The 261970-nt window shown below is 43.1% G+C and overlaps 4 protein-coding genes and 1 pseudogene across 8 annotated transcripts; 2 read left to right on the plus strand and 3 right to left on the minus strand.

Moving 5' to 3' along the window:
• The first annotated feature begins 13184 nt into the window (after positions 1-13184).
• Positions 13185-22646, plus strand: E2F1 (E2F transcription factor 1). The gene is made up of 7 exons (XM_068524864.1): positions 13185-13583; positions 18348-18438; positions 18820-19039; positions 19888-20040; positions 20760-20874; positions 20969-21197; positions 21329-22646. Exons 1-7 carry the CDS (start codon positions 13323-13325, stop codon positions 21574-21576), a joined length of 1317 nt encoding a protein of 438 aa, XP_068380965.1. The 5' UTR covers positions 13185-13322; the 3' UTR covers positions 21577-22646.
• Positions 22647-24098: 1452 nt separating this feature from the next.
• NECAB3 (N-terminal EF-hand calcium binding protein 3) lies at positions 24099-40879 on the plus strand. 2 transcript variants are annotated; one of them, XM_068565843.1, is made up of 13 exons: positions 24099-24274; positions 26304-26328; positions 27873-27981; positions 28961-28986; positions 29184-29281; positions 37240-37376; positions 37974-38092; positions 38215-38294; positions 38399-38452; positions 38984-39096; positions 39209-39342; positions 39859-39950; positions 40048-40879. In XM_068565843.1, the coding sequence occupies exons 1-13, from the start codon at positions 24158-24160 to the stop codon at positions 40063-40065; spliced, it is 1122 nt and encodes a 373-aa protein (XP_068421944.1). In that variant the 5' UTR covers positions 24099-24157; the 3' UTR covers positions 40066-40879. The 2 variants fall into 2 exon arrangements, with proteins under 2 accessions (XP_068421944.1, XP_068421945.1); XM_068565844.1 differs by having other exon boundaries at positions 39265-39342.
• Positions 30491-31228, minus strand: ACTL10 (actin like 10). The gene has a single exon (XM_068524935.1). It carries the CDS (start codon positions 31226-31228, stop codon positions 30491-30493), a length of 738 nt encoding a protein of 245 aa, XP_068381036.1.
• Positions 40880-45832: 4953 nt separating the features above from the next.
• Positions 45833-46678, minus strand: LOC137750345 (ATP synthase subunit O, mitochondrial pseudogene; annotated as a pseudogene).
• Positions 46679-48794: 2116 nt separating this feature from the next.
• On the minus strand, positions 48795-229790 carry CBFA2T2 (CBFA2/RUNX1 partner transcriptional co-repressor 2). 4 transcript variants are annotated; one of them, XM_068523863.1, is made up of 12 exons: positions 229644-229790; positions 222952-223054; positions 102663-102806; positions 98955-99196; positions 80517-80606; positions 76119-76300; positions 74961-75214; positions 72024-72109; positions 70889-71084; positions 60863-60931; positions 57770-57957; positions 48795-53501 (listed from the first exon to the last, which is right to left on the minus strand). In XM_068523863.1, exons 2-12 carry the CDS (start codon positions 223010-223012, stop codon positions 53202-53204), a joined length of 1812 nt encoding a protein of 603 aa, XP_068379964.1. In that variant the 5' UTR covers positions 223013-223054; positions 229644-229790; the 3' UTR covers positions 48795-53201. The 4 variants fall into 4 exon arrangements, with proteins under 4 accessions (XP_068379964.1, XP_068379963.1, XP_068379965.1 ...); XM_068523862.1 differs by having other exon boundaries at positions 57770-57960; XM_068523864.1 differs by lacking the exon at positions 222952-223054 and having other exon boundaries at positions 57770-57960.
• Positions 229791-261970: the final 32180 nt, after the last annotated feature.

Below are 261970 nucleotides of genomic sequence, written 5' to 3' on the forward strand. Positions count from 1 at the left end.
AGAGAAGTAACTTGCCCAAGGTAATACAACTAATAGTATGACAGCCAAACCAGGGTTTGAACCCAGATCTATGTGATTTCAAAGCTCATGTTTTTTTCAGTGCCTTACTTTAAATTTAGAAACCTAAACTATGCTATGCAAATGTTAGCTAGTTATAGGGGTGCAAACTCAAATGCCTATAGGGGCCTGGCAAGTGGCATAAATGATAATGTTCTGGGTGCTATGCAGTTGGGAGTGACAGGGACGTGGGGAGCTGGAGACTCGTGTGCCAGACTGATTTTTGAAAACCACCAAGCTGGACAGATCAAACAGGTCTCCAGGAGATTTGGTCCATGGACCACCAATTTGAATAGGCATACTTCAATCTCTTTTTATATTTTGAAAATTACGGACTTCCCTGGTGGCTCAGTGGTTAAGAATCCGCCTGCCAATGCAGGGGACACAGGTTCAAGCCCTGGTCCAGGAAGATCCCACATGCAGCAGAGCAGCTAAGCCCGTGCGCCACAACTACTGAGCCTGTGCTCTAGAGCCCGTGAGCCACAACTACCGAGCCCATGCGCCACAACTACTGAGCCTGTGCTCTAGAGCCCGTGAGCCACAGCTACCGAGCCCAGGCGCCACAACTACTGAAGCCCACGTGCCTAGAGCCCCTGCTCCGCAACAAGAGAAGCCACCGCCATGAGAAGTCCACGCACTGCAACTAGAGAAGGCCCTCGTGCAGCAATGAAGACCCAACGCAGCCAAAAATTAATTAATTAATTTTAAAAAAAGAAAAAAGAAAATCACTAGTAGAAATATCCACATGAGTCACTGACCTTATTAAAATGCAGATTCTGATTCAGTGGGGTCGGGGTGGGGCCTGAGATTTCTGTATTTCTCACAGGCTCCTGGATGATTGCTGCTGCTGCTGTTCTGAGCTACACCTTGCATAACAAGGTGGTAGGGAATGATATGGGGCCAACCAGTAGCCCATGTGACAAAGGAAGAAACTAAGTCACAGAGCTGTTAGGTCATCGAGGTGGGATTCGGTCTGATTCTAACTGCGTGTTCTCAGGCATAGTGTTGTACTGAAGGCCTGGAGGAGGGGATCTTGAAGTTTCTCTAGTTCACTCCGTGGAGGCTGAATGAGATCCCAAGGTTATGGGGAGGGGAAAGGGTGGCCATCAGCAAGTGGGCTTTGTTGCAGATGCTGCGGTGCCCCACCCATATCCTGCCTAACTTACCACTTCAGTGCACACAAGCCACCCAACTGCCACCCTGAGTCTTTCTGCCTGAGGGCTCCTCACTTGCTCTTGGCACCTGCTTTGCCAGCCTGCAGCAAACCTGCAGTGCTAGAGGATTAACACATCCTGGGAGCAGCCCTCCACCAGTGACTGATGACTACCCCCACTCCTGCACCCCTCACCCAGTTATCACTGGGTGGGATAACTGAGGTGCCTGCTCCATACTGGCTCCCAGAATACCCCAGCAAGACTTGAGCTCTGGCTGCCCACAGTGGTCACTTGTGTGATGACACTTCCTCCTTGTCTCCCTTCCTCATGCCCCTACCAGTGCTTTGAACCACTTCCCACAGAAACCACTTGCACTCAAATCCTTGTCTTGGGGTCTGCGATTAGGGGAACCCAAACTAAAACTGGCCTCTGGTGCAGTGAGTTGAGAGGCAGCACAAGTGGTGGTTAAGGACATAGGCTTTGGAACCAGAGTGTCTGGGCTCAGTTCCAGCCTCGCTCGTCCCTTGCAAGTGACTTAACCATTCTGGGCCTCCGTTTTGTCATCTGTAAAATAGGCATTCTAATAGCGCACGCCTCATAGGGTGGTCTGGAGGATTAAACGGTATGATAGCATATGAAGTAAGCACTCGATAAAGGTTTGCTGTTATTTCCAACATATCAACCAAATGTAAAAGAAAGCATGGCCCTGAGGACTGCAGACACCCTGCTTTTTTAGCCTGTCCTACCGCACCCTCAGCTGAAGGTAAAAGCCTTGGCTGCCTGCCCTCCTGACGTCCCCCCACTGCCGCTGGGGGTTGGCCAGCTCCACTACCCACCGTCTCTGCTCTGTAAGAATAGGTTCCCCTCACAGATGGCATCTCTCTGGATCCTGCCAAAGCATCTGGTGCCTCCAACTGCTCACTCCAGGGGGGAGGCGGTGTGGTCCTTGTGCAGGCGCAGAGCCCGGGCTCCTAGGAGGAGTCCCCACTCAGCTCCCTCCTAGCCAAGCCTCCATTTCTGCAAGACCTGGAAAATGGGGATTGCCAGAGAGCTCTTGGCACACAGTATGTGCTCCATAAATGCTAGTTCCTGAAACAGCACAGTGTTTTAACGTATTTATTAAGCACCTGCTACATTCCTATGAGGTCTCTTGACAATGCAAAGCTGTAAACAAAATTTTTTATTCAATAATGCATACACATAGTGCAAAACTTAAGTGGTACAAAAAGTGTGTAACAGGAAAGAATCAAGTTCCCCCTGCACCCCAGCTCCACCTACCTGCCTCCACCCCAGCCAGGGGTGCCACCTGTCAGCACTTTCTAGTGCAGCCTTCCTGAGACATTCTCTGCACAACCACCCATCTCTGTCTTATAAGAAACTTGTACATTGCACTGTCATCTCAGGAACCCTTTGACATTTCCTCCTTGTCCTCTGCATGTTTGGTTTCTCTTTGATCAATAATCTGACATGAAAGTGAGTCCTGGACTTCCCTGGTGGTCCAGTGGTTAGGACTCTGTGCTTTCACTGCCAAGGGCATGGGTTCAATCCCTGGTCGGGGAACTAAGATCCTGCAAGCCGCGCGGCCCAAAAAAAAAAAAAAAAAAAAAAGTCAATGTTAGTATCATTAAAAAAAAAAAAAGTGAGTCCTTTCTTTGAGCCAATTCCCACCCCCCACAGCTCCACCCTCCAGTCCCCAAATATCTTGGGCAGATCAGCATGAACCACCCTAGGTGTCCCGAGCCTTGCCGTAGATGACGCCCAACACTCAGGTCCGCAGAACTCCAAGTGAAAGGGGAAGCACAACATCGAAGTGAATTTGGGGCCCTTCTGCTGCTCCACTCCTAAATCAGAGGTCATTCAGGGAACCCATGTGAGAGCGATGATTCACAGGCCGAGGCGCCAAGAATCCGCCTCCTGTGATGCTCGCGGCTCCCGCCTTCCACTTCGCAGGCTCCAGAAAGGATCCTGGAGATGGCGTTTCTGTCCACGTTGTTCGCTTCTCCCACTCCCTTGAGTGTGTTTTGTGTTTATGAGACTCAGGCTTTAAACCTGACACCCTCCTAAACCAGTGCCCCACCTCCTGGAGCCAACAGTCTGTGACTTCAGATGGGTTGCTTTCTGTGACAAGTTAGAGGGTTTTTATAAAAAGAAATGTTACGTTTTTTCCTCCCCTTGTCTTGTTCCAGATTCATAGGGATGTGGGGTGTCTTCTTTCAGCCTTGAAAAGCATTTTGGGTGAGAGGGTGTTAACTTTAACCAGAGGCCTCCTACAGGACTCACCCTTGGGAGCTGGAGGCTGCAGGGGTCCAGCTGGAGGACAGAGGGAAAGCTGGGCTGTCTTCTGACTACTGCTTTTAGAGAGGGCGCCCTGCTTTCTGTTACAGGCCTGTGTGCTCATGATTTCATAAATAAGACGGGACCAGGCAGCACTGAAATGCAGGTCGTGGGGTCTCTGTCAGAAACCTTGCTCCCCCTGCTTTTCTGGGCTCCCCCTTCAGCCTCTCCTCGTGGGCTGGACATCAGCTAAGAGAGGGATCAAGGTCAGACCACGTCAGCTCTTTTTTTTGGCCACGCTGCGCGGCTTGCAGGATCTTAGTTCCCTGACCAGGGATCGAACCTGGGCCCCTGGCAGTGGAAGCGAGGAGTCCTAACCACTGGACCACCAGGAAATTCCCCACATCAGCTCTTTTAAGACACTCCTTTTTATGTGGGTCATGAATCCTTTTGGCATCTGGTGAAGCCTATGGACCCTTCTCAAGAATGGTGTTTTTAAAACCCATAAAATAAAATAGGATTACAAAAGACAACAATTATATTGAATATTGAAATAATTATCAAAATATTTTTTAAATTTGTGATTTAATAATGTATGTTCTTTTTCTAAAAATTTTTAAATATTTATTTATTACTTACTTTGGCTGCACCAGGTCTTAGTTGCAGCATGCAGGGTCTTTAGTTGTGCCATGCGGACTCTTAGTTGCGGCATGTGGGATCTAGTTCCCAGACCAGGGATCAAACCCGGGCCCCCAGAATTGGGAACACAGAGTCTTACCCACTGGACCACCAGGGAAGTCCCTTGTAATGTGTGTTCTTTTTTAACACATTAGATAACAAGATCTAGTGGCAGGTCGAAAACTACCAAGATTTCACAGGTGCAATAAGCATAAATAGTATCTCAAGATCCCTGCGGCAGCTGTGATATGGAAATCACATAATGATATGGAAGCTGTGATTTCTCTTGGAGGTAAAGTCCCAGGTTGCTGCTAATTGGCCCCTGGTTTGTTGCCTACATTTAAAATTGAAGGAAATGTTACATTTCAGTTAGAGACTAGTGAAAATATAGGTGTAATTTTTTTTCCTGTCCAAGTTCATGGAACTTGGGTTCATGGATCACAGATTCAGAACTCCTGCTTGAGAGTGACCCTCCCAGCCTGCCCCTGTGGCAGCTGACATTGTTTACCAAGCCCTGAGCACAGGAATAGTAAAAATAATAGCTAATATTGGGTGAGTTCTTGCTAGGTACTAGGTACCTGGTGATATTGGAGGCTAGGACGGATTGATTGATTTTTGGCTGCACGCGGGCTTTCTCTAGTTGTGGCGAGCGGGGGCTACTCTTTGTTATGGTGCACGAGCTTCTCATTACGGTGGCTTCTCTTGTTGCGGAGCACGGGCTCTAGGTGCACGAACTTCAGTTGTTGCAGCATGCGGGCTCAGTAGTTGCAGTGCACAGGCTTAGTTACTCCGCAACATGTGGGATTTTCCTGGACCAGGGATCAAGCCCGTGTCCCCTGTATTGGCAGGCGGATTCTTAACCACTGCGCCACCAGGGAAGTCCAGGGAGGCTAGGATTTAGCAATGAAAGAAGCCAGTTCCTGCTCACGTGGGGCTTACCGTCCAGGGAGGGAAGACTGACGAATATACAGATGTGGTCATTTCAGAGTGGTAGATGCCAGGAAGTCAGTAGTACAGGCACTGTAATAGAGTGACTTGGGAGGAGAACGGCAGGGTCTGTTTTCCAGGGAAGGCCTCTCTGAGGAGGTGCTGTTTGCTCTGAGACCCAAATGATGAGGAGAGAGCCATGCAAAGATGTAGAGGAAAGGTGTACCCTGCAGAGGATCTGCCAAGTGCACAGGCCCTGAGAGGGGAACAGCTGACAGCATCCCAGGGCCTGGCAGGAGGTCTGCGTGGCTGGGACAGAGTGCCAGGTGGGGGCTCACTGGAGTGTTGGAGATGGAGTCCCGGAGGCTGGTTGGGCCCATCAGGCAGGCTTCGTGGGTCAGAGTGAGGGCTTTGGGTTTTCTTCTAAGTGTGACAGGCAGCCTTTGGCAGGTTTAAGCAGGAGAGTGATGTGATATGATTTACATTTTGGAAAGATCCTTTGAGCTGTGTGTGGAGAACAGAATGTAGGGGGCCAGGCTGCCAGCAAGGATCCAGTGAGGAAGCCAGACAGTGGTCCTGGTGAGAGAGCATGGCAGCCTGGACCAGGTTTGGGGGGGGCTGCGGGTTGGAGAGAAGTGGGCACATCTGGGGTGTCATTTGGAGAGCACCTCAGTGGCCCAGGGCTTTTGGGTGGGGGGATGAGAGAGAGGGGTATAGCAAATGACCCCCACCCAGCTGAGAAACAGGCCCTGACCTTGCCCCCCCTTGCCTCCGCAGCCCCCTGCGGCCCTCCACTGCCCCTCTGGGGTCGGCCACCCGCCCACCGGGCCCCTGGCATGCGAGCTTCCCAGCTGGTCCCGATTGTTGTTACTCCCCAGGGAGTCATGGGAACACAGTCCCCCTGCCCCCTCTGCCCCCCTCTTCCCAGACAGGCCCAGGCCCTAACAATGCCCCTCAGCCAGCCAGTGGCCTGGACACAATGCCCCTGTTTCGGTTCATTGCCAGCTCCAGGAGGCCTGCTGGGTTTCCTGGCCTGTTTGGCACATACATAACTCCGGCTTCCAGCAGGGATTTTTTTTGTTGTTGTTTGAAAAAAAAAAAAAAAAAAAAAAAAAGGAGAGAGAATATCTCTGGCTCCTGCTCTCTGAATATCTTAATATATGATAAAAAGCCTTTCTCTTCTCATCCTGAGCTCTCCCTACTCCCCTCCCTGACCACATTTGCCATGTGCCTGTCACCCCGGAGGCCAAATGCAGGTCAGCAGGTGTCAGAGAGAAAACGAGAAAAAGAAAGAAAAGCGGCTCACTCCACCATGGCCAGCCTCAAACGTGCTGGTGAGGCTGGAGGTGATGAGAACAATGAGGGCCTCTGACGGGGCAGGCCCAGCCCTGCGCTTTTCATTCACCTTATCTCCTGACTTCTAAGACGCCATCCAAGATGAGGCACAGCGTTATCTTGAGCCCCTAAGAAAGAAAAGAGCTGCCGACTAAAAATGGACATGCCACTGATTGTGTGATGCCCTTCAATTTCAGAGATGTTAAATATGAAAAAAAAGTCGGAGAGGGGACTTACCTGGCGGTCCAGTGGTTAAGACTCTGTGCTTCCATTGCAGGGGGCACGGGTTCGATCCCTGGTCAGGGAACTAAGATTCCTGAATGCTGCATGGTGCAGCCAAAAAATTTAAAAATTAACTAATTAAAAAAAAAAGTCTGAGGATCAGTGGAATATGGGATTGTCTCATCTACCCACTTCATTGCCCTCCAAATGTGTTTTTCTTCTTGCCTTTGAACCTAATAGAGTTTGGGAGGCAGTGCAGGGATTGCTGCTTGAAAACTCTCCTGTTCTGCAGCCTAACAAGAATTTTTTTCTTTTCTCTTTTGGAAAAATCGGGAGGAGATGTAGGCAAGCTGCTCCAGTGATTCATCTTTCATTCTTAGTAACAGCTGACATTTATTGAGGGCTCTCTATGTGCCAGCTACTGCCCTAAGCACTGTAATAACTCAGTTAATGTCCCAACAACCCTATCAGGTAAACACTGTTATCATTATTATTACCATCCCCATTTTACAGATGAAATAACAGAGCCCCTGTGCTCTAAGGGCTCCCCACCCCCTCACTTCCACGCCGGTCAGGGCAGGCATAGCCACTGTGTCTGGTTTTCTCCCCTCTCCTTGGAAAAGCATAATCTCTCCGCAGAGGCTGGAGTGATGGAGAGAAGGGAAGAGGCACTGGGCGAGCCTTGGAGAGGAGAGGGGTCCCCAGAGCGTGAGCTCATGGAATAATGGGGGCTCGAGGGAAAGGAGGCTCGCCTATCAACCAGAGGCCTATCCACTTCCATTGACCTTGGACCTTCTGGCCCACCCCCACTGAACATATGGACCAGCTAATGGCCGAGGACTTGGCCAAGGCCACACAGCCAGGCAGCTGCTGGCTGGCACTAAGCCCTGTGAACACCCACTTTCCCTACTCTGCCACGTCCATATCTTCTCTTTAGCTACCCACAAAGCAGAGGAGCTGTGCTGCTGCTGTAATGATGTCACTAATAGTAGTTAACATTTATTGGCTGCTTACTCTGTTCCAGGCACAGGCATCAGGGATTGCAAACCCAGGTACCCAGAATGGCAGGGCAAGTAAGGTCACCGAGTGAGACAAGCCAGGCAGGGACGCTTGTGGCCTGGAGGGTCAAGGCTCTGGCTAAATGGGGGACAGCAACTGCTCAGCACCCTGATGGCCTGCGTGGTATTGCCAGATATTACTGGGTTTTTGTTAAGGCCAGATATTTGAATTTTTATATAGCATTTCCCAATTAAAATTTTTTTAAAACTAATTCATAATTCAGGAAAAAAATAATCTGGGTAAATTAAATCATACCTGTGGGCCAGTTTGCAAACTCTGCTTGTCTTGTTTTCTCATTTAACCCTGACACCCATTCTGTCAAGGAGCCTTTGCCCCTTGTTCCATGGATGAGGCAAGCAAAGGTCTTCAGTGGGGTAAATCACTTACCCATCTGGCCAAGCCACATGGTTGGGGTCTGCCTGACTCCCAAGGCTTGCTCCCATGTTAGATGGCCTCCCGAATGGGTAAGAGGCCTGTGCTCAGACACAGCCAGAACTGGCACAGTGACAGACACAGCCAGAACTGGCACAGTGACGGTTTACTCCAGGGACGGTAAACCGTCAGTCAAACAATTCAGTGTAGTGACAAGGGATCATTCAAGATGAATGCAACGTTGCAGACATAAAACTCCCCACCTCCTTCTGCCAGAACTCAACAATGGATGCTTCTGTGCCCCTTAATAAAATTAAGTCACGACAGAATCATTTCTCCTTATAATGGGATGTTCATGTTTGGAGATTTTTTTTTTAAGCTATGAATGTATGTTTAGGGGAGGTGGTGTATGTGGAATAAATAGCTTTGAATTATTTGTGTCGTTTGTCAAACTTCTTAATGAGCATATTGTGCAGATACATAGAAATAATTCTGACTTTCCCACTGGACTGTGAGCTCCAGGTGTCAGAGATGAGTGTTTTGCTTCCAACTGTCTCCCTAGCACCTGGCACAATATCTGACACATAGTAAGTGCTCAGTAAATATCTGTGGATTGAATGAGTGAGGCTCAGAGGAAGTGAATTGACTTGCCCAAGGTCACACCGACTCGGGTTCCGGTTTACATCCACCTGATTTAGAAGCCCATGCTATCACTCTACCATCCTGCCTCTTGGAAAGATGTCTTCAGGTGGAGGATTGTGGGCCCAGGAGCTTCCACTCCTTTGGACTCCTCTGGAGTAAGGAGTTGGTGATGGTGGTGATGGAGGTGAGCGCCTATTAATTAAGCCACTATCCACCATAATACGTTTTGGAAACCACACATTATAATCTTGACAGCCCTGAGCCTGGTTCTGGGGTATTTACAGAGGGTGGTGGGTATGAAGGGCAGGCCCTGGGTTTTACAGTGGGAGACTGTTATTCTACTGTGTGACCTTGAGTCGCAAGTGCCCCTCTCTGAGCCTCCATCCTGCACCATGTGGATAAACAAGCTTCACTTATGAGAGTATCAGGTTGAAAGGAGATCATCAGTGGAAGTGGCTGCCCAGTAACTGTGGATTTTTTGGAAGCCTACCAGCCTGAGAACTGTTGAGAACAGCCTTATCAGGATCTGTCGGGCTTGGGGCCAAGAGGCTCTATCTATCAGGCCTTTGCTGTTTTCAAGTGGGTATTAATAGATGCAGAAGGCCTGTATCTCTTCCTGGATTTCACATTGGGAATTCTGCTCTTCACTCCTTTCTGCTGCAGCAGGACAGGAAGGATTGTGGGAAGGAGGGCACCTGCTTCTACCTGGGAGGTTGTGTACTTGAATACTTTGGGCAGGGCAGGGCTTTGAAAAACCCCTGGCTTTGGCCTCATCGAGCCTGAATAATAGCTTTCTCATCCACTAGGTAAGCTCATGCCCTTTAGGTCTCAAGTTTCCTCATCATAAAATGGGGCAGTAGTATCTGTCTTCCTTCTCCAGCAACCAGTACAGTGCTTGGTACATAACAGGTGCCCGAGAAATGTTTGTTGAATGACTATTGGGCATGAGAGGGCTTTACAGAGTGAATGTTACTGTTGTTGAGACCCTTTGGGAATGTGTGAAGGAAGGAAATTACCTTTGGAGTGGGAATGTTGCTGGCTTCTCTCACCCTTTTGTCAGGATCTGGCTTGGCTATTTAGAATGAGACCTACCATTCTTTTTTTTTTTTTTTAAATACCTTTTCTTTTTTCTTTTTTTAAAGGAATTCCTTTTTTTTTATTATCATTATTTATTTATTTATTTAATTTTATTTTTGTCTGTGTTGGGTCTTCGTTTCTGTGCAAGGGCTTTCTCTAGTTGCGGCAAGCGGGGGCCAGTCTTCATCGCGGTGCGCGGGCCTCTCACTATCGCGGCCTCTCTTGTTGTGGAGCGCAGGCTCCAGATGCGCAGGCTCGGTAGTTGTGGCTCACGGGCCTAGTTGCTCCGCAGCATGTGGGATCTTCCCAGACCAGGGCTCGAACCCGTGTTCCCTGCAGTGGCAGGCGGAGTCTCAACCACTGCGCCACCAGGGAAGCCCGAGACCTACCATTCTTATGGGAGCTTCTCTAACTAGGGAGAGAGGAGGGGGACAGGCCGAGCCCAGGGCTGGGAATCCATGTTGGCCAGATTCTATCACTTGACTGGCTTCACTTCTGAATGGGCCTCAGTTTTCCCTTCTGTACCATAAGTGAGAGGCTTATTTAGTCTCTCTGGTCCCCTCTAGTGCTGACATAGTCTGGGATTTGCGATGAGTAATTTCACAAACTGCTTAGGAAACTCCTGCTGTGTTCCTAAACCACCTCATAGTTTATGAAACACCTATACTTTTCATCCACATGGCAACCCTGGAAGGCGCCAGGGCAATAAGCACCCCCCCCTTCTTTTTAAAAATAAATTTATTTATTTATTTTTGGCTGTGTTGGTTCTTCGTTGCTGTGCGCGGGCTTTCTCTAGTTGCGGCCAGTGGGGGCTACTCTTCGTTGCAGTGCGCGGGCTTCTCAGTGTGGTGGCTTCCCTTGTTGAGGAGCACAGGCTCTAGGCGCGTGGGCTTCAGTAGTTGTGGCATGTGGGCTTAGTAGTTGTGGCTCACGGGCTCTAGAGCGCGGGCTCAGTAGTTGTGGCACACGGGCTTAGTTGCTCCGCGGCATGTGGGATCTTCCCAGACCAGGGCTCGAACCCGTGTCCCCTGCATTGGCAGGTAGATTCTTAACCACTGCGCCACCAGAGAAGCCCAATAAGCCCATTTTACAGATGAGAAAACTGAGGCTAAGAAGTGTCCACAAGGGGCTGTAATTTGAGGCTGCCCCACACATTTTGGTTATACAGGAATACCAATTTGTTCTCAAATATGAACGTGCATAAAAATTACCTGGGGGGCTTCCCTGGTGGCGCAGTGGTTGAGAATCTGCCTGCCGATGCAGGGGACACGGGTTCGAGCCCTGGTCAGGGAAGATCCCACATGCCGCGGAGCAACTAGGCCCGTGAGCCACAACTACTGAGCCTGCGCGTCTGGAGCCTGCGCTCCGTAACAAGAGAGGCCGCGATAGTGAGAGGCCTGCGCACCGCGATGAAGAGTGGCCCCCGCTTGCCACAACTAGAGAAAGCCCTCGCACAGAAACGAAGACCCAACACAGCCAAAAATAAATAAATAAATAAATTTAAATATTACTTGGAATGAGGGTGGGGGGTTACATGTGAAAATGAGGATTCCTAGGCACTTAGATTCTAAGTTGGCAGGGCTGGGGTGGGCCCATAGTTAACAAGCACCCAGGTGATTCTGAAACCGGGGGTCTAAGGACTACTCTTGGAGAACCAGGGCCTTCTCTTTGCATTCCAGGTAGCCTCTGGCATCAGCCTGTTTCTTTAATAACCCTTCTCAGCACCTGCTCTGGACCAGGCCAGTGCTGGGAAGAGGCCCTAATGGAGCTCCCAGTCTGATAGGGGAGGCAGATAGAGAAATCCATTGTGCACTCAGTGCTAGAACAGAGGCCAGGCTGGGCAATGGAGGAAGTGAGCTAGCTCCAACAGCAGAGGGCTCCCTGGAAGAAGTGATGTTTATGCTGGGCCTAGGGATCTCATTCTTGATTGCGTCTTAGCTACTTTTTTTTTTCTTTTGATGGGTCATCCCCACCAGATGGCAGGCAAGTTCATAGAAATCATCAAACCTTTCACATCTCTGCCCTCAGTGCTGGCACAAAGCCTGGCACAGAGGAGAGGACAATATTGGTCAAATCAGCTGACCTGAGCAATGAGAAACGGCTGATGGAGAGGTCCCAGGGCCTCTGGATTAAATGCATTTTCATGCTCAGCACACTCACCTTCTCCCTTTGTTAGATCTAACATGGAATTACTTTATTTATTATTACTATTATTTTTTAATTTATTTATTTTTTATTTTTAGTTTTGGCTGCGTTGGGTCTTCATTGCTGCGCGCGTGCTTTCTCTAGTTGCCCGAGTGGGGGCTACTCTTCATTGAGGTGCGTGGGCTTCTCATGGCGGTGGCTTCTCCTGTTGTGGAGCATGGGCTCTAGGCGCACAGGCTCAGTAGTTGTGGCTGGAGGGCTCAGTAGTTGTGGCTCGTGGGCTCTAGAGCACAGGCTCAATCGTTGTGGCCCACGGGCTTAGCTGCTCCGCGGCATGTGGGATCTTCCCGGACCAGGGCTCAAACCCGTGTGCCCTGCATTGGCAGGCGGATTCTTAACACTGCGCCACAGGGAAGCCCCCTGGAATTACTTTAATAGTGGAAATTCCACATCATATTGTAAACATTTGTTACCTATTTCCCTCTTCCCCTTTTCACTAAACTGTGAGTTCCTTAGGGCCAGGAGTCAAGAATGGGGCACAGAGCAGGCTCTCAAAACGTTTGTTGAATGAATGAGTGAATGAATCAGTTTAAGCAGAAGCTGTGCATAGGATGTTGAAGAGATTCCAGCTACAGGAGGGCTTGTAGAAAAGCCCCAAGCTGCATTGGGTCAGACATCCCTCCCCATCTTCTGCTTGGACCCTGGGTGAGAGGGATAGGGTAGGTGCAGAATTTGAAAGTGAATGGCATTGGTGGGGCAAGTTGAGGAAGGGAGATGTGGCTGGGGTTTTGGAGGTGAGAACCCAGAAAAGAGGAGGGGCAGTTTCTAGAGATCTGACCTGAGTGTGTTGGGGCCACAGGTGGGGGTTCTGGGGGTCACGTGGGGTCAGCTGACGGTGAGATATGCAGAACGGACATTCTATCTCCACTTAGAGGCATCAGCAGGATGGGGTACGTCGGGGAGCGGTTGGGTACCCCCCCTCCTCGGACAGGGGTCATCCCCTCGGGGGGGGGGAGTGCGAACGCGCCTGGCACCGCCCCGACAAAGCCTGCGCGCGCCCCGTCCTGCGATTGGCCGGACCGCCTCGCGCCGCCGCCCCGTCCCGCCCTTTGCCGCAGGTCCGGCGCGCTGCAGCCAATAGGCGCCGTCGCCGTCGTCTCCGTCACAGTCCGGACAGCCAATGGTGGCAGCGCTCGGCGGCTCGTGGCTCTTTCGCGGCAAAAAGGATTTGGCGCGTAAAAGTGGCCGGGACTTTGCAGGCAGCGGCTGCCGGGGGCGGAGCGGGATCCGGAGCGGGATCGAGTCCTCGCCTCGGCCTGCCGCCATGGGCCCGCGCCGCCGCCGCCGACTGCCACCCGGGCCGCGCGGGCCGTGAGCGCCATGGCCGTGGCCGGGGCCCCCACGGGCGGCCCTTGCGCGCCGGCGCTGGAGGCCCTCCTCGGGGCCGGCGCGCTGCGGCTGCTCGACTCCTCGCAGATCGTCATCATCTCCACGGCGCAGGACGCCAGCGCCCCGCCGGCCCCCGCCGGCCCCGCCGCGCCCGCCGCCGGGCCCCGCGACCCCGACCTGCTGCTCTTCGCCACGCCGCAGGCGCCCCGGCCCACACCCAGCGCGCCGCGCCCCGCGCTCGGCCGCCCGCCGGTACGGACACCAGGGACACTGGGCCGACTGCGCTACCTGGACCCCCGCGCAGACCCTGGCGGGGCGCGGTGTTTGGCCCGGCGGCAGCTGGGGCGGGGGAGGGTGGGCTGACGCGCCCGGGCTGGGCGGTGCCGAGCCTGGGTTGGTCCTCCGGGCCCCGCCCCGGGGTGCAGGGTGACCTCGGGCCAGTCCTTGTTTGCTGCTCTGTGCTCTGGGCCTCAGCTTCCTCTCCAGAGACGCTCGGGGGTCAGACTCAGTGATAATAATGGCCCCACGTGTATTCAGCTATCGCTGACTGCATGCCAGGTCTCTGGCAGACTTCAAGGCAGCTAAAACTCACATCCATGCTGTGAGCTCGGTGTTGTCACTGTGCCCATCTGAACTGTGTCCAGAGAGGGGAAGTGACTTGCCCCCTGGTCACAAGGCTGCAAGTGAGATTTGAACTGAGGCCTGCTGGCTTCAGACCAGAACGTGTGGCTGGGTGGTGGGCATGGCTGCTTGGGGAGGTCAAGGGGGGCGTGCTGGGACCAGACCGTGGAAGAGCCACGGAGGAGACCCTCCTTCCTGCCTCGATGCTGGACTGCCAGGTGCAGGCCGGGCCCTCCGGGCCTCTGGGGACAGGCCGCCTGGCTGGGAGGCCTTCTCTGCAGGGGCGGGGTGGCTGGGCCAGCTGCTGATCCCCTCCCTCTGCCTGTCCTTCCATCTGCCATCCTCCACCCTCCCAGACCCTGGTTGCCATGGAACCTCATTAATCAGGCAGGCAGACCCCTGGGCCCCAGTGGAAGTACTGGGTGGGTTGGGCCTCTGGGAGCTGGAGGGGAGGCCCCCGGTGCCAGGAGAGAGTAAATGCCCCAGGGAGATGCCTTGATAAAGTGCTCCCTGAGCAGCAAGAGGCTCAAGACAGTTCAGACTAGGGGGCCCAAAAGAAGTGGCTGAATTACAGGGGGAGAAGGGAGTGGAGCCCTGGAGCTTGGTCCTGTGGGCTCCAGGACGGGGTGTGGAGACCAGTTTGACTGGCACAACCTGTGGGTGAAGGTGAGGCATGGATGGGCAGGCAGGGGCTGGCCAGGCAGGATGGGGTCTCCGCATAGGGCTCGGAGCAAGTTGTGGGAGGAGGCAGGGCCCAGGGCAAGGAGGTGGAAGCCGCCCAACTGCTGATGGCCTGGGTGGCAGCTGGTCCCTGAGGCGTCCCGGCAAGGTTCCCCCAACCCCCTTGGCCCCTTGCCCAGTGTGGCCTTCCTCCCGGAATCACCGAGATGCTAATAATAACAATAGCAGGCACCATTGTTTTGAGACTGTATTGTGTATTAGGCCCTGTGCCAAGCACTTTACCCAATTAACTCATTTAACCCTTTCAACAACCTTCCCCTTTTACAGATAGGGAAGCTGAGGCGTAGAGATGTTAGAACATTCCCTAGTAAGTCAGCTAGTGAGTGGTGGGACCAATCCAGATTTCCTGAGTGGTTAACTGCTGGGATGCCTTGCATACTGGAGATGCTAATAGAGGTTGAAGGAAGCCCAGGGTCCCTTCCTCCTAATGAGTGAGAGGGATGGAAGTTGTACCAGGGGTGGGCCACCTGGCTCATCTCCTGTACCCCAGCAACCTGTCCCTGTGGGTACCAGCTTGGGGCCTGGACAAGTAGCCTCCAGTTTAGCTGATTGACAGGTACCTAGCAGGCCCAGGGCTGTGGGTCCTGCCCTTGGGGAACTGAGCTTCAGGCTCAGAGGGACAGCCAGGGACTGGGCTGAGGACGTATGCCCTCTGCTCCACCCCCAGTGGTGTCAGGGGCAGCCTCATTGGGCCTGAGCATTCCTTTCATTCAACAGTTGTTAGCGAGCACCTATGAGGTTCTAGGCACAGGCAAGTAAGGAGCCTCTGCCCTCACAGTACTTAAGGGACAGTAGGCGTTTTCTGCCGTGGGCAGGGGTGAGGGCTGGTGCGGTCTTGGAGCTGAAGTCCAGAAACATAGGCCCAGCTTTTGCCATCCAACACCCCCTAACATTGTACCTGTGGGTAGCCACTGGCCATCTGAGCTGTGGCCTCCACTGACCCTCTGCTCTAGCATTTGTTTGGGGCAGTCCTTGAAACAAGTGAGCATTCATTGAGTACCTCCTGCATACAAGTCTCTGCACGATTCAGCCATTCCTCCTGGCCTCTCCTGTCCACCTCTACCCTGTTGTCATGGCTGTTAAAAAACAAACTTAACATAATACACATTTACTATAGAAAAAGAGTTAAAAGGCTAGAAAGTTGAGGGGGACAAGATCCCAGCCCCATCCATTTTTCCTTTTTTCTCCTCCTGAGCCTGCTTTTTTTTTAAGGTGGTTATGACAGCTTTCTTTTTCTAAAGTTTTAGAAATTGAAGTTTTTCCTTTATGTCTGTGTTCCAGCAGCACATCATCCACACTTTAGAGATAAGGCAACATGGTCCTCATGGTCCTCCCTCCCATACAGAGGTCACCCCTGAAATGGATTCTATAGTAATAGCAACTGAACCAGAGGAAATGGTTTCATGAGCCCTTTATCCTCAAAAGGGATCACATAAATGCACTGCGTTATGTTTTTCTTGTCAATATGTCTTTGGGAGGGTTCTGTATCAACCTGCCTCAGTCCTTCTTGACAGCAGCGTGGTATTCCAGAGGCTGGATGAACCAGTTTTTGTGTCCCCTCCCGTGGATAGGTGTTTGAGTCATCCAGATTTTTTCACCAATGTTTTGTTTGTCTTCACCCCCGCCTTTTGGGTCCCTGTGCCTGCATCTCTAGAGAGCAGCAGCAGAAATGGGCATCCATCTGCTTGAGCCCTTGTTTTAGAGTGTGGCATTGATCTGCCTTCAGGGTGGGCACCCCTATGGGGAGCAGGAAGGAGGCAAGGGGTGCGGTTGGCTGGAGCATACTAGGGTTCAGGCCCTAGGGGCAAGGCTGGAGAGGGGGTACATTCTGGTTTCGCTTTAGGGGGCCTGGCTTCTGGACTAGCCTCTGCCCAGGCCACTAAGGTTTAGATCCTGACTCTACCTCTCACTACGTGACCTCTCCGAGGTGCAGGCTCCTCAGGAAGTGGAAGTCCTCAGAGCACCTGCTGCAAGATGGTTGGAGGGTTTGATGATCGCACGCAGGTAAAGCAGTTACCTAGCTGTGCTCGGTACACAGGAAGCACTCAGTGCGTGTTAGCTCTTCTATCCGCGGATCCCTGAGGGAATCCACGAGTGTGTGCGTGAGAGGGAGTGTCGGGGTCCGTCAGCATGTGGGGTGGTTCATTCAGCAAACGTTTGTTGATGCCCAGACCCTGTGTACAGAGACTATTCAGACCCAGTGCCCGCCTCTGAGGGGCTCCCTGGCTTCTGGGTGAGACAAACGCATCTGCAGAAATTTGTAGCGAGGGACCATGTGGGGAAAGGTTGGGTTTGAGGCAGTTCTGAGGGAGAAGAGGCTCAGTTTCTCTTGTGGGATCGGAAAGGCTTAGGTTATGGGTAAGATGCCTGCCCACAGAGGGGGGGAAGCGTTGGTGTGAATTAGGAGGGAGGGAGGCAAGGGCAAACCAGGGAGGGGACCAGCATGAGCTAAGGCTTGGAGACACAGGTTTGTGAAGAAAGATGTCTCAGCAGAAGTTCTTGTAGAGAATTGGTGGCAGATGAGGATACTAAGGTGGAGGGGGACAGATGGAGGCAGGGAGACCAATGGGAAGACAGCTGGTCCAGGTGGGAGGTGCTGGTGGCTGTGGTGACAGGATTTCTTGGCAGCTAGATGTGATGAGGGCAGCAGGTGGGGCTGAACCAGGTTCTAGCTCAGGAAACCCTGTGGGTGGGGGAGGGGAGGGTACGTCAGGATGCAGTGGAGATGCCTGTGAGACCTCCAGGGCAATCTCCATCCTCGAGTGGTGTAACTAAATCAGAGGGCATCTGGGCAGGAATCCTGGCTCTGCCACTTCCTGCCTGTATGACCGTGAGCTTCTCTGGGTTTCAGTTGTTTCATCTGTAAAATGGGGCCATTACTGTGCTGCCATATTCACAGACAGTCAGAAACCAGAGAGAGTCAGTGACTTAACTCAGAGGACCTGTTTCCTAATGGCTTAAAACAACAAACATTTATTATCATACAGTTTCTGGGGGTGAGGAATTCAGGGGTGACTTAGCTGGGTGCTTCTGGCTCAGGGCCTCTTCTGAGGTTGCTGCCAAAATGTTGGCCCGGCTGCAGTCATCGGAAGGCATGACTAGGGTTGGAGGATTTGCTTCTGAGCTTACCTGTGTTGCTGTTGGGGGGAGACTTCAGTTCCTTGCCACTTGGTCCTGTCCTTAGGGCTACTTGAGTGCCTGCATGACATGGCAGCTGGCTCCCACCAAGAGTGAATGATCCAATAAAGAGAGCAAGGAGGAAGCTCCAGTGCCTGTATGATCCAGTCTCAGAAGTGACACACATCCACCATATTCTGTTCATTCGAAGCAAGTTACCAGATCTGGCCCATATTTAAGGGGAGGAGAATTAGGCTCCATCTTTTGAAAGGAGGAGTATCAAAAAATTTGCAAACTACCACATGCCCCCAAGAAGGTAGTGGTGGAACTGGGGCTTGAACTTCTGCCTTCCAGTTGAGTGTTCTGTCCTATGGGGTAGGATTGTGTCCCCTGGGACCTCCCCCTCACTCACACACTTGGGCATCCTGGGAGAGAGACTGAGGCAGGGGGCGGCCTGGGAGCACCAGGCCCTCAGCCAGGTCTCCTGTGGCCCCACTCTCCTGGTTACTGGGCATCCTCCCGTTGTTTTTGCCGTAGGTGAAGCGGAGGCTGGACTTGGAAACTGACCATCAGTACCTGGCCGAGAGCAGTGGGCCAGCTCGGGGCAGAGGCCGCCACCCAGGAAAAGGTACCCCCTGAGCTTGGGCTAGGGCAGGCCTCCTGGTTGGACCCAGGTTGTGGACAGACAAACATGCTTGCACACTAAGCTCTGGTCTGTTAGGCCTGGGCCTGAGCCAGGCCTCTGGGGGCCCCAAGGGGCAGCTGGAGTGGCCGCCTGGCATGGCTTCCCCAAGCCCTGGGGGGTGGGGAGTTCCCCAGCCGGAAGAGGAATGCTGTGGTTGGCAGGCAGCCACAGGGCCTCCCTGCTTGGCCTCACCAAGGGGAAGGAGCCATCTGCCCCCCAGCCCCATCCCCCAGTCCTCCTGCCCTGCCCTGCTAGGGAGGCCAGCCTGGCTGGGTCTGGGGGGTGGGGGTGGTGCTGAGGGACCCTACCCTGCCTGGCCCCCAGGTGTGAAATCCCCAGGGGAGAAGTCACGCTATGAAACATCGCTGAATCTGACTACCAAGCGCTTCCTGGAGTTGCTGAGCCGCTCGGCCGATGGTGTCGTTGACCTGAACTGGGCAGCTGAGGTGCTGAAGGTGCAGAAACGGCGCATCTACGACATCACCAACGTCCTCGAGGGCATCCAGCTCATCGCCAAGAAGTCCAAGAACCACATCCAGTGGCTGTAGGTACCAGCCAAACAGGAGGGTGGGCAGAGGCCCGGGGCCGGGCCAGCCCGGAGGAGCTGATAGCGATACCACTGTGCCTGCCCGGATCGCCGTCTTACTGCTGGGCAAACCGAGGTTTAGAGAGGAAAGCTGGCTTCCCTGAGGTGATAGATGCAGGGAAGAACACAAATCTTACCTATCTAGCTCAATGCAACTTTACATATTTCTTCACCTGGGTAACCACCATCTGGATAAGAATAAGGAACATTTCCAGCACCCCAGAAAGTTCCCTTGTGCCCCTCCCCACACGGTCCACCCCTCATACCACCAGGTGACCATTGTTCTGGCTTCTCTTGCCATTGATGAGATTGTTTAACACAGCTGTTTTATTCTTGTTAATTCTTATTTTATTTCTTCCTTTTCACCTCTTTCCCCGGTCATCCTACTCCCCTCTCTGACACATTTGTGTTCTCAGTTATCGGTAGATATTCCATTCTACACCATTTTTTTTCTTTTCACTTAATATGTCTTAGAAATGCTTCCATGTCTGCATCTAATGCATTCTTGTCCTTTTACACAACTGCATAGTATTCCATGGCATGTCTGTCCCCATTTACTTATCCAGCCCCCTATGAGGGACACGTGGGTGTTCACAGACATTCAGGCCCGACGTTGAACCCAGCCAGTCTGCCTTGGAGCCCAGCTTCAGCCCTCTGCTGTTTCCCAGCTGAGGAGCCAGGCCAAGAGGAGCAAGGGCTTGCCTGGGTCTTACAGAACAGAGGCAGCAGCAGACTGTTCTGCTGAGGGTCACGCCTCCTGGGAAGAGGGGCCGGGAGCTGCTAACCCTCCCTTTGCCTCCCGGCAGAGGCAGCCATGCAGCAGTGGGGATCGGTGGGCGGCTTGAAGGATTGACCCAGGACCTCCAGCAACTGCAGGAAAGCGAGCGGCAGCTGGACCACCTGATCCACATCTGCACCACGCAGCTGCGTCTGCTTTCCGAGGATGCTGACAGCCAGCGATATCCTTGAACTGCCTGGAGGGTGACCGTGGCCCCATCCAAGTGGGAATAGAGAGGCTACCCTGGGCCCTGGATTCAGGAGAGGGTTCTGGCTTTGGATACCAGTCCTGGCCCAGCATTTAGTCACTGTGTGACACTGGACAAGTTACTCTCTGAGTCTCAGCTTCATCTGTAAAAGGGGAAAATAATCCTATTCCAAAGTTGCACAGATTAAAACAAGAAAAGCTAGGATACCGATAACAAACATTTATTTAATACAATGATTCGGTACCTGGTTGTAGCTTCAAGGTTAGAGATATAAGTTTTTATTTGTCTTTTATTTACAAAAATAGAAACTTTATTTTAAAATAAGCTTTTTTTTTTAAGTGAATACCCAAATTACGTTTATACATTTTGGATATAACTACTAATTGACACCAAGGTCATGGGTCAGAGTAAATTCTCAGTACCAAGCCTGTATTTATGTAATTTATATGAAATTATTGCAGGCAGCCATTATTACCTTGAGATCTGATGGGTAGAGAGTGGTCTCATTGTACAGATGTGGGAACTGAGGCTCAAGGGCATGAGATAGGATTGAGTACCAGCTATGTGCCAGGCCCTGGAGTGGGAGATGCAGAGGACAGGAGTGACTCAGCAGGTATGGGCTCTGCCTTATGAGCTGTCTGGGTGGGTGGCCCCCAAAGGCCAAAGGTCATGTGGTCCTTGACTCCACCAACCCTGGCCTACGTGACCTGCCAGGACCTTCGTAGCATTGCGGACCCTGCAGAACAGATGGTTATGGTGATCAAGGCCCCTCCCGAGACCCAGCTTCAAGCCGTGGACTCCTCAGAGGTGAGACCTGGGAGTCTAGACTGGACCAGGACAGGCTGGGCTGGGCTGGTAGTTAGCTGAGCCTCAGTTTACTGTGCCTGCTACCTTCACCCAGACCTTTCAGATCTCCCTTAAGAGCAAACAAGGCCCCATCGATGTTTTCCTGTGCCCTGAGGAGAGTGCGGGCGGGATCAGCCCCGGGAAGACCCCGTCCCAGGGTGCAGCTTCTGGGGAGGAGGACAGGGCAGCTGACCCTGCCACCACAGTGCCACCACCACCATCATCATCTCCCCCCTCATCCCCTGCCACGGATCCCAGTCAGTCCCTGCTAAGCCTGGAGCAAGGTGGGTGAAGGGTGGGTGGGCAGGGCGGGGTGGGGCCCCCTCTCCCGGGTGGGTGGGCGGGCAGGCGTGACAGCCCCTCTGTCCTCCCCGCCGGGGCGTCCCCGGCCTGTGATGCTCCCCCATCTCCCCAGAACCTCTGCTTTCCCGGATGGGCAGCCTGCGGGCCCCCATGGACGAGGACCGCCTGTCCCCACTGGTGGCGGCCGACTCGCTCCTGGAGCACGTGCGGGAGGACTTTGCCGGCCTCCTCCCCGAGGAGTTCATCAGCCTGTCCCCCCCGCACGAGGCCCTCGACTACCACTTCGGCCTTGAGGAGGGCGAGGGCATCAGAGACCTCTTCGACTGTGACTTTGGGGACCTCACTCCCCTGGATTTCTGACGGGGCTTAGGGGGACCAGGGCCTCCTGGGATGCCCACCCTGTCTCTGCAGCCCTGGAGCCCCCTGCCCCTGGCCGTCCTCCTAGTCCAATTGGAAACGTTTAATTTATACCCCTCTCCCCTACCTCCAGAAGCTTCTAGCTCTGGAGTCTGGCTACTGCCAGGAGGCTGAGCAAGCCAGGAAGGGAAGGATTCTGTTTGTGGTGTGTATGTGCATGCACCCAACACCCGACACGTGTGTACACGGGGTGAGTGGTGTGTGAGCATGTGTGTGTGCATGTACCGGGGAATGAAGGTGAACACATCTGTGTGTGCACTGAAAACACGCCCCAGTGTGTCCACGTGTGTGTGCATGAGCCCATGTGTGCGCATGGCGGGGGCTCTAACTGCACTTTTGGTCTCCTTGCTCCAGGGGCCCCACGAGGCCCAGGGTGGCCACCTGCCCCCAGAATCCTGCGTGCTGACCGGGCCGGGTGGCGAGGCCTTGGCCTGCTCGTTTGCAGGACCGCGAGAGCACTTCTGTTGTCTTAAAGGTTTTTCTGATCGAAGCTTTAATGGAGCGTTATTTATTTATCAAGGCCTTTTTGGCAAGCTTGGGGCATCAGCAAAGGGTAGGAGGGATGCGGGGCTGATGCCGCAACTCCCTTACCCCTGAGCGAGGGCAGGGGTCCCTGAGCTGTTCTTTGCCCCACTCTGAAGGAGCTGAGGCCTGAATGGTTTATTTATTGGGAAAGTGAGGGAGGGAGACAGACTGACTGACTGACAGCCATGGGTGGATCGAGGGGGTGGTCTCTCCCCACGGGGTCACTGCAGGGCCCCAGCTGCCCCCAGGATGGATGTGAGATGGGAGAGGTGAGTGGGGGACCTTCACTGACAGGGTGGGCGGGAGGGGTGGGGTGAAGGGCCTCCCCCCCCCAGCCCAGACCACAGGGGCCCCTCCTGTGGCATTTGAAGTGCCCCTTCCACGCCACTTCTTGCTCTGCCCCACCCTCCAATCTGCACTTTGATTTGCCTTCCTAACAGCTCTGTTCCCTCTGCTTTGGTTTTAATAAATATTTTGATGATGTCTGGGCCCGGTTTGGGGACTATGTACTGGGAGCAAATGTGAGGGTGGGAGAGGTCAAGATTGCTGGGAAAATGCCCATTCTCTACTTCCCTCTCCCTGTCCCTGCCTGGCTTCATTTTATTTGAGCCTCACCGCCCCAAGAAAGGTAGGCTTCATCACCTTTTTTACCCTAATTTAAAAACTGGTCCGACAAAGTAATAAATGAACTCCCTTCCTTTTTCCAGCCCCAGAGGAGCCACTCTGATCAGTTTGCTATGCTCCTTCCAGATGTTTCTGGACATTTGTAAACATGCAACAGATAATTACAACAGGCTGATTCTGTGTCAGGTTCTGGGGACACGCGTTCCCTCCCCTCATGGAGCTCTCAGGACCTGCTGGAGGAGACTCAAACAAATGAGAGGATCAGGGAGGGCTTCCTGGAAAAGGTGGTGCTTGACCTAAAGCTGTAGGATAGAAGAAATTAACTGAGGAGGAAGAGGAAGAACACACCAAGCAGGAGAGGGCCACATGGGCAAAGGCCCCCAGGGCCCTGAGGACCTGAGAGGAACCAGTGTGGCTGGAATCCTGAGGTGAGGGCCAGGGTGGAGAGACGTTCAGTCTTGGGCTTTATTCAGGGGACAAGGACCCTGGTGAGTCTGAGAGAGGAGTGACATGCCCTGTTTTATATTTTAAAAGCTCCCTCTGGCTGCTGTATGGAGGATGGATTGAAGAGGGGGCCAGAACGGAAGAGCGAGGGGGAAGAGAAGCCCGAGTAGAGCTTCAGAGTGGAAGGGAGGGTGACTGGGAGACGGTCCACACGGACCTATTTAGCAAACCCTTAGGTGGGCTTTCCCTGAGCCAGTCCCTATTTTAAGCCCTTCACTGTCAGTCAGCCCCCACAACAATCGTACGATGTATCTACCCTTACCCCCATTTTGCAGAAGATACAGACGCGCAGAGGCGAAGCCACTTGCGGGTTTTGCCCAGCAGGTGGCGCGCTTGTGCTCCTGCCCTTTGCTCTGTTGACCCTGTAACGGTGCGGGACCTGCCCTCGGTGGGCGCGCGCAGCCCCTCCCGTTCTGTTCCTGGCTGTGTAGTACTCCACGCTGGCCGTCATTCGCTCAGCCCTTACCCGGTGCGAATGACCCCTTGGGTGGCTCCTTACTCCGCAGTGGCCGCCTCTCCGGGAGATGGGGAGTCGCGGAGGTGAACGGTGGTTGGAATTCTGCATTGCGCGGCTCTTGCCGCCCTAAAGGCTGGAGTTTGCTCCCCTTTTCCAGACGGGGAAGCTGAGGGCCTGGAGAGGGGCTGGCGGAGGGCCGAGCTCTCGGACTGGCCAGCGCGCGGGCCGGGCTGGGAGGGGGGCCTCGGCGGTCCTCCGGGAGGGGGCGGGGGCGGAGCCGCGGGGGGCGGGGCCCTCAGCCTCCGCGCCGGCGCCGATGGGCGGGCGCCCCACCTTCCTGTCCCCCGAAGTCCGCGGCGGTGGCGTCCGGAGCCCGCAGCCGCATAGAGCCGGAGCCGAACGGGTGGCGGCGCCATGGCGTGCGCGGGGCTGCTCACCGTATGCCTGATCCGGCCGCCTGCGCCGGAGCCCCCGCGCCCCCCCGCGCCCGCGCCGGCCGCCGGGCCCGCAGGACACGCGCTCTTCCAAGACGTGAGTGGGGAGCGGGCCGGGGGCGCCGGCGCTGTGGCCCTGGGGGTGGTGTCTCTCGCGGTGTCTCTCCAGGTCTCTGTCGTATCTCTCCCTGTGTCTCCCTGCACTCTGTCTCTCACTCTCTGCCTGTCCCCGTCTCTGCGGCTCTCTCACTCTGCTTTTCCCTGTCTCTATGTCCGTCTCTCTTCCTCCAGGTCTGTTGGGGACCCTGCCTCTGCCTCTGGGTCTCTGCCTCTCTCACTATCTCTCTCTGACCCTGCTGTCTCTGTTTCCGTGTGTCTCCCTTATCTTTATCTCGCAGCCTTTGTGTCCCATTCTGTCTCTCATTCTTTCTCTCCTTATCTCTCCTTGTCTCTGGTTCAGTGTCACTGTCCCTCCTGCCCCCCAACCCAGAACCACCCCATGTATGTGTCTGGCCGGGGGCGGGGGGCGGGCTGTCGACCCTTGATCACAGGAGCAGTCACGGTGCCCCGAGGCCGGGTTGACCCAGGCAGGGGGGCCTGGAAGAGGAAGCAGTCCCCTGACTCCTGACCTGGTGCTGTCCCCAGAGTCCCTTAGATCCAACCCAAGGATCCCACAGTTGGTGGGGGCTGCCCACAGTCATTCTCTGTGGTCTGTACACCCTCTCCTGATTGGCAGGTGGCCCTGCAGCCCCTATGGACACCAGCGTGGAGCAGCCTGGCCCGACCTCGGTCACTGCCCTGAGCCTCTTCCCCACCTTTCACCCCAGCCCTCAGCCCGTCCTGTGCCTCTCATTCCCCCACTCCCAGAGGTCCCTGCCAGTGGGAAAGGCTGTACTCCTGCCCCCTCCCCACTGTCCCTAGTGACTCAGCACTTGGCCACAGTCCTCCCGGCTGGAAGGGACCTGACCCTCCCACTCCCCAGATGGAAAAACCAAGGCCTGGAGGGTTAGGGATATATCTGAGATCACACATGGAGGCAGGGGCACACTAGGGTGTGGCCCTAGGTGTCCTCATTCTCAGCTTAGTACCCCTCCCCCACTCTCAGCCCCCTGTATCTCCAGGCTACTGGGCTGCTGTGTGGACCCCGAGCCAGTGGCAGACCTTCTCTGAGTCAGGCTTCTGGCTAGGGATTACATTCATCCCCGAGCCTCACTGACCCAAGAAAACAGCCAGAGGGAAGAGGTATTCAGGACCTGGAGCTGATAGGGGCTCTCTGTCCAGGCTTTGGCCTGCCCCTCCTTGCCAGGCCTGCTGGTCTCCTATTTGCTGGGCTGCTTTGGGTGACCTGGGAGTCTCTGGTCCCTAGGGGAGACAGGGACCAAGTCTTGACTCTGCTCCACTCTTGCTGCCTCTGTTGCCCTTCCTGTCTGCTTCTCCATGAATACAGTCTGTCCACCCTTGCACGTACACACACACACACACACACACACACACACGCGCACACAGGCCTGCCCAAGACCCTCATACTGAGTCGGCCTCATAGGAAGCCCCAGCCCTGGAAGGGTTAACCCTGGGCTGCTCCCCTGTGTGCTAGTGGGAAAGTAGGCACCCACAAAGAAAGGACTAGCCACTGCCTGCATGTCAGGGTCTTCAACAAGCTCACAGAGACACAGCCCGGAGTGGGCAGAGTCTGTGACAGACCATAACCACACAGCAGAGTTGGGGATCAGGTCTGGGATGGGTGCCCAGGATACTCAGGCCGCATCTTGGCCCATCTCCCCACCTTCCTCAAGCTGAGACCGTTCGAGGGCTGATGCATCAGACAGAACTTGGGACTGACTCTGGGTGTGGGAGGTGAAGGTGCAGAGAGCTGGCTTGGAGCACCCCCCACAAGGCCAGGCCCGCAGGAGAAGTGAGCAAGCAGTGGGGCCCGCTGTGTGCTCTTCCTGTGCTCACCTTGCTGGAAAAGCTCCTGCAGGGCCGAGCTGGGCAGGGAGCTGGGACCATGCTGGGCAGGAGGAAGGGAGACGCAGGGGGCAGGCCAGCCATCTGGGGCTCTGCTGAGTTGGGTGGGGGCCTCTTGCCTCCCAGCTCCCAGCTCCCATCCATGCTCTTTTGTCCTTTAGGTTTTCCGCAGAGCAGACAAGAATGGTGAGTGTGGCTTCCCCTGGGTCCCACAGTGGGGGGACGGGTGACGGACATCGGGTAGGCTCAGGGGAGGGTTGGGGTTTGGGGGCACAGTCTAGAATGGAGAAAAATCTTTAGAGGACCCAAATCAGGAGAATGAACCCAGGTGTCCTTCTCGGAGGAAGTGTTGTTTTGAATTAAGTTTGGCAGGATGGAGAGTGGAGGACATGTAACTTAGCCAGAGGCTGGAGTGCCCTGGCACACTGAGGGGTACTTCTCATATATAACCTTATGTTGTCCTCACAACGGCAAGCTAGTGAGAATTCTTCACCCCATTTCGCAGACAAAGGAGCAGGGGCCCAGAGAGGTAAAGCAGGCTGCCTGAGGTGGTGGGCCTTGAACCCAGGTCTAACGTGATGCTTGGTCCCAGGCTCCCTGTGTGAGGGGCTTGGAAGGGTGCGGTCATGGAGATGAGGCCCTGTGGGGGATTTTATCTTAGATTTTTAGAGTGCTCAGTAACTTTCCACATTACCAACCATCTGGACACAGGGAGGGCTTGGGCAGGATAAAGCTAGGTCCAGGGAATCAGCTCCTCCTGCCCTGCGTCCTGGGCAGTCTCAGACTCTGGTCTGGCAAAACCTTGAAAGCTAAAGCAGGAGCCATTAGGGGACCCTGCAGGCAGGTTGCTGCGCATAGATGACTCAGAGCAGCCCACGGTGCCTTGATTGGCCAGTGGAGGGTCTGAGCTGAGACAGCCCATCAGCCTTGACCTCACTTTCAGCTGGGGGCTTCAGACCTGTTTATGTTTCAGCCTCCTTGAGAGAGGATTGTGTCCCCACCCCTTGCCCCTTCTCCCTGGGTCTCTTCAAATTGGTGGAGACCATTTGTTCCAACCGGTTGATCAGGGCACATGGTCTCATTTGGATCACAGCATCTTGTCTGGGGAAGTTCAGACCCTCCCCCAGCTCCACTCTCCCCACCCCATCTGCTTAGAGACCTCACAGGTAACGCTCTAGGCCTCTGCTACATGTCCCCTGTGTTGGGGAGGTCTTTCCCTCCTGAGCCAACCTGCTGCTACTTACAGGGGCTCCACTCTTAGGAAAATCTTATCTGACTCCCTGTGGCTTCTCTGTGAAGGGCCTGGGTCCAGAGCATGGAGGTCCCCTCCACCCTGGAGCCACACTGGCCAGCATGTGGGGCAGAGACCCAGCCCCAAGTCCTCCAAGTGACATCTGGCCCTGCCATGATCTGACTGTGACCCAGGCTGTTGTTCATTTGTTTCTTCATTTGGCAAACGTTGAGTCCGTACCCAGTGCCACATGTGCACTGCCCTGTCCCTTGGGTGCCTGCAAAGTGGGCCCTGTTGCCTTAAGTGGGCACCTCTGGGGACCCCAGCCCTTTTGTCCCCAATGGCTAGGCCTCCCATCAAGCTCAGAATCCCATTCCACTTGGCTGGGTGGTTGTGAGATGCTGCAAAGCCTTCAGTGGGCCTGGATCTTGTGGCAGGGGTACAGCCAGGGTCAGGGATACTGACTCTGCTCTTTGTCCCCCCACCTCCCCCCTCCCAGATGATGGTAAGCTCTCATTTGAAGAATTCCAGAATTACTTTGCCGATGGGGTTCTCAGCCCCGGGGAGCTGCGAGAGCTGTTCAGCAGTATTGATGGGCATCCCGCTGAGTGAGTACTCGAGGGGGATGTGTGCACCGCGTGTAGATGTGAGGCCAGGCTGTCCCAACCCCACTGTGTCCCCTGCTGCTTTGGTTCCTTATGGAGGATGAGGGGGGCAGAGGGAGAGGGGTGCCAGAGCTCAGTGCCAACTTTACCCACCCACCTACCCCCTCCCTGGCTCCAGCCTTGCTCATCACACTGCTTCCAGCTGGGACCCCAAAATAGCCAGGTCTGAGTCACCACCTATGGTTCAGCCCACAGGTGCCCCCTCTTCCAACTCTCGCTTCCTGCAGGGACCAGAGGATGCCTGGGGACAGCTGGGCCCCGCCTGCTTCCACCCATGGATGCAGGTGCTTCCACATCTACAGGCCTTAGTGCGAGTTTGCTTGCCTTCTCTCCTGCTTCCTCACATGGGTGCACACACATGCACAGCTATCCCTCCCTCTCACTTCCCTTCCCCCCCATCTCCTTAGAATAAATCCTAGGCTCCCATGCCCTCCCATGTTCTCAGGCTTGGGCTGGACCCTTTGTCTGCAGTACTACCACCTCACCACCACCAGATACTCCAGTCAGATTTCTTCTCCTTCAAGGACTAACTTAGGCAGCCCCGCCTCCAGGAAGCCCTCCCTGACCTACCAAGTAATACTCCATGCCTTCTCTGCATTTCTGCAGACCTGGGACCTGGCTCCCCCTTCCCAGCTCTAACCACTCCTCTCTGGCCTGTGTTCATATCTGCCTCCCCGGCCTGAAACCCCCTTGGAGGCAGACAGTGGGACTGAAATTTTGCCCTCAGAGAGTGTTTGGCGGGCTGATAGTACCCGTGCTCCCCCTCTCTGTCCACTGAGCAACTTAACCTGGGGTGGAGTCAGAAGTTGCCTCCTTGTCAGCCTGAGCTGGGCAGGAAGAGGAGAGGAACATTGGCTTCAAAGTCCCAGTTTACCAGGCCCACGTCAGCGGGTCTGAAGGGTGCCTTCTCTTTTCCCTGTAGCAATTTGGAAACGGAGAAGCTGTGTGGTGAGTAGGCCCATGGGAGCTCTTGTCTCCCGGGACCCCTGGGCAGGTGGGTGTGAATGAGAGGCTGTTGCTGGTGTCCCATGGAACAGGATCGGCTGGGCTCAGGGTATGAGGCCTGGTTGGCTGCTGGGGAATTCCAGCTTGCACATTGGGGGGGTGGGGGTCTGGGAACCTTTGAGCACCTCCTCTGCCCTCAGACTACTTCTCTGAACACCTGGGCGTCTATCGGCCTGTGCTGGCTGCACTGGAGTCGCTGAACTGTGCAGTGCTCACTGCCATGGACACCACCAAGCTGGTGAGTGGAGGGGCTGATGGTGGGGGGCCCAAAATGAGGGCAGGGGGTGTCTGCTGTGCTGAGGCAGCCTCCACCACTGGGCTCAGGGCTGTGGAGCTAGAGGCCTGGGTTCTAATCCTGGCTCCCACTTTCTGGCTGTGCATCTTTACCTCTCTGGGCCTCAGTTTCCTCATCTGTAAACTGGGCATTATAATAGAACCTACCTCCAGACATTTGTTGTGACAATTAAACGAGAATGAAGGCAGGGGTTTTTGTCTGTCTTGTTCTCTACTCCATTCCCAGCACCGAGACCTCTGCCTGGCACGCAGTAGCCACGTCACACCTGGAGCTGCTGCTGCTGCTGTTTTTATTATTGACCAAACCTAACTGTTGTGGGGTATGAAGGCCAGCTCCCAGCAGGGATGGGCTGTGGGGGAGGGCACACTCACACACATCCAGAGGCTCGTGCTGGTGTGTGGAGCTTGGTTGGGGCGGCAGCCTAAAGACATGCGTGAGTAGGCAGGCATGTGTGCACCCATGTGTTTGTGTCTGTGTATGGACATGTGTGCACAAGCATAAACAGTGCTCACGGCCCGGGCTCCAGGCCCTTGGATGGTATTTGAAAAACATCGAAAGGCACCCCTCCCTTTGTGTTCTTTTTAAGAAATGTCTCCACCTAAGCGGGTGAGGAGGGAAAAGTGAGCAGGCCTGGGATTGTGCCTGACCTCACTTTGAGGCTCTCAGCAAGTTGATGATCAGCTGAGGACAGGGCTTCCCCTTCTGGTTGCTTTCACATGGGATTTAGTAGTTTTTCAAAGGGTCACCCCTTGGGGCCTGGCATGGGATGGGAATCCAAATGGTATATGATGAGGGGTTGGTATGTTATGATGACTTCCATATCTGTGGCCTGGACACAAGTGGGGGCATCGCCTTCCTTGTTGCCATGGAAACGGCCCTGGGGGTGGGCCCCTAGACTGGCATTCTCTGAACTGGCACTGGTTAGTGGGGATTCAAACTGCAGGTCAAAGTAAGGGCCCCAGGGGTCCTGACCACCTCCTCCTGGCCCAGAAAGGGGTAGAGGGTGACCCATCACCACATGACTCTGCCAGCTCCAATCACTGAGCCTTTTATCTGGCACTCAATGGCTCTGATAGAGCTGCAGCTCAGCCTGCCAGTTGTCTGCCTCTGCACCCCCCCATCGTGGCACCACCCCCTCCAGTCCAACGTGAGTCAGTTGAACACTTCGTGCACCAGCCTGGAGCCACATTCCTGGTACATGGCCCGGGTCATCCAGTGGCATTGGAAGGAACGCAGTGAGGCCACCATGGAGCCGCCTGTCCACACTGCTGTGCCACGCCCGGGCTTGGCCACCAGGCGAGGCTGCAGTGCCCCATAACCATGCCGCCGGCACTGGGCTTCCAGCTCCATCTCCAGGCGCTCAGTGAAGCCAGGGAAAAGCGTGGAGCCACCGGCCACCACCACGGTGTTGGCCAGCCGTGTCCGTAGTGTTGCGGGCATCCTCTGCAGTGCCCGGAAAGCCAGGGTGGGCAGTCCCGGCTCAGCCTGGCCTAGCAGACCCGGCTGGAAGATGGGTTCCGGGCAGCGGAAGCGCTCGCTGCTGAGGCAGACAGAGCACCCATTGCCTAAGTAGAAACTGACAGGATGGTGGCGGGCAGGGTTACGGAGGTCACCCTCGAAGTCCAGCGACACATAGCAGCTGTGCTTCTTGAGCTGTGTGATGACCTTGCGGGGCAGGGCATGCAGTCGTTGATCGGAGCAGGCTGCCACCAGCAGGTCCCGCAGGTAGCGCGACAGCGTACTGCCTGCCACGTCCAGCCGGAAGGTGGCCTTGTGCCACGAGTGGCCCGCATAGATGGGTGTGGCGTGGCACACGCCCGCGCCCGCCTCCAAGGCCAGCCCGCTGAACGCGCCGACAGAGCAGAGCGCCAGCAACGCGGTGCTGGCCATGTGGCACGCGGGCACTGCCAGGGCCTCGAACAGCAGCTCGGCCACCCTCTCGCGGCCCGCGGGCGGAGCCGACGGCGAGTCGCTCACCAGCACCGGCCACTGCTCTGGGCACACCCGCAGGCCGCCAACCAGCAGGCGCTCCCACAGACCCTCCAGCGCCTCCCAGTCCACCACCACGCCGTGCTTGATGGGGTGCGCCCGCGCCACGCCGCCCGCCAGCTCGCAGCCGGGCGCCCCGGGCAGCACGGGCCGGTCCCAGCTGGGTACCAGGCTGGAGCTCTTCAGTACCAGGCGCGGCTGCTCCTCGCCCGCGAAGCCCGCCTTGGTGAAGCCCGAGCCCTGGTCCACCACCACCGCGACGCGGCCCAGCGAGGACAGCCGGCGGACCCGGTGGCTCCCGGACAGCGACGCCACCTTCGGGCCGGCCACGCCCTTCAGCCCAAAGCTCCGCCCCCGGCGTGAGAACCCCGCCTCAGCTGGACTTGATGGAGGCCCGCCTTTCAGCTCTTGGCTCTGCCTCATGGGCCTTCGTCCCCGCCTTCTGGTCCTGAAGTCCCACTCTTCTGGCCGGAGTGGAGGTCTCTTTTCAGCTCTTGGCTCCGACCCTGGGCCTGAGGCCCGACCTTTGGTTCAAGTGTCAGTCTCCGCCCTAACTGGGCTCTGGCTCAGTCCCTCTTGGTCCTCCTCGGGCTCAAGGCCCCACCCCCTCTCTGAGGACTCGCCTGGGCGGTGCGGCTCCGCCCCCTAATCCCTTGCTGAGGTGGATGATGAGAGGGCCGCTTTAAGAGATGAGAAGCCTCCAGGAGCAGCTCTGAGAATGAAGGGGCCTTGTGGCAATGTTTTCCGGACATATATCCCCCTTGGGGACCCAGGAGTCCAGCCCAGCCCTTGAGACCCTGGCGGTCTCCTGGCACTTCTCAACTGGGCTTGACAGAAGTATTGTAGTTCCTGGTCGTGGAGTTGGGAGGGGGTGGTCAGAGAAGGAAGGAAAAGAACTTGGACTCATTGTGACCTCAGTTCTCAGCACCTGCTGTGCTTTCCCAGCCTCTACCCTGATGAAAACGCCCCAGACCCATCCTCTCTCCTGGGACAGGGTCAAGGGCAGTGATTTTGACATCCAGGGGTCTGGCCTCAGCCGCTCAGTCCAACCAATTTGATTCCTTCCCCAAACCACTTCGGATTATCTGATGTGTGCTGGCCAAATGTGCGGCCCCTTCCCTCTCAACGCTGAAGAGAAAGCTCTTAATCATGGATCTCCAGCCCCCCTGAAGATCTCTGTGTGCTTAGCCTTCAAGGGCCCAGGTAGCCCACAAAGGGATCCTACCTTCAGGGGCTTACAAACGTGGACCTGAGTTTGTGACTCAGTTCTGAGGCTGACTCACTGTGCACTGAGCAAGTCCTAATCTCTCTCTGGGCTCAGTTACTTCCTCCGAAATGCGGTCGTCCTCACACACAGGAAATAGTCCACGTCTTGTCTCTGCAGAGTCTCTTTATTCTCTTTAGGATCATTCTGGTTGCAAGTTGAAGACCCATTCCGGTGAGCTTAAGCTAAAATACGGACTTTTATCACAAGGATCTTGTATGTCTTACTGGATACCAAGGCAAGGGTGAAATCAGGTTTTAGGAAAAGACTGGAATCAGGGCCTGACTGCCGGCCTGTGGGGGACCCAAGATGTGCACTGGCTCTGCGTTCTGTTTACATTCTTCTCAAGACTGGCTTCAGCCTGTGCACGTTCCTGTAGAAAACATAGTCTCCTACAGCTCCTAAATTACAGACCCAGGGAAGGGGCTGATAGGACCAGCTTGGGCCAGTTGCTTATGCCAGGAGTTGTGGCCACATTGAGGAACGTGGTTGCCCTGATTGTAACCATGTGGATGGTAGCAAAGGGCCAGTTCTCACAAGGCAGCAGGGGAGATGCTATGGGTAGTACAGCCTCCAGCCTGATGCAGGTGATGTCGTGTTGACACTGACAAAAGTGTATCTTCAGCAGAAGCTGTGCCTGTGGTTTTAGTGAACTGGGACCTTCACTCCTGCTGCATCTGCCCCCAAAGGGGGCATTCTGATGTTGGTCTCCAGTGGAATGCAGGCTGCAGGTTTGGCAGGGCTGGAGGGAGTAGGGTCTGGAGCTGGGTTTGGGACCCAGGAGAGAGAGAAGCAGCTGGGTTCCGCCCACAGAAAGTGTGCAGGGCCTCTTGTGGGTGAATTAGGGAGGTGAACCTCGAATTGAAGACCACAAGTGGCAATATGGCCAGAGCAGGGGTGAGGGTGGAAGTCACTAAGAAGCCCTAGAGGCGAAGACCGAGGCTGGGGGTCTGGACCTGTACATCCCAGTAATAAGTTTGGGTGTTTCCCTGTGGGCAGCGGAGAACCAGTGTGAGCTTATGAGCGGGAGCGTGAACTGCCCTACAGATCAGTGGTTTGGAAGAAGCCTTTGGTTGCAATGTGGGGAAGAGGATGGGACAGGGTGATTTGGGAGACAAGTGACTGAGGTGCCTTGGGGGTTACCAAGCAGAGTGGGTTAGGAGGGAGGGGTCAGAGGACCAGGGACCCCAGCCTCTCCTCCTGGGTGCTCTCACAGGCAGAACGTGAGTCTAAGGCTCAAACTATGCTGACCATGAGACCTTCACAGTTCTTCCCCAAGGTGGTGGCTTTTTGCCTGGGACCTTCCCTCAGCTTAAGAAGGACCTGTGAGTGCTGGAGACTCTTGGAGCTGCCTGGCCTCTGCTGGAAGCAGGCCCCTCCTCCTAGCGTGGCCAAGCCTGGGTTTGCCCAAGCTCTCTTCCATTGGGCCTGCAGAGCCGTCAGGATCTGACCCGGGCCTGGCGCTGGAGGGGAGAGGAGCAGCCTCCCTCCACTGTGGCAGGGTGCCCCCGCCCCCACCACCGCCAGCCCGGAATAGGGGTTCTGACTCTTGGGTCACAAGAAGGGAGGAGGCAAAAACAGCCTTGTCTCCAGGCCATGGCTGTGGCTCTGCCTTCAATGCGCCTGTTCTCCCCCGTCTCGCTCAGGCCCTCAGTTTCCCCCACCCCGGCTCTAGGCCCCGATGCCTCAGACAGGGCTACAGCGCCAGGGTTGCTATGCGCTCTTTATTGGTATGGACTGTGGTCCGGAGGTCCGGGCCAGGCACTCAGTGCCGCGGGCGAGGGCCGCGGCGCCGCTTGCTCGGCTGCTCCTAGGCAGGGTCGCGTAGCCGCCCGCCTTGCTCTCGGTCAGCAGACCGGCGTTGAACCACTGCCAGCCATGCGCGGCCTTGGCCCCGCCCCCCTGCGCCGGGTCCGCCCCCGGGCCCACCCGCCACGCGGCGCCCCTCCTCCTGCAGCCGCGCGTCCAGCAGCAGCAGCTGGACTAGGATCGTCTTCGTTGCGCGCCGTCCCGCCGCTGAGCGCCGTCGCCTGCACCTTGCAACGCGGGCGCCGCCGCGTCCTCACCCGCCCGCCTGGGCCGCGCGCCGGGGCCTGCCGTCGCCTCGGCTAGCTGCTGCCGCTTGTCCAGGGGGAAAAGCAGCAAGATCTTGGTCTGGGGGTGGGGCAGGGGCGTGAGGGGAAAGAGCGCGCCCCACCTTCCTATCGGGGACCCTCACCCACCCGGGTTCTGTCTCCCAGGACCCTGCCCCCTCTACGTTTCCGGGACTCCTGCCATCCTCCCAGCCCTGGCAGGGGGAGGTGGGGGAGGCAGGCACCCTGCCCCCCTCGCCCGGAACCCTGCCTCCCCTCTGGAAACCCTCACCCCCGCCCCCGCCAGGCTGACCTCCTGAGACCTCACTCCGGTCACGTTTATGAAATCCGCTGCCTGCCCTCCCAGCCTCGATGCTGAGACCCTCACCCACCCCGGCCCCGGTACAGGGCCTCTGCCCACTTGAGGAGGGGCAATGGAAAGGGGGCATAAGGGAACTCCCTGTGCCCATAGCCCCAGTGGCACCAGCTAGGGCTGATTCGCCATGCCAGGACCTCCACCCATCTGTCCAGGTTTGGGAGAATCCCCTGCTGCTCCCCCTCCTAGGCTCCCAAGTCTCATCCACCTCCTGGTTTCTGGAATACCTGCTCTCCCTTCTGGGTTATTAGGACCCCATCCACACCCACGTGGGTTCCTGGGATCCTCATCCTCAGAAGGGGTTCCCTAACCCCGTCCATGCCCCACGAGGCCTAGAGTCCCAGCATCCCCTCCTGTCCACCTGTCCAGGTCCCCTGAACTCCATCTGCCCCTTGCCCCCTGGGACTCACACTCGGCTTCTTCCACTTGAGGTGGTTGAAGAACTGCTGTTTCCGCCAGGCCTTGTCCATGTCAGGTGGCCTCTCCTTGCGGGCCTGCTTGGGCACTTTGGTCCTCTTGTGGGAACTGTTGTTTCCCATAGCAGGGCTGGTCACCACTGGGGGGCCCGGCCCATGCTTCCTCTGCCCTGCCCTCTGGCTGGGGGTCCCCTGCCCTGGCTCTGTCCCAGGGAGACCACATTGTGACCTCATGGGTCGACCTAACAAGCTCCAGGCTCCGAGCTGCTCCTCCTAGAACACACGGGCCAATCTCAGCTCCATTTACTCTGTCTGTGACTTCTGGCCTTGGTTTCTCAGCTGTAAAACTGGGCTAATGACATAAGTGAGGCGATGCTTGTAAGGTGCTTAGTGGTGAGGAGAGGAATTTCTGTGACCTGGGTTTGAATTCTGACTCTGCCGCTAACTAGTTGTGTGACCTTGGCCAAGGTAATCAACTTCTGTAGGCCTCAGTCTTTTCATATGCAAAACGGGGTCAATTATGTTTCCTGTAAATTATTACGAGGATTAAATGTAACTCTGTTTAGAAACAGGGCCTGACGCAGAATGGGTGCTTGTGTCAGCCAGGTTCTTTGGTTGTAAACAACAGAAACTGATCAGTCATCTTAAGCACCAGCAAGGGAATTTATTGGAAGGATTTCAGGAAGCTCAAAGAACGGCCAGGAAGTCTAGAGATCAGGCTTGGAGAAACCACTGGCCTGTCTGAGAATGAGAGGTCCCAGCCCCCACTCTGTCCCTGCCTATCTGATGGCTGAATTGAGGCAGGTCATGGGCAGAAGACGAAGCCCTTGATGTAGGGTGCCTCTGGAGCCCCTTGTGGAGGGGGGCACCACAGCTCCCCAGGACTCCCACCCTGTACTGCGTGTGTAGGTGGAGTGGGCAGGTTTCTTGTTAGTATTATGTTTGACAATAAAAACAATGGCAGTTCTTTATTGAGAACTCATGTGCCAGGTACTAGGCTGAGCCCTATGTAGGAGATAACTCACTGGAGCCTCTCAACAGCTCAGTGAGATGGCTATTACCATCCCTGTTTTATAGGTGAGGAAACTGAGGCACAAGGAGATGAAGGTAGCTGGGGAGTCTCTGAGCATTCCAGGTGGGCAGCACAGGGCCTGGCACATGGTGGGCCTCCCTGTCTCTGCCTGCCTTGGCAAGGGCTGGGGGGAAATGGCAGTGTAGACGGGGATCAGTGCTGGGGTGTGTGTGTGTGAGGCCAGCAACCTGCCGTCTTGTATCTGCAGCTCCTAGTAAGAGGTGCTCAGTAAATGTTTGTTGCATGGATGAGTGAATGAATGAATGGATGAATGAATGAATACTAAGACTGTGAGTCTGGGGCCAGCTGGTGAGTATGGTGCCATATCACGCTGTCATTTTGCCTCATGCGTCAAAATTGCCCTGCCCCACTCCACCCAGCCCAGTCTAGCTGTGCCTGCGGCCTCACTGGCTGAAGGTGGGAGCCCCAACAGGGAAAGGGCCTTGAGGGCCAGAGAATGGCAGATGCTTCTCTGTGAGCTGGCCTCATACCTCCCAGTAAGAGAGGCCAGGCCCAGACAAGGAGGGGGTCCGGGGTCTGCTCCCCACTGAGTCCCAGCGCCTTTCTGCTTATGCCAGGTCTGCATGTCCTCTGCTCTTTAGGCTGCCACTGTTGCTCTGATGAGCAGCGGATGGGGCGCAGGGGGCAGCTCCCCATTCAGAAATATATGCTTGGAGCCAGGAGATGCTGACCATGCCCCCTCTGCCCCCAGGAGTATGAGCGGGCCTCCAAGGTGGACCAGTTTGTGACACGCTTCCTATTGCGGGAGACGGTGAGCCAGCTCCAAGCCCTGCAGAGCTCGCTGGAGGGGGCGTCAGATACCCTGGAGGCCCAGGCCCATAGCCCACGGTGTGTGAGGAGCTCTGCCCACCTGCGGGTCCGGTTCATGAATGCCCCTTATCTCCATGTGTCAAGGCCCTCAGCTTTTATCATGTTCCACGTTCTAGCATCCTGGAGCCCAAATTCTTTTTTTTTAATTCTTTTTTTTTTTTTTAATTTATTTATTTATGGCTGTGTTGGGTCTTCGTTTCTGTGCGAGGGCTTTCTCTAGTTGTGGCAAGCGGGGGCCACTCTTCATCGTGGTGCGTGGGCCTCTCACTATCGCGGCCTCCCTTGTTGCGGAGCACAGGCTCCAGACGCGCAGGCTCAGTAATTGTGGCTCACGGGCTCAGTTGCTCCGCGGCATGTGGGATCTTCCCAGACCAGGGCTCGAACCTGTGTCCCCTGCATTGGCAGGCAGATTCTCAACCACTGCACCACCTGGGAAGCCCCCAAATTCTTGTTCTTAGGCAGGGAGGCCAAGAGGGGGTGAGCAGGGGTGGCTGGCTTTGAGGCTGGGCCTCAGTGTCCCGGGAAGCCTGTCTTACCCACCCAGGCCCGTGCTGGGGCCCCAGTGCTTGGCCCCGTGAGTCTGGGAGCAGTGGGCTGACCCTCCACTCCCCTCAGGTCAGATGAAGAGAGGGTGGAGGTGCAGAGCAGGCCCCGTGGCAGCCGGCGGGCAGGGCGCAGGGCCCTGCGGAGTGTCAGTCGGTCACCCACCTGGTCTCCTGGCTCCTCTGACACAGGTGTGCCTGCGGTGGGATGGGAGGGCACGGCATCCCCCAGGGCCCCAGTGTTTGCTCCTCCACTTTCCCTCAATTCATCCCAAGAAGCCCCCAGCCTGAGGGGGCCCGTGCCTGACCCCCAGGGCAGAGCTCAGAGGCTGAGATGCACTGGCGGCTCCAGATCAACCGTCTCCAGGAGCTCATCGACCAGCTGGAGTGCAAGGTGAGTGGCCGTGTGGCCAGTACCCTGTGCCTGTGGACCTTTTGGGAATCCACGCAAGCCAGGCACACGCCAGGGAACTGGCCCACGCTCTGCATCCCTCACAGGCCCCCCGGCTGGAACCCCTGCACGAAGAGGAGTTTACCAAGGGGCCCAACTCGGTGAGTGTGTGAGAGGGGCAGGCAGCTGGGTGTGGGAGTCCGGGAGGAGATCATGAAGTGAGGAGGCTCACAGGGCCAGCTGCCCCCAGCCTCTGTCTTGTACATATGCCCCCTTCTCCAGGCTTGACCCAGCCCTTGTCCCCTGGGCCTGGCAGGCAGGTGCTGGGTTCTGGCCCTTGCTCTGTGACCCTGCAGAACTCTGTCCTTCCCTGGGCGTCAGTGTCCCTTGTCTACAGTTCTGAAAGCTGGGTCTGGAGCAGTGCGGACAGAGGCTAAAGGGGGCAGGAGGAAGGGGTGCCATACTGCAGGAGAGTGGGACAGTGGCTGGATCAAGGCAGCAACCCTGGCGATGGGAAGAGGAGGATGGAGTCAGGGAAGCTGGGGGCCAGGCTGGGGCAGGAGCCCGACCTCAGGGTTGGCTGGGTCTGGTGCAGGCCAAGAAGGGCGGGGTCGTCCTAGAGGCCACAGCAGTCCCTCACCCCATGCCCTGCCCTACCCCACCCCAGCTGACCAGGTTGCCTCTCTTGCCAGCACATCCTCGTGGCCCAAAGGCAGGTGCAGGTGGCAGAGGAAGCCCTGCAGGACTTCCACCATGCCCTGTGCTGCTACGTGGACTTCACAGGGGCCCAGAGCCATTGCCTGCAGTGAGTCCTCAGCCGGGTGGTGGGCCGGCCAGGGTCGGGGTGGGGGGTGAGCACGAGGAATGCTGGGACTGAGCGTCCTGGGTCAGGGCTCTCGTTAGACACCCCTGGCTAGGTGGGCAGAGGTGGTGGCAGCCCAGGCCTGGCCTGGCCGTCTCTTTGGCCCTGCAGTGTGTCTGCCCAGAAGATGCTGGACAATGCCTCCTTCACCCTGTACGAGTTCTGGCAGGATGAGGCCTCCTGGAGAAGGTATGAGTGGTGGTCTAACAGCTAATGTTTATTGAGTATGTGCCCTGGAGTGAGTCAAGCCTGGGTTCAAATCATCCTCTCCTATTCACTGGCTGTGTGACCTCAGGAGAGTTACCCCTCTGAGCCCCAGTGGCCTCCTTTTCAAAATGGGAGTGATCATAGTTCCATCCTCTTATCACCTAAATGAGATGACATGTAAAGAACTGAACACCGTGCCAGGTACAAGGTAGGTGCTCAATGAATACACACCTTTACCACTGGGCCACACCCTATGGCATAGGGCCTATGCCACACGCCGTGTGTGTTATTTCATGTAATCCTCCCAGTATCCCAGTGAAGTGGACACTATTGTCCCCATTTCACAGAGGAGAAAACTGAGGCTCAGAGCCACTATGAGGAAGGACTCAGATCTGAATCCAGGCAGCAGGACTGGGTGGGAGTGGGGAGCTTTTAACCATGTGGCCCTGATCCTTGGGGACCAGCTCCAGCCTTGGTCCACTCTGCGGCCCTCCCCAGACACCAGCAGTCCGCCTGCAGTAAGGCCTTCCAGCGCATCCTCATTGACCACCTGCAGGCTCCAGACACCCTCACCACTGTGTTCTTCCCAGGTGGGCTTCAGCTCCCAACGCTCTCCACAGCCCTGGGAACTGGTGGGAAGGGCAGTGGGCACCTGATGGCCTCTGACTCCCCACCTCTGACCCTCAGCATCCTGGTGGATTATGAATAATAACTGAGCCTGACCTGCATAAGCCAAGGACCCTGGAGCCCTGCCTGTCTCCTTCTGGAGCTTCTGGACTGGTCAGCTCAGCTCAAGACCAAGAACGCTGCCACCTCCTATACCTGGGGCCTGGCTCTCAGAGGCTTCCCCTCCCAGAGCCAGCTGGCGGAGAATCTCTCAGCCCAGGGATCAGAGACTGGGCTGCTTGCTTTGTATTTCTTTCTTTAACAGTGTATTTTATTGCTCATAGCTTTGGCCTCTGAGGCACTCTGGCATCTGTCTGGCTCAGGAGGCCTGGATTCTGGTCCCCTCTGCCCCTGCCTTGCTGTGTGACCCAGGGCAGGTCCCTTCCCTCTCTGAGTGGGCCTTGGGCTGTCTGGCTACCTAGTTGGGTGCCTGCTTTCTGCTTGCTATCTTGGGGCCAGGCTTCTGCTCTTCCCCTACCAGCAGCAGAACCAGGGCTGATGCTCAGGGACTGTCCATACCCCCGAACCTCGACTCCCGAGGCTGGACTGGATCAGTCTGCAGTCTGCAAGGACCTGGGTGTCCCCATCACCCTCCTGGGCTGGCAGGCTCCTGACTCTTTCAGCACCTGTGGCTGCACCAGAGCCCTCTGCAGGATCCTGGGTTGGTTTGCATGTCATTTGCATATCATTTGCATGCTCATGCCCACCCATACTAAGGGCACTATGGGAAGCCCCAAGGTGACCTTGCTAAGTAGCAATAATTTGGCTCCAGAGTCACCTGCTGCCCCCAGATACCTCTGAACCCCAGCCCAGGACCCCAGCACAGAGGCAATAAAGGCAGTAGTCACCTCTGGCATCGTGTCCTCTCTCTTGGCAAGAAGGCCAGGCCCCCATTCCTGCTGATAGTGGGAACTTAATCACGGCCAATCCAGGTTTCCTCAATTCAGGTTCCTCTCACCCCACAAACCCTGGTCCTAGGGTCTTTCCTGGGAAAGGAGAATGGACATGGGCTCTGCCTTAATCCACCCCAGATCCTGGGGTTCTAGCTTCACCCCCCCTTCCTTTGCCAACAGGGTGTGGTATGGAGCTGGGGACAGGCCACAGAGCCCTCTCAGGGTCCCAAATAGCATGGCCGATCCCTGTGAGAAGACCTGTCCCCAGACAGAACCTCCCCCGCCCTTCCAGGCTGGATTTGTCACCACCCCTACCATCTGACAGAGCCATAGGGCAGTTCCAGGAGAACAATGGCTGAGTCGGTCCTACCAGCTACTGGTGGACCCTCCTTTGAGCCATCCTGGGGGAAGGGACTTGGGGCGTGGAGGGAGGTGACCAACATGGAGGGAGGTGAGAGGTGGCTACATAGGATGCGGGCTCTAAAGGGGAGGCACGTAGCACCACAAGGGCAGAGGCTGGCCTCTGACCTGGTCTGGAGGGTGTTGGGGTCAGGAGTTTTCAGGCAGAAGAAATGCACAGGTTCAGGCTCTGAGGGGGAGGAGAGCTTGCCTCTTAGAACTGAAGGAAGCCCAGAGGCGGGCTGAGGCCAAGGCGGGGAGGCAGCAGGGCCTCAAAGGCACTTCGTCTTGAGGAAGCTGTGGTAGGTTTTAAGGGGTGACTGGCCAGTGGGCTGAGTGACATTTCACCAATGTTCTTGACTGCCCTGGTGGTGCCAGCTCGTGGCTGGGCCCTGAGGCATGGCCAGGAAGGCAGCTCAGGGTAGATGTCCTAGTTTGGGAGGTTTCTCCCCAGTGACCCCTGTAGGAGTTCAGACTTGGCAGAGACAGACAGAGCTGCTCCCACTGGCCTAGCCACCCAGGCCAAAGAACCAGCACGGGGGTCCCTGGGGGCTCCTCGGCCAGCACTACACCAGGCTGCACCATGCCACCCCACTTCCTAGACTCTTGGCAGTTCCTAGAAAGTGCTGCCAGCACCTGACTCTCTGAGGTCTGGGTGGCTGGAGGAGGTGTCAGTATGTCTTTGCTAGAGAAGAAGGCCATCCAGGAGGAAATAATCCTGCTTTCTGTCCTGTGTTCTAATTCCTTCCGTTCTGTTTCCTTTACGAAAACAGTACCAACAGCAAACCCTCAAAACTAAAATCTTCCCATTGCCTTCTTTGAACAAAGATGCTGAAATTCTTAAGCTCAAGCTGACACCTCTTAAGTGGGTGCCACCCTTTGCCTGTCTCATCTCACCCTGCAATGGAGTTCTGAGAGTTGACACTTTTTTTTAAAGATGGGCTGCATCTTCCCTTCCTTGCTGAAGGCTTGGAGGTGCCAGGGAGGGTCCTGCAGGTGGAGGGGACAGTGTCAGTCCTACAGGGTTGGGGAAGGCCTCTTGGAGATGGTGATGTTGGGTTTGAGCTGTGAAAGAATAGTGTAGCAGTCTCCACACAGATGTGAGGGGCAGACAGGGAGGGAGAATGCTGCGGACAAAGGGAGCAGAAGGAGGAACTGCAGAGTGTAAGGGATTGGAGGTGAGCGGGGAGGCCAGGCCAGAGGGAGTTTGAATGATGTCTTGCAGGTAACGGGGAGGCGGGGGGTTGCCAGACAGGGGAGTGCTGTGGGCGGGTGTGGAGCTGGGCTGCAGACAGGAGCCTGGAGTTACAGCTACAGGGAGAAGAAAGATCTGAGCTGGGGCTACGGGGGTACTGAGGGCCCCAGGCCTTTAGGTGTGTCTACCTATCTCTCGCAAGCCCACATTCGTTTCCATGCTGCCATCCCCCAGGCCCCCAGGTCTTGGCCACCATCATGTCTGGCCTGAAAGACTATGGCAGCCTCTTCACTGGGCTTCCCTTCTGTACTCCATCCCGAAACAGTCCATTCCCCATAAAGGAACAGAAAGAAGGGGTTTTCAATACATCACCGTGGTGACCATACTCCTCTGGCTAAGACCCTTCAATGGCACCCCCCTACCTTTAGCACCAAGATCAAGTTTGACTTCTTGACTTGGCATTCAAGGCCCTTAGCAATCAATACCCACTCGCATTATGTGCAGCCTCATCCCCCTAAAACACTCCAGCTGAGCTGGGCTATTCGCAACCTCAGTCCCTAGGTTTGCAACTCCCCTCTAGAACTTTGTTCCCTCGCATCCTCTACCCCATCCACTCTAGAATTGCCTCCTTAGGACTTCCCTGGTGGCGCAGTGGTTAAGAATCCGCCTGCCAATGCTGGGGACACGGGTTCGAGCCCTGGTCAGGGAAGATCCCACGTGCCGCAGGGCAACTAAGCCTGTGCGCCATAACTACTGAGCCTGCGCTCTAGAACTTGCGAGCCACAACTACTGACCATGCGCCTAGAGCCCATGCTCCGCAACAAGAGAAGCCACAGCAATGAGAAGGCCACGCACCACAACAAAGAGTAGCCCCCGCTCGCCACAACTAGAGAAAGCCCGTGTGCAGCAACGAAGACCCAATGCAGCTAGAAAACTTAATTAAAAAAAAAAAAAAAAAGAAATGCCTCCTTAGCCTTTAAGTAGCAGGTCAAAGCCATCAGGTCTGAGTCACCTTTCCCAATTCTTGCCCTCGGTGCCCCGCTCTCGTTGGCTCTTCAGCTCATTTCAACAACCACTGGGGGGGCTTCCCTGGTGGCGCAGTGGTTAAAGAGTCCGCCTGCCAATGCAGGGGACACGGATTCGAGCCCTGGTCCGGGAAGATCCCACATGCCGCGGAGCAACTAAGCCCGTACGCCACAAGTACTGAGCCTGCGCTCTAGAGCCTGCGAGCCACAACTATTGAGCCCGCACACCACAACTACTGAAGCCTGCGCACCTAGAGCCCGTGCTCCGCAACAAGAGAAGCCACTGCAATGAGAAGCCTGCGCACTGCAACAAAGAGTAGCCCCCGCTCGCTGCAACTAGAGAAAGCCCGCATGCAGCAACGAAGATCCGACGCAGCCAAAGATAAATAAATCAAAAAAAACCCAAACAAACGAAAAAACAACCACTGGGCACCTGCTTTGTGGCAGGTGCCGGGGATGGCAAAATGTCCAGGGCTGGTGACAGCACCCAGGTCAAGGACAGGCAGAGTACTGAAGCTGGGAGATCCTGGCTCCTTCTGCCAGCTGCCACCTCTACCCCTTCACCCACTCCCTGCACCTGCCTCCTCACCTTCCTCCCACCTGTGCTGGTGACTCACCTGCATACATCAAAACCTGTCCTAGGGACTGGGTCAGTGCCAGGCCAGGTGCTGGAGAGACAGCAACAGTCTAGGTGGCTGCCACTGCCCTCCTGCTCTCAGAAATATGCACACCAAATCCCCTTAACACAGACCCTGATGGGTCGAAACAAAAGGCCTTCAAGAAGTTATTCTCAGGAATTCCCTGGCGGTCTGGTGGTTAGGACTCTGCGCTGCCACTGCAGGGGGCATGGGTTCGATCCCTGGTCGGGGAACTAAGATCCCTCATACCACGCGGTGCGGCAAAAAAAAAAAAAAAAAGTTATTCTCAAAACAAATACTACTTGAGGAAGACATCAGGCTCCCAGCGGGATGCTGGGACAAAGGTGAATCCTCAAGGACATCACATATTGGCAGAGAGAAAGAAAAGCAGGTTGTGATGGCAGCCTCTGTTTACAGGGGCTTCCTGGGTGCTAAGCCCTATGCTGAGGGTGACTCCCATATGGTCACATTTCACCTCAGAACAGCCCAGTGGTGTAGGCACCATTAGCATCCCCAATTTACACATGAAGAACCAGAAGCTCAGCAAGCAAGTGCTTGCTCTGAATCACACAACTGGATCTACTCTCTGGTACCAAGAGCTACTTGCCATCAAACGTGAACATCGCTGAGCAAAATTTCAGGCATCCTCTGGTAATGGAAACGCTGGAGGACAGTGGCAGCTTTAACAAAGGAGGGAGTGAGGCCAAGCCCTGGGGCTGCAGGATGGCAGATGGGGCAGCAAGAAGAGCCATGGAAGCACAGCACGAGGTGGAGGGTGGATCTGATGTGGGCTTTTCAGAGCTCACCCCTTGGAAGGTAGGTGGTGCGGGTGCTGAGTACTCATCATTTCTGCAACTCCCTAGGAGGCACCCAGAGAAAGTCAGTTGAATTCATGGGGCAGATAGGCAGCCTCAGAAAAGGTTGGTGCAAGGGGAAGGCAAAAGGTGCTGGGGTGTGCACTCTGGATGGGAATCTGGCTTGTGGATGGAGGCAGCAGAGGTAGCAGGTCTGATTCTTTCCACAAGAGGGCGCCCGGCACCAAGCAATGAAGCCGCCCTGGAGAATGGGGGGTGGTTTGTTGCTGGTTCCCTGATGGTCTTGGGAGAGAGGATGTGGAGGAGGGGATACATCCAACTCACTACCTTGAAATTCCAGCACCAGAAACAAGCACAGACAGGCAGGATGAGTTCAGATAGATGCATGTTTGCTCATTCTGAGATTGTATCATCTCAGGCCAATTATTTCCCTTTATACTGAGTCAGTAAGTTTCTTGACAGCCTCCTTGGTAAAATTTGAAAGGGCTCTTCCCTCGAAACCTGCCTTCCAAAAGGAACAACTCTTTCCTTTTTTTCCATCTCCTTCTCATACAGTAATGCTTCACTCATTTTAATTCATCTAATCTGCCATTCAGTAGTGCACTATTTATTTCAATGATTGTAATTTCCAGAATTCTATCTGCAAATCTGCCTTAGTCTCTTACTTTTTGCTAATTTTTTTCCAGCACTGTCTTTAGAGGTTTCATAGTTATTTTATATTCTGTATCTGATAATAACAGTATTGAAGTCCCAGGGGTCTAAATCAATTTTTTTTTCCTGTTCGGGAAGCATTTTATTGTTGCTCCAAGTTTAAGAATTTTCACTGACAGAAAATCAACACTTAGAAAATCTGCATTGCTTTGCTCAGCTTCTGAATCTTGGTTTTTGAAGACATATTTCTCTCCAGTACGGACAATCATTCCACCCATGATTGACGGCTCAATCTTAACTTCCAGTTTCAACACTTGGCCTTTACTTAGAAAGCTCTTCAGGACCGTTTTTAATTCAGCAAGAGTGGCTTCATCTAAAGGAGGTACAGTGGTAACTGCAAGGTACTTCTCCACTCTGGACACTCATCATAGTAGAAAAGTCAGAACTATGGCTCCAGGGGTATTGTTCAAGCGACCATTTTCAGCAAGCAAATTGATCCAACCGGATGTAAGGGGAGAAAACCTTTTTTTTTTTTTTTTTGGCCGTGCCGTGCACGGCTTGGGAGATCTTAGTTCCCCGACCAGGGATCGAACCCAGTCCCTTGGCAGTGAAAGCGTGGAGTTCTAACCACTGAACCGCCAGGGAAGTCCTGAGAAAACCTCTCTTTTGCCGTCATGTCATTCAGGCTTTTCACCTCAATGTAACACTTTACTCAGGGATTCATAATAGAAGCAGCCATTTCAGGTTCCTTCAAGATTTGTCCTACTCTCAACGATTCTTTTGCTACTTGCTCCAGTTTATTCTATTTAGATGCAGCAGAATAAAGAGCAGTGGCATAGCGACCTTTGATACCATATATCTGAACAGGTGGCCTCACAGCCTTGATGAACGGCCTGAGCACAGATGTGCTGAAGCATCGCACCTGCCGGGAGAGCCTGGGCACTGCTGGGGCAGCCTCTTCTCCTGGGCGGCTGTGGGTCAAACCTGAGTTGACGAGAGCTGAGTTAATTTTTTGTTCCTGCTGACTGTTGCTCATAGTGGCTCATTTGCTTGGACATGAACTTTAGTAACTATCTTGGACAATTTATACTTGGTTGATATGTAATAATATGATTATATTTTAATATTTTTCTCTGGAGGATTTGCATTTTTGCTTCTGCCAGATACCAGGAGATACAAGCCTGGAATCATCTTAATTTCTCAGTCCAGGGATTCTTTGACCTCTGGAGTAATGAGAATCTGAACCTCAGCTCCAGGAGAGAGCAGACATAAAAGTAGTCTCTGGTCAGTTTTTCTTTCTTCCAGCAGGGCCAGAGAGATGTTCTCTGCTCAGTTCCCTTTGCAGACAGGTCAATTTTCCCTGCTTGCCTTTTCACTGAGGCCAAAGCCAGTGCCCTGGCTTTATGGAGAGGTCCCCGTTTTGTTTCTCTATTTTGTACAGGCTCAAAGCTTAGTGCCACAGTCCCCCTAGAGGCAGCTAATCCCTCCAACTCTTGACTTCTTGGAATTTCTTTTGCCCCCAGGCAGTTTTCCTCTACTGTGCCCAACTACCTTTGTGGTTTCAGCTTACTCTTTTTTTCTGTCCCTTGGGGATTTCCTAAACTTTCTCACCTGTGACCTCAGCAAAAAAAGTCAATTCATTAGAATTTATCTGGCATCCAGGTGTTTTATGATAATGGCAAAATTTCAGCCTATTTATATAGCAAATTTAACATGGTATTTTACTATATTATCCCAAGTCCCTGGGATCATTTTTCCAGGGCTAAGGCAGACTGTGGATTGTTGACTTGCCTACCAAATATGCTTTTGTGCTAGACTGACAGTCACGAGGCTTGAGATCCTGTAATTGCTGAATGGTGGACTGCAGCGCCAGGCAGCTGTTGAGAAAAACTGGCAGTTGGCACCATCTGCACGAAACAGCTAAACCCACACCTTGCCTTCTAGGGCCAAGGCCAAGGTCATCCTCCTCCCTACCCTGAGATCTAGTAACCAACCCTTCCCTTTGCATTTTGGGGGCCTGTGAAGCGGATGGTGCCAACAAGCCTCTTGCGCAAGGCTGCTCAGAAGTAGTTCTAGGGCTGAGGCCAGAGATGGGTATTCAGGTGACAGGAGTGAGGCTGGGGCCAGGTCCTTGGGAAGTGAGGCCTCAGGTCACTGGTTAGGAAACTGGACTGACAGCCCAAGACTTCATACGTACAGGTACACACAGGTGTGCCTGCAGCAACCTGTGTCATGTCACAGCTGGTCAGACCACCTCAGAGCCATGCAAGTACTACTTGGGTCCTGTCGGAGGAACAGCAAGCTGGTGGGCTTTCAGGGAAAGCAATTTGAACACAGGCTTCAAGGACCCAAGAAATGTTCAGTTCTAGAAATCCCACTTTGGAAAATTATCCCAAAGAAATAAATCATGCTAAGGAAGATGTTCACTTCAGTATGTTAGGGAAAATATGAAAGCAATCCAACTGCCCAACAGGAGGTGAAGAGTTAAATTATGGCCTTGAGGGAATTCCCTGGCCGTCCAGTGGTTAGGACTCTGGGCTTTCACTGCCGAGGGCCCGGGTTCAATCCCTGGTTGGGGAACTAAGATCCCACAAGCCGCATGGCACAGCAAAACAAACAACAGAAAATTATGGCTTGATTAAACCATTAAGCAAATAAATGTGAAGGCAACAGTGAACTTATGATTTAGCTTCAGTATAAAAAGGAAATGAATGAATATTCCCAAGTCCAGGTATGTTAAAAACGTTTAAGGAAATAACATGTTATTAGAAAAAAGTACCTACAGATCCACTACCCTATTTTTCAAACTTTCTGTGGTTGTATTTTCCTCATTAAAAGATCACTTAATGGTGAAGAGCTGACAAGGAGTTGGGAGTTATCTGTAGCTGTTGTTGGCACTTGGCTTCCCAGAGGTCCAGAAGCTGGAACCGCCTTCTTAGCAGTACCTCCTGCTTTCATTCCCCTGGGTGCTCTCAAGCCATAGCAAGAACCAGTGGAGCCCCACCCCATCTCTGAAGATCGAGGAACAAGGCAGAGGGGACGCAGAAGCCTGCCGGCAGGACGTCTTACAGAACTACATGCACCACCTTCCCTCCTAGTCCCATTCCAGCTTGAGTCAGAAAAGGAATATAGCCTTTTTATTGACTACTTTAAGTAGAACAAACTAAATACATATTTAACAGTTTTGGTTCATTTATACAGTACATTAAATAAGTTATGCACAGAGTTAAGTAACAAAAGTTCCTATCATAGTAGAATGACAAAGCACAGAAAAACCGATTCTACCGCATCCTGCATCCTGCGGGTGGTTTCACATTCATCATCCCCCTTAAAAAACCACGCTTGGAAGCCTAGTTTTTGATTTATTTACATTCTTGGCTTTCTTTTATGGACGGAGCTTTTGTAGCCTCATCAGGAACTTCGAAAGCCTCTTAGCCCAACGGCACTTTCAGCCATTCGCCTAATGCTTATTGCTGCTTCTCTCTTGCCAAATCCAATGCAGGGATGGTGCTGTCCCTGCCAGCCGCACATGCCCTATTTGGTATAAGCATCAATGAGTGTACACTGGGCAGTTGTGGGTCTAACCAGATGGGGTAGCAGGGGAAGCTCCATCTCTGGGGCTGTGGAGGCAAAGGGCGGATGCAAGGTCCGCCCTCAGGCCTCAACCTTCTCCTGGCTCATGATGGAAAAGGTCGCCTGCACCATCATTTTTGGAATTGAGCATGTCAATGCACGTGGGCAAAGAGGCAGGTAGTCAACATTTTGGTTTCACAATAACTACAGACAGAGTTGGAAGGGCACTATTCAACAGCTCGCCCTGTACAACACCCCACTCCACCCCAGGCAGGACTCCTTCCCGACAGCTGGCCGGCTGGCCCATGCTGGAACAGTCCAGATCTCTCTAGCTTTTCTTACATTTGGTTCAAACCTGCCACCACCTAGTTCTCTGTAAATAGCTTTAAAAAAAAAAAAAAAATCTAAGAAACTTGGCTTGGTCTATTGACCCGGGAGCCTGGAAACCAGTGCTGAAGAAAGCCTCCAAGATGAGTTCTATTTTAAATGATTTACTCAATCCATAATCCCATCTACAATTTCCAGGACAAACAGCCACCTGGTCATTATTTATGCTTTCATCCCGAAGAACTCACGACCACACAATTCCAATTGTGTTGTTGAAACTTCAAGCCCACTTGCTGAGATATCTTCTGGAACTACCCATAACAAGGTCTACCCTTTGCAAGCAGGTGACAGCACTGGGGATCAATCTGACTTTGGGACAAGGCTGTACAAAGTAAAGTGTAGATTTTCTGTCTAGAAGCTCAGGATGCTCATGTTGACACCAAGAAGTGAGGAGCTCCTGGTGGACCAACTGGCCCAGATGTACAAAGGTCATCCACACTGCAGAGGGCCCACTGCAGCCGATGCCAGGCATGGACCCATGCTGGGGAGATGGGTCTTGTTTCCAGTCTTAGATCCACTGAGAGACATACATGACTCAGCACTGTCTAAGAGAAGATGCACTTGCTGTGACCTCAGGGTCGCATGGCTGTGCCTGAGCAGATCTGCTTGAGCCCCATCCTGGGGGCTGCAAGGACGCTCCCAAGTGGAGTGCTCACAGCTCAGGACGAGGGCTGCCTATTCCTGAGCAGGTAGAACTAACCTGAGTCTGTTTTCACCACTGGGTGGAGTCAGGCCTGGTGCAGGCAGTGTGGCCCCAAAGCATGATTGAAGATCTGAGGATCCAGCCCTCAAACTTCCCTCAGAACATTTAAAGACGGCTCCCATGTTGGCCCCTTCTGGTCTTCTCTGGCTCCTGCAACCATTCCTCACCTGGGAGAGGACAATGATATCCCATCACTTGTCACATCTGCTTTTGGTTTCTAGGATAATATTGAAGAGCCTATGACTGCCCTGACAATACCTTCAGTACCACCACTATGTCTTCTTTTGTCCCCTCAAACTATAAAGGTTGATCCTCTAAGCAGTCTGAGTATATTAAGATATTTTAAATCTAATTAAATGAAAGGGGGAAGCCTCAACCTGGCAGCTGGAGTGGTTATCAGCAGACACGGGAAACCAAGTGGGGAACCTGGACTCAGCCCTGCCCCTCCAGTCCCCTCACCCCATCCCAAGACAGTGTCCCTTCTCCTCCTAACCAGAGAGCTGGAGAATTTCAGAAGAGCGGGAGGTGGAGAAAGGGATTGTTTACGTTTAAATAGGAAGTCTTGGACAGATGCCCTAGCAACCTATGTGTGAAACTGACCAAAATTAATACAGCAAAAGGCCTGAGATCTGAACTGCAGTGTGGAACACTGCCTAAGTTTTCAGCTTGGCCTCTGGGTAGCACATGAGCAAAGCCGTTTAGAATAGCATTACAAAAATTTTGAAAATTAAGCTGTCATTGGAACCACACTCCACAAAAGTCAGCTAGGACCTACCTGCACACTAATCCTAAACCTTACCTGTAGAGCCTGACATCGAGCCCTGATGAACGGTATTCGGTTGGTTTTGGCTCTTTATTCCAACCCGAAAAAACCTGAGCTACCCTGGCTAGTCCTGTGGTCACTGAAGACTTAAAGAACATGCCTAGGTGTTCATCCAACTTGCCAATGAAAAAGGGAGCTGAGGACAGACCCAGTGGACACCACGAGACACCCTCTTGCTGCAACAGGTTTATAGGCTCAGTGACCTCCTCTCAGGGGACATTCCGTGTCTCAGGGAAATGTAGGCAACTCCTGTCTGGGGTTCTGATTTCATCTCTGTTAGTCAGGACACCCCAACTGCTACAGCTTAAGGAGTTCCACAATAAAGTGACTATTCTGTTATTCTTTTTCTGGGGATGTCTTACTTTATGTAGCGGAAATCCAGGTATTTTAAAGGTGACTTGTTCTGAGTTTCTTTTAAGACAGAAAATCCTTGGGTAAGGTAAATTAGGGACTTAAAGTTCTTAAAGTAAGATACACCTATATGTAAGGACAATGTTACCTATGCTGATACCTTACTGAGAGCTTTCAATTCACTCTGGTCAATGCACAGAAATTGGCCATCTAAAGCTGAGCTTTCAAGGGCCAGCGGGAGGAGGGCCACCCTAACGGATTCCTTGCTGCAAGAGGACACTGAAGGCTTGGAGGTGGAGTGGGGGAGGGTCAGAGTCCTTGGGCTCCCAATAAAACTCGAATGACAGGGAAGAACGTGTGTGGCAGTTCCTAACGTTTTAAAGGGACTATAGGTGATGTCATGTTTGGAGAGCTAGGTAAGCAGCTGGAAAACTCCCTGAAGACAGGAAGAAAAATTGGTCAGGCTCTCTCAAATGGTTGTCACATTTCACAGAACTTTTCTTAGCTCAAAGAGGGCAGGTACCTACAAAACAAGAGAAGGGAAACAGATTGTATGCCCAATAATAAATTGATACAGGACATAATGACAAGGTTTGAAGAATTCCTTCAGGTCCAAAAGGGTTGCTCAGAAGTGACCAGGCCTTGACTGGTGAGGCAAGTCGTAGCCACACCACATCGCATCCTGTGGGTCAACTACGGCTTCAGAGGCGCCAAATAGAGACCACGGGAAGAAGATCCACGCAGTGATCTGGACGTGCGTGGTCTGAGATAAAAGGACACAGAACAAGACGACTGTGCAAAGAGCCAAGTGGTGACAAAAGGTTCTGCATTTCCAATAGATGATCCATTCAATAATGTGATATTAGTTTGGATGCTCAGAGGGAACAGACTATCCACAATTGAGTCTCATTCTCCCTCAGACCAATCCATGCGCTGAAAACTATTTTCTGCATAAGCAAAATCAAATAAGAGAAAAAAAAAAAAATGGGTCCCAAACTAAAATAGCCAGCCAGGTTAGAAAATCTTGTCCAAAATGATCTGTGATGCTTGGTGGAAGTTTTATTTTTTATTATGGGTGCTTTTACTGAAATGGTGACTTCTTTCCTCTGGTTTCTGAGAATCTTAAGTCTGAACAGCAGGGTCGAGGAGGGAGTCCTGAGTGCTGCTTTTTGCCTGCCCAAGTCCCCACGGGACCAATCAGTGGCACCTGCTGAGGGTGGAAATGGGGCTCAAGGAGCTGTTAGGGGCAAGGGGAACTCCCTTTGGGAGAGAGGCCTCCTCCCGGCTTGCTATCAGTCTCCAGGCCTCTGCCGTGGGAGGACGATGGAGTAGGGGACAGCACATGGGGTGAGCTGCCTCCAGCCTGGCTGGGCACATTCGACAGCCTGCTGCCTCACGAGGCAGGGAGGGGAGCTGGCGGGCTACACAGAAAAGTGGCCGGCCATCCCAGCTTCAGCTGGGAGAGGAACAAACCAGGAAGCCATGGAGGAGGCAGCTCCAGCCAGCTGCCTGTGTGCACATGACTTCCCCCAAGGACACAGACGGGAAACTGAGGCAAGTGTCTGGAGAGGCTGGGGAGCAGTGTTTGCCGGGGCTTGAAGTCTTCCTGCCTCCACTTCTCTTGATGATGACCCGACAGCTACTTGCATTGGTTCAAGCAGCCAGCCTCCCGTGCAGAGTCTGTCGTGCTGTGAGGTCATCAGGGGGAAGCGAGTCTGGGGCTCAGAGTCCGCTGGTGTCGATGGCTGTCACAGAGGCAGGCGTTGAGGAGCGCGAGGTGGTTGCCGAGGTCTTGTCCAGGGCTGGACTTGGCACACTGCCGTCGGCGGACCGGGCTGCGGAGCCCCTCCCTCCAGGAAGCAGCGGCCGGCTCTGGCTGTGGGGACTCTGGCCGTGCAGGTTCTGGCCACAGAGGCGGTGGTGGCGCTCCCAATCCTTATGCTGGCAGAAAGAGCCGCAGTATCGTGCGATATTGCAGCCACTGCAGGTCTCACTGGCTTTGCGGCCACAGTTCCAGCAGTTCTGCAAGACACAGGCATCCATTAGCTGCTAGGATCTTGGGGGGCAGGCTTGTCATAACTTGTCACCTGCACTGTAAAAACAGCAGGTGGGGCTGTACGGGGAGAGAGTGGGCTTTGGAGCTGCACACACCTGTGCTTGCCCTGCCTCTACTGTTAATCTGCTTTCTGAGTTTCCTTCATCTGTACAACAGGAAAACTACCTATCCTGGGCTGATGGGACAGCGAGATGAGGGGTATGTGAAGACATCGTAGGGCAGCTGGAAGTCCTGCTAAAGGCATCAACTCATTGTTTTGACTCACATTTTAATCCTCAACGACCAAACCAAATTCTGTCCCAGGGTTCCCCCATCATAGCTATCTATTCCAAGACCACACAGGTGCTTAGACAGTTTTCTTCCTTGCCCTTCCCAATGGAGAAATGACCTTTGTTGTGTTCACTGACAACACCTAATCTTTAAAAAAGTCACCTGCCAGAGGACCTGGGTGAGTGACCAGGAGTGTGGGAAGCTGTGCTACTCTCTCTGTGCTCATTCTCCTTTCAGTGACGTATCTCATCAGAGGTGGGCTGAGGATCATGGGAATACTTCTGGCTTGTTTGTGGGAGCCCCCTGCAATACCTTAGAACCTAAGGCCCTGAGGTCTACATCAGGGAGTTTTCCTACTATTCTTTGCACTTTCCTAGAGGAAAGCTCCCAGCACCTGCCCCTTGGTACTCTCCTCCCTGTAGGTTCCTGTGAGGACTTCACTAGTGACACATGAGTGTTCTGCACTTGAGGTCTCCATGACCCACTTATAAGAGAAGAGCCTTATGGCATTGGTCAGGTGAAGCTATCAGGAAAGCAAGGCTTTCTTCTTAGGTGTCAGGAAGGACTTGATCAGTCAGCCAGCTGCCCTCTCCCCTGCAAGTTCTCCAGAATGGCAGAAGCCCATCACGAGGCCTGGCCTGACACTCAGAGAAGAAAGATACTGTTCCCAATGAAATCAGAACACTTGCTCAAGTGTAAAACAACTGAAAAGGGCTAAGAAGGACCTTGAGGTCACCTCGCCCACCTCTTGCATTGTATAGGTGGGACACTGAGGGCCAGTAGGCAGGGACTTGTCTGAGGTTATAAAATGATCACATGGCTATGCAAAGCCTGGAACCTGGACCGCCTGCCTCCACTATACCCAATGTACAAGTTTAGTTTCAAAAAGCCTTAGAAAGGACTGCAGATTCCCTTCTAACACAACAGGCTTCTCAGGAAATACACTCTAAGGACCGCCCCAACCTTGCCAACACCAACAGTGGAGGACCAAAACGGGACAGAAGTAATTCTGAGGATCATTAAAGATCCTCAAGCAAACTACATTCCAGAGAATTTCATACTTTGGAGCCTGACAGGCTGACTCCAAACAATGCTTTGGTAGAACATTATTGCTTGTGGGGAAGAACTCAGTTGCCTTCATGGGGCTGCTGTGGAAACATTGGCCTCTACTCCCTCTGTCCAAGTCTGCAAGAACATCTCAAATTGGGGCACAGTATTAAACCAATGGTGCTTTCACCTTGGCCACCATTACATTTAAAATATTTATTACATGATTGATGGGATACAATGAAACAAGATAAACAGCCTCCCACAGAGGTGGGATCATAGAAATGCAGGAACAACGTGGTTAGGGTCAGAGAAGCCAGGGTGAAAAGGACACTTTACATTCCCTGTCTCTGTGGCTTTTCCCTGATTTCACCAAAAGCCTTTTTGCCAAGAAACATGACAAAAGGTTTATTGTGGTAGTCACCCTTCAAATCAGCATTTGTCAAAGCTGGAGCAATGCATGTGGCCAAAAAGGCCTTTGTAATTAATGGGTAAGGTTATGAACCTTCTGAGTTACTGGCCAAGGAAGTCAGAGATGGGATTCCAGAATTTCCTTTGTCAAGCATGGGCCATCAGTCTATGCCAGTTATTACTCAAAGTGGCCCAGGGAACACCTGTATCAGAATGACCTGGGGCTTGTCAAAATCCTTGGGACCCATCCCAGAGCTCCCTGACCTTATTTCAAACCTGGCCTAAAGGAAAAATGATTCCTATCTTATAGTCAACTGCTAGCCCATTATGTTTGCCAGGAAATCCAGGCTGGGGACAGAAGGGGACCTCTCACTTCATCCCTCTACCTGAGGCATTCCAGGGGAGACGCTTCAGTCTGGCCTCAGAGGAGGCAGCTGTTCTGCAAGAGCAAGAGCTGCCACAGCTTACACACCTATGTCGTTAACAACATCATAAATCCCTTCTGTCTAAACAGCGCATTGCAGTTTAAAAACACTTCCATAGGGGCTTCCCTGGTGGCACGGTGGTTGAGAATCTGCCTGCCAATGCAGGGGACACAGGTTCGATCCCTGGACCAGGAAGATCCCACATGTTGCAGAACAACTAGGCCCGTGCACCACAACTACTGAGCCTGTGCTCTGGAGCCCACAAGCCACAACTACTGAGCCCGCGTGCCGCAACTACTGAAGCCTGCGTGCCTACAGCTCGTGCTCCACAACGAGAGAAGCCACCGCAATGAGAAGCCCGTGCACTGCAACGAAGAGTAGCCCCCGCTTGCCGCAACTAGAGAAAGCCCACGCAGCAATGAACACCCAACACAGCCAAAAATAAATAAATAAAATAAATAAATTTATTTAAAAAAAAAACAAAACCACTTCCACAACCATGATCTAATTATATCTTCCTAAAAAGTATAAGACCAGCAGGACAGGGGCTGCTACACACCCACTATACAGAGAAGGAGACTGACTCCTGAAGGGTATGCTGCCAGTGTGAGGGGAACTGGGACTAGCACTTAGGGTTCCTGGGCTCCTTCCGCTATACCAAACCACCTCTCACAGGATGGATGAAAAACTCCAGGGATACCTCTAGATGTCAAGTAGAACTTTCTGAATGAAATGGAAGGAAATCAGCTCTCCTGGTCCAACACAAAATTACTCAGAGCTTAGGCCCTGCTATCCTGGCCCTGTTTTGGAAGGAAGTTTGCTGGGATGGATGCTGGTGTGTGCCTCACCTGTAAGCCTCTTTGTGCACTGTTTAAAATTCTAGCTCCTTTAAAGCACAATGCTATAAATGGAGAGCTGGGATTTAAACCATGCAATCCAGATCCAGAACTCATGCTCTTAGCCAAAATGTTACATTCTTTCTTCGGAGAAAGACATAAACATAGATATAAAAGTAGATAAATATGGACAAATATAGGTATTGATATGGATGGCTATAGATAAGGAATTAAATATACAACAGAAAAAAGTAGGAGGGGAGAAGGAAAAGGGGAGAGTTAAAGGAAATATTTTCTCACAATTCAGTTGGGAGTGCTACAATAAGGACTTTTTCCACATCCTCTGTGAATGGCAACATGATATTTAGGCATTTTCATCTTCACATTGCCATGCTTAACACTGTAATACTGAAAAAGATCGTTTAAAGAGGATGAGAAAATAAAATTTCTGCCATTTAAAAAACCAACAAAAAAATCTCAGTTCTTTATAACTTCAAGAGAATATCCCAAAGACTAGATGGGCTCTACCTACTTACAGAAACAGGCTTGTTTCAGGACTTAAAGTTTGTCTTAAAGCTGAAAAGTGACTAAAATGAAAGTTACAGAAAAAGCTCATTACATTCGAAAGGACTGTTATGATGTTTTTGTCACATGCCTTTTCTTTTCAGTTTGTTGTCCTCATTATGGTACAAGAGTGTCCTCTGGGGCCCTAGGCACTAGGCAGTCAGGCAGGCCTGCCCGATCTGTCACTTCAATCCATGAAAGGACTATCCTTTTTGTAAACAGATCGGATGCTACAGGACCCTGCACCTCCTTTCTCCTACTCTGGCTTCAGCCATGTGGGATTACATCAAATTCCCTGAGCCCCAGTCTCATTTGTAAATCTGGACTCCAACAACACCCACGCCTCACAGGGTCACTGTGAGGACCACAAAGACCACACACACACTTCGCTCTGCATCTGGCACACAGCAGGCCCGCTCAGGCAGTGATGGTCACCGCTGTCACGCAAGTCCACAAACTCTGTCTTTAGGCTGAGTTTTCAAAACTTAAACCAATATAATGAGCCAATATACAAGAATATAATAATTGAGAAACAAACCTCTCTGGTACTGAATAAAAATCATAATCATCTAGCTCAAGAGCGGACTGTTGGCCCTTACTACCCAGCACTTGAGAGGAAAGCAGTGGGCTTGGTCACTCCAGCTGCCCCAGCCCCAGCCCGCAGCCCAACAGTGCTCTGACCTCCGTCGACTCTTCTTGCTCGTTAATGACGAGAAAGGCGTCCTCTGCGGCCTGCCGTTTGACATCCGCTATTGTCTGCTCCATCCGAGCTCTCTCGGTAGCAATCACTTCAAAGGCTTTTTGCTCTGCCTCAGCAACGGCTTTCTGTACTTCTGACATGGCCTGAATTTTCACCTTATTCACAGCTTCTTCTAGAAGAAAGTGACAGTAAAATCAACTGGCCGAGAAACCTTTCCCCTCCCACTCCACATCGTTTCTAAGAAGGGACAGAGGTGAAACCAGATGACTTTTCTAAAAATACACAGGGATGAACTTATGATATAGCATTCACTTTTATTCTTATCCTCACTTGTCCATTCATGCTAGGGGCTGGGGAGACCTCGGTGACTAAGATGTATCCATATTCTCACAACTGTGATCAAGTATAAAGGTGGCTGAGGTGCCATGATACACGTCAGTGTAAGAGACAACAGTTCCAAGGGGAAAAGTGGTCAGCTCTATAAGTGGCAGAGGAGGATCAGGAAAATGTGTCTTGGTTGAGATGGTAGGTGGAAATGAATTTTTAGAAAGTCTTGCATTCCCCGCTAAGGAATTTGGCCCTTCTTCTAAAGAAAATGTGAAACCCTAAAGGGTTCTATGCACGGACAAAAGACTGAAGACAGAGATACCAACTGAGAGGTTGGGGCAATAATCCGGCTGATAAAAAGAGACTCTGAATTTAGGCAGGAGCAAGTGGCACAGAAAAGGGGATGAGATAGAATAAGCTGGTACATCTAAGGGTCTGGAGGTGGAGGTAAAGGCGAAGAATGGAACTGCTATGCAATGAAACAGATAGTAAGCAAAATGCTGGTGTTGAAGGCAAGTGAGAAGGTTGAGGGTATATCCAGGTACAAATGACCAGGAGGCAGTTAGGTATGTGAGACTGAACTCAGTAGAGAAATGTTGCCTGAAGATACAGTTCTGGGCTGCTAGGTGCCCTGGGCCTCCAAAGCCCTGTCCAGTTGCCATCACCCCACTTGATTCCTGATCAGTTCCTCCCAGCACCACCGCCCTGCTTGGTTTTATAGGATGTACACTCCAAATGACATATGCTATGCATTTGAGCCTCAGTCCTAAGTCCCAGTGTGAATGACCTCCCTACTGAGTCCACAAAACTGGACAACTCAGAAGCCTAAGGAAACTCCCTTACTGCTTGCACATGGCTCTTGCACAGGGCCTAGGCTCAAAAGAGGTCTAAACACAGTGTTGCCATCCTAGAACTTTCCATCATATCGGTCCAGCCAAGAAAAGCAAGTTTTCACCCTAAAGGTCAAGGATGATGCTGAGCTGATCAGACACTGACTCCACTCCTTAACTCTTGGTGTCCACGCAGGTAGGTCCACTGTGGCCCACCACAGCTACCTTTCATAGACCTCTTTTAATTTACCAGGTAGATGTTGAGTGTCTCTTATTGAGCCAACATAAAAATGCTCCTAAGTGTATTTTATCTTCTCAGTTTAAAGATGAATCAGTAAGAATCATAGTTTGGAAATCTACCTCGCTGAAGGTCACCTAAGGTCACAGATGGCACTGTCACAGAACAAGCACTCAAATTTAGCTGGCCCACGCCAAAGTTAGGCTCTTAACCATAGTTAACCAAAGGTTACCTCTCAAGTAGAAAATCACTAGTTACCAAAGAGATCTTGTGCATGGTAATTTTTCACTCTACCTTTACAATTACTATCTTCATTTCCCACAATTCTACTTCTTGGTCGTATAATACACACATCCCCATTTCCAACTACAAAGATTTTTCCGAGGTGCTATGTAGTTTTCCAAACTATTTTTAATGGTAAGATGATATTCTGTTGTGGTGCCACACTATAAAATTCATATTACCATTCATGGATATGTGGGCATTTCCTGGGTTGCCTCTCCCTTGCTCCAAGAATACACTAAAAACAGTGTCTTTTTACATACTGCTGCCTTTTTAACAATTTGCGTGTCTAAATCTGGATCATTCCCTTTTATTATTATTTTTTAAATTTATTTTTATTTTTTTGGCCGTGCCGTGTGGCATGCAGGATCTTAGTTCCCCAACCCGGGATTGAACCCGTGCCCCCCCTGCAGTAGAAGCTTAACTTAACCACTGGACCACCAAGGAAGTCCCTGGATCATTCCCTTTTAAGATTCAAAAGCATGCCAGTGAGAAATGATTTCAAAATTTCCATGTGTTCATGGTTGGTAACACAATAATTTCATATATAAATCTCTGATGAATTATTTAGTGTCATTAACAGGGTCCTCTAAAATTTTGTCAGTAATTAGGTGTTAAAGACTTCGGGGGCTAATTGGTCAGGGTTGCATTACCTTGTACTTTCCTGATTGTCAGTGAGAATAAACATTTTGCAACATGGTTAATTTGTTTTTCTCATGAGGTGTGTGTTCCTATCTTTTGTCCATCTGTTTATATTATGGTCTTGATATCAACTGAGTATTAACTTTTTTGTAGAAATAAATTTTATCTTAGAAAGAAAACCAAAAACTGTATATTGGACTACAAAAATTTCACTGAGAAAGGGAGGCAAGAAGGAAAAGAAGGCTAGTATTGGATAAGGTAATATTAGGGATATGAGGTTAGTGTAATCCCCTGTCTTAACACAACAAGCAGTTCCTACCCTCCCTTATTCTTGTAGAAAATGACACCTACCAAGAACAGTTGTGATGCAGCTAGAGACAGTGAAGATGAAAGGAAGAGCAGAATGAACCAAATGTGGGAGCACGAGAACACAGTGACGAGAATAGGCAGAAATGAATTAAGCTATACACCCAGAAACAGAGCATATAAATAGGGAAGGAAGAGTCGGTTACTTAACGCCTCCCAGTAGAAGGGGGTGATGAGGACTTGGATGGATTGTAGGGAGTCATTCCAAATTCTTAATCAGCAAGTAACATGACAGGCAGTCCAGAAGGTGGGCCAAGCTGAAGGGGGAGAGGCAGGAGCCTAGAGCTCTTTGAAGAGGAAGTTATGAGAAAACCACCTTTCCCCCAAATATGTGCTCTACACTCATATAAATTAGTGAGCACATGTGACCTATAAGCAGACAGACATACCAGTTTTTTTCCAAAACTCCACAGGTACATATCCTGTTCCTGGCCTACTGTTGAATTCCCGCTGAGAATCTACAGAAGAGAGAGAAACAGCATAGGGTCAGAAGCTGTCTATAATTAACATGTTTTACTTTTGTGAAAAACTTATCAGATCTCTCATTCACCATGTAGAAAGATTCAAACATATACATTCATTTACTGGAAAAAATGTTCTGACAAGGAATAAAATCAGATTATAAACAGTACACTTAATTTTTAGATGCTCAACATTGCTAATCATCAGAGAAATGCAAACCAAAACCAGAATATCACCTCAAACCTGTCAGAATGGCTGTCATCAAAAAGACCACAAATAACAAACATTGGTGAGGGTGTGGAGAAAAGGAAGCCCTCGTACACTGTTGGTGGGAATGTAAATTGGTGCAGACATTGTAGGAAACAGTATGGCAGTTGCTCAAAAAACTAAAAACAGAACTACCATATGATCCAGCTATTCTACACCTGGGTATATATCTGAAGAAAATGAATACACTAATTTGAAAAGATACATGCACCCCAATGTTCATAGCAGCAGTATTTACAATAGCCAAGATATGGAAGTAATCTAAGTGTCCATCAACATATAAATGGATAAAGATGTGGTACATACACACACAGGAATACTACTCAACCATAAAAAAGGATGAAATTTTGCCATTTGCAACAATGTGGATGGACCTGGATGGTATTGTGCTTAGTGAAATAAGTCAGAGAAAGGCAAATGCTGTATGTTATCACTTATATGTGGAATCTAAAAAATAAAACAAACTAGTCAATATAACCAAAAAGAAACAGACTCACAGATATAAAGAACAAACTAATGGCTACCAGTAGGGATAGGGAAGGTGGGGAGGGGCAAAATAGGAGTAGGGGATTAAAAAGTACAAACTATTATGTATAAAGTAAATAAACTACAAGGATGTATTGTACAACACAGGGAATACAGCCAATATTTTATAATAACTATAAATGGAGTATAACTTTAAAAACTGTGAATCACTACATTGTATACCTGAAACTTATATATTGTAAATCAACTATATTTCAATAAAAAATAAAACACATGCGTGCCTCAAATATTAGTAGTATTTCAAAGTAGTGAGATGAAAAGTGAGCCTCACTTTTTTTAAAAAATAAATTTATTTATTTATTATTTATTTTTTGGCTGCATTGGGTCTTTGTTGCTGCACGCAGCTTGCTCTAGTTGTGGCGAGCGGAGGCTACTCTTCGTTGCAGTGGGCGGACTTCTCATTGTGGTGGCTTCTCTTGTTGCGGGGCTCGGGCTCTAGGTGCGTGGGCTTCAGTAGTTGTGGCTCGTGGGCTCTAGAGCGCAGGCTCAGTAGTTGTGGCGCATGGGCTTAGTTGCTCCGCGGCATGTGGGATCTTCCTGGACCAGAGCTCGAACCTGTGTCCCCTGCATTGGCAGGCAGATTCTTAACCACTGTGCCACCAGGGAAGCCCAAGCCTCACTTCCTTTTTACTTATCTCTATGTCCTTCCCCACTATGAACATGTAGGTATTTTTAAGGTACTTCCCTAAAAACAAATGTATAAACGTAAGAGTCGATATTTATGCACATATACATGCGTGTATGTGCTGTGTCTGTATCCAATTTAACTGTATCCATCATGCTCAGCTCTCTGGCAACTGCTTTCTATCGGTCACAGAATATGGCTTTTGTTTCTTGCCAACTCTGAATCCTTATATGTGATTTAAGGAAGTTTCCTTTAAAATGCTTATAAACTTTAAAAAAAAAAAAAAAAAGCAACTAGTAAATAAAATACTCTGATCTGGAACAGTGTATTTCAAATACACTGTTGCTGGGAAAAGCATGGGGTAGAGGGTGACTTTAACATATATATCTATTGTGATTATAAGACATAATGTTTTATAAGAAATGTTTTCATTGTTTTATAAAGTATGAAAACTAATTAAGGTAATTTGAGTTTTTTAAAACTTTTTTTAAATGAGTCAGTGCTAGCAGACTTACTCACTTTCTTATGCTCTGTTGAGGTTAATCTGAAAAGTAGATTTTATGTTCTGAACACTCACCAACCCATGGTGCAAAGAGGAACCAGGGGGAACACCCAGTGTGACAAGGGAGGCCAGCCTGGCATGAAATGTTTGCCAGAGGCACTTTAGTCCTTATAAGAATGCCTGAGAATTGGCTGCAAACTGGTCTTGGATAGGAAAGGAATCTCTCCTATTTCAAAAGCTATCAGCACAGAGAACCTACTTCTGTATCACCCCAGAGCTGAGGGGATAATGAGTTTTTTTTTTTTTTTAAATTATTAGCACCTTTAATTAATTATTTATTTTTTTTTTATTTATTTGGCTGTGTTGGGTCTTCGTTTCTGTGCGAGGGCTTCCTCTAGCTGCGGCAAGCGGGGGCCACTATTCATCGCGGTGCGCGGGCCCCTCACTATCGCGGCCTGTCTTGTTGCAGAGCACAGGCTCCAGACGCGCAGGCTCAGTAGTTGTGGCTCACGGGCCTAGTTGCTCCGCGGCATGTGGGATCTTCCCAGACCAGGGCTCGAACCCGTGTCCCCTGCATTAGCAGGCAGATTCTCAACCACTGCACCACCAGGGAAGCCCCGAGTTTTTTTTTTTTTAATTCTGTAAAATACATATAAAACTTACCATTTTAAAGTGTATAATTCAGTGACATTTAGTACATTCATAATGTTGTACAACCATCATTTCCAGAACATTTTCATCACCCCAAAAGGGAACCCCATATGTCTTAAAATTTTGATAGTATTAGTACTTTTTGTGAGACTGAGATCTCTAGGAAGTGCTAACACCACTGCCAAGAAAACTGAAGAAATGAACTCTTTTCCACATAGGTAAGTTCCTGACTCATGTGGCCATCTGTCAAATACCTAGAAACCCAAGATCCATAAAATAAATACAAGGAAAAATCTAGGACTAGAAGAGGCAAAGTAACACAAGCTAAGGAGAAGGTAGTTCATCAATGTCAACTAAGTCTTAAATAAGAAAAACCTGTAAGGAAAAGAGTTTGAGTGTGTAGGTAAGCTGTCATTGGTGTTAAATGACAGAAGAAATACTTGCTTACTTGTGTGGACATGGGGAAGCCTTGACGAACAAGGAAAAGCCACTTCATTTCAGTCATCAACTTTGTATCTGTCCAGTCATCAGTATTTTCTTTCTCTGACAGATGTAAGAGGGGAGGATGCAAATGACCCTAAAGGAACTTCTCGGCTTAGTCAGGACATGCCTGGAAACTAGGGACATTTTCATGGTGATTTCCAGAAGCCAAAATTTTCAGCTCATTTACTAAGAAAACTAGAGTTTCAGAGGCTATTAATCAAAGGTCAGACAGAGAATGCAAATATATGGATCAGAAGTGGGGGACTAATGGTACTGTGTTTCTGTGAGAGAATGCTCTAGTTCTTAGAAGAAACAAAATGAAGCATTTAAGGAGGAGTATCATGATGGTTTAGGGGAGACTGTACCTACCTATCTACCCATCTATAAAGAGAGAAAGCAAATGTGAAAAACTGGTGGATCTAGGTATGGGGCACATCATTGGTCACTGTGCTGCTCTTTTAATATTTCTTTGCGTTTGAAAAACTTCAAAACAAAAAATTGAGAAAAGTTATCTTTAAGTATAGGCATAGAAAATTCCTTAAGAACACACTAATTTGCTAATAAGTGAGCCCAAGAGAGGAGAGAAAAAGTGGGTGGGGATAAGATTTTTCACAATCTATATGTTTCCGTAATGCTGGACATTTTTGCAATGCAGTTCATTTTTTAAAATTCCATTTAAAGAATAAAGAAATTAAAACACCCAAGAAAATGAAGTGGATATAACATTACCAGATATTAAAACACATTCTGAAGCTATAATAATAAGTTTGATATTATATTGGGAAGCTATCATAATCACTAAGATTGTGTGCTGGTTCTGGAATAGAATGTCCTACTTACAATCTTTCTTTTTTAAGTTAATTAATTTATTTATTTTAAAAATTTATTATTATTATTATTTTCTGGCTGCATTGGGTCTTCGTTGCTGCACACGGGCTTTCTCTAGTTGCAGTGAGCGGGGGCTACTCTTCGTTGCAGTGCGCGGGCTTCTCGTTGTGGTGGCTTCTCTTGTTGCGAGGCACGGGCTTCAGTAGTTGCAGCATGCGGGCTCAGTAGTTGCGGCATGCAGGCCCTAGAGCGTGTGGGCTTCAGTAGTTGCAGCACGTGGGCTCAGTAGTTGCGGCGCACAGGCTCTAGGGCACACGGGCTTCAGTAGTTGCGGTGTGTGGGCTCAGTTGTTGTGGCTTGTGGGCTCTAGAGCGCAGGCTCAATAGTTGTGGCACACGGGCTCAGTTGCTCCATGGCTTGTGGGATCCTTCCGGACCAGGGCTTGAACCCGTGCCCCCTGCACTGGCAGGCAGATTCTTAACCACTGCGCCACCAGGGAAGTCCCCTACTTACAATCTTGACATAATAGCTGTAGGACTACTTTGGCCAAGTTTCTAACTTATGTAAGCCTCAGTTTTGCCATCTGTAAATAAATCTAATGGTAGTTCCTATATCTCAATAGGCAGTTTTGAAAACACAGGTGAAAGGCTTATTAGCACTGGCTGGAACATAGTAAGAGCCCACATAAGCTATTATTACTAAAAGTGATAACTAATATAGTCAGAAAGATCAATGAAGGAAATAGATTGAAGTATTTAACCAAATTAGCATCTAGTAATTACTTCACTTTAATAGATAAAGGATGGGTATCAACTGATGGTAGGAAAATTTAAACTATCTGGAGAATTAAAAGTTGGATAGCTAACATGCAAACACACAAAACTTGAATATAATATAGATGAAATTTATTGTGCCTTGGGTAGGGATCAAGGTCAAGGAAAACCATAAAGAAAATGATAGATTTGACCCCATATTAGCTATCCCATCCATCAAAATAAAACAAGATCAAATGAACACAAATGTCTGTATCCACAACCCATTAATTTTACTAAGGATATATCCTAAAGGAAAAATCCCTACATATAAAGATTTTAAATATTGCATTATTCACTGAAAAAGAAACAACAAGCAAAAAACCTTCATGTTCAACAATAGGAATGGCTTAAGGAAATTATAGCTATTTCCATGGTGGAATACTGTAGTATAGTCATTAAAATTATATTCATAAAATCCTCAATGATGTGAGAAACATGCTTAATATGAAGTTATGTTTTCAAAGAAATCAATACAAAGTTGTAATCCAGAATTCTCAGACACATCCCAAAACTCTTCAGTGGGACGATAAACTAGTAAATTCTTTATGTTTCTGTATTTTCTACAATGAGCCATACAGTTTGACGGAAGGATGGAAGGAAGGAAGGAAGGAAGGAAGGAAGGAAGGAAGGAAGGAAGGAAGGAAGGAAGAAAAGAAAGAAAGAAAAGAAAGAAAGAAAAGAAAAGAAAGAAAGAAAAGAAAAGAAAAGAAAGAAAGAAAGAAAGAAAGAAAGAAAGAAAGAAAGAAAGAAAGAAAGAAAGAAAGAAAGAAAGAAAGGAAAAGAAAAAGATAGCTACCTCATGGGGTTGCTCTGAGAATTAAGTGATAATGTACATAAAGGAATGGTTCTCAGCTCTTGGAGACCAGGTCCCATCTCAGACAAATTAAATCAGAATCTCTGGAGGTGGGGCCAGGGCATCAGGAGTTTTCCAAAGGTCCTTAGATGGGTTCTAAGGGGGTATCCAGGGCTAACTACTGAAGAAAAGTGCCTGGCTTAGAACCCAGTGTTCATGGTTAAGGTCTCCCAAACCACACTAGGAGCGTCACCTCTCTGTAGGTCATATATATATTTTCTGTTGTAACAATGGTAAAGTGTCCTTTTTAGTTGATTCTTCCGATATTGGTACACCTTGATCTTTCAAGTTGCAGGCATTATTGACTGATTAGCCATTTCAGAAGGAAAGAATTCATTCTCTTTTAACCTCCCCCCAGCCCACCAGACACAATAACAATTCCTTCTCCTTCCCCTCCCCCAAACAGAGATATACTCAAATTCTGTTACATCAATAGTCAACATTTACAGTACTCAATGTAAATGCTAATCACAGCTGAGTCATGTGGTTCATATTCTATGAATCTTTTTTGTTTTTATAAATTTTATTTATTTATTTATTTTTGGCTGTGTTGGGTCTTCGTTGCTGTGCGTGGGCTTTCTCTCTAGTTGCAGCGAGTGGGGGCTACTCCTCGTTACAGTGGGCAGGCTTCTCATTGCGGTGGCTTCTCTTGGTGCTGAGCACAGGCTCTAGGCGCATCAGCTTCAGTAGTTGTGGCACGTGGGCTCCAGTAGTTGTGGTGCACAGGCTCTAGAGCGCAGGCTCAGTAGTTGTGGCGCACGGGCTTAGTTGCTCCGCAGCATGTGGGATCTTCCCAGACCAGGGCTCGAACCCATGTCCCCTGCATTGGCAGGAGGATTCTTAACAACTGCGCCACCAGGGAAGTCCCTCTATGAATCTTTTTATCTTCCTGAACAAGTTTTTGTTTTTCTTAGAGCTAATAACTGATTTACTCATATGCTAAGTTTCTTATGTAATTATTTCTAACTCAATCTCAAATTCTCATCCTGTGGTGTAAATATTTTATAAATTTCCTTTTCTAGAAAAAATCTCCAGCAAGCTGATGGGCTATTCCGGTCTGAACTGGCTGCTTTCTGGACTGTTTCAGCCTGGAATGTCCCACTGTTGTTTGGGACCCTCCCAAATATCCCAGGGATTCCATTCCTCTCTTTCTCGGTTGCATCCTGTTTTATCAATTCCATGTTTTCTCCACTTTATGGTTTACTTCCCTGTGTTGGGGCACATCCTACCCAAATGTGGTAAACACCATGATAAAGGTAGATGGGAGGTGCATTTTTTTTTCCCCTTAAATTGTGGGTTATTAATCTAACAATTGTTTTGGTTGCATACAGAATTCTAGGTTAAAATAATTTTCCTTTCATTGTCTTCCAGCTTTCAATGATGCTAATTGGTAAATCTGTTTCTTCCACTGTGTTGTTTACTTGATAGACTGGTTCAAGCTGGAATGCTGTCTTTCAGTTCTGGGTAAAATTTAAAAAGAATTTCAGTAACTATTTTATTTTTCCTTTCTGTTCACTGTTTCTGAAACTCATGATTTGGATATGAGTTTGATGGATCCTCTAGGTTTTTTTAAATCTTTTTCTCTCTATGGATATTAACAACATTTTTTTTTTTTTTTAACAACATATTTTTTTAAGTTTTCCTTTCTCTGAGAAGCTGCTGTTAACTCACATTTCTGTTTCTTGATTTTGGTCTCCACCTTTATTAGAGGCTTACCTCTAGAGTTTGGTCATACGAATGCAAGCCACTAAAAAGCTCCATGAAAGCCCCCTGACTGTGGACTTAATTGCAGGCAGCTTTCCCAAAATTGCCTGATTATTGGACTCATTAAACATATATATATATATATATATATATATATATATATATTCAGATTCCTGGGTCCTTGAATCATAACCTCCAGGGAAAGGTCTAGAATGTGTATTTCTAATAAACACCCAGGTGACTCTCATTCTCAGGAAAAACTGGGGAAAACCGATAGCTGAGTCAGTTTCTTTCCTTTTTTTAAAAAAAACAAAACTTTAATTGCAAAATATTAGATGCTAACAAGTTCATAAAAATACTAATGTACAATTTAATGAAAAATTATAAAGTGAAAACACAAAAACCTCCAGATTAAGATAGAAAACACTTTTGGCAACCCCAAATCCCCAAGAAGTGAGTAGTGTAAGCCATAGTGATGTTTAAATAATGCCAGCTGGACTTGTAATCCTGTCCTAATAGCTGATAAAGATGATTAGAGCTCACTCTGCACTCTACATCATCAACATCCTCCATGCCACATACCCAGAGGAAACTATTCTCTGGAATTCTGTGATAATCATTTTCTTGTTTTTCCTTATTGCTTTCATACTTATTTATGTGTCCTTAAATAAAATACCAAAATACTTTCCTTTCATGCATCCCTGACCAAAATCTGTTCCTGAAAATATTGTGAACCACAAATTTTCAGACAGAGGAAACCTATATTCCATTATTTTAAATGGGGAAAATAATAATGTCATCCAAAGTCCATTCAAGTTCTCTCTAAATCACCAAAACACATAAATATTAAATACTTAAATAACAATCCACCAGAGGTTTCTATATAACGTCAAACATTTAAAACACTACTTATCTAACTACTGAAAAGTCACTGGTGAGTATGTTTGTGTGCTACGCCCCCAAACACTGCCCAGTACAGACAGTGCTGCTCAAAGTGCTGGTCTGCAAACCGTTATTAGTCCCTGAAGAGATAAGGAGCTTATGCAGAATGCAAGCAAAACAACGACGTCTCTAAGTGAGCTGCTTAGTGTAGCAGTCTCTTCCTAGAGTGAAGCAAGCGGTGCCTGATCCATCCTGTGCAAGCTCCTCGTATCATCACAGACCAGTAACAAGTAGTTTTTGGAGTGGTTTTGGTCCACACTGAGTAGCTCACTTGTTTAGGATATTATGATTTCCTTCTACAATGCATGCAACAAACGTACTATAAGAGAAATAAACAATGAAATAAAAATACTAAATATGTATAATATGCATAAATAAAGATACTGAAAGATACTGTTTAAGTCAGACAGATTGACAGTGCCCTGAGAAACCTGAGAGGAGGAAACCCTAGGATCCATGAAGAGGTAAACCTGTAGTGACAATATAATTTATCATCCCAATTGTCCTCATTTTCGAGAGTAAGAGATGTGCTGGTAATAGTTACGACAGGACAATAGCCATAGTCACCCTAGCTAAACCCTCAATGCAAAGCAGTGTTTCTAAACAACACCAGCAAGACCTGCAGTCCTGGCTGGAGAAGAGCCGACTCAGGACCACGCTCACTCTGCACTCTACACCCTCACTTGCAGAGCTTCGATGGAAGGTTTGTGATTCGGGTGGTGAAGTTAGGGTAAGTAAGTTTCTGTGAGCTGTGACAGGGAGTATTTGTGAAGGTTCAGATGGTAAGAGATACCTGAGAATTAGCTTGAGGTTCCTTTTAAAAGAATTATACTGTAAGTATTTGATGTCCTGCTGTGCTGGATATTCCACACAATGTTGCTAATCTATGGTTGGCTCAAGAGTCACCTCTGTGGGTAGGGTGGGGGAGAGCAATCCCTTAGTTACCAATGTCTTTGCCTCAATTTTTTTGGTAGTCTTTTTGAGACTAATGGCTGTCTTCTGTGGAATATGCTAGGTTTGCCATAAGAGGAGTCATTCTCCCTGGGGAAAACTGGGAGCTTGAAGTGGATGGGTGGGGAAAGAGTCTGATCACAGGTGGCCCCTCATTTAGCCATGCCTTTGGATAGGGTGCCTTTTCAGTTACTAGGTCAATGTGAGGGAACATTTTTGGAGGAATAGCTGTGGTGTCCTGGATGTATCCTGGATTGACAGCGCAACAATTGTTCATATCTCTGCTGCTTCAGGGTGGGAAAAGGCAGGAAGGCACAATCCAGCTTGGTACAGTAAAACTTTTCATTTTTTTGTCCAGGCAGAGGTTAATAAATGGTAATTTTCTAGATAGGGAATGGGGAAAGGGGGATGGAAGCTGAGGTGAAGCTTTTTAGGGCTACCGTGAGGAATGAATGTGATGTACATGAGAGTCCCAAGTACATTCAGCCAGGCTGAATTTAACATCCAAACATTCTTTGATCATCACTCAGCACTTATATACAGTATAGAGTTGAAAACAGAACCAAATGACAAACATTCTCATTCTATGTGGGGAAGAGAGTATTTCTTGAACATGCCAAATACTGAGTCCTTGACATATTTTTTATAATTACCAAGGTCTTTCTAATTCCACAATCTAGTACCATCTTCCTTTTAAAGTAAAATATAAAAAGTCTCAAAAATAAAAAACAACAACAAAGATATATAAAAAGCCTCCCTTGTCAACTGAAGTGATTCTCCCCTTACCATTGCTGAGAGAATCTGCGCTCCCAGGACTGTGCTGCCTGGAGACCAACTCACTCCCTGTTTTCCTCATCTCTGTGTTTTCATTGTACCGTCTTTTCCAGTAGTTGAGTTCTTCACGATCTGATTCCTGACAGCGCCTCAGGACTGCCATGGAGCGTCTTGTTTTCTCTACCATTTCCATAATGCAGTTCAGGGCCTGAGCCAGGAAAGAAGTCAGGCAGAGCCATGGGATGAGGACATTCATACAATCAACATTGAAAAATCAAGGACAGGTAAACAAAATATAAAGAATAAAGGTTTAAGAAGCTTACAGATTTAGCAATATCAAGTTTATATTTGAAAGCCTTTCTTATTATTTCTCTTTAAATATATACACACAATTTTTAAGATTTCAAAATAATACTTTTTGGATTCATCATGGTTGAAGCAGCCAGTTTCATCACAATATGGTTCTTTAAAGAGTATGGTGAAAACACATTATATCTCTGCCTAAAGCAGGAGATTTACATAAGAATGCAATCAGAGAATTACGTTCAGAGCCAACATCACTCAGGAAGGAAAAGCTACTGTATGTATATTTCAAGCAGGTATTACATCTTCTCTTCCCTTTTTAGTGAGAGGGGAAACTCTCTTTTCCAATGGGGCAGAGTTTACATTCTGTGCCAGTGTACTAATTCTCATTTGTATTTGGAGAAGCTCCATTTATTTAACACTCCATTTATTATACCAGGCCCTGTGATAAGCACCTTGCATATCATTACAACCCCCATGAATTCAAATAATATAGCATTATTGTTTTTAAGATATAAAAGTTGAGGCTAAAAATGGTGAAAGAACCTGCCCATCACAGAGGTAGAAGTGGCAAAGCTGGGTCCTAAAACTCATAAGCCTATGTTTTTAACCATTATACTGCATGGCTTCACTTGGTTATGACCTCAAGTGATCACCCCACTACAAAGATTTGGGAGTTACTCTTAGCTCTCTAGCTGGGGCAGTAGTAGATAAATCAGCTTTTATTGCAAAGACACTGTAGCTCTGGTTAGTTCACTTCAAGCATACACACTCTTACTCTCAGTAACATTAAGAATTAAAAGTAACAAGTAGTTAGGAAAACTATACACTGTAAGATTCTTACATGATCAAGATGTTTCCATTCATCAGCCCATTCCCTTTCTGTCAAACGGTGGTCTACCAACTCATCTTGATAGCCTCCATTTAGACCTATTAGAAATTAGATTAAATTTGAAGATAGAGGTAAGAATACAGTAAACAGAATTCTACCAAGTAAATACAAATACATTCATACCAACTATGAGCACACTATTAAGGCCAATGACTCACAATGATATAAAACCAACAAGAAATCACTATTCAGAATGTATTAAAAAACTCCTACAAATCAATTATGAAAGACAAACAGCCCAAAAGAAACACAGGTAAGAGAAATAAATAAACAGGTATGTCCCAGACAAAAAAGTACAGATGATCCATAAACATATAAAAAGACATTCAAACTTATACGTAGTCACACAGGGTAAATAAAATCTTCACTAAGACGGTTCCACATCTATATATTGGAAAATATTAAATTGTCAATCATACTAAATGTTGGTAAGGTTGTGGCACAATGCAAGTGCTTAACCACCACAAACAGAGCTGGTGCTGTACAAGTACTTGGAAACAACTTAGTATTAACCAAGGTATAATTTTTTGCATGGTTTTTGATATACGTTACTGAAATTTGCATGAATGCAATGACTGTGTGAATCAAGGATATACTGAATTATCCACTACTTTGAAAATCATGTCACACATGGCAACACTGCTCATAGTATCTGAACTGTCAATGTAACACACCTGATATCAGTCTGAATTTATAGCTGTTGTATTCATAGTGATTCTGTATTTGTGCAACCATCTGCTTATTTCATCATATCTTCTTGTGTAGTCATGCCTGAGCACTAATATATTATAATACTTTCTTATGTATTATACTTTAGAATATTGATCCTAAAATTACGGGACTAAGGTAGGCTATAGTATCCATAAATTTCATTTTAGGAGAGTAAATTGGGGGAGCGTTACAGTTTATTTGTTTAAAAGTGGGGGGTGGGAAATGATTTGGTAAGAACTACTGTACTAGGGCATACATTTTCAAAAGAGGACTGGGGAAAATTAAGGAATCTATAACCAGCCTGGAAAGCAAATGATTGACTGTAAAATAAACCTTCAAGGTAGAGGATTAAAGGTCTTTCAAGTAGAACACTTCAAGATGAAAAAACCTTTTTCTAAAACTGTTAGAAATACAAGGAAAATCTGACCAAAATGCAGTTCTAGCTAGTTTTTAGCATACTTCTCTTAGAAGGTAACAAATTCAACTGGCAAAAAATGTGTATGAATATAGAAGAAATCAATAGGAAGGCGAATTTTTAACAGAAGAACCATACAGGACAGCTGATAAGGGAGCCATCATAGCACACTGGGAATGTACCCAAGCTCTCGGCATCAGAAAACTGGGGTCAGAATCTTGTCTCTGCCACTTTCTAGCTATGGGATTCTGGCCATAGTTCTGTCATCATGTATAAAAAGGCATAAACTCCATGGAATCCTATGTGTGTGGATTAAAAGAGATAATGTACATATACCACAATCTAAGTACTTAAGACTCAGTAAATGTTGGCAGCTGAGAACACCACTGCTGTCGTGGCCCACACCATTCAGCTACTACTGCATGAAGCCAGGGCCCTACTGTGGTCCGAGCCTCTGAAAGATGCTAGTGAGTCTAAGTCAGAAGGGGGGACAGGAAAATGTTCTGCAACTTTTTACTCCACAGGGCAACCCACAGATGGAAATGCAGGGCCAATTCTGGAAACTAGCAGCCCTTTGGTTCTCTGCTCTGACATATCTCCGCAGTTAAACTACAAAGAACCTTCTACAGTAAACTTATTTGAGTTTTGACAAGGAGCTTTGTTCAAAACTGATCTCCGGTGAGGTCTGCTAGGGGCCTTTTTGTTTTTTCTTAAATTTAATGGTTACTGAGGATGCGTATGCCAGGCAGTCCAAATGTGACAATTACCCAGCACAGGAGGTGGTGTTCTCTCCATTTTATTTTTTTTAATAAATTTTTTGGGTTTTTTTGGCTGCGTTGGGTCTTCATTTCTGTGTGCTGGCTTTCTCTAGTTGTGGTGAGCAGAGGCTACTCTTTGTTGCGGCGCACACACTTCTCATCGTGGTGGCTTCTCTTGTTGCGGAGCATGGGCTCTAGGCGCACAGGCTTCAGTAGTTGCAGTGAATGGGCTCAGTAGTTGTGGCTTGCGGGCTCTAAAGCGCAGGCTCAGTAGTTGTGGCACACAGCTTAGTTGCTCCGCGGCATGTGGGATCTTCCCGGCCCAGGGATCGAACCCATGTCCCCTGCATTGGCAGGTGGATTCTCAACCACTGTGCCACCAGGGAAGTCCTTCTCCATTTTAGATATGTGTAATCTGAGGCACAGAGAGCCTAAGCAACTTGCATAAGATCACAGAGCTAGTTAGAATGCAGAGCCAAGATTTAAATTTAGGTATGCCTTACCTCTGACCTAAATGTCTCTGCACTTTCACCTCTTAAGACCACATGTTTTACAACTTTCTTGTTTAATTTTAAAAACATTTTATTCTGAAATAAACTCAGACTTACAGAAATGTTGCAAGAATAAAGAATTCTCACACACCCTTCACCCAGATTTCCTAAACGTGAATATTTTTACCTCATTCGCTTTGTCATTCTCTATTTTTCTTCTGAACCATATCAGAATAAGTAATATCCCTTTATTCTTAAATGCTTCATTGTGTATTTCCGAAAATATGTTTAGCCTACTTCTATCATATAATGATAACAGCAACAAGGTATGAATTGAGATCAATTTCAAATGAGAATACTATAACTCTAACATTCTTTTTTATGTATAATATTGTTTTAGCTTATCAGTGGAAAAAAGCAATGATGATAGTATTTTGCTTTATCACTGAGCAGGAAAGAAACCCATGGATTCAATCTGAATTTAAATCATTACCATGCTGCTTATGCCACTTACTAAGATTGTGGTGTCTATCACGAACTTCTCGATGTTCTAGCATCTTGTTGGGTTCACGATATAGGTGGGAAGTTGCAATATCTTCTAAGGTATAGTGCTGAAGAGGTGGAGGAGTAGGATGGAACTGGCCCCCAGGATTCATGAGGGGCACAGTAAGGGCAGGACTGTGCCGGGGAGCAGGGCTAATGGTACACACTCTCTTGGCAGGAGGCTCAGGAGGAATTGTATCTCTTTCAAAACTGCTCTCTTCCCGCCTGTAGAAGAATGGGAAGTACATGTCTGAGCCTGTCAACAAGTGTTCATGCAAACACTGCCCGAGCACCTACTTTGTGCTATGTATTGTGCTATGCACTTTCACAAACAGGAAGATGATAAGAAAAGGTTTGAGATGAGGCATGAACTGAAATGTCTTCAGGGGCCAGGCAGATAATGGAAATTACTGATTTATCCCAGCATGAAAAGAGAGGTCAAATCTATCCATAACCAAGCAGAAACATCTCAACCTCATGAAGCAAAGGAGAAACTAAGATGACAGCATTTTCTTATGTGATAGGACTATGGAGGATTATGGGTTCAACTATTATTTAGAAATGTTTCAAGGTCAAATTTGCTACTGTGGAGGTCAGTACTGGAAAGAGACAATTCTCTATATGGGAGAAAAAAGGCTCACATAATTAATACGCTTGTGAATTGGTAGGGTTTTTAGTCATTTGCTTCAATTGTAACAAATTTTCCACTGTTATTAAAATGTTGCTTCCTTGACAAACCATAGAAAATAGCGGTAGATACTCATACATAAATTTCCAGGATAAATTATATTAATATAATTTCAATCTTCAAAGTAAAGCTGATTCATTAACTGTTATACTTTTACAAGACTTCACGTATCAGAAAAAAATGCCTTGAACAGATTATATTTCTCATGGTTCTGGAGCAGTGGACCCACAGAATGCTCAAAAGTAGAATTTATCAGCAGGGGTATACAGAGTCATCTAAAGAGTTGAGAAGCATATTGCCACCTGATGTTGGGACAAAGCAAAACTAAGAGTCCATCCCTACATATCACCACAGTAATCAAGTTGTTTTTCTTTCACAAGTAAAGGGAAAGCTCAGAGTGGTTCCAGAAAAGCAAGGACGACAAAGCTCTTCTCTGCTCACCTCTCTGGACTGGGCCTCTTTCCATTTCCATGCACCTCCATGAGCAGCTCAGAAGAGTCAGCAGGAGATGCAATACTTGTGTTGAGCAGAAGGTGTTCATGCTGAGCCAGGTACTGGGATGGTGTCTGCTTGGCGGCCCGAGCACAGTGCAGCAGTTCTCGCTGCAGCAGAGGCAGGTTCGCCTTGAAAAGAAGAGGTAGGGGCTGGAAGGCAGTTTTCCCAGTGTTGGGCCCTATACACAGGGCTCAGCACCTCAAAAGGCTTTCACAAACAAGATGACACAAAACAAAAGCCCTTCACTCTTTGTCATTCTAATTTTCATATGCCCCCCTCTGAATAAAGTGACATCCACTATACTGAACTTGAATTACTGTTAACTTGTCTCTTGTCCCCACAAGATGTAAATCCCCTTAAGGAAGAAACTATGCTTTATTACCTTTGTGGCCTAGTACAGAGTCAAAGCTCAATAAAGCTTTGTTGAACATAATGATTTAAAAACTTAAACATTTTTGAAGACTTCAGTTAGTTAGCAAATTAGTAATGCCTACATGGGAGTAGGAGGAATTCAGTCTTTCCTTTATCATTTTAAGTCCAGGTTTCTCTCTTGTGAATCTAAGCCATTTCTGATAGCACTAGTCAACCTTGCCTTCCTGTTCTCTATTACAGCTGCCATGGAATTCCAGAAACAGTGACTATTCTGGCTTAGTTGGAACATGGGGTTTTGAAAAAAGTAACAGGAGTGATGGAAATGAAGGCAACAAACCTTAGACTAGTCTAGGATCTGAGTATACACAGGTAACCCGTGGGCAGAATCTAATATTTCTTATTGTGGTGCACCAGTGAGCATGTTTCCTTATTTTGTAAAAGGATAATTATTTACGTACTGATTATTTTTCTTTCTCCTCAAACTTAAACCTCTAACAAGACAAATCATACAAAAAACCTTGTGCATCTTTAAACTTAACTGTTAAGTCCTTCATATTTAAAATATACTTTCCCCATATTTATTAAAAAAATTATATTTCCCCCCCAATTTAAAAACAACTCAGACTGAGCCCACAATAAGTCTTTATCCCAAGGGAAACAGATGAGAAAGTAAAAGAAGAGTTTAATACATGCAAGTAGTCATCCCTTTACCAACAGTTAATTTAGCAGGCACCATAATTAGTGACTGTTTTAAAGCAGAAATAAATTGACAAAAACCCAAATGCTAGCCAAAAAGCTGCCAGAACAACCTACCTCGTGCTGTTTTCCAAAATAACGAGAGTTAAGAATAGAGAATTTGATGATATAAAACACTTTTAAGTCTGTTCTATAACCTCAATCTTGTAGCAACTGTAAAAACTTAACTGAAAAAAAAATCATGTCAGATCTTTACATTTGTGACTTGTGTCCTCTGATGAATTTTTAAATATGCTAATCATTTTCCTATTAACACAAATTTCCCAAATCTCTCTGATTCTGGAGTCTTGGGGGAAATAATTATTTACTGGCTCTGATGCACAGAAAAGGGACCAAGATAGAACACACAGCTGTTTCAAGGCTGAAAAAGGCACCACAGACTGCTCTGAGAGGCCAAGGTGTCAATGCCATCAGAACAGAGCCCAACACAGGCTGTGCACTGAGACCTATGCATTTTCCTGCATGTCTATAACGCTCTAATTTTAAAAGTTTTAAAAAACCAGAATCAGTATTTCAGTTAAGATGACCCATCTTTTTGATGCATTACACTTTCTTAGGAAATAAAGGTAAAGTAAAAGAAGGTAAAAGAGGCATATTTATTTTGTCAAGACAAAACTGAAGATATTATGTGAGTACTCATATAAAAGAGAGAAAACCAAATTCTACAAATACTGTACTGACAAAAGTCAAAATACAGGGACTTCCCTGGTGGCAGAGTGGTTAAGACTCCGCCTGCCAACACAGGGGACACGGGTTCAAGCCCTGGTCCGGGAAGATCCCACATGCCGTGGAGCAACTAAGCCCGTGTGCCACAACTACTGAGCCTGTGCTCTAGAGCCCACAAACTACAACTACTGAGCCCGCAAACTACAACTACTGAGCCCGCATGCCACAACTATCGAAGCCCGCACACCTAGAGCCCGTGCCCTGCAACAAGAGAAGCCCCCGCACCGCAACGAAGCGTAGCCCCCGCTCGCTGAAACCAGAGAAAGCCCGCGCGTGGCAACGAAGACCCAACGCAGCCAAAAATAAATAAATTAATAAATTTTTTTAAAAAGTCAAAATATTAAAAAATTGAGCTCATTTTTTTTGTATAGTCTACTACTAATGAAAAGAATAGAATTCATTTGATAGGGAGGGATTGAGGATAACATTTTTAGCTTATTTGGGGTTCAACGTTAGTGTTCCAAATTACCAAATCGATTACAAATGTTCATCTCAAGGGCTTTGCAAAACAACGTGGTGGGCTGGATACGGGTCATAAGTTTACAGACTATGCCTGGTCTAGAATACATTGTTATCTGACTCTAGTCATTCATTGCCTTTGACCTATTTTATAGGACTGCAACTTACACATAACCGGTTGCAAAGCAAAAAACTTGTCTATGAACATGCATAAAATTACATGCATAGAGGTTCTAGAGACTTCCCTTGCCCACTGCAGAAGATTTACTTTTGTTTGCATATTCTTATCAATAATACTGACCTATAATGTCTGCTCTTTGGCTTCTTCCCTGAACAGGTTATAACACCTTACAGATTCCCTCACTAATAATGAATTAAATAAAATCTATGACACAGGTTCATTTTTTAAAATCTGTATGAGTCATAATGTTACCTGTTTTTAAAAATTGTTTAATGGGAAAAATGGTAACTTTACAGTGGGAAAGCATGGTGGACACCACCTTTACCAACTGATCAAAGTCCACACCACCAGTTATGAGACAAATTAACATCTATGTCTCCTGATAGCATGCAGTAATACCACCTACCTGCTATTTCTGTCTAAAATGCATAACCTCATTCTCATCATGAAGAAGTATCAGAAAAATCCAAATAGAAACATATGATATAAAATAACTATCCTGTACTCTTCAAAACTGTCCAAATCATAAAAGACTGAGAAGCTGTTCCAGATTAAAATGGACTGAAGAGGGCTTCCCTGGTGGTGCAGTGGTTGAGATATCTGCCTGCCAATACAGGGGACACGGGTTCAAGCCCTGGTTTGGGAGGATCCCACATGCCGCGGAGCAGCTGGGCCCGTGAGCCACAACTACTGAGCCTGTGCGTCTGGAAACTGTGCTCTGCAACAAGAGAGGCCGCGACAGTGAGAGGCCCGCGCACTGCGATGAAGAGTGGCCCCCGCTCGCCGCAACTAGAGAAAGCCCTCGCACAGAAACGAAGACCCAACACAGCCAAAAATTAATTAATTAATTAATTTGAAAAAAAAAAAATGGACTGAAGAGATATGACAATGTAATCCAACATGTGATCCTGAATTAGATACAGGAGCAAAAAAAATGACATTTTGTTAAAAACGACATTTGTGGGACATCTGGTGAAATATGAATAAGGTCTATAGATAATAGTGTTATAAATATCAATGTTAATTTCTTGATTTGATAATTATACTAAAGTATCAGTATTTAGATGTATCATGTCTGCAGCTTACCCTGAAACATTTCTGAGGAAAAAATAAATGGAAAGAAAAGAGAATAATAATGCAGATGTGATAAAATATCAACATTTGGAGAATGTGAATTTTATTGTACCATCTTGAAACTTTCTTGTGAGCATGAAATTATTTCAAAATAAAAAGTTTTTTTTTTTAAAGGAGCATATTATATATAAATTTAACAGTGGCTCACCTATCAGGTACGCATAATAATTTTAAACAGTGTCCCCAAAAGTTATGTTCCAGGGGACATTAATTCCAGAGGACGTAATTAGAAACTAGACTAACTGGGGGGAGGACAGAAGTAAACACTGCCTTCCCACATGCTCCTGTCCTAAGGGTTAGTCCTAACTTACAAAGGCCTCTGTTTTGACAGCCTCCTCCCATAACACACACTCTTCACCCCCTGGCCACAACCAAAAGACTGTGTCCAGTTACTTCCTCTGCTAAGAGCCCAACCTCCATGCCATGCACACCTCCATCCCACTCTACTCCTGCTCCCTGCCTCCCCACCTGCTCCTTCTGTGTGTCACCAACAGTGTCTGCATACAGACCACGACTCAAGGCTTTTGCAACTCTCATCTCATCAAGCATAAAGCTTATTCGCAAACCACTCACACTTCTGTAGCAGCCCCAAATAAAATACAGATATAAAATGTGGCAAGCTGCCCTGATGTAGATCATAGAACAGGGATCAGTAACAGATCTTGAGGAAATGTTGAAGATAAATTACATTCCAGTAGTAATCTCATAAAAATTACCTTGAGGAATGGAATAACAAAAGGACGAAGAGGAAAGTTTGTAGCCTCTTGGAGCTTGCAATGGAATTCTTCAATTGTTACTGTTGAGTTCTGAAAAGATAAATAGCATTGTTCAACTTCTAAAACTGGACAGTGTTCTAACATAAATCTGATAGTGCTGGACCCTTTGAAATAATAAGGAGAAGGATAACTCCAAGAGCACTATTGTGAACTCAAATCCCTCTCAAAGGTTAACCAAATTCTGTTTCCTTTATGAAAGAAATTCAGCCTCCTTGATTTTCTTCTCTACTACCCCAAATCTAACAAATTCCCCTCTATGCTCAGCAGCCTGGGCAGAATAGGGCATTGTCTTCCTCTCGTGAAGAGAGGCACTCAGGTTCCTTATATTGAGGGGTTCATCACAAGTCACCTCAGGTACAGGTAACCAAGCTTACAGTGTTTCCAGCTGAACAGTTCCCAAATCAGTCCAGGATATCATCTTAATGACTCGGAGCCTCATGTCTTCAGAAGTTCATTTCTTCATTGATTTTGCCTACCTCCTAGCATCAGTTCCCTAAATCTTCTAAATCGGAAGTTAACAACAAAAAAAGATGCCTTCTACCTTCCAGTGGTCTGTTTGCAAATCAGAGCACCTCCAAATGGGCAGACTTCCACTGGTTAGATTTTAGTATTCCCATGAAAGTTATTAGCACTTCCCCTGTATTTTTTCAGGTCCTTCTTTAAACTAAGATTCTCAGCTCCTTTGCTAAGAGGAATGTACCAATACAAATATTTTCTTCAAAGTTCACAAAATATTTTTATTTTTACTTCAATTCCCTAAAACACAGCAAAATAATAAGTTCAAAACAAAACATCAATCTGAATTCTTGCTTGTCTGAAAGAACAATGATGACTTCTAGGATTTATTTTTATAAAGTCATCAAGTGTTCAAAGATGTAACATGTACCACACAAATTATTCATCAGCAAAATATTGTTTCTTAACAAGAAGAAATGGAAAACATATAGGTCCTCAACACAAAACTGCATAAAAATCGTAATACCATCATACATCAGAATGCTTAAGATGGGGGACAGATTTGTATGCATTGAGGAAAGGTGTCTATAATATACTAAGTGAAAAACCAGAGAACATAGCAGTATATTCTAACAATCCATTTTTGAAAATAACACACATACATTTATATAGCATTTTAAGTGTCTGGAAGGACAATTACAACAGTAGTTATTTCTGGATGTGAAATTATGTTGGATTTTCCAAATGTATCATACAATGTTGAGAAAAAACTAAAATATTTCCCTTTGGGAAAAAAGAGTGTATCAAATTTAACCATGTTAAATGAAAATGTTTGTACAGTTTACCCCATTTCATACCAAAAATGTTCTTTTAAACCTTAGCTGAGTGCTTGTTTTAAGTAAATGACAGGTATACAATGCAACCAACTCTACTGGCAATCAGGAATAAAAATTAAGTGTAAGAGAATGCTATTCACTCCCTACTACAAATAATGCAATCAGGCCTCAAACAGTAAACACAAGTAGATTAAATCTATGGAAAGACTAAAGGAAATGACTAAGTTTTCTTATGGATGGACAAAGGAGGGAAAAGATTAACTTAAGTTAGAGAAACGGACTCAAGGCTATATATACTATATATGCCAGGCAATCCTCTATCCGAGAGGGAAGATAGGCCATTGTTCTGTTATCCTTCCCTCTCATTCAATTACTTAATAAATAAGAGCATAGTTGTTTGTTTCCTCATAGTCTAGTGGGAAAACTGAAAAGTAAGCTATTCATTACAGTATGATCACAGTACATGTGTGCAGGACACTACTGGCATGCAGACATAGGGGGACGAGGAAGGCTTTATAGAAGTGCCATCTGAAGAAGTGAAAGTGCAGCCTTGAGAAAGATGCTTCTGAGGAAGACAGAATGTAAGAATGCAAAGTGTGAGGGGAATCTAGTCCACTGGATCCTAAGGGCAACACTTACAGAGATCTTACAAGACAATGGGTATAGATAGGCCACCAGACTAAAATTTTTTTTAATCTTCTAAGATTTTGGAATAATGATAATCATAGGAAGTTGCAAAAAATAGCACAGATAGGTTCCTCTGTATCCTGCACCAAGGTTCCCCCAATGTTTATATTTTATGTAATTATAGTGCAATATCAAAACTAGGAAACTACCATGGTAATATGTGTGTATAGTTCTATGCCATTTTATGGCATGTGTACATTCACGTTATCACCACTGAAATCAAGACCAAGAAGTATAGAAACCCTATCTACCTTTATCCTCCCTGGTTTATAAAAATAATTGTTTTAAATATTTCCTTTATATATACTGACAACCATAACAGACAAGGTTATAATTTTTGCTTCAACCATCAAACATAATTTAGACAACCCAAGAGAAGTAAAGTCTATTGTATTTACTTATATTTTTACTCTTTCCATTTTTCCTTCACCTATCCTGATATTTCAAGACTCCTTCTTTTATTGTTCCTTTCTGTTTCAAGAAGCTCTTTTAGCCTTTTTTTTTTTTTTCTGGCCGCGTCCTGCGGCTTGTGGGATCTTAGTTTCCCGACCTGGGATGGAACCCGGGCCCTCGGCAGTGACAGCCTGGCACTGGACCGCCAGGGAATTCCCTAGCCATTATTTTAGTGTAGGTCTGCTGAAGACAAATTCTCTTAGTTTTACTTCATGTGAAAATATTTTGATCCTTCTACCCTTCATTCCAGAAGGATACTTTTGATAGATACAAGATTCTGGGTTGACAATCTTTTCTCCCAGCACTTGAAAAATATGTCACTTCCTTCTGGCATCCATGGTTACTGATGCTTTCTCTGTTGCTTTCAAGATTTTTGGGGATGGGATGTCTTTTTGTTGTTTTTTTTTTTTGGCCACACCACAGAGCCTGTGGGATTCCAGTTCCCTGACCAGGAGTTGAACCTGGGCCCTCAGCAGTGAGAACTCGGAGTCCTAACCACTGGACAACGAGGGAATTCCTGGGATGGGATGTCTTCTTTGAGGTATGCTCAGCCTTTTTGAATCTGTAGGCTTGGATCTTTTGTTAAATTTGGGAACTTTCCAGGCATTATTTCAGCCCCACATTCTTTCTCTCTCCTCCTACTGTGACTCAGATCTTTTGTTATACTCTTTTAAATCCCTGAGGTTCTGTTCATGTTTTTTTACTTATTTTCTGTATGTTGTTTAGATTGGGTAGTGGACTTCCCAATAAATAGATTGGGTAGTTTTCTATCATTCCAGCTTCAAGTTCACTGATTCTTTCCTCTGTTCTCTACAGTCTATTGTTGAGTCCATCACTGAGTTGTTTTTTTGTTTTTTAAAAATTTTTATTTATTTATTTATTTATTTGGCTGCATTGGGTCTTTGTTGCTGCACGGGCTTTCTCTAGTCATTGTGAGTGGGGGTCGCTCTTTGTTGTGGCGCGCGGGCTTCTCCTTGCGGTGGCTTCTCTTGTTGCAGAGCATGGGCTTCAGGTGCGCAGGCTCAGCAGTTGTGGCATGCAGGTTTAGTGGTTGTGGCACACCAGCTCTAGAGCACAGGCTCAGTAGGTGTGGCTCACAGGCTTCGTTGCTCCGTGGCATGTGGGATCTTCCAGGACCAGGGCTCGAACCCGTGTCCCCTGCATTCGCAGGCAGATTCTTATCCATTGTGCCACCAGGGAAGTCCCCATCACTGAGTTTTTAATTTCATTATTATATTTGTCAGTTCTCAACTTTCCATTTAGTTCTTTATATCTTCTATTTCCTTGCTGAGGCTTTGTATTTCTTCATTTGTGTTGCTAACTGCTCACTGAAGCATTTTTATGATGTCTGCTTCAAAACCCGTCACATATTTCAAACATCTGGGTCATCTTAACTGATGTTTGTTGGTTACCTTTTCTCATTCCACTTGAGATGGTCAGTTCTTGGTATGACAAGTGATTTTCTGCTGTATCCTGGATGTTTTGGGTTCTATGTTGTAAGACTCCAGATCTTATCTACGCCTTCTATTTTCGAGGCATCCTCTGATAGTGTGCCATTGGGAAGAGAAGAATCTTTGATGCTGTCAGGTGGGGTATAATCCCAGGCTCCCCACTCAACCTCTGTTGATTTGTAGAAGGAAAGAGGGGTTCCTTACTGCTGGGCAGGGGTGGGAGCTCAGGCTCCCCAGTAGGCCTCATAGGGGAGGGGGAAGGGTGTACATTATTGTGGTTTTTTTCCTGAGGTGTTTGACTGTCACAGAGTGATTTTTGTCCAAAAGTTTTGTATCTTGCTTGGTTGCTCCTTTCCTAGTCCTTTGGCTAGAAAGAGGTGGGGGTTTTTTTTGTGGGTTTTGGTTTGTTTGCTTTTTGTCTGTGCTCATTAGTATTTCCATAATACTGGCTTCTCCAGACCACAGTCCAGGATATATGATGACAGCACAAAGCCAAGGGAACTCACTGCTGTGTACTTCCTTGAGTCTCAAGGTCACTAGCCAATGTGCCTTCTTCTCTCCATCTTTCAGAGTCTTCTTACTTTCGTTTTATACATAATGTCCATTGTTTTTTTGCTGTATTTGTCAGGAGGGATAGGAAGAAGTATACCTTTCTGTTATACCTCTGAACCAGACTTGATATGACTACATCATATTCCATTAAACTGAGGTACTGTCATTTACTCAGGCTATTATAGAACGTTTAGGTGGTTCAAATTTTTTGGACATTATAAATAATGTTAGTGCACATTGTTTATAATTTTTTTAGGATGAATGTCAAGGAGAGATACTGGTAGGTCAAAGGAACTGTCTAGTTTAAGGTATAAAACTACCTTCCAGAATGTGTATTCTATAAATAAGTAGCCAGAGTACAAAACATTTACCTTTACCTTGCAGTGGAAATTGCCACGCTTGCTTCCTGGTACAGTTAAGGACCACCAGCACCTTACCTCTTCTCTTACACACCAGAAACACCAAATGCACACAGGTGAACTAAACTCTTGCTACCTAACTGTGTGGCCTTTTCTGACTTTGCTAATGAAGTCTCCTCCACATGGAATGACTGTTCCATTTACATATGCCTGCCAAAATCTTAATGATTCCTTTCATAAATACAAGACCAAATAAGGGCTTCCCTGGTGGCACAGTGGTTAAGAATCCGCCTGCCAACACAGGGGACACGGGTTCGAGCTCTGGTCCGGGAAGATCCCACATGCTGTGGAGCAACTAAGCCCATGCACCATGACTACTGAGCCTGCACTCTAGAGTCCACGAGCCACAACTACTAAAGCCTGCATGTCACAACTACTGAAGCCTGCGCACCTATTGCTTGTGCTCCGAACAAGAGAAGCCATCGCAATGAGAAGCCCTTGCACCACACCTCAGAGTAGCCCCCACTCGCCGCAACTAGAGAAAGCCCATGCACAGCAATGAAGACCCAAAGCAGCCAAAATAAATAAAGAAATAAATAAAAATAAATCTATAAAACAAAAAAGACCAAATAAGGCTTTCACAGATACAGAAATATAATAATCTAAAGGTGTTAATTCTCCTCCAAATTAGACAAAGTTTTCAACAAGATGGTAGAAAAAAAGAGAAAAAGAAAAAGGAAAAAGAAAAGAAAAAAGAAAAAGGAAAGGAAAGAAAGGAAAAATAACGGATTGGTAAGCTCAAATGCAATACACATAAGGCAATCATTTTATCTATGAATAATGGCAGTTTTATTTATGTTTCTCTAATCCTTATATATTTTTAAAAATATTTTATTTATTTATGTATTATTTATTTATTTTGGCTGTGCTGGGTCTTAGTTGGGGCACGTGGGATGTTCGTTGCAGCATGCAGACTTCTTAGTTGGGCAAGTGGACTTCTTAGTTGCGGCATGTGGACTCTTAGTTGCAGAATGTGAATTCTTAGTTGCTGCATGCATGCAGAATCTAGCTCCCTGACCAAAGATTGAACCTGGGCCCCCTGCATTGGAAGCATGGAGTCTTATCCACTGGACCACCAGGGAAGTCCCTCCAATCCTTATATCTTATTTGCTAGGCTATAATGTTCAGGATTACAGTGAAGAGAAAAGAGATCCTATCTGGTTCCTAATATCAGAGGGAAAGCTTTTGAAATTTCACCACTTAGCATAGGCTTGCTAAAGGTTCTGTGTTTATACATACAACTGTCATCAGATTAAGGAAGTTCCTGCTATAACTGGTTTGCTGTTTTTTAACAATGAATGGATATTAAATTTAACAAACATTTCTCACCTTGTACTGTCTCCAAATATATTTATAGTTTCAATATCAATTGCTATAGACTATATGTTTTTGTAAGCCCTCAAAATTCCTATGTTGAAACCTCATTTCCAATGTGTTGATATTTGGAAGTGAGGCCTTTGGGAGGTGGCTAGGTCATGAGGACAGAGCCCTACTGAATGGCATTAGTGCCCTTATAAAAAAGACACCAGGGAGCTCTCTTGCCAATTCCGCCCTGTGAGGACACAGTGAGAAGATGGCCATCTATGAACCAGGAAGTGGGCTCTCAACAGACACCAAATCTGCTGACACCTTGATCTTGGACTTACCAACCTTCAGAACTATGAGAGATGAATGCTGGTTGTTTATAACCACCTAGTCTATGGCATTCTATTTTAAGAGCCTAAAAGGACTATGACGCTGATCTGAATGAAAATCTCAGTATGTGAGATTATAAATTGGTATAAAACTTGGGAAAACCATTTGACCTTATATACTAAATTTATATACATGTATACCCTATGAAATCACAATTCCATTGTTCGGTGCAGTGCTTGCACACATGTACCATGAATAAAAATGCTCATTATTTGTAATGGCCCCTGTACAGAAAAGAGCTAATACAGCTGGTCTACAACTGCTAACCTTAGGAAAGCCTGTTTGCAAGGTAAAAAATTGTAACACATGCTATAACATGAATAAACCTTGACAACATTACGCTAAGTGAAATAAGCCAGCTACAAAAAGACAAATACTATGTGATTTCACTAATAGGAGGTACCTGGAGTAGTCAAGTAAAATGGTGGCTGACAGAAGCTGGGGAAAGAAGGAAATGGGGAATTATTGTTTAATGGCACAGAGTTACAGTTTTGAAAGATGAAAAGAGTTCTGAAGGTGGACGGTGGTGATAGCTGCACAACAATGAATATACTTAATACCACTGAATTGTACACTTAAAAATGGTTAAGATGGTAAATTTTGTGCTATACGTATTTTACCACCTCCTCATGATGACACAATTTTAAAAATTTGGAAAAAAAAAAGAAACATTAACCCAAGCACAGCCATTTAAAAGAGATGATTGGCTACGTCTACAGATTCTTTCATAGCTAGAAAAAAATTCACTTTCTGTGTGTGTGTGTGCATGCGCGAGTGCACGCATGCAAATGAGCTGTCATTTTTTTCTTTTACTCTTGAAATTAAGCAGACTCTACTTAAAGTAATTTGCTGCTGGAATTGGCATAACATTCTGATGGCTACTTTGCTTCCAATTATGTTCAAACTCATTTTGACATTTAAGGCCAATTTTATTAGTCTAGAGCCAGAAAGACTTTTCCATAGTACTCTAAAATTTGACCAATAAAGGGACCCCACTCCCACCCCAAACAAACAAACAAACAAAAAGTTTCCCTAATGGATGGTGGTACTGTTTTTACAAACTCTGATTGATGCTAAACACCACTTTTCCTTCTATGAGTCTGGAGTTTCATAGGTGCTACGCCAAGAGTGCCTATGTGCCCAGGCTCCAGGAAAAACCTTGGGCATTGAGGGTTTAATGGGGTTCCTTGGGCAGAAACATCACACATAAGTTGTTGTATTTTCACTGCTGGGGAAGAGTGAACTCTGTGTGACCGTTCATAGAGGAGAAAAAGGAAGCCTATATATGGATTCCTCCGGATCCCAACTGTGTTTCTCACCTTTCTGATCCAGCTGTGTGTCCTTATTATGCCTCTGTATTAAATCTTAGGGACTTCCTTAGTGGTCCAGTGGTAAAGAATCCGCCTTGCAATGCAGGGGACGCAGGTTTGATCTCTAATCAGGGAACTAAGACCCCACATGCTGCAGGACAACTAAGCCCGTGTGCCACAACTACTGAGCTCGCGCGCCTCATCTAGAGCCCGTGTGCCACAAACTACAGAGCTCACGCGCTCTGGAAGCTGCGCGCCACAACTAGAGAAGAGAAAACCTGCATGCCACAACTAAAGAGAAGCCTGTGCACCACAATGAAGAGCCTGCACGCTGTAACGAAAGATCCCGCATGCCTCAACAAAGATCCTGTGGGCCGCAACTAAGACCTGACGCAGCCAAAAAAAAAAAAAAACTTAGCTGTGAGCACAACTATACGCCAAGTCCGGACAATTCTAGCAAATCTAAAGACATGGGGGTGGTACTGGGGGACCCCTGATGCTGCCTCAAAATATAAACAACTCAAATGTCCATCAAAAAGTATAAACTGTGGTATATTCCTACAATGAAACATTATACAGCAATGACAATGAACCACCTACAGCTATACAAAACAATAGCGATAGAATCTCAAATGATGAAAAAGTCATTTATTGCACTTTGCCTTGTATGAAAGTGGTTTCCTCTGTACAATACTGAGTCATCTTTTAAAGCAGCAGTTCATAAACATTTTAGTCTCATAATCCCTCTAATTAATATGGGTTACATCTATTGATAATCACTATATCTGAAATTAAAACTGAGAATTTAAACAATATTTATTATTAACTCATTTCAAAATAACTGTACTTATCTCAAAAATGTAGTATACAGACTTGGTGCAGCATGGCATTGGCTGCGGTACTGAAGTTAAGCAAGATTCCACAAGAGATGCAATTTGCTGCCAGAAGTGTGTTTTTCTTCGAAAAGGCAATAACTTCAAGCACTTGTGGTGGATACAGATTTTTGCTGCAAGTCTGCAAACGGAGGTGAGACATTACCCTGGGACCAGCTGGCCTGTGGCCCTTGGGTGATGAGAGGGGAGTGCATTGCTGGGACACATAGGATATCTCCTACAGAGGGCCACTTCTCCAAGGCTGAGAAACGTAACTAACCTATCACATACATAAAAATACAAATAGCAATTTAGACAAAATGAGGCAGGGACTTCCCTGGTGGTCCAGTGGCTAAGACTCCACGCTCTGGATGCAGGGGGCAAGGGTTCGATCCCTGGTCACAGAACTAGATCCCACATGCTGCAACTAAGAGTTTGCATGCCACAACTAAAGACACCGCATGCCGCAACTAAAAAAAAAAGATCCTGCGTGCTTGCTGCAAGTAAAAGATCCCGCACATGGCAATGAAGATCCCATGTGCTGCAACTAAGACATGGTGCAGCCAAATAAATAAACATTAAAAAAAATGAGGTGACAGAGGAATGTTTCAGACAAAGGAACAAGATAAAACCCCAGAAGAAGAACAAGTGATGTGGAGATAGGCAATCTACCCGAGAAAGAGTTCAGAGTAATGATCATAAAGATGATCAAAGGACTTGGGAGGAAAATGGATGCAGAGAGCAATAAACTAGAAGTTTTTAACAAAGAATTAGAAAATATAAAGAACAACCAAACAGAAGTGAAGAATATAATGACGGAAATGAAAAATACACTAGAAGGAATCAACAGTAGACTAAACAAGGCAGAATTATGGATCAGAGAGCTGAAACACAGAGTAGTGGAAATCACTGCCATCAAAAAGAAAAAAGAATGAAAAGAAATGAAGACAGTGTAAGAGACCTCTGGAACAACATCAAGTGCACTAATGTTTGCATTATAGGGGACCCAGAAGGAGTAGAAAAAGAGAGAAAGGGCCTGAGAAAATGTGTGAAGAGATAACAGCCGAAAACTTCCCTAACATGGGAAAGGAAATAGTCACCCAAGTCCAGGATGTGCAGAGTCCCATACAGCAGCAGTCCCCAGCCTTTTTGGCACCATGGACTGGCTTCATGGAAGACAATTTTTCCACAGGGGGCGGGGTGGGTGATGGGATGGTTCAGGTATTAACGCGAGCGATGGGGAGCGGCAGACGAAGCTTAGCTCACTCTCCTGCCACTCACCTCCTGCTGTGCGGCCCAGCTCCTAACAGGCCACGGACTGCTACTGGTCCGCGGCCCAGGGGTTGGGGACCCCTGCCATACAAGACTAACCTGCAGAGAAACACACCAAGACAAACTGTAATCGAAATGACAAAAATTAAAGATAAAGAGAGAATATTAAAAGCAATAAGGGAAAAGCAACAAATAACACACAAAGGAACTCCTAATAAGGCTATCAGCTGATTTTTTTCAGCAGAAACTCTGCAGACCAGAAGGGAGTGGCACAATACACTTAAAGTGATGAAAGAGAAAAACCTACAACCAAGAATACTCTACCCAGCAAGGCTCTCATTCAGATTTGGTGGAGAAATCAAAAGCCTAACAGACAAGCAAAAGCTAAAAGAATTCAGCACCCTAAACCAGCTTTATGACAAATGCTAAGGGAACTTCTCTAGGCAGAAAAGAAAAGGCCATAATTAGAAACAAGAAAATTATGAATGGAAAAGCTTACTGGTAAAGGCAAATATACAATAAAGGTAGGAAATCATCCATATACAAAGCTACTTGGGAGGTGGCTGAAAGACAAAAGTAGTAAAATTTCTGTATCCACAATAAGCAGTTAAGAAACACACAAAACGGACTTCCCTGGTGGCACAGTAGTTAAGAATCTGCCTGCCAATGCAGGGGACATGGGTTCAAGCCCTGGTCCGGAAGATCCCACATGCCGCAGAGCAACTAAACCCATGCACCACAACTACTGAGCCTGTGCTCTAGAGCCTGCAAGCCACAACTACTGAGCCCGTGTGCCACAACTACTGAAGCCGCACACCTAGAGCCTGTGCTCCACAACAAGAGAAGACACCACAGTGAGGAGACCACGCACTGTAACTAAGAGTAACCCCTGCTCACCACAACTAGAGAAAGCCCACGTGCAGTAACAAAGACCCAACGCAGCCAAAAATAAATAAATAAATTTATATATAAAAAAAAGAAACACACAGAACAATTAGATGTAAAATATAATATCAAAAACAATAATTGTGAGGGGAGCAGAGTACAAATGCAGGGTATCTAAAACCCATTTGACAGTAAGAGATCAGCAACTTAAAACAAGCACATATATATATAGGCTGCTATACAAAAACCTGCTATACAAAAACCTATATATACAGGCTGCTATACAAAATCTATAATAAATATACATACACAAAAGAAATAGGAGCACAGCAAAGGAAACCATAAACAAGACCAAAAGACAACCCTCAGAATGGGAGAAAATATTTGCAAATGAAGCAACTGACAAAGGATTAATCGCCAAGATTTACAAGCAGCTCATGCAGCTCAATAACAAAAAAACAAACAACCCAATCCAAAAATGGGTAGAAGACCTAAATAGACATTTCTCCAAAGAAGATATACAGATTGCCAACAAACACATGAAAGAATGCTCAACATCATTAATCATTAGAGAAATGCAAATCAAAACTACAATGAGATATCATCTCACACCGGTCAGAATGGCCATCATCAAAAAATCTAGAAACAATAAATGCTGGAGAGGGTGTGGAGAAAAGGGAACCCTCTTGCCCTGTTGGTGGGAATGTAAATTGATACAGCCACTATGGAGAACAGTATGGAGGTTCCTTAAAAAACTAAAAATACAACTACCATACGACCCAGCAATCCCACTACTGGGCATATACCCTGAGAAAACCAGAATTCAAAAAGAGTCATGTACCAAAATATTCATTGCAGCTCTATTTACAATAGCCAGGACATGGAAGCAACCTAAGTGTCCATCATCGGATGAATGGATAAAGAAGATGTGGCACATATATACAATGGAATATTACTCAGCCATAAAAAGAAACGAAATGGAGGTATTTGTAGTGAGGTGGATGGAGTTAGAGTCTGTCATACAGAGTGAAGTAAGTCAGAAAGAGAAAAACAAATACAGTATGCTAACACATATATATGGAATCTAAGGAAAAAAAAAAAAAAAGGTCATGAAGAACCTAGTGGCAAGACGGGAATAAAGACACAGACCTACTAGAGAATGGACTTGAGGATATGGGGAGGGGGAAGGGTAAGATGTGACAGGGTGAGAGAGTGGCATGGACATATATATACTACCAAATGTAAAATAGATAGCTAGTGGGAAGCAGCCGCATAGCACAGGGAGATCAGCTCGGTGCTTTGTGACCACCTAGAGGGGTGGGATAGGGAGGGTGGGAGGGAGGGAGATGCAAGAGGGAAGAGATATGGGAACATATGTGTATGTATAACTGATTTACTTTGTTATAAAGCAGAAACTAACACACCATCGTAAAGCAATTATACTCCAATAAAGATGTTAAAAAAAAAAAGAAATAGGAATGCAAACACAACACTAAAGATAGTCATCAAATCACAGAAGAGAACAAAAGAAGAAAGGTGAAAAAAGACCTACAAAAACAAATCCAAAACAATTAACAAAATGGCAATAGGTACATGCATATCAATAATTACTCTAAATGTAAATGGACTAAATGCTCCAACCAAAAGACAGACTGCTGAATGGATACAAAAACAGGACCCATATATATGCTGCCTACAAGAGACTCACTTCAGATCTCGAGACAAATACAGACTGAAAGTGAGGAGATGGGAAGAGGTATTCCATGCAAATGGAAATCAAAAGAAAGTTGGAATAGCAATACTCACATCAGACAAAAGAGACTTTAAAATAAAGACTGTGGGGACTTCCCTGGTGTCGCAGTGGTTAAGACTCCGCACTCACAATGCAGAAGGCCTGGGTTCGATCCCTGGTCAGGGAACTAGATCCCACATGCATGCTGCAATGAAGAGTTTGTGTGTCACAACTAAGAAGCCACCAATCTGCAACTAAGGAACACGCCTGCCGCAACTAAGACCCGGTGCAACCAAATAAATAAAATAAACAAATAAACCTTTTTTTGAAAAAAGAAAGAAAGAAAATGGCTATGACTGGGAATTCCCTAGCGGTCCAGTAATTAGAACTCCATGCTCTCACTGCCGAGGGCCTGGGCTCAATCCTTGGTCAAGGAACTAAGATCCCACAAGCTAAGGAGTGCGGCCAAAAAAACCCAAACAAACAAACATAATGATCAAAGGATCAATCCAAGAAGAAGACAGAACAATTGTAAATACATATGCACACAACATAGGAGCACCTCAATTTATAAGGCAAATGTTAACAGACATAAAAGGAGAAACTTATGGTAACACCATAATAGTGGGGAACTTTAATACCCCACTTACATCAATGGACAGATCATCCAGACAGAAAATCAGTAAGGAAACACAGGCCTTAAATGACACATTAGACCAGATGGACTTAATTGATATTTATAGGGCATTCCATCTGAAAGCAGCAGGATACAAATTCTTTTCACGTGTAAATGGAACATTCTCCAGGACAGATCACATGCTGGGCAAGAAAGCAAGACTTGGTAAATTTAAGAAAACTGAAATCATATCAAGCATCTTCTAAAACACAAACACATGGAGGCTAAACAACATGCTACTGAACAACCAATGGATCACTGAAGAAATCAAAGAGGAAATTAAAAAATACCTAGAGACAAATGAAAACGAAAACACAACAATCCAAAACCCATGGGACACAGCAAAAGCAGTTCTAAGAGGGAAGTTTATAGTGATACTAGCTTACCTCAGGAAACATGAAAACTCTCAAATGAACAACATAAACTTATACCTAAAGCAACTAGAGAAAGAAGAACAAACACAACCCAAAGTTAGTAGGAGGAAAGAAATCATAAAGATCACAGCAGAAATAAATGAAGTAGAGGCTAAAAAAACCCACAAAAAACAGAACACATCAATGAAACTAAAAACTGGTTCTCTGAAAAGATAAACAAAATTGATAAACCTTTAGCCAGCCTCATCAAGAAAAAAAAGGGAGAGGGCCCAAATCAATAAAATCAGAAAAGGAGAAGTTACAACTGACACCACTGAAACACAAAGGATCTTAAGAGACTACTCGGAGCAGCTATATACCAAAAAAATGGACAACCTAGAAGAAATGGACAAATTCTTAGAAATGTACAATCTTCCAAGACTGAACCAGGAAGAAACAGAAAATATGAACCGGCCAATTACCAGTAATGAAATTAAATAAGCAACCTGGGACTTCCCCGGTGGCGCAGTTGTTAAAAATCTGCCTGCCAATGCAGGGGACATGGGCTCGATCCCTGGTCCGGTAAGATCCCACATGCCGCAGAGCAACTAAGCCAGTGAGCCACAACTACAGAGTTTGCGCTCTAGAGCCTGTGAGCCACAACTACTGAAGCCCACGTGCTCTAGGGACCATGCTCCGCAACAAGGGAAGCCACCGCAATAAGCCCGTGCACTGCAACAAAGAGTAGCCCCCGCTTGCCACAACTAGAGAAAGCCTGCACGCAGCAACAAAGACCCAACACAGCCAAAAATAAATAAAAATTTTAAAAAAAGAAATTAAATAAGCAACTTAAAAACTCCCAACAAACAAAAGTCCAAGACCAGATGGCTTCACAGGTGAATTATACCAAACATTTAAAGAAGAGTTAATACCTATCCTTCTGAAACTATTCCAAAAAATGGCAGAGGGAGGAACACTTCCGAACTCATTCTATGAGGTCACAATCACCCTGATAAAGATATTACAAAACAAAAGAAAATTACAGGCCAATACCACTGATGAACACAGATGCAAAAATCCTCAACAAAATACTAGCAAACAGAATCCAACAACACATTAAAAGGATTATACACCATGATCACCACAAATTAATCAATGTTATACACCATTAACAAACTGAAGAATAAAAACCATATGATCATCTCAACAGATGCAGAAAAAGCTTTTGATAAAATTCAACATCCATTTATGATAAAAACTCTTCAGAAAGTGGCCACAGAGAGAACATACCTCAGCATAATAAAGGCCATATATGACAAACCGACACCTAACAGCATACTCAATGGTGAAAAGCTGAAAGCATTTCCTCTAAGATTAGGAACAAGACAAGGATGCCCACTCTTGCCATTTTTATTCAACATAGTTTTGGAAGTCCCAGCCACAGCAATCAAAGAAGAAAAAAAAAAAAAAAAGGAATCCAATCTGGAAAAGTAAAAGTAAAACTGTCACTGTTTGCAGACGACATGATGCTACATACAGAAAATCCTAAAGATGCTACCGGAAAACTACTAGAGCTCATCAGTGAATTCAATAAAGTTGCAGGATACAAAAATCTGTTGCATTTCTATACACTAACAATGAAATATCAGAAAGAGAAATTAAGCAAACAATCCCATTTAACACTGCATCAAAAAGAATAAAATACCTAGGAATAAATGTACCTAAGGAGGGAAAATACCTGTACCCCAAAACTATAAGACACTGATGATAGAAACTGAAGATGACACAAACTGATGCAAAGATATACCTTGTTTTTGGATTAGAAGAACGAATATTGTTAAAATGACCATACTACCCAAGGAAATCTACAGATTCAATGCAATCCCTATCAAATCACCAATGGCATTTTTCACAGAACTGGAACAAAAAAAATTTTAATTTGTGTGGAAACACAAAAGACGCCAAATAGCCAAAACAATCTTGAGAAAAAACACTGCTGGAGGAATCACACTCCCTAATTTGACTATACTACAAAGCTACAGTAATCAAGAAAGTATGGTACTGGCACAAAAACAGACACACAGATCAACGGAAAAGGACACAAAGCCCAGAAATAAACCCATGCACTTATGGTCAATTAATCTACAACAAAGGAGGCAAGAATATACAATGCAGAAAAGACAGTCTCTTCAATAAGTGGTGGTGGGAAAACTGGACAGCTATATGTAAAAGAATGAAATTAGCACATTCTCTAACACCATATAGAAAAATAAACCCAAAATGGATTAAAGACCTAAATATAAGACTGGATACTGTAAAACTCCTAGAGGAAAACATAGGCAGAACACTCTTTGACATAAATCACAGCAATACTTTTTTGGATCCATCTCCTAGAGTAATGGAAATAAAAAAATAAATAAACAAATGGGATCTAATTAAACTTAAAAGCTTTTGCCCAGCAAAGGAATCCATATACAAAATGAAAAGACAATCTACACGCTGGGAGAAAATACTTGCAAACAATGCAACCGACAAGAGGTTAATCTCCAAAATATACAAACAGCTCATATAGCTTAATATCAAAAAAACAAACAACCCAATTAAAAAAAAATAGGCAGAAGACCAAAACAGACGTTTCTCCAAAGAAGACATACAGATGGCCAACAGGCACATGAAAAGATGCTCAACACTGCTAATTACTAGAGAAATGCAAATCAAAATTACAATGAGGTACCACCTCACGCTGGTCAGAATGGCCATCATTAAGAAGTCTACAAATAATAAATGCTGGAGAGGGTGTGGAGAAAAAAGAAACCTCCTTTTTCTTTTACATTCCCACTGTTGGTGGGAATGTAAATTGGTGCAGCCACTATGGAGAAAAGTATGGCGTTTCCTCAAAAAACTAAAAATAGAGTTGCCATATGCTCCTGAGCATATATCTGGACAAAGCTATAATCTGAAAAGATACATGCACCCCTATGTTCACAGCAGCAGTATTTACAATAGCCAAGATATGGAAACAACCTAAATGTCCATCGACAGATGAATGGATAAAGAAGATGCAGCATATACACACAATGGAATATTACTAAGTCATAAAAAAGAATGAAATAATGCCATTTGCAGCAACATGGATGGATCTAGAAAGAGATTATCATATTAAGTGAAGTAAGTCAGGCAGAGAAAGACAAATAGCATATGATATCACTGAAATTTTTTTTTTTTTTTGGCTGTGTAGCACAGCTTGCAGAATCTTAGTTCCCCAACCAGGGATTGAACCATGGTCCACAGCAGTGAAAGCACAGAGTCCTAACCACTGGACTGCCAGGGAATTCCAATTATCACTTCAATGTTGACTCTAAAAAAATGATATAAATGAATTTGTTTACAAAACAGAAATAGACTCACGGGCATAGAAAACAAACTATGTTTACCAAAAGGGAAAGTGGGGAAGGAATAAATTAGGAATTTGGGATTAACAGATACACACTACTATGTATAAAATAGATACACAACAAGGACCTGCTGTATAGCACAGGGAACTATATTCAATACCTTGTAATAACCTATAATGGAAAAGAATCTGAAAAAGAATGTAACTGAATCACTTTGCTGTACACCTGAAACTAACACAACATTGTAAATTAACTATACTTCAATTTTTAAAAATGGTTAAAAAATGTAGTAAGGAGAATGGCACTGTTTGTACAGTTTTGCAAATCTCTCTGCTATCTAGCTTAATAAAAGAGAGCTGGATTCTCCTAATCTGCTTCTGCATTTAACCTGTTTCAACATCCTATGCCATGCAGCCTCTATAAAATTCCACAATACAGTCATGAGAGAATAAGAGTCAAAAGGCAAGTAACATTTTAGTATTATTATGAAAATGTTTTTGACCTCCTGGACTTCCAAAAAGGGTCTCGAGAAATCCTAGGGGTCCCTAATTACACTTTGAGAACTGCCTGGTAAAAGTTTAGTACTGTGACTCATCTTTATCACATACAGAGGGTAATACGTAGGAGCACAGTGTGCTTTTAGTTGAGGTAAATCTTGAGGAATTCAATTTACAAACATTAAGAACTGGAAGCTTGTCCCTTATATACACTAAGAGTCAAACCCCTCCCAGCTGTCAATGTAAGAAGATCACTACCTTATATCATGGATTCGCCACTCAGTATGGAAAAAAAATGTGTTCCTTGAAAATCCTAAAGAAATTTTAATTTGTGTGGAAATCCTAAAGAAATTTTAATTTTTATTTTGTATTTGCATGAGGAGCTGAAGAATGTAATCCCTTTGATACTATTTATTTAGACCACAAAACTTGTAATTTCACAAATAATTATCTTGAAAATTAAACCATTTGTCTTTTTTCTCTGGTTTGGAAACAATGCACCAGGCACTGAATATATTAAGGAACAAAACTTAGTTGAACCTCAGCGGGCCGTTGAAACTCACTTTTAAGAGAAATTCAAAGTTGTTTATCGGAATTAAATTGATACCATAAGAAACAATACGGTAAACGTTATAGATTTTGCTTTTGTTTCTTTGATAAACATTATGCACAACTGAAATCCATGATTCAACATTATTATACAAGTTAAACTAATCTAGACTGTAGAATCTGCCACACTGCTACAAGTTAGGGAATGAGGAGAAGTATGTACAACTTCTCTGCTGGCTTCAGTTCTGAGCCATATACTCAAGCAGCTGTCGACAGTGATGTACTTACCACCAGTGCTAGAACAAGAGTCCGCACCTTCTCCCCAATCTCAGGTGAGATGTCATTGCCAAACTGTTGCAGAGTGGTGAGGAAACGTTTCAACTTGCTCAGCTGCCGGGCACCACAAGTGGCTGGCAACTGTTGATTTGTTAGTGCAGATGATGTGGAAGAGGCAGGACCATTGCTGAATCTCTGTGGTGGTGAGGGGGCACCATTCAGGGTGGGAGGAGAATGGTTGATGCCGTTGCTCACTAAAAGAAAGACTTGGTTTAAGTGCAAAACATAAGGATCTCTGTTAATTTCTTCTTTTTTTGCATTTGCCTTCATTTATTCATTTGAATTTTGTAAATCATATGTTAAAAGAGTATACAAGACACGTTTTCAGCCCTCAACAATGTTGCTTTATAGTGAGACAGGTTGCCAGGTAAAAAATGGTAACAGAATAACATAAAGTGTTAGAAGAGTATGAGTGCTACAAGAGCAAAGAGAAGGGACATCTAAATTCTACAGGTGCCAAGGGGAGGGATGGGTAGTTTTTAAGACTTCTTGCAATGGGCTGCATGAGAGGAGTCTGGTAGAATATGTATTTCCAATGACTGGACACTCATGCCCATCTTTTATGTGACATCTCCTTCCCAACCTCAGGTTTCCAAATAATCTAAGCAGTCAATTAAAATATAGCATTTGGGGGCTTCCCTGGTGGCACAGTGGTTAAGAATCCGCCTGCCAATGCAGGGGACACGGGTTCAAGCCCTGGTCTGGGAAGATCCCACATGCCACAGAGCAACTAAGCCTGTGCGTCACAACTACTGAGCCTGCACTCTAGAGCCCGCAAGCCACAACTACTGAGCCCGCATGCCACAACTACTGAAGCCCGTGCACCTAGAGCCCGTGCTCTGCAACAAGAGAAGCCACTGCAATGAGAAGCCCACGCACTGCAATGAAGAGTAGCCCCTGCTCGCCACAACTAGAGAAAGCCCGCACGCAGCAACAAAGACCCAATGCAGCCAAAAATAAATTAAATAAATAAATTTATATTAAAAAAAATATATATAGCATTTGAACAAGATAATCAGAAAGCAGAGAGTTGTGTTAATGTGAGAAATGTTTTTTCTAGGCTATAGGTTTAATGACCTATTCCTGCAATGAGATATATATCTCTTTGACCACTCGGAATACTCATGTCCATCAAAATCAGTTTTTCCCTGCCTTGACAGTGCCAAATTCTTGGTCATTCAATACAGCATTTTCTAGATACCATATGGGACACTTCCATTCTGTATTTCTGCTCAAATTATAATACGTGTGATTAACTACGGTTTTCCTATTTACCTGTTGTTCTTTTTTCTTTTTTTAATAAATTTATGTATTTATTTTAATTTTTATTTGCATTGGGTCTTTGTTGCTGCATGTGGGTGGGCTTTCTCTAGCTGTGGCGAGCTGGGTCTTTGTTGCGGTGTGCAGGCTTCTCATTGAGGTGGCTTCTCTTGTTGCAGAGCATGGGCTCTAGGCACGCGGGCTCAGTAGTTGTGGCGCACGGGCTTACTTGCTCCGTGGCATGTGGGATCTTCCAGGACCAGGGATCTAACCTGTGTCCCCTGCATTGGCAGGTGGATTGTTAACCACTGCAGCACCAAGGAAGTCCCTGCCCATTGTTCTTAACAGTCATTTCTTGTAGTTTTAATTTGGAACACAACTCTAGAGCTATGTTCTTGGAGGCAAAGCTCCTTCTTCCCTGATGAATGAAATAAAATTACCTAGTGCCTAAGTGTCAATAGATTTTTCACTTAATCATATCCAGGCTTGAAAATTTAAGAAAGTAAAACTAAGTCTAAAAACATATCACCTGTATTAAGAAGCATTATTTGAGAGACTCCACTGCTCCTACTAGATTTAATAACTTTCCTTTGTGCTGCCCAAGTACATGCTTCCATTATTTTACTTACCAAATTATACTTATTTCTTTCTATATTTATACTGCCTTGAAAAACTTTCTACTTCTTGATTGAACACACATCTGTGTATATCATAATTAGCTAAGCTGTTATGAACTGTGTATGCTGTATGTGTATGGCTCACTGCATAAAAGGTTAACAGGCTGAGAAAAAGAGGGTGTCTCTACTGTGTCTTCCAGTAAAGGACGCTAGAGCTACTGGAAAGGAAGGCTCAACACCCAACCTCAGCAATACAGAAAATCAGCTGCAATGGTGTATCATTTCTTTGTGTTCACAGAAAGGTTCATTGCCATTGGAGAGCTGCCCTCTTTTGAAGCAACCTGTAAAAATATACATTACTATGCTTTTCGCCACCCTGACACTTACATGGGCTGTTTTACAATTTCTTCAGTGACAGTGTATGATCACATTTTCCGAAATAAAACATATTCATCCCTAAATAGTCAAATATGGGGGTCAAAGGGTTGACCACACACACACACACACACACACACACACGCACACACACACACACACACACCCCTACTGTCTATATCTTGAAATTTGAATGACATCCTGGGTTTAAATCTGTTTCACTTCAAGATAGTATCTTTATCTAAGGCTGTTTAACTTTGAGATAAAAAATACAATTTAAGAAAAAAGGATATCAAACTTCATTTCATAAACTTTGGCTCAAATTTTTACAGCTGCCAGTTACTCAATTTCAAATGTTTTGGGACAATAAATAATTAAACCTTCTTTTTTAAATTGAGGTTTTAGGACTAAATTTGCGGAGTTACAGGGTTTGGGGAAATTCAGCTTTAGTAGATACTACTAAAAATTTCTCTCATAAACAATGTATGATAGTTCAAGCTGCTCCACACATACTCACCAAAACTTGATATTCTTTTTCATTCTGAACATTCTTGTGGGTGTATGTGGTACTACATTGGGTTTTAGTTTGCATTTCCTTGGTGACTAGTAAGGCTGAACAACTTTTATTCATTGTCTAATATAATTGTTATGGACTAAACTGTATCCCACTCCCAAACTCCTATGTTGAAGTTCTGACCCCCAGTACCTCAGAATGTGATTATATTTGGAGATAGGGCCCTTAAAGGTTAAATGAAGTCATCTGCCTAGGTCCTAATCCAATATGACTGTTGTACTTATAAGAAGAGGAGGAAGCACCAAGGATGCACATGCACAAGGAAAGGCTATGAGAGGACAGAGCAAGAAGGCAGCTATCTGCAAGACAAGGAGAGAGGCTTCCGAAGAAACCAAACCGGCTGACATCTTGATCTTGGACTTCTAACCTCCAGAACTGTGAAAAATTAATTTCTGTTGTTTAAGCCACCTGGTCTTTGGTATTCTGTTACAGCAGCCCTAGTAAACTAATAAAATAATCAATTTTTTTGTAAAAAGCCTTACCATGACAGTCCTGGAGTAGTTCAGTCATTTTATGAAACTTACTTTGAATCCTATTAATCAATATAATAATTAAAATTCATTATTTTAGAGCCAAAGAAATGAAAATAGATAATTACAAGCCAAAAAGTATGAAAACAAAATATTTAGACTACTAAATTTCCAAATACCTATATCAGCTATGTACTATTCTCAGAGGGAAAAAGAAACTTAGAAAAGAAACAACCAAGATACACGTGTGTGTGTCAACAGCCATTTTGAAAATGTTGAGTAGTATATACAGAAGGCTTAATGACATTCATTTAGATCCAAATGTCACTGTGAACCACAAACCCAAGTAATTAAGAGGTCTCACATGCTGTAGGAGTGAATGACACTGGCCTAGGTCCTCCGGGATTTATTGGTGGGAGGGGTGGCATGGTGGGAGGTGAGGATCTTGACTGTATCTTCACTTCCACAGGCGATCCAGGCATTGCTGGCACCCTTTTGTCAGCACCAACTGTAGAGAATAAAAGGAATGGAAATCAGAATTTTCTATTAAATAAAAATAGTGACAACAATCTGAAATACCAACATTATTTACCTAGAGGACTGAGAAGTGAAGAAGATGCTTACTTAGTATAATAGGCTGAATGGTGGCCCCCCAAAATGTGTCTACCTCTTAATTCCTTGAACTGTGAATGTTTCCTTATTTGGAAAAAATGTCCTTGAAGATATAATTAAGTTCAGGATCTTGAGGGGAGGAGATCACCCTGGATTATCTGGGTAGTTCCTAAATCCAGTATGAATGATGTCCTTATAAGAAGAGGAGAAAAGACAGACACACACACAGAGGGAAGTCTACTACGTGAAGACAGACATAGTCCCACAGAGAGAACGCATGTGACAATGGAGGCAGAGATTGGAATGTTGCCATCTACAAGCCAAGCAATGCCAAGGATTATCAGCAAACACCTGAAGCTAGGAGACAGGTATAGAATAGATTCTTCCTCTGAGGCCAAGAAGGAATCCACCCTGCTGATACCTTGATTTTGGACTTCTGGCCTCTGGGACTGTGAGAGAATAGTGTTGTGTTAAGCTACCCAGTTTATGGTACTTTGTTATGGCAATCCTAGGAATCCAAGACAAGGCAGCAAGGTCAAGGGATGATGTGACATGAGAGTTAACAGTGAGGAGGGTGGCTGAGAAAGGAAGAAACCAGGTTATAAATTCAGCTTATCTCAACGGCATTCTTTCTTGACTTCTTACAAATTAACTGAAGTAGTAGGGGGAAAAAAAGCTAACGTGGGGCTGTCCAGACAAGTAAGCATCAACTCCATGCCACGGAAATAGAATCAGTCAGTTGTATATAAATTACTACAAATGATGAAATACATGTTTATACATATCAACTATTCTAAGTAAGAAAAATGAAGTGGAGTCAACATCTCTGATACCAGGCATGTCATTTACGATGTATATTGTCCAAAAAACAGAAAAGTAGAGCTGACCCTAAGCTAAGCACAGGCTACTTCATCTATGAGGACAATTCATAATAAGCAGCTGTTTGATAACACTCGACGGCAACAAATCCCAGAAAGTCAGATTAGGTAGATTAACTTGATGTTAGAATTAGGTCTGAGCTAGTATGAAGAAGACTTGATAATGAAGCGTAATGTTCTAATATCTTCAAAAAGTTATTTTTTCCCATTAAAGGGAACTTGTTACCTACTTCGTTAATAATAGGGCCAGGGCTACCATAATCACCTTTAAATTGAGCTATGTTCCTCTCAGTAATTCCAAGCTTTTCCTTTAAGTACCCTGTGTTTATTCTCCAATAACTGCTGAATTCAATGTAAAGTACAAGAAATGGAGACCAAAGGTTCAAATGAGAATGTTAAATCAAAGTTTTCCTTCACTGAGATCATAGTTATAAACACAATACATATAAAAGGATTCATGACACTGGCAACAAGGCGCATCTTTGCACATTCAAGGACACTTTCTCAAGAGGAAAACATCCCCAAATATTATTTTTATGCCTTAGTTTGCAGTGGTCACATTTTGGGAAGAGATATAATGAATATATAAAGTCAATCAGGGCAGCAATGCCCCCAAGTTACAAATCCCCTGACAAAAATGTGTAGTTCTTTGAGAGCCATGTGAGCACACTCTGCCAGCCCTTCCCGTCTCTGTCCAGGACATTTTCTTTGTAAAATGGATGGTCATCCCGTCTGATTAGTGAACTAATTAGCTATTGCGTTTGCCTTTTTCTTCTTGACAGTGTTTTCTCAATGCCCTTCAGAGAACAGTTGACACGTTTCCAGCTCTTCCATCTGGGACCCAGCTTTCTGGAGGGTGGGGGGAGAAAAGAAGGAAGGAACTAACAGTTGTCTTGCCCTGTTATGTGTTGTGTATAGCGTGCAACAACCTAGGGGGAGCCTTTCTTCAGACCACCTGCCTTTACAGCAAGGGCGCCAAAGGCCTGAGGAGGGCTTATCAGTGAGATGTGTTTTAGCAGTCAGCACTTGGCAGAATGAAAAACTCAAGAGCAGCCCAACTGCAAAACACTGAATTATATACCAACTGAAAGCTTAGAAACTGAGGAAAACCCAGACTCCAGAGTACGGTTTATATTAGGTTAAAACTACCTATCTCTTATTCACGTCACTACTCACAAACCTGCAACACTAGTATCATTCCTCATGTTTCAAGCAACAGCCGTTGTCTAGTAGGAAAAGTATGGGTACAGAGACTGAGAGGTTTGGTGTGAATCGTCATTCTAATGACGATTTTATCACTGAATGATAAAATCTGTATGAATTTTATCAAATCACTTCACCTTTCCAGGCCTCACTTTGATGTAAGTATTAGAGATAATGCCTAGGCTAGTGCTAGGTATAAAGAAGGTACTCGGGCTTCCCTGGTGGCGCAGTGGTTGAGAATCCGCCTGCCGATGCAGGGGACACGGGTTCGAGCCCTGGTCTGGGAAGATCCCACAGTCCGCGGAGCAACTAGGCCCGTGAGCCACAATTGCTGAGCCTACGCGTCTGGAGCCTGTGCTCCGCAACAAGAGAGGCCGCGATAGTGAGAGGCCCGCGCACCGTGATGAAGAGTGGCCCCCACTTGCCGCAACTAGAGAAAACCCTCGCACAGAAACAAAGACCCAACACAGCCATAAATAAATAAATAAACCCAAAAGTTTAAAAAAAAAAAAAAAAAGAAGGTACTCAATAAAGAATAATGATGATTAGAAAACATGAAGACTAGTGTCAAGTCCTGATTTTATCACTTAACTAGCCTTATGACTATGTCCAAGTTAACATTAACATTTGTTCCCCAAAGAAAATGTGTATACTATCAACAATCCATGTGACCTCAGAGATACTGTATGGAATGATCCAAGAATCAACAGTTGCAAAATTACCAAGTACAATGTAAGATGATATTTTTGTTGGAAGCTGGGTGGCAAGAATGCACTTCATGATGTGAGAGCTCTATCCTGGTTTATAAACTGCCAAATCCAGCAGTTGCTCAGATGGTAAATAAGGAGTACACTCCAAAGCAGGCATTTTAACCCTCTGCTTGGTGGCCAATGCATTCCTTTATGCCATCACGTTTAAAGTGACTTCACTTCTGAATTTTTATAAAACTGAGGTTTTATAAAACATCTACCTGGATCCCTTGAAAGAACCAACGAAATTTTGAGCTCTTTTCAATTCCAGAGAAACTTGAAGTTCAAAGAGAAGAAATTTTTTTTTTCTTAAGTGTGACTTCAGCCCATAAACACCACTGCTTGAATCGTCAAAGAGACAAAGTATTCAGTCCTAGAAAATTAAATTAACCCTTAGTTTTATCAGAAAGGTTCAACTTGATGCTAAACATAGATCCTAAGGTTCAAAGTAACTGATAATTTAGTCACTCTATAACTGTGCTTTGGTTATTTTAAATATTTGGATATATACGGAAATATGACCACATGAATTTGCAGGATCACTGATGCTTCAACACCTAACAACATAAAGCCAAACAACTTGAGCTAAAGAAGAGGGACAAACATGGAAAAATATGTCTGGATAATGATTTTACCTCTTCATTGTGCAAGATGCTATGGATGTCATAAAAATAGAAAACTGATGAAAGAGAGAACAAAATAATAAACAGTTACCTGTGTGAGGGCAGTGTGATTTTTTTTCCCACATAGGAATTTGAAGAATCAAACATGAAGCAAAAGAGCAAAATTATTCTGTAGCTTTAAGAGAAAGTAATACTAAACACAGACATAAACATCCTAGGTAACTGCTACTTGAGAAGAATCTTGTATGATAAACTGCCCACAAATGAGAGCATTTACAAATCATTATGAACTGCTTTTCCATTACAGTTTTTAAGAAATTACTTTGAGGATGACAAAGGAACAATAAATAGAAGAGGTATAAATGAGAAGAAAAATGCAATTATGTGAGGGGAAGGGCTACCCACAAACAACTGGAAAGAAGGGGAACTCCCAGGGCTGCAAGTGGGAAGGATGTTTAGGTGAAAGAAGGTGAGCTTGATGTGAAGGATGCTCTATCACTTACTTGTGTGACTATGGTTTTCTTCATCTGTCTCTGAGGGTAATACTTACAACACAGGGTTATTGGGAAGGGATATGTATGTAATATACGTAATAATGGCTGGTACAATGCAGTAGACACTCTTATATGTTTACTTGAATCAGATTAACAATCTACTAGAAGGAATCATTTTATTTGGCCATTGAGATGTTTATCTATGCTAAACTCTGGGTAGAAGAAGATATGGTCAAGTGCTCCTGATTATAATCTCTGAGGAAAATAAGCTGAATATAGATCTTTCAGATGCACAGTACAGAAATACTGATCATTTCAAACAGGGTGTCCAAGAAAGCCATTACCATTTCTTTAAAACAAATCATATTCCTAACTAAGAAATAATCATGATGGTTTAAAGAGAACTATTTTGGGGGGCAGAGGCTAGGTAGAAAATTCTCTTTTTTGTATGTATGTATAAGTATACATTTATGCGGTTCAAAAATCAATATATGATATAAAAAGAAATACTCCCTGCTTCTATACCTACATACCCCACCTCATACGTAATCATTTTAATCTGTTTCTTGTGTATCCATCCATTCTTTCTCTGTACAAATGAGCAAACGCAAAAATAAATTCTTATCCCACCCCCATTTATACAAAGACAGCATAATTACATTAAACTGAGCATCCCTAAGAATGGCACCATGCCTTTTGCAATGCCTCAGGAAATGGGATCTATCCCCTTATTCCCCTGAATCTGGCCAGGCCCCCTGACTTGCTCTGGCCAATATAATGTGATGGAAGTGACACAGTGCTGGTTCTACACCTGTCTCGGAACGCTAACCCTGCCATGAAAGCAAATCCAGACTAGTCTGCAGGAGGATGAGACCACATGGAGCAGAGAAGAGTTATACCAGCTAAGGCCAGCTGATCCCCAAACATGTAAGATCCTAACCTAATGAGTCTGATCTGTAGTTAACTGCTTGTAGACATATGAATCAATGAACATAAGCAAGAGCAGGAGAACTTCCCGACTCATAGATTCATAAGCCAAAAAACAAAAAAAAACTTATTGTTTTAGGCCACTAAGTTTTAGCATGGTTTCTTATAGCAATAGACCAACAGGCAACTGATCCATACCACATACAAACTATACTACTCCTTGGTTTTTTGTTTCTTTTGTTTCATAATTTTACAGTATGTCCTGAAATTCTTAATTCCACAACCTTTTTTTTTTCTTTTTAACAAATGCATGATGGGGGTAAGGGATAAATTGGGACATTGGGATTGACATATACACACTACGATATACAAAAGAGAGAACTAATAAGAACTTACTGTATAGCACAGGGAACTCTACTCAGTACTCTGTAATGACCTATATGGGAACAGAATCTAAAAAAGAGTGGATATACGTATATGTATAACTGATTCACTTTGCCGTACAGCAGAAACTAACACAACATTGTAAATCAACTATACTCCAATAAAAACTAATAAAAAAAACAACAAATGCATGATAGTCCATTGTGGGGATGTACCACAGTTCATTTAAACAATTCTCTACTGATGAATTGGATTGTTTCCAATTATTTGTGGCTGAATTTTGAGGTGCTCTAGATCCCATGCTACTGACTGACCTGTGCCAGACTTTGGCAAAGAGATAAAGAAGACAGGGCCCTGATTTACAGGAAAGAGAGATACACTTAAATGTGTACAAAACACTAAGAAAATAAAGAAGTAGAAGCATGACTTACTCATGAAGGCCAGGGATGTCTCTACAGACCATTAAGTAGTTTACTGGAAATGCTACACGGGCTTTCCAGGCAGCACATAATGACAAAAAGCATGAAGGATATACTTTCAATGGTGCCCCTAAAGTTGGGATCAGAACCAAGGGAAAAATCAGGAAAAAGATTTCCTTGACCACAATTTCTCTTTAACCACTGCCAAGAATAGGTAAATGTTCTAAATGTGTAACTGTCATATAAGAAGCATTTCCAAAATTGACTATTTTAATCTGTTAAAGATAGTGGAAAGAACATCAAAATTACTGTTGCACTTATAGGCTTATAAGGCTGGTTAAACTGATTATGGACATAGGACATGCTTAAGGATGAGCATTTCCCATCCTTGTAGCTCGGCCACAAACCTGACAACGCATCCAACTTTCTAACAACATCCAGGCTTCATATGCAGAGATGGCCAGGAATAATTGTTTACAATGACAGATAATTTATTATTCAACAAAAACTGAGGCAAAAGGACTCAAGAAATTAACAGAAAATATTTTACAAGGGACCTTGAAGACAGAGCCAAACTAAAACAAAAATAATGCTTTACCATATACTGCAATAGGGATTGAAAAACAAATTTTTCCATTCCACGTTCATAAATACATTGGAAAAATTTTTTTTAATATACAACAGGTTCTTATTAGTCATCAATTTTATACTCATCAGTGTATACATGTCAATCCCAATCGCCCAATTCATCACACCACCACCACCACCACCCCACCGTGGCTTTCCCCGTTTGGTGTCCATACGTTTGTTCTCTACATCTGTGTCTCAATTTCTACCCTGCAAACCGGTTCATCTGTACCATTTTTCTAGGTTCCACATATATGCGTTAATATACGATATTTGTTTTTCTCTTTCTGACTTACTTCACTCTGTATGACAGTCTCTAGATCCAGCCACGTCTCAACAAATGGCCCAATTTCGTTCCTTTTTATGGCTGAGTAATATTCCATTGTATATATGTATCACAACTTCTTTATCCATTCGTCTGTCGATGGGCATTTAGGTTGCTTCCATGACCTGGCTATTGTAAATAGTGTTGCAATGAACATTAGGGTGCATGTGTCTTTTTGAATTATGGTTTTCTCTGGGTATATGCCCAGTACTGGGACTGCTGGGTCATATGGTAATTCTATTTTTAGTTTTTTAAGGAACCTCCATACTGTTCTCCATAGTGCCTGTATCAATTTACATTCCCACCAACAGTGCAAGAGGGTTCCCTTTTCTCCACAGTCTCTCCAGCATTTGTTGTTTGCAGATTTTCTGATATTCTAACTGGTGTGAGGTGATACCTCATTGGAGTTTTGATTTGCATTTCTCTAATAATTAGTGATGTTGAGCAGCTTTTCATGTGCTTCTTGGCCATCTGTATGTCTTCTTTGGAGAAATGTCTATTTAGGTCTTCTGCCCATTTTTGGATTGGTTTGTTTGTTTTCTTTAATATTGAGCTGCATGAGCTGTTTATATATTTTGGAGATTAATCCTTTGTCTGTTGATTCGTTTGCAAATATTTTCTCCCATTCTGAGGGTTGTCTTTTCGTCTTGTTTCTGGTTTCCTTTGCTGTGCAAAAGCTTTGAAGTTTCATTAGGTCCCATTTGTTTATTTTTGTTTTTATTTCCATTACTCTAGGAGGTGGATCAAAAAAGATCTTGCTGTGATTTATGTCAAAGAGTGTTCTTCCTATGTTTTCCTCTAAGAGTTTTATAGTGTCCGGTCTTACATTTAGGTCTCTAATCCATTTTGAGTTTATTTTTGTGTATGGTGTTAGGGAGTGTTCTAATTTCATTCTTTTACATGTAGCTGTCCAGTTCTCCCACCACCACTTATTGAAGAGACTGTCTTTTCTCCATCGTATATCCTTACCTCCTTTGTTATAGATTACTTGACCATAGGTCCGTGGGTTTATCTCTGGGCTTTCTATCTTGTTCCATTGATCTATGTTTCTGTTTCTGTGCCAGTACCATATTGTCTTGATTACTGTATCTTTGTAGTATAGTCTGAAGTCAGGGAGTCTGATTCCTCCAGCTCCGTTTTCTTCCCTGAAGACTGCTTTGGCTATTCGGGGTCTTTTGTATCTCCATACAAAATTTTTTTTAAAAAATAAATTTATTTATTTATTTATTTTTGGCTGCGTTGCGTCTTTGTTGCTGCGTGCGGGCTTTCTCTAGTTGCAGCAAGCGGGGGCTACTCTTCGTTTTGGTGTGTGGGCTCCTCACTGTGGTGGCTTCTCTTATTGCAGAGCACGGGCTCTAGGCGCGCGAGATTCAGTAGTTGTGGCTCATAGGCTTTCTTAGAGCACAGGCTCAGTAATTGTGGCGCACGAGCTTAGTAGCTCTGCGGCATGTGGGATCTTCCCAGACAAGGCTCGAACCCATGTCCCCTGCATTGGCAGGCGGATTCTTAACCACTGCGCCACCAGGAGTCCTCCATACAAATTTTAAGAGTTTTTGTTCTAGTTCCATAAAAATTGCCATTGGTAGTTTGATAGGGATTGCACTGACTCTGTAGATTGCTTTGGGTAGTACAGTCATTTTCACAGTATTGATACTTCCAATCCAAGAACATGCTATATCTCTCCATCTGTTGGTATCATCTTTAATTTCTTTCATCAATGTCCTATAGTTTTCTGCATACAGGTCTTTTGTCTCCCTAGGTAGGTTTATTCCTAGGTATTTTATTCTTTTTGTTGCAGTGGTAAATGGGAGTGTTTCCATAATTTCTCTTTCAGATTTTTCATCATTAGTGTATAGGAATGCAAGAGATTTCTGTGCATTAATTTTGTATCCTGCAACTTCACGAAATTCATTGATTAGCTCTAATAGTTTTCTGGTGGCATCCTTAAGATTCTCTATGTATGGTATCATGTCATCTGCAAACAGTGACAGTTTTACTTCTTCTTTTCCAATTTGTATTCCTTTTATTTCTTTTTCTTCTCTGATTGCCATGGCTAGGACTTCCAAAACTATGTTGAATAATAGTGGTGAGAGTGGACATCGTTGTCTTGTTCCTGATCTTAGAGGAAACGCTTTCAGTTTTTCACCATTGAGAATGATGTTTGCTATGGGATTCTTGTATATGGCCTTTATTATGTTGAAGTAGGTTCCCTCTTTGCCCACTTTCTGGAGCGTTTTTATCATAAATGGTGATGAACTTTGTCAAAAGCTTCTTCTGCATCTACTGAGGTGATCATATGGTTTTTATTCTTCAATTTGTTAATATGGCGGATCACATTGATTGATTTGCGTATATTGAAGAATCCTTGCATCCCTGGGATAAATCCCACTTGATCTTGGTGTATGATCCTTTTAATGTGTTGTTGGATTCTGTTTGCTAGTCTTTTGTTGAGGATTTTTGCATCTATATTCATCAGTGGTATTGGTCTGTAATTTTCTTTTTTTGTAGTATCTTTGTCTGGTTTTGGTATCAGGGTGATGGTGGCCTCATAGAATGAGTTTGGGAGTGTTCCCTCCTCTGCAATTTTATGGAAGAATTTGAGAAGGATGGGTGTTAGCTCTTCTCTAAATGCTTGATAGAATTCACCTGTGAAGCCATCTGGTCCTGGACTTTTGTTTGTTGGAAGATTTTTAATCACAGTTTCAATTTCATTACTTGTGATTGGTCTGTTCATATTTTCTGTTTCTTCCTGGTTCAGTCTTGGAAGGTTATACCTTTCTAAGAATTTGTCCAATTCTTCCAGGTTGTCCATTTTATTGCCATAGAGTTGCTTGTAGTAGTCTCTTAGGATGCTTTGTATTTCTGCGGTGTCTGTTGTAACTTCTCCTTTTTCATTTCTAATTTTATTGATTTGAGTCCTCTTCCTCTTTTTCTTGATGCGTCTGGCTAATGGTTTATCAATTTTGTTTATCTTCTCCAAGAACCAGCTTTTAGTTTTATTGATCTTTGCTATTGTTTTCTTTGTTTCTATTTCATTTATTTCTGCTCTGATCTTTATGATTTCTTTCCTTCTGCTAACTTTGGGTTTTGTTTGTTCTTCTTTCTCTAGTTCCTTTAGGTGTAAGGTTAGATTGTTTACTTGAGATTTTTCTTGTTTCTTGAGGTAGCCTTGTATAGCTATAAACTTCCCTCTTAGAACTGCTTTTGCTGCATCCCATAGGTTTTGGATCATCGTGTTTTCATTGTCATTTGTCTCTAGGTATTTTTTGATTTCCTCTTTGATTTCTTCAGTGATTTCTTGGGTATTTAGTAACGTATTGTTTAGCCTCCATGTGTTTGCGTTTTTTACGGTTTTTTCCCTGTAATTCATTTCTAATCTCATAGCGTTGTGGTCAGAAAAGATGCTGGATATGATTTCAATTTTCTTAAATTTACTGAGGCTTGATTTGTGACCCAAGATGTGATCTATCCTGGAGAACGTTCCGTGTGCACTTGAAAAGAAAGTGTAATCTGCTGTTTTTGGATGGAATGCCCTATAAATATCAATTAAATCTATGTGGTCTATTGTGTCATTTAAAGCTTCTGTTTCCTTATTTATTTTCATTTTGGGTGATCTGTCCGTTGGTGTAAGTGAAGTGTTAAAGTCCCCCACTATTATTGTGTTACTGTCGATTTCCTCTATTGCTACTCCAGCTTTCTTTTGATTTCCATTTGCATGGAATATCTTTTTACAGCCCCTCACTGTCAGTCTGTGTGTGTCCCTAGGTCTGAAGTGGGTCTCTTATAAACAGCATATATATGGGTCTTGTTTTTGTATCCATTCAGCAAGCCTGTGTCTTTTGGTTGGAGCATTTAATCCATTCACATTTAAGGTAATTATCCATATGTGTATGTTCCTATGACCATTTTCTTAATTGTTTTGGGGTTTTTTTTTTAAACTTTGGGTTTATTTATTTATTTATTTATTTATTTTTATGGCTGTGCTGGGTCTTTGTTTCTGTGCGAGGGCTTTCTCTAGTTGTGGCAAGTGGGGGCCCCTCTTCATTGCGGTGTGCCGGCCTCTCATTATCGCAGCCTCTCTTGTTGCGGAGCACAGGCTCCAGACGCGCAGGCTTAGTAATTGTGGCTCACGGGCCTAGTTGCTCCACGGCATGTGGGATCTTCCCAGACCAGGGCTCAAACCCGTGTCCCCTGCACTGGCAGGCAGATTCTCAACCACTGTGCCACCAGGGAAGCCCCTGGGTTTCTTTTTGTAGGTCCTTTCCTTCTCTTGTGTTTCCCACTTAGAGAAGTTCCTTTAGCATTTGTTGTAGAGCTGGTTTGGTGGTGCTGAATTCTCTTAGCTTTTGCTTGTCTGTAAAGCTTTTGATTTCTCCATCGAATCTGAATGAGATCCTTGCTGGGTAGAGTAATCTTAGTTGTACGTTCTTCCCGTTCATCACTTTAAGTATATCATGCCACTCCCTTCTGGCTTGTAGAGTTTCTGCTGAGAAATCAGCTGTTACCCTTATGCGAGTTCCCTTGTATGTTATTTGTCATTTTTCCCTTGCTGCTTTCAATAATTTTTCTTTGTCTTTAATTTTTGCCAATTTGATTACTATGTGTCTCAGCATGTTTCTCCTTGCATTTATCCTATATGGGATGCTCTGCGCTTCCTGGACTTGGGTGGCTATTTCCTTTCCCATGTTAGGGAAGTTTTCGACTATAATCTCTTCAAATATTTTCTCTGGTCCTTCTCTCTCTCTTCTCCTTCTGGCACCCCTATAATGTGAATGTTGTTGCATTTAATGTTGTCCCAGAGGTCTCTTAGGCTGTCTTCGTTTCTTTTCATTCTTTTTTCTTTAGTCTGTTCCACAGCAGTGAATTCCACCATTCTGTCTTCCAGGTCACTTATCCGTTCTTCTGCCTCAGTTTTTCTGCTATTGATTTCTTCTAGTGTAGTTTTCATTTCACTTATTGTATTGTTCATCTCTGTTTGTGTGTTAATTCTTCTAGGTCTTTGTTAAACATTTCTTGCATCTTCTCGATCTTTGCCTCCATTCTTTTTCCGAGGTCCTGGATCATCTTCACTATCATTATTCTGAATTCTTTTTCTGGAACGTTGCCTATCTCCACTTCATTTAGTTGTTTTTCTGGGGTTTTATCTTGTTCCTTCATCTGGTACGTAGCCCTCTGCCTTTTCATCTTGTCTGTGTTTCTGTGAATGTGGTTTTTGTTCCACAGGCTGCAGGATTGTAGTTCTTCTTGCTTCTGCTGTCTGCCCTCTAGTGGATGAGGCTATCTAAGAAGCTTGATGGGAGGGACAGCTGGTGGGTAGAGCTGACTGTTGCTCTGGTGGGCAGAGCTCAGTAAAACTTTAATCCGATTGACTGCTGATGGGTGGGGTTGCGTTACCTCCCTGTTGGTTGTTTGGCCTGAGGCAACCCAACACTGGAGCCTACCTGGGCTCTTTGTTGGGGCTAATGGCAGACTCTGGGAGGGCTCACGCCAAGGAGTACTTCCCAGAACTTCTGCTGCCAGTGTCCTCGTCCCTACGGTGAGCCACAGCCACCCCCCCGCCTCTGCAGGAGACCCTCCAACACTAGCAGGTAGGTCTGGTTCAGTCTCCCCTGGGGTTACTGCTCCTTCCCCTGGGTCCCGATGTGCACACTACTTTGTGTGTGCCCTCCAAGAGTGGAGTCTCTGTTTCCCCCAGTCCTGTTGAAGTCCTGCAGTCAAATCTCACTAGCCTTCAAAGTCTGATTCTCTAGGAATTCCTCCTTCCGTTGCCGGACCCCCAGGTTGGGAAGCCTGACATGGGGCTCAGAACCTTCACTCCGGTGGGTGGACTTCCGTGGTATAAGTGTTCTCCGGTCTGTGAGTCACCCACCCAGCAGTTATGGGATTTGATTTTACTGTGATTGCGCCCCTCCTACCGTCTCATTGTGGATTCTCCTTTGTCTTTGGATGTGACGTATCTTTTTTGGTGAGTTCCAGTGTCTTCCTGTCGATGATTGTCCAGCAGCTAGTTGTGATTCTGGTGTTCTCACAGGAGGGAGTGAGAGCACGTCCTTCTACTCTGCCATCTTGGTTCAGGCCGCTACATTGGAAAATTAATTTATCTAATACATTCCTACAGCTCAGGGATCAGCAAACTTTTTCTGCAAAGGGCAAGACAGTAAATATTTTTGGCATTTTGGGCCATATGGTCTCTGTCACAAGTATTCGACTCTGCTGTGGTGGTACAGTAGACAATACACAAAGAACTGGGCTGTGTTCCAATAAAACTTTATTTGCAAAACCAGGCAGTGGGCCATCGTTTCCCAACCTCTGCTATGATTGATTAAAAAACTGTAAAAATTCAACCATCTAATTCTTAGTTTACTTTTTTTTCTATGCCTATAAAACATTTTTTTTTAACCCACATCCACTGAAGTGGTTCATCTGAATAAAGCTTTTGTTTTCTTAAGACTGTATATAAAGAGACTTCTACTTATTGACCTTGAAAGAAAATAACATATGAAAATTACCTTAAAACAGAAAAAAAATTATTTAAAGACAGAACACTAACAACACGAAGTCAGAGCTAAGGAGTTGCAAATAGGAGGCTAGTTACCTGATGTTCTTCCAAAAATCAGACAGACCTAAAAGGAGAACCTCAAAGATGACCAGCATACCTGTGAAGGATCACTGGCTTCATGATTATGCTTATCTCCTCCTCAGTCATCTCTCTTTCCTGTATCTTCTACCGGTGCCATCTGACACCAGACACAGAGATAACCCAGAATATATAAGTAACTCTAACAACTTGATAATAACAAACAACCCAATTTTAAGAATGCACAGAAAGATTTAAAGGGACAATTCCCAAATGATATACAAATGACTGATAAGGACATAAAAAGATGCTCAACATGCTAGTCATCAAAGAAACACAAATTGTAACACATCAACAAAAAGGAACACAATACCAGGTCTTCCCTGGTGGTCCAGTGGGTAAGACTCTGAGCTCCCAGTGCAGGGGGCCCGGGTTCTATCCCGGATCGGAACTAGATCCCACATGCATGCCGCAACTAAGAGTTCGCATGCCACAACTAAGAAGCCCGCATGCTGCAACTGAAAGATCCCACATGCCGCAACTAAGACCCAGCACCGCCAAAATAAATAAATAAAAATAAATCTTTAAAACAAACAAAAAAAAAGGACACACTACCATCCAACAACATGGATAATACCAGAAGCATTAGGCTAAGTGAAAGATGCCAGGCACACAACAAAACTACATACTGTATTATCTTATTTACCTGAAACTTCAGACAAGACAAAATTAGTGACAAAAAGCAGATCAGTCCCTGGTACTGATGGGAAGAAACTGACTACAAAGGGGCACATTAGGGGGCATGATAAATCTTTTTATGGTGATGGAAATATTCCATATCTTGATTATAATGGTGCTAACACAACTACATACAATAGCTAAAACTTAAACTGTATATATTACATGTGTGAATTTTATTATATATAAATTATATCACAATAAAGCTGAGAAAATTAGCAAACCAAATCCAGCAATGTATTTTTTTTAAAAAAACCACAATCAAGCTGAGTTTATTTAAGAATGTAAGGATAATATAATATTAGAAAATCCAATTATTCACCACATTAACAGAGTTTTTAAAAACACCTTAAAAAGAATGAAATAATGCCATTTACAGCGACATGGATGGATCTGGAGATTGTCATACTAAGTTAAGTAAGCCAGACAGAGAAAGACAAATATCATATGATATAGTTTATATGTGGAATCTAAAAAAATGGTACAAATGATCTTATTTACAAAACAGAAATACAGTCACAGATGTAGAAAACAAACTTAAGGTTATGGGGTGGGGGAGGGATAAATTGGGAGACTGCGATGGATGTATACACACTACTATATATAAAACAGATAAATAATAAGAACCTACTGTATAGCACAGGGAACTCTACTCAATACTCTGTAGTTACCTGTATGGGAAAAGAATCTAAAAAAGAGTGGATATATATGTATAACAGATTTACTTTGCTGTACAGCAGAAACTAATATAATATTGTAAATCAACTATACTCAAATAAAAATTAATTTTTAAAAATCCTCCCCCCCAAAAACCCACCTTAAAATCACCTCTATAATTACAGAAAAGCATTCACTAAAACCCAATTCCACTCATGAGCGTGAATAAAACTCGAAATAGAAGATCAATTCCTTAACTTGATAAAGGGTCTCCTCTAAAAACCCATATACTTATTGGTGAAATATTGTAAGCAATGCCTTTCAACTCCAAAAGATAAAGATGTCTAGTATCAATGCTTCTATTCAATATTTACTCAAGAGTCAAGCCATAGCAGCAGGACAGTTAACCAACCGTCATGGGTACAAGGATTGGAAAGAAAGAAATAAAATTATCCTTTTGTACATAACAAGATGACTTTCTATATAGAACCAAGAGACTCTACCATCCAATAGTAGAATTAACATGCAGGTTCAGCAAGGTTGCTAGATAAAAGTCCAATATTTTAAAAATTAATCACATTCCTATACACCAGCAAATAAACAGTAATTTCAAAAAGATATGAATATACAACAAAAAGTATAAACCACCTAGGAATAAACCTAACACAAGATATATAAAACCTTTATAAAGAACATAAGTAGACTGAAAGACATAAAAGGAGACAAATAATTGGAAAGATCTATCGTGCTTATGGATGGGAAGACTTACTATCACTAATATTTTCTCTTCATTTTAATGTATAAATTCAATACAATTCTTATTACATGCCAGCAAGACTTTTGGTGTAACCTGATGAGCAATTACTAAAATTTACATATAAGAGAAACATGTTAAATGTCCAGCAATAGAGAATAGATGACTGCGGCTAATTCAGAAATGAAACAGTCAATAGTGTTAAAATAAGAGAACCAGAGCTCTATGTATCGAAAAGATAAATCCCAAAACAATGTAAAAATATTTGGTAAAAAGAGTATGTTGCAGGAAAAATATGGATAGTATGATACTTCCATAAAAACCATTTTTAAATTTATATATGATAAGGGATTGATTTACATATGATACATTTACATACATATATGTAGTAAAATATTGTGCAAAAGCAAGGGAATAATAAACATCAAATTCAGGATACTGACTAATGCAAAGGGAAGGAAAGGAATGGAATCAGGCAGAGTCACAAATTGTAGTTCTAACATTTCACTTTGTTAAGAGATCTGAAGCAAATTATAAGACAAAACATTAAAATTTGACAAAGCTAAGGGTGGGTACATGAGTGTTTGTTATAGTGTGCTTTTTTCTTACTTTGCAAACTTGAAATATTTCCTAAGAAAAGAAAGATCACTAGCTGCGATGGGGAAAATGGTGAGATCATAATGCAGGAAGAGACTACCTACAAGGTTATTATAGTGGGAGATGATTGTGGCCTTAGATAGGAGTAGCAATAGGAATGGAAAAATAGGGATAAATTTCAAAAATAATTACAGTTACAATAAATAGGACTTGTTGACTGATTAGACAAATATCATATGATAGCATTTATATGTGGAATCTAAAATATGACACAAATGAACTTATTTATGAAACAGAAACAGACTCACAGACATAGAGAACAGACTTGTGGTTGCCAAGGGGGAAGGGATGAGGGGGAGGGATGGATTGGGAGTTTGGGATTAGCAGGTGCAAACTATTATATAGAGAATGGATAAACAACAAGGTCCTACTGTACAGCACAGGGAACTATATTCAGTATCCTATAATAAACCATAATGGAAAAGAATATGAAAAAATATATATGTATAACTGAATCACTTTGCTGTACACCAGAAACTAACACATTGTAATTCAACTATACTTCAATAAAAAATAAATTTAAAAAAGGATAGTGACGGGACTTCCCTGGTGGTCCACTGGTTAAGAATCCGCCTTCCAATGCAGGGGACGCGGGTTCGATCCCTGGTCGGGGAACTATGATCCCACACGCTGCGGGGCAACTAAGGCCACATGCTACAACTAGAGAGAAGCCTGCGTGCCACAACTAGAGAGAAACCTGCACGCCGCAACGAAGAGCCAGCGTGCCGCTACTAAGACCTGAGGCAGCCAAATAAATAAATATTTAAACAAACAAAACCTAACAACTGAGCTCAATACATATTTCTTTAAAAAAAAAAAAAGGATAGTGACTATTTATACACTAAATATTTGTTCATACTTTGATAGTTTATTCAGATCCTCTTCTTCAAGCTACTAATCAGTTTCTTTGGATTAGTCATAAAGTCAAAGATTTATAACATGTTTACAAGCTCCTCACTCTCACTATTTCCCACGTTCTGCAATTTGTCCATACTGTTTCACAGAACATTCTGCTTTGCATTTCTCTGCTGATGTTTTCAGCTCCCAGTTCTGGAGAGCTAGGCTCAGTTACCCATGTCCACCTTCTATCTATCAAAGCCTTTTTAGGACAATACCATTCACAGGGAAAATATGAGTAAGACAACAAAGGAGGACAGAAAAAAGAACATGGCAAGAAAGGTGTTACTTTCCTACACTGGAATATGAAAAAGAGTATAGCTGATTTTTATGGACCTGCTCTTTTTGGTATACTAGTTTGGCTGTCGTAACGAAGTATCATAGACTAGGTGGCTTAAATAACAGAGATTTATTTTCTCACAATTCTGGAAGCTAGAAGTCTGAGGTGTTGTCAGGGTTGGTTTCTTCTGGAGCCTTTCTTGTTGACTTGTAAGTAGCTTTCTTCTCCCTGTGTCTTCACATGGTCTTCCCCTCTGAAGATACCTGTGTCCAAATTCCCTTTGTATAAGAACATCAGTCATATTGGATTAGGGCCAACCCTAGTGACCTCAGTTGAACTTACCTCCTTAAAGGATTACCTCCTTAAAGACCCTACCTCCGAATTCATTCACATTCTGAAGTACTGAGGGTTAGGACTTCAACATATACATTTTTAGGGGACATAATTCTGCCCTATAATAGTGAAGATGGGAAGGGATGAAAAACATACTTAGGTTAAGGAGGTTGAGCAGCTTTTCCTGAACCGAATTTTAGTATTCTCTCATTCATTCATTTGAAAATAGTTGAATATCTACAAGGTATCCTACTGCTGAGGATAGAGCTCAAGGAGTAATTCTGAGGTTTTTAGCCTGAGCAACTGCAAGGATGGCGTTGCTATTTACTGAGATGGGGGAAAATGTGAAAGATGGGGGGTGGGGGGTATAGTTTGAGATCAGGACAAAGTTTGAAATGCCTAGTAGATATTCAAATGGGGATGCTACATAGGCAGCTGGATATAAAAGTCTGAAGATGAGGCCTGTGGCGGGAAAGTTGTCAACTGATGATACATAGATGCTATTTAAAGCTTGAAACTGGATATATTAGAGGAAGTGAGTATAGAGTAGAGGTTCAAGGACTGATCTTTAAGTACTCTAATTTGGGGGATCACACAAGATAAGAAGAAACTAAAAAAGGAGACTGGGGCTTCCCTGGTGGCGCAGTGGTTGAGAATCTGCCTGCCAATGCAGGGGACACGGGTTCGAGCCCTAGTCTGGGAAGATCCCACATGCCGCGGAGCAACTAGGCCCGTGAGCCACAACTACTGAGCCTGCGCGTCTGGAGCCTGTGCTCCACTACGAGAGGCCGCGACAGTGAGAGGCCTGCACACCGCGATGAAGAGTGGCCCCCGCTCACCACAACTAGAGAAAGCCCTCGCACAGAAACGAAGACCCAACACAGCAAAAATTAATTAATTAATTAATTAATTAAAAAATAAATTTATAAAAAAGGAGACTGAAAACGAGCAGCACTATGTCAAGTCGTTACAATATGCAGTACACCTTAAACTTATACAGAGCTGTATGTTGACTATATTTCAATAAAAATGAAAGGAGGGACTTCCCTGGTGGTGCAGTGGTTAAGAATCTGCCTGCCAATGCAGGGACACGGGTTCGAGCCCTGGACCAGGAAGATCCCACATGCCACGGAGCAACTAAGGCCGTGCCCCACAACTACTGAGCGTGCACTCTAGAGTCCATGAGCCACAACTACTGAGCCTGAGAGCCACAACTACTGAAGCCCATGCGCCTAGAGCCCATGCTCCGCAACAAGAGAAGCCACTGCAATGAGAAGCCCGTGCACCACAACGAAGAATAGTCCCGCTCGCCGCAACTAGAGAAAGCCTGCATGCAGCAATGAAGACCCAACACAGCTAAAAATAAATAAATAAATAAATAAATAAATTATTTTTAAAAAGAGAAGAAAATAAAGAAAAAAAGAAAGAAAATGAGCAGCCAGGGAAATTGGAAAAAAACAGAAGCCAAGTAAAGAGTATAATCTTCCAAACTGTAGGCATTGTGAATTTCAAAATTAAATATACAATTATTCATATAGGAATACATTCTAGCTGTTTAGGTTATTATAGAGATTAGACCTATGATTAAGAAAATACCTCTCAATAAACAAGTGGAACCTTATCAAACTTACAAGCTTTTCCACAGCAAAAGAAACCATAAACAAAACAAAAAGACAACCTACAGAATGGGAGAAAATATTTGCAAATGATGCAACTGACAAGGGATTAATTTCCAAAATAGACAAACAGCTCATACAACTTGACAACAAAAAAAACAAACAACCCAACCGAAAAATGGGCAGAAGACCTAAAGAGACATTCTCCAAAGAAGAAATACAGATGGCCAATAGGTGTATGAGAAGATGCTCAACATTGCTAATTATTAGAGAAATGCAAATCAAAACTACGATGAGGTATCACCTCACACGGGTCAGAATGGCCATCATTAAGAAGTCTACAAATAACAGATGCTGGAGAGGGTGTGGAGAAAAGGGAACCCTCCTACACTGTTGTTGGGAATGTAAATTGGTGCAGCCACTGTGGAGAACAGTATGGAGGTTCCTCAGAAAACTAAAAATAGAATTACCAAATGATCCAGCAATCCCACTCCTGGGCATATATCCAGACAAAACTATAATTCAAAAAGATACATGCACCCCTATGCCCACAGCAGCACTATTCACAATAGCCAAGACATGGAAACAACCTAAATGTCCACTGACAGATGAATGGATAAAGAAGATGTGGTACATATATACAATGGAATACTACTCAGCCATAAAAAAAGAACCAAATAATGCCATTTGCTGCAACATGGATGCAACTAGAGATTATCATACTAAGTGAAGTAAGTCAGAAAGAGAAAGACAAATACCATATGATATCACTTACATGTGGAATCTGAAATATGACACAAATGAACCTATCTATGAAACAGAATCAGGGACATAGAGAATAGACTGGTGGTTGCCAAGGGGGAAGGGGTTGGGAGAGGGCTGGATTGGGAATTTGAGATTAGCAGATGCAAACTGGTATAGAATGGATAAACAATAAGGTCTTACTGTATAGCACAGGAAACTACAGTCAATATCCTGTGATATACCATAATGGAAAAGAAAAAGAAAAAGAATGTATATATATATGTATAACTGAGTCACTTTGCTGTACAGCAGTAATTACCACAACACTGTAATTCAACTATACTTCAATAACAAAATAAATTTAAAAAAAGAAAATACCTTGCAAAACCAAGTATTTTAAAACTTTGGCTTTGTCAAAGCATCAACAAGCAAGAATATAATTACAAAGAAGGTTAGAACAAATATATTATTTGTGGCAAAGGATACAAAAGCATTTAAGAGACTGCACACAACTCTCCCTCCAGAACTTAACTGGGACAAGTCAAGCACAATGGCTAAAGGCTTTAGGACAGATAAAACAGTTAATATATAATCTTGCTTCCTCTCCCAATTTAAGACTCTCTTAGTTGAAACAGAATATATAGTAAAGATGAAAAGGCTAGTTTGTAGCAAAAGATAGGAAGAAAAGGGCAGTTTGACAAACGGACCAAATTCCAAACCAGCTGGAAATTTAAGTCCTTAAAGAGTAGAAGGCAGGCTATTGTAGAAGAAAGAAGTAGGCATGAAACTAGATGATTTGACTTTGAATCTTGATTGTTCTGCCAATTTATCAGCTTTGGGACCTTGCACAAGTCACTCCAGAGTCCTGCTTTCCTCATCTGTAACATGGGAGGAAGGGAGGTGTTGAAAGGCCAATAAAGTAACAACTAAGAAAGTGCTCTGTTACACTATTCAAGTATCAGATATTATTAGACAGCTATCTATCAGGAGTGTATTAACAATCATTATACCACTATATGTTGAAAGTAACTAAAGGGTCTCTTCCAATGCTAATGATTTTAGTATTTAAAGATATGTTGTAATTGCCTGCCAACTTCAAAACTGTGTTGATAACCTTAATGCAAGTTAAAAGCAGCAGCAACACAGCTGACTTGATAATGTAAATAGGGAAAAGTGAAAAATGGATTGTTTCTTCCCAGATCCAACAAATGTTTATTTGGAATAATATAGTTATCTATTCTAACTGCACACCATCTGTTTCAAGTCTCCACCAAGTTAATATTTCTCACATGAACAGAATAACTTAAAATTACATTTGATTAGCATCTTGCCTTGAGGTGAATGTTACCCCAACTACAATCTAAATCTCAACCTCTTAACATTGTGTGGCAATTACTGCCCTGGCCAAACACATGCAGCCAAACTCAGGTTAACTCGGAGAACTGAGACTGTCAGAGAACAAGCCAACTCCAGTCTTCTCAGTCACATAAAATCCTTCTTACATGTTTTTTTCTGGAGACAGGGAGAAATAATGAATTTCTCACGCAGCTAATTAATGGCTTTCCCAAGATTCAAACCCAGGTGTCTCTGGTTCCACCTGCTGATGCATCTGTGCTACAATTTCTCTGGGACACAGAATGTTCTAAAACAATATACCAGTAAATCCTGACAGGTCAACTCTAAAATATATCACAATATATTACTTATCCCATCTCCACTGTTCTACTTTAGCTCAAGCCACGTCATCTCTCACCTCTACTACTGCAACTGGCTCCTAACTATTCCTTTTCCTTCTGCTTTTGTCCCTTCCAATCCATTCTCCATGTAACAGCCAAAGTGCTGATTTTTTTAGATCTTGTCACAGATCTATTTAAACTCTTCTAATGGCTTCCCACTGTTCTTACAATAAAATACAAACTCTACCTTGGCTTAGACGCAATGATCTACCCAGAAGTTCTCAAAGTGTGTTCTGGAATCCCTTGGAGGTTCTAAAGGGTCAAAGCCATTATCATCATTATCATCATCATTATCATCACCACAGGTTATCTGCCTTCTTTATTCTTACTCCTTTATGAGTACACAGTGGCTTTTTCCAGTAACTACTTGATGAATGATACTATAAGAGACTTGATGCAGAAGCAGACATGAGAATCCAGTTATCTTCCATTAAGCTGGTCATTAAAGAGGCTTGCAAAACTATTGAACAGAGCCACTCTTCTATTGCTTTGAAAGGTATTTTTCATAAAAATCTTCTTTATATTAACATGTAATGGGATTATTTTAAGGGAATATTTTAAAAATCTATTCTAATTTCTGATGGGAGTGTGTATCTTCCATTAAAAAAAAAAAATGTTCTTTGGGGATCCTTAACAATTTTTAGAGTGGAAAGAGATCCTGAAACCAAAGAATTTGAGAACTGCTGAGCTACCCCATGCCTATCTGTCCAATCTCATGTCCTCCTGTCCTGCCCTTGCTATGCATTAGCTATGATGATCTTCTTTCTACTTCTCAAGTGCCCTGAGAACTCCCACTTCAATGCCTTAACTCAGGCTATTCCTTTGGCCTAGAATTGGTTTCCCCCAAGTTGTTGAATGGCTTACTCCTTATCATTCAGATGTCAGCACAGATGTCCTCAGAGGGAGTTTCCCTAAGTTACTCTTTACTCTCCCTACCAGATCATCCCATGACCATTATTTTCTTCACTGCACTTATTACCATTGCACCAATCAAGCAAGCATTTAGTTTGCTTGATTGATCCCATCTTTGGGGAAATAAAGGCCTTTTCTATTTCTTTACCATATCTCCAGTGCCTAGAGTAGGCAACACCAAATCACAATAATCAAAAGTGACACAGCCCCCAAGCTTGGCTGGACTTGAATTATCTTCTCTCACACCTCCCCATTTCCAGTGAGTCAGCCATAACCTTGTTACTTCTACGTCTTCATACCCATCTTCAACCCTCTCTCTCTACCCTCAAGAGCCACTGCCTTAGATTAGTCTCTCATTTCTCTAACTGGACTCTCTCTGGGATTCAACCTATTCTGCACTTTCCTACCAGGTACCTATTTCATTAAGAATCCCCATTCTCTGTTGTGTTTTGTTCCTCAGACTGGCCTTCGTGGCTCTCAGTCACTAAACTCTGATACTCACCAGCAACCATTCTCATGAACAGTTCTATATCCCTATCCCAATTAGGAGGTTCTCCTGTAAGTCATGGTCATTCTGTCTCCATTTCCTCAAACTCCTTCCTCCTTCTCTAGATACATTAAAATCCTCCCCAATGCTTTTGTTCCCATTTGTTGGTCCTGTTTTCATCATCTGTCACCATGCCTAGGACACTACCAAGCAAGAGTAGTGGTTTCATAATAACTGTTAGCTGATGAAGGGTGGGGGACATAAAAGGTAATTATGCTATTTAGTTTTGTTGTGTTACTAGCACAAGTATAAGCAAGTTATGCTTACTCTAATTCTAGGCCAGAGACTGTCCTATTAATCTTGAAAATTCATACCAGTTTACTTGACACTAGGGAGACAAAGCAAGTATGAAGATAGAGCTATATAACCCCATCAGTATCACTTTAAAAAAAAATCACTCCTCAAAAATACAAGTACTATTAATGTATCATCACATATAATGAAGACAGTGTAATGTTATATTAAATCATGAAACCATTAATTGTGTTAACTATAAAGAAGCTGAATGTCTATGTTTTTAAATTGCTGGGAAATATCACAGACTAATGCAGACAACAAATCTTTCATTCATATAACTCTCTTCTCCATAGGCCTTTCCATCCCAAAGATGCTATGTTTCTCCAGATTCATCCTCCCCCAAATATACACAGCTGTTACTCTTTTCAGACTGAAAAATATTAAATTTTAAAAGCTGTCAACTTTTGCTATTTTAATTATATTTTATTAAGTAATAATGTTTGTCCAATGCAAAGACATATGTGCCCAGTCCCATCTTCCAAACAGTAAGGTAACCACCAAGTTAACTGTAACTTTAAAAGTTTTTTTTTCTAAATCACATTACCATGCTCAGTTAACTTGGATGTACAAATATTTTTCTTTTCTGTACATATTTATTCTACAAACTTTAAAAAGCGCTTTCCAATGCTAGGGCTCCACTTGGTTCCATGTCACTTAATATTTGAAAAATTGATTCATGTTTCCCCTGTCTGAAGACATCAGTTTCTGCCTTGGGGTAGACAACCACAACAACTGCAGACCTAGGAGTACCAGGGATCAAAGATCAAGCTCTCTTCCAAGATGAGAAGCCCCATGGACAACCTCCCTGACTGGCTGACACCCAGCTTGTGTGAGGTAACTTTGAGCGCTTTATAAACAAGGAAACAGACGTTTCAGGAGGAACTATTCTATCAAAGAGCTAGAGAAGTAGCAGAGCCTCAATTTGAATCCTGATCTGTAAGAATCCAGAGACCTTGTTTTTTCTATCACTGTATCATCTTCCTACATCAGCAAATACAACACCTGCCATTGCTGGATAATGAAGAAGTAGTTCTTGGCAATGGTCACTAACTGGTAATAGTTCTGTCTTCTGGAGTCTTACCATCGTTAAATATTTGAAGAAAACTATCTCATCATGACGAATCAAAAGACTAGTGTTTGTGCCAACCCACTAAACCTTATATTCCTGCTGCACACAGAGAAGCCAAGGAAAAAATGGAGCTCTATGTGTTTGATTCAATCTGGTTTCTAACAGTTCACTTATTAAACCCTCTTTCTGAGGTAACAAGGACTTTAAAACAATAACAAAAACAAACTAGCTTAGAGTTTGATGATTTCTTTTAACTACTTTCTGGAAGCTCTCTGTGGGCAAGACAATGGGATTACAGACATTTTTGAGTTTATGAGCAAATGTGCTCCTGAGTCATGTCAAAATATGCACTAAATTTTAATTATTAGAGAAAGCCTCTGGTGAATCCATGTGTAAGGCAATGATTCTTTCTATACATTATACAACTTAGCACAACTTCACATGTTTTCTAAGTGTAGGTTTTTGCATAGGATTTCATAATATAGAGCTGTATTGCCCAATGTGGTGGCCATTAGCCACATGTAGCTAATGAGTGCTAGAAATGTGGCTGATCTAGACTGAGATGGGCTGTAAGTAAAACAATGCTTTTGAAGATTTAGTACTAAAAAAGCCATTGTAGGGAATTCCCTGGTGGTCCAGTGGTTAGACTCCATGCTTTCACTGACGAGGGCCTGGGTTCAATCCCTGGTTAGGGGACTAAGATCCCACAAGCCATGTGGTGTGGCCAAAATAAATAAATTAAAAATTAAAAGCAAATGTAAAATATCTCAAGAGTTTTTATAATGACTGTATGTTAAAATGATCTTTTAGACATAGTATATTAACTTAAATATATCATTAAAAGTAATTTCATGTTTCTTTTCTTTATTTTAATAAAGCCACAAGAAAATTTTACATACGTGCCCCCTATTATAAGCCTACGTGGCTTGCATTATATTTCATTTGGACAGCTCTGATGTAGAAATATGACACAGTAATAGAAAAAACATGGTGTCTAGTTTCAGACAGATCTGTATTCAAATTGAGGCTCTGCTACTTTTCTAACTCTTTAATAATAGGAATAGTTCCTCCTGAAAAGTTTGTTTCCTTGTTTATAAAATGCAGTGAATACTGTCCAGCTGCTAGGGTTGCTGTTGACAAGCAAATGAAATAAAAATAGAAAAATCGAGGAGGAACCAAGATGGCGGAGTAGAAGGACGTGCTCTCACTGCCTCCTGTGAGAACACCAGAATCACAACTAGCTGCTGGACAATCATTGACAGGAAGACACTGGAACTCAACAAAAAAGATACCCCACATCCAAAGACAAAGGAGAAGCCACAATGAGACGGTAGGAGGGGTGCAATCACAGTAAAATCAAATCCCATAACTGCTGGGTGGGTGACTCACAGACCGGAGAACACTTATACCACGGAAGTCCACCCACCGGAGTGAAGGTTCTGAGCCCCACGTCAGGCTTCCCAACCTGGGGGTCCGGCAACAGGAGGAGGAATTCCTAGAAAATCAGACTTTGAAGGCTAGTGGGATTTGACTGCAGGACTTCAACAGGACTGGGGGAAACAGAGACCCCACTCTTGGAGGGCACACACAAAGTAGTGTGTGCACTGGGACCCAGGGGAAGGAGCAGTGACCCCGGGGGGAGACTGAACCAGACCTACCTGCTAGTGTTGGAGGGTCTCCTGCAGAGGCGAGGGTGGCTCTGTTTCACTGCTGGGACAAGGACACTGGCAGCAGAAGTTCTGGGAAGTACTCCTTGGCGAGAGCCCTCCCACAGTCTGTCATTTGCCCCACCAAAGAGCCCAGGTAGGCTCCAGCATTGGGCTGCCTCAGGCCAAACAACCAACAGGGAGGTAACCCAAATCCACCCATCAGCAGTCAATCGGATTAAAGTTTTACTGAGCTCTGCCCACCAGAGCAACAGTCAGCTCTACCCACCAGCTGTCCCTCCCATCAAGCTTCTTAGATAGCCTCATCCACCAGAGGGCAGACAGCAGAAGCAAGAAGAACTACAATCCTGCAGCCTGTGGAACAAAAACCACATTCACAGAAACACAGACAAGATGAAAAGGCAGAGGGCTACGTACCAGATGAAGGAACAAGATAAAACCCCAGAAAAACAACTAAATGAAGTGGAGATAGGCAACGTTCCAGAAAAAGAATTCAGAATAATGATAGTGAAGATGATCCAGGACCTCGGAAAAAGAATGGAGGCAAAGATCGAGAAGATGCAAGAAATGTTTAACAAAGACCTAGAAGAATTAAAGAACACACAGACAGAGATGAACAATACAATAACTGAAATGAAAACTACACTAGAAGGAATCAATAGAATAACTGAGACAGAAGAATGGATAAGTGACCTGGAAGACAGAATGGTGGAATTCACTGCTGTGGAACAGACTAAAGAAAAAAGAATGAAAAGAAACGAAGACAGCCTAAGAGACCTCTGGGACAACATTAAACACAACAACATTCACATTATAGGGGTCCCAGAAGGAGAAGAGAGAGAAAAAGGACCAGAGAAAATATCTGAAGAGATTATGGTCGAAAACTTCCCAAACACGGGAAAGGAAATAGCCACCCAAGTCCAGGAAGCGCAGCGAGTCCCATATAGGATAAATGCAAGGAGAAACACGCCGAGACACACAGTATTCAAATTGGCAAAAATTAAAGACAAAGAAAAATTACTGAAAGCAGCAAGGGAAAAACGACAAATAACATACAAAGGAACTCGCATAAGGGTAACAGCTGATTTCTCAGCAGAAACTCTACAAGCCAGAAGGGAGTGGCATGATATACTTAAAGTGATGAACGGGAAGAACCTACAACCAAGATTACTCTACCCAGCCAGGATCTCATTCAGATTCGATGGAGAAATCAAAAGCTTTACAGACAAGCAAAAGCTATGAGAATTCAGCACCACCAAACCAGCTCTACAACAAATGCTAAAGGAACTTCTCTAAGTGGGAAACAGAAGAGAAGAAAAGGATCTACAAAAACAAACCCAAAACAATTAAGAAAATGGTCATAGGAACATACATATCGATAATTACCTTAAACGTGAATGGATTAAATGCTCCAACCAAAAGACACAGGCTTGCTGAATGGATACAAAAACAAGACCCATATATATGCTGTCTATAAGAGACCCACTTCAGAGCTAGGGACACATACAGACTGAAAGTGAGGGGATGGAAAAAGATATTCCATGCAAATGGAAATCAAAAGAAAGCTAGAGTAGCAATACTCATATCAGATAAAATAGACTTTAAAATAAAGAACGTTACAAGAGACAAGGAAGGACACTACATAATGATCAAGGGATCAATCCAAGAAGAAGATATAACAATTATAAATATATATGCACCCAACATAGGAGCACCTCAATACATAAGGCAACTGCTAACAGCTATAAAAGAGGAAATCGACAGTAACACAATAATAGTGGGGGACTTTAACACCTCACTTACACCAACGGACAGATCACCCAAAATGAAAATAAATAAGGAAACAGAAGCTTTAAATGACACAATAGACCAGATAGATTTAATTGATATTTATAGGACATTCCATCCAAAAACAGCAGATTACACTTTCTTTTCAAGTGCACACGGAACGTTCTCCAGGATAGATCACATCTTGGGTCACAAATCAAGCCTCAGTAAATTTAAGAAAATTGAAATCATATCCAGCATCTTTTCTGACCACAACGCTATGAGATTAGAAATCAATTACAGGGAAAAAAAACGTAAAAAACGCAAACACATGGAGGCTAAACAATACGTTACTAAATACCCAAGAAATCACTGAAGAAACCAAAGAGGAAATCAAAAAATACTTAGAGACAAATGACAATGAAAACACGACGATCCAAAACCCATGGGATGCAGCAAAAGAAGTTCTAAGAGGGAAGTTTATAGCTATACAAGCCTACCTCAAGAAACAAGAAAAATCTCAAGTAAACAATCTAACCTTACACCTAAAGGAACTAGAGAAAGAAGAACAAACAAAACCCAAAGTTAGCAGAAGGAAAGAAATCATAAAGATCAGAGCAGAAATAAATGAAATAGAAACAAAGAAAACAATAGCAAAGATCAATAAAACTAAAAGCTGGTTCTTGGAGAAGATAAACAAAATTGATAAACCATTAGCCAGACGCATCAAGAAAAAGAGGAAGAGGACTCAAATCAATAAAATTAGAAATGAAAAAGGAGAAGTTACAACAGACACTGCAGAAATACAAAGCATCCTAAGAGACTACTACAAGCAACTCTATGGCAATAAAATGGACAACCTGGAAGAATTGGACAAATTCTTAGAAAGGTATAACCTTCCAAGACTGAACCAGGAAGAAACAGAAAATATGAACAGACCAATCACAAGTAATGAAATTGAAACTGTGATTAAAAATCTTCCAACAGGGCTTCCCTAGTGGCGCAGTGGTTGAGAATCTGCCTGCCGAAGCAGGGGACACGGGTTCGAGCCCTGGTCTGGGAAGATCCCACATGCCGCGGAGCAACTGGGCCCGTGAGCCAAAACTACTGAGCTTGCGCGTCTGGAGCCTGTGCTCCGCAACAAGAGAGGCCGCGACCGTGAGAGGCCAGCGCACCGTGGTGAAGAGTGGCCCCCGCTCGCCACAACTAGAGAAAGCCCTCGCACAGAAACGAAGACCCAATGCAGCCAAAACTAAATAAATTAATTAATAAATTAAAAAAAAAAATCTTCCAACAAATAAAACTCCAGGACCAGATGGCTTCACAGGTGAAGTCTATCAAATATTTAGAGGAGAGCTAACACCCATCCTTGTCAAACGTTTCCAAAAAATTGCAGAGGAAGGAACACTCCCAAACTCATTCTATGAGGCCACCATCACCCTGATACCAAAACCAGACAAAGATACTACAGAAAAAGAAAATTACAGACCAATATCACTGATGAATATAGATGCAAAAATCCTCAACAAAATACTAGCAAACAGAGTCCAACAACACATTAAAAGGATCATACACCATGATCAAGTGGGATTTATCCCAGGGATGCAAGGATTCTTCAATATACGCAAATCAATCAATGTGATACACCATATTAACAAACTGAAGAATAAAAACCATATGATCACCTCAATAGATGCAGAAGAAGCTTTTGACAAAATTCAACACCCATTTATGATAAAAACTCTCCAGAAAGTGGGCATAGAGGGAACCTACCTCAACATAATAAAGGCCATATACGACAAAACCACAGCAAACATCATTCTCAATGGTGAAACACTGAAAGCATTTCCTCTAAGATCAGGAACGAGACAAGGATGTCCACTCTCACCACTATTATTCAACATAGTTTTGGAAGTCCTAGCCATGGCATTCAGAGAAGAAAAAGAAATAAAAGGAATACAAATTGGAAAAGAAAAACTGTCACTGTTTGCAGATGACATGATACTATACATAGAGAATCCTAAAAATGCCACCAGAAAACTACTAGAGCTAATCAATGAATTTGGTAAAGTTGCAGGATACAAAATTAATGCACAGAAATCTCTTGCATTCCTATATACTAATGATGAAAAATCTGAAAGAGAAATTATGGAAACATTCCCATTTACCACTGCAACAAAAAGAAAAAAATACCTAGGAATAAACCTACCTAGGGAGACAAAAGACCTGTATGCAGAAAACTATAAGACACTGATGAAAGAAATTAAAGATGATACCAACAGATGGAGAGATATACCATGTTCTTGGATTGGAAGAATCAATACTGTGAAAATGACTATACTACCCAAAGCAATCCACAGATTCAATGCAATCCCTATCAAATTACCAGTGGCATTTTTTACAGAACTAGAACAAATCATCTTAAAATTTGTATGGAGACACAAAAGACCCCGAATAGCCAAAGCAGTCTTGAGGGAAAAAAACGGAGCTGGAGGAATCAGACTCCCTGACTTCAGACTATACTACAAAGCTACAGTAATCAAGGCAATATGGTACTGGCACAAAAACAGAGACACAGATCAATGGAACAAGATAGAAAGCCCAGAGATAAATCCACACACCTATGGTCAACTAATCTATGACAAAGGAGGCAAAGATATACAATGGAGAAAAGACAGTCTCTTCAATAAGTGGTGCTGGGAAAACTGGACAGCTACATGCAAAAGAATGAAATTAGAACACTCCCTAACACCAAACACAAAAATAAACTCAAAATGGATTAGAAACCTAAATGTAAGACTGGACATTATAAAACTCTTAGAGGAAAAGACAGGAAGAACACTCTTTGACATAAATCACAGCAACATCTTTTTTGATCCACCTCCTAGAGTAATGGAAATAAAAACAGAAATAAACAAGTGGGACCTAATGAAACTTCAAAGCTTTTGCACAGCAAAAGAAACCATAAATAAGACGAAAAGACAACCCTCAGAATGGGAGAAAATATTTGCAAACAAATCAACGGACAAAGGATTAATCTCCAAAATATATAAACAGCTCATGCAGCTCAATATTAAAAGAACAAACAAACCAATCCAAAAATGGGCAGAAGACCTAAATAGACATTTCTCCAAAAAAGACATACAGATGGCCAAGAAGCACATGAAAAGCTGCTCAACATCACTGATTATTAGAGAAATGCAAATCAAAACTCCAATGAGGTATCACCTCACACCAGTTAGAATGGGCATCATCAGAAAATCTGCAAACAACAAATGCTGGAGAGGGCATGGAGAAAAGGGAACCCTCTTGCACTGTTGGTGGGAATGTAAATTGATACAGCCATTATGGAGAACAGTATGGAGGTTCCTTAAGAAACTGAAAATAGAATTACCATATGACCCAGCAGTCCCAGTACTGGGCATATACCCAGAGAAAACCATAATTCAAAAAGACACATGCACCCCAATGTTCACTGCAGCACTATTTACAATAGCCACGTCATGGAAGCAACCTAAATGCCCATCGACAGATGAATGGATAAAGAAGTTGTGGTACATATATACAATCAATATTACTCAGCCATAAAAAGGAACGAAATTGAGTCATTTGTTGAGTCGTGGATGGACCTAGAGACTGTCATACAGAGTGAAGTAAGTCAGAAAGAGAAAAACAAATATCGTATATTAACGCATGTATGTGGAACCTAGAAAAATGGTACAGATGAACCGGTTTGCAGGGCAGAAGTTGAGACACAGATGTAGAGAACAAACGTATGGACACCAAGGGGGGAGAACCGTGGTGGGGTGGGGATGGTGGTGTGATGAATTGGGCGATTGGGATTGACATGTATACACTGATGTGTTTAAAACTGATGACTAATAAGAACCTGCAGGGGACACGGGTTCGAGCCCTGGTCTGGGAAGATCCCACATGCCGCGGAGCAACTAGGCCCATGAGCCACAACTACTGAGCCTGCGCGTCTGGAGCCTGTGCTCCGCAACAAGAGAGGCCGCGACAGTGAAAGGCCTGCGCACCGCGATGAAGAGTGGCCCCCGCTTGCCGCAACTAGAGAAAGCCCTCGCACAGAAACGAAGACCCAACACAGCCAAAAATAAATAAATAAATAAATAAATAAATAAATTTATTTAAAAAAAAAAAGAACCTGCAGTATAAAACAAACAAACAAACAAAAACAACTAATACTAAACTTTCTTTGGGTTATTTGTATGGGAATATGTTAATATAAATGTTTCAGACATTACATGAAATTTCTAAAAATCTTATATGTTCGGTATAATGTTATAAGTCATAATTCTAGTTATTACTTTAAAATGTATATCTCAGAAATAACTAAAAAAAGGAAAAAAATAGAAAAATCTAGCATAAACCCCACGCCACAGAGACAAATTCATTTCAAGAGAAATCTGGATAACAATGACCTCACAGTGTTTGGGTTGATCAATTAAGGGTAGGACAGTTTTGGGAATTCCCTGGTTTGATCCCTGGTGTGGGGACTAGGATCTCACATGCCATGCAGTGGTGCAGCCAAAAAAAAAAAAAACACAAAGGTAGGATAGTTTTGGTTTATTGTTCCCTTTCAGAAGGTAAGTTCAAAATAAAGAGAATTCATGTAAGCGATCATTTTATGGGCTTAAATCTTTGAAAAATGTAATAAGATGCATATGCAAACAAGATGCTTCATTATGATGCATTTAGCAGAAATGGTATCAGACTAATAGCCCCACAACAGATAAAGACTAAATGGGGTGTTTCTTCAGCCTCCTTGTGCTCTTTGTGCCTGGGCATTCGACTTCCAACCCTGGATCTATATTAGATTCATTCATTTGTGCATCTCTCACAGCCCCAAGCTGTCCTCTGTTCTTCTTCACTATCTTTAAGTTTTCAGCTCTAATTAAAGCCATACATTTTGTATTTACACTCTTGAAGTTTTCATCAACCACTAACTTGCTTTTTATTTGTTTTTATTAGAAATAGGCCTTCAGTTTAATCAAACACTTTTTTATGAGGGGAAGGGACCTATTTATAGAAATGGGTTTTTTTTTTTTTCCCTCCTTTAAGTGCCTTAATGTTGAACCATACCTGCATTATGGAATCACTTGCTTGATTAGGGTGTATTGTATTACTCTTAAATACAGTTTTATTCTTTATAATAAACCAAGGAATAAAGAAACAGATAATGCACTATAAGTCTTTCAAAGAGGCCAGAAATAAAGGAGCAAGAAAGAAATATGAACTGAATGGCAATGGTAATTTTTAAAAATATATGTATATTTGTTTATTCACAACGAAATTTCCATTGAAATTACTGACAATACTTCAAAATGTTCACTTTCTCTTCTGTAACTTCATCATTTTAATTAACACATGCAAAGCTAAAACACAGACCAAAAATGCATATTTTACATTAAAATACCAACAACAACAAAAAGAGTTGTGTCTATATGTCTACACTGAATTATAAGTTTCAATCTTCCCTTTCAATGGGAAGACTGACTCATTCACTCTAAATTCCTAACTTCATCACTATCAAAATTTCTAATGTAATTTAAACTATGTGAATGAAACAATGTTTGGAACAAATAGTCCAGATGTGAGCATCTGCCTCTCATTTGCCTTGGGACAGAAATGTTGAGTTAAGATTAATGGCTTTAAATGTCTAAACAGCCAAGACATGACAAGTTAAAATGAAATACATGTAAAATAATTCAACCTTTGGTCTTGGAAACATCTAAGATGTTTTCCATACAGGTCCACTTAAGAGAATGTAATTAAAACTAATTTCAATCAACAAAGGCAAGGAGTATTAATTACAGTTTAGTAGTGAAGTTTAGATTTAGGTACAGACAATTCTAGGAGACTCTACTATATACTTTTAGGAAGCTAGCAATCAAGTACATAGCTTCCAAACTAAGATAATCCTGAATTTCTGTGCCCTAATTATGAACCTTCTAAGGAAAAGAAAAATTAAGAGTCAAAATACATACCTCTGTGGGGACAGGACTCTTTCCTGATTCAGAGCTGCTTTTCTATTTTTCCCTCTCTATATGAGTCCCTATGTCAAAGTACTTTTGATTTTAGAAACTCTTGACCATGAAGGATCTTAAGATTTTATCTATTTTGAATTCATGCCCAATGTAAGAATCTGCTATAAGATACGAATGACTTTCATGAAGCCAGTCTCTGCTTAAAACCTTCAGAGAAAGATATGATGAGCAGGTTCCATTACTTGGCAAAGAACCAATATCATTAGGAACCTCAGTTTACTCATCTTTAAAATAAACGATAAAAATAATAATAATTAATCGCAATATTGATAGGATTACATGAGCATATACTGGCAATCCTTTTGCACAATGTAAAGCACCATACCCATTAATTAGTAGCTACCTTTCTAGGGAAGTGGGGCAAATAATCAAATAGAGACTGATATGGAAAGAAGGACAAAAGAATTAAATCTATATTTCAATAATTAACCATGAAGAGTAATCATGCTTTTCTTCTATTGTTAAGCTTTTCTTCTAAAGTTAACTTTCAATTTGCCACAGCCAAGGTTTTAATATCAATTTCTCCACATTTCTTCAGCCAGTCCTCCATCACTCTGCCAAAGCATAATAAAATGGGATAGTGAATTTTGGGAGAAAATACTGATGTATTTCCAGTTCAAACTGTAAGGCTATCTGGACTATCTATATGCTTGTTACCTTCCATTAGTTCCAGTTCTGATTATTAATGTACTGGGAAGAAAAAGCACAGAAATAAACATATTTCAAAGTATCAACATTCAGTTAGTGGGGTTAAAAAATGACTTCTCTGCCAGAAAAACGTTCATACCGTTTGACTGTGTGACCTCACTCCTGGGAATTTGTTCTTAAGAAAATAACTCAAGGGAAAAAGCAATTTATGCCACAAAGGAATGGTTAATTAAATGGTGGAACTGCATGTCAATGTGAACTGTGAAGGCATTAAAAATTATAATTATGAAGATCATTCAACACTTGGGAAATGCATACAGTACAAAACTATGTGGGGGGGGAAGCCTCCTACAAAAATTATATATGCAGTATGATTACAATTATTTATTAAAAAATTGATACACATGGTCACAGTATGGAAAGGAACATAAAAATGAAACAGAAGATATGGTGGAGCTAGCAGGTAAATGCCAATTTCCTTGAATTCTTTTGGAACATTGCTTATAAAATATTATCATTTGCTCTCTCACTAGATCTTCTTTTCTACAGAAGAATTATAAGACACCCACTGGGCTGCCAAGCATTCCTAACATGTTAAGTCTTCCTTTACACACAAGCAGTATGATCTAGTTACAGTGACCTCATTTTTGAAACCAAAATTTTGACAAATAGGGTCAGGGAACAATGGGACAGATTATTTGAAATAGAAAGCATGACAGAAAAACCAAGATTGGAAAGTCAGAAGCCCTAGATCCCAGTCCTTCTACACCTGAGCAGCATAGATGGGTAAAAATATGTTCTTAGGGACTTCCCTGGCGATCCAGTGGTTAAGACTCCATGTTTCCACTGCAGGGGGCGGGGATTCGATCCCTGGTGGGGGAACAACTAAGATCCTGCATGCCGAGGGGTGCGGCTACAGGAAAAAAAAGAGTTCTTAATTTAGACTGACAGCCCTAGGTTATAATTCCAGTAATTTGGTTGTATGACCAAAAGCATGTCAGTTAACCTGTCAAAACCACATTGTGAGTTTACAGGATATCATTTTTTGGTATACAGTAAATGCTTAAACAAATAAGCACACCTAAAACAGTGGTTCACTGTCTATGTAAAATAGGCAATTAAGTCTGCCCCTCTTTCCAACCTGTTCTATTATCAGGAAATGAAGTTAATAATCCTGTGCTAAACTACAAACCATTTTACAAAACATACCAACATCATCATCATCAATATCATCCACTATTGTTACTAACGCTACTGCTCCTACCAAGAAGCCAGCTGAAGAAGCTGGCTAGAGTTTACCTAATGGGCTGAGGAGAAATCTTCTAATCCAAAAACGACACTTAAACCCCAGTGATGTCGACCTCCCCCACCAAAAAAAAACCAATGACAAAGACTAGAGTATACAATCAAGAAGAGAAAATAGAGAGCGAGTCCATAACTAAATGCATGGTACAGTGGGATAAGAGGGGGTACAGGAAAGTGCTTACAGCATTTTGAGACAGTTGTCCTCTGGGGGTGGAAATGAATGCATGCTACAGTAGAACTCCCTGCAGAAAGAATACATCTGATGAAATGGTTTCAAAATGCATTGCTTATAGAGACTTGGTCACCACCTAAATCCAAACAAGGTAACTTAGGGCTTAAATATATCCAAGCAACATCCCTCTATGATTTATTATTTAAATTCAACAAATAATTCATTCTCAACTGTATATAATTTTATCCTTTTTAGAAACAAGGTGGGATTTCCCTGGTGGTCCAGGGTCCAATGCAGGGGATGCAGGGTCGATCCCTGGTCGGGGAGCTAAGATCCCACATGCCGCAGGGATCTGAGCCCACAAGCTCTGAAGAAGCATGCCACAACTAGAGAAGCCTGCACGCCGCAACAGAGAAGAACCTGTGTGCCACAATGAAGACCCAGCACAGCCGAAAAAAAACAAAAGAAACAAGGTGATTTTAAAAAATTTACTATGATTTACTAAACATAAAATATGAAGACATCATATAAACATACTCAACTCAAAAAGAAAGAAGAAACATCCTAAAACCTCTTAAAACCAAACATTACATTCAAAATATTGGTTCATAAAAATAGTTACCTCTCCCCAAATAAGGTTTACAAAATTAGCTGAAGAACTTTAAACTAGAAAAGCCATACAGGCAGTCTGTCCAAAGAAAATGAGACCCAGACAAAATTGTGGGACTTGGTCTCCAGCCCTGGGAAAAGCCCAATACCATGTGGCTAGAACAACTTTACCGTAATAACTAAACTGAAACAACTGATTTCTCAAATTAGTACAATAGTGTTCTTGTATAAAGGACTGGTAAATGGCAACACAATTTAATGGAAATATTGATATGTGATGAAAACAATACACATTCTGAGTATACTTCTCTATTGAAATAATGACAACATAGAATAGGCCTTGATATAATGTAAAGGGAAAGAGCATGCTATATATTCATGGAAGTAACATATAAAAAGTATACACAGGGGGTTCCCTGGGGGCGCAGTGGTTAAGAATCTGCCTGTCAATGCAGGGGACACGGGTTCGAGCCTGGTCCGGGAAGATCCCACATGCTGCAGAGCAACTAAGCCCGTGCGCCACAACTACTGAAGCCCGCGCGCCACAGCTACTGAAGCCCACGCACCTAGACCCCGTGCTCCTCAACAACAGAAGCCACTGCAAAGAGAAGCCTGCGCACCTCAATGAAGAGTAGCTCCCGCTCGCCGCAACTAGAGAAAGCCCGCGCCCAGCAACAAAGACCCAACACAGCCCCAACACAGCCAAAAATAAATAAATTTTTTAAAAAGTATACACAATTGTAGGCAAAAACTGGAAGAAAATGTGGAAAAAACAGAAGTTGTTTTTAATAATAGTGCTACCATTCGTAAAGCAAGAAGTTACCATGATGATTCATCTTACCAATCATCGCTAAAAGGCTAGCATGACCCAAGCACTGGACTAAGTGCTTGGAATACAAAAATAAAAATGTCCAGTGGCGGGGCAGGAATAAAGACGCAGACGTGGAGGACGGACTTGAGGACACGGGGAGGGGGAAGGGGAAGCTGGGACGAAGTGAGAGAGCAGCACTGACATATATACACCACCAAGTGTAAAAGGGATGGCTAGTGGGAAGCTGCTCCATAGCACAGGGAGATCAGCTCGGTGCTTCGTGACCACCGAGAGGGGCGGGATGGGGAGGGTGGGAGGGAGGCGCAAGAGGGAGGGGATACGGGGATATATGTACACATAGAGCTGATTCACTTTCTTGTACAGCAGAAACTAACCCAACATCGTAAAGCAATTACACGCCAATAAAGATATTTAAAAAAAAAAAAAAAGCTGCAATTCTAACCCTCAAGGAGTCCATGGTGTAGCTGGGTGATAAGAGTTAAAGGAGGGAACCTCAAGTAGAGACGCCCTGGGGACACACACAAAACTGAAGATTTAGCTGAATCCTATAAAAACAATCAAATCATATTGTATCATCAGCTTAAGATCCTGTTTTGGCTCATAGTTACCATTGACAATCAGCTAAAAATGAAGACTCCTGTCCACCAAATGAAGAGTATATCCACATACACTAATGCTTCTGCAACCAAATCCAGGGATGTCCACAGATTCCAAATCATAAGTGTCTCCTCTGGAGACTTCATTCAGCCTACCTGCCCAACATACATCTTAGTTCAATGGCTTGAAAATTTAAAGGCTAACTTTTCCTTCTGTGTTTGAGAACACGGAACAGATGGCCCACACAGCATAAACTCTCCCAAGAACTAATTTTTACCAATCGCATGTGGTTAAAACCCAGATTTATACCTACAGATTAGTAAGCAAAAGAAACCCTCACAGTGACTTGACAATTACTCAGTGTGACAGCTGTGTGTACCACTACCAAATGTGAGTTTTAAAACATAGGCTAACACCTCTGGTTCCTCTGGATTAAAACGAAACAAAAACCAAAATTAAAAAAACAAAAACAAAGAACCTGAGATACAATACCAATCATAGTATAAAACAAGTCTTTGTAAAAAAGAATTTAGAAGGTGAATAATACTAAGAAACTACATAATGGACAAAGAAAACCACAGACATAGATACCCACTCATTCCAATGTTCATGCTGTATACCTTGGCTTCAGGACATATTTTCATTAAAAAATAAAACCAGGGCTTTCCTGGTGGCACAGTGGTTAAGAATTCACCTGCCAATGCAGGGGACATGGGTTCAAGCCCTGGTTCCTGGTCCGGGAAGATCCCACATGCTGCGGAGCAACTAAGCCCTGCGCCACAACTGCTGAGTCTGCGCTCTAGAGCCCGCGAGCCACAACTACTGAGCCTGTGTGCCACAACTACTGAAGCCCGCGCACCTAGAGCCCATGCTCCCAACAAGAGAGGCCACCGCAATGAGAAGCCTGCGCACCACAACGAAGAGTAGCCCCCACTCACCGCAACCAGAGAAAAGCCCGTGTGCAGCAATGAAGACCCAACGCAGAGAAAATTAAAAAAATAATAAAATAAATAACTTTATTAATGAATAAATAAATAAATAAATAAACCCAAAAAACTGCAATGTTATCTGTACGCTGGATATAAGTTCTACCCAAATGGCAAAAAATATCACTTCCTTGGGTGATATTTTTGATGCTTCTATCAGCTGCTGCATAATAAAGAACATCAAAAAAACTTCTGTTCACATCACAAGGCCCCAAATGCATAATTTGTTTATTTTTTCAGAAGAGACCAGCCTCTGCCTCTTGTACAGTAAGCCCCTTGAAAGTTGGGGCCCGTGACTGTCTCAATAACTGCTATATTCCCAGTGCCAAGTCCAGTACACACTTGCTTCTTATTTAATTTTTTAAAATTTGTTTAAGTCAACTCTTAGGCATTTCTTAGTGGCTTATACAGAGTGATCGAATTTTCCTAATAATGCGACTATTAAGTTAAAAAACAATCTGGATGGGAAATTAGAACCAGAACTTTTCAACTCTGATTTAAATCCAAATAAAACTACCAAATGTAACATAGATAGCTAGTGGGAAGCCACCGCAAAGCACAGGGAGATCAGCTCGGTGCTTTGTGACCACCTAGAGGGGTGGGATAAGGAGAGGGAGGAGATATGGGAACATATGTATATATATAGCTGATTCACTTTGTTATAAAGCAGAAACTAACACCACTGTAAAGCAATTATACTCCAATAAAGATGTTAAAAAAACTAAAAATAATAAATAAATAATTCCAAATAAAAACAAAGTAAATGTTAGCTTTGCTTGTTAATGGGAGATAACCCAAAGCACACTTCTATTTTAAAATAATTTGTTCCATGTCTTTATATTTTAAAGAGATTATACCATGCAATAGCATTCATTACTCTGCAACTTTTCGTTGCAACTACATAAAAAGTATAGTCTCAATTTTGTAAAAGTTTTAGAAATTCAAGAATATCTCTTCATTAAAAAAAACAAAAAGACAAAAGGGACAGACACTAAGAAGTTATTTACATGATATGTTAAGGATACAGAATAGTCAAAACCACTTCAAAAAAGAACGAGGTTAAAGGGCAAACTACTCAAAGGCAAGTGGTTGTTAGTAAAGGTGCCAAATCAATTCAGTGGGGAAAGAAAAACCGTTTTAAGAAATATCACTGGAACTTGATACCTGAGTAGAAAAAACCAATCTCAATCCTATGTCAGTCCATCAACAACCATGAGCTCAAAATGGATCATAGACTAACACCCAGGATCACAAAGTTCCTAGAAAATGAACGGGAGAATATCTTCATATCTTTATGGTAAGCAAAGAATCCTTGGGCAGGTCACAAAAAAAGTAGAAAAAAATTTACATTGATAAATTAGACTTCATGAAATCAAGGTTTTCTGTTCATCAAAAGACACCATTAAGATAATAGACGGGCCACACATAAGAAAAATTATTCAACGCTCATGTATCTAACAAGGGACTCACACCTAGAATGAATGTAGAATACTGACAAATCAACAATAAAAACACAAATAACCTACCTTTTGACAATGAGATTTGAACACATATTGTGCAAATGGAATAGATTAATATATCTTCACAAAGGGAGACACAGCCATGTCCAATACATACATGTGCCTAACATCATTAATCATCAAGGAAATGCACATTAAAATCACAATGAGCAGGCTTCCCCGGCGGCGCGGTGGTTAAGAATCCGCCTGCCAATGCAGGGGACACGGATTCGAGCCCCGGTCCAGGAAGATTCCACATGCCGCAGAGCAACTAAGACCGTGAGCCACAACTACTAAGCCTGCGCTCTAGAGCCCATGAACCACAACTACTGAGCCCATGTACCACAACTACTGAAACCTGCGTGCCTAGAGCCCGTGCTCTGCAACAAGAGAAGCCACCGCAATGAGAAGCCTGGACACTGCAACGAAACAGTAGCCCCTACTCGCCGCAACTAGAGAAAGCCCGCAGACAGCAACGAAGACCAAACACAGCCATAAATAAATAAATAAATAAATAAATAAATAAAAATCACAGTGAGCTACTAACACAAACTCACCAAAATCGTTAAAATAAAAAAAGATTGGGCTTCCCTGGTGGCGCAGTGGTTGAGAATCTGCCTGCCAATGCAGGGGACACGGGTTCGAGCCCTGGTCTGGGAAGATCCCACATGCCGCAGAGCAACTGGGCCCGTGAGCCACAACTGCTGAGCCTGCGCGTCTGGAGCCTGTGCCCCACAACGGGAGGGGCCGCGATAGTGAGAGGCCCGCGCACCGCGATGAAGAGTGGCCCCCGCACCACGATGAAGAGTGGCCCCCGTTTGCCGCAACTAGAGAACGCCCTCGCAAGAAACGAAGACCTAACACAGCTATAAATAAATAAATAAATAAATAAATAAATAAATAAATAAATAAATTTATTTATTTATTTAAAAAAAAAGATTAAATGTTAAGGATATGGAGCATACAAAACTCATAAATTGCTGGTAGGAGTGTAAATGGTACAACTACTTTGGACTACTGGAGAACTATTTAGCAGTTTGCTATGAAGTTAAACATACATCTACTCAATGACTGAAAAATTCCACCCCAAGAGGAATTAAAATATATATTCACAAAAATTACATGAATGTTTATAGCAGCCAAAACCTGGAAACAACCCAAATGTCCATCAACAGGTGACTGGATAAACTGAGGTACATCCAAACAATGGAATACTACAACATTAAAAACGAATGATCCATTGACTCATGCAATTATTGATACATGTATGAAACTCAAAACCAGAAAAACCAAACACAGAAGAATACACACTATATGACTCCATTTACATGAAATGGAAATACAGGAGGAGAAATGAGATATTGGTTACAGGAGATAAGTAGAAATTTTCTGGTAAATTAAAATGTTGTAAACTTTAAGACTATGGTTACACAAGAGTAGACAACTATTAAAAACTCAATGGAGGGGCTTCCCTGGTGGTGCAGTGGTTAAGAATCCGCATGCCAATGCAGGGGACAGGGGTTCGAGCCCTGGTCTGGGAAGATCCCACATGCTGTGGAGCAACTAAGCCCCCGGGCCACAACTACTGAGCCTGTGCTCTAGAGCCCACGTGCCACAACTACTGAAGCCCACATGCCTAGAGCCCGCGTTCTGCAACAAGAGAAGCCACAGCAATGAGAAGCCCGCGCACCACAATTAAGAGTAGTCCCCGCTCACCACAACTAGAGAAAGCCCACGTGCAGCAAAGAAGACCCAACGCAGCCAAAAATTAATTAATTAATTAATTTTAAAAAAACCTCAATGGATTGAACACACTATCTGCACGTTTTATTTTACGTTAATTATATTTTTTTTAAAAATCATCAAGAAAGGATTCCACTAACTATTCCACTGCCCCCTCTAAGGACAGTTTCTGCATGCAGATGTTATGATATCCTCTTGGCATGTGGAAATCACCCATGGTATCTCTGTACATCAAGTCTCTGTACAACAGCTATAAAAGGGTCGTCTTTCAGATCTTCTGCTCAGCCAGTTTATGCCATCCTTGAGATTTCCTGCAGTATTTCACCCTGAAGAGTGAGCTTGATAATCAGACCAGCACTCTTGCATTCTGACTGACCAGCATTCACTTCTAATCAATAACAGATGTGGGAATGGTGCCAAGGTGGGCCTTATGCCAAAGTAACAATTTTTCTCCTATTCAAGAGCAAATACCCTTCTTTAAGCTCCAAGTCATCCAAACAGAGCGAATGACATCTGGAAATACACTACAGTGTCATGTGTTTGGCCCCGGTGGATGATAGCTGTAGGCAATGCAAGCAGAGAGTTGCTGTGCCAGCCTTTGGGGATGCTACAGAGTACAGCAACTCGACAACGTTGCAATATGGAGAGAGTGCCGAAAGCTCGAAAGGAAGGAAGTGCAAATGGGTGCGCAGAAGTCCATTTAATAAAATCCCACTGATAATGGTTCTTTTTACAAATAAATAAGAGTTGTTTGGGCTTCCCTGGTGGCGCAGTGGTTAAGAATCCGCCTGCCAATGCAGGGGACAGGGGTTCGAGCACTGGTCCGGGAAGATCTCACATGCCGCAGAGCAACTAAACCCATGCTCCACAACTACTGAGCCTGCGCTCTAGAGGCCGCAAGCCACAACTACTGAGCCCGCATGCCACAACTACTGAAGCCCATGCACTTAGAGCCCATGCTCCGCAACAAGAGAAGCCACTGCAATGAGAAGCACGTGCAACGCAATGAGGAGTAGCCCCCACTCGCTGCAACTAGAGAAAAGCACGTACGCAGCAACGAAGACCCAATGCAGCCAAAAACAAACAAATAAATAAAAATTGTTTATCTTGTTTCCATATTCAACTTAGGCCCCAGTTCTCTATTCTTAGACCTGACTTCTCAATTTTTTACCACTTTTCTGGGACCTATTTTTATTTATTTATTTTAAAAATTTATTTATTTTTCTTTATTTCTTTGGTTGCGTCCAGTCTCGGTTGCGGCACGTGGGATCTTCGTTGAGGCCTGCAGGATCTTCCGCCGTGGCACTCGGGCTCTTCGTTGCTGCACATGGGCTCCAGGGCATGTGGGCTCTGTAGTTTGCGGCACGCAGGCTCTCTAGTTGAGGCATGTGAGCTCAGTAGTTGTGGAGTGTGGGCTTAGCTGCCCCACGGCACGTGGGATCTTAGTTCCCCGACCAGGGGTCAAACCCGCATTCCCTGCATTGGAAGGCGGATTCTTTACCACTGGACCACCAGGGAAGTCCCAGGGAAGTCCAAGGAAACTAATACTCTAAGTAAATTCAATCACATAAATTGCCTTGAAAACATAACAAAATTTTAGAGATGTGGAAAAATTTGAATTAGGTGTACAAACACCTAAATAGTCAGCTATAAAGGAAAAAAGTGGGGCGGGAGAGAGGCCATTTACTTTTGGTCTTATGTTGCTGTTTCTGCAACTGTTTGTATTATTCTTATATTAACTTGTGATATTTTCATGTTATTTGTATCATGCAGCCATCTACTTTAGCAATGACTAAAAAGTGACCAATTGATAACAAAGGAAAACCAACTTAAAAGCCTTTCTTCAGATGCCCATGAACACTAAACACTTTTCTTAATCCATACTGGTAAGGAATCAGGTTTACAATTTCCCCAGTATTTAAGTTCAGCAAGACTTTCTTGCCGGGAAGGATAATCAGTACAAGTCAGGAAGCAACTACAATAACAATATCTCCCATTATCCTCTCTTTTCATTTATTCATTTGTAAATGATAACATGTGCAAAGAATGGTACTAAACACCTCTATAAATATTTTATTTACACAACACCAAAACGATAGGAAATACCATCATGATTACCACTTTTCTCAACCAGAAACTAAGGCTGTAAGGAAGTTACATTATGCCCAATGCCATATAGTTAAGAAATAACCACTCAGGAGTTCCCTGGTGGCCTAATGGTTAGGATTCTGGGCTTTCACTGCCATGGCCTGGGTTCAATCCTTGGGCAGGGAACTAAGGTCCTGTAAGCCGCGTGGCGAGGTCCCCCCCACCGCCCACCACAAAAAAGAGTAAGTGACAGCTCTGCTGGACTCCAGAGCCCATAACTATAGCAAAAGAAATCTAAATAGAATGATGCTGAAAGAATGAATTATTAAAAGACTCAATGAGGTTTGTACACTGCGACAAAGAATTTAATAAGATAAAAGAAATGAACATTGATCATAGCACAGAGACTTCATTTTCTTCTACAGTTCTTGCTTTCTTCACAAATATATGAAGGTAATTGTAGAGAATCTATAGCTGAAGTGGATCCTGGGGAAGTTAGAAGACTGAAAAGTAAAAGCTATTATGTAGGAACCCACTTATGTTCTCAACTGACAATCAAGAGACTTCTGATGAAGCAGGCTCACTCTGTCAAAAGAATGGACTTTTCATGATTTTGAAACTGTTGGCTCCACAGCAAGATCATCTTTTTCCTCCCAATACAGCTCCTCAAAATTAACAATCCAATAAGTTCTTTCCTTCACTATTTTCCAAAAATTCAGGTACCTCTAGAAAAATGGACAACTACACTGTATAGGCACAAATATAAAGGTTCAACAGCCATCACTGCTCATTGAAATGACTGTTTTCACAATGACACCCTAAAAACATAACCAGGTATTCTACTGTGTTTTCCAAGAGAGGATGAAGGACAGAACAGATCGAAACCAACTAGAAAATAAAATCTCTTTGGCAAACATTTCAGTGACGCAATCAGCACCTACTCAATTCATCTGTTAAGACAGCTCAATCTTATTTTGGCATTAAACTAAATTTGGTACAGGGAAGATGGAATAAACCTGGCAATAAATGAACTGGGACAACTACCAACTATGGAATCTCATGGACAACTTCCACCCAATACAGAATATAAGTCCTAGAGACATATTCTTATAAGTTTAATATATTCTTACATATCCAAACTATAAGTTTGGAATGGTTTAAGTCACATTTTTCCTCCAAACTCGGTGATTCTTCACCAAGTGTAAGCAGGTATATGAATATGCTGTAGCAGAAGGCTACAGCTGCAGCTTGCAGATGTCGGGCTGTTAGCTCTGTCATCAGCAACCATGCTGTCTGCCTTGCTGGCTCCCTCCTGGTCAGTGCCTTAGCAGTCAGCACTATGGCTGTGCCCAGGGGACTGAGAGAGGTTCTTCCTCTTAGACAGTACCCTCTGTAATTAAGCAAAGAAAAAAGACCATATCTAGGAACTGACAGGCATCATAGAGGAATTTCTCTTCAAGCGTCTACATTCTTGCTTCTTAATGACCATGCCTGGAAAACAAAAATGCTGATATGATAATGATGTCTCAGTTTTCTCCTCCATAAAAATAAAAATACTACCACTTGTTTTTTATTTCCTACCCCTGGGGGGCCGTTATGGGGATAAAAAGCTTTGAAAATTAAAAGCACAATGCAAATATAAGTCTGTATTATAGTGGGGCTGAATCCAACCAACATAAATGGAAAATAGATGGGCATTTTGGCAGGGCAGATAACCATGCCTGCCATTAGAGCAAACTTCTAAGTTCCAATATCTACTTCTTATATATTAAGAGGAGAGAGTTCTCTGATAGAAATTAAACAGGCATAAAGCCTATAAAACAGGCTGTCCCCTCTCCCTAAACTGCTCTGCCTTCCCTGTCTCAGGTACTTTGGAAACTCCTACTTTAAGGTCCAACTCAAACCTCACCTCTTCATTAGCCCTCACAGATACTCCTCAACTGCACCTTGACAGAATTAAACTCTCTCGTATCTGCATTCTCACAGCCCCTTATAAACACCGTCCCTTATAAGATGTCATTTGTCATACCGTACCACCCGTAATTTTTTTCTGTGCCTGTCTCTCTCCATTAGCCCATCCCCTGAGCTCTTCATTGTCATAACCACAGCACCTACCTAGCACATCTGAAACACACTATAGACTGTAACTCTTTGCTAATTTCAGTTAACTGAAATGCAATATAGGGGAGTTCCCTGGTGGCCTAGTGGTTAGGATTCTGGGCTTTTACTGCCATGGCCCAGGTTCAATCCCTGGTTGGGGAACTGAGATCTCATAAGCCACACACAGCAGCAAAACAAAAAGGCAGTCAGAAAGGTTCCTATACCTTTTCTACTAAGGCAGAACTTCCCAAGCTGTGTGGTGACAAGAAACACTGGAGAGGTATGAATGATTACGAGTGTACTGAGATATTGATTTACTCAGCCTGGGATGGCCAGTCAGAAATTATCAATTTCTCTGTGTGCTATGATGTGAAAAGGTTAGAAAGCACTATATAAACCTGTATAAAAGATTTCACTTTTAAAAATATTAAACTAATAGACCAGTAGGGTTAAACACTACACAAATGGTAACATCAATTGAGGCATCAAGAAAAAATACAATGACTAGAATAATTGCTTCACATACTGTTCACTAGAAAATAAATGTTTCAGCACATGGCATCAGGTAAAGGATTATATCCTGAAAGAGAAAAATAACACAGCCACCTCGGATAGCAGTCAGTCTGTGTAAACACCATATGGTGTGCTAATTTAATCAAAAAGAACCCTAGAATTTACTTTTTCATCCTGCAGATAAAAATGTAAAGTTGCTAGAAATATTTTAGAAATTATTTTACCACCCCTAAATATCTAACAAAATACATACAGTACCCAAGCTTATTCACCCTTTTAAACCTCCCTTTGAAAGCACAAAACCCTTTATAGGCCACATTAAAAACAACTGACCAGCTCAGTCTTTTCATTTGTATTTTAAAACCAATCATTAGGGGACTTCCCTGGTGGCACAGTGGTTAAGAATCTGCCTGTCAATGCAGGGGACACGAGTTGGATCCCTGGTCTGGGAAGATCCCACATGCCACGGAGCAACTAAACCCATGTGCCACAACTACTGAGCCTGCGCTCTAGAGCCTGCGAGCCACAACTACTGAGCCCACGCGCCACAACTACTGAAGCCCGCGCACCTAGAGCCCATGCTCCACAACAAGAGTAGCCACCACAATGAGAAGCCCACACACCGCAACGAAGAGTAGCCCCTGCTCACCGCAACTAGAGAAAGCCCATGCGCAGCAATGAAGACCCAACTCAGCCAAAAATAAATAAATAAATAAATTTATTTTTTTAAAAAACGTTAACACTAAAACCAATCATTACTTTGCATCATCCTCCCACTCCCTGCCAAGTTCAAATCCTCTGGCCCTCTCTACTCCACTTACAACAAGCAATATTCAGACCATCACCATCTCTCGCCTAGACTACAGTAAATCTCAAAATGGTCTTCTTGACTTTAAGACTGCCCTCTTGAAATTCACCTTTTGCCCAGAAGCCTCCATCATCAAAAATGCCAAACAAGTCACACTTTCCTGCTTTAAAAAAAAATTTTTTTTTTAAGAACCTTAATCCTATTTTCTACAGCATAGGGTATGTTGTATAATCTAGACATTGACTACCTCTCCAGTCTTATTATACTCCACTTTTGACCTCATAGTTTACTGGGACTCTTCTCTTCACCTTTTCCAGGCTAACTTTTATTCATGCATGAAGAACTGACCTGAGTATCATCTCTTCATGGCACACCTTTCCTGATTCACTATGCCAGGATAAAAGGCTCTCCTCCTAAGTATGGGTTCTCTAATCAGATGATGAGAACAAGGTAAATAAAAACCCAGGGGTTTCCTTTTTTTTTTTAGCTAAAAGTTTAGAGCAGGGCTAAGTGGCAACAACTTGGTTCCACTTAGTATCCTTCTCCAAATTCCTTGGCTCTTGATCCTCCTTCTTTTTAATGTCTTTTATCGTATGCCACCTCAAATCCCATTTGGATACAGATGAATGTCAAAGCAAAAAGACCTTGCAAATTGTTTTTAGAGAAGAGTGTATTTTTGTTATTAAATTACTCTCCTACTATTTATGAATGTTCCACATGCACCAAGACCCACAGTTCTGAAAGCCTTACTCCAAATACTTTAGCCTCTCATTTGGTGATTCCTTCGTTATGCTCAAAAAAATGAACACAATATCACAGGTAGAGTCAAGACTGTACCCTGTAAAGAATTATCATCCTCAGTCTTCATAATAAGTACTCAAAAGGTGAGAGGCACAATGTGCCACATAAAAGTGCTGAACCTTTTATATTCATTACCTTCTTGCATTCTCAAAATCATTACCTTTTCAGTAAGGACCCTCCTTAACTATCCTTTTATATACCTGCCTCAACTTAACCTGGAACTTTTTAAAGTCTTTCCCTTTTTCCTTAGCACTTCTCATTTTTGTAACATATATATCAAACGTTTTAAATATATAAAACATATATATTTTAGACTACATATATATTACTTATTAAACATCTTTACTATCTGTCTCTCCCAGTAGAATTTAATCTCCCTGAGGGAAGGGTCTTTGCTTTATTCAATGATGTAACTTCAATGCCTAGAAGAGAGCTTGGGTACACAATGGGCACTTAATAAATATTTAAATGAATGGATGAATAACAATGAGGACAAATGTGACAATTTGAAAGTACTCTTTTTCCTCCCGCAACATACAATGCATCAACAAATTTGGAAAACTCAACCTACCTCCAAATCATAACAAAATCATCTCCTCTCTATCTCTGAGGCCATGAACATAATCCAAACTTATTTTTTACTTCTGGTTTTGTTGCTTTCAGTCACCCCCCATATAACTCCTTCTCTTGACCATAGGAATAGTGATCATTATAAAATATAAATCAGGGCTTCCCTGGTGGCTCAGCAGTTAAGAATCTACCTGCCAATGCAGGGGACACGGGTTCAAGCCCTGGTCTGGGAAGATCTCACATGCCGCGGAGCAACTAAGCCCTTGTGCCGCAACTACTGAGCCTGTGCTCTAGAGCCCGTGAGCCACAACTTCTGAGCCCACGTGCCATAATTACTGAAGCCCACGTGCTTAGAGCCCGTGCTCCGCAACAAGAGAAGACACCACAAGTAGGAGCCTGCACACTGCAACGAAGAGTAGCCCCCACTCGCTGCAACTAGAGAAAGCCCGTGTGCAGCAACGAAGACCCAACGCAGCCAAAAATAAAAAAATAAACAAACAAACAAATAAATAAATAAATAAAATATAAATCAGATCACATTATGACCCCATCGATAACGCCTTCACTCTTAAGAATGAAATCCAAATTCCTCCCCCTGGCTTACAAAGCTCTACCGGAGCTGTCTCCTGCTCTCTAACTTCCTCTTTATCCTCTTCTCATCATCTACTACGTCAATAACTATGCCAGCCATTTTTCTATTCTTTGAACATATCAAGAGTATTCCCACCATAAGACCTCTTTGCAAGGCTCTTCTCTGTCTGAAATATTCTTCCATCTGATATCTAGTAGGCTACTTGTTTACTGTAATTCAGACAATGGCTCAGTTTACTTCTTCAGACAGCCCTAAACTGACCATTCGCTATCATACCCTCTTTTTTTTGGTTTATGTTATCAATTGCCCAGTACTCCATTTCTTTTATCCCAACAACATTTCTTAAAATATAATCACAACTTGCAAGAATAGTACATAGAACTCCCTTGATACCCATCACTCAGATTCACTAATTTTTATCATTATCTATCTACCTACCCAACCACTCACTCAACCTACCTACTTTTTTTTTTTTTTTTTAAAGTGGATTTTTTTTTTTTATTAATTAATTTTATTTTTGGCTGTGTTGGGTCTTCGTTTCTGTGCGAGGGCTTTCTCTAGTTGCGGCAAGTGGGGGCCACTCTTCATCGCGCTGCGCGGGCCTCTCACTATCGTGGCCTCTCTTGTTGCGGAGCACAGGCTCCAGACGCGCAGGCTCAGTAGTTGTGGCTCACGGGCCTAGTTGCTCCGCGGCATGTGGGATCTTCCCAGACCAGGGCTCGAACCCGTCTCCCCTGCATTGGCAGGCAGATTCTCAACCACTGCGCCACCAGGGAAGCCCCCTACCTACTTTTTTGTCTAAACCACTTGAAAGTAAGCTAAAGACATCATATCCCCTTTCCCTTAAATATGTCAGTGTGTAATTGCTAAGAGCTAGGATATTCACTTCTATAACCACAGTACAATTGCCAAAATAATTAACATTAACACAATACCACTATCTAAACTACAGACCTTATTCTAAAACTTATACAGAATAGCAAAACTGAGGGGTCTTCTAGGACCAAGACGAACTGGAAAGGTTAGTCACTTTATTACATAATGGAATACTACCCAGCCATAAAAATAAACTATTGACACATGCAACAACATGGATGAATCTCAAATGTATTATGCTAAGTGAAAGAAGTCAGACAGAAAGGCTACATACTGTCTGATTCCATTTATATGACACTATGGAAAAGGCAAAACTATAGGGAGAGAAAACAGATAAGTGCCAGGGGCTGGGATGAGGGGGTAGGGTAAGGTGGATTGACTATAAAGGAGCACAAGGGAACTTTAGAGGGGTAATGAAAATGTTCTATACCTTGACTGTGGTGGTGGCTACATGACTGTGTTTGTCAGAATTCATAAAACTGTATAACTAAAATGGTGAATTTTACTGTACATAAATTATACCTCAATTAATCTAATATTTAAAAGGTGGTTAAGGAGATAAAAGAAAATAAGAGAACAGTACCCAGGTTCTTTTAAAAAGCATATCTGTAAAAGAATTAAATAGAATTTCTAGAAGGCAAATGCCCAGTGCATATTTTGAAGAGCACATCAGACAGAATTTTAAAATGAAGGATGGACTTCCCAGTAGTTAAGACTCCACACTTCCACTGCAGGGGCACAGGTTCAATCCCCGGTCAGGGAAGTTCTGCATGCCACGTGGTGTGGCTCAAAAAAAAAAAAAAAAAAAAGGAGTACTAAGAGATAGAGCTAAGGAAATCACCTAGAATGCAGTACAAAGACATAAAGTAAAAAACAGAAAAGACGGGCTTCCCTGGTGACGCAGTGGTTAAGAATCCGCCTGCCAACTCAGGGGACACAGGTTCGAGCCCTGGCCCGGGAAGATCCCACATGCCACGGAGCAACTAAGCCTGTGCGCCACAACTACTGAGCCTGCACTCTAGAGCCCGCATGCCAGAACTACTGAAGCCCACGCGCCTAGAGCCCGTGCTCCACAAGCCACTGCAATGAGAAGCCCACACATCACAACAAAGAGTAGCCCCCACTTGCCGCAACCAGAGAAAGCCTGGGCACAGCAACAAAGACCCAACGCAGCCAAAAATTAAAAAAAAAACAAACAGAAAAGAAAGCATAGGAAACATGCAGAATAGCGTAAGAGGGTCCTACACATATCTAGGACAAATCTAGAAAGAGATAAAAGAGCAAATGAGAGTGGTGAAAGGAGACACTATTCAAAGAGATCATAGACAAGAATTTTCCAGAACTGAAGACCTGTATCCTCAGATTAAAGGAGTACACTAAGTCCTGAGCACGAAATAAATCCACAACTTAACCTCACCATAGTATAACTGCAGAATACCAAAGCCCAAGAAGAAAATCTTAAAAGCAAACAGAGAGAAAAAAAATAGAACCAACAAAGGAACAAAAACCAACTTGACTGGAAGCAGACTTCACATCTCCAGAAAAACAGAAATCACCATTCCCAAGTGCTGATGGAAAATAACTATTAGCCTTTACCATTTAAAACTCAGTTAACCATCATTCAAGTAAAGGTGAAAGAAAAATATTTTCAGACCAACGAAAGAGTTTACCACTAATAGACTGTTTCTCTAAGAACTATTAACAGAGGTAGTTTGGCAGGAAGGAAAATTAACCTAAAAGGAAAAATTATAATAATGATGAAATATGAGCAGATAATTTGATAAATATGTTGGCAAACCTAAATTAATATTAGCTATAAGAATAATAACAGTAATTTTCTTTTGATTAGGGGTGAGTATAAAACACAAAGTGAAAATAAAATCCTAGACAGTTGTAGTATACTGAGAAGAGAAGCTGTTGAATTTGAAGTGTTCTAAGATCTCTGTTTAAAAAGAAGAAAAGAAAAGTGTTTGTGAATTATGTTTTAGACTTTAAGTATACATATTAAAATTTTAAGAATAACCATCAAAATAATGGAAATGTAACATCCAAAAAAAGTACAGAACACATTTTTCAGTCTCCAAGGAAAAGAGGAAAGAACAGAACTAAAAGGAAAATAAAAAACCCTAAAATTATACTAATAAGTCCAAATATGATAGTAACCCATTGAATATAAACAGACCAAAGTTACCAAGTAAAAGAATATTTTTAGATTGAATTCAAACAAAAATCTGCGTATTTGATATTCACCAGACCCATGTTAAAACCATAACAATACTGGGACTTCCCTGGTGGTCCAGTGGTTAAGACTCCATGCTACCAATGCAGGGGGCCCAGGTTCAACCCCTGGTCAGGGACCTAGATCCTGCATGCCGCAAGTAAAAAGATCCCACAAGGCTGCAACTTAAGATCCCGCACGCCACAACGAAGATCCCGCGTGCTGCAACCAAGACCCAGCGCAGCCAAATAAATAAATATTGAAATATTTAAATATTGAAAGAAGAATTTTAAAAACCATAAAAATACTGAATGGTTAAGAAAAAATGATGAAAATGGCAAATGAGTTAGCAATATTCATAATAGAGAAAATAGGCTTTAATTCAAAAAGCACTATTGAGGACCAAAAACATCATTATCTAAATGATAAAGGACGGTTCATTAGGAAAATATAATAATCCTGGACAAAGTATGTACCCAACAACACAGATTCAAAGACAAAATCTGACAGAATTACAAAGAGAAATGGAAAACACACAATCATAGTGGAAAGTTTTAACACATCTTTCCTAAAAACTAATAAAATTGGAAAATTACTATAGCTAGAGCATACTTGAACAACACAATCAACAAGTTTAACATATGTGGAAATGTTCATTAGGCAGTGAGATGAGATGATTCTGGAGTTCAAAAGACAAATATGATTTAAAGATATAAATCTGGGAGTCAACAGCATATAGATAGATATGAGTAAAGCCACAGGAAGATGAGATTGCAGAATGCAGTTAAAGGATATTAAGAAATCACCCTCAAAAGAGCAGAAAATATGGGAGTGTGGAATATCCTCTAACGTCTATCCTCACACTCGCCCACTATTTTCATTTATCCAATTAAGTATATATATTGTCTTTGCAAAATGTAAGAAAACTGAATAAAGTGGTACATTAAAAAAAAAACAAACCGGGCTTCCCTGGTGGCGCAGTGGTTGAGAATCTGCCTGCCAATGCAGGGGACACGGGTTCGAGCCCTGGTCTGGGAAGACCCCACATGCTACGGAGCAACTAGGCCCGTGAGCCACAATTGCTGAGCCTGCGCGTCTGGAGCCTGTGCTCCGCAACAGGAGAGGCCGCGATAGTGAGAGGCCCGCGCACCGCGATGAGGAGTAGCCCCCACTTGCCACAACTAGAGAAAGCCCTCGCACAGAAACGAAGACCCAACACAGTCATCAATAAAGAAAGAAAGAAAGAAAGAAACCAAAAAAGTTGAAGGACCTTCAGAAATGTGTACTAAAGTAATTAAAACTGACTCCCCAAACCAAAATTCCCAAGACAAATCACAGCTTCTCCTGCCCCTCTTCCAGACATACTTTTTTTTTTTTTTTTTTAATTTATTTTTGACTGCGTTGGGTCTTCATTGCTGTGCGAGGGCTTTCTCTAGTTGTGGTGAGTGGGGCTACTGTTGTGATGCGCGGGCTTCTCATTTCAGTGGCTTCCCTTGTTGCAGAGCACGGGCTCTAGGTGCGGGGGCTTCAGGAGTTGTGGGTTGCGGGCTCTGGAGTGCAGGCTCAGTAGTTGTGGCACACGGGCTTAGTTGCTCTGCAGCATGTGGGATCTTCCCGGACCAGGGCTTGAACCCATGTCCCCGGCATTGGCAGGAGGATTCTCAACCACTGTGCCACCAGGGAAGCCCCCAGACCTACTTTCAAAACATTAAGTTTTAGAGACTGTTCCCTTGGCTGGAAAGACAGGGAAACACTTTAATTCTATTCAGTTTCCAAAATAAACAGATCAATTGCATGCACCAAGTCTGCCATCCTCTTCCTACTTTAGACATTACTGAAGAGCAGGGCCAGGACAGGAGTAAAGAAAGTGAGGTGCCAGGTCCCAAAATTTAAGTGCAGGGCCAACCCTGGGAGTGAGTGCCTCAAATTTTTCACCTAGGCATCTCAGTTGCCTCTCCCCAATCCCAGCCCTGTAAAGAATCTCTACCATAAGGGCTTCCCTGCTGGCATAGTGGTTGGGAGTCTGCCTGCCAATGCGGGGGACACGGGTTCGAGCCCTGGTCTGGGAGGATCCCACATGCCGCGGAGCGACTAGGCCCGTGAGCCACAATTGCTGAGCCTGCGCGTCTGGAGCCTGTGCTCCGCAACAAGAGAGGCCGCGATAGTGAGAGGCCCGCGCACCGCGATGAAGAGTGGCCCCCGCTTGCCACAACTAGAGAAAGCCCTCGCATAGAAACGAAGACCCAACACAGCTATAAATTAATTAATTAATTAATTAATTAAAAAAAAAAAAAGAAAGAATCTCTACCATAAATGTGATTTGGGCAATAAAAGCACACATGGCCATTTGCCATGATGCTTCTCTACTTGGGGCAACCAAAGAACACTGCTTTTGAAATCACAGCTCTCATTCAAAAACAAAGCTACTGTCAGCTTTATCATGGCACTGGTGTTGGGAATGGCATAGGACAACTTATATCATTAAAAGGGATGAAGAGAAAATTTGTCTCACACTAGATTGCAAATTCCTTTTCCTATGACAGAGTAAAAGAAGAATCATATTTCTCTTCAGACAGGCCACTGAAAGAAAATTCTGTTCTTCATGAACGCCAAGAAGAAAAACTAAGAATACATGCACGCACTTCAAGACAATAATATCTGCAGCAATATCATGCTTACAATCAGTCCTAACTTTTACTAGCACCACAATTTGGAGTCAGAAGACTTAGTTTCAAATCTCAACTCTCCTTTCCTGAGGTCTCTAATCTTCCATTTCTCCACTGCTTAAATGAGGGACAAACTTAAAAGCTCTCCAAAGACTCTTCAAAAATGACAAATCCTAAACCATTCTAAATGTAATCACACAGCTTTACCTGGAGGCTTGCCTCCAAAGGAGCTGTCAGGTAAAATGTTGGCTGCCAGGGGCTCTAGGAACTTTTAAAACTCTTAATTCCAAAAGAGAAAGGAAAAGGAAGAAAGGCAAAAGGACATTTCTCCAACAGAAATGGCCTTACGTTATGGAATTATTTATGACATAAGCACCACAAAGCTAAATTTGAAATACTGAAATTGTTACTTTATGTATCAAAATTATTAAATAACTTAATTTGAAATATTGTGAATTCAAGATTTTACTTTAAGACTGGGTTGGCACAGCTAAATACTCAACAGTCAAAATATCTTAGTCAATTACCTCCCCCTTGATTTTTCTGAGCTATTTACTTGTAAAGGCTGCCAGAACCAGATTCTGTTTACTGATAAGGGTAGTGACTTTGTCAAGGTAACAATTTTGATTTAGTGTTTTATGTCTGGTAACCTGTTTGAGATTTAATCTTGATTTAGTCCAATAACCAAAATAGAACACTTAATTTGTTTACTGATGAAGGAAGAAAAGTCTAGGACACCAACCTCCCCCACTGTGGTATTTACTGGAGTACATAAACTGGAACAACCATTTGTGCAAACACAGAGGGGCAAACAACAAAATAATGCAAAACCAGAGGACTTAACTAATTCTAAATGCACACAGTTTTCCACAAAACATATAATCACTTAAAACTAGGCCCCTTTACTAACATACTGCCTGCCCTGATTAAATTTAATAAACCAAACAGCAGATAACCAGAACGTTTGTGTCCCCCCCACCCCCACCCTAGGGGCCTACTGGGCCATGGTTTGCTTGAATGTTATGGGTGTGGTAGGAAATATTTAAAGCAATGACTAAAATTTTCCATAAAAGCCCATCCAAAGTCTAAAAGGTTTACTACTCAAAAAGAGATTTATCTCTAGACATTTAAAAAATTTACTATTCCACTTATGACACTCTGGTTTTTTACACTTAATATTTAGGTAGGAGGTGGTAAAGGGGGAGAAAGAGGGTATAATTAGTTTTGCTTGTAAAATGTTCATCACAGTTGCAGTACCAACTGGGGGTCTAATAGATTTCAGGGTATCACACTTTGAGTAACAGAGGTGGGGGCTGTGGTGGAAATCAATAAATGGCTACTACTTCTTTGCACAGACCCATATGGAAGTAATCAAGCGCAAGGGTGGCAGCTGGGGCCAGTAACAGTCACCTGCAGTTGAGGGACACGGAGGTTTCAGATGGGTTTTTAATGCTAATTTCCTACAGAAACAATGAGCTAGAAAGAGCAGAGTAACAGACGAGGCCAGATGAAGAGAGACCAGCCAGAACAATGGCTGCACCTGGTGCTGGGAGCAGAGGGACAGAGCCGGCACGCGCCGGCCGGCAGCAGAGGGCACATCTGTCACCCTTCAAAGCGGCCCATCCCCCAGCTCTTCCAGCAGGGTAAGTAACACAAGGTCCCTAAACATTAACAGCTTGCCACACAGCAACAGGTTTGAGTTTTTAAGGCTGCTGCATTCTCTACACGCACCCTTCTCCCATGACTAAGAATTAGTTAAGGAAGCAGGGTTGGTTCCCTTTCAGTTTGAAGAGGGGCTTATTGAAAATGCAAGAGTCACATTTTAACTAAATCTTTAGTTACTGTGACTTTGATGTTAGGGGGACTGAAAAAAATCACATGGAAAGATAAATCTTAATGAGTATTTATGCAGCGAGTATCATGCTTGTTACTTTCTAACTTAATTCTTAGAATCCACAATAACTGCTATTTTTACTCCCATTTTACAGGTGAGAAAATTGGGGATTAGTAGCGAAGGTTAAATTAGCTCATGATTACACAGCCTAATGCCAAAGCCTACACATAATCTTTTCACTGCCTTTCCTCCACCTGTCCTAACTACCATAACCACACGAAAATACATATTCTATTTACTTCAGAACTCCAGCCATGAGAAGCAACTGCAGATACATGTAAAGATAGATAGATAGATAGATAGATAGATAGATAGATAGATAGATAGATAGATATAGATTCTATGCAGAATTGCACTCCACCTTGCCAGGCATCCCTAACAAGCTGCTCAGGATTGAATGATAACAGGATTTCTACTAGCCGTTGCTTTAAACAAAGCACAAAGAGTTGCTTTTGCAGGTTTTGGCATGCTTTAGAAAAGTAAATCCATATGCATTTTACGTTTCCCAGCATAAATATGACGCCACATAGGTCTTAAAAGTTAAACACTGTTTGGAAACCCCATCAACCAGTGAGAATATAAAAACCAGTTATAGTGGGTTGTTTTTCTGCAAGACACAGCCACCACTAATTCCTGTATTTATTGACTTGAACTTGGAGGGAAAATTAAACAACCCACACAGTCCATCTTAGTAGAAACCTTTTAAATTAGAGCTCCTGGTATAAATCATAAGTTTGAAAAAGGAGTAGGGGAGTATTATGTATATAAATAATTATCTCAGAAGCAAACAATTACTCTTGGATTTGAAAAGGCAGCAACAACAGCTAGGCATAATTGAAAATACAGTAGAAATTAACACCATGTAGCTATGCATCTAACAAAGTCTGATTTAAGGCACTGGGATCTAATGGAAAGTGAACTTTTCCATCTACCCACTGTGCTTCTTCCAAAAAACGAGGTGTCCAAATCCTTCCTGTCCTAAATTCTTCTCTTCTTGAAGGTTCTCTTGAGTGGCAATAATTCCCAGGACTTATCCAATTCATGCATTCATGTAGAAGACTTTTTATCCCTTACCATCTTATCACACATAACGGGCAATGAAAAATTGTAAAATCAACGTCCTGGAAACTCAGGATACAATTCCAGTCCAAGCTCAGCTACCAACTAAGGTTAATAAACTCTAGGCCAGGCAGACTTTTTACCACTCTACTACCCTTCCCTCAACTTTGCTTATCTATAAAACAATGCAATTGACTAGATTATCCTTAAGATCCTTTTCAATCCTAACATTTTCAATAGGTTATCACTGGGGGCTTACGAACACTGAGTGGCCTTAAAAAACCTTCAATGAACTGACCCAACTGATCTTTCAGATCCACTTGTATTCTTTCAGTTTTGTATAAAGTATGTTCATTCAAACTCAAAAGCACTCTTTCTTTATGTTCCAAAGATGCAATTTAAATGTCATTATCTTCTTCTCTAGCCTATTGACATTATTGTATTATATACCTTCAATCCAACATGGCCCCTTGCTATGAAAAACCCATGGTTGGGTCATCCCTGGAAGCCAATTTAGGAGGTTTCCTCTTTTCATAGTAGGAAAGCTTTTTTTTTTGGCCGTGCCACTCGGCATTTGGGATCTTAGTTCCCAAACCAGGGATCAAACCCGTGCCCGCTGCACTGAAAGCGCAGTCTTAACCACTGCACAGCCAGGGAAGTCCCCACAGTAGGAAAGTTTCTTGAAGGCTCTAATAGTCTTCAGAAAGTACTACGATTATCTCCCGTATTCAAGTCAGAAATATTGATTATTGCCTTAGTAATAAGCAACTATTCTCCTGAACTGTGTGGTCCTAGTAGGACTCTTAATAAACCACCTTTATTTGCAGTCAGGGTAACTCCACATATTAAAATGCATATTATTTATCATTTCTTATGCTTCTTGAAACTCTAGCATCAAAGTATTCTTAGTAAGGACATGCAGCAGTATGCAAATCCCTTCACAGTATACCTGACACTTCAGCATTAAGTCTACACTTCAGCATTAAGTCTTTTTCTCCCAACTCAACCTAGGAGCATGTCTCCTAGAGTACAATGAAAAGTGCTTGCTCATTGAAAGAGTATCATGTAAATTCAATATAAATCCTATATCCTCTCAAATATTCAGACAAGTCTCCAAAGATTCTGAACACTGCACCTATCAAAAAAGAAACTCGAAATTGTTACTAAATCATTTAGTCAATTGGGTATAAGAAAATACTCATTTAAAAAGTCTCCCCCCATCTCAAGAAACCTGACTGCAAAACTGAAGGAAGAAAATTAATAGTATTGTACTGTTCTCTTAAAATAATTACCCAACTGACATAAGTGAAGACTGAAGAATTTTAAGGAATAAAAATATTTTTTAAAGTTCCTATTTGAATTGTAAAGGAAAAAAATACAATTTAAACAAAGTTCTGTTCTGTTATAATAAGACAGGCTCATTTGCATTACAATACTTAGAATCGTTTCTAAATCATTTACAATCATAGTGAGACTTAACAAAGAGAGCATATAACATTTATAACAGATGTAAATGATCTAGGAGGTAGGTAAAGTGAGAGGAAAGTATCCTGAAAACTATATAGATAAGACCCATTCTTAGCCTAAGAGTTTGAGGTTAAAAATGCAGAAGGTTTAGGAGCCAATCACAGCAAAATACTGAACATCTAGAAAGTTCTGAAACTAACTTGTATGCCTTCTATGTGACAGACGAACTTCGCCAATAATGACATAAGCTTGCTTGAGATTAGAGAACTAGCAAATAATGGCTGTATAGTATGTATAATTCCCAAACCCGTACTCCTCCCATAGTTGTCTGGATTTGGAAGTCTGGAAAACATGAATGCAACGCACAGAAATAGCAGAAGTCTAAATTATGCATCACAAACTAACAAGGACTATAGAACACAGTAGCTATGTGCACATGAATCTACTGCATCACACAACTACTCCAAACTCACAAGTCAGGTTTGTTGATGTTATTTATTTTGCATGTAGGAAGTAAACAGAAGAAAAGAGGATAGCAGTAAGATGTAATAAAGAAAAAAAGAGCTAAATACATTAAAATTATCTTTTAGGCATAATATCTTTTAGTTGTAATTCGCCCGAATACATTGAAATAAAATGTGACAATAAGAAAGAGTATTTTATGAGCCATCTTTTTAAACACTATTTGTATTATGCATACTAAAGGAGAAAAAAATTTCCCTCAAAACATCACAGAAAGACTCACTGTAGAAGATCTTAAAGAAATATTTGGGGGACTACTTTCCTAGCCATAGAATTCATATGTTACATCTGATTAAATTTTCCATTCAAAAAAGCACGGCATTCAAATGTAAAGGTGGCAAATGAAAAATGATACAGAAATATGAACAAAATGAAGCATCAAAATAACAATGAGTAGCTAAAGGCTGAACTCTCATCAAATATCAAAAAAAATTCTTATCATCATAATCTGAAATAAAAAGCTTTGAAAGCCAGAGCCTTGCCCACTTTAGCCCCCAAAACTAGATTAAAAGGTACTTACCCCAAATGCCCAGATTATAACAATCCAGATTCTTAAAATATACCAAATTTATTTGAAACAGATATATAAGAGCTCCTCTTCTTCTCCTCCTAATCTTCAAAGCCCAATCTGAGACCAGCCTTCTTCCTTCTTTCATTAGCTGGACATGTGTCAGCTCTCTCACATCTGCGATTTCTCACTGACTAGAGCTGCCTGTCCCATTCCAGGGAAACACAGATGGATCCCAGATGGGAAGGTCCTGCCAAACAGACCAGCTCTTCACCTTGCCAGAATCCCCAGATACAGTCAGTCTCTCTGTCTCTCTCCTTTTCTCCCTCCCTCCTGCTTCCTCTCCCTCCACTACCCTTCCAACCCTCTCTGTTACCAGGGCTCTTTGCCAGCTGATGTCACTAAGTACACACCTCCTAGTGGCTCCTGGCCAATCTGACATTAACTTGTTAAATACGTGTAATCTGTTTATGGCTGACAATAACAGCAAGGATATTGTGCAAAACCTATCTGTGCAAGTCCCTAGTGGAATAACATGTAGAGACACACACTGACACACGGACTCATATTTTTGGGAACATTCAAATGTTTAACAATGACTATTTAAAGTCCTACATATTCTCTGGTTTCTGCTATTGTTTAATAGCTTCTGCTCTTTGAGCCAGTTTTAAAATCCTGCATATGAAAAGTCCTTCTTAAAATGAATTATTAAAAATGAACATGTAACTGGATGAAAAATGTAAAGTTGCAAATTAATTTGGGGAGTATTAACAGAAATATATGTAAATGATTCACACAAGCTGCCTCTCAGATCCAGACTTGGTAGCACTGCAAAACCGGCACATGATTAAAATTTAAGACAACGCAGGCAACATGGTTCTGATGCTGTAAAGATTATAAATGAAAGATGGAGACACAATGCAAAAAATTGTTTTAAAACAAGGCAAATATGAATGTGAGAAATAACATAATGTTTAACATTAAAGGAGCTGCTAATTCAAGTTTCAACAATGAAGAGCCAAAATATATATTTAGAACTATAACAATGAGAACCCAGAGAGGATTAAACTGTTCAAGGTCAGAGTTAATCACTTATCCCTCCAAATACTTAGCAGATAATAGCTGCTCAGTCAATTTCTGCTAAATGAAAATTGATCATTGAAAACTGATACTGTACTATAGTTATACAAGATATTACCACTGAGGTAAATTGGGTGAAAGGTCCACTGGACCGCCTTTACTTTTTTTTTTTTGCAACTCCCTGAAAATCTACATTTTAAAATAAAAAGTTAAAGGGCAGGGGGAGTGTTTGGCTGCTTCCTGGTCACATTATATTGATACATATCTGCATTAAAATCTCTATGAACACAAATTAGGAATGAAAGATCCTCCATGCACATAATCAAATAGGTGTGGCTATAATTCTCTAAGCCTTAATCTTCTATCATACTTGGGATATCTGGAATCTGTAAACAATTCTTCTGTCATGGCAATTTTTGGCAAATAAGAAGAAAGACTATTTCTGCCAAGGGCAACTTACTGACTAGGTTTCGGTTCTTTAGTTCATCCCAGTGATGGTGCTAATAGTAGCAAGAGCAGCAGGCTTAGTGCTTACCATGCGTGCTAAGTGTCAGAGACTGTTCTAATTGTCTGAATCTTCACAAAGACCCTATATTATAGAGCCTCTAAGTATTATCATTATCTCTAAGGAAAGTAAGGCACAAAGAGTTATATAACTTGATTACTTAATGGACATAGCTAGTGACTGCCAGTGCCAGGTACTCTGGGTTCACAGCCAGAGCACTATATTCTATTGTCTAGTAGAAAAATGAATCAAAAGATGCTACTGGCTGTCCTGGATCACTGGCTCTGGGAGAAGCCAGTCACCATGTCATAAAGACTTAATAAGCAGCCCCAAGATGTCCATATGGTGAAGAACTGAAATCTCTTGGCAATGCCAGCATCAACTTGTTCACATAACACCCAGCTAAACTACCTTGGAATTCTGACCTATATGAACTACAGGAGAGAATAAAATTTTATTATTATTTTCAAAAGGAAAAACAGATGGTTCTTTCACTTCTAGCACCCAGATTATGGGTCCTAAATACTTCTTCCCACTAAAAGGAAGCAGGGCTCTTTAGAAAAACAGTTGACTCCAGGTATAGGGCAGGAAATATACAAAACTTGTCATATCAGAAATCAATTAAGCTATCTAAGTCTTTTGGAGTTGCGTCCAAGGGACTTAGGAGCCAACTTGAAGAGGATCGCACTAACTACAATGGGATAATTTAAGCATCGGTAAAAAATAATAACTGCAATGGATTGAAACACAGCATAATGTTTAAATTCATGACTTCATAATGGTACTTATAAAAAACTAACTGTTCACCTTTTCAAGGATACTAGGGAACCAATTCATTATTCTGAAATTAGTGTATCAAGCATTTTACCCTGCTTTCTTATGAGCTGTACCTCTAGGTAAACAAATACTTGGTGAAAACTGATCCCTATTGAAATAATCCAACTGAAATGAAAAAATTATATATACAAGCATACCTCATTTTACTGCACTTTGCAGATACTTTTTTTTTTTTTTTTTTTACAAATTGAACGATTGTGGCAATCCTGCACTGTCAGGTGATGATTAGCATTTTTTAGCAATAAACTATTTTTAAATTAAGGTATGTACATTTTTGTAGGCATAATGCTACTGCACACTTAATAGACTACCGCATAGTGTAAACTTAACATTTATATGCAGTGAGAAACCAAAAAATTTGTGTGACTCGCTCTATTGCGATATTCACTTTATTGCAGTGGTCTGGAGCCAAACCTGCAATTGTCTATGAGGTATGCCTGTACTTCATTTTGCAAATCCCTAATGAAAAAAATTAATCTAGGTAATGAATCAATTGCCACCAGTGTGAGATGAGATATATATGGATATTAATGTGCCTCCCAATGGAAGTATACCACCACCTGCAAAGTATTCATGACAAAAAAAGTAAATCTGAATGCAATTAAGCCTCTAGATCTAACAACTGATTTATCGGACATTGAGGGGACACAGGAACATGTTAATGACAGCATGAGAGTGCAATTAGCAAAGTCCAGAATGTGAAGAAATCTATAGTGCAAACCACCCAGATTTATAGGAAAAAAGGTGAGACAGAGGAAGGGAGTTGGAGGAAAACCTATAAATTAAAAGAGAAATAAAAGACTTAAATGCATATGTGGACTTTATTTGGATTTTGATTTGAACAAACCAACTGTAAAAAATAACCTATGAGGGCTTCCCTGGTGGTGCAGTGGTTAAGAATCTGCCTGCCAATGCAAGGGACACGGGTTCGAGCCCTGGCCCGGGAAGATCCCACATGCCACAGAGCAACTAAGCCCGTGCACCACAACTACTGAGCCTGAGCTCTAGAGCCCGTAAGCCACAACGACCGAGCCCACGTGCCACAACTACTGAAGCCTGCATGCCTAGAGCCCGTGCTCCGCAACAAGAGACGCCACAACAATGAGAAGCCCGTGCACCGCAACAAAGAGTAGCCCCCACTCACCGCAACTAGAGAAAGCCTGCGCACAGCACCAAAGACCCAACACAGCCAAAAATAAATAAATAAATAAATTTATAAAAAAATACCCTATGAAATAACTGGGAAAATTTTAAGACTCACTAGATATTTAATTATATTAAGAAATTATTTTAGGGCTTCCCTGGTGGCGCAGTGGTTGAGAGTCCGCCTGCCAGTGCAGGGGACACGGGTTCGAGCCCTGGTCTGGGAGGATCCCACATGCCGCAGAGCGACTGGGCCCGTGAGCCACAACTACTGAGCCTGCGCGTCTGGAGCCTGTGCTCCGCAACAAGAGAGGCCGCGACAGTGAGAGGCCCGCGCACCGCAATGAAGAGTGGCCCCCGCTTGCCGCAACTAGAGAAGGCCCTCGCACAGAAATGAAGACCCAACACAGCCAAAAATAAATAGATAAATAAATAAATTTAAAAAAGAAAAGATGACTACTATCTTTAAAAAAAAAAAAGAAATCTTAAACTTTTTAAAGTATAATATTTGTAATTATATTTTTAAGAAGTCCTTATCTGTTAAGAGATACATAGAAATTGTTATTGATAAGTTTATATGCTGTCTAGGATTTCCTTCAAGAGAAGCTGAGTTGGTGATTATTGTAGCATGGTGTTTACGTACATGAGGGTCCATTTTTAGGTCTGTTTTATATTTTCCATGATACAAAGTGAAAAAAAAAAAAAAAAGACAGCGATTTCTTTAAACACTGTGCCAAATTATGGGTGAAGTTGGCAGATTGATTGGGACAGTTTTTTAAAGTATCTCAGACAAAACAAATTAAAGTCTGACACGAGGTTTAATGTGGTACCAACATATTCATTTATCTCACTGACTACATCATGAGTTGATACACCATCAATTTTTAAAAATAAAGGATGACAGTGCAATCTACCAGGAATAGTGAACACAGATGCTCAGCTGGTTGCTTTACAACAAAATTTGTAAAGGGGTTGATTTTTTAATTTAATTTAATTTTAATGTCCTCCTATATAGGAAAATTAGAATATGCCCCTGGGTGTTAGATTTGAATTGAAGGTATCAATATGAACCCATGGTTATTATATTTTTTTATTATACTACATTATATATTTTTATAGTAAAAACATATAGACATAGAAATACACACACAAACAAATTCATACATATTCTTCCTGGCTGTTTGCTGAGAGGGTCTAGAAGCAATGACCACATCTTATATCCAGATCCTGATTTCTAAACCACATTTTCTACTAAAACCAGGGCTCCTTGGAGAAATGGATAGGGCAGGGAAAACACAAGATATGCAGGCAACACCTTGTAGAAGAAAATAAAAGACTACTCAGAAATGATGGGGACATGTCAAAAAGATATTGATGCCAGTTAGAAGGGGCTACCATGGTCAACTGTGAGACAATTTGAGCATCAAAATAAATGGGAATAATGGATTAAAGTATAATATGTGGGGACTTCCCTGGTGGTGCAGCGGTTAAGAATCCACCTGCCGATGCAATGGGTTCGATCCCTGGTCCGGGAAGATCCCACATGCCGCGGAGCAACTAAGCCCGTGCGCCACAACTACTGAGTCCACGTGCTACAACTACTGAAGCCCGCTCACCTAGAGCCCGTGCTCCGCAACAAGAGAAGCCACCGCAATGAGAAGCCCGCGCGCTGCAACGAAGAGTAGCCCCCGCTCACCGCAACTAGAGAAAGCCCATGCACAGCAATGAAGACCCAATGCAGCCAAAAATAAATAAAAAACAAATTTTTTTAAAAAAAGCATAATATGTGAAATAAAAATTGAATTTAAAAGATCAATCAATCAATCAAGAAGAAAGCTATTCCTTCCAGTAGATGCCAACTTATAAATACAGAAAGAATGACGGAAGTAGAAAATCACCATGGTAGACTAGTGAATAGAAAGTTGATGAAAAACAGGATATATACACATTGTCTCAAGTTATATCCTACAAGTTACTTATTGTTCACAAAGAGGAAATAGTAACTTGCAATGCAGCTACCTGGCAGACACTCTCTTTAACAAAATGAACAAGGTTAATATTTAACATCAATCACCAATATTAGGACAAACTGACAACATACACCTCCCTAAATGAAGTATTTACTCCTAGAGCATTTCAGCTCCAAATTCATAATCCAAATCTAATCATAAGGAAACATCAGACCACTAAGGGACATTCTGTACTCTTCAAAACTGCCAAGGTCAAGAAAGACTGAAAAGATGGAAAGACAGAAAGAAAGAGAGGGGGAGGGAGGGAAGGTGAGAAAAGGGAGAAAGTTTAAAAAAAAAGTGGGGAGGGGGAGGCAGCAGCCTTGAGGAACTGTTTCAGAATAAGAAAAGATTAACAAGACATGACAAGTATAGTGTGTGATCCTGGATTGGACTGGATTGGATTGGGGTACAGGAGCTTAAAGGGCATTACTGAGATAACTGATAACATCTGAATATAGTCTGTGAACTGCATCAATATTAAATTTCCTAATTTTGATAATGTGGCTATGTAAGAGAATGAATGTTTTTCAGAAATATACATTTAAGTATTCAAGGGCAAAAGGGGCATTCTTCCACTTACTCTCAGAGTGGTTTAAAAAAATTATATACATATAATACACAATGATAAAACAAATGGGGCAAAATGTAAACAACTGGTGAACAAGTGTTCCTTTTATGATTCTTGCAACTTACTGTAAGTTTTCTATTATATCAAATAAGCACTTATCAAAAAGAAAAAAAGTCCCCATTCACAACAAAAAAGTTTGAAAACTCTGTTGTGGGTATTAGGTGAACATGTGTAGCAGTCCGTGGACTTCTAATGAAGATGCTCATGACAGTTTCTCCTTTGGTTTCTTACTCTGATGATCACAACTACTGCCATGGTGGTGCTGAACATTAAGTTATTTTATTTATTTATTTTTTTAAAGATTTATTATTTATTTATTTTATTTTTGGCTGCATTGGGTCTTAGTTGCAGCACGCGGGATCTTTCGTTGCGGCGCTCGGGCTTCTCTCTACTTGTGGCATGCGGGTTTTTCTCTCTTCTCTAGTTGTGGCGTGCAGGCTCCAGGGCACGTGGTCTTTGCAGTTGTGGTGCTCGGGTTCCAGAGCGCGTGGTCTCTGTAGTTTGCGGCACGTGGGCTTTCTAGTTGAGGCACTCAAGCTTAGTTCCCCTTGGTATGTGGGATCTTAGTTCCCTGACCAGGGATCGAACTCATATCCTCCACACTGTAAGGCAGATTCTTTACCACTGGACCACCAGGGAAGTCCCGACGTTAAGTTATTTTAAATTGTTATTTTTAGTCATGTAATAATGTTTATTTCATACTGACAATGGGCCACTGCTAAAAGACAAAGTATAAGAAACCTAAATATAAAGTAAATATATAATATAAAATTGAGAAGCATAAAAATGATTCTACAAATATGCTTGAGATTCAGACCTCTGAGTTGGATTCATCAGATCAAATCTCTCATCCAGCACATAAAGATGACTCTAGCCCTTCAAACGATGATGTCAAAAAAATAACAAAATTAATAAACACTGATGCTTACAGTCAACTTGCTTTTCATCATGGACAGTCTTTTTTTTTTTGGCCATGCCGCGAGGCTTTTGGGATTTTTAGTTCCCTGCCCAGGGATCAGCAGTGAAAGCGCGGTGTCCTAACCACTGGACAGCCAGGGAATTCCCCATTGTGGATAGTCTTTACTTGCATATTTGGAATCTTCTTGAACTTCTCATTTAAAAACAAAAACAGGGACTTCCCTGGTAGCACAGTGGTTAAGAATACACCTGCCAACTCAGGGGACACAGGTTCAAGTCCTAGTCCGGGAAGACCCTACATGCTGCGGAGCAACTAAGCCCATGCGCCACAACTACTGAGCCTGCACTCTAGAGCCTGCAAGCCACAACTACTGAGCCCGCACACTTAGAGCCCGTGCTCCACAACAAGAGAAGCCACCGCAATGAGAAGCCCGGGCACTGCAACGAAGAGTAGCCCCCGCTAGCTGCAACTGGAGAAAGCCCACGCACAGCAACAAAGACCCAACGCAGCCAAAAATAAAAAAAAATAAAATAAATTTATAAAAAAAAAAAAAGTACAAGTGTACTTGTTAAATTGGGGAAAGTAAAAACATATACTATTAAATAATAAGAAAATTAACAATCTTAAAGATCATATTTTGAATGAAAAAATATTTTAACACCAGTCTTTTTAAAAATCACCTCTTTAACATCTACCATACAAAAATAAAATCATCTAAAAAAAGAAAAAACCCTGCATTGGAAGGCGGATTCTTTACCACTGGACCACCAAGGAAGTTCCGACAACAAATGTTTAAAGTTTGAAATATACAGCTGATCAGACTATGAAGTGTCCTCCTTTTTAGGTCATTTACAGCAAACATTTTAAAAGATACTAATTTTCTCTTACAATACTATAGAAAAAGCCTGGAGTAACTGTTCCAATTCAGCTACTAAGTATATCATCTAAATCATTAACCCTCTCCATCTGTCAAATCAGAGGATGGGACTAGGTGTTATAAGGTCCCTTATATCTTTGTTTCTTATTTAAACTTCTTTTTGTTTCTATTTCTTATTTAAACTGATCTTCCATGTAGTCTAGTAACATCATTAAGTTAAATCACCTGAAAATGAAAGAGAGGTTTGGAAGCTCTCCAGAAACAAGATAGTCTAACTTTCCAGTTTACGTGACTACCTATAGATAGATTCCTGTTTTACTAGTTATTAAAGACTTCGTAATTTACTGATTATTTGCTTTACATAGTTACCATTACAAAGCTTGGAAGAATTTTGTGTCAACTTAAAAAAAAAAACAGGGAAGCAATCAAATTCACAAGTGATCTTGAAAACAAAACAAACAATTCTCTTGACGTTTGAGTCATCAGCCCTCATGCTACACAAGTCAGACTGCAGCAGCTGTGTATCATCATTTAAAATCAAGAATTCAATTTAATTGTGATAGCAGATTTTTTAAAGTTGATGGATCAGAGGAACAGAAAATAAATGAAGCAGGAATTTTCATTTGCTAGAATAAACCAACATATAACCCTATATTTTAAGGCATGAGGGATGATACCCAGGTATTCTACTCAAATCAGACTACCAACCGATTTCCTTCACTAAGAACACTTCAAATAAACTCTTCACTAAATACCTAGAAAAGGATTCGTCTTTGAAGACTTATCTCAAGGGCTTTCCCTTCAGGAGAAATGATTCTCAAGCAAGCAGAGTTGAAAATGGATGCCTCGTAGTGCTGTCCATGTAGCTTGAGTGTACCTAATATGACACTAGTACTTAAGATTTTCAGTGATTTGTTGACTCGAGTCTCTATTACTATTCTCTGAGGGCAAGGGGTATGTCTTGATCAACATACTCAATGTTTATTTGTTAGATGAACTGAAATATCCTATTTGCTTCAAAAATAATTTAACAAGATTGAAGCACAGAGTATTAACTTTAAAAAGAATGTAATCCAACCCCTTTGCGAGTTCCCTGGCAGTCCAGCAGTTAGCACTCGGTGCTTTCACCACCTCGGGCCCCGGTTCAATCCCGGGAACTAAGATGCCGCTAGCCATGTGGTGCGGCCAAAAAAAAAAAAAAAAAAATCCAATCCCTTCATTTAATTAAAATAGGACAAAGGGAGGATAAGGTCTGAAAAGTTGGATTAAATTCCTATTAAATATGATGTAGTCAAATCAAATTATGTTCTCTTCAAGAATTTTTATGGGAAAGCTACTGTTTTTTGAAATGATAAGAACTTTTTATAATTTCAAGACTACTTTGCTAATAACTATTAAAAATTACTAGCTTAGATCTGGTTTTCCCAAACATTTTGACCATTTTTGCTACCGTTGCCCTGTCCTAAATAAGGTATTATTCATCCTAGGGGTATATACCTATTTGCAAGAAGGTGGAACATTACACTTGTCAAATTATTAGGTCTGCACCTCTTACTATCTTTCAGCAGGCTTACGTGAATAACAAAACTGAATGTCCAAATTCTTGCCAGGTTTTAAGTCAGGTATTTATTGAATCCCATTTTACAAATTTAAAAACAAACAAAGTTGGTGGCTTTGATGTGCCTAAAATCGTAATATGAACCGTAACTAACAAAGCCAGTGCTCTATCTCCTGCTGGCCCTAAGCTCTCAGAACACCTGAATTAAATAAGCTGAAAGCAACCATCTAAGTAAATGCCACCTGCAGAGATGTGCTATACTTGGGCCACTCCTTTGGAATGGGGGGAAAAAGCCAACATTTAAAAATAAGAGTTTTATTGAGGTATAGTAGTATACATACCATAAAATTCACCTGCTTTAAACATACAATTCAATGATTTTTAGTAAATTTATACAGTTGTACAACCATCACCACAATTCCATTTTAGAACATTTCAATTGTTCCCCAAAGATCCCTTCTGTCCCTTTACAGGAAATCCCATTTAACACCCACAGTCCCAGGCAACCACTATCTGCTCCTCCTATCCCTATAAATTAACCATTCCTGGACATTTCACATAACTGGCAATCATAATATGGTCTTTTGTATCTGACTGTTGTTAACTCAAGTACAATGCTTCTGAGGTTTATCCATGTATCAATATTCATTCCTTTTTACTGCTATTGATGGATGTACCACATTCTGTTTATTTACCAGCTGATGGACATTTGGATTGTTTCCAATTTTTGGTTGAGTAATGCTGCTGGGAACAAGTACAAGTTTAAAATAGTTGTTTTAAACAATTCTGCCCAGTTTTTTTTTTTAAATTATTTATTTACTTATTTGGCTGCATTGGGTCTTCATTGCTGCATGCGGGCCTTCTCTAGTTGCAGCGAGCAGGGGCTACTCTTCATTGCGGTGTGCAGGCTTCTCATTGCGGTGGCTTCTCTTGCGGAGCACGGGCTCTAGGTGCGCGGGGTTCAGTAGTTGTGGCACGCGGGCTCCAGAGCACAGGCTCAGTAGTTGTGGCGCATGGGCTTAGTTGCTCCATGGCATGTGGTATCTTCCCAGACCAGGGCTTGAACCCATGCCCCCTGCACTGGCAGGCGGATTCTTAACCACTGCGCCACCAGGGAAGTCCCTCTGCCCAGTTTTAACTGCAAAAATTTGGAGGGAAGGGATTTGCCAAGCTCCTTACTCCACCATTCAGAAGTTCTACCCTAAACGAGTTTGCCTGATTTTGATGTCATGTTTAGAAAGACTTAAAAAAAATACATCTATATATTCATGTATTCAAATTTAAGGTTGAAAAGCCTAAAATATGAGTTTTATTAAGATAAGTATACCTATTGTGGAAGCCTGTCTATTATTACCTAGAGGAAATTAAAGTCCAAAGACCACACAAGTATTTAAAGAGATCTAAACTCCCAGTTCTCAAGGTAAAAGCGAGCATACAGGTAAAGATTAAAACTCACAATGGTAAGAAAAAAAAAAACAAAAAAGAAACAAAAAAACACACCTCATGACGGGGGTGGGGGTGGGATTCCTTGGCGGTCCAGTGGTTAGGGCTCTGCACGTCCACTGCAGGGGGCACGGGTTCAATGCCTGGTTGGGGAACTAAGATCCCGCGTGCAGTGCAGCGGGGCCAAAAAAATAATAATAATTAAAAAATTTTTTAAAAAACTCACAATAAATCTAGCACTTATACAACAAGCAGAATAATCCAGAGATGCTACATTCCTTATAAATTTCCCACTTTATATATTGGGATTATTTCTGCTTTTTACCCTTCAGGAAAGTGTTTCTGGTTTTATATCAGAAGTTAGTGGGAGGGGACTTCCCTGGTGGCGCAGTGGTTAAGAATCTGCCTGCCAATGCAGGGGACACGGGTTCAAGCCCTGGTCCAGGAAGATCCCACATGCTGTGGAGCAACTAAGCCCGTGCGCCACAACTACTGAAGCACACGTGCCTAGAGCCTGTGCTCCGCAACAAGAGAAGCCACTGCAACGAGAAGCCCACACACCGCAATGAAGGGTAGCCCCCACTCGCTGTGACTAGAGAAAGCCCACCCGCAGCAACGAAGACCAAACACAGCCAAAAATAAATTAATTAATTAATTAAAAAAAAAAGTTACTGGGAAAATATTCACTTCAAAGAAATTTTTTACAACTAGTTTTGTTGGAATTCCTTCACTCAAATGTCGGAGTGACCATACAGATTTTTACATACACCTAAATCAAATTTCTGCCAAGTAGTCTTTTTTATTTCCTGTCTTTGACAGCTTAGGAAACATGACACATAAGAAAAACTGAATCATTCAGTATTTCAAGCACACAATCAACACCTCAGTTGGAGACACAAAATATTATGGTTAATAGTAGTTTCTACTTTTATAAAGTAACTATAGAATATAGAGATAAATATATAATTCATACATCCTGCTGGAAAACCCTACACATTCTTCAGTTCATGCCATTTATTCTTCCACATTTTCATATAAAATTTGACTTTTATCACATTCCCTGAAAACTCACTTAATAAGGTCTGGGATTTCATACTTTTAACAAATTCTGGCTCTGAAACGAAACTAAACAGAGAGAAAATGTAAGCCTTATTTTCCTTTACTATTACAAGTGGTAAACTTTTTTTTAAATTAATTAATTTATTTATTTATTTATTTTTGGCTGCGTTGGGTGTTTGTTGCTGCGTGCGGGCTTTTCTCTAGTTGTGGTGAGTGGGGGCTACTCTTCCTTGCGGTGCGCGGACTTCTCATCATGTGGCTTGTCTTGTTGCAGAGCACAGGCTCTAGGCGCCTGGGCTTCAGTAGTTGTGGCACTCAGGCTCAGTAGTTGTGGTTTGCGGGCTCTAGAGCGCAGGCTCAGTAGTTGTGGTGCACAGGCTTTGTTGCTCCGCGGCATGTGGAATCTTCCAGGACCAGGGCTCAAACCCATGTCCCCTACATTGGCAGGCGGATTCTTACCCACTGCGCCACCAGGGAAGCCCACAAGTGGTAAACTTTTAATTGCAAAGAAAATACACTGAAACAGGTAGTGGTGAGCTAAAGTAATTTTTCAGAGTAAACAAACAAACAGAAATTCAAAATTCGTATCAACCAAAAATTCCTTTTCCTTTAGTTTTTAGGGTATGGCTGCTAAGGCCAGGTTTTATAACCTTCACTATTTCTCGTAATTTTTTAAGTATAAAAACCGTCAAAATAGAAATGTTTGTTCTATTATGAAACCACAGCAAATATTCAGGACAAAGGAAAGAAAGTGTGTCAGTCACTAACAGACAAGATATGTTAACCGTCCCATTAAAGTTTTATGTACAAGTAAATACCTCTTCCCTCAGATAAAAAATTTAAGAGACAAAAAGTTCGGTCTTATTATTTCCCAATTATTATTAAGTGTCTACCACATGGTAGGCTTACACAGAAGACACAGGCCTTCGTAGGACATTTAACAAAACATCCTCCTACAGTAATGCTTTCATTATTTAAATTGGCACATGGCAGACTATGTTAACAGATTTATTTATTGACTAAGTCTAATCATATTTCCTCAGTTGGCATCAATTTGATATCTACTATTTATGTTTGCTTCAACACTAGATATTTGTTCAAAAGTCTTGCATATTTAATTTCTACCATAGGATTTTGGGTTTAAATGAAATTTAGGATTTTTAATGGTAGATTACAAAAAGATAAAGAAATAACCCTAATGAGAGCTAAAAATCATTTGGTTTGTGAGTCCCCTTTATAAGCCAAAGAATTTGCTTTTCATTGCAAGGAAATGGAACATTATGTAATTAAGTCCACAGCAATGAATTAAGATCCAAAGTGACTTAACAGTATTTTTCAAAAATTAATCACGTCATCACCTTTTCTGGCACATGGCTTTTGTATTTTAATGCTTTATAGTTTTCATTTCATTCAAAACATAACTCAAGATATCATTCTTTGTAACAAACACTGCTTCCCAAAGCTTAAATGTCTATAATTTCACAAAGATTTTGAATTACAAATATTTAAGCCGAACAAAAAAATATAGAAATTGTGGATAACTTCATGTGGAGAAAGCAAACCACAAACTGAAATCTGCATGAGAGCAGAGACCACATGTCTACTTTGCTTCCTATTCTATTCATTTACTCATTCATTCATTCAACAAATATTCACTGAACATCTACCATGTGCCTGACAATGTTCTAGGCAATGGAAACACATCAATAAACAAAAGAGACAAAAATCCCTGTCCCCTTTGGAACTTACATTCTAGGAAGAGAAAACAGACAATAAATAAAATAAGTAAAACATATAGTATGTTAGAAGAAGGTGATAAGCTGGCAATGGGGAATGGGGAAGGGAGTGCAGTTTTAAATAGGGTTGCCTGGTTAGCCTCATTGAGAAGGGAAGTAAAGAAATGAACCATAGGATAGGTGAATAAAAAGCAGTCTAGGTAAAGGTCCTGACATAAGATGGGGATTAGAGTATTCAAAAGGAACTGCAAGGGACTTCCCTCGTGGTCCAGTGGTTTAGACTCCGTGCTCCCAATGCAGGGGGCCCAGGTTCGACCTCTGGTCAGAGAACTAGATCCCCCATGCCACAACTAAGAGCCCACATGCTGCAACTAAAGATCCAGCATGCCACAACAAAGATCCCACGTGCCGCAACTAAGACCCAGCGCAGCCAAATAAATAAATTAAATAAATAAATATTTTTAAAAAATAAAAATAGATTTAAATAAATTTAAAAATAAAAAAGACTGCTGGGCCTCACACCCAGTTTTTAAAAAACAAACAGAACTGCAAGAAGATCTGTGTGGCTGGAGCTGGGAAAGTAGTAGGGTATGAGTTCAGAGGTCAAGGGGGAGTAGTAAGGTAGGGGTGTAGATCACAGAAAGCTTGAAAGTCTTTTTAAAATCTCTGGTTTTATTTTGAGTAAAATGGGAGTCATTAACAGGGTTCTAAGCAGAGAATTTACAAGACCTGACTAAATTGGATCACTCTGGCTGCTATGTTCAAAACAGATGGAGGGGCAAGAATGGAAGCAGGGAAAACAACTAGCATGTAACTCCAGTAAGCCAGGTCAGAGGTGTTGGTGGTTTGGACCAGAATGGGAGGAGTGAAGTTAAGATGTTATTTAGATTCTGTATATATTCCTAAGGTAAAGTAAACATTATCTCCTAACAGATTCAATGTTAAAAAAAAAAGTCAAGGAAAATTCCAAGGTTTTTGGGTAAAGGAAAGGCTAGGTAACAAAATGAAAAAATAGACAAGTTGGACTTCATAAAAATTTAAAATTTTGTACATCATAAGACACTATCCACAGAGTAAAAAGGCAACTCACAGCATGGGAGAATGCAAATATGTGATATGGGATTAATATCCAGAATATATATATAGAACTCCTAACACTCAACAACAACAAAACAAACCACCCAATCCAAAAAAGGGCAAAGGACTTGAACTGACGTTTCTCCAAAGAGGATATACAAAATTCTCGTGCACTATTGGTGGGAATGTAAAATGGTACTGTGGAAAACTGTAAAGGTTCCTCAAAAAATTAAAGAGAATTACCATATGATCCAGCAATTAATTCTACTTTGGGGTTATATACCCAAGAGAATTAAAAGCAGAGTCTTTTGAAGAGATATGTGTATCCCATGTTCATAGCAGCATTACTCACAATAGCTAAAAAACATGGAAGCAACGCAAGTGTCCATTGACAGATGAATGGATAAACAAAATGTGGTATACACATGCAATGGAATACTATTTAGCCTTAAAAAGGAAGAAAATTATGCAATATGCTACATGGAAGAATCTTAAGGACATTATGCTAAGAGAAATAAGCCACTCACAAAAAGACAAATACTATATGCTTCCACTTATATGAGGAACTTAGAGTAGTTAAAATCACAGAGACAGAAAGTATAATTGTGGTTGCCAGGAGCTAGGGGGCAGAGAGAATCGGGAGTTATTGTTTAAAAGGTATAGAGTTCCAGTTTACAAGATGAAAAGAGTTATGTGGATGGATGGTGGTGAAGGCAGAACAACAATATGAATGTATATAATACCACTGAACTTAAAATTGGTTAAGATGGTAAATTTTATGTTAAATGTATTTTAATACACACACAAAAAGCCAGGAATAACTCCAAAGTTTCTGGTTAAAGGCCAGGGAAGACTGAAGGAAGACATGGTTTGAGGAGGAAGATCAGAAGTTCAGATTTAGACATTTTTTAGTTTGAGATATCTGTTAGGTATCCAAGTGAAGATGTCATGTAGGCAAGTGGACAAACCAATCAAGAGTTCTGGGAAGGGATCTGGGCTGGAGATATAAATCTGGGAGTTGTCAGCATAGTATTTAAAGCCATGAGTTCATGAAGGGAATAAGTATAGATAAAGACAGAGATTCAAGGCCTGAACACTGGGCAGTGGGTAGCCCATAAAGGGATCAGAAAGAAAAGAAAGAACCACCAAAGGAAACTGAGAAGAAACAGCCTCCCAATGAGATAGGAGGAAAACAACAGAGTGTGGTGGTACTCTAGAAACCAAATGAACAGTGTTTCAAGAAGAGTGATCAATTGGGTTAATTCCTCTAGTAAGATGAGAACTAAGAAATGACTACTGGATATCCTCACCTCCTAGGAAAGTCAGACATGTACTCATCACAATAAATATGTTTTCAAGGAATATACAATGCAAAATATTATATTTAATCATTATTTCAAATTCTTTTACTTCTGAAAATATACTGTTGAAAATGCATCAAACTAGATATGTACTAATGAAAGATGAACTCTGTCAAATTCATAATTCTTTTACAAAAAAAAATTTGGTTCTAAACTTTCAGATTCTCACAATTAAAATTGGAAATTATCAGTGCTTTGACACTTGGTTACCTTAATACTAGCTGTCTTTTACTTGGTAACAGTGGAAACCTCCCAGTGCTGAACAAAGAGAAAGACAGTGGTCCAGGAACCAGTACCTCATCTGAAACTCACTTCCCTTTCTGAGCCTCCATTTTTTTCATCTATAAAATGAATCTTCATATGTTCTTCCCTCTAAGAATGCCCTACTCCTCTGATCAAATTCCAAAACACCTTCAGGTTCAGCCCCTGTTACCTTCTCCCTGGAGACGTCCTAGGTTCTCTAGTCCTTTCCCAGGTTCTCCCTCTTCTCTGAACTCCAGTAATCACTTACTTTTACTATTCACAGACTATTCATTTGGTCCTGTATCACATACTGCCTTACGTGTTCTTACCTATTTTATGTGTTTACCTTAAGCACCCACACTGCACCAAAAAATCTTAAGTATATACTTGTTTTCCCATACATCTAATACAACAATGTATCCATAGAAATTAACAATTTAATGGGGCAAATTAAGAATTAGTAAGAAAGACTTCTTCTGTTAGTTCCTACAAAGACTGAAAGTATTGCTTTCTGTAAGACAGTCATGCTATAGATTGTTTGTTTGTTTATTTATTGTTGGCCACACCTCGCGGCATGTGGGATCTTAGTTACCCGACCAGGGATCAAATCCACACCCCCTGCAGTGGAAGCGCGGAGTCTTAACCACTAGACCACCAGGGAAGTCCCATAGATAGTTTATTTTTAAAAGACGTATAGGATTAAAGACAAAACTCAAATGCATATATGTCTACAATTAGTTTTTTGCATAGGATAATTGAGAGACTAATCAGAAATTTAAAAAATAAAGTCAACGGGCAGCTTAAACTGAGGGTACAAAGAGTTCATATAACTCACAAAAATCTACAGGATATTAGGTAGCCAGGAAAAAATAAATCTAGTTCTTGACAGGTTTTAAGATCACTTCTAGCAGACATACCAATGAGTACTCGTTCTGACTGACCACTGATTTAGTTAATCAACTGATCATACTATGCTCTGTGAAGAGCAAGACAATGTACTGGGCTAGATGCTGTAAACCATATGGGCCCCTAGCCCACCTGCCTAAACTCTCCCAAGGAGCTTGTTAATATGCATGTTCCCAGGCCCATAACAAATCCAATGAATCAGAATGGGAAGGAGGAGGTCAGGAATCCAAACTTTAACAAGTTCTCAAGATGATTCTTCTGTACACTAAATTTGAGAAAATCATGGCACTGAGAGATGCAAAGATAATTAAGTCCAAGTCCCTGCCTTCAATATGACAATACAGTAGGGAATAAACATATACACAGCACCACATATAATAATCTGATATAATGTAAAAATTACCAAAAATGACAAGAAAAGTCTCTTCCCACTAAACAAAGAACAAGAAATGCTTCATGGAGAATATAGATGGGTTCTAAGTTCAGATGAGTAGGGAGAAATGCACCTATAACCGAGGGAAATGGAAAGAACAAGCGGAAAAAAAGGGGTTTCATGCAGTGAATATATCAAAGCGGTTGGGCATAAACCTAGACTGGAACATATAGGCCATACTGTCTACCACGGTCAAGCCACTGCTTGAGCAATGGGCAGGAGCAGGAACTCATCTTCAGCCTTAGGAAGGCCTAGACCTAAGGTAACTGAGCCCTGCTTCTCTTCTTTCCTTGCTCAGCTATCAGTGAAGTCCTTTTCATGTACCTGTAGTATAATCTAAGAATGATGACAACCAGTCAGTCTCCAGCCAATGGAGATGGAGCAGGTGTTTGGATTTCCATTCACATTCCACACCAAAATCATGAGCCTAACTTTGCCCTAAACTGTTTCTAATCACTTGACCTCTCAACAACCACATGTCTCTGCCACCTTTAGTATCCTCAGTGCTGGACCTCATTCCTGACTTCAACCCATCACCTAAATCCAAAATATTTGCCACTAAAGAGATACCTAATCAGAGTTCTTTGTGGTACCATGGGGAAGGCTAGGTGTCAACCGGTGACCAGTTCCAGAACCCAGATCTCCTGGCTGCCAACAAATTACTCTTTCCAGTGTCCCACAGTGCATCTTAAACTCTAGCTCACAGCAGTGTTCAAATTGTTTTATTCACTTATTAGAGCCAAAGGCATTAAGCTAATACCTCCTACTTGCACAACTCTAGGGGTTTCTTTTTACATTATATTCTATGTGAATAGCACCCCCTAGAGCACAACTCTAGGATACAATGTGAATGGTGATCCGGAGTTACTGGTCAGCCTTATACCAGTTAGGTGTTTCAACAGGTATTCTGCATATCAAGATTTTATTTATTAACACACGAAACACTAAGGAAAGGTCTAAAGGCTTAGAATGACTACTGTGGATATTTAACAAGACAAAAGTAACTGTATCATCTTCTGGTTTTGAATCCCCTTATTTTAAAATTAAAATGTTCAATAGCCCAAGAAATCTTTTTCTGATAAGCATAATCTCACCACAGAACTTCTTAATGGAACCTGCAAAGTCTTAAGCTGTTTTTCAAATGTGTTATAGGGGCTGTTTCTCCATGCACATTAATTAGTTATCATTTTTAACCTGTATCTATATACACATATATGTTATCCTTGAAGAAGTACTGAACAGTCTACTTCAGCTGAAACAATGTGATTTTTAAAAATGTTTATGAAGCACAAAGAGAAAAATGCACAGAAGGCACAAAGAGAAAAATGGTTTAGTTATCCAAACTTCCATTCTGATGCATGAATGACCCTGTTTGATGAACAAAATCAAAATTAAAAAAGAAAAAAGTTATTTCTTTTAAAGCTACCTTTAATCAGATAAAAATATTTCTACCATTTCCATTATATCATATAAAATTCAATTTATTTCCCCCTGAAACTTTAACCACATACCGCCCCCCAAAAAATCAACAAACTTCATGAAGTATTTTTGTTGCACTGTTCTTAAATTAACCATATAATCAACTAATTATTTTTGCACCTATGATACATCTGTGCAAGGCATTTTGAGGAATACAAAGCTGCTCAAAAGAGTGCCAGTCCTTACGTTTAGTAAGAAGTCAATTCAACAGGGATGTAAAAAATGGACGGAGGGACTGCCCTGGCGGTCCAGTGGTTAAGACTCCATGCTCCCAATGCAGGGGGCCTGGGTTCAATCTCTGGTCAGGGAACTAGATCCCACATGCCGCAATGAAGATCCTGCATATGACAACGAAGATCCTGTGTGCTGCAACTAAGACCTGGTGCAGCCAAATAAATAAATAAGAAAAAAAAGAAAAAAGAAAAAAAAAAGAACGGAGGGAAATGAATAACTAAATCAGACTTAACTGACCCTGAAACATGAGGAAGGATTCAGAGGACCTGAAAAGCGATGAGGGTACCCCAAGATTGGAAAACAGCATCAACAGCAGTACAGAAATAGAACAAGCAAGCAAGCAGTCATTCACTCAGTGCTCACATATTTTAGCTGTGTGCTCCAAGCACACAGCTAGGATTACTATGCTCTTTTAATCCTCGAACACACTGTGAGGACCTTGTATTAATTCTCTTCCTACAGACAATCACACAGTACATAAGGACCCTGTACAAGATTACATGGATATTAAGTGGCAATGCAGGGATTCAAACCAAATCTCTCAGTCTCAGCTCTGACGCTCACTCCCCCCATCTATTATTTTAGGTGGAAAATGGACTGGAATAAGTCAGACTGGTGAACACAGATGTCAATTATTAGCAGTACGGGAAAGATCCCAGTGTGGAGGGATAAATAAGTTAGGACTTCATGTAAGTGATACCTATGGCCTTGAACAGAATGAAACCAGTGTTTTCTGAGGATAAGTTTTCACAGCCACAAGCAAGATAGGTGTTGAGAGAAGAATGTCTGGTATTAGGGCAACTTGCCATTAAGTGATATTTTTTTTAAGATTTATTTATTTATTTATTTTATATTTTATTTTTGCTGCGTTAGGTCTTTGTTGCTGCACGCGGGCTTTCTCTAGTTGTGGTGAGCGGGAGCTACTCTTCATTGCGGTGCACGGTGGCTTCTCTTGCTGTGGAGCACAGGCTCTAGGCACACAGGTTTCAGTAGTTGTGGCACGCACGCTCAGTACTTGTGGCCCATGGGCTCTAGAGCGCAGGCTCAGTATTTGTGGCGCACGAGCTGAGTTGCTTCGCTGCATGTGGGATCTTCCTGGACCAAAGCTCAAACCCGTGTCCCCTGCATTGGCAGGCAGATTCTTAACCACTGCGCCACCAGGGAAGTCCAAGTAATTTAAAAAGAAAAAAAGATATATGATAATGGCTAGGATGAAAAAGATAACAAGAGAGAATAGGACAGACTCTGAGATGGTGACAACATAGAAAATGTTGGTAATAAGTAAAGAAGTAAAATAAGTGATACTTGGAAAGATGTAAAACTGTCTTTAGTTGCAGATGGTGTAGACAATCCAATGAAATTTACAATTAAGATAAGTGAATTTATTTAGCAAAGTTGTAGGATACAAGATCAATATACAAAAATCAATTATTTCTGCATAGTAGCAATAAGCAATCAAAAGTTGAAATTAAAAAAAAATTACAATGTTCTCAAAAATTGTGAAGAGATAAATTTGACAAAGATGTATAAGACCTATACTTCAAAACTTCAAAATATTGCTAAGAAAAACTAACAAAGACCTAAATAAAGAGAGATATACTGTGTTCACAGATGGGAAGATTCAATATAGTTAAGATGTCAATTCTCCCCCACACACCCAAAAAAAATTCAATGTAGTCCCAAGCAAAATCCCAGCTTGCTTTTTTTTGTAGAAACTGACACACTGGTTCTAAAATTTATTTGGAGGGGACTTCTCTGGTGGTCCAGTGGTTAAGACTCCACCTTCCAATGCAGGGGACGTGGGTTCAATCCCTGGTTGGGGAACTAGGATCCCACATACTGCACAGTGCAGCCAAAAACAAAAAACCTAAAATTTATCTGGAAATGCAAAGGACCTAGAATAGCCAAAACAACTTTGAAAAAGAAAAGTACAGTTGGAGGACTAACACTACCAGATTTTAAGTTATGGTAAATCAAATCATGCGGAAGAGGCATAAAGACAAGCATATCAATAGAATACTGAGTCCAGAAATAGACTCACACAAATATGGACAACTGATTTTTGACAAAAGTATAAGGGCAATCCACTGGAGAAAGAATAGTCTTTTAACAAACTGCTGCTGGAACAACTACATATTCATTGCAAAAAAACTGAACTTTCATGTATACCTCATACCACATGACAAATGACCTAAAAATGGATAATAGACCTAAATGTAAAAACAAAAACTACACAAATGCTAGGAGAAAGCATAAAAGGAAATCTTTGCAACCTTGGGTTAGGCCAATATTTCTTAGATATGACAACAAAAGCACAGCCCAGCCCATAAAAGAAATAAATTAATAAATTGTACTTCAAAAAAATTCTTAAGCTTCTACTCTTCAAAAAACACCACTAATAGAATAAAAAGACAAGCCACATATTGGGAAAAAATATCTGCAAACCATATAGCCAATAAAGGACTTACACCCAGAAATATAAAGAACTCTGAAAACTCAATAGTAAGAAAATAAACAACTCAATTTGTTTAACTGGGTAAAAGATTTAAACAGACATTTCCCCACAGAAGAAATATGGATGGCAAATACACTTGAAAATATTTTGGAAAAATAGTTTGGCAATTTCTTATAGTTATACATCTATCATCTGATCCAGCCATGCCACTCCTGTATATTTACAAAGGTAGCCTTATTTATAATAGCAAAAAACTGGAAACAACTCAAGCATCTATTAAGAGGTGAATAAACAAATGTGATATATCCATACAAGGGAATACTACAACAATAAAAAGGAATAAAATATTGATACATACAACAATATCTTAAAATAGTTATGCTGAATGAAAGAAGCCTGACAAACGAAGAAAGAAAGGAAGGGAGGGAGGGTGGGTATATACTCAGTATGATTTCATTTATATAAAATATAAATATATATGTAAAATCCTAGAAAATGCAAACTAATCTATAAGCAGATTTACTAGAAGCAGATTTGCTAGAAGCAGATTTGCTTGGAGAGGGAGGTATTAAAGGGGCACAAGAAACTTTGGGGAGTGATTGACATGTTCACTATCTTGATTGTGGTGATGGTTTCACAGGTATATCTATGTCAAAACTCACCAAACTGTACACTTTAAATATGTATAGTTGGGGGACTTCCCTGGTGGCACAATGCTTAAGACTGTGTTCCCAATGCAGGGGGCCGGAGTTTGATCCCTGGTCAGGGAACTAGATCCCACATGCATGCCACAACTAAGAGTTCGCATGCCACAACTAAAGAGCCCACCTGCTGCAACCAAGACCCGGTGCAGGGACTTCCCTGGTGGCACAGTGGTTAAGAATCCACCTGCCAATGCAGGGGACACGGGTTTCAGCCCTGGTCAGAGAAGATCCCACATACCGCAGAGCAACTAAGCCCGGGCACCACAACTACTGAGCCTGCACTCTAAAGCCCACAAGCCACAACTACTGGAACCCACACGCCTAGAGACCATGCTCTGCAACAAGAGAAGCCAATGCAATGAGAAGCACGTGCACCGCAACAAAGAGTAGCCCCGCTTGCCTGCCGCAACTAGAGAAGGCCCGCGTGCAGCAAGGAAGACCCAACACAGCCAAAAATAAATAAATAAAATAAATAAATTTATTAAAAAAAAAAAGACCCAGTGCAACCAAATACATAAAATTTTTTAAATGTCAAAAAATTTCAATAAGGAGGGCAGACAGCAGAAGCAAGAAGAACTACAATCCTGCAGCCTGTGGAACAAAAACCACATTCACAGAAACACAGACAAGATGAAAAGGCAGAGGGCTACGTACCAGATGAAGGAACAAGATAAAACCCCAGAAAAACAACTAAATGAAGTGGAGATAGGCAACGTTCCAGAAAAAGAATTCAGAATAATGATAGTGAAGATGATCCAGGACCTCGGAAAAAGAATGGAGGCAAAGATCGAGAAGATGCAAGAAATGTTTAACAAAGACCTAGAAGAATTAAAGAACACACAGACAGAGATGAACAATACAATAACTGAAATGAAAACTACACTAGAAGGAATCAACAGAATAACTGAGACAGAAGAATGGATAAGTGACCTGGAAGACAGAATGGTGGAATTCACTGCTGTGGAACAGACTAAAGAAAAAAGAATGAAAAGAAACGAAGACAGCCTAAGAGACTTCTGGGACAACATTAAACACAACAACATTCCATTATAGGGGTCCCAGAAGGAGAAGAGAGAGAAAAAGGACCAGAGAAAATATCTGAAGAGATTATGGTCGAAAACTTCCCAAACACGGGAAAGGAAATAGCCACCCAAGTCCAGGAAGCGCAGCGAGTCCCATATAGGATAAATGCAAGGAGAAACATGCCGAGACACACAGTATTCAAATTGGCAAAAATTAAAGACAAAGAAAAATTACTGAAAGCAGCAAGGGAAAAACGACAAATAACATACAAAGGAACTCGCATAAGGGTAACAGCTGATTTCTCAGCAGAAACTCTACAAGCCAGAAGGGAGTGGCATGATATACTTAAAGTGATGAACGGGAAGAACCTACAACCAAGATTACTCTACCCAGCCAGGATCTCATTCAGATTCGATGGAGAAATCAAAAGCTTTACAGACAAGCAAAAGCTATGAGAATTCAGCACCACCAAACCAGCTCTACAACAAATGCTAAAGGAACTTCTCTAAGTGGGAAACACAAGAGAAGAAAAGGATCTACAAAAACAAACCCAAAACAATTAAGAAAATGGTCATAGGAACATACATATCGATAATTACCTTAAACGTGAATGGATTAAATGCTCCAACCAAAAGACACAGGCTTGCTGAATGGATACAAAAACAAGACCCATATATATGCTGTCTATAAGAGACCCACTTCAGAGCTAGGGACACATACAGACTGAAAGTGAGGGGATGGAAAAAGATATTCCATGCAAATGGAAATCAAAAGAAAGCTAGAGTAGCAATACTCATATCAGATAAAATAGACTTTAAAATAAAGAATGTTACAAGAGACAAGGAAGGACACTACATAATGATCAAGGGATCAATCCAAGAAGAAGATATAACAATTATAAATATATATGCACCCAACATAGGAGCACCTCAATACATAAGGCAACTGCTAACAGCTATAAAAGAGGAAATCGACAGTAACACAATAATAGTGGGGGACTTTAACACCTCACTTACACCAATGGACAGATCACCCAAAATGAAAATAAATAAGGAAACAGAAGCTTTAAATGACACAATAGACCAGATAGATTTAATTGATATTTATACGACATTCCATCCAAAAACAGCAGATTACACTTTCTTTTCAAGTGTACACGGAACGTTCTCCAGGATAGATCACATCTTGGGTCACAAATCAAGCCTCAGTAAATTTAAGAAAATTGAAATCATATCCAGCATCTTTTCTGACCACAACGCTATGAGATTAGAAATCAATTACAGGGAAAAAAAACGTAAAAAACACAAACACATGGAGGCTAAACAATACGTTACTAAATACCCAAGAAATCACTGAAGAAACCAAAGAGGAAATCAAAAAATACTTAGAGACAAATGACAATGAAAACACGACGATCCAAAACCCATGGGATGCAGCAAAAGAAGTTCTAAGAGGGAAGTTTATAGCTATACAAGCCTACCTCAAGAAACAAGAAAAATCTCAAGTAAACAATCTAACCTTACACCTAAAGGAACTAGAGAAAGAAGAACAAACAAAACCCAAAGTTAGCAGAAGGAAAGAAATCATAAAGATCAGAGCAGAAATAAATGAAATAGAAACAAAGAAAACAATAGCAAAGATCAATAAAACTAAAAGCTGGTTCTTGGAGAAGATAAACAAAATTGATAAACCATTAGCCAGACGCATCAAGAAAAAGAGGAAGAGGACTCAAATCAATAAAATTAGAAATGAAAAAGGAGAAGTTACAACAGACACTGCAGAAATACAAAGCATCCTAAGAGACTACTACAAGCAACTCTATGGCAATAAAATGGACAACCTGGAAGAATTGGACAAATTCTTAGAAAGGTATAACCTTCCAAGACTGAACCAGGAAGAAATAGAAAATATGAACAGACCAATCACAAGTAATGAAATTGAAACTGTGATTAAAAATCTTCCAACAAACAAAAGTCCAGGACCAGATGGCTTCACAGGTGAATTCTATCAAGCATTTAGAGAAGAGCTAACACCCATCCTTCTCAAATTCTTCCATAAAATTGCAGAGGAGGGAACACTCCCAAACTCATTCTATGAGGCCACCATCACCCTGATACCAAAACCAGACAAAGATACTACAAAAAAAGAAAATTACAGACCAATATCACTGATGAATATAGATGCAAAAATCCTCAACAAATGACTAGCAAACAGAATCCAACAACACATTAAAAGGATCATACACCATGATCAAGTGGGATTTATCCCAGGGATGCAAGGATTCTTCAATATACACAAATCAATCAATGTGATACACCACATTAACAAATTGAAGAATAAAAACCATATGATCACCTCAATAGATGCAGAAGAAGCTTCTGACAAAATTCAACACCCATTTATGATAAAAACTCTCCAGAAAGTGGGCAGAGAGGGAATCTACCTCAACATAATAAAGGCCATATATGACAAACCTACGGCAAACATCATTCTCTATGGTGAAAAACTGAAAGCATTTCCTCTAAGATCAGGAACAAGACAAGGATGTCCACTCTCACCACTATTATTCAACATAGTTTTGGAAGTCCTAGCCATGGCAATCAGAGAAGAAAAAGAAATAAAAGGAATACAAATTGGAAAAGAAGAAGTAAAACTGTCACTGTTTGCAGATGACATGATACTATACATAGAGAATCCTAAAAATGCCACCAGAAAACTACTAGAGCTAATCAATAAATCTGGTACAAAATTAACGCACAGACATCTCTTGCATTCCTATACACTAATGATGAAAAATCTGAAAGAGAAATTAAGGAAACACTCCCATTTACCATTGCAACAAAAAGAATAAAATACCTAGGAATAAACCTACCTAGGGAGACAAAAGACCTGTATGCAGAAAACTATAAGACACTGATGAAAGAAATTAAAGATGATACCAACAGATGGAGAGATATACCATGTTCTTGGATTGGAAGAATCAACATTGTGAAAATGACTATACTACCCAAAGCAATCCACAGATTCAATGCAATCCCTATCAAATTACCAGTGGCATTTTTTACAGAACTAGAACAAATCATCTTAAAATTTGTATGGAGACACAAAAGACCCCGAATAGCCAAAGCAGTCTTGAGGGAAAAAAACGGAGCTGGAGGAATCAGACTCCCTGACTTCAGACTATACTACAAAGCTACAGTAATCAAGACAATATGGTACTGGCACAAAAACAGAAACATAGATCAATGGAACAAGATAGAAAGCCCAGAGATAAACCCACACACCTGTGTTCAACTATCTATGACAAAGGAGGCAAGGCTATACAATGGAGAAAAGACAGTCTCTTCAATAAGTGGTGCTGGGAAAACTGGACAGCTACATGTAAAAGAATGAAATTAGAATACTCCCTAACACCATACACAAAAATAAACTCAAAATGGATTAGAGACCTAAATGTAAGACTGGACACTATAAAACTCTTAGAGGAAAACATAGGAAGAACACTCTTTGACATAAATCACAGCAAGATCTTTTTTGATCCACCTCCTAGAGTAATGGAAATAAAAACAAAAATAAACAAATGGGACCTAATGAAACTTCAAAGTTTTTGCACAGCAAAGGAAACCATAAACAAGACGAAAAGACAACCCTTAGAATGGGAGAAAATATTTGCAAATGAATCAACGGACAAAGGATTAATCTCCAAAATATATAAACAGCTCATGCAGCTCAATATTAAAAAAACAAACAACCCAATCCAAAAATGGGCAGAAGACCTAAATAGACATTTCTCCAAGGAAGACATACAGATGGCCGAGAAGCACATGAAAAGCTGCTCAACATCACTGATTATTAGAGAAATGCAAATCAAAACTCCAATGAGGTATCACCTCACACCAGTTAGAATGGGCATCATCAGAAAATCAAACAACAAATCAAACTACAAACAACAAATGCTGGAGAGGGTGTGGAGAAAAGGGAACCCTCTTGCACTGTTGGTAGGAATGTAAATTGATACAGCCACTATGGAGAACAATATGGAGGTTCCTTAAAAAACTAAAAATAGAACTATCATATGACCCAGCAATCCCACTACTGGGCATATACCCTGAGAAAACCATAATTCAAAAAGACGCATGCACCCCAATGTTCATTGCAGCACTATACAATAGCCAGGTCATGGAAGCAACCTAAATGCACATCAACAGACAAATGGATAAAGAAGTTGTGGTACATATATACAATGGAATATTACTCAGCCATAAAAAGGAACGAAATTGGGTCATTTGTTGAGACGTGGATGGATCTAGAGACTGTCATACAGAGTGAAGTCAGAAAGAGAAAAACAAATTTCGTATATTAACGCATGTATGTGGAACCTAGGAAAAGGTACAGATGAACCAGTTTGCAGGGCAGAAGTTGAGACACAGATGTAGAGAACAAACATATGGACACCAAGGGGGGAAAGCCGCGGGGTGGGGTGGGGATGGTGGTGTGATGAATTGGGCAATTGGGATTGACATGTATACACTGATGTGTGTAAAATTGATGACTAATAAGAACCTGCTGTATAAAAAAATAAATAAAATAAAATTTAAAAATTAAAAAAAAAACTAATACTAAACTTTCTTTGGGTTATTTGTATGGGAATATGTTAATATAAATGTTTCAGACATTACATGAAATTCCTAAAAATCTTATATGTTCTGGTATAATGTTATAAGTCATAATTCTATTTATTACTTTAAAATGTATATCTCAGAAATAACTAAATTTCCTTGTCAATTGCATTATTATGAACTTTCATCAAATCTTTAACCGTGGTCATTTTTAAGTCTTTTGTCATTTACAGACAGTTCTGGGTGTACTCTGATGCTTTTGCAAAAATGTTCCTATAAAAGGGTTTCATCTGCAAGGAATTCATGGAAAAGACTCTGACAAGCACAGGTTTCTGGTAACTGACTATACTGCTGCACTGAATGAATAAGCATTTTCCGAACTCTAATGGGAAACTGATGAATTCATAAAAGTGCTAACAAAAGATCAAGATGAAAAAAAAATTAATTACATGGGACTGAGTGAACTGATGAGGATGATTATAATTTTTGTGACTTTCTGTTTGAATAAAAAAAAAGGAGTAAAAAAAATTGCAATAGAACTTTAAAAAAATAATAAAAAAATAAAAATAAATGTTATAGTTGATTGTGTGCCCATTATACCTTAATTGCTTAAAAAGTAAAAGAACAAAACAAGGTATATGTAAGGAAAAAAGTGATAAAAGTTTAAGAAGAAAGAGTCAGGCAGAAGCACTGTTTGTTCAGGAGTGAGTGAGTAGATCCCTGATGATTCCAAGCAGTTAGAAAAAGTTGGATATGAGAAGACAGTGAAACAAGCCAAACATCATCTGTAGGCAGTGAGAAACATGGATCTGAAACACAAAGAGGAATCATTCTTTGAGAAACAACAGAAGACAAAGCACAAGGCAGAATAAGGTGCTGGGTTACCTCAATACCTCATTAATCTATAACACACTATTCATGGTGCATTCCCCTTGGCCTGTCAGCTTTTCAAAATGCAAAAGTCAGACTGCTCTCCTGGCTTATTTCACTGATAAATACAACTGAAACAAGAGACCCAGACAAAGCCCACATCCTCTCATAGGTCCTGTCCAGACAATCAAACTTGGCTCAGCTTGCTTTGAATGGTATTTCTCAAAAGAATCTAACACACCTTGTATAATTCATCTTAATAAGCATTCAAGGAGACACACAGTTTAGCCAAAAATATCTGAAATTGACTTATATTTCTAAACTGCTTAAAGCAAGGAGGAAAAGCTCACCTAAAATACATCTTGTGTTAGAAATGTAACAAAAATGTCATGTTCTAAGTAGCCCAGTGAAAAGAACTAACAGACTGCTTACATTGCTATCTGGATCAGGGATCCAGTCCACACCCCCATGCCCCATCCTTCTGTAGTAAATTCAAATGCCACCTTCTCAATAAAACCCTCCTAAGTCCTCTCCACTGCACTCCCTTGATAGAATTAATTATACTTTTCTGCCCTCATAACTATACTTGAACAACAGCACTTAGTTTCTTAAGCTATTAGAGGTTAAGTACTTTCCTACTCAGCAGTGTTCTATACATAGCAGGTGCTAAAACAGGGGAAAGAGGAGTCTGATGGCATAAGGCCAAAGGTGACAAGACCTAAAGAGGCCTGGAGACCAAACCCAAGGCTCACCAGAGTTCTTTCTGGTTTCCCTTAATTAAGTGTGGTAATTGCAGCTTACTGGGGCTGTGGGGATAGATAAATGGAAGTTTACTACATTATTCTGTCTACTTTGTGTATGTTCAAAATTCTGCACAATAAATTGTTAAAAATAATAATAAAGGGTAGGTGAAGATATGATCAAACCCCCTTTTTGCTCTGACTTTTCTACCTTTGAACTTTTCTTTCCTTTTCCCTTTAAACTTGATCTTTGCCAGCTTCCCCCCTCTGTTGTCAACAGGTCCACTGGGTCATTAGCCATTTAACAAATGGTGGTTTGGAGGATAAAAGACAGACACTTTGCACAGGCAGTGGAATTCCAAATGCTAGACTCTTGGCTCCACGATGTCTGATTCAGAAGAACTGCTGGGAGCTATTAGTTTAGCTTGCCCACCCAGGCATATGAAGGCTCCTAGAGTTCCTTTTACACCACTCCCATATGCCTCTCATTTATGCCTACACAGTTTTGTGATTGTGTGCTTTCACTTAGCACAGGAACAGAACAGACCCAGTGTGACCACAGAAATTATTAGAAAGGTCCAAAGATGAGGAATCCAGAATGAAACAGTTTAAATGTGGAACTGCAACAGACTGAAATTTTTTCCTAGTGGGGCAATAATCCAACAAAAATGCATTTTCAAAATCCCCAGACACAAGATCAGGAGGTTATACAATAAAAGTATGTGCAGTATGTGAGATACATTTTGGCCTAAATTAGAGCATTTGTCATTTTGTACGCATATCTTGCGCTTTCCCACCTCTGAGCTTTTGCTAACATTCTTCCCTGTACTAGGAACTATGGCCTAGGTCATATGTGACTCTCTATTTTCATTAAAAAAAATGTTTTTTAATATGACTGCTTTCTTCTTTCTGGATACAAAGATACTGGGAGTAATCTTATGCCTAGTTTTTTTCTTTTACTTTTTCTTAACTCACAAAGAGAACAAAGTAAACAGGAGAGATGGGAAGATGTCCTACGGTAATAAAACTAGAGTTGAAAGAGGAATAGAAGGTTACTAAAAAGAACATGAATGTGAGAGAAATGTCATATTGTGAAAATAACTAGGCCGAGGGCAGTGCAAACTCCCAGTGGGATAAAGAAAAGATTAAAACACTTCCTCCCACCAGCCAACTGGTGGCACCATGAGCCCAAGTATGGATATACCTTGGTATTATAGGATGGAACAGACTGATTAAGTTAGTTCCTGGGCAAATTCCCCAAGAGTGGACATGTTAAGGAAGACTGAACATAGTTATACACACAACCCTGGCAAAAAGGTATAAGAGCAGCTTAAGAAGCCACTTATAAGTCATAAGGTCCTAATTCTACACACAAGAATTGGGGGCAGAAATATAACTTACACTTGAGTCAAAGGTTGATAATAAAGTCCTCATCTGGGAGCCTTTGATTCAAAGCAGAGGGAAAAGCAGCCAACCGAACAAATCAAGCCAATCAAAAAAGTCTGGATTCCACTCATAATCTGCTCTTTGAAAGCTATCCTTCAAGGCCTGATTCAGATGACATTTTCCACATTCAACCTCTACTGATCATCTCTTTTATTCCATTCATATGTCCTCATCTTAACCTGTCTCAATTACTTAAGTGCACAGGCCGTACACCTCTCAAAAGGTATCAAGCTTCTTAAGATATGAAAACCTTGTCTTCCGAAGAACTCCTAGCTCTCTGCCTTTCATGAAAAATATAAATATATTTTGTTTGGTTTTTAAAATCTGGATAAATCACAATATCCCAAACTCAGAGGAATAAAATTGAAATGACCAGAAAACACACACTAATACAACATGTACAAATTACACGAGGTATAATAATTGTATCTAGAAGATAAAAGAGAACAATTTTATTAGTAAGGCTCCTGGATTTAGCAAACTTTACCAAATATACATACAAGCTAGCTCAACATGATCCCACAAGTCTTGTAATATAGCTGAGGACTTGAACAAAAAAGCAGCTTACTGTCAATTGATCCTATAAAATTAGGAAACACTGGAATGATCACACACTCAGATAATGATAAGTGTGGAGATCTGCTTTATTCAAGCGTGGAGATGTGCATCATTCAAATGCACACCTGCACTCACTTGAGTATGTAGCTTTGTGGCCCAACTCTTATCCTAAATATTGCAATGCAAGCTAGATGAGTAAGATGGGAGAACTTTCTAAGCCTTCCAACCACAAAGAAGCAGACTGAGCTAAATTCCTCTCAAAACTGTATTCAGAGAACAGTCCTCCTTCACATGGAAATATAGCTTTAAGATGTATACTTCCTTTAGTACACTCAATTTGAAATTTTTATTTGACCTTATAGAAAAAAGGCAGGAGTATCCACAATAATCTATCAATATCCTGTAAGAAGCTAATTTATAACTCTGAATTTGGTTTCTTGACAATTTAAAACTTTTAGTTTTGCCATAAAATAAATTTATTCATCAAATAGATGTTTTGGTTTCATTAAAAGCTATCTTTGGGAGTTCCGTGGTGGCCTAGTGGTTAGGATTCGGCACTGTCACTGCCATGGCCTGGGTTCAATCCCTGGTCAGGGAACTGAGATCCCGCAAGCTGTGTGGCACAGCCAAAATACATACATATATATATATATACATACATATATATATATATATATGTATATATATATATATATATATATATATATATATATATATATATATATATATATAAAAAGCTATCCTTGGGGCAAAGACTAGAAATTCTCCAAAGGAGATATACGAATGGACAATAAACACGAGGGACTTCCCTGGTGGCGCAGTAGTTAAGACTCCGTGCTCCCAATGCAGGGAGCCCAGGTTCGATCCCTGGTCAGGGAACTAGATCCCACATGCATGCCGCAACTAAGAGGTCGCATGCCGCAACTAAGAGGTCGCATGCCACAACTAAGAGGTTGCATGCCACAACTAAGGAGCCAGCAAGCCGCAACTAAGAAGCCCTCGAGCTGCAACTAGCCTGCCTGCTGCAACTAAGGAGACCAGCTGCCGCAACTAAGACCCAGTGCAACCAAATAAATAGTTTAAAAAATAAGTAAATAAATAAACACATGAAAGGATGTTCAACATTATTAGCCATTAGGGAAATACAAATCAAACCACAATGTGACACCACTTCCAACCCACCAGATGGCTATAATAAAAAAAAAAAGATAGATAATAACAAGTATTGAGGAGGATGTGGAGAAACTGGAATCCAAATATACTGCTAATGGGAATGTAAGATAGTCAGCCACTCTTCCAAAGTGATCTGGCAGTTCCTCAAAAAGTTAAACATAATTACCATATAACCCAGCAATTTCACTCCTAGGTATATACCAAGAGAACAGAAAATGTATGTCCATATAAAAACTTATACACAATGTTTATAGCAGCATTATTCTTAATAGCCAGAAAGTTGAAACAAGCCAAATATCCACCAACTGATAAATATTTAAGTAAAAATGTGGCATACCAGATACTTATTATTCTCGGCAGTTGTGTTCCATAAAGCTGCTGCAATCACTGAATGAGCATATATTAAACCATTGCTCCTAGGGGAAATAAATACAGGGTTAGGTTCCTTCAAGCCTCTGGTCACAACATTTCCATCAATGGATCAATATATAGCCTTGCTTTATGTGTTTCAGTTTAAAGACATCTTATTCAATATATACTGTTGACTCATTAACACTGAACTCACTGCCAAGAGCAATATGATTCATGCCTGAACAAAGCTTATTTTACATACATATATTCTCCTTAAGGCACATCACAGTCTTCTTATCTTAGCGCTTCAGCGCTACACTTGGGGGCCATTTTAAACAGTAAAATCACCAACAAAAAGCAGAAAGCAGAAAAATACAAAAATGTGGCACTATACAGACCACGAAAAGAACCTGTTTGCAGTATGAGAGCTGAAGCAAGAAGGCAGAGAGTTACCGTGTACAACTTCAGATGGGAATGTGAGTGCTGGGCAACTCAAAATTTTCACTACTCTGCTCATGTCCACAAAAGACCACCTCGTATTGTTTTGGGGATACATAAATTTTAGCAAGTAGGCAGTTTCACACATACAGAAATCTGTGAATAATGAGGACTGACTCTGTACCATACAGTGAATACTATTCAGTCAAAAAGGAATGAAGAACTGATATATACTACAACATGGATAAACCTCAAAAATATTATGCTAAGTGAAAGAAGTCAGTCACAAAAGGCTTATTACAAAGTCACAAAATATTGTATTTTTCCCAATTTTAAATATTGACAAGTAATCCAGAAAAGAGTTATAATGAAAGCCAAACAACGAATGTTTCTAACACTTTATATGCAATGTCCAGACAGACAAATCCAGTGACAGAAAATAGATTAGGGGATGGGAAAGGGGAAAATGCAGAGTGATTGTTAATGGGTATGGGGTTTCTTCTGGGGATGATGAAAATGTCCTGGTATACAGTGGCACTGGTTGCACAACCCTGTATGTATACTAAAATTCATTAAATTGTACACTTTAAAAGAGAATAGTATGTGAATTATATCTCTGAATTATATCTATTATAAAGCTGTTTACAGAAAAAACATTATTTTCTACATTAGTTTCTGACTTATGCACAGCAATCATACTTATGACTTTCTTTTCAAATTAATACAAAAAAAAAAATTGTGCCTTATCATACTATTACCTGGGTGTAACTTAACCAGTTCACTTCTAGCAAAGCAAGCATAAAGTCAGCCCTCCTCTAAGCGCACAATTCTCTCCTATTAAGACAGAGCCTTATTTTTTTAAGTGTGTAATGGAACATTTGGATAAGAAAAAAAAAAAAAAAACTTAAAATGAATTTGCAACAAAATTTTTTAATTTGAAAATGAGAACATTTGCAAATTTGTAGCATGCCCATCTAAACAAGTTCCAGAAGAAACAACAACAACAAAGGGAGAGAAATGTTATCAATCACTCAAAAACCCAGTCTGAAAACCCTTTAGATTCCAAAGCCGTACCCATGTAGATGGTTACGTAATCAACAGAGTGAGGAACCCACCTCTCTGTTCAAATCCTGATTCTGAATTCCAGCAAGCCTTCAAGGATCCAAAAGTCACAATATTATGAAAAAGGGAACAAAAGAAGGAACTTTTAAAAAGTCATCTAGGGTCTTCCCTGGTGGCGCAGTGGTTGAGAATCTGCCTGCCAATGCAGGGGACACGGGTTCGAGCCCTGGTCTGGGAGGATCCCACATGCCGCGAAGCAGCTAGGCCTGTGAGCCACAATTGCTGAGCCTGCGCGTCTGGAGCCCGTGCTCCGCAACAAGAGAGGCCGCGATAGTGAGAGGCCCGCGCACCATGATGAAGAGTGGCCCCCACTTGCCGCAACTGGAGAAAGCCCTCGCACAGAAACGAAGACCCAACACAGCCAAAAATAAATTAATAAATAAAAATAAAATTTAAAAAAAAAAAAAAAGTCATCTAAAGGTCACCTAGCCTACCTAGGTTCCACATCCTTCTTTCCTACCCAACCAAGAATTCAGCCCACATAACTCATGGCAGGACAGTTTTGATTTTCTTAATAAAAGATCTTACTTGAGGTTTATTAGGAAACATTCCACTTTCCATTAAATGCCAACTATGTGCCAGGCACAGAATTACACATAATTCTCTGAATCAAAAAAATTAAATATACCTGTACAGGGGCTTCCCTGGTGGCGCAGTGGTTGAGAATCCACCTGCCAATGCAGGAGACTCGGGTTCAAGCCCTGGTCGGGAAGATCCCACATACCGCGGAGCAACTAAGCCCGTGCGCCACAAACACTGAGCCTGAGCTCTAGAGCCCGTGTGCCACAACTACTGAAGTCCACGCACCTAGAGCCCCTGCTCCACAATAAGAGAAGCCACTGCAATGAGAAGCCCATGCACTGCAACGAAGAGTAGCCCCAGCTCGCCACAACTAGAGAAAGCCTACACGCAGCAACAAAGACCCAACGCAGCCAAATAAATAAATAAATGAATGAATGAATGAATGAATGAATCCGCCTGCCAATGCAGGGGACACGGGTTTCAGCCCTGGTCCGAGAAGATCCCACATGCCACAGAGCAACACATGCCATGGAGCAACTAAGCCTGAGCGCCACAACTGCTGAGGCTGCACTCTAGAGCCCACGAGCCACAACTGCTGAAGCCCGCATGCCACAACTACTGAAGCCTGCATGCCACAACTACTGAGGCCCGCGCACCTAGAGCCTGTGTTCTGCAATAAGAGAAGCCACCGCAGTGAGAAGCCCACACACCGCAACGAAGAGTAGCCCCTGCTCGCTGCAACTAGAGAAGCCCCATGCGCAGTAGTGAAGACCCAATGCAGCCAAAAATAAATAAATAAATAAATTTATAAAAATAAATAAAATAAAGTCTATGGTTTAACCTAGTACATCTCAAACATTAATGTACATATGAATCAGTTGGGGAAACCTTATTAAAATGCAAATTCAGTAGGTCCGTGACATAGCCTGAGATTCTGCATTTTTAACAAGCTCCTGAGTGACAATGATCCTGCTAGTCCCAGAATAGACAAAGTGTATTTAACTTTTCTCATGGCTAAGGTAAATTTGATGTTGCCTGTCCGCTCCTGTCTAGTTCTAAAGTGGGGAGGTATACAAATAGCCAACTTCTCCAAAACAATCCTTAAAGGCTTATCAATCCACTATGTATTCTCTTCATCAGGCACAGCTTCATGAACCTTTCAACTGGAGTTTCTTTTGCTTAATCATATTTGAGGATCTTCTTTGAACCCTCTCAAATGCTGTTCACATATATCTCTTAAACTGAGGTACATAAATATTAAGTTGAACCTTAAGTAGGATAGAGCAAACTCCTAGCTCCCTTCATGCAGTCCAGTGGTATAATGATTGTTTCTGAAACAACCCTGTAATACAGGTTCATTTTTAGTTTGCAGTCCCAGATGAGCTGAAATTATGTACATAACTGGTTGCTCCCTATATTCAATTGGCTCACTCACTTCGCTATTTCTTTGTGAAATACCACACTGGATTGGGCTTCCCTGGTGGTGCAGTGGTTAAGAATCCGCCTGCCAACGCAGGGGACATAGGTTCGAGCCCTGGTCTGGGAAGATCCCACATGCTGCGGAGCAACTAAGCCCACGTGCCACAACTACTGAGCCCATGGGCTCCAATTACTGAAGCCCACGCACTCCAATTACTGAAGCCCACGCGCCTAGAGCCTGTGCTCCACAACAAGAGAAGCCACCGCAATGAGAAGCCGGTGCACCTCAACAAAGAGTAACCCCCGCTCTCCACAACCAGAGAAAGCCCATGTGCAGCAATGAAGACCCAATGCAGCCAAATAAATAAATAAATAAATGTATTTAAAAAAACCTTAAATTATCTTTCTCAGTGCCAACCCAAAAAATATACAAGCAGTCAAATGTACACTTTTTTTGTTTACTTTTGCTGTTGCTGTTGTACTGACCAAAGGCAACACCTGTGCACAGGTAAAACCTGTGCTTAAATGTACGTGACTGGAGAGAGCCAGAGCTGAGGAAAAGCAATCAATTAGCTCTTCTCCTAAGTCTCACCAGCTGTGTTTCCCTGATAACACAGAATCTGTCCACCTGCTCCCACAGATGGCACAGCCTCAGTTAAACACCGGGTTCTATACATCTATTATTCCATGCAGCTGGTTAAAACAATCCTAGCTGCCGATCAGGCAAGCCCAGGTCAGCATTTTCATCTAATTGCCCAAATTAAGACTGTCATTCAACTATAGGATGTTAAAATATGCCTTTCATCTCCGAAACACAAATACAACAATGTTAAAGAAGTTACAATAATAATGCCAAAGAACTGTTAAAAAGTGTGACAAACCTAGATTACAAATTTGGTTATCAATAACCACTTCCCAAACTACTTAATTTAGAACATTTAGGGACTTCCCTGGTGGCACAATGGTTAAGAATCTGTCTGTTGGGCTTCCCTGGTGGTGCAGTGGTTAAGAATCCACCTGCCAATGCAGGGGACATGGGTTCGAGCCCTGGTCTGGGAAGAGCCCACATGCCACGGAGCAACTAAGCCTGTGAGCCACAACTACTGAGCCCTCGTGCCACAACTAGAGAAGCCCACAAGCCTAGAGCCCATGTTCTGCAACAAGAGAAGCCACTGCAATGAGAAGCCCGCGCACCACATCGAAGAGTAGCCCCCCCTTGCTGCAACTAGAGAAAGCCCACACACAGCAACAAAGACCCAATGCAACCAAAAATAAATAAATAAATTAAAAAAAAAAAAAAAAAAAAAGAATCTGCCTGCCAATGCAGGGGACATGGGTTCAAGCCCTGGTCCGGGAAGATCCCACTTGCCACAGAGCAATTAAGCCCATGCGCCACAACTACTGAGCTTGAGCTCTAGAGCCCACGCGCTACCACTACTGAGTCCCTGAGCCACAACTACTGAAGCCCGTGCGCCTAGAGCCCGTGCTCCACAAGAGAAGCCACCGCAATGACAAGCCCACACACTGCAACAAATAGTAGCCCCCGGTCACCGCAACTAGAGAAAGCCTGCGTGCAGCAACAAAGACCCAACGCAGCCAAAAATTAATTAATTTATTTATTTATTTATAATTTTTAAGAAAGAACATTTATAGGAAGATAATCCTAGTAAAATGAGCTCATCATCTCCCAGCAGTCAGTGCTTCATATTAAGAATGGTAGTGTCAATAACAGTAAATGTACTGAATGACGGATAATGCCAAATAAACAGCATGTGAAAAATGAGAATTTCTTCCTAGTTTTATGCTTAAGAAACTTTACAATTTAGAGATTTTTTTTTATTTTCCCCACGGGACCTTAAATTAACTCAACCTCTACTTAAATCCTCAAAGGAATTTTCTCCCCATTAAGGAAGATTCATCAATATTGGTAAACTAAAAACACTGATTATTTCCTGAACAAATAAATAAACACTCATGAGGTGATAAATGATTTTATGTCACAGTCCTGAGTTTGTTTGAATGTTGCAAGTTATACTTTTTAGAATATTTTGATAACTTATGGACAAAATGGTATGAAATAGTGAAAATTAGGGATGTCCCAGGAATATAGAGAACTACAGATATGAGAGCTTGGTTACACAAAGACAACATAGCATTACCTGGTATATAAAATAAAAGGCAGTCAAAGTAAAGATGTATTCCTTGAGCAAAAAGTAAAGTCAAACATCAGTCCCTCCTCCTCCCTACCTTAGTCAGTTAATAACTAATCTCTCTCTCCTAGTACTTTCTCAGACATTATCATTTATCACTTTTACCACAAAGTGTCCTATATCAAAATAATTTTTCCTCCCTGTAATGCTTTCTCCATTTAGATTTAGACGATCTTTGTCAGGTTTAGACACTCGGAAGCACTGTTTCTGAAAGTAGTCTTTAGACCACCAAAAGAGAATTACTTAGGAGGCTTGGTGAAAACGCAGATTCCTGACCCGACCCCAAACTCCAGGATTTAAGTTTCTGGGAGGTGAAGTCCCAGAAGCTGCATTTAACAAGCTTCCCAGATGCTCTGGATGCACACCGAAGTGTACATGGCATAGTTATTTTTCCCTTCTTAATCGTTATTTTAATAAGCCTATGTTTACCAGTTATTTGGTATTAATTCACCTTCATTACTCTGGAATTCTGAGATACATACAAATTCATTTCCTGTTTGGTTTGTCCTGTCTCCAAGAAGAGCCTACTTCATTATCTCCCCAATATGTCTACCTAGTCTACTGACTGGCCCAGAGAAGGTCTTATGCAAATATTAACAAAATGGGAATTTAGTGAGTACATCATTAAAAGTTAGATATTAAAAGCAAAATGCTGCAGCAATATGGATGGACCTAGAGATTATCACACCAAGTGAAGTAAGTCAGACAGAGAAAGACAAATATCATATGATACCACTTTTATGCAGAATCTAAAATATGATACAAATGAGCTTATTTACAAAACAGAAACAGACTCACAGACACAGAAAACAAACTTATGGTTACCAAAGGGGAAAGGGGGTGGGAGTGGGATAAATTAGGAGTTTGGGATAAGCAGATACAAACTACTATACATAAAATAGATAAAAAAACAAGGTCCTACTGTTAGCACAGGGAACTATATTCAATATCTTGTAATAAACTATAATGGAAGAGAATATGAAAAAGAATATATATATAACTGAATCGCTTTACTGTACACAAGAAACTAACACAACATTGTAAATCACCTATGCTTCAATTTTTTTAAAAAAACCAATAAATAAATAAATAAAAGCAAAATGGATAATCTGTCGTATGTAATAGTTTACACTGGTGGAACTAATCACCAAAATACCTTATGGCATTAATGAGCTGAAAACTGGCAAGACTTCTATGACTTAGGCCTGGAGTTTGATCCACCTGAAGCTTTTCTTCTCTATGTCATCAATAGCAGAAAGGACCTATTTTCACTTCCAGCACAGTTCTGTCTAGCTACAGGTTCATTAATTCCTTTTTCTACCATCAGACACATGGAGAGACATTATCTCCTACAACTATAGGTAATAGGTGCATCTGCAAGAGCCAACTGCTCCAAAATGGACAACCATGCACTTTCTGAGAACGGGAAAAGGATTTGAATGATTCCTGGCAACCTCATGAAGCAGTTGATCATATATCTGCCTTTTTTAAAGAGCATTTGGAAAGTTCTCTGAAATGAAAGGTGTGATCCCTTTAAAGGCATCTCACTACTAACACTGAACAAATCAATATTGAATGTTGCAGTCGTTCATAAAACCTGTTCCAAGGTACTTAAAATAACAGAAGAGATGAATGTCTTTGCTCATCTTTAAAGCAAAGATCTGACAGAATGGTTTTGAGGACTTCTCATCTGACTGGAAATTACAAAGCCTCTGCAAAATATTATGATTCCATTTATAAAAAACATTATACATTTGCGTATTACAGATGTCCATAAAGGTATTCCAAGAAGTATGGAAATACACACAAACTTTCAGTGATGAGGTGAAATGGAATTTTTACTTTTTACTGTAGTTTGCTATAAATTTTTTATGAGAATGTCTTATATTACTTTTGTAAAATATCTTTCAAAAATTATAGTGTTGAAGCAGAATACTATATAATAAATTATCATAGATTCAGCACAGCAGAGAAAAGGAACATGGTAGCTAACAGAGTTAGTCTGTATGGTTAGTTAGTCTGTATGGTTCTGTGGTGTTAGGACTTGGGTTCAGGTCTTCTTTCTACTATCTAACCAGAGAGACATGCCCTGAGTGTCAATTCATTATCCATGCAGCCTCTGTTTCCTCAGCTGTAAAATGGGAGATGGCAATAGTACAATTCATAGCCTATTGTGAGCACTGAATAAAATAACCTACGTGAAATCCCCATGTAAAACATTATTTTTCAAATTAGGTACATATTACAAATATGCTATAAATATAATGTGAAACACTGTGCTTAAAGCTTTCTTTCTTCAGATAATTCACAATGTACTTAATAGCCATATAGAGCTTCTAAGGTCACTATGGCAATGATCATTTTACACAAGAATAACAGACCATAGAAACTATGGTAGACCAGATTAAATCTATACAAAGTCTACTAAATTTCAGTCACAGATCTTTCAAAGAAGTACCCAAGAACCTTTTCAATAAATTCCTAATATTTTGGGACTTCCCTGGTGGCGCAGTGGTTAAGAATCCGCCTACCAATGCAGAGGACACGGGTTTGAGCCCTGGTCCGGGAAGATCCCACATGCCGGAGAGCAACTAAGCCCGTGCGCCACAACTACTGAGCCTGCACTCTAGAGCCCGCGAGCCACAACTACTGAGCCTGCGCGCTAGAGCCCGCGAAACTACTGAAGCCCGCTTGTCTAGAGCCGGTGCTCCGCAACAAGAGAAGCCCGCGCACAGCAATGAAGAGTAGCCCCCGCTCGCCGCAACTAGAGAAAACCCGCGAGCAGCAGCAAAGACCCAGCATAGCCAATAAATAAATAAATACATGAATTTTTAAAAAATTTTTTTAAAACTTCCTGATATTTTACTTCCTTGTCAAATAGCTCTCACAAAAACAGAAGGCTGCATAACCTAAATTCCAAATAATGAGCTTTACAAGTATTCATATGATAAAGAGAATTTATATGTTCCCTCTACATCACTCCAAAGGCCATGTTAGGCCCAACCTCTATTTTCACTCACCAAGTTATTTATTTTTTACTTTTCTGGCCATGCCATGCGACTTGCAGGATCTTAGTTCCCCAACCAGGGATTGAACCTGGGCCCTGGCAGTGAAAGCTCAGAGTCCTAACCACTGGACCGCCAGGGAATTCACCCACTATGTTATTTATTTATTTATTTATTTTAATTTATTTGGCTGCATAGGGTCTTAGTTGTGGCACGCGGGCTTCTCTCTAGTTGTGGCGTGCAGGCTCCACAGCACGCAGGCTCAGTAGTTGCAGCACGCAGGCTTAGTTGTCCCACAGCATGTGGGCTCTTAGTTCCCCAACCAGGGATCGAACCTGCGTCCCCTGCATTGGAAGGCGGATTCTTAACCATTGGACCACCAGGGATGTCCCACCCACCATGTTATTTATATATCCTACTGTCTACTCAACATTTCTAGTTGGATATTTAATAGATATCTCATATACAAAATGTCCCATATCAAATTCCTGGTTCTCCATCCCAGCCCAAACCTACCTGGTGACTTCTACCCTCTCCCCAGTCTTTCTCAAATCAGTAAATTAGCAATTTAAGTCAATAATCTTGGAGTCATCCTTGACACACAACCTTCCCCCTGCCAACAGCCAATCCACTGGGGCAAATCCTATCCACTGCACCTTCAAAACATCCTGAATCCAACTATTTCTCCTTACCTCCACCATTAATATTTGATCCAAACCACCAACTTCCCTCTTTGGTCCACACCAAAAATTTCTTTTTTTTTGTCTTACTTTTATTTATAATAGTTTCTGAATTCACATTCCTGCTTCCACCCTTGCCCCACCAGTGTTTTCTCCAAGAGCAGAGTGACCTCTTTAAAAAGTAAAGGAGATAGGGACTTCCCCCCAATGCAAGGGGCCCAGGTTCAATCCCTGGTCAAGGAACTAGATCCCACATGCATGCCGCAATAAAGATCCCACGTGCCACAACTAAGACCTGGCGCAGCCAAATAAAAAAACAAAACAAAAGGTAAAGGAGATAATGTCACTCCCTCTGCTCAAAACCCTCCAATGATCTCCCACGTCATTTAGAAAATCCAAAATCCTTTCCTTGACTCTTAAAATCCCACATGCTCTGTCCCTGTTTACCTTCTGAGATTCTACCATTATTGCCCTTACTCACAATGTCTTCAGTTTTCCTAGCCTCCTTGCTATTTTATGAATACATCAAGCATGCTCCCACCTCAGGGCTCTGACACTTGCTAGTCCCTTTGCCTGGACTGTTCCTCTCCCAGATATCCACATGGCTAGCTTATTTTCTCCAGGTCTTTGCTCAAATGTCACTTGATCAGAGAAGTCTTTCTTAACTACTGTGTCTAACAGCACTCCCTACCACCCTCCTCTCTCTGTCCAACATACCTGCTTAACACTTTATCATCACTTGAATATATTAAACATGTGTGTATAAAATATATTTTTCATCACATTAAATTTCAAACTCTATGAGAGGAGACTTCCTTTTGTTCACTACTGTATCCCTGATACCTATACAAAGTAGAGGGACTCAGCAAAATGTTAAGACTGGTGAGGATGTAAAACAAATGAAATTCACACAGATTGCCGATACAAGTATAAATGGTACAATGTCTCTAGAAAACCTTTTGGCAGTATACACGCTCAATGACCTTCCAATTCCACTCCTAGGTATATACCCAACAAAAAGTCATACACATGTATACCCAAAGACATCGAAGAATGTTCTTTGGAGCATTATTCCTAACAGCCAAAAACTGGAAACAATCAAAATGTCCATCAACAACAGAATGGATAAATTGCAGTATATTTTTATAGTGGAATTCTATACAGCAATAAGAATGAAATATTGACACAAGAACATGTGTCATTGTTGAACAAAAGAAGCCAGATTGAAGAAAATATAGTATATGACTCTATTTATATAACGTTCATTTTTTTTTAAGCCAAAGGTTCAAATGGTGATAGAGGTCAACATACTGGTTACCCTGGTGGAGAGGGAGGGATAGTAACTGGCAGGTGAGAGGTGGGCTTCTGAAGTAGTTGCTCTTAATGTTCTATTTTTTGATCTGGATAGCAGTTACACAAGTATGATCACTTTGAGAGAATTCATTGAGCTGTACATTTATGGTTTATGAATTTTTTGTTTAATAAAAAGTTTACCAAAAAAAAAGTTACAGGGAAAAAGAAACACTATTAAGCTACCTTCCAAACAGCTAATGATTCCATTTATTTTAATTTTTTTTTTAATTTATTTATTTATTATTTTTGGCTGTGTTGGGTCTTCGTTTCTGTGTGAGGGCTTTCTCCAGTTCCGGCGAGCGGGGACCACTCTTCATCGCGGTGCGCGGGCCTCTCACTGTCGCAGCCTCTCCCATTGCAGAGCACAGGCTCCAGACACACAGGCTCAGTAGTTGTGGCTCACGGGCCTAGCCGCTCTGCGGCATGTGGGATCTTCCCAGACCAGGGCTCGAACCCATGTCCCCTGCATTGGCAGGCAGATTCTTAACCACTGTGCCACCAGGGAAGCCACGATTCCATTTATTTTAAACATCCTTCTATTAATAGCCATAAGCAAAATTTATTTTCATTTAGAATATAATTCAACCCACCTGCCACAACTAGAGAAAAACCTGTGTGCCGCAACTAAGACCCGATACAGCCAAATAAATAAATAAATAAATAAATATTTCTTTAAAAAACAAAATACAGGGGCTTCCCTGGTGGCGCAGTGGTTGAGAATCTGCCTGCCAATGCAGGGGACACGGGTTCAAGGCCTGGTCTGGGAAGATCCCACATGCCGCGGAGCAACTAGGCCCGTAAGCCACAACTACTGAGCCTGCGCGTCTGGAGCCCGTGCTCCGCAACAAGAGAGGCCGCGATAGTGAGAGGCCCGCGCACCGCGATGAAGAGTGGCCCCCGCTTGCCGCAACTAGAGAAAGCCCTTGCACAGAAACGAAGACCCAACACAGCCAAAAATAAATAAATTAATTAATTAAAAAAAAAAAAAAAACAAAATACAATTCAAGATTAGGTGATTAGTTAAAGCCACATCTTCAGTCACCTATAAACTGGAATCCAAGTGTTGAGAAAATGAACCGAAAGATCCTTTCTCACTATGTAATACTATCTAACTAGACAAAGGACCTATTTATGTATTTATTTATTTATTTATTTCCTTCCTTATTTATTTCATTTTATTTTTGGCTGCGTTGGGTCTTCGTTGCTGCACGCATGCTTTCTCTAGTTGCGGCGAGTGGGGGCTACTCTTCGTTGCGGTGCGTGGGCTTCTCATTGCGGTGGCTTCTCTTGTTGAGCACAGGCTCTAGGTGCGCAGGCTTCAGTAGTTGTGGCACGCAGGCTCGGTAGTTGTGGCGCACAGGCTTAGGTGCTCCGCGGCATGTGGAATCTTCCTGGACCAGGGCTCGAACCCGTGCCCCCTGCTTTGGCAGATAGATTATTAACCACCGTGCCACCAGGGAAGCCCATAAAGGATCTATTTAAATGCAAAAAATTTACTCATTTGTTACCGACAGACCTTTCCCCAAAGGTTTCTTTTTTCAATGTCACCATTCAGGGTAAATTTAATAAAACCTTTAGCCCTGTTTCCTCCCTTAATCTGTAGGATCAAAATCAGTCTGTCATGTTCTCGTATTTAATTGGCATGGATTGTCTGCCTGTTTTCCCTGTAATCGAGAAGAGGGTTCACACGTAAACAGGACTGATCTGGCAAATGCATAAACATACAAAGAGATCCTTTCCTTAAAATAAATTTGTGATCCACACACGGTCAAACCCTTGCACAATAAATTAACTCTTCAGCAGCCTCAAGCTAAAAAACTGGAGTCAAACCAATTAAGCCCTAATGGGATCCCAATTTCCTATTTCTGATAGCAGAAGTTTAAATAGACCCCTCTAAGTTTATAAACCTTTATCAACCACCCAGATAATCCTGTCACACTTAGTTCCAAATCTGCATATATGAAGATGTGCTACAATCAAAAATCTTTGATTACTGCACATTACAGCTTTCACTGCCACAACCAACACGTGCTTTAAAAAATTGGGGAATTTCAATTGCTTCAAAATGCAAATGATAGCCTTAATTAGAAAAGATGACTGATAAATAAATTTGACCCAACTGTTGTCTCCAAACTTTGCATGTCCTAATAATCTGCATAGTTACCTTATTCACCTATAGCCACCAAAAGGAACAAACAAGCAATTGTTAAAGATTGTCAGATACCATGTATGGTGGAATCTGGTCTGAGGATTTTATCAGGGTTCCCTCAGGATTTACTGCCTTTTAATTCATGGACCCACAGACTGTGGAATGAGAAGGAACTCAGAGATCCTTTATCTTTTGGCTTTCCTATATTTAGAGCATTCCTTTGCCTCAACAAAAATCTGCATACCCACTACGTGTACATAAAGTGCTCAAAATAAGTACAAGAACATAGGGGCAGCAAGAGCAGAGTACCTAATCATGGTCTATGTTTTTGTGCTGATAAAAAGCAGTTTCACAAAAAGAAGGAAGTTGACTTTCTATTAACACAGGCACAAAGCTTATAAGACACCGAGGCAAAATATAATAAAAAATAACTGAAAATAAGATAAAGCCAGAGTTCATTAGGAAAATCTTATCAGCAAATTGACAATATGAGTTAGTAATGCTCACTGCCAAAAGATATACAGAGGTCAGCAGTCTTTTTTTTTTTTTTTTGGCTGCACCACACAGCTTCCGGGATTTTAGTTCCCTAAGCAGGGATCGAACCCCAGCCCAAGGCACTGAAAGCACACAGTCCTAACCACTGGACTGCCAGGGAATTCCCACAGCAGTCTTTATGAGATAGCAAAGTTACATCTCAACTCTTCCTTCATAGTAGATGGTAGATAGAGGGATGGAGTCCTACAAGTATCACTGGATATAAGGTAAGGACAGAAACTGGTTCAAACAGTGGCTCTTAATGGGGTGGACGTGGTAAAGAATCACCTGAGAGGCCATTTCAAAAAACATACCAGACATCCTCCCCCTGAATATATCATAATATGGCTATCACACTGATATTCTAATAACTCCCCAAGGTATTTCTGATAGCACACCACCAATCCACCCATTTCGAGGAAAACCAGTTTTCCAGTTGTCTAGAACCAGAGGCTTAAAACAATGGGAAGCTCACCTGGAGATTATATAGAGTTGGGGAGCTGTTTAATGAAACAATCAGCTAAATTATACATTTTATTTCCTAGTCTTCAAAACTTGGAATAAAAAAAAAATTGAGAAATGTTTAGCAGTATCTACAGAATTCCTGAAATTTTGACTACTTACTTAACTTGATTGATTCTTTCTGAGTTAAGCCACTCACTAGAACACTCGAAAGTCCTAGTGAGTGGGTTAGACCTCAGTATTTCATGCTAGTATTGGGCATTCCATCAGCAGTACTACATGTAATACAAATGTCTACACAAGGCAGTTCTCCCAGCCAGGCCTTTTATAGCTGATAATACAGTAAGCTTATAGTACTAGGCAAAATGTCACCATCTCCAGAGTCAATATGATAGGTGACTCCTCAATGTGTCTAACCTGGGGACAAATTCTTTAGCCTAACATTCAAAGTTTCCCACAGCTCTGCCTGAACCTGCCTTTACTCATGCTTGCCCTGCACCTTCCAGCCTGGAGGCCTTTGCTTATTCCAAGAGTCAGTAACTAAGGCCATTTCCCATCCCACCCCCGTACAAACCCTGCCCATTGCCTGTTTCAGTAAGGGCTATGGGCTAACAGTTTTTATATTTTTAAAGGGTTGAAAAAAAAAGGGGAGGAAGAGGATATGTGACAGAATCCATTACGTGTTCCATAAAGCCTAAAATATCTACTATTAGGCTCTTCATAGAAAGTTTGCCTACTCCTGGCTTATTCCAGTATCAAGACCTGGAATGATTTCCTTTATCCCATTTCTCCATATCTGCCAATCCAAGATGGACCCATCCATCAAAATGCAACTATTATTCAGTGAAGCCTTTCTTGCTACTTTCAGTGAGATATGCTCTTCCTCTTTTAAATCTATCTCCTCTTTCTCCCTTAGCACACTTGTTTCCCTTTAGTTTCCAAACCCAAAATTCAGACACATGATCTGACAAAGCTACTGCATTAACCTAATTATTTTTACTGCTTCTTGCCTTGCCCCTTCAAATCCATCTGCACAGGGCCACCAGAGTGCTCTAGTTAGAACACAATCTTAACTATGTCATTCCCTCATCCTTTCTATTGCTCTGCATTACCTACAGAATAAAATCCAAGCATAAACCTGCCCAGTCTGCTTCTCTAGTCTCATTTCCTGCCATTCTCCACCGAGCACTTATACTTTAATAACACACCTCCATTTTTAAAATTTATTATTATTATTATTTTATTTTGGCTGCATTGGGTCTTCGTTGCTGCACGCGGGCTTTCTCTAGTTGCAGCGAGCAGGGGCAACTCTTCATTGCAGTGCGCGGGCTTCTCATTGCAGTGGCTTCTGTTGTTGCGGAACGCAGGCTCTAGGGCATGCAGCCTCAGTAGTTGTGGCTCGCAGGCTCTAGAACGCAGGCTCAGTAGTTGTGGTGCACAGGCTTAGTTGCTCCACAGCATGTGGGATCTTCCCAGACCAGGGCTCGAACCCGTGTCCCGTGCATTGGCAGGCAGATTCTTAACCACTGCACCACCAGGGAAGTCCCTAATAACATACGTATTTTTAATCCCCCCCAAACCTGGCCCAGACTTAGCTTTCCCCATCTCTTACCCCTTTTTTACTTGGGTCACTCACTTTGTTGGCAGAAGTATAAAAACTGACATATCATCTATGGAGAGTAATCTGGCAACATCTATCAAAATTATACAAATTGTACCCCTTGCCCAAGCAATTCTGCTTCTAGGAATTTAGTCTACAGATTTATGAAATGACATTTTTTACAAAGCTATGCAGCATTGTTTCTAACAGCAAAAGACTGGCATGTAAATGTCCATCAGTAGTGGACCGTAGGGAAAAAAGAAGTATTATGCACCCATACAATGAAATACAATGCAGAATGAGGAAGTTCTTTTATCTATGATATTATATGGCCCACAGGAATATATCTGCAAGGATACAGTAGAAATTGGTAATGCTAGTTGCCTCCAAGGAGGGGAATTGTGGCTGGAGCACAGAGGTGAGGCAGACAGTTCAGTAAATAACCTTTGTACCTTTTAATTGTTGAATTATGTAAATACACTGCCAGTCCAAAAATAATTTTTTTAGAAGTTGTTGGAGGGCTTCCCTGGTGGCGCAGTGGTTGAGAATCTGCCTGCCAATGCAGGGGACACGGGTTTGAGCCCTGGTCTGGGAAGATCCCACATGTCACGGAGCAACTGGGCCCGTGAGCCACACTACTGAGCCTGCGCGTCTGGAGCCTGTGCTCCGCAACAAGAGAGCCCGCGATAGTGAGAGGCCCGCGCACCGCGATGAAGAGTGGTCCCTGCTCGCCACAACTAGAGAAAGCCCTCGCACAGAAACGAAGACCCAACACAGCCATAAATAAATAAATAAATTTATTTATTTAAAAAAAAAAAAGTTGTTGGAAAGGAAAAACAGACTTGGTTCAAGACAGGCATCATCTTCTTTAAGAAGCCTTTTTTTGAAACACATCCATACATACATGCACATGCATTAGGTCAGATGCCTATCCTTGGTGGTTCTTATCATGCTATTATTACTGCTTACCATTCGGTACTGAAACATCAATCTGCTCCTCCCTCCACCATTGAACTACATTTAAATTTCTCCAGTGCCTTAGAATTCTCTTTATATTCCCCAGAATCCAGTACTAAGGGCTCAATAAATATTTGTGAAAGTAAATGAGTATTTGAAATCAAAAGTATCTTAGAAAATCAATGACTTTTAGTCACTGTAATGATAATTCATTAATAGTCCACCTTCTAGTATAATTAGCTGTTCATCTTGTTTCCAGTAGAATACAAATATTAGGTCCCTCAAAAAAATGATTCATTGAACTCAATTACCAAAGTAAAGAGAACAAAGAGACCAAAGTGGAAATGGCAAGTAAACTAAAACAATACACCAAAAAAAGGAACATTCACGTAAAAATAATCAGGAATTGATTTCAGGATTTCAAATTACTATTTAAAAACTATGGTTTTAATGGAAACTCTCCTTATTTACCAAATCACTCCTCAGAATCCAAAATTAGCATGTACTATTTAGAGACCTATAGAAAGCTCACAGCAAGCCAAGTGTTGATGTCCACAGCTACAGCTATGTGCTCAGTGGCTCTGAGGCATGTTTGGCATCCCATCTCCTTCCCAAGAAATTCACTGCCTCCATCAATTGAACCAGAATCTTTGCTTCACTATTTCCCAGTACAACTCTCCCCAACAGCATCAATTATAAGGGGAAAAGATGGACAATCATTGTCCAAACTTAATTAAAATCCAGTTGTCAAAGCTTTCATTACAAGAGGAATCAACAAAGTGTTAGGACAAAGAAGGAAAGACAAGCTGGAAGATCTCTGAGGACAGGGACTGAATCTTAACCACCTTGGCAGCCCCACAGCAGTTAGCACCATCCCTGCATCTAACAGCAGCACAATACAGTTGTTAAATGAACAGCTTCACTTAGACTAGGAACGGGATTTTTACTTAATCTGTATTGTTTAAGTTTCTAAAATATATTCATGCATTACAAAATCACTCATGTAATAACAAATAGTGTCCAGAACATGCTTTTACAGTCCCTCAATTGATTCTTGTCTTGTCAGGTGATTACCTGTCAGGTAGACAGAGACGGTATGGCTATCCCCATTTCACAGATGATAAGACACTCAAAATCCAAATATGAATTGTCCAAAGCTGCACTGCTTGTGAGTTGAAGGTAGAAGGAAGAACTGGGAAGCACCCACGTCTTCTAACTACTACACTTCTAACTAAAAAGAAACAGAATGTCCCCTCACAGCTCCAACTCTCAAAAACCCACACCCTGGCATTCTAGCTGTGTGACAGTGAGCAAACCACCTGGCTTCTGAACCTTATATGAAATAAGACGATGAGAATACTACCACCTACCTCACTTGATTGCTGTAAAAATTAGATAATGTGTGAAAATTGTTCTGATATATGTGTTGGTTGATATTATTTCTGTTAATGATATATAAATAAGAAATGACCAGGACTTCCCTGGTGGTGCAGTGGTTAAGAATCTGCCTGCCAATGCAGGGGACACAGGTTAGAGCCCTGGTCCAGGAAGATCCCACGTGCTGTGGAGCAACTAAGCCCACAACTAAGCACCACAACTACTGAGCCCCTGCGCCTAGAGCCCATGCTCCGCAACAAGAGAAGCTACTGCAATGAGAAACCCACACACCGCAACTAAGAGTAGCCCCTGCTCGCGCCAACTAGAGAAAGCCCACCCGCAGCAACGAAGACCAAACGCAGCCAAAAATTAATTAATTAATTTTTTAAAAAAATGAACATGCTGACTCCAACAGAAGACAAACAGTGTGAGACTCTACATTATAAAACAGAGAATATGCCTTTCATAAGTAGCAACTAGACAACCAAAATTGATTTCACCCAGATACACTGTTTCCTTAACACCTAATTCTAAAACAAAACAAAATGAAACACCCAACAAGCAAATGGAACTCTCATACATTACTGGTTAGAAATGCAAAATGGTACGGTGCAGCCACTCTGAAAAACACTCTGAGGGTTTCTTAAAAACTTAAACATGAAATTACCATAGAACCCAGCAATCCCACTCCTGTTTACCCAAGAGAAATAAAGACATATGTCTACAAGAGACCTGTGCATAAATTTAGAGCTTCATTCAAAATCATCAAAACAGGAAAGGAAACAACCCAAATGTCCACTAACCGGTAGACAGATTTTTTAAAAATCATGGTAAAGAGCTTCCCTGGTGGTGCAGTGGTTAGGAATCCACCTGCCAATGCAGGGGACATGGGTGTGAGCCCTGGTCCAGGAAGATCCCGTATGCCGTGGAGCAACTAAACCCATGCGTCACAACTACTGAGCCTGCGCTCTAGAGCCCATGTGCCACAACTACTGAAGCCCGCGTGCCTAGAGCCCGTGCTCCGCAACAAGAGAAGCTACTGCAATGAGAAGCCCGCGCACCGCAACGAAGACCCAACGCAGCTAAAATAAAATAAATTAAATTAATTAATTTTTTTAAAAAAATCATGGTACATCCACAAAGTGAAATGTTACTCAGCAATAAAAGGTTACTACAGATACAACATGGACAATTCTCAAAACAATTAGTGTAAGTGAAAGATATCAGATACAAAGGCTATATATTGTATGGTGTCATTTATATGACATGGAAAAGGGAAAAAAGGAGCAAGAGCGAGAGAGAGAGAAAGAGAGAGAAACCACTAGAGGGACAAAAACCAGTATACTAGTTACCAGGGGATGCTAAATGAGGGGAAAGGAGCACAAGGGATCTTTTGGGGATGATGGAAATAATCTATATCTTGATTGGTGTGGTGATTACAACTGCACACATTTGCCAAAACTCATAGAACTGTTCCCTTAAAAAGAGTAAATTTTACTGTATGTAACTTATAGCTCAAAAACTTGACTAAAAGAGAAAGAAAAAAGAAACTACTCCATTTACACATCTGGAGAAAAAAAGGAATACTTAATTATCACAATATTTATACTCAATTTGGGTCAGTATTTGCTTAAGAAATTTTAGCTAAACCACCTAACAACTGCTAGGTTAAACCTCTCTGTGGAGGTTTTACAGGGATGCCATGTTTTCAGAGAAACCATTCTTTTTTTTTCAGTCAGTACTGGGAGAAGCTCGTTGGTAACATCAAAAGACGGGGTACTTCTCTTTCCTAAGGAATCAGTATTATTTTGACAGTGCTCACTCTGGTAGTCACCATTATTTGACTTTCATTCATCATCCCCTACTTCATTCCTCCTGTTCTCCCCGTTCCAAAACCCCAAACAGGGAAACCTATAGTTCTCACCTACAAATATATCTGAGAAATGAGCACACTCAGAGTTTGAAAGGCAAACCACTCAGTAGCAAATCACTCTGCCTTTTTTACATGAAACAAAAAAAAAAGGAAAATTTTCACTATGTGCCAAAACCAGCAAGTCAACAGCTGCAAATTACTACAACCATATAAAATTTAAAAACTATTCACCCAGGGTAAGGAAGACACTCCATGGCTGAGAGTCAATCAAATGCGCTTCCAAAAGGTGAACAGAAATACTGAGATTTATTGGGAATTCCCTGGCAGTCCAGTGGTTAGGACTCAGCGCTTTCACTGCCCTGGCCCAGGTTCAATCCCTTGTCAGGGAACTAAAGTACCGCAAGGCACCGCATGGCCTAAAAAAAAAGTATACATCAAATTTCTGTAGGTTGAATTACATCTTAAATCATTGAGGAGCTACCCCAAAGTAACTTCTGTACACACTATATTGACCATATACCCTCAGACTAAAAACAAACAAACAAACCTGTAATCAAAGAGGTTTACAAACTGAACTTCATGGTAACATGGGTTAGCAATCTTGGACCTATTTTCTGTATATTCTAGGTTTGGGCAAATAAGTAAAATATATTGTGGATTATGTGAGTCAGGCTTACAATCCCTAGGTAAGAGAAGGGACTTAAAAATATGGAAAGGATAAAGGCTAAACGAAGTTTGTGGTATTGGAGGTATTAGTCTGAACACACAGTTCTGAAACCAAGTACCCTTATCAAGATTATGATTAATCTATCCAAAATTTATTCCCTTTCTTGTCCCCTCTGACCTCAATCCTGTGCTAACTGAACACTAATCAACCATAGTCAGATGAGTAAAACTGCTATTGTTGATAACAGCATTAACGAACTAAAACTGCTGTTATAAACATCATCATTAACATACAGGGCTTCCCTGGTGGCGCAGTGGTTGAGAATCTGCCTGCCAATGCAGGGGACATGGGTTCAAGCCCTGGTCTGGGAAGATCCCACATGCCGCGGAGCAACTAGGCCCGTGAGCCACAACTACTGAGCCTGCGCGTCTGGAGCCTGTGCTCCACAACAAGAGAGGCCGCGATAGTGAGAGGCCCGCGCACCGCGATGAAGAGTGGCCCCCGCTTGCCACAACTAGAGAAAGCCCTCGCACAGAAACGAAGACCCAACACAGCCATAAATAAATAAATAAATAAAATGCAGGAATTAAAAAAAAAAAAAAAAAAAATACAAACTCAGGTTGTTCCTCCAGCACAAGTTGAGCTAACAGACCCCCGAGCCACAGATCACTTTGGCTGGAGAATCGTAAACCAGAGACATCCTGACTCCCAAAACTACAATTAAGAAATGTCCCAGAAATGTCACAAAACGAACATTAGTCCCAGCCTCTTTGTTCTTCCCCTTTAAAAGAAAAAACCCTAACTCAAAGACCAGGTGGGTTTGGATCCGACTTCCTTGCTTGGCGCCCTGCAATAAGTCCTTACTTTGCTGCAAACTACCACTGTCAGAGTTTGGCTTTCTGCACCATGGGCACAGAAGCCCTTTGCTCAGTTTCAGTTTTTATTACATGTAGATAAAAATAGACATTTAGATATATGCGTGTGTATATATGTATGTGTACATATATACATAGATTTTTTAGCTCTGCCCATTAAAAGGATCTGGAAGCAATGACATCCCATAGCAATGAGCACACACAACAACCACATCTTGATTTCTAAATAATTTTCTCCACTAACAGGAATTAGGAGAGAAACACCTTGGAGAAATGGCTGATTCCAATGCTCAGGTAGGAAGATAAGCCTGGAATATCTTTTTTGCGCCAAAAAGTAAGGAAGTGGTCCAAGAATGTTGGGAACTTGTCAAAAGCTAGCTTGAAGGGGTTCCCACTGCCAAATCTGGGACAGTGTGAAAAACACAATAAATAATGATGGTAACAGATTATAACCTGCTACATAAAATAAGAATCCATATTAATATTGAGTTGGCAAAAAGGTTCATTCGGTTTTTTCCCTAAGATGGGTCTAGTAGCACTTAGTTGTCTTTAACTTCATTCCAAACAATTTATTAGATTGTATGTGACAGCTGTCATATCAGTATATATTTAAAATAACTTATCAAAGTTGGTGAATTTTTGTGTAGCCATTTTAATATTGAAGATGAGAAAAAAAAGCAACATTTTTGGCATATTATGCTTTATTATTTCAAGAAAGGTAAAAATGCAACCAAAAGGCAAAAAAAGATTTGTGCAATGTATGGCGAAGGTGCTGCGACTGATCGAACGCGTCAAAAGTGGTTTGCAAAGTTTTGTGCTAGAGATTTCTCGCTGGAGGATGCTCCATGGTCGGGTAGGCCAGATGAAGTTGATAGCGATCAAATCGAGACATTAATTGAGAACAATCAACGTTATATGACGCGAGAGACAGCTGACATACCCAAATATCCATATCAAGCACTGAAAATCATTTCCACCAGCTTGGTTATGTTCATTACTTTGATGTGTGGGTTCCAGATAAGTTAAATGAAAAAAACCTTGACCTTATTTCTGCATGCGATTCTCTACTGAAACGTAATGAAAACGTTCCGTTTTTAAAACAAAATTGTGACGGGCAATGAAAAGTGGATACAATACAATAATGTGGAACGGAAGAGACCGTGGGGCAAGCAAAATGAACCACCACCAACCACACCAAAGGCCAGCCTTCATCCAAAGAAGGTGATGTTGTGTATATGGTGGGACTGGAAGGGAGTTCTCCATTATGAGCTCCTTCCCAAAAACCAAATGACTAACTCCAACAAGTACCGCTCCCAATTAGACCAACTGAAAGCATAACTCAACGACAAGCATCCAGAATGAGTCAACAGAAAACACATAATCTTCCATCGAGATAATGCAAGACTGCATGTTTCTTTGATGACCAGGCAAAAACTGTTACAGCTTGGCTGGGAAGTCCTGATTCATCTGCCGTATTCACCAGACATTGCACCTTCGGCTTTCCATTTCTTTTGATTTTTACAAAATTCTCTTAATGGAAAAATTTCAATTCCCTGGAAAACTGTAAAAGGCACCTGGACAGTTCTTTGCTCCAAAAGATAAAAAGTTTTGGGAATATGGAATTATAAAGTTGCCTGAAAAATGGCAGAAGGTAGTGGAACAAAAGGGTGAACATGTTGTTCAATAAAGTTCTTCGTGAAAATGAAAAATGTATCTTTTATTTTTACTTAAAAACCGAAGGCAATTTTTGGCCAACCCAATACATACAAATAAGGGTTAGAAAATGCTCTGCAGTAGAATATTAACTAAAAAGCGAAGAATGACTGATAGAAAACCACAGCACAACTATCAGAGTAATTAACTGACTCAGGCAAACATCATCAACAGATGCTACAACCAATGGATAAAAGTTTGATGAAGGGACTTCCCTGGTGGCACAGTGGTTAAGAATCTGCCTGCCAATGCAAGGGACACAGGTTCGAGCCCTGGTCCGGGAAGATCCCACATGCTGCGGAGCAACTAACCTCGTGTGCCACAACTACTGAGCCTGCACTCTAGAGCCCACCAGCCACACCTACTGAAGCCTGCGCACCTAGAGCCCATGCTCCGCCACAAGAGAAGCCACCACAATGAGAAGCCCGCGCACCGCAACAAAGAGTAGCCCCCACTCACTGCAACTAGACAGAGCCCGCGTGCAGCAACGAAGAACCAACACAGCCAAAAATAAAAATAAATTAATTAATTAAAAAATTTTTTAAAAAGAACATTATTGGGGGACTTCCCTGGTGGTGCAGTGGTTAAGAGGCTAAGAATCCGCCTGCCAGTGCAGGGGACACAGGTTCGAGCCCTGGTCCAGGAAGATCCCACATGCTGCAGAGCAACTAAGCTCGCGAGCCACAACTCCTGAGCCTGCATGCCACAACTACTGAAGCCTGCGTGCCTAGAGCCCGTGCTCCACAACAAGAGAAGCCACCGCAGTGAGAAGCCCACACACTGCAACAAAGAGTAGACCCCACTCGCCACAACGAAGACCCAACACAGCCAAAAATAAAATACAAATACATAAATAAATAAATTTTTAAAGAAGAACATTATGGAACAAATGGCAAAATTTGAATAAAGTCAGTATATTAGATAATAATATTGTATCAAATCTGTATTTCCTGATTTTGGTAAGTATATTGCTGTGGTTACATAAGAGAATGTCCTAGTTTATTGGAAATATACATTACCTTATTTATGGTAAAGAAGTATCACATTTGTAACTTACTCTAAAATACAGTTCCAAAAAATACTATGCATATATAAAAAGAATATAGAAAATATAGTAAAATGCTGACATTTGGGGAATCAAAGTGAATGGCATACAGGAATTTTAATAACATCCTTGCAACTTTTTCCTAAGTTTGAAATTATGTCAAAATACAAAGTTTGAAAAAAAAAGAAAAAGGAGTAAAAAAAAAAAAAAAAGTGGTTTTTTAAATAATGTGATCACCATCCTTGAATATGTTTGTGTTTTTCTAACACAGTATGGTGTAATATATATTTAAGAAGAGATGAGAGTATAGTTTAAACCACTGAGGCAGACCAACCCATCCAGGGAAAATTGAGGAGCTTATGAAAACTATAGCTCCTGAGCTCCTAGCAGCTCCAGGCAGCTACTGGATGAATGCCAGGGGAGCTAAGACCATCATCACCTCACCCCCTACCTCTCCTTCACCACTCAGAACTTGCCTCTCCTAAGCCACCTCTACCTTTAATCTCGGCCATAAAGAGGACTTGCTTTCTGCCTGCCTCCTCCCTGTGAAGTTGACTCCACTTCTCAAGAGGGAAACAAAATGAATCATGCTTTCTCAATATTAAGGACAAAAAAATCCTGCCACATTTTTGGTGGATAAAAATGTCACTAGTGGACTTCCCTGGTGGCGCAGTGGTTAAGAATCCGCCTGCCAATGCAGGGGACACGGGTTCGATCCCTGGTCCGGGAAGATCCCACATGCTGCGGAGCAACTAAGCCCATGCGCCACAACTACTGAACTTGCACTCTGGAGCCTGTGAGCCACAACTACTGAGCCCGTGTGCTGCAGCCACTGAAGCTCACATGCCTAGAGTCCATGCTCCGCAATAGGAGAAGCCACTGCAATGAGAAGCCCGCACACTGCAACCAAGAGTAGTCCCCGCTCGCTGCAACTAGAGAAAGCCTGCGCGCAGCAACAAAGATCCAAGGCAGCCAAAAAAAAAAAAAAAAAAAAAGCACTAGTATTTTAGCTTTTATGGGGGGTTGGGGAAGGGGAGAGGATGGATAGCGGTAAACAGACAGTAAACTAGCTAAAAACTATATGTGAATTAGAGAAAATGGTGATTTTGATTAGTGGAGCTCTAGGGATATAAGGTAAAAATGAATAAATCTGTGCTATTTCAATGTCTGTTCTCATGTGGCTTTGAAAAATTAAAAGCAGGCAGGACCTCTGCATGAAGATGGCTAAGTTAACAAAGGAATAAGGGAAACATCTGTAAGAGAGGAAAAGGTCAAAGTAGTGTGTCAAGGGAGCTGTGCTATGCCTGGTATTAACATTTCACTTGAGTTGCTCCAGAGGTCAGATTACATATTTGTTGCCATCAGCTAATTTAATTGAAAGGTCTAGCCAACTCCAAAGCTATCAATTCAGACAGAAGGATACCTAGCTCTGAGTTAACTCTGAATTTTACTTTGATTTCTGCATTTAATTACAGCAATACAAAATAGAGGGGTAGAATCATATTTTAAAGAGCCACATTCCAAAGTAAAGGTTCACTGCATAGTCCATATACCATATTTGATGATCCGTATTTGACAGCTCCTCACAGGGCCACGTAAAGTTAGCATGGACATTTCTTGGGCTTTTGATGTTCATTGCCATCATCTGCTTCACTGCTAAAATCAGGAAACACATGGAATGAATTGGTAAAATATGCTGAGAGTTTCTGCTGCCTTTTTGTTTTTTGTTTTTAATTCATCACTAAGGCCAATTCAGGATACCTCTAAACAAGACCAAGATCTAATTCAGCAATCTTTAAATCATATCCATCCACAGAACATTTTAGATGTTAGGGAAAGAAAGTTGTTGAAGAAAAATGATGGGAAATCAAGTATCTTCAGGGAGCACTGGTATCCTCAGGAACACATGTCTAAAAACCTCTAGCTGACCTAGTAAAAACAAGGAGCCACGTGATAGAAGGTAAAAACTAGTGGGTTTTGGACTCAGATCTCAATGAATTCAATATCAGGACTGAACTAAGTGGGAATAGTGTTATCTGCTACTGGTTAACTGTGTGACCTAGGGGAATTTATTTAACTTCTTGAGCCTTATTTCCTCGTCTGTAAAAGAGAGATACTAACTCCCTCTCAAGGATGTTCTAAGAATTACATGAGATAACATACATGAAAAGTGCCCAGCAGAAAATCTAGCAAAAACTTTTTTTTAAAGAATTCAACTGGACTTAAAGTCAGATTCAGTTGACATATCTGCTACAGACTCATTTTACAAGTTTAATTTATGATACCCCAGCTCCTATAATTTCAGATAGCCTCAAGGCCTTTGAGGGGCCAGAGAGAGAAACCAGAGACAGAAGCAAAAGCTACTTAACCAGCCATAATAAAACCCAGAGACAGGCTGTACTAGCTCATATTGCACATGGGGCCAGTCAATACAGTGCTAGTAAGGCCCTAATCTTACTCAAGCAGAAACTATAACTAGGGCAGAGATTCTCCCTCAGCCTTCAAACTTTTAGCGATTTTAAGTAAATCTTTACAATTGAGTGATCACTTTCTATAATGAGGTTCAAAACAATACTCTAAAACTAAGGATTGGGCTTCCCTGGTAGCGCAGTGGTTAAGAATCCACCTGCCAATGCAGGGGACACAGGTTTGAGCCCTGGTCTGGGAAGATCCCACATGCCGCGGAGCAACTAAGCCCGCGTGCCGCAACTACTGAGCCTGCGCTCTAGAGCCTGTGAGCCACAACTACTGAAGCCCACGCACCTGGAGCCCGTGCTCCACAACGAAGAGTAGCCCCCGCTCGCCGCAACTAGAGAAAGCCTGCGCGCACAGCAACGAAGACCCAACGCAGCCAAAAAAAAAAAATTAAATAAATAAAATAATTAATTAAAAAAAAACTAAGGATTGAAGCTAAAACCGGCAGGTGAGAAATCTTACTTCCCCACCTCCTTCCTCCTGTTTTCCTTACCCTGGAGGAAGTATGAACTTAGTGAATTAATTCATCTTTATCCTAGTGCTACATTCAGTATACTATCATTTAAACCACCCTTCCTGAGACTTCCCTGGTGGTCCAGCGGTTAAGAATCTGCCATCCAATGCAGAGGACATGGGTTCAATCCCTGGTTAGGGAACTAATATCCCACATGCGGCGGGGCAACTAAGCCCACGCGCCGCGACTACTGAGCCCATGCACTCTAGAGCCTGCGCACCACAACTAGAGAGAAGCCCGCACACAGCAAAGAAAGATCCCATGTGCTGCAACTAAGACCTGACGCAGCCAAATAAATAAAAATCCATCCTAAAAACTAATAAATGTCCCTTAAAGGAAAACGCTAATAATTAAAAACAAATAAATAAACCACTCTTCCTGTCTAAAAGCTTTCAGCAGCTACCTTAATGTTAAGAACTCTGGCTCTGAAGTCACAAAAGATCTAGATTTTAATCTGGGCTTGGTCATTTATTAGCTCTATGACATCTGAGTCAATTTCCTAATCTATAAAATTTGTAAAATGAGGATATATATCTAACTAAAAGAGTGAAGGATTAAAAGGCAAAAGTGAGTATAAGCTTGGCATGGTATCTGGCCCAAAATAAACATTCAATACTAGTTATTATTATTATTATTATTAGGCAGGAGTTATCCTCATTTACAGATTAAACAAACAAACTGAGTCTCAGAGGTTGAATAACTTCCCAGTAGAACGGGGCCTCAAACTCAAAGTCTGCCTCCAAATTCTGCTTTTTCCATTATGCCAAACAACCCACCTCATGTACATCCCTGCCTTTTTTTTTTTTTTATATATAAATGTATATTGCACTGTCTGATCAAGCCTAGAGCTTTCTTTTTTTTTTTTAATTAATTAATTTATTTATTTATGGCTGCGTTGGGTCTTCGTTTCTGTGCGAGGGCTTTCTCTAGTTGTGGCAAGTGGGGGCCACTCTTCATCGCGGTGCGCGGGCCTCTCACCATCGCGGCCTCTCCTGTTGCGGAGCACAGGATCCAGACGCGCAGGCTCAGTAATTGTGGCTCACGGGCCCAGTTGCTCCGCGGCATGTGGGATCTTCCCAGACCAGGGCTCGAACCCGTGTCCCCTGCATTGGCAGGCAGATTCTCAACCACTGCGCCACCAGGGAAGCCCCATCCCTGCCTTTTTAAACAGGCTACTAACTGCAATTTAACGAGTCTTGATCGTGTGGTCACAGATTATGGGTGTTTTTAATCTTATTCCATTTTTTTCATATGCAATAGTTTGGGAGGAAAATGACTGAACACATCAATGTGGCATAGCAGGTAATGACCACAGGAAAGGATGAGACCCTGTCTCTCGTTGGGGGTAGTATCCTTACCTGGGGTAGGCTCTCTCCTCTCCAAGTGCATTTGTTGCTTTAAATCTGCTGAGTTGGGCTTGGATAAGTACCCTGAGACTAGTGACAGTACCTCTAAGCCTGAGGAACAAAGTAAAGACACACTTTCCAAACCTAGAAGGAGCGATCATGCACGTAGAGAGAACCACCTTTAGAATAGCAATCTTCAATCAAGGGACACATTTAGTCAGAGACAACATCCATAGGAAGGGAGCAGGGTAATTAAATTCCATAACCTCAGGTGGGAAGGAAACTAGTTGATGTCGTCTAAGTAAGTCAGCTTCCCAGGGTGGGAAAGGACGGAGAGTGGACCTAGAGGAACAAATAGAAGGCATCTAATTCAACCTCAGAGAAGTCTTTCTGGTGCACTTTCTCATCTCTTCTTTCTTTCTAATGGGTAAGTGCCAGATAAAGAGAGAGTTACTGAACATGACAGTTCTCACCCCTTTTGAATAGTGATGCTTATCTACCGTAAAATATTTGTGAGCTTTTCATTAATGAGTATGGTCATTTATCATTCCACTTGTAACTGTTCAGAATTCTTTGTAGGTTCAAGGATTTACATACCTTTCTCCACATTTATGGACTTCGCGCTTACCTTGCTAGGCAAAATAAAATCACAAAAATGCAGATACTATCATAACCCTCAAGGAGTTTATATTTAGAGGTTTACATTCTTAGATAACTTAAGAAGGCAGAATGAGTGCCACCAGAGACGAAAGAGCTGTTGTGCGTTGAAAATGAAAAGTTCTAGAACAGGCTTCCTTGCCATCACAACCGCTAGGCACAACTCCAGCCCAAAATCACTTATCTATTAACAAGGTATACAAGCTTCAGTCAGGTTCCCTGCAGGTCCAGATCTGGAGAACTACTCACCAAGCCCTCAACAGCCTCCCAGTTTCCACTCTATACCCTCAGCCAATAAGGTTCAAGCCTCATCCTTCTGGAAAAAGCCCTTCTCCTTCTTAGGCCTGGTTCAAATGTCACCTCCTTACCTGAACCTTACTTGGACCCTCGAAGAACATTTAGTTGTGCCTACTCTACATTCCCAAAAGCCTTTGAGAACTTAAAGCACTGTATCATTACCCATGTACTTGTGCAGGACCCCTACTAAATTGTGAGATTCCAAGTCATCTTTGTATCCTCAGCCACTAACAGCACCCAAACTAGTGTGTCAAGCCCAGTGTAAGTACTTCACATATATTAAGATATACATTATACCAATATGTACATATTATCAATCTTCACAATAAAACTGCAAACAAGATAGGAACTCTCATCATCTCGATTTTACAGATGAGGAAGATAAAAGTGCACAGAAAGGATAGGCAGTGCTGAAGGTCTCAAAGCTAGTAAGGACTGGACCCCAAGATTTCAACCTAGGCACAACTCCAGAACTAATTTCAACAGACATCATGGGTTGAGGGGAAGGTCCGACTACAAGATCAATGGTCTCCACCATAGGGGGCATTGTTACCATTCACACACTTGGGGGTGGAAAGACAATACTGTAACTTCTACTTATATTTGTTTTAGCTCATCCTTTTGTAAAATGTCTATTTTTGCACGTTATAAAATATACATAATACAGTCTACACTGTAATTTAAAACAAACATTCACATGTGTGCATACTCAACCATATTTACTGATACAAAGAACACTAAAAACATCTGAGGCCCTACTCTAGACTATTTCCCCAAGGGACTCTGAGCTCCTGCATTCTCTCTACCTAGTTTCAGTTAAAAACATCAGCCAGGGGCTTCCCTGGTGGCGCAGTGGTTGAGAATCTGCCTGCCAATGCAGGGGACACAGGTTTGAGCCCTGGTCTGGGAAGATCCCACATGCCGCGGAGCAACTAGGCCCGTGAGCCACAACTACTGAGCTGGCGCGTCTGGAGCCTGTGCTCCACAACAAGAGAGGCCACGACAGTGAGAGGCCTGCGCACCGCGATGAAGAGTGGCCCCCACTTGCCACAACTAGAGAAAGCCCTCGCACAGAAACGAAGACCCAACACAGCCAAAAATTAATATAAAAATAAATAAATTAATAAGAAATTGACATTTAAAAAAAAACAACATCAGCCAGTCAAGACTATAGGTAAGCTTCTAGAGGCAAGAGTCTGCTCTTACTCATCTACAGAAGCCCTACATCAGCACAGGGCTTGGTGCTTAGCAGATGGTCAATGCTGAATCTAACTGTATCATGAGAACCTCATTTTTAAAAATTCTCTCAACATTTTAATGCAACTTACTATTACTTCCAAATTAAAAGAAAAAGCATACTGAGCACATTGCTTAGGAATATAATAAAGAATTCTCTTAGGAACACTATAAATAAACAAACAAACAAACCTTAGTTACATAACAGAACCAAAAAAATTGGACTTTAGGGCTTATTTTAAACTGAAAACTGCATAAAAGAGATTTGGGCATAAAAAATTTAACTTCAGATAAAAGGTCCTTTCAGTATACAGAGATAGTGTACCTTTGTCAGACCTAAGGGTCACCTCTGTCTGCCTCTCTTTAGTTATAAGCTCCAAGAGGAATGGATCAAACCATTAAAAACAGCAACTGCAAACTTGACCATGAAGAGGCATTAGCTGGGTGCACCTACTTTGCATTTCTTCAATCCAACATTTAAGGGGCATCAAACAAAGAAGAGAGGCTGTGTAAAGCCTCCCCTTTATGTGTGGAAGCTCCTGTTCCTCAGTTTCATCCTCTGCAAAATGGGCATACGCAAATACTTAACTCTTAATTACATTACCAGAGTTAAATGAGAGAAAACATGCAAAATGGTTTTATCTGTTTCCTCATTTAAGGTCTCTCTCCCCTTCCCCCAACTAAACTCAAAGCTTGAGTTTGGTCTATCTAGTTTGTTGCTATATTCCCAGGGCCAAAATGGTACTTTTTACTTAATAGGTGATTTAATAAATATTAAATGAATAGAATGCAAAATGCCTGCTGCTCAAAAAATATTGGCTATTATGCTCTTGTAACAAGAAACAATTAAAATTCTATTGTTATTATTAAGAGACCCACCCCTCTTCCAAGGATCTCACAATTCTAGGCGGAACAGTAGATAAATGCTGAAAAGGAGAAATGGGGGTAAGAAGAACAACTGGATCATAAAGCAGGACTAATCTAAGATAAAATTAACATCTCAAACACACACACAACCAGAGCCCAATTTCGAGCTTTTTCGAGTGAGGTTCACCCTGGTTGAGGTTTATCAGCTACTACAATAATGACAGTTTTCACGCTTGTGTATGTGCCAGAGTCCGTGTCAAGCCTCCTAACGGGCCCCACAAAACCCAGAACCAGGGTGGGGAGGGGTTGGAGATGCTCTTCACACCCTCATTTTGCAGAAGAGGAAACTGAGGCTCAGAGAGACCCAAGGTCACAGCCTGTAAGTAGAAGAGCCGGACTGTGAACCAAGGCAGACCCCTGAGCCTGCACTCAACAGGCCCCTCAAAGGGGCCATCCTCGCCTCCTCCACCATCCGCCACACATCCGTCGAAACTGGGCGTGTGGAATATTTCTCCAGGGCCGGACTTAGGGGCCCCGGCACAGGGAGAACAAAACAATCCTTGTCCGTGGGCAAGTTAGATGGACGCCGGCCCGGCCGGGGCTCCGAGGCCGCGGTCCCGACAGACTCGCGCACGCCATGAGCTCCGAACCCTCGAGCAGCGCAGGAAGCGCTCTGGCGGCCGCGGGAGCCCGGGAAGGCCCGGCCCGCCGCGTGACCTTGGATCCGCCGCCCTTCTTGGGGCCTCAGTTTACCACCCTGGCCTCGCGCCGGCTGCCTCTCGGGAGCTCGCGCCTGTGGAGCCGCAGGCCTTTACACGCCCCCCTCAGCCGCCCGCCTTCCCGCCCCGCTTACGCTGGAAGGCGGCCGCTCCGGGGACGCCCACCATCGCCAAGCGCCGCCGCCCCGCACCTCCTCCTCCACCCGCGGCCCGGGTCCCTCGCGGGCGCCGCTGCGGGACCTGTAACAGCCAAGCTCGCCGACCCCAACGCCGCCGCTACTGCCGCCGCCACCACAGCCGCCGCCGTTAGGCCGCGCGCCGCCCCGCCCCCCAGTTGGCCCCGCCCCACCCGCTGGGCACGCCCCCGCCGCGCGCTCTCGCCCTCCAGACAAACGCACGCGGAAGCCCGGCCCCAGGATCGGTTCCCACTAAACCCCGCCCCCTGACCTGCCCCGCCCCTTCCGCGCGAAGCTACCACCCTATCCCGGCGCATCCTGCTTCTCAGTCCCGCCCCTCTGCGTCACGCGCGCCCATCACGTGCACGGCCCACTCTTCGTACGCAGGGATTCCAGCTGTGGCCAGGGCAGCTGCCTGGGCCCATAGGCCCTAGGGGGCGGGGCCTAGCGGGCAGGGCACAATGCCTCACCTGAGTCGTACAGGTTAAGATCTGGTCGCCTTTGCGCGTGTCTTTGGGCAAGTCACTTCCCCTTTCTGGCCTACAGTTTTCCAAATGTCTAAAATGTCATGCTCATAATATTAATAACTGTTAGCTGTAATTATTATTATTGCGCCATTTTTATACACTCCATCCAGTTAATCCTCACAATGAGGGTGAGAAGTATTATTCTCCCTTTTCTACACATGCGGAAAGGGCTTTCCCACCAACCACATTGCCCACTGGTTACTGTTAGCAAATAGCAGAGGTGGGATTGGAAGCTAGGAACTTCTGATTTCAGACCCAGTACTTTGAGCTACTCTGAACTATCCTGCCTCCCAAAGTCTCAAAAAACGGATGAAAATTAAAACGAGATTAAAATGTCTAAACTCTTCTATATACAAAGATACCATAAACAAAGTTTTTTAAAATAAGATTGACACTAGCTGTAGGGTTTTTTAAATATATAAATTAATTAATTATTTATTTATTTTTGGCTGCGTTGGGTTTTCGTTGCTGCGCGGGCGCTTTCTCTAGCTGTGGCGAGCGGGTGCTACTCTTCATTGCGGTGCGCGGGCTTCTCGCTGCGGTGCCTTCTCTTGTTGCGGAGCACGGGCTCTAGGTGCGCGGACTTCAATAGTTGTGGCATGTGGGCTCAGTAGTTGTAGTTTGCGGGCTCAGTAGTTGTAGTTTGTGGGCTCTAGAGCACAGGCTCAGTAGTTGTGGCTCAGGGGCTTAGTTGCTCCGCGGCATGTGGGATCTTCCCGGACCAGGAACCAAGGCTTGAACCCATGTCCCCTGCATTGGCAGGCGGATTCTTAACCACTGTGCCACCAGGGAAGTCCCAAAGTTTTTTTTTTTTTAACTTTATTTGTCTTTTCTAAGCAAAAGACTGGGATAAAATAGTTGCAACATATTCAACAAAAAATCAATATTCAAAATAAATGAAGAACTCTGTGAAACCAATAAGAAAAATAAGATAATTTAATAGAAAAATGGACAAAGAGAATGAAGAGACAATACACAGAAAATCTGAATAGCTAATAAACATTTTAAAAAGATGCTCAGGGGCTTCCCTGCTGGCGCAGTGGTTGAGAATCCACCTGCCAATGCAGGGGACACGGGTTCGAGCCCTGGTTTGGGAAGATACCACATGCCATGGAGCAACTAAGCCCGTGCGCCACAACTACTGAGCCTGTGTGCCACAACTACTGAAGCCCTCGCGTCTAGAGCCTGTGCTCCACAACAAGAGAAGCCACCGCAATGAGAAGCCCGCGCACCGCAACGAAGAGTAACCCCGGCTCACTGCAACTAGAGAAAGCCTGGGCGCAGCAACGAAGACCCAATGCAGCCAAAACAAAACCTTATGTTTAAGTACTTTCTTAATAGGCCATGGCCTACAGGATCTTAGTTCCCTGACCAGGGATCAAACCCGTGCCCCCTGCAGGGGAAGCATGGAGTCTTAACCACTGGACTGCCAGGGAAGTTCCCTTTTTTTTTTAGGGGGGGGGATTTCTTTAAAGCCTAATATATGAACATCTAAATTAACTAATTTTATTAATTAAAAAAAAAAAACTTATGTTCACACAAAAACCTGTACATGGCTGTTTATAGCAACTTTATTCAAAATTACCAAAAACTGGAAATAATCTAAATGTCCCTCATCTAGTGAATGGATAAACAAACTGTGGTACATTCATCATACAAACATTATTCAGCAATAAAAGGGGACACATTTCTGACAGGCACAACAAAGCAAATGATTTTCAAAGAAGCCAGACTCAAAAGGCTACATATTCTATTATCTTCTTTATAGAATATTTTTTTAATGCAAATTATAGGAACAGAAAACAGACCAGTGGTTGCCAGATCTTATGGTGGGGTAAAGGATGAATTTAAAAGAGCAGGGGGAAATTCTAGAGTTGATGAAACTGTTTTACATCTTGATTGTCATGATGGTTACATGATTGTATGCATTTGTCAAAACTCACAGAACTGCACATTTAAAAAAATGAAAGTTATTTTATGTAATTTTTAAAAGTGAATTTAAGTGAAAAAATTGAAGCGTAAGGTACATATATAGCAAAATGCACAAATCTCAAGCATACAGTTTGATGACTTGTTTCAGGCTTAACACCCTGTAACCACCACTCATATCAAGATAAAGCTCATTTTCTACCACCCTAGAAGGCTCTGTAATGTCCCTTTTCAGTTAATACTCCTCCCAGAGGTCACCACTATTCTGACTTCTATCACTATAGCTATATGATTGTTTTTTGTTTAACAGCTTTATTGAGGTATGATTCATATACCATACATTCACCCATTTAAAGTGTACAGTTCAAAACGTATGGACACCAAGGGGGGAAAGTGGCGGTGGGGCGTGGTGGTGGGATGAATTGGGAGATTGAGATTGACATATATACACTAATATGTATAAAACAAATAACTAATAAGAACCTGCTGTATAAAAAAATAAATAAAATTCAAATATTCAAAGTAAGTAAATAAATAAATAAAATAAAGTGTACAGTTCAGTGGTTTTAGTATATTCACAGAGTTGTGCAACCATCACCAGAACCTGACTTTAGAACATCTTCATCATCCCAAAGAAAACCCCCCATACTTAATAGCAGTCACTCCCCATCCTGCACTCTCCAGCGCTTATGATTGCTCTTTTAAAAATCAACTTTCTAAAAAAAAAAAAAAAAAAAATCAACTTTCTGGGAATTCCCTGGCAATCCAGTGGTTAGGACTCTGCTTCCATTGCAGGGGGCACAGGTTTAATACCTGGTCGGGAAACTAAGATCCCGCATGCCACACAGCACAGCCCCCCAAAAAAAAAATCAACTTTCTGAGTTGTACTATATGTACAATGAACCACATCAATTTCAAGGGTCCAGTTTGATGGATTTTGACAGTTGTATATATCTGAGAAATCACCAGCACTAACAAGATAAAGAACACTTTTATCACCCCTCTATGATTCCTCCTGTTCCTTTGCAATCCATCCTTCCATCTGCACCTGGGCCCAGGGAACCTTGGTCTGCTTTCTGTCACTATGCATTAGTTTACATTTTATAGAATTGCATGTAAATGGACTCATGCAGCATGTACTCTACTGTCTGGTTTCTTTCACTCAGCATTATGATTTCAAGATTCATCTGTGTTGCATCTATTACTAGTTTGCCTTCCTTTTTATTGCCAGGCACTCCATTGTTTGAGATATACTACATTCTACTGTTTTTGAAAACAAAACTTTCTTACTGAAGACCTGGGCAGGTCTGGCTTCAAACATATAGATTTCTTAAGTTTGTTGGGTTTCAGATATAGAGATAATAAATCATTCTCCACAAGCTCACCACCTTTTCTATTTCTTTATCATTCTTGCTTAGTTCATGGTGGAGTGTGTATGTGTGTTGAGGTGGGGAAGAGAGGCCCTCTCGGAACAGATCAGAGCCACAAAGCATCAGCATCCTTCAGTTACCTAAGGCCTACAGGGTCAAGGACACTAACATTTAAGAGGCAGAGACAGGGCCAGGTGCCTTAGACACTGAATTTGAGCTCAGTTTGCAACAGCTGCATTTTCCAGCCAAGAGAACTGAGGCTCAGAGAGGTTAAGAGACTTACCATAATGTTTGCCTGAGTCAGAAACTTAGTCTCAAGTGACCGAATTGAATTCTGACATTCTTATCACAACTTTCTAAAGGATTCATAGACTCAGTAGACCTAAGGAAATTTACTGGGGACCCTGGCTGTTTCTTGTCCAAACCAAGTGGATTGTTTTTCTTTAACTAGTGACAAGGAGGATAAAGATGGGCGGCAGGGAGAAGTGCTCGCTGCCTGCCATCTGCCCTGGCCATGCCCTTCCGCTAATGTAGGATAAACACAAGGCCTGGCCAGATGACAGTCAGTGAGGGGAAGCGATTTAAAGGTATATGATCCTTGTTGGGTAAACAGGAGCCTGAAATGGTCATGGCACTTTAGAAAGCCTATCTGTGCACCAGAGAAATATTTGGCATGGTTGGGACTCTTCTAATAAGCAAGGCTTTTTCTCCATAGGAGGCTGAAGAGCCCAAGAGCTCCCAGAAGGAGAGATGAACAAGTCGAGTTATATTATTTAAAATTCATTATTGTTTATGATTGAGAGGAATGTGAGGAAACTCATGGTGAAGAATTTGTATACTACATAACAAGATCAGGAAGAAAAGGAAAACCACTCAGTTCTTAACACTGAAAAATAAATTGTTCTCACCATTTCACTGCATATCCTTCTCAACTTTTTTCTATTCATGGGTATATTTACATAATTGAGATCATACTGTTAATACATTTCTGTATCCAGCCTTTTTTCACTATTATTTTTTCTATCAGTATTTTTTCATGTCACTAAAATTTATTCATAAACATCACTTTAATGGTGTCATTCTACTTTTGGTAGAATCTAATGTGAATTGTCATTAGGGCTGCTTCTTTCTTTTTACTTTTTCTATTACAAATTATGCCTTATTGAACATCACTGTGCATTAGTCTTTCCTCTTTTCTGATTCTTAAAGTAGGTTTTTCAGAGTGGAATTATTGGATCAAATAATAGCAACATTTTCAGTTTTACCAAATCATTTTTCCACCAGTAGTGGTTGAGCATGCTCATCTCCTAACAATGGGTATTACAATTATTTTACAACATTTCCAAATTTGTAGATGAAAATACAGTAGATTGCTAATGGCCAATATCCCTCCCTGATGGGTAAGTAAATTTACGAGACTCAGAAGTGCCCAACAGGAGAAGTGAATGCCACCCCAAAGCAGTGCACCTCATGCCCTGCAGGCAATGAGACAGAGGCTTGCTGCTCTCAACCCCCACAACCAACCACCATCCCATTGACTTCACTAGTAAATGCCCCTAAGTCCACGTCTTCCTCCTCATACTCGCTTCCCTGTCCAAGGTGAGGTTCTCATCACCTCTTTATTTATTTATTTTGGTCTCTTCTTAGACATTTTATTATGAAATATGTCATACCTGCAAAAATGCACAGTGCATATTGCAACGTTCTCCTAATTAGCTTCCCTGCCTCTAAGTTCTCCCTTCACTAGCTGTCCTTTGAGTCAGAAGATCTGACCACAGGTCACCTCTTATTTAGTTTCCCTGCTCACTCTCTAGCATCCTTCATATCCTCGCTGGCTCGTCACTGCCTTACAGAAACTATTCAAACTCATCGTGGTTTTCAAAACTGTGCACATTCTAAACTTGCCTGCCATGCCTTCCCCTCCAGCCACACAGAAATACTTTATAAGATCTTCCTTGAGTGCTTCCTATGTACCAGGTACTAGTGCAAAGTTCAAAGCATAGCTACCAGGGACTTCCCTGGTGGTGCAGTGGATAAGACTCCACGCTCCCAACGCAGGGGGCCCTGGTTCCATCCCAGTTCAGGGAACTAGATCCCACATGCATGCTGCAACTAAGAGTTCTCATGCCCCAACTAAGGAGCCCGCATCCTGCAACTAAGGAGCCTGCCTGCCGTAACTAAGACCCAGTACAACCAAATAAATAAATAAATATTTTTAAAAAAAAGCATAGCTAACAGTCCTGCTAGGTTGAATGCTATCACATTATCCCTTTTAACAGATGAGAACACTGAGGTTCAACAGGGTTGAGTGATTCCTGTACACAGCTTGGGAGTCACTGATTCCAGAACCCCTGTTTTTATCTCAGGTCGCCACACTTGGTCTTCTCCAGACAACACTCTGTCCTCCAGGCTTTTGGCCAAATTGATCCCTGGGACTTCTTTAGACCTAGAGATGAATAGCCTCAAAGTCCTGTCTAACTGTTGTCATGTTTCTCTACCTCCATTTCTCCAGGTACTCTGGTCCCTCCAGACAATACAGGTCTCTGTACTGAATACAGACCCTGTAAGATCTCATGCAGCACAGTTTTAAACCCTCCATATAGGCTGTGAGTTCTTTAGGGACAGGGATCTTTTCTTGTTTATGGCTGGTCTTTGGTCCCAGGAGAGTGTGTGATAAGAAAATGCCTCTCAGGAGAGTTCAGCCAGGCCCAGACAGAACTGTCCTCCTTTTTGGCATGTGCTGGTCTACTTGCTCACTTAGTAGTGTGACAAACATTTGATAGCATAGATGGTAGACTAGGATACAGATTGTGCCACTGCCTACCTAAAACCCTCATGAATTCTAGTGGTGGAAGTCTAAGTGGTACAACCACTCAGGAAAACAGTACCTGCTAAAGCTAAGCGTATGCCTGTTCAATGACCCAGCATTTCCACACCTAGGTAGATACTGGAGAGGAATGCTTATGTGCATGCATGAAAAGCCATGTACACAGTTGTTTATAGGAGCATTATTTACAAAAGCCCAAACCAGTAAGTTCCCAAGTGTCTGTCAACAGAAGGATAAATTGTGATATGTTCACACAATGGAGTACTACGTAGCAATGACAATGAATAAAATATTGCTATAAAGACAACACAGATGAATCTCACTTAATGTTAAGTGAAAGGGACTTCCCTGGTGGCGCAGTGGTTAAGAATCTGCCTGCCAATGCAGGGGACATGGGTTCGAGCCCTGGTCTGAGAAGATCCCACATGCCGCGGAGCAACTAAGCCCGACTGCACAACTACTGAGCCCGCGTGCCACAACTACTGAGCCCGCGTGCCACAACTACTGAAGCCCGCGCACCTGGAGCCCGTGCTCCGCAATGAGAAGCCCGCGCACCGCAATGAAGAGTAGCCCCCACTCGCAGCAACTAGAGAAAGCCCGAGCGCAACAAAGACCCAATGCAGCCAAAAAAAAAAAAAAAAAAATGTGGAGTGAAAGAAGCCAGACACAAAAGAGTATATACTCTGTGATTCCATTTATATATAAAATCCCAAGAATAAGTAAAACTAATCTATGCTGTTAGTAGTCAGGAGAGTGGTGACCCGTGGGGTGGGGAAAGGGCAGTGACTGGGCTGGCACTCCAGGAGGGCTTCTGGGGGTGGTGATATTCTGATTCTCAGTCTGGGTTCTCACAGTCACATGGGTGTGCTCAGCTTGAGAAAATTCACCTTTATGATTTATTTGTGCTCTATATGTTCTTCCTCAATTGAAAATTAAAAACAAAAATTAAAAACAAAGACTTCTCTGGTGGTCCAGTGGTTAAGACTCTGCACTTCCACTGCAGGGGGTGTGAGTTCAATCCTTGGTCTAGTCGGGGGAACTAAGATCCCACATGCCGCGCGCAGTGTGGCCAAAAAAAAATTAAAACAAACATCTCCAAGACTCATCGATGTGCTTAAAATAAAATTCAAACTTCCAGCCAGAACCTGTAAAGTCCTATGTCGTGTGGCCCCCTCCCTCTCACCGCTTCTCTACTCTTTCAGCTGGTTGGGGGTGGGGTGAGTGATCTGAGTGGGGAGGGCTGGCCTGCTGCTTGGAGACCCTGGGAAGGGATGTCCAGCCTGAGGCAAGGGAACACAAATAAAATGTTTCAAGTATGCCCTAGAGGGCTCTGATTTGCTTTTTTTTTTCCCCTTTAAACAATTGGCCACAAGCCATACTAAAAGTGAAGAGAAATCTAGAGATTTAGAGCCTCCTCTGAGAATGTGTAAAAGATTCATCTATTGAAAGCTGCCCACTCACAGAGCAGAGGATCTCAGACATCCTGCCTCTGCAACGGAATCCCCTGGGGCACTCAGAATTTAGTATCCTGTCCGGGGAGATGGGGAGAGATAAATTGGGAGTTTCGGATTAGCAGATACACACTACCACATATAAAACAGATAAACAAAAAGGATTTACTGTGTAGCACTGGGAACTATATTCAATATCTTGTAATAAAATGCAATGGAGAAGAATTGGAAAAAAGGATATAGATATATACATATATATGTATAACCAAATCACTTTGCTGTACACCTGAAACTAACACAATATTGTAAATCAACTATTCTTTTTTTTTTTGGCCACTTTGCATGGCTTGCAGGATCTCAGTTCCCCGACCTGGGATTGAACCTGGGCCATAGCAGTGAAAGCCTGGAATTCTAACCACTAGACCACCAGGCAAACTCCCTCAACATTTTTTTTTTTTTTTTTTTTTTGGCTGTGTTGGATCTTTGCTGCTGCACACGGGCTTTCTCTCGTTGCGGCGAGCGGGGGCTACTCTTCGTTGTGGTGCGTGGGCTTCTCATTGTGGTGGCTTTTCTTGTTGCCGAGCACGGGCTCTAGGCGCGCGGGCTTCAGTAGTAGTGGCACACGGGCTCAGTAGTTGTGGCTCGCGGGCTTTAGAGCGCAGGCTCAGTAGTTGTGGCGCTTGGGCTTAGTTGCTCCACGGCATGTGGGATCTTTCCAGACCAGGGCTCGAATTTGCGTCCCCTGCATTGGCAGGTGGATTCTTAACCATTGCACCACCAGGGAAGTCCCTCCCTCAACTATTGTTCAGGGAAAAAAAAAACGAATTTGATCTCTGACAGCTCCCTGTCAATTCTGATTGTAGGTTGGGGAGTGGTGCAAGAGACACACTTTTAGACTGTTACTGATTTGGGGCAAGTCATTGCCTCTGAGCCTCATTTTCCCATCTGCAAAGTCAGAGATAACAGTATCCACCTTTGCAAAGTCAGAGATAACAGTATCCACCTTAAGGGCTATGGCTCTTAGATGAGGTAACCATACTATAGGTGCTTAGTATGGTTCCTAGCACAGAGCCTTTGCTTCCTTCTTTCCTTCACTGAACACCTACTATGTGCCAAGCACTGTCCTGAGCACTGGGGATACAGCAGTGAAGAAGACAGACAAAATTCCTGCCCCATGAAGCTGCCATTCTTATGAGGGGATGCTGACAATGGCTGGACAGTGAGCAAGTAAATAAATAGATACCATGATAGTTACTCTAAGAAGAAGAAAAGAAGTCAAAGGTGGGGTGGGGAGGAGGTGTGTGGTAGTGTGAGTGCTGTTTTATAGAAGGTAACAAAGAAAGTCTTCTTCAAATAGGGTATTTATATTCCTGAGACCTGAGAAGGTAAGAGAGCTGCCAGAAGCTCCTGATGGAGGGTAGCAGGAGCAAAGGCCCCGAGGGAGGAGTGTGCATGGCACAGATGAGACAGTAGTATACAGCTGGGCAAGCGGACTAGGGCCAGACAAATGGGGCCCCAGTAGGCCACAGTAAGGAATTAGACTGTGTTCTGAGTGAATTTCAGAGCCACTAGACAGTTTTGTACAGACAAGTGATTTGATCTTCATGCCTCTGGGGTGATGGGTATACTGGGGAAAGCAAAGGTGGAAGCCGCCACAGGGAGACAGTGGTGGCTCAGACCAGGGTGCTGCCAGGCAGTGGGGATGGTGAGAAGGGGTTGGATTCAAGGTATATTTTGAAGGTAGAACCAACAGGATTTGCTGACAGCTCCTTTGTAGGGCACAGGAAGGAGAAGGGCCAAGGTTGATTTGAAGGTTTGGGGGTGGGACAGCTGGAAGGATGGGGCAGCCATCCCCTAAGATGGAGACAGCTGTGGGATGAACAGACACATCCTGGAGACAAAAGTGAGTTCTGGTTTAGGGATGTTAATTTGGGGATGCCAATAGACAGTTACATGGAGATACACATTTCTTGCTATGGTTGTTAAACTCCAGGGGTGACATGGGACCACAGCGGATGCACCTAGTTTGAAATAGTCTGAATGTGACCTATTTATGCCATTCAGTCTCTGATACAGCTGAGCCTTGGCATTGAGACGTTGCTAATCTTCCCCTCCCCCCCGCACTCCGGGCCTCCCATCTGGTGCACCTTCCCCAGGTGTCAGCTGTGCTGGAAACTGCACATCCGAGGCTCAGATGTGTTGTGTGAGCTTAAACTGCCTCTGGGAGATGGTGAGGACAGAAACTCCCTGTGCCTCCCCTCCCTCATTCACATCCGGGCCCATGAACGCTCCTGCTGGTGGCTGGGACAGAGCTGGGTGCAGCTGTTTGCTTTACCACGCAGACAATTTGTGCCCACCCCCTCGGTGCTCCAGGGCGCAGCACCACACCTGTCCTCCACCCTCTAGCCCAGGTGCAGAGAACAAAAGAACACCCATTCACCAAGGTCATTACCTTGATGGGGAGAGGAGAAGGGCTGCAGAAGGGAGAGCCCTACCAGGGAAAGGGAGAAAAGCTCGGGTGAATTAGAGGGTTTGAATCACCACAGTCTAACACAACTTCCTTCACTAATGGGAATGTTTGATATCTGTGCTGCTCAGGACGACAGCCACCAGAACATGTGGCTAGTGAGACTGAGGAACTAAAGTTCTAATTTAATTTAATTATAATTAATTTTAAATAGCCACGCACGACTAGTGGCTACCTTATGGGACAGCACAGGTTTAACAGTTGGCTCTGGAGGACATGAGGATGCTACTCTGTTTAAGTAATAAGAAGCTGTCATCTGTTGAGCACATACTGTGTGCCAGGTACACAGCATGCGTTCCCTTATTCACTCCCCACAACCACTCAGTAGGAAAGGTGTTATTGTACCCATTTTACAGATGTGGAAACTAAGGATCTGAGTGGCCAAAGTCCCAGAATGAGGAAGTGCTGAAGGCTAAAAGGGAACACCCAAAGTCACCTTTCAAAACCCCTCGCAAATGAAATAAACCCGAGAACCCTGCTGGCTTTGCAGCCGTCTAGCCTCTGCAAATGAATGGGGTGTGCAAATTGCTAAAGGAATGCAAATCAGCCTATGATTTGGGGCACAAAAGCTCAGACTCTCTGGTCACATTCTGATTCTTTCTAGGCTGCGGGTTGGGGGGTGGGGAGGATGAGTGACAAGGAGGGACCTGGGAGGAGAGAGTGTTGGGTGGGGGTGGGGTGGGCCAGCTGGTGTCGGGACACAGGACATCAGCTGGCTGGCGGGCCGGCATGCTCAGACAATGGGCAGGGGACCTGGTCAGAACCCTCCTCCCCGCACCCCTCCAGCTGCCAGTGGGCACATTTTCTGTCTCAGAAGAGGCCTGTGGGGAGCAGGAGAGCCTGGGAGGCCGGTGGAGGATGCTGGGGAGGTCTATCTCCAGTGACCTAGGGTGGGTGGAGGCGGGGTGGAGGACAGGGAAGGTTAGGAGCTTCTATGGAGGTCTCCTGGGTGCCAGACTTTATGCTGTGGGATTTGCATATGTCCTTCCGTTTGCTCCTCCCAAAGTCCCCTTGGTAGTAATAATAATGATTATTATTAACAACAGCAACCCACTGGCTCACGCTGAGCCCGCCTGGCTGGAGTTGAAGGCATTATCTCAGTTAATCCTCAAGTCTGCCTTGGGAACCAAGGACTTTCATTATTGCCCTTTTCCAAAGGAGGAGCAGGAGGCTGAGTGGTTAAGTGACTTGCCCAACCTCGCAGATTTAAACAAAAAACGTCCCTTCTTCACTTCCATCTCTCACCCTTACTTTCTACTTAAAACTTTATTTTGGAGTTCTGCACATTATAGCCCTTGACTGCTTGCTGTTTTGTACTGTTTATGAAGTGTTTACACCTTTTAACTGTTGAAAAGGCCAAAGTAAGACTGTTGCTGTGACACCTGAGACATATTAAGTTTATAAATTCTGGCATCCCTAAGGTTTTTGGAAACACATCCGTGCTTATTGTTAACATATTGTTTACGGCTGCTACAACAGCAGGCTATGTTTTACTATCTATCCAGTTATACAAGAAATTTGCCCACCCCTATCCTACTCTTAACCCTGGAGATGACTCCAGAGGGAGGCTGGGTACCCGAACTCCAGTCTCCTGAGGGTCTTTCTCCCTCTGGCACCCCCTTGACCCTAGCGTGTCCTTTTCCATTCTGCCAGCAGGAGTGTGATATGGTGTTCATACATTCATTTCACAAGTAAGTCTGGAGCACCTACGGTGTGCCAGGCACTTGTCCTGGCATGAGGTACAAAGCAGATGTGTTCCTTATCTGCAGATGTCAATCACCCAGCTCGTCTCTAAATACAAATAGTACAGAGTGCTGTGGACAGGGTGCATGAAAGTTGAAGAGCATTTGACAGGTGAGCCAAGTTAATCTGGCCGTCAGGGGGAGCTTCCTGGAGGAGGTGATAGTAACATCTGAGGCTGAAAATTAGTACTGATAGATTCCAGATGTTAGGATATCCCCTTTTAAGCTCATCCCTGTCTCCCCTTCGTTTCAATTCCTTTCCCTCTCCTAGGACCCTGGATCTTGACTCAGTTGAGACCCCTGTCATAGGGAGAAAGACACAGAGAAAGAAGAGGCACTCTTCTCTCCATTGTGAGTTGAAGCATTGAGTGAGAGGCAACATGCTGGAAGAGGTAGTTGGATAAATGGGCAGTCACTCTTTTAAAAATTATTATATGATAACTTGGTGTAATAATTGAAACAGTTTATTAATTCTGCAGTTGATTTACTTATAAACATTCAACAAATATTTATTGAGCATCTACTGTGTGTCAGGCACTGTTCTAGGCCCTGGGGATGCTACAGTGAACCAGACAGATAAAAATCCCCACCCTTGTGGATCTTCTTACATTCTATTACAGGGGGCAGTAAGTACTGTATTTGATTTGTTAAGTCGTGATCACCGCCATGGAGAAAAATAAAACAGGAGCAGGTGGCAGACAGACAATTTGAAATAAGCAGGTGAAGGAAGGCTCCCCCTGAGCAGGTGACAGTTTGAGCGGAGGGCTGAGCAGTCTGCATTGGTATCTGGGGGAAATAGTCATTACTGGAACACTAAGCATGAAATTTGAATCAGTGGCATTCTCAAGTCATGAAATTCTAAGTAATAGAATTCTGGGACCATGGAATGCTAATCAGTACTTCTCTGGTGCCATAAAATTCTAATCAATAGAATTCTCTGGTTGTGAAATTCTAACTAATAGCACTCTGAAGCCATGAAATTCTAATGGCTGGGAAACTTCCCTGCAAAAGCAGCTGGGGAGGAGGAGTGGCAAAAATCTTAGTGATTAATGGGAGTTAACCAGGTGAAGGGAGGAAGAATGCCCAGGAGAGCGGGACACGTAGCATGTACAAGTGTCCTGTGGCAGGAAGGTGGAGAGGTTGGGATCTGGAACCTGCCCCTCACCCAGCCATTCAATTGGTAAGACAATCTATTGCAAAAGGATCCATTTCTCCACCTTTGAGTCATAACACCAGTTTCATCAGCAGAGAGGCTGGTTAAAAATCACAAGCCCAGAAGTACACCTGGGCTGAGCTAGGCCCCAATTCCAGGTCTACCTCCAATCAATCCTGTAGCCTATAGCCTTCTCCCTACTGCATTGAATGAGAGGACTCTGGAGTGACTGTATCTGGGCTTCGGTCCTGCCTCTCCCCCTTGTGAGTATTAGCCACAATACGGTATCAAGACTCCTTCTTCTCTGCACTCACCACATTTATTATTCATTGCTCCATCCAATATTACTATTAATAATAGCAGTGGCTGCCACTGACCGTGCCAGGCATGAAACCAAGTGACCTATAATCACTGTTACTCAAAGTGTGGGTAGTGTTAGTCCCTAAACTGTCTGTTACAACAAAATAAGTAAGAAATGAAGAATGTCTAGAAACTTTTTTTTTTTTAATTTTTAAAATTTTATTTTTGGCTGCGTTGGGTCTTCATTGCTGCACGCAGGCATTCTCTAGTCGTGGCGAGCGTAGGCTCTCCGTGCGGTGAGCGGGCTTCTCATTGCAGTGGCTAACCTTGTTGCGGAGCACGGGCTCTAGGCACGCGGGCTTCAGTAGTTGTGGCGGGCTTCAGTAGTTGTGGCACACGGGCTTAGTGGCTCCCCACGCGGCATGTGGGATCTTCCTGAAGCAGGGCTCGAACCCGTGTCCCCTGCATTGGGAGGCAGATTCTTAACCACTGCGCTACCAGGGAAGTCCCAGAACGTCTAGAAAATTACATGGCAATTCGACGTTGCTATGACATCCAAACGTGTTTATTTTTCGAATAATTCATTTTCATTGTATTTTACCTAATGTCAGTCGACGGATGGATTGGAAACAGTAAACTGGTCCCTTATCACAGACAGGAGAAGCTCTGCTGTACCCACATTATCCCGTTAAAACTCACACTTGTGCAGCTGGTACTTTTTTTTTTTGGCTGTGCCATACAGCTTGCAGGGATCTTAGCTCCCCGACCAGGGGTCGAACCCGTGCCCCCTGCAGTGGAAGCTCGGAGCCCTAACCACTGAGCTGCCAAGGAATTCCCAGCTGGTACTTTTATTATTTCCATTTTATAGTTGAAGAACTGTGGCTCAGAGAAGTGGCATGCACACACTGCCCAAAGCCACACAGCAAGTGGTGGGGAGGGGATTCCAGGAAAGCCAAACTCTTGGGAATACCTCCCTGCTCCCTCACTGCCTCCACCTCTCTGCCCCCACTGCCGTCTGGGTTCAACCTCTTCACCATAACCTGTTCACTTCAACCTGCTGGGTACCCACCTGTTTCCCTCCCTGAATCCTGAGCGATGGCAGCACAAAGACCTGCCCTGGTGACATTCCTGCTGCTCGTACCCTTCGATGGCTTCCCTCCCCAACAATTAGATCAGCGCTCGCCAATAGAAGCCTCTGGGATGATGGGATGGTCTATATATGCACAGTAGTCAGTAGCCACATGTGGCTATGGAGCACTTGAAATGTGGCTAATGCGACAGAGGAACTGAATTGTTAATTTTATTTCATTATGCATAACTACATGTAGCTAATTGTTACTGTATTGGATAGTGCAGATCTAGAGAGAAGAAATCCAAACCTCACACAGAGTTCAAGGCCTTCAGTTTGGGATCAGGAACTTGCTGACTGACCTCTGGTGTAACAGTCACAGAGTGAGGGCTTTGGAGTCTGACAGATCCCGATGGAAGTCTATGTCCATTAGCTATGTGGTATTGGGCATTTATTTAACCTCTCTATGCCTCTAAGTCCTCATCTGTGAAATGGGATGAAGAAGAGTGCCTACCTCTAGGCTTAATTAATTAGATTCCACTTACGGTCCTTAGCATACTGCTTCCCTCTACATCAAACTACCAAACTGTGTGGCTCCATGCTTCTTTGGTCCTGTTCTGTCCTCTCTGTCTTTTCTTCCCCTCTGCATCTGGGCAAAATGAGGTTCTGAGAGGGTTTAACTTTCCCAAGGAAGCATCAGGCAGGGTAAGGTTTAGGTCACCAGTTCTCTTTCCTCTAGGCTTCACCACCTGGCAGCTATGTGACCTTCGGCAAGTTCCCTTACCTCTCTGAGCTTGGTTTTCACTTTTTCAAAGCAGAAGCAGATCAGTCTTACCTCACAGCATTCTTGAGAGAATTAAATGATTAAATAAGACAATGTGTGCTTAGCACACTGATAACCTCTCAAGGTCAGGTATTATTGTTGTTCTCTCCTTATTTTAATTATTTAAACTATAATAATAATTATTCATAATTATTCCAGCCCAGGGCTCTTTCCCCTGCTTTTAAAGAATGGTTCGTGGCCTAAAGCCTGGTTCTAAGATGTAAACTGGCCTTCATTCCTCTCTGGAGTGTGAGCTGATTACAGAAGGAGGAGGTGATAAAGAGGCAGGGGACAGGAGCAGAAGCTGGGAGTCTGGAGGGGGGATGTCCCAGGGCCGCTTCTTGGTGTGTGTGCGTGGTGGGGCGTGGGGGCAGACTTGGCTCTTTCTGGGCCCCACTTGGGCACCTGGTCCTGAGCAAGAGCCTACCTGGCTTGGGGCTGGCTGGGCCTGGGAGGAGGCTTTGGGGGTCAAGAAGGCCAAGATGAAGGTCACACAGCTGCAGAAGCATCTGTAACCTGGAAAGGTGCCACCGAGGCTCAGAGATGGCCTAGAAATCATGGCCCTGTGGGTCCCCCACATGCCCGAGCACCTTCGGCAGGTCCAGCCTCAAAGTCGAAGCCCCTCCCTGCATTCTCCCAGGGCTGGGAGGAAGGAAGGGCCACAAGAGGGGACAGCAGGAAAGATGGTCTGAGGAGCCCCTTCATTCCCTGGGAGACAGAGGGTGCCAAGAACGTGCACTGGCTTAGAGTCCTGATGTTCTGTGTTCTGGGTTCTAGCCTGATGGCTAGAGCCCTTGATGTTCTGGGTTCGAATCCTGAGTCTTCCACTTAGATGGGGCAGTTGAGACTTTACAGCCATATAGACCAGACACTATTATTAGCTATGTGACTTCGGGCAAATCCCCTGACTTATCTGAGGCTCCTTTTGCAAATCAGCGAGCAGGAAATATACCAACTCATGGGGGTTGTGAGGATTCAGAGCGTAGTGTGGTGCCTGGCACATGGCTAGTGCTCATTAAATATTAGTTACTGTTATCTTGGAGGTACTCAGACTTTCTGATCTACAGGGCCCTATTTCACTGAACTCTTGGGATCAGGATAAAGTCACATGCAAGGCAATGAATTGCAGGGGCTGAGAGTTTCAGCTCTGGGGTCAGATCCCAGCTCTGCCATGTGTGACTATGGGCAAGTCCCTGGACCCTCTGCGCCTCCACTTCCTTTTCTGTACAATGCGGAGGACTTTAAAGTTTGGAAGTGCCTGGTCCTCAGTAGAGGGCTACTGAGGCTCCATTTCCTTCACACAGATTCTGTCCCCCGAGTTTTTCAGGGTGACATATTGACTTTCTGGCCAAATTCCTTTCTTTGCACAAACATCTGCACAACTGTTACTTCCTTAATTCTGGAAATGGGATTACTACTCCACCATTTTCCTGGGTGACAGAGGTGACAGAATTGGGGCTCAGAGAGGTGAAGTGATTTGTTCAATGCTGCACTGACCTGCCCTCCTTCCTTTAAATTTGGAAATGTTTTCTTTTTTTTTTTTTGGCTGCTCTGTGGGGCTTGCAGGATCTTAGTTCCCTGACCAGGGATTGAACCCGGTCCCTGGCAGTGAGAGCGCAGAGTCCTAACCACTGGACCGCCAGGGAATTCCTGGAAATGTTTTCTTTCTCTCTTCCTTCCTCCCTCCTTCCCTCCCTCCCTCCTTCCCTCCCTCCCTCCTGTCCTTCCTCCCTCCCTTTCTTTCCTTCTCTCCCTTTCTTCCTTCCTTTCTCCCTTCCTTTCTCCCTTTCTTTCTTTCTTTCTTTTCATACAGAATAGCATACAAGATTATTTGCATTAAAAAAAAAAAAAAAAAAAGCCCAGGGACTTCCTTGGTGTCCAATGGTTAAGAATCTGTGCTTCCACTGCTGGGGGTGCAGGTTCCATCCCTGGTCAGGGAATTAGGATCCTGTATGCCACGTGGGGCGGCCAAAAAAAAAAAAAAAAAATCCCACTTTGCACCCATTAGGATGGCTGTTATCAAAAAACAGAGAATAACAAGGGCTGGTGAGGACGTGGAATTGAAACCTTCATGCACTCACTGCTGCTGGGGATGGAAAATGATGTAGCTGCTATGGAAAATGCCATGGTAATTTCTTGAAAAGTTAAACATAGAATTACCAATGATACAGCAATTTCACTTCTGGGTATATACTCAAAGGAATTAAAAGCATGATCTCAAACAGATATTTGTACACCCACATTCATAGCAGCATTGTTCAGTATAGTGAAAAGGTGGAAGCAAGCTAAGTGTCCACTGATGGATGGATGGATAAACAAAATGCTATCTATACATACAATAGAATATTATTATTTTCAAAGGAAGGAAATTCTAGCACATGCTACAACATGGATGAATCTTGAAGACATTACTCTAAATGAAATAAACCAGTCACAAAAAGACAAATATGGTATATCACTTATATGAGGTACACAAAGTAGTCAAATTCATAGAGGCAGAAAGCAGAATGGTGGTTGCCAGGGACTGGGGGGAGGGGACAATCAATGGGGAGTTATTATTTAATAGGTGGGGTTTCAGTTTGGAAAGATGAAAAAGTTCTGGAGATAGATAGTGGCGATGTTGCATAACAATGTGAATGAACTTAAAGCCACAGATCTGCACGCTTGAAAATGGTTAAATTGGTAAATTTCATGTTATGTATAATTTACTAGAATTTTGTTAAAAAAAGAATAAGCTTGTGGAAAAAAAAAAAGAGACTTTCCTGGCAGTCCAGTGGTTAAGATTCTGTGCTTCTATTGCAGGGGACAGGGACTCAATCCCCCGTCAGGGAACTAACATCGCGTATGCTGCACCGTGCAGCCCAAAAATAAAACAGAATAAGCTTCTGGCCCATAGACAAAAAAATTTTTTAAAGCAATTTTAGGAAAAATCACCTGATTACCTATTTCTCCAAATAATCAAATACTACCCTTTTTAATCATGTTTCTTTAAATCTTTGTTTTCCTTTTAGACAGAAGTGATAAAATATAGTTTCCATTTAAACCCTCTGTTTACTCCTCTATCCCACTGCCCTGCTTGCCTCCTCATAGGGGAGTTTGGTTTTCATAAACGCCTTGAATTTTGGGTTTCCATAGACACCGTGCATGTTTTTATACTTGTACTTGTTTTTATATGAGTCTGTCCTAAAATCATACACAATATTATTTGTGGGGTTTTTTGGGTTTTTTTGGCCATGCCGCGGGCTTGTAGAATCTTAGTTCCCTGATCAGGAATCGAACCCAGGCCCTCAGCAGTGAAAGCTCAGAGTTCTAACCACGGAACCGCCAGGGAATTCCCTATTTGTGGGGCTTTAAAATGTTACATAATTCATCATATTTTTTCCCACATCTTTCTGCAATTTGAATTTTCACTTAGCCTTATGTTTTCATATGTTTCATAAACATATGTTTTCATCATATGTTTTCAAGATCCGTCCATTTCTAGTTCATTCCCTTTACCTGCTGTAAAGTTTTCTGTCCTATAGAGACCACATTTTATTTGTCTATTGTCAGTTCATCCAGAAAGACCACCAGGAAAAACTGTTGATTAAGCAAAGCTGAGTTTATGAAATCTGCTCTAGCAAGGGGGAATATTATCTTCAGGAAATCTTAGCAGTGCCTCAAAAGGGGGGTGATCAGGGAAGAATATTTATAGGGTTGGGGGGTGGTCTGGGCTCAAGTATGAATCTTTTTTTTTGGCCCGGAGGCATGAGGGAATCTCATTTCCCTAACCAGGGAACAAACCTGCGCCCCCTGCAGTGGAAGCGCAGAGTCTTAACGACTAGACCGCCAGGGAAGTCCCCTCAAGTGTGAATCTTTTAAGGTGGAAAACAGATTGAAATTGGGCAAAGTTTGTGGCACAACAGTTTAGAGTTGGTGGACACCTAAGAGGCTCTGGAAACTTTGAGAAGAGAACTGTCTGTCGTCTGATAAGAGAGGTATTTGCCAAGATGAGCAAACTGTTTGCCCAAACAAATTGGTTTGCAAGAATTTCCTGAGGCAAATAGCAGAGTTATTTACCAGTTTACATTCTTATCTTTCCAGGCAAGAATTTCCTGGAACAAGTCATATTGACATACGGGAGTCTCAGTTCTCAGACTCAATAGTTGAGTAACAGTGAGGAAGATGGCCTAGGTTCTTATATTTATCCAGTCCCCTACTGATGGGCATTTAGGTTATTGACAATGTTCAGCTATTACACACAGAGCTGCAATGACATCTTAAGCGTACGGGTGAGAGTTTCTCTGGAGTCCGCACCTAGAGGAGGATTTGCTAGGTAGCGAGATATGAGCATTTGCAATTTTCCTAGAGTCTGTATTCTTTCTAGCCCACCTCCCTGACTCCAAAAGAGGAAAATCTCCCTCTAAGGCCACCAGAGCAGAAGACAGGAACTGCCAGGGCTTTGCCCACACTGGCTGCCTGCCCACCTGCCCGCCCTCCCTTGTTCTGGCAGATTAACAGTGACCTGTGACCCTGACAGACTGGCCGCACTCCCGGCCAATTTCAGCCTGTGGAAAGGAGTCCCCAGGGGTAGTCAGGGCTCAGGGATATGTTGGCCAGATGGGCCTGGGATGTCTTGGGTTGGTTTATCCCAGGAGGCAGAGCAGGTGGGCAGCCCTCAGCACCCCACCCCCATTTTCCCCATCATGCATCACTGGGTTGGAGCTGGAGCCAGATGGTGGGGATGGGGCAGCCTTGCAGCTTCTGGCCTGACAAAGGATCCTCTATACTACACCCCCGCCCTGACCAGCTTGGCGAGTCTAGTCTCTGGCTGCCCAGTCACTCTCAGACTTGGCCTGCCTTGCCTGGGGTAGCCTTTCTGCCGAAACTGTCCCTTCCCCCATGCTATTTGTGGAGGAAGTTTCCCAAGCAATGTTCCTGGAGAGCCTTGAACTTGGAAACCCACTTAGCATCCACCTGAGGGTGGGCAGATATGACCGAGGCAGGTATTGCTCTGTGGTTATAACAGGTCACAGATTCAAATGCACTAATAAGATCAAGTGCAATGGACCATGTAGGGATTGTGGCAAACTGGTGCCTGGCACTCAGGGAACCCTCAACCGATGGTCCCTCTGATTACTACAGATGGGGAAACCGAAGCCTACAGAGGAGGGTGCTTGCTGAAGAGTCTCATGGTTAGGAGAATAAGCTTGGGAGTCTACCTGAATTAATCCCAGATCTGTTACTGAGAGTGGGTCCTTGGGCAGATCACCTAAGCTCTCATTCCTCATCTGAAATGGGGCTAGTTAAATCTTTATCATAGAGAACAGTCCTGAGGGAGAGGGAAGATAATACAAGCAAAGCATCTGGTACAGTTAGCCCTCAATACATTTGAGCTAAATCTCATTATTGTCCTGGAATCTAGAAAGAGGTTGCAGGTGCTGCTAGAGACAAGAAAGCCTCAGGTGGGGAGAGGAGGACCCCAGGGCATCTGCAGGTGATTGATTCATGCCCAGAGTGCTCCCCAAACACTCCCCCAATTACAACTGTGTATCCTTTTTCTGGGCCATGACTCAGTTTCCTTATTTGTAAAATGGGTTAAATAAATGACTGCAGCTACCTCCTAGGAGGCTGTGAGGATTAAGTAAGCTATCGCCTGGAGAGTTTATGAGCTATACTCAATAAGTATTAATTATTTTGGGGAGGTAAGGAGTCGCCCCTGACTCCTCATCCAGGCTGGGTTTCAGAGGGTCCCCAAGTCAGATCTGTCTTGGGGCATAGCTGAGGGGAGGAAAGGAGTATGGCTGCTCTGGGTGGTCAAGAGCCCTGGGTTTTCTTCTGGGTGCTGCCTCTACTTTGCTGGGTGACTCTAGGCCTCTGGGGAGTGGATGGTTTGGCCTCTGCTGTTTCTCATGAATCTGTGGTTCCAGGATACTCTCTGATGTGGGTAAGAGCAGGAGTGGGGGAGGTGAACAGAGCTGAGGCACAGGGCTGCAGCCGGGCCAGCCCTCCTGCGGGGCTGCCTTCTGGAATCCATCTCCCCACACAGGGTCTGGGCATGTTTCAACTGGCTCCTTGATGCCAATGAAGTCTATTAATATCAAAGTAATGAGGTAATTACTGTGATTTGGAAAAATTACTAGTGAACGCTTTTGAGGGAATTTCAGACCAGAGAGGAGGGTGAATGAAACATCTGTGAGGAAAGGAAGGAAGGGTTATTCTGGATACAGCATGAGGGTGTGTGAGCTCTGAGCCCAGGGGGGCCCCCTCCACAGCTTGGGACTCTTCCTGGAGTGAATGATTAGGAGGAGCAAGGGGAAAGCTCTGTGTGTGTCTGTGTTGGGGTGGGGGGGTGGGAGAGGAACCAGAGGGTGGGATTTTCAGGCCTTCAGATTACCGTAGCAGATTCCTGGGTGAAGAACAAACCCTGGAACCAGAGGTCAATCTCCTTTTCATACCCCAGCCTGTAGCCTCTGACCTTCATTGAATGATCTCCACCCCAAGTCACCCCATTTCTGAGGCCACCTGCCGGGAGAAGGGTTAGGTGGGGGACTCCTGAATCAGAGAGGCTGAGAAGAGCTCAGAAGCAAAGGTTGTCAAAGGGCAATTCCTGGATCACAGCATCATCATCACCTGGGAACTTGCTAAAAATGCAAATTAGGTTATTGTTGACCCACCTCATCAACCCTGGATTTATTAATGACTGAATGGGGCCCAGCAATCAGTGTGTTTTCAAAAAATATTTATTTATTTATTTGGCTGCATCGGGTCTTAGTTGTGGCACGTGAGATCTCTGTCGCAGTGCTCGGGCTTCTCTAATTGTGGCGAGTGGGCTCAGTAGTTGTGGCATGCGGGCGTAGTTGCCCCGCTGCACATGAGATCTTAGTTCCCCGACCAGGGATCGAACCCACGTCCCCTGAATTGGAAGGCAGATTCTTAACCACTGGACTACCAGGGAAGTCCCAGCAATCTGTGTTTTGTTTTGTTTTGTTTTGTTTTTAGCAATCTGTGTTTTAACAAACCCCTAGTAGAGGCCTGAAATGATAGGCAGGGCCAGACCTACGAATGGAGGATGGGGACTGCTGTGAGAGGCTTTGAGGAGGTTGAATCCATAGGAATTGATGCCAGAGTGGATGTGGAAGACAGCATGGTAGTAGTAGTCACAGTAATAATAACAACAACAGCAGCAGCAGCAACAGTAACTGAACATGTATTGTGCCCTTACTCTGTCTGACACTGTGTTTCTAAGTATTATCTTCATTTAACCCTCACAATACCCCTAATAGGTAGGTACTATTATAACCCCAACTCTTTGGAAAGGAAACTGAAGAACAGAGAGGCCATATGAATGCCCAAGGTCACATAGTGGGTAGGTGGTGGAACCAGTCTTCAGGTGCTGGGTTTTTGCTTCCTCTCTGATACCAGCCTGCTTTGGTAAATCCGAGCAGGTGGTTGGTGACCAAAGTGAGCAGTAAGGACTGCTCAGGGGAGAAGTAATTTTAAGGCAGTCTAACACTGTTTTTTGTTTTTGTTTTTTCTTCTGCGCAGGATCTTATTTCCCGGAGCAGGGATCGAACCTGGGCCCCCAGCAGTGAAAATGCCGAGTCCTAACCACTGGACTGCCAGGGAATTCTAGACACTATTCTGTTTTTAAATATACTGAGCACTTACCGTGTGCATTTGCTGTACATTGTCACATTTAAATGTCACTTTGATCCTCTAGGTACTGTAACTATCCCCCATTTTACAGATGATGCAATTGAGGCTCAAAGAGACAGGGTCACCTGCCCAACGTCGTAAACTGAGTGGTGCAACACAAATTTAACGCAAGGCAACAGGAATTTGGAACCCTTGCTCTTAATCCAGATGGACTTGGTGGGGACCCACTCTAACACAGGGGTGCCTTCCTGGCTTCTGCCAATCTGGGATGTCCACCCTTGTGTCCTCAAGCACCTAGGATAGATCCAGGCACAGAGTATGCACAGAGTGAATGTCCATTAAGTGACATTAATAACATTTGTCTAAATAAAACAATCTACAGAAACCAGAAGAAGGAATTAAAATTTATGGAGTCTCTCCCATGTGCCAGGCACCTTATACAGGGCACATTTAATTCTCTCAGAGCCCTCCTGCCTTTGGTTTTATTATCTCCTTTTTATAGATGAGGAAAGTAGACTCAAAGAGGAAGCATGATGTTAATGGAAGAGCCAGGGTTGAAGCCCAGTCTGCCTGACCCCCAAACTGGTTCTCTTTCCACTGGTGGGGTCTGTGACTGGAGGTTAGGAGTGTGCAGGGAGGGTGGGTTCAATAAACGGCTACTGGTATAATATGGTAACAATAATTATTATTATTATCATCATCTGTGAAGTGGATGTGTAATCCTGACATGAGGAAGGGAAGAAAGTGCTTCAGAAGTGGCAGTCTCAAGGATGCCCTATTCCCACCCCATTCTATTGGGTTGGCCAAAAGATTCCTTCCGTTTTTAAGTAAAAATAAAAGACACATTTTTCATTTTCACCAAGAACTTTATTGAACAACGTATTCACCCTTTTGTTCCACTACCTTCTGCCATTTTTCAGGCAACTTCATAATTCCATATTCCCAAAACTTTTTATCTTTTTGAGCAAAGAACTGTTTCAGGTGTCTTTTACAGTCTTACAGGGAATTGAAAATTTTTCCATTAAGAGAATTTTGTAAAGACTGAGATAAATGGAAATCCGAAAGTGCAATGTCTGGTGAATACGGCGGATGAATCAGAACTTCCCAGCCAAGCTGTAACAGTTTTTGCCTGGTCATCAAAGAAACATGTGGGTCTTGCGTTATCCTGATGGAAGGTTATGCGTTTTTTGCTGACTAATTCCGGATGCTTTTCGTCGAGTTATGCTTTCAGTTGGTCTAATTGGGAGCAGTACTTGTTGGAATTAATCATTTGGTTTTTGGGAAGGAGTTCATAATAGAGTCCTCCCCTTCCAATCCCACGGTATACACAACGTCACCTTCTTTGGATGAAGACCGGCCTTTGGTGTGGTTGGTGGCGGTTCATTTCGCTTGCCCCATGATCTCTTCCGTTCCACGTTATTGTACAGTATCCACTTTTCCTCGCCTGTCACAATTTGTTTTAAAAAAGGAAAGTTTTCATTATGTTTCAGTAGAGAATCTCATGCAGAAATATGGTTAAGAAGGTTTTTTTCTGCTTAATTTATGTGGAACCCAAACATCAAAGCAATTAACATAACTAAGCTGGGGCAAATGATTTTCAACGCTTGATTTGAATATTTTGAGTATGTCTGCTATTTCCCTCATGGTAAAACGTTGATTGTTCTCAAGTCATGTCTCAATTTGATTGCTATCAACTTCAACAGGTCTATTCGACCGTGGAGCACCACCCAGCAAGAAATCTCTAGCGTGAAACTTCGCAAACCACTCTTGACACTTTGATCAGTCACAGCACCTTCTCCACACACTGCACAAATCTTTTTTGCGTTTCAGTTGTGTTTTTACCATTCTTGAAATAATAAAGCATAATATGTCGAAAATGTTGCTTTTCTTCTTCTGTCTTCAATATTAAAATGACTACACAAAAATTCACCAAATTTTGATGTTTTTTCTTTTTAATGCATGCTGATATGACAGCTGTCACAATACAATCTAACAAAATTGTTTCCAATGAAATTAAAGACAGCTAAGTGCTACTAGAGCCATCTTATGGAAAAAACGAATGAACCTTTTGGCCAGCCCAGTGGGTTCCCATCTTTTTTCTACCAGAGCTGGATGGCCAACCTGCCCAGGACACTACAGCCCTGGCTTTCTGCTGCCCTCTGCTGGCACCTGTCAGATGTGGCACTAGGATGTGAAATCCATATGGCCCCAGCATCAGCTCGCTGACAGGGTTGTTTGTGAGTGACCAGTACTGGGCTGGGGAGACAGGGCTAGTGAGGCTCTCTAGGGCCTCCCTCGTGAAATACTCTCCTTGCTTCCAATTCACCCCCCACCGCACATTGTCCATATTCTATCTGGTGGCCAGAAGTTTCCTTTAAAAACATATCAGTCGGCAGCTTAGTGGATTAGGTAACTCTGAACTTTTTTTTTTTTTCTGAACAGCTCTTTTGCTCAAAAAAATCTAAAAGTGCTAGGTAAAATATAAAAATACACTACTGAGCTGCTAAGAATGAAAGGGATATAGCAAAACCTATTTCTTTTCTTGTCTTTTTGGCTGCGTTGGGTCTTCATTGCTGCGCACGGCTTTCTCTAGTTGTGGAGAGCGGGGACTACTCATAGTTGCAGTGCGCAGGCTTCTCACTGTGGTGGCTTCTCTTGTTGCGGAGCATCGGCCCTAGGTGCACGGGCTTCAGTAGTTGTGGCTCGCGGGCTCTAGAGCGCAGGCTCAGTAGTTGTGGCGCACGGGCTTAGTTGCTCTGCGGCATGTGGGATCTTCCCGGACCAGGGCTCGAACCCGTGTCCCCTGCACTGACAGGCAGATTCTCAACCACTGCGCCACCAGGGAAGTCCATAGCAAAACCTATTTTGATACACGAGTATTTCTGCAACATCTGAGTCATACAGCTTATGAAAATAAAGATTATCAATTCATGAAGTCTTGCTACACGTAAATCTCAAACATGATTGCACGAGAGTAATTGTATCATCCATTTTAGACCTCTTCTATCATATTGAAGGACATGAGTCAAGTATGACAGTGGAATCTTTGGTTCTGAAAATTGTAAATCTTTAATTGTAATAAAACTGGAATTATATAAATACTCAGTTTTACTGAAATACAAGTTATATATCACAAAGTTCACTTGTATACAATTCAGTGGTTTTTAGTATATTTACAGAGTTGTGTGACCATCACCATAATCTAACTGGATTTTCATTTTACATTTTCATTACATTTATCACCCCCAAAAGAAACCCTTTACCCTTTGATAGACACTCTTCATCTTCCCACCCTGCCTCCCACTCTGGGCAACACCCATCTATTTTCAGTCTCTAAAAATTTGCCTATTGATATAGATTTGCTTATTCCTTTCATATAAATGGAATCATTCAATATGTGGTCTGTTGTGACTGGCTTCTTTCACTTAGCACAATGTTTCTGAGGTTCTTTCATGTTGTAGCCTGTATCAGTGCCTCATTCTTTTTTTTATTGCTTAATAACAATCTATTGTATGAATATATCACATTTTGATTGTCCATTTCATCAGTTGATGGACATTTGGATTATTTCCATTTTTTGGTAACAATAATAATAATAAAATACTATGAACATTATGTACGAGTTTTTGCATGGGCAAATGTTTTCATTTCTCTCAGGCATATACCTAAGAGTAGACTTGCTGGATCATATGATAACTCTATGTTTTATAACACTTGAGGAATTGCCTAACTATAAAACTGGAATTGTTTATTTTTTCAAACAAACTTTTAATTTTTTTAAATATAAGTTTTGCATTTTTCTGTCTTGTGATCTGAGGGTGCAGTTCCTTAAACCATAAGAGTAGACCTTAACACATATTTATTGGATAAATTGACTGTTTTGTTTGATGTTGACATAAGCTAGAGGTTATTTTTATCTCTCCTTTTCTTTTATTATTGAAGACACACAAAGGCTCTTTTTAGAGTTTTACTTCAACCATGTCCGGTAAAATATTCTTCAATTTTTCTTTAAATGAGTGCTGTAATGGTATGTTGATTGAACTAATATATATGAAGATGATGTATCAAAAGGTTACTATCAATTTTGATGAAATAAACTTTTAATTTTAAAAGTTTTAGATGTACCAAAAAATTGTGAAGATAGTACAGAGAGTTCCTACACATCCCACACCAAGTTTCCCTTATTATTAACATCTTATATTATTATGGTACATTTGTCACAATTAATGAACCGATGTAGATACATTATTATTACCTAAAATTCATACTTTAATCAGATTTCCTTAGTTTTGCCTAATGTCCTTTTTCTGTTCCAGTATCCCATCCAGGATGCCACATTTCCTTTAGTTGTCATGTCTCCTTAGGCTCCTCTTAGCTGTGAAAGTTTCTCAGACTTTCCGTATTTTTGATGACCTTGACAGTTTTGAGAACTGGTCAGCTATTTTGTAGAATGTCTCTCTATAGAGATTTGTCTGATGTTTTTCTCACGATTAGACTTGGGTTACTGGTTTTCGGAAGGAAGCCCAAAAGACAGATGATCTACAAAGAGAAGTATTTGACTGATAGCAGACTTCTCAATAGCTTCAGTGGAAGCCAGAAGACAGAGACAGAATATCCGCAAAACGCTGAGGAAAAAAACCTGCCAACCTAGAATTTTTACTCAATGAGACTCTTTTTCAAGAAAAGCATAAAATAAAATCACTTTCAGATAAAGAAAAACAAAGAGTTTACCATTAGCATACCCTCTCTCACTAAGGGAAATTCTCAAGGATGTAATTCAGAGAATAGGAAAATAATCCCAGAAGAAAATTCTGAGATGCAAGAGAGTGAAGAGCAAAGAAGATGGTGAACACGTAGGTACCTCTGAATCTACATTGACTTTATAAAGCAACCATGATATCTAATTTGTGGGATTAAGGAAAAATGAGCACTAAAATACTAGACAAACACAGCAAATAATTTGGGAGAGAGTAACTGAAGATCATAGATTGGAGTTAGTACAATTAGAGAACATAACTTCCAAATAGTAGAAGGGGAAATGTTTAAAAAATAGTAAAACTGAACAATAGACTGTTTAGTATTCATACATATGTGACTATATTAATACTATAATGAAATATAAGGGCATGATTATAGCAAAGTTCACATATTGGTAATCTCTGGATGTGGGAAGAGGGAATGTGATAAGGGAGGGGGGCCAGAGGGGCTCAGATGAATTGATCATGTTCTTTTTATTTTTTGGCTGTGCCCAGGCCATGGCAGTGAAAGTGCCAAGTCCTAACCACTGGACCGCCAGGGAATTCCCAAGAGACTTAATAAATATTTTTGAATGAATAAATAAATGAACTAATGTTAGACAGATTGAGAGAGGAGGCCCAGGAATAGTCTGTTTGATCAGAAAAGATGTGATTTTTCACACCTACCCCAGCCTCACTAAACAAAATTTGTTGAATAAATGAAAGAAGGAAAGAATTCCAGCTGTGGGTGGCATCCTTTTAAGTGGAAACCAGAACCCTTTTCTGCTATTCAGTATTCATTCATCAAACATTACTGGACTTTTACCGTTTACCAGGTCTTGTGCTGGGGCTTTGATGGTGTGTAATACTGTGCCTGCCCTAGTAGATGGAGATCATTGAGCCCTGCCAGAAGGTATGAAGTGCTGAGCTCAGTCCCTCTCCCAGCCTTCAGCCTGGAAGGCCATCCCTCTACTTACCTTTCACAGACCCAAGCTCCTATTATACTCCCTCAGGAAGTATGCATTCATTCATTCATCCATTTAATAGATATTTATTGAGCATCTACTTTGCGCTGGGCAGTATGCTAGGTGCTGGGGTTACAGCAATAAACCAGGTAGACAGAGTTCCTGCCCTCAGTGGGTGCCCAGTCTACTGGGGAGACAGGTGATAATCAACTAAACAAACATATGAAGCATGAAGTACAAATTGTGATGAGTCCTGTGAAGGAAATGAATAGGATGGTTATGGGAGAATTATTAGATGTCCTCTCAGCTTTCATTTTAACAGGCATTTTAAAAAGGCAGCCTTGAGTCTCCAGCACAGAGACAGCAAGATTACAAAGTGTGAAGAGGTCCCCACTCCCTGACTTGGCTTGGGTGGTGGGGAGAGCCCTCTTAACTGGAATGGGTTACCTTGTGGAAATGTGAGGTCCCTATTGCTGGAGGCACCTAAGCATGGGCTAGAGGGGGAGCTCTTGGGGATGCTATAAAGGAGCTTCTTGCTTGGGGTGAAGTGGGGGAATTGGACTTGGTGACATGTGATGGGTTGCCCTTCCTAAACACCAAGATTTTTGGTTGCTAACATTCCTTTATTCTAAATTCCACAAGCCTACAATTTGAATTCTCTAAACATTCTGAGAGTCTGATTTTTTTTTTGGCTGTGCCTTGCAGCTTGTGGGATCTTAGTTCCCTGACCAGGGATTGGACCACGGAATGAACCTGGGCCCCGTCAGTGGAAGTATGGAGTCCTAACCACTGGAACTCCAGGGAATTCCCCTGAGAGTCTGATTTTAACTAGGATCTTAGGGTAGCCCAGAAGAGGCCAAAGCTTTGGAATCACAAATAATCTGGTTCATATTCAGGCTCTGCCATTTATTAGCTGTATGACCTTGGACAAATTGCTTTCCCTCTCTCATCCATGGTTTCCTCCCCTGCGGAATGGAGATGATAACGCCTGCCTTACAAGGCTGCAAGGAAAAATAAAAGATGGTGTATGAGGGTAGCACCTGGTTTGGTTTCCATCCCATAAGACGCCACAGAGTCTTAGATTTTGTTATTTATTTATTTATGGCTGCGTTGGGTCTTTGTTGCTGTGTGCGGGCTTTCTCTAGTTGTGGCGAGCAAGGGCTACTCTTCATTGTGGTGCACGGGCTTCTCATTGCGGTGGCTTCTTTTGTTGAGGAGCATGGGCTCTAGGCGCGCGAGCTCGGTAGTTGTGGCACATGGGCTTAGTCGCTCCGCGGCATGTGGGATCTTCCCGGACCAGGGCTCAAACCCGTGTCCCCTGCATTGGCAGGCGGATTCTTAACCACTGTGCCACCAAGGAAGTCCCTATTTTTAATTTTTTTTATAATTTTTTTTTTTCCTGACCACGCCATGTGGCTTGCAGGATCCTAGTTCCCCCACCAGGGATCGAATCTGTGCCACCTGCAGTGGAAGAACAGAGTCTTAACCACTGAACTGCCAGGGAATTCCCAAGTCTTATATTTTGGAAACCTCCTCCACTAAGATCCAAACTTCTCCTCGGGTGCAGTACGGTGTCACAGCGAGCTCTGGTGCCCGACTGCTTGGGCTTAGTACCAAATGTCTCTGGACCTCAGTTTCCTCATCTGCCTAATAGAGATAATAACAGGACCTACTTCCTAGGATTATCTTGAAAGTTAAATGAGATGATCCACCGAAGGCAGTTATGTTAAGCAGTTGGTCATGTAAACTCTCATTATTACTTCCATCATTGGGTCTCGGAGGCCAGGAGTGTTGAAAACTCTGCTACCTGCCTTGGAGCCCGAGCGTGGAGGCCTCCCTATCTCAGATGAGGGCCTGAGACTGCTGGTCCAAGGGCCTGAGCCTGCAGGGCCTTCAGTGGGAATTGGAGACTGGTGAGCTGATCGGCTCCTCTCTTCTTCCTTTTCCCTTCCCCCTCTCCTATCCCTTGAGAGTGAACTGGTTTCCTCTGGGAGCTCTGCCCTGGGGTTTTGTGGGGAGCCAGGCCTGTGTGTATGTGTCCGGAAGGCCAATTTCTGAGCCACAGCAGAGAGGCATCAGCTGACCACAGTGGAGGGGTAATGCATTCCTCCAGCTACAGGGTTCCTGGGGGTGGACTGACAGGGGCACAGCTGGTTGCCATTGCCCATACTGTGTGACCATGGACACACACACACACTCTGTCTCTCTCACAGATACGCACATAAAATACACATACACATCTCTATATACACACGTACTCATATACATATGTACATGCATACATCACTGTTTTCTCTGACTCTACATCCTTCTTCCTTCTCTGCTAGCCTCCTCTTATTCTGCACACATCATCCCTCTTCTTCCTCCTTTCCCATTATAACCACAGAAAACAGTCTCCCAGGGCAGGAACTCTGTTTCAGGGCTTTTTCTCACCAAGTTGTCTGGGCCTTATTAAGTCTTTTTAAAGCAGGGCAGTACGTGGGGGGACTTTTAAGAATCTGGTTTCAGGCTTTGGTTCTGGGAAAGGAGTCTCATCTCCCCTCTGGTCTCTTGCTTCCCTCCTGATCCCCACCGCCCGCCCCGCTACCTTCAGAATGAAGCTTCCAAAAGTCAAGTAAAATGCAGTTCTCATTTATCATTAAGTGTTTACCGTCAATTTTCTCATGTTGCCCTACAATCTTCAAGCACAGTCATATTTTAAAAATATCAATGCATATATATAATTCTGTATTTCCTTCTTTCTTCCTTCTTTCCTTCCTTCCTTTCTCACCTTGTCTCTTTCTTCTATATATTTATCGAGCGTCATGTATATGTCAGATGGTTGCTTGGTTTGTTTTACTTGTGTCTACCCTGTTTTGATACTTATCATTCTAAATTAAAGCTATTTGATTGATGCCTGTTTTCCAAGATAATTACAACTCATATTTTTTTTTAAATTTTTTATTTTTTAAAAAAGGTTTCTGTTTATTTAGAAGACACAGACTAACATTATTAGATGGTAAGGTTCACAAATGGGTTCATTTCTTTCCTTAGCTTTTTTTGGCTGCATTGGGTCTTCGTTGCTGTGCGCGGGCTTTCTCTAGTTGCGGTGAGCAGGGCCTACTCTTCGTCGTGGTGCGCGGGTTTCTCATTGCAGTGGCTCCTCTTATTGTGGAGCATGGGCTCTAGGTGCAAGGGCTTCAGTAGTTGCAGCACGTCGGCCCTAGAGCACATGGGCTTCATAAGTTG

Source organism: Eschrichtius robustus, chromosome 16 (assembly GCF_028021215.1).
Source record: "Eschrichtius robustus isolate mEscRob2 chromosome 16, mEscRob2.pri, whole genome shotgun sequence".
Lineage (NCBI taxonomy): Eukaryota > Metazoa > Chordata > Mammalia > Artiodactyla > Eschrichtiidae > Eschrichtius > Eschrichtius robustus.

Excerpts from the sequence above, each read along its gene's own strand:
- E2F1 (XM_068524864.1), top strand. The coding sequence starts at position 13,323 with ATGGCCGTGGCCGGGGCCCCCACGGGCGGCCCTTGCGCGCCGGCGCTG. Across the intron at positions 13,584-18,347 it reads CCGCGCTCGGCCGCCCGCCG|GTGAAGCGGAGGCTGGACTT; the intron begins GTACGGACACCA and ends TTTTTGCCGTAG. Across the intron at positions 20,875-20,968 it reads AAGCCGTGGACTCCTCAGAG|ACCTTTCAGATCTCCCTTAA; the intron begins GTGAGACCTGGG and ends ACCTTCACCCAG.
- NECAB3 (XM_068565843.1), top strand. The coding sequence starts at position 24,158 with ATGGCGTGCGCGGGGCTGCTCACCGTATGCCTGATCCGGCCGCCTGCG. Across the intron at positions 29,282-37,239 it reads CCATGGACACCACCAAGCTG|GAGTATGAGCGGGCCTCCAA; the intron begins GTGAGTGGAGGG and ends CTCTGCCCCCAG. Across the intron at positions 37,377-37,973 it reads GCCCAGGCCCATAGCCCACG|GTCAGATGAAGAGAGGGTGG; the intron begins GTGTGTGAGGAG and ends CACTCCCCTCAG.
- ACTL10 (XM_068524935.1), bottom strand. The coding sequence starts at position 31,228 with ATGGCCAGCACCGCGTTGCTGGCGCTCTGCTCTGTCGGCGCGTTCAGC.
- CBFA2T2 (XM_068523862.1), bottom strand. The coding sequence starts at position 223,012 with ATGTCCATGCTAACTTTACGTGGCCCTGTGAGGAGCTGTCAAATACGG. Across the intron at positions 80,607-98,954 it reads CTCTTGTTCTAGCACTGGTG|AACTCAACAGTAACAATTGA; the intron begins GTAAGTACATCA and ends TTATCTTTTCAG. Across the intron at positions 75,215-76,118 it reads AAGAGGCCCAGTCCAGAGAG|GCGGGAAGAGAGCAGTTTTG; the intron begins GTGAGCAGAGAA and ends ATTCTTCTACAG.